General features: G+C 45.5%; 6 protein-coding genes and 1 pseudogene across 12 annotated transcripts in view; 6 read left to right on the top strand and 1 right to left on the bottom strand.

Annotated features, from left to right (window-relative positions):
* Positions 1 to 6,702, top strand: part of LOC146075881 (uncharacterized) — a 23,673-nt gene extending 16,971 nt beyond the window's left edge. The window contains exon 2 of the mRNA XM_083185552.1: positions 1 to 6,702. This exon is cut by the window's left edge and continues 5,862 nt beyond it. The gene's annotated coding sequence lies outside the window, so the exon portion shown is untranslated.
* Positions 6,703 to 34,874: 28,172 nt separating this feature from the next.
* LOC146075878 (uncharacterized) lies at positions 34,875 to 74,242 on the top strand. Of its 3 annotated transcripts, XM_083185547.1 has the most exons (4): positions 34,875 to 34,989; positions 57,415 to 57,558; positions 68,963 to 69,030; positions 71,264 to 74,242. In XM_083185547.1, the coding sequence occupies exon 4, from the start codon at positions 71,432 to 71,434 to the stop codon at positions 73,055 to 73,057; it is 1,626 nt and encodes a 541-aa protein (XP_083041673.1). In that variant the 5' UTR covers positions 34,875 to 34,989; positions 57,415 to 57,558; positions 68,963 to 69,030; positions 71,264 to 71,431; the 3' UTR covers positions 73,058 to 74,242. The 3 variants fall into 3 exon arrangements, with proteins under 3 accessions (XP_083041673.1, XP_083041672.1, XP_083041674.1); XM_083185546.1 differs by lacking the exon at positions 57,415 to 57,558 and having other exon boundaries at positions 34,905 to 34,989; XM_083185548.1 differs by lacking the exons at positions 57,415 to 57,558; positions 68,963 to 69,030 and having other exon boundaries at positions 34,927 to 34,989.
* LOC146075882 (uncharacterized) lies at positions 34,901 to 133,245 on the top strand (annotated as a pseudogene). The gene is made up of 2 exons (XR_014473648.1): positions 34,901 to 34,989; positions 128,692 to 133,245. The product of XR_014473648.1 is annotated as an uncharacterized LOC146075882 (transcript).
* On the top strand, positions 34,933 to 185,392 carry LOC146075893 (uncharacterized). 2 transcript variants are annotated; one of them, XM_083185571.1, is made up of 2 exons: positions 34,933 to 34,989; positions 183,583 to 185,392. In XM_083185571.1, the coding sequence occupies exon 2, from the start codon at positions 183,744 to 183,746 to the stop codon at positions 184,878 to 184,880; it is 1,137 nt and encodes a 378-aa protein (XP_083041697.1). In that variant the 5' UTR covers positions 34,933 to 34,989; positions 183,583 to 183,743; the 3' UTR covers positions 184,881 to 185,392. The 2 variants fall into 2 exon arrangements, with proteins under 2 accessions (XP_083041697.1, XP_083041696.1); XM_083185570.1 differs by lacking the exon at positions 34,933 to 34,989 and adding an exon at positions 173,542 to 173,652.
* On the top strand, positions 157,189 to 158,848 carry LOC146075890 (uncharacterized). The gene has a single exon (XM_083185569.1). The coding sequence runs from the start codon at positions 157,534 to 157,536 to the stop codon at positions 158,737 to 158,739; it is 1,206 nt and encodes a 401-aa protein (XP_083041695.1). The 5' UTR covers positions 157,189 to 157,533; the 3' UTR covers positions 158,740 to 158,848.
* Positions 185,393 to 219,923: 34,531 nt separating the features above from the next.
* Positions 219,924 to 232,875, bottom strand: LOC146075896 (uncharacterized). The gene is made up of 2 exons (XM_083185580.1): positions 232,513 to 232,875; positions 219,924 to 221,166 (listed from the first exon to the last, which is right to left on the bottom strand). The coding sequence occupies exon 2, from the start codon at positions 221,014 to 221,016 to the stop codon at positions 220,063 to 220,065; it is 954 nt and encodes a 317-aa protein (XP_083041706.1). The 5' UTR covers positions 221,017 to 221,166; positions 232,513 to 232,875; the 3' UTR covers positions 219,924 to 220,062.
* On the top strand, positions 232,787 to 260,454 carry ZNF397 (zinc finger protein 397). 3 transcript variants are annotated; one of them, XM_083185582.1, is made up of 3 exons: positions 232,787 to 233,071; positions 245,901 to 246,023; positions 258,766 to 260,454. In XM_083185582.1, the coding sequence occupies exon 3, from the start codon at positions 258,942 to 258,944 to the stop codon at positions 259,632 to 259,634; it is 693 nt and encodes a 230-aa protein (XP_083041708.1). In that variant the 5' UTR covers positions 232,787 to 233,071; positions 245,901 to 246,023; positions 258,766 to 258,941; the 3' UTR covers positions 259,635 to 260,454. The 3 variants fall into 3 exon arrangements, with proteins under 3 accessions (XP_083041708.1, XP_083041707.1, XP_083041709.1); XM_083185581.1 differs by lacking the exon at positions 245,901 to 246,023; XM_083185583.1 differs by lacking the exons at positions 232,787 to 233,071; positions 245,901 to 246,023 and adding an exon at positions 233,103 to 233,208.
* Positions 260,455 to 288,358: the final 27,904 nt, after the last annotated feature.

Consider the following 288,358-nt stretch of genomic DNA (forward strand, 5'->3'; position numbering starts at 1 on the left):
TTCAACATCATAAACTCCAGCAATAAAATGTGCCCCATAAACAAGTGCCTGTAACTCATCTGAGCCTGCTCCCACTACACTCCAAATCATCCTGTCCCTTACCTCGCCTTTCCCCTCTTTCGACCCCCTGGTGTGGTCTCAACATAAGCAGCCTTGAAGGGACACATCCACTGGATAAAATCCCCCCCCACTTCTCCGTGACTCTGAGCTAATTAATAGCAGCTGGGAACTTATTTATATGTTGCATGACTGTTCTACTTCATAATATGTGTCCTGCTGCTTAACCATCCTAGACACAAGATTCTCCACGTACCCCATCAACCAAAGGTGTCCTATAAAAAGTGCCTGCGAATCCTCTTGGCCTGCTCCCATTCCACCCTGCCCCTGACCTCACCTCTCCCCTTCTTCAACCCCCTGGTGCTACCCTATTTTGAACACCCCTGAAGGGACACAGTCACTGGATGAAATGTCCCTTACACCTCTGTGACTTGACGCTATCTGGTAACGGATGGAAACCCACCCATATGCTACATAATTGTTTGTTATAATATATGTGCATAGCTGCCAAAATACTCTGAAACTGCTTAGTACTGTACTAAATAGCATAACAAACTAGCAGGAAACAGCAGCAGATTTGCCCAGCACTTTACAGGTTAAAAACTCATTTTCTTATACCTTTATATCAAAGCACTGTATGTTTGTCACATTTGTCGAGCGCATGCTGCCATCTTGTGCCGAAAACTGAAATTACCTCAGTTTACCAGATTCAGCAGCCTATACTTCATACTTTGAAAAATTACTGAAAAACCTGTCACTCTTTATAATCTCTGTATACTAATGCTCCGCTACTGCTCTGCAGAAGAGCCGGGGTTTTAGCCTATCTATAGCTGTTTAGAACAAAGTGTGTAAGGCGCAAAGTGCCTATTACTCTACAATCATATACTACTGCATAGGTATAATGTAGACCACAACCCTCAGTAGGGGGAAACACTCACTTGCTATAATATGATAATGTGATATTTGACTATTCTCACTTTTGACCTCCACTAGTGGGCCTGACTCTATTTTAGACTCCTGCTGTCCGATCCTAACTATTTAAGAAACGGAGGAGATAGGGTGAACCCAGGAAAAGTGCACCACTCGGTACATCCAAACTATTGTTAAAACAATCTTTTACTCGTCACCTGTCCTGACCATCGCCTAACTCTATACTCCAGGCGATACCCCACCCCCTGCTTTTCCTATTTCTCCCCCCCCCCCCCCCATACCTAATCTGGTTAATGGACAGATTCTTGTCCCCGCCACGCTCATGCCCTACCTCATCATTTGACGAGCATAGAATGGGCCGCAATAGAACCGCTAAACAGACACCCTTAACCCCCCATTCCTCACAATCCACCACGGATGTGAACCCCCCACCCGACGATGACTCCCCCCTCAGATAGCCAGACAGGCTTCTCATCTACAGCTCAGGAAATATTGTCAGTCCTGATGCCACATATTGACAAAAAACTAGACGAATTCAAAGCCTCTTTCCAGACTACAGTCAGGGAAGTTGCATCTAACACCTCCCGTATTGCCGACCTTGAACAAAGAGTGAGTGACGCAGAAGACGCTATTACCAGTGCACAATCCTCCTCTGACGCCTCAACCATGATGATACAAGAACTCCCAGACAAAATTGAGGATTTAGAAAACAGAAATCGGAGGAACAATCTCCGATTCATAGGCATCCCGGAAAGCGTCAAACCAAACATGCAGTCAGACTATCTTACCTCCAAATTGTTACTAGCTCTAGATGTATCGGACGCAGTTGACTTCCCACATATAGAACGAGTACCTAGAATCGGACCTGAAAAATCAGATCCCAACTCGTGCCCCAGACAAGTAATAGCACGGTACCTTGATTTCCGAACAAAAGAACTGATATTACGTGCTTACAAGAAAAAGGAGCAACTTGCAATTGATGGCACTCGTGTACTCATTTTCCAAGATTTCTCTGTGGCAGTAGCCCAGAAACGTAAGGCATTCTCCCCAATATGCAAATTCTTGGTGGACTCCCATAGGAGATTCGCCTTATTGTACCCGGCTAAGCTACGGGTGACGGACAATGGACGCACCCTATTATTTGATGACCCTGAAGCCGCAAGAGTACACTTTATGCCATCAATGGGTTCTCCTGGCTCACTAGTGAATACTTGAACCTATCCACAATACCACTGTTCTTTATTGTTTCTCCCTATGCTAGATTTTGATTAATGATAAGTTTATCACTGTTAGGTATATTGTTACTGTTGTATAGTTCACATCCGGTCGGTTCTGATACACCAATCAGAACACACCGGGAAAGTTTGGTTTGGAAAATATGGAAAATGTTGTCAAAGCTTCACATGTTATCTACAAATCATGTTCTTTTAGTTATTAATGCCCGAAATATATTGCTACATCAGGCATGCCTAACCTACTTGATATGGGGTTTACCACTTATCAAGACACGGTCCCACACTCGCTGGGATGGAGGACCGTCTTGTATGTTTAATTTCTGTTCTAGTATCTTTGCCAGGGCTGGAGTAGGATGACACCGCACATACCCACGACCCTACCATACTCATCCCCCCCACACTCTATTAACGTATTATCTTGGAATGTGTGCGGCCTAAACTCCCCAATCAAAAGGAGGAGAATAATAACTCACATAAAACACCACGAACCAGATATCACCCTATTACAAGAGACCCACTGGAAGGCTGGTGAGGACTCAACACTCAGAGCACCATGGATTGCAGAGTGCATATCCGCCCCTTATGTCACCAAATCAAGAGGAGTAGCCATACTTTTTTCCAAAAAACTGGTTTATTCCATTACTGACTCAATTTTAGACCCTGAGGGCAGATTCCTGCTATTAGATATCCAGATAGGGGACTCTGCATACACTATCCTAAATATATACGCCCCCAACACCCAGACCTCAGATTTCCTCTGCCAAATCTCCCAACTACTAGCACAACGATCACACTCCTCGTTAATTATAGGAGGAGATTTTAATGTAGTCAAAGATCCCGCATTGGATAAACTACCTCCCCCACAAACTACCTCTTCCAACATTTGGACAGCATTCAACACATTCTTGACCCAAACACACGGGACAGATGCATGGAGACTATTCCACCCTACGGACAAATCATACACATTCCACTCGGGAGTCCATCACTCATTCTCACGGATAGACTACATACTAGTAGCGGACCACCTTATCTCTTCTGTTACCTCAGCTAACATAGGAGACATTCTAATCTCGTACCACGTTCCCATAAATATATCCCTCAACATATCTACTACGAACCCGCTACACAGATCTTGGAGATTTCCCTCCTACCTATTTCACTCAGAAAACTTTCGCCAATATCTAAAGCACCACTGGTTGGATTATATAGACACCAACATAGAACATTGGGACATGCCAGTATTATTTTGGGAAGCTGCAAAATCAGTAATGAGGGGACACATAATAGCATATGTGGCCAAACGAAACAAAGCCTCCAGAACACAATACGATTCCCTTCATACCAATATGAACTCCTGCCTCAACGCTTACATCTCCAACCCCACTGATGACAATCACACAGCTTACCAGCAGGCGAAACACCTTCTTGAAGACTTCCTGCTTTCACAAGCTCAAAGGCACCTTGATTTCACGAAGAATAGGTATTATAGATGGGGGAACCGCACCGGGCGTTTATTAGCAAACTTAACTAAACCCTTCCACCGCAGAAGTCACATCACATCCATAAAACAAACCAGTGACTCCCCACTTCTGACTAAGACACATGACATAGTCAATGCATTCCAAAATTTTTACACTACGCTGTACTCGGCTGACCCCCCCAGATTATACGCAAATGGACCAACTACTTAGAGACTCTAGACTACCATCTCTCTCCCAATCCCAAATAGAAATGCTAGACAAAGATATCACAGCTGAGGAAGTGACTCAAGCCATTTCGTCCCTTCAATCAAATAAATCCCCGGGGCCGGACGGATTTTACGGGGAATATTACAAAATACTGCAACCAGACATCATCCCGGCATTGTTAGAACTCTTCCAGACTATCCACAAGTCCCAACCCTCCCATCCCACATTTAATGCGGCATACACGACCTTAATCCTCAAACCCGGATGTGACTCCACGAAGCTGGACTCATACCACCCCATTACCCTTTTGAATGTAGATTTTAAGCTCCTATCTAAAATTATGGCAACTAGAATACAATCCTTCTTCTCGGAAATCATCTCACCTACCCAAATGGGGTTTGTCGCGGGACGGCAATCCGTTAAGGGTATCCGCACTGCTATTGCCTCGGTAATTACAATCTCCACCCCAATGCCCCACATGTTATTGAGCCTAGATGCTCATAAAGCATTTGATACCGTTTCATGGCCCTTCTTATTCCTAACACTATCAGCCTACTCTTTTGGACCTCATTTCATAAATTTGGTTAAATTCTTCTATGACACCCCTAACACCTCCTTACTTATTAACGGAACCAAAAGTACACCTATCCAGATGCACAGATGGACTAGGCAGGGATGCCCCCTCTCCCCGATTCTGTTTAACCTCTCCCTAGACCCCATACTCAGATTAATCGAATCCTGGCCCACCCTACAGGTAATACGTGTAGGCAATATGGAAATTAAAACAACCGCATTCGCAGACGACGTCTTAATCTACATAGCAAACCCCAAAACCTCTTTACGCCCACTCCTAGACCTATTACATAGTTCAGGCCGGCTATCTGGCTTCCAGATTAATCTGGAAAAGTCAGAAATTCTATATCTAAAGCGGGGGTTCACGCGCCCCAAGTGGGCCTCACAGCTACCCATGAGATGGGCTAAGGGCCGCCTGACTTACTTAGGCATAACCTTGCCCAAAAATATACAAAACCTATATACCTATAACATAAGCAAAACCATCAAAAATCTCGCCAGAGACCTAAATAGAATGGGCCATCTCCAGCTGTCCTACTTGGGTAGGGCGAACCTCCTGCGAATGATATACTTCCCTAAACTCTTATATCAAATCCAGTTTTTGCCCCTTCTACTCACCAAACCCGATACCCTCACTATCACGAAATTGTTCTGAACTTTTATTTGGAACAAGGGGAGAGCAAGGATCGGAATGATAAAATTAACTCAACCCAAATGGAACGGCGGCATCAATTTCCCAGATATAACGGTATACAATCAAGCGGCAGTATTTGGATACCTCAAAGACTGGTTACTTATAAATCATACCTATGCCAACACCACCCTAGAACAAAACTTCTTACCCCATATCTCCCTAACTGCCTTTTTACACCTAGAAGACAGGGACATCCCTCCAGAAATACACCTCAATCCCCTCCTAATGTCTGTCCGTAAATTATGGCTAACTCTACGCCACACTTTTAAATTGAACCCAAACCACTCCATACATCTGCCTTTCTTACGAAACCCCCAATTCCACGATGGTAATGCTCCACCTCTCTTCACGAGCTGGAAAAATGCAGGACTTCATAGAGTAGGACAATTAATAGACACCCACACTCACAAACCACTCACTTTCATGGAAGCCTCAAGAGATTACCCAATCTTAACCACCCTTAACTTAAATTTTATTCAAGCCCAATCATACGCTGGCAAAATCTCAAAACTTATCCCGGAAAAAGACTGGAATAATGACCTTGACAATGTACTCTTGGCTCCCCCCCTACCTAAAAAAGCGATCTCCACTTACTACAAATTCCTTCGAAAGCCTATGGATTATACATCACAACGCACAGGCCTTAACCAATGGTTAGAACACTTCCCTTCCCTAACAACAGACACTTTGTTAAAGACCCTACAGACCTCAATCACGACATTCCCAATGGCCAAATTCTCGGAAATGTACCTAAACATATTCCACAGATCATACATTTCTCCCTCACGAGGGTACCAGATGCAAATCCTAGACTCCCCAGGATGCCCCAGATGTAATAACTCTCAAGCAGACCTATACCACTGCTTTTGGGCCTGCCCGTTAGTTAAGAAATTCTGGACAGCGGTTCGTGACTTTGCCAACGAGCATTTGGTTAATTACACTCCACTCACCCCGGAATGGGCCATATTTGGCATCCTACCAGAGGAAACTAGAGCCCCTAAACCCATCAAAAAATTAATGCTGGCAATCTCCTCGGCTGCCCGCAAAACGATCCTTCAAGTATGGATCCAAACCTCCCCTCCAGCCCTGGCAATGTTCAAAGATAAATTTTTTATTTTCCACATGGATTGGTTGGAGGCCTCCCTCCAAAAGGACTCACGTACCAAACAGTTCTTTGCTACCTGGAACAGTTACATGGAAACCTTACCCATGTCAACCAAGCAAACTCTTCGTCAATGTTTTCAAAATACCCGCTGGTACGAAGAACAAATGTTACTTAATGATCCTCCGCTAATCCTAGAATAAAGGGTTCTCCTCTTCTGTTAAGATAGACATCCTGTACACATGTTTTAATAATACGGAAACCTATGTCTAAAATGTAACTCAACCTTACCTCATGTACCTGAATATATTATATCTGAATCAAATGCCTGAATGCTCAGCAATGTATCTTGTTATGGAATGATGCTTTGACTTAATAAAAAGTTGTTTAAAAAAAAAAAAAAAGAATGGCTGCTCAGAATGAGTGCCTGACAGTGCTTACCAACATACGGACACTAGACCCTAGGTACCCCCAGTCTGTCCTGGCTGTTTCTCCTGCATTCATTGCACTGCTCCTCTTAAGGCCCATACACACTGGGTGACTTTCACGTGAAAGCCACTCAGTTTTCTCATCTGAGCGGTTTTCAGCATGAAAGCCGCACAGTGTGTACAGGGCAGTGATGCGCCCTCCCGCATCATCATTGCCGGCCGCCACTCATCTGCTGGTATTACCAGCAGATGAGCGGCTTTGAGGACGACTTTGCATAGCGTTGTGCTATGCAAAGCCGCCCACCCCCCTCCATTGGCGCCGGGCAGGGAGAAAGCTGCTCAGTGTGTATGCACTGAGTGGCTCTCCCCCCCCCCCCTTAGCGATGACTGATCATCGCTGTCCATACATGCTGGGCAAAATTGCCCAGTGTGTGTGGACCTTTAGGTGGAAAGACCCAGGCTGAACAGAATGGCAGGGAGGAGGGCACAGTGTTGTCCGGGTTTATGTCTGTCTGGGTGATGTAGCTTATGCCCTCTACAGGGATACAGAAATGCGACCTGGGGCAGGGCAGAAACTAGGTCTCCTGTCACCTTGGTTGGCTAACTATATTCATGTATTTATAAACTTTTTTTGGGACTGCAGCTTAACAAAAAAGTTACCAATACATAAAATCACACACCTATGCACATGAATATATAGTCATACATAATGTATATACACATACTGTCAGACACACATATAGTGTCACACATGCACACAATTAGTACACACATAAAAGTACATATAGGGCCCCTTCCTAAGTCACACTTACTATTTAGGGTGACTAACTGCTGCTGGCTGGCCTCCACTCCTCTCTCCCATGCTGCTGGCAGGCATGACACAGTCACCGACTATACAGTGCTGTGTAGCTCCACCCCCTTTTCTGGCTGCACTCGGAGTGCCTGCCACTCCATATACATAATGCCGGCTGGGGGGAAGTGGGAGCTAAAATAACCTACCGCGTGTGCTCCTCGTTGACCTGGCTGTCCAGCACACTGCACAAATAGAGAAAGGTTGATGGGAATCACTTTGGCGCTTCACTTAAGGTAGCTGCCTCACTATACTGTGGGTAGGATTGATAAACCCACAAGAATGTATTAAGGAAGGAATGTGGTATAGTGTAGTGGCACTTTGCCTATATCAACAGGGTGTAGATAGAAGTAGGAGGTTGTGTAGAATACTTAGCTCAGGAATTTTTCTGTAGTCCTGGTGTTTCCTTGTGGGGGTCTTCCTCACTAGTACTCCCATCCCAATTTGTGGGTATGTAAAAAAAAGGAATTATTGGGTTTAAGTTTCAGAATTAAAACACTTTACAAGATATGTTGTCGAGATATGAAGATGGTAATATAGCTTTTCTGTTGCGCACCTAACTCACATCAGGTTAGGTGTTGCCAGACATATCTAGGTATCTTTTTAGGTGGATTCTAATATTGGGGTACCAGTACTCACTGTTGTTCATGTTGGGCTCCTCCCATCAAGGTATCATTGATGTAGATGATAGAATCCAGTATTTTTTTTTTTTTTTTTAAATTATTGCTTTAAAACAAAATGGTATATAAAAATGTAAGAGAGGATCACAGTTATCTGGGAGTGGTTGGCAACCAAAAACCCGGTCAATCCGGCCGTGAAATGTACCAAGGTTTTTCAAAAGGAGTGTGTTACCTTTCCTCCAGGATACTGTGATAACAAAGTCCTCTCTATTTCAATATAGTCCCCTCTGCCCAACGCGTTTCGGGAATCAAAGTTCCCTTTATCAAGGCATGAGGGGTTGTTATCCTGAATGGCCTTTTATAGTGAAATGGAAAAAGATGACGTTACTTACGGTTCCGGAATCCATTTTTTAATTCTATATAGCAGGTTAAAAACTAATAAGGTTATAAATGTATGTATAAATTATAAGTCCATGCTGGTATGGATATAGAAAATATCAAAAAGTTTTTACAAGGTGTTGCTGTGGTTGAATTGAGTATAAAGGTGCCGGTGGCGAGCGCACCGAGCCCAAAGCGTGGCGAGCGGACGCGCAAAACTTCAGGTATACGCGTATACTTCAGATATACGCGTCCGCCGACGTGGATAGTGGGGGTATGAAAAGGTCGGAGGATGCGTACCGCCACCCCACGCGGCCTCGCTGCGCTCGCCACGCTTCGGGTTGGCGTCAATCATCCCTGCGATGTTCTGATCCGGAGGGGGGGCGGTCTATGCATGTGTGTTTAGCGCTGACCCCGCTAACCCTACTGCCCCGGCAGCAGTGCGGAGTGTAGCCCATAGGCTACAATGCATTACCGCCATCTCAGAATGGTGGTAGCCCGGGGATGCGATGCGCTGCTGCCCGAAGTGAAAACATCAGGCAGCTTTGCATCTCCCTAGAAACCTATGTGGGAAGCAGCCAGCGGTGGTACAGGGGGGATTGCAGCAGGGACTGGAGATTCCTGCTGCAGCTTGATCTGATACATTCCAGTGATACTTCATATTTGCGCTAACCACCAACAATGGGTGTTTTGGGGAATTTAGCCACAAATATTGTACAATAAATGGGAGCATAGAGCTGTGTGCAATCCAAGCAAAAATATGCAAATTACAGATGGAGCCGGGCTCTTCTTTGCTGGGGATGGCGATGGTGACACCATCCCCCACCACCCGCCATCTGTTTTTGAGAAAGGGGATGCGCGCGCGTCCCCTTCCGACAGCTTCCCCCGGGTCCCCGCCGGCTTGTCGGTGGTCACCCGGGGTCCTCACCGCCTCCCCGCATCCCCCCCCCCTAAACCTGTCTGTCTCCCTGAAGCGGAGATGGACAGGTTCCCATCCCCCCGGCATACGGACACTGAGACGCGCGCGCCTCTGTCAGATGGCGAGCCGGGCTGCTGGCGGATCGCCAGCAGTGACGTTCTGGTGATTCGCCAGCAAGAGGGAGCCCGGCTCAATCTGTATACTCACCTATAATTCCTTTTCTTCCTAGAGATCCCATGGCAGCCATGACAATGGGGTATTCCCCTCCTCCCTCTAGTCAAGACAGAACTTTTTTCCAGGGACCACCCACCTTGGGTATAACAGCCAGCTCCTCCCTTCTTCCTGTGTCATTCGAGTGTCTCCGTAATAACGGTCCCTGAAAAAACATCAACACCTAGCACAAGGGCGGGAAACCAATGGCTACCATGGGATCTCTAGGAAGAAAAGGAATTATCGTGAGTATACAGATGGATAAGGAATTATCGGTGAGTATAATTCGCTTATTTCTCCTACGATCCCCATGGCAGCAATGACAATGGGACATACCCAAGAAACATAATAACGGGAGGGAGCCAATATAACTGCAAATATTTTATGTTTATTATAGAGGAATCCTCTTATGGATAAAGCCTCTTGTAGTACATGACTCCCAAAGTGGGCTGTAGACACATTCAAAGCATAGTGAATTTTGAAGGTATGGACAGAAGCCCAGGTAGCAGCTTGGCAGATCTCCTTAACCGATGCTTTAGCCCTTCTGGCCCAAGACGTGGATACTGCCCGAGTAGTGTGCCTTAATCACTGGAGGTGGACTCTTGCCTTCTTGTTTGTAAGCAAATTCAATTACTTCACACACCAATCTAGACATGGTTTGTTTTGGTGGAGCCAAACCTTTTCTTGGTCCTTCAGGTATGATAAACAGATGATCTGTATTTCTCCACTCCTTTGTACGTTCAATGTATACAGACACTGCTCTCACCAGGTCCAACATGTGGAAAGACTGTTGTTCCTCATTTACAGGGTTAGGAAAGAAACTTGGTAACAATACTTCCTGATGGATGTGAAATGCAGAAATTACTTTAGGCATGAAGTCTGGATGAGTACGTAAAACAATTCTATCAGGAAAGATGATCAGATATGGCTCTTTTACCCAGAAGGCCTTTATTTTGCTCACCCTTCTGGCTGATGTACAGAACCTTCCAAGTGAGAAACTTAAATGGAATGCTTTCTATAGGTTCAAATGTTTTTTTTCATCAAGACTCTAAGAACCAGGTTTAAGTCCCAAGGAGCAACCAAAGATTTAAATAGTGGACGAATTCTTTTGATAGCCTTGCAGAATTTCTTCACCAGCTTCTCTTTTGCCAAACGTCTGTCCACTAATACACTAAGAGCAGCAATCTGGGATTTAATCGTAGACACAGCTAACCCAAGTTCAAAGCCTTCATATAAGAACTATACTGTAGTACTTTTGCTGTAGGGATATTAAAGAAGTCTTTTTCAAAATATCCCCAAGACATAAACTTGCTCCAAGTTTTGTAATATGCTATAGATGAGATGTCCTTTCTAGCTTTTAACAGTAGATCTGTTACTTGACCAGATAAATTGTGGTGACTCAGAGTAGACCGCTCAATCTCCATGCCTTTAGACAAAAGGATCTGGGCTCTGGATGAAATACTGGACCCTGCCTCAGAAGATCTGGGTAGGCAGGAAATTCCCATGGTTGGTACACCGACATTCTTCTCACATTCGTGAACCAGGCCCTTCTTGGCCAAAAAGGCAATATTGCGATGATCTCCACTTGGTCCTCCCTGATCTTCTTGATCACTTTGTTGATCATGGGAAAAGGGGGAAAGATGTAACCTAGATTGAAATTCCATTTCACGGAAAAAGTGTCTAGGACTGTCGCTTGAGGATGAAAGAATTTTGAGTAAAATCTGTTCACCTTCCTGTTGTTGAATGAGGCCATAAGATCTACTTCTGGTCTGCCAAACCTGGTTACTATCATCTCGAACACCTCTGCAGAAATCTCCCATTCTCCTTGTTCTGTAACCAACTGTTTTCGGCTCAGAAAATCTGCAATGATGTTTTCTGGTCCTGGTATGTAAACTGCTGAGATTAAAAGAAGATTCTTTACTGCCCAGGACATGATCTTCTCTATAACTGTTTAAATCGGCAGACTCCTGCTCCTCTCTGGTGATTTTTATATGAGCCACAACCATCACGTTGTCGGACATAACTCTCAAATTGGAACCTCTGACTCTTTCCTCTAAGCAGCAAATGGACTCCCAGACTGCTAGTAATTTCCTCACATTTGAGGATCTTGTGCTTTCTTTCTGGGACAAGACTCCTTGTACTGAGTAGTTTTCTAGATGCGCACCCCAACCTTGCAAACTCGTGTCTGTGGTGAGTATTAAGAATTCTGGACTTGTTAGACTTGAGAATCTTGCATCCAATCTTCTTGAGCACCATACCAGAGATTCTTTTGTCTTGCTGTTCAACTGAATCTGTGCATTGTCCTTGCTTTTGTTCTTTACAAATGGTATAATTTGCCACTGTAGACTTCTCATGTACCATTGCGCCCAAGGAACTATATTTATGCATGATGCCATCATTCCCAGAAGTTGAAGACCTGTTTTCAGAGGACATCTTCCTTTCAACCACACTGTCTGTGCTAAGTTCTGGATTTTCACACATCGTTCTCTTGATAATCTCACTGAAAAGTTCCTTGCATCTATTGAGACCCCCAGAAATTTGATGGTCTGTGATGGTGTCAGTTGACTTTTTTCCTGGTTGATAACCCAACCATGACTCTGAAGAAACCTTATTGTAAATTTCACATGGTCTTGAACTTCTTCTCTCGATCTTTCTGATAGTAACAGGTCGTCCAAATAGGGCCAAATCTGGACCCCTTGTTTTCTTAATTCTGCTACCAGCGTCACTAGGACCTTTGTAAAAACTTGTGGAGATGTCTTTAAGCCAAAGGGGAGACAGGTGAACTGATAGTGAATACCCTTTAGGAAGAACCTCAGGAGCTTCCTGTCTTTGTGATTTATTGCAATGTGGTAGTACGCATCCTTTAAATCGATGGATGCTAGAAATTCTCCTTGTTTTATTCCTGTGAAAATGGACGAGATAGTTTCCATCCGGAACTTCTTTCTTCAAAACTCTCAAGTCTAGGATTGTTCTGTAATCAACTGTGCTTTTTTTCACAAGAAACAGGTTTGAATAAAACCCTCGACTTTGAAGTTGTTATGGAACCCGTTCTACTGCTCCTATCTCTACTAACTGTTGTATCTTCATGAACAGTGTTTTCTTTTCTATTTCTTTTGGAACACAGGATTTGACAAATCTTGTTTTCCATTGTCTTCTTACGAATTTGATCTGATAACCATTCTCCATTTGTCTGAAATCGATTTTCTCCAATTTGCGGCAAACTGAAGTAGTCGGGCTCCTACTTCCATCGTCTCTCCACCGTCATCATCTCGAACCTCTTTTGTATGACTGACGAAAGGACTGGCGAGTGAAATTAGGATTGCCTCTTCAAAAGTACGGACGACCTGGACGATATCCTCTAGCCTCCTTATACGTTTGTCTGTTAGACGTCGGCAATGGAAATCTATTTCTTTTATCCTGAGGTAATCTAACAGACTTGCCTCCAGAAATCCTCTGGATCATAGAGTCCAATTTAGACCCAAACAGGAAACTTCCTTGAAGGGTAAAGCTGTTAACCTGTTCTTGGAGCTGGCATCTGCACTACATGGTTTGAGCCACAAAGCCCCTCTGGCTGTGAGTCCGACTGCCATAGATTTGGCTGAAAAGGAAACAGCATCAAGTGAAGATTTACACAAATATTCTATGGCTTGCTGCATAGTTTGTAAATTCTTTAACAAATATTGTTTATAGATTTTATCATTTATATCCATGTTTAACTCTGAGAACCATAATCCTAGGGCTCTAGACACAGAGGCAATAGCCATGCTCGATTTGAGAGACAATGCCGATGCCTGATGCAATTTTCTTAAATCATTTTCAATGTTTCTTTCCATTGCGTCCTTGAACGCTGCACCATCTTCTAATGGAATTGTTGTCCTAGACATAAGTTCCGCCACTGCTGCATCCACCTTTGGGACTTGGCACCATTTCAAAAAATCTTCATCTTTAAATGGGAACATTTTATCCATTCTGGGCCAACCTCCCAATCTTTTGTCAATATTAGTCCATTCTTTGTTAATCATTTCACAGACCACTTTATGAACAGGAAAAGTTCTGCCTAATTTAGATCTTTTCTCAAACAGCGGATCTTCTGTTGTAGTAGAGGCTTCTGGATAATTAATAGATTTGTATATATTTTTTAATACACTTTCTACTGTGTCCAGATTGAAAGATCTGGTATCTTCTTCCAATTCACCCGACTCAGCTGTATCATCATCTATTGGGTCTAAATCTTCAGATGAACCACCTGCTTCATAGCTCATTCCTGCTTGTTCCCTAGATCTTTTAGGGTTCTGGGACACCATAAATTCATCCTTAAAAACAAAGGATTGTTTCATCCAATCCATCAATTTTTTTTCAACATATCAGCTTGGTCAGGTTTATCCGCCACTTTACGCTGAAATTTATCGCAATCATCACATACATTTTTCTTGGTAGACCCAGAAAAAGTTTTATCACAAGCCATGCAGGTGAATGACAAAGTCTTCTTTTTAACAGTCCTCTTCTGAGCAGGATCAGGAGACTGAGGCACACTATAAGATGAAAAGCCTAACTAGTATATAAATAAAATAACAACTAATGCCCAAAACCAAAGGGGTTACCTCAAAGGGGCATTATCAGGCTGTTGGGCAGAAGGTGCATCCATGATGAATCGCTCCATAAACAGGTGAAACAAACCAGCATGCTTATAAAGCCGGTTTGTTAACCCCCTACACCCCAGCTGAATTGAATTCTATCAAATTCATCAAAGGGAACCAAAAGACTCGTTCTTGTTTCTGGGGGACTTAGTTCTGCGGCGCACATACTGTGCACCGCCGGCGGAAGTGAAGTCAGAGCCCACTTCCGCCCTTTGCGTCCATGCAGCCGGCAGCTACTGAGCCATAACGCCCTGGAGGCACAGAGACGCGCTAGCCGAGCTGCCAGCGCCCAGACTCCTAAACTCCAGCAAGAAACCACTGCATACTCAAGGTAACTCCATGCGCCGGATACCATATGTATCGCTTGTTAGTACATGAGTACATGCTGCCGGTATAAGACAAGACAGCTGGCGCTAAGCACAGCTAAGTAATGTATACATACGCAATAGTGTCAGAGGCAGGAATCTTGAAAAGGCCACAGTCCTCCACTCTTCCTCTCCCCGGGGTGCCACCCCAATCAGATACACTGAATACCGAGGTAGCCCTGCCTGTCCTATCTAGACAGGAGAAAAAGAAGGGAGGAGCTGGCTGTTATACCCAAGGTGGGCGGTCCCTGGAAAAAAGTCCTGTCTTAACTAGTAGGAGGAGGGGAATACCCCATTGTCATGGCTGCCATGGGGATCGTAGGAGAAAAAGACAGTCGACCTCTATCAAGCTGTGGATGCTACAAATATGGGGGATGTTACGTCTAAACCCCCCCCCTCCTGTCATTTTTTAACTAGTCCAAGAGCCAGGAGCTGCTTATTTAAACACAGAAGGTCCTCAGATTTTTTGCTCCTGTACATTTAGAGCCAGGACTGGCTTAAAAAGTGGGCTGGGTATACTTGGAGGTGAAGGACCCCTTGCAGTAATTACATTTTTTTACATTACATTTTTTTTAACACTTTCCCTTTTAAACACAGAAGCACTGCAGGGATTTCACTGATCAGTGCAGGGACTTCATGTATGGAAAGCCAGCAGCCCAACAAGACTGCAAACACCATCAAAAGACACATTCCCATTAGGGTGGCCAATTTTTGGATCACCGGGATTTGGCACCAAAATGTCTTGGATTGGAGTATACACTCTCAGGATTAGACTGCGCATGCACATCGGGAGCGATAAGGGTTGGGAATATGGTCGCTGAGCGACCATATTGCCAGTGATTGGAGTGTGCACCAGCGATAAATTGCCAATTGTGCGCTCCCGTTTTCAGCCCCTGAATGGTCGCTGGTGGGAGGAGCATGCTCCTCCCACCAGCGGCTTCCACTGCCTCTTCTCCCGGCAGTGTGACACTGAGCAATATGATTGCTGAGCAATATATTGCCAGCGATCATATTGCCCCGTGTGTACGCACCTTTACTCTCCCACTGTGCAGGCCGCAGCATCCTGTCACAGCTAACCGCTCCCGGGCCACAGTGACCCCCTAGCCTCCCCTCCTGCCCTGCTGATGCTGCGGCTACCTACCCGGGGGCACCAGGTAAGCAGCGCTGTTCTCTGCCCTGCTCTTAGCCACCTCCGCCCACCTATGTAAGTAAATCTGCGGGGCGGCACCAGGCACCCCCCACAGCACAGCTCTACCCCACTCCCGGCTGCCATGCTGATAAATCTGTCGGGTAGACAGGGCATGTTTTTCTTTTAGGGTTGCCAATCCTGGGATTGAGCATTTTTCAATCCCAGAATCCGGGATTGAAAAATTGCCTCGGGATTGACATCCCTAATTCCCATCTAACAGGATCATAGAAAATCACGGATTCAAAAAAAGAATACACCCCTTTCTGATCAATATCACCAGTGTTTGATCTGTCAGACATGGGTAAAATACTATGCTTACTATGAGACTTCAGAGATAATGTGAACATTCTAAATATACCTCAAATACACATCCAGAGTTAAGCTGTAAAATATGTTTATTAGTAGTTGCATAAAAACAAAATATAAACAACATGGTATTTATATATAAATGGACAAAAATCCAATAGCAAAAGTCCAAAAGGATATGCTTTAGTCCCCCCCCCCCCCCCCATAATATATATATTCCATCCTGATGATGATGTAATAAACATCGAAAACGTTTGATCACTTGAAACTGCAGTGAGTTCTCTTTTCTTCAGACTCCGGGTGCCGCCATTCTGGTAATATATATATATATATATATATAGGGGGGAACAGTGGTGCGGCACTCACGACGAATAAATCAGTCAGCATGATGGGCCAGTTTAACGGTCAACGTTTCAAAATTTTTAATTTTGTCATCAGGACGGCACTCCACAGGGTATAGGGTTGTCGGTGCCAGGTCTATAATAAGAAATGCAGTACACTTACCCTCCGTAGAAAGATGAAGACCAGCACTCAGACGTTTTAGATGAAGAAAAAGACGTATTTTATTCCATGTGCAAGTAGAAGCAACACGAGCTGTCCCGACAGCCGTTTCAACTGGGCATCAGCCAGTTGTCATATATTTTCGGAGGTGGGGCCGTCACTCAGGACTGAACTGAGCTGCAGTGCTGGGTTACTTGCCCTGGTGCCAACCAGCTGGGAGAGGCAACAGTGTGCCACCTACAATGTATATCCAAGTAAAGAAAGGCCACTCAGGGACTTTGTTCAGCAGGTGGAAACAAGACCAATTTATTCCATTAGTGGTCCCTAATAGTCGTCAACGTTTCGGGGCAGGACAAGTAGTAGACAATGTGTAGCAAGAAATAAAGTGCAACAATATATATAGACAAACATAAAAAGCTTACTCACCCCCTCCTTACTGCCGTCCCCCACGAGTGCCCCCTGGCCAGTATCCGGCACCCTGCAGTGACGTCACCACGTTCGGCGGCGTCCAGCAGCGGGCGCATCATTGCGGCCGTCATCCCGCGGTCACGTGAGGGAGCTTTGAAAGGGTATGCAGGACTCATCAGCATTGTACAGAGACCTTGTATGATGATCAAACAGTTAGATGAAGGCATCCATAACACATAAAACCTTAAGAGGATGCTAAAACATATGTTTGCGAAATGAAAATAAATATAAAACCTGTGCAGGCTTGATCATAAACAGTAAATGGTGACATCTGGTGGTGAAAAATGATAAAGACAATCGAAAGACTGACATGGTCAATGATTGGTGTTTTTATTTTGTCAGTCTTTCGATTGTATGTCTTTATCATTTTTCACCACCAGATGTCACACCACTGCAACACATGTTTTTCTCAACAGCAAACTGTCTTGTGGGGGGAGGGGTGCACGGATCAGTGAGATCTGTGCAGGCTGCAGTATAAAAAAAAAAGATATATATATATATACTAGGTGATTCATCGCGCCCTCCGGGCGCTCTTCACACCGTCGTGAGGGGCTTTGCCCCATTAGAAGTAGGAATATATGTGAGTGTGAAATGTAGTGTAATTTGCTGAATAATGTGCTTAAAGTGCATTTGAGAGCATAACTGCACCCCGGCCGTTGTGGGATCCTCCTTCTGGCTGATGACGGCTGGGCTCTGCTGTTCTCCCTTCCCGGCTCCCGTGCCCCTCTGCTACTGCGGGCACCTGGGGTTGGAGGGGTGCTCTACAGATGGTGCTGACTCCCCAATACTGCTGGGCTCTGCTATCTCCCTCTGCTGCTGGGGGCGCCTGGGGTTGGAGAGGTGCTATACAGATGGTGCTGACTCCCCAATACTGCTGGGCTCTGCTATCTCCCTCTGCTGCTGGGGGCGCCTGGGGTTGGAGAGGTGCTATACAGATGGTGCTGACTCCCCAATACTGCTGGGCTCTGCTATCTCCCTCTGCTGCTGCGGGCACCTGGGGTTGGGGGATGCTGCACCGATAGAGCTGCTGGGTGGCCCTGTGCTGACCCTCAATTGTAAAGGGGCGCGGGTGTTGGTATTACCCGTGTCTGCCCCTCTGCTGCTGCCACTGCCGTCCTCCTCCCTTGCTTACCGGCTCTCTTCACCCGGCAGGTCGGCGGGGGTCAGCGTCGCACTCTGTCCCTTCTCCTCACTCCGGCTCTGATGTCACTCCCGCGCTGCTCTCCCCGGCAGGTCGGCGGGGGTCAGCGTCGCACGCTGTCTCTTCTCCTCACTCCTGTTCTCCTTGGCTCCCGGCGTCTGTGAGTCCCCGCGTCACCGCTTTCACCTGCTGTCCCGCCGCTGGCTCACTTCACTGCGGCACCGCTCAGCTGCTCTCCTGACCCCTCGCTCCACGTGAGTTCCCTTCCTCTCCTTCCTGCCTACCCTCCTCCCCTCTCCTGTATCCTCCGCCTATCCCAGGCCATGCAGGCCTGTCAGTCACTGGCTGGGGAGACGTGATGGGGGCCGTGTTAACCCCTGAAGTGCTGGGGCTTACATCTATACAGCTGACCGCCGCACAGATTAAAAAAAAAAACTATATGTGTCTGGATCCTTGCGCATCTGACAGGCTGCAGCTGCCGGCCATTAGGAGGTGCCTGTGCACCCCTGGCACCCCCCGTGCGCACGCCTATGTGTGTGTGTGGGTGGGGGGGGGAGGGGGGGGGCGCGGTGTGTAGCCGTGGGGCGGGGTTGGTGGCCGAGGAGGGGGCGGATTGTGTGGAGAACAGAGGCCAAGGGGGGTGGTGTGTATTACGGAAATGGCCAGGTTTTGCAGTGTGGCTGACGGTGGACGGGCCTGTCAATCACCCGTGTAACCCCGCCCACCGTTTGCCACACTGCTTTGAGTGACGGATCTGGCTAAATATATAAGAGATATATATAAATAAATAATTAAAAAAAACGGCATGCCCCCCCCCCCCCCCCCACGGGCATGACCAACCCCGGGCTCGCCGGTCCTGGTTTTAAAAAATCAGGGCACAAATAAACATTTATGCTGTTTTAAGTCAGATGTTGGATCAATTCTTAAAATTTTACAAGAATCATCAAATTGAGAGATACTTTTTAGTACTGATGTTCTGAAGCGCGGAGGAAGGTCACAAACCCCCCTTTTCGATTAATTATTTATTTTTAAAAAGCTGGCGAATTCTGCCCTGCACAGTTAATATGCGCTGAGAAATTACTGTCCCTCCCTGGCCATTGCCGCGCTTCTAGTACCCGCCCGCTGAGTGTACACACTGAGCGCGGCAGCGTGTGGATACTCCCCTCAGCCCTGCAGTCTCCAGAGTCTATAGCCGCGCTGACAGGCTGCTCACCTTCTCTTATGCGAGTGGCTGTTGGCTCTTCCAGGAAGCATCCCTCCTGCCGCACCGCTCACCACTACTGAGCGTGCCCGCTTTCTCACTCAGAGGTAGAGGCTAGATCCCCTTCAGTTTTGCCTTGTCCTGCTGTTATGATGCAGCAGCAGAGACGGGCTCCCAGCACAGTGAGACAATGGGAGGCTGAGAGCAGCAGTACATATACCTAGAAAGTTGCCCAGGACAGCTGCTGCTAAGTGCTACAGAAAGGTACGCGTGAGGTTCCCGAACAGCCGGGACTCGGGATAGCAAGAGGCGGCAGGTTCAAAAGTGAAAGCATTGATTAATGCGATGTGCACTATGTGATCAAAGGTGTGACTGGGGCAGCCTGCATTCCTCAGGTATACCCTCACTGTTCCCTTGTCCCGTTCAGTGATTTATCACTGTCCCGGCAAGAGGATTCTTGATTAACTGTTAGGATGCAGGAAGTAGCTGTACTTTCCTGCATAGTGGTCTGTGCTGCTGCTGTGTGTGACATTGGGAGGTATGTAACATCTTAGTTTCCTTGCAGTTTATTTTTTAGGTACTTATGTATTATCACGGCGCCCACTATGGCATTTGCGTAGTGGGCTATGCAGGGTAGTGAAATCGCATGCCATTATTGTATGGCATGCAATGCGATTTTACTATGTAATGTATTCACTGCTCTCTGTCAGTGAATACATTAAAAGAATGGGGTGCGATAAAAAAATCGCATCGCATGCCATTATTGTATGGCATGCGATATCGGTTATGATCGCACATATAATAATGTCATTTATTTAGGACCCCCCACGCTATCCACGACGGCATGGAGTTGATCTTATATAGTGTGTTAAGCGCAGCGAGCCACCGAGCCCCGCGTAATACATGAAACATAATACGCGTCCCCTCACGGGGCTCGCCACACTATATAAAATCAACTCCACGCCGACATGGATAGTGGGGGTATGAAAAGGTCGTCCGGACGTGTCCCACCGCCACTCGCCACGCTTCAGGACGATGTCGATTGTTGGGGGGGGGGGGGCCTTAATACATGACATATGTCATTTAATGGTATACTACAGGGGTTCCCAACCCTGGTCGTCAAGTACCCCCAACAGTGCACGTTTTCCAGGTCTCCCAGCAGGTGCACAGATTATTCAGGCACATTTTAAAAGATCCACAGGTAGCACTTGTGATTCTGTGTGGAGACCTGGAAAACATGCACTGTTGGGGGTACTTGAGGACCAGGGTTGGGAACCACTGGTATACTACATTAAATGCCATTATAACAGTTAAAATTGCATCGCATGCCATACAATAATGGCATGCGATGCAATTTCACTACGTTGCAGCCGGATCCCACCACTGGAAGGGACGGCTGCTGGGCTGTGGCCATCCCCACCATTGTAAACTGCTGTGTGCGGCATGGATTCTTGGCCGTGCGGGGTTTCGCCGTCCAGCAGGAGAGTGTGAAATAGCCCTTAGGGAGTGTGGGGCAGAGCTGGGGGGGCACATGTCCTGGGTGCCCCGGACACCCTGAGGGCTTAATCCGGCTCTGGCTCAGCCGACTGCAGGTATTTTCTACATTTTAAATGCGCCACCTCCTACGAATCAGAGCACGGGTGCCAGAAGGCGGGGTCAGTGATTGGCTACCGGGCTCAGGAGCTGTGAGGAGGATGATGTATTTTATATTGCTATGGCAACCCCATCCATGCTCATGATATGTAACGAAAAAGTGATTTTATCTGGTGGTGCTCCCTAGAGGTTTGAATTAAATGTGAAAAAGCGGAAACAAAGAAACTCTTTTTGTTGGGGGCACTTCTTATTACTGAAAATAGGGAATTAAAATCATTTATTCAAGTTTAGAAATAAGAGACATACTTTACATATAACAATGAAGACATACAAAAATGAGACTATTGTACATCCACTTTGTGCAGAATAGATTGTGGAATGTCAGTCTCCTCAAGCTTAATAGCTGGCCGTGTTTTTGAAAGAGCGAAAAATAATGATCAAATTACGTTAATGGCGGTATGAATTACGAATTTAAGAACTGAGATGTCCCTGATAACCAATCACTAGGATGTGAAGCACTGTATAATAAAACGATATATAATCACAAGGACAACAATGTTAGTATCAAAATGTTACATTCTGCATGGATTCCCAAAATTTACTGTAGTTTATATAACGAAAGATAGAAAGAATCACTCCAATTGGCATTATTACTGTGTATCAGTCAATCCGTAAATGCAGTGATAGAGAAAGTGTGAATAGATATAACATCAAGTGCGGGATACCTGCTGTGCAGCATCATATGATTTACATTGGATGCAGCATGAGCTGTTGGCTTTATGTTATATATAATAGCAAGGAGGTATAGAATTACTTTAGTGGGGAAAAGCCTGTACAGGACTAGCCACTAGCACTTACTAGCTCCCCTCATGTAAAAATGACAGCGGAGGGGAGGATTCAGTGTTTAATCTCCGTGTCTCAGAATCCTGACAGGTATACAGTGTTACTGCTGTCGGCTGTTCGTCCTCTAAATGCCGATAAGGGGGCTCAGAAGTAAGGTTTTGAAATTAAAGAACATAGGCAATTTGTTCAAGTAATCAAAAATATATATCGGTATCTGTGCAGTAACCAAATATATCAAAAGATCTAATCCTCCTCATATACCTGGGGTTTCTATTGAAGTGTATCAATACATATATCACATCTAGCATCAGACTGGACCGTCTGTCTGCCTATGTTGAAAATGTGTCCAAAACACTTAATTAACACAAGATGTGCACACAATCTGCATACAATCCATCTTACAATCAATTGAGATTGTATGATTGGGTACAATATCTTTCTGATGTATGGCCACCTTAACTCTACCTATACACCCCTTCCCCTAAGCAAGCCTCACTCTATTTATACAGTACACCCCCGCAAGCCTCACTACAGTGTATACACATGCCCCTCCCCGCAAGCCTCACTCTATTTATACAGTACACCCACCGCATCCACTGTACACGGTCACCCACTTGCAGCCACTCCACATACCTCACTTCCCCAACCGCACTACTAATGCACTCACCCCAACACCCAAACCTCCTATCCCCCCTAGATCCCCACAACACTCTACCAGCCCATAACCCTACAGCAGTGGTCCCCAACCTTTTTTGGTGCGGGAGCTATTCGTGACCAAATAAACCACCCGAAAAGGCACGCGCCCGAAATTAGAGGGTTCACCTACTACCATGGAACTCCTGCGAGGCTACATGGGGGTGTGATACACATATGCCTCCAATAGTGCAGTGCCAGATACACATATGCCCCCAAAAGTGCCAGATACACATATGACCCCAATAGTGCCAGATACACATATGACCCCAATAGTGCAGTCCGTGATGCCCATTATACATATGCCATACACATGATGCCCATTATACATATGCACCACAACATGATGCTCCATTATACATATGCCACACTGTGATGCCCATTATACATATGCCCCACAACGTGATGCTCCATTATACATATGCCCCGCACCGTGATGCTCCATTATACATATGCCACACTGTGATGCTCCATTATACATATGCCACACTGTGATGCCCATTATACATATGCCCCACAACGTGATGCTCCATTATACATATGCCCCGCACCGTGATGCTCCATTATACATATGCCACACACATGATGCTCCATTATACATATGCCACACACCGTGATGCACATTATACCGTGATGCACATTATACATATGGCACACACCGTGATGCACATTATACATATGCCACACACCATGATGCACATTATACATATGCCACACACCGTGATGCACATTCTACATATGCCGCACACCGTGATGCACATTATACACATGCCGCACACCGTGATGCTCCATTACACATATGCCACACACATGATGCCCATTATACATATGCCCCACAACATGAAGCTCCATTGTACATATGCCGCTCACCGTGATGCTCCTTTAAACATATGCCACACACATGATGCCCATAATACATATGCCACACGCACATGATACCCATTATACATCAGTAGGTATGCATGCTGGAGTCACACACAGTTTTAAAATGAAAGAAAGATTACCAGATGTAGGGAGATGAATAAGAGGAGCAGCGACGGCAAATGTCATGAGGCATGAGGGAGGAAGAAGGCGCGATTTCTAGCGCTGGGGATGGCAAGTGACCTCCTGCCGCCAATCGATGAAACACTTTGCGTCGGCGGAGCGTCAGGAGGTCACTATCTGACCTCCTGCCACCAAGCGAGGAACCGCTACACAGCGGCGGCCCGGCAGGGGGTCACTGCCGTCAAGTAAGGGGCCGAGCTACCGCTGAGCACCCGGCGAGCTACCCGGCGCTCGCGAGCGACGGATTGGCGACCCCGGCCCTACCGCATTACCAATGCGCCCATCCGTCCCACACCACCAGCGCCCCACACCAATAAGCACCCTCCCCAACCCACACCACTGCAATACGCATGCAACACCACCGCACCCGCCCCTCCAGCACCCACAGGAACCCTGCATCCATTTGCACAACCACCGCCCCTCCTACTCTACACTCCACCTTCCAAAACACTGCACCTGCCCCTCCTGGCATGAATACACCTACACATGCCATACCTCTACCCCAAATTCCTTAACTAAAAGTATCCATGCACCCACCCATGGCAACTCCATACCCGCTCATCCCCCACCTACACTGCCAATGCACCCATGCCTCACCCAAACACACTACCCTTGCTACTACACCCACAGCACAACTGCAAATGCACCACACTAAAACGGTGCACCACCACACCTAACCAACCCACACCACCCACATGGCCAACCACTCCACATACACTCCACCACACACAATATCCCCCCATCCGCCACTTCATAACACACACCATCCCTTAATGCCTTTTCACACCCATAGCACCCAACCTTCACACACCCACCACACCCCTACCTACAACAACATAACCCCCCCCCCTGCAAAAACACTGAAATAACCTACACCCTCTTCACAATCAAATGCCCTTTTCATCTTAAAAATGAAACCTCTAACTATAGTACCATATAATACAAACCAGATATCACACACTAAAGGCGTTCACATGTTAAGTGGGCGGAGCCTCTTACAACGGTGTGAAGAGCGCCCGTGGGGCGCGGTGAATCACCTAGTATGTGTATATATATATATTTTTTGTAGCTATTTTGAGTGATAGTGTTAGGACCTGCAGAAAAGTGGGGTCCTGTAAAGGAGGCTTCAGGCTTAAATGCATTGATCAATTCATGAACCAAATCTCCACTATTTATTAAGTTAATTTAGTGTGTGCAGAGCCCCTACAATGTCTGTTTAAACAATGTGGTCACAAGCCATAGGGCACCCCAAAACTAGGAAAGGTGAGTGCCGATATTTAGTGTATATATTGTTTATTAGATACATTTTTAAAATTAGTCTTATTGTGTTCACATTCTCGCATAAACCCTGCTTTAACCCATAGTGCATAGCTTATGTTTTTTTTTTTAATTGAGTAATTTTTATTGACAAAAAATAAAACAGAGTGCACATCTGTACATTCGGCATATGGAGAATCGGACAAATGTGAAAAACAGTGAGAAGACATAGATATCCATTAGCAATAAACAAGCGTAAGCATTTCAGTGGTGTCCATGTTAAAGTTTGTTCTCGTTCAGAGGTATCACCTACTCGAGTGGGCTTATGAAAAATACAGCGTATGCATATGGATAAGTTACATGTTGAATTTTCTCCCTTATAAACTTAGCCCGGTACACATATGATAGAGTACCATCCCCCCACCCCCCGAACACATAACAATGAAAGAAAGAAAAACAAAACAAAAAAGAAAGAAGGAAAGCAGAAGAAAGAGAAACAATTACAGTAAGATGCAATGTAAAAGAAGGGCACAGCACACTTAAGAGGTTATTATTCCCGCTAGATAGGTGGGGGAGGAAGAGGTTTCGTTTAGACCATGCTGGGGAGAGGATAATTGAGCAGTGAGAATGCTTAGAGTGGGTATTAGTGCTTAGAATGCTTAGAGTGGGTATGGGGATCAGTGGACAGGGCAAATCTAGAGGAGGTCCATCTACTCCACTTAGCTATATAGGGGGTGAGTGAGCCCCTTGATCTGTAGGTGAATCCCTCGTGGCCCGTGACCTCGTTGACAAGGGCCCTCCAGCGTGTTATGCTCGGGTGTGAGACATCAAACCATCTCCTAGCAACCAGGACCTTCGCCAGGGCGGTCAGGCAGAGAACATACTTGTATATGGGGGGCGAGCAGGACTCCTCAAGGCCAAGAGCAAATATACAGTATCTGGGGTCCATGGGGGGGAGGGATGGTTCAGTAGTAGTTATGTCAGCCCAGAAGGCCAGCACCGGTGGGCATGACCACAGCATGTGCCAGAAGTCCGTGTCGGGCGAGGCACACCTGGGGCAGGCGTCGTCAGGTCGAGACCTGCTCAAAACATGGACACTGGAGAGCGATATGCCCTGTGTAGCACATAAAATGAAATTTGCTGGTACTTCAGGCAGGGGGTGGCATGTCTGACAGAGTCAAGGATCTCGGGCCACTGCTCTCCATCCAATGGCCCAATGCTGAGCTCCCATTTGGACTTAAGGGGGTCGAGGCTATTGGTGTCTATCCGACTAACTATCATTTATATATGGTGGAAACTTGTTTCGTAGTAGCCAGATTTTGAAGTAGGGTCCTGATTGGGGAGTCAGAGGTAGAAGGGGGGGGGGAGTCTTTAAACTGAGTTTGGGCTGCATGTCTAAGCTGTAAATAGCGATAAAAGGATCTGTTGGTTATATGAAATACCCCAGAGATTTGCTGAAATGTTTTTAACGTTCCCCCAAGAAATAGTTGGGAGATGGATCTAATGCCTGCCTTTAACCAGAAACCGTCAGAGGAGAGCTGCTTAAACTCAGGGTACGCCCTGTTGTACCATAGGGGAGTCTCCCCATCCACCCCACCCCAACTGCAAATCTTATGAGCCTGCCGCCATACTAGTAGTGCCTGTCTAAAGAGGGGGGAGAGGGTGGGCGTGAAAGGGGAGGAGAGAAGAAACTGAAGGGGTGAGACGGGACCCCACACACTCGGCATAGGAACCGACAGGTGCATCAACTGGGCCGCCATATAGTAAACTCGGAAGTCTGGGAGTCCCAGACCGCCATCCACTCTAGGTTTAGTGAGTGTCTTAAGTGCAATTCTAGGTGGTCTATTTGCCCATATGAAGGAGAGGAGGGTATTAATGGCCATGAATACATGTTTAGGTATGTAGATCGGGGAGTGCTGGAGCAGGTATAGGTACTTGGGGAGTATGGACATTTTGATAAGGTTAATTCGCCCATAACAATTAGGGGGAGTTTCTTCCATTGGTGTATTATATTTTTAAATTCCTTAGTGACCGCATCAATGTTAAGGGGTACGAATTCAGATATTATAGAGGTGATCCAGACTCCAAAATACTTTAAGGACCCACTGGAGCAGGGATGTGGACGGCAACCTGTCTGGAATTCTACCTGAGAGGGGGAGAATACTAGATTTCCCCCAATTAATGAGCAAACCCGAAAATGTCCCAAAGGATTCCATTATCTGTAACATCCCCTCCAGGGAAGCCTCAGCATCGTTAAGAAATAAGAGTGTCGTGGGCGTACAGGGCAACAACATCCTCCTGTCCACCCAAAGGAATACCTCGGATGATTGGGGAGTCACGGAGCATGATGGCCAGGGGTTCAAGGGCAAAAAGGGCAGGTGACAGTGGGCAGCCCTGTCTAGTGCGCCTACCGAGTGGAAACATCGAGGTCACAAACCCATTGACCGAAATGCGGGCCACAGGAGAAGAGTATAACAGGCGGACCCATTCAATGAAGTTGGGACCAAAGGCAAAGCGACGCAGAACCTCCCACAAATAGTCCCACTCAACCAAGTCGAAGGCCTTGGCAGCGTCCAGAGACACCACCACTGCCCCCGCCTCCACATCCCCCTGTAGGTGACAGAAGAGTCTCCTAAGATTCCGGGTGGTGGAGCGGCCTGTCATAAAGCCAGATCGGTCCTCATGGATAACTGAGGTGACCACCGCGTTGAGTCTGGTAGCCAAGATTTTGGCCAGTATTTTCACATCCGTTGATAGGAGTGATATGGGGCTGTAGGAATCCTGGAGGGAAGGATCCTTCCCAGGTTTGGGGATCACAACAATAGTAGCCTCCGCCATGGACGGCGGAAGAGCGCCCCCCCTTTTTTAAATCAGTGTATAGCTGGAGAAGATAGGGCACAAAATAGTCTTTATATTTTTTGTACACCTCTATCGGTATACCATCACTACCAGCAGGTTTTTTTATTGGGGAAAGAGGCAATTGCAGACTCTATCTCAGAGGATGTTATATCTGCTTCCAAAAGGGCAACAGAATGTTGACACAGGGGAGGTATGTTGACCCTCGAGAGGTATTGATCTAGTTGGTAAGAGGTATATGTCACCCGGGATGAGTGCAGCGACGAATAGAAGGATAGGAAGACTTGAGCAATCTCCGGCGTGCTGAAGTGCTCCACACCCTGCGGGTCGCAGATCTTCTGAATGGAGCTGGAAGATCTCTCGTCACTGGGCAAGATACTGTACGCCATATAGCTGCCCCCCTCATCTGATTGAGAATATCTAGCGTGCACTGAGAAAAGAGGTTTACGTTTGGGCTTATCTAACAAATGGTCGGTCCAGAGTTTACGGGCCACATCCCACGCCAGTTTGACCCCAGGGAGGCCAGAGCTCAAGTATATGCTCTCGCACCGTGAACACGCACCCTCCAGAACCGCCTCCTCCCTACCAGCCCTCTTAATTTTGGCAATTCTCTTTAGAAGGGAACCACGGATAACCGTCTTAAATGTCTTGTGTTTAGTAACTGGGCTAGGGCAAGAAGCATTCTCCATGTGGAACTCAGACCACTCCCCAAGAAGCGCATCACTGTCTGTCAGTAAAGTGAGCCAGAAGGGATTGAGCTTCTAGATACTGGCACCCCTAGCGGGCATCAGATCTAGCGTGATAGCCAGGGGAGAATGGTCCGATATCCCTCTCTGGAGATACTCCACTGACAGAGTTTTGGGCAACATGTCTGGGGAGACCAGTGCAAGGTCTATTCTAGAGAAAGATTGGTGGCCTTCCGAGAAACAGGAGAACTGCCTCTGACACGGGGTGCCTATGTCTCCAGGCATCAACCAAGTCGAGTTCGCTTATTAATTTGGAAAATGGAGTGGGGGAGGGAGAAGGGGAACCACCTGCACCCGATCGCCTGTCCAAAGACCTATCCAGAATGTTATTAAAGTCCCCAATGCAAACAACAGGGGCGGACGGGAAGGAGGCAAGAAACATCACAGCCTTCTTAAGGACGTCGTTATTGTAGGGGGGAGGTATGTATATAGCAAGTATATTAATAGTAGTGTAATTAACTGTAGCTCTAAGGAAGACATATCGTCCGTACTGGTCAATTTGGTGATGGGTGAGGTGGAAATTAATGGGGCATTATTGGAGAAAGTGGAGTGGAACATGTGTCCCACCCAGGGCTTTTTGAGCGACATTGGGGTCGTTTCGGATATCTTGATAAAGGTCACTTAGACCGAAACGCGTAGATCCTGCCAGAGGAAAGTGAACAGCCACATTCCTGGATTTATGTATATTTGACATTTTAAAGTTTTTTTTGGTTTTGTTTTTTGGATTTGGAAATTTTTTTGGATTTTATGTTTTCATGTGTCCACATGACCTGCACATGGGACTGTTAAGTGTTTTTATGAATTAAACCATATGGAATTTTTTACCTCAATTGGCTCTCTGGTTCCACACAAAAACATCAGTGATTAGTACCTAGCATATTTGGAAAAGATACCTTTACAGGCTTTCTGCCCCCTACCAAAAGGGGTGAGTAAGGTACGCCATTTTACATAGTGTATAATCTCATATAATTCATACAAGTTGATACAACTTTTCACATAGGGAATTTCTGTATTTCATACACTTGGGAGCACCGGAACAGTGGACACATGTGAATTCCACAGCCACCTATGACATCACATCAGTAAGAAAACACATGTGAAAAGAAACCTTTATAGGTTTGAAAACCCCATGAGACACCGTGAGTAGGGGTACGCTTTCATTTCAGCAAAAAAGAAACCTTTACATATGTGTTTCCTTTTCACTTATGTAAGTGAGGTACGCTGTCGAAATCCACTGTATTTGCACAGCCCTCACAAAATTTTGCTTGTATATACGGTGATACTTTAGATCTCAGACTCCACTCCTTTTTTTCTTTATTGAGAACGAATGAAAATTCCGTGATCATTTCACACATACGTAAAGAAGCACACACATTGAAAAGTTGAACCCCTTCTGGACAGTACAAAAAGAAACCTTTATAAGAGGGATACCACCAAAAACCCACGTGAGCTTTGGTATGCCCAGAGGGACTCAACCCATCCTTACACTTAAAGCACCACTCACTAGAGTGTTTATAATAAAAGACACAGTTATCTAATTTTAATTTTTATATTTTCTTTTCACACGCTAACACCGTGATCCGGCAATCCCTACTCATCCGAGAACAAACATCATCTCATCTTACGAGAGGGAAGAGTATTCTCTTTTTGCGCCATTTGATTGTATATCCAATTTTTCCAAAATTCGATGTTCTGAAGTAAAGGTGTATCTTCAGGGATTTGTGATCTAAGGCAGCACTGTGCCACGTACCAACTGTCAATTCTTTTTTCCTATATTTCTCCAGTCTGGTGGCGGTGGATGCAGCACCAGTTTTCCCCATGCCTCAGGGTGACGGGTAGAGCAGGGTGCGCCGCCCAATGCCGGGTGCAAGAAGCTGTAGTGTTGAAATGTAGAGACACTGTAATATGATGCAGGTCACCAGTGGGTAGGCTTGATGGAGGGTAGAGCCTGCGGGAGCAATATCAGAGGTCACAAAGTCACTGGGCCCGTTAAGTGCCGACTATGGTAGGTGACAGAGTCCAATAAGCAGTATCAGGAAGCCCAGGAGTAATTAAAAAAAAAAAGCGAGAGATCAGTCCCTCAGGTGTCAGGTACAGTTTGTGGCAAAGTAACAAGCAATATCAGAGAGCCCCAGAGTCAGTGTGGTAGAGGTTAACCCTTCAGGTATCAGCTGGAGCAAGTGGCAGAATCTCAAAAGCAATATCAGAGAGCACAGTCACAACATCAGGGGTTAATCCTTCAGGTTCCTGTTGACTTTAGGGAGAGAGCCACAGAGGCAATATCAGGGAGCACAGAGTAACTATATCAGGGGTTAATCCTACAAGTGTCTGCTGACTGTAGTGAAAGAGCCACATTGGCAGTATCAGAGAGTACAGTCACTATATATGGGGCGAACCCTTTAGGTGCCAGGTGTTGTGGGGAGCAGTGTAACAGCAGTGTTATTAACGGGCACAGAGGACAGAGTAGCTGAGGTGTGACAGCACACACAAAGCACTAGGTGTACTAGGAGGGTCCCCGGGGCAGCAGGACAGTGAGTGGGGCTGTACTCTCAAGAATCAGCCAGGCGACAGAGAAAGATGGCGCCCAGCACCTCCGCCCCCCCCCCCCCGACTGGCGCCAGATGCTGGACCGGTAAAACCAGCCTGACTCACCCACCGCGCGGCCTCCTGGGGGGGACCGCCGCCCTCCGATGGTTGTAGGGGTGGTGGGCGCCGAGTCCCCACGTCCAGCCAGCCGCTCCAGGCTCCGTGGGCCGAGTGGGCGGACGAGGCTGCGGGTCCGCGTCAGCGCCGGAGCTCCGTCACTCAGCCGGGGAGCGAGGCAGGAGGCGGAGGGGTGAAGCAGACGGCCGGGTCCCGATGCAGGAGGAGGTAGGAGGCAAGAGCCGCAGGAGACACAAGATGGCGGGGGCCGCGGCGCACAGTATATGCAGGTCAGAGTGTCAGGTCTCACCGTGGCGGGCAGTCACGGCACCAAACTCCCCCAAACCGCGGTAGTAGGCTCCAAGGGTATTGTAGAGGAGATAGGGCGTGTCCAGATATGTGCACGGGTTCAGGAAAAAGGATTTTAATAAGGATAGATGAGGAGCTCTGAGAGAACGCAGCCTCTCACATGCTTACCCAAGCCACGCCCCAGTGCATAGCTAATGTTAACTAGTTCCCTAGATGATTAGTGACAGGTGTGTTGGTAACTGCTACCTATAAAAGCATAGTTTGCTGTGAGCTTTAGACCAGATAGCATGCCTGGAATCAAACATTGATGTGATAGCTATGTGTATTGTAGCCATTTTCAGTGATAGTGTTAGGACCTGCAGAAAAGTGCGGTCCCGTGAAGGGGGCTGCAGGCTTAAATGCATTGATCAATTCATGAACCAAATCTCCATTATTTATTATCAGTTAATTTAGCATGTGCAGAGCCCCTACAATGTCTCTCTCTCTCTCTCTCTCTCTATATATGTGTTTAGTGTGCGGGGCAGCACTCTTGGATCTTCAGTAGCTAGAGGTATCAAATAATACGCCTCTCAGTCAAGTAGTAATACAACGTTTCGATGTTTAATCGTCTTCAGGTAGATATATATAGAAGATGTAGGGGACTGGCATGCCTTTGCTGAACTGGTCATACCGTGCCCTGGTGCCTTCCTAAAACGGATCAAAGTCCGTTTAATTATACATAGAGGTAGATGAGACGGCACTCAGAGATGATCATAAAGTTGAAAAAAACGTGAAAAACAATAATATGCAAAGTTATGCCCATTACCAAGACAAATCACTATTCACGGATGGGAACTAGTAGTACTAGTTCCCAAATGCTGCAGGGACCCCGCCGCACACTGCCCATTCACAGAAGGGCCCCCTCTGCTTCCCCAGAAATGCATGGGCCCTGCTGCCTGGATCGCCGCGCTGGCCAGGTACCAGGGGAGGGTGTACCTGCCTTTGTTCAGGGTTGGATGGACGGGATGGTTGGCTGCCTCTGAGGGGGAGGGGGGGGGGGTGATAGACGGTGCTGGGCTGGATCCCTGCATGAAGTCGCTTCCCACAACCACAACCGGCATATTCCTTCTCAAATGGACAAAACCATGTGCACTGCAGCAGGACAGATGTAATATGCGCAGAGAGAGTTAGATTTAGGTGGGGTTTTTACTTCAAAGTGAGATCTATATTGCAGTGTAAAAAAAATAAAAGTAGTCCAGTATTTTCCCTGCTCAGAAACAAAATAACTCACCCAAATCTAACTCTCTCTGCACATGTTACATCTGCCCCACCTGCAGTGCACATGGTTTTGTCCATTTGAGAAGGAATTTGCCTTTGTGAGTGAACCAGAAGGGCCAAGGTCTGCTTTGTTTACAATGTAGGAAGGCAGCCCCGGGCGAGATGTACTGAGCCTTGAAAAGTGATAAAATAGAGAGTGATAAACCACCATCAAATCAGCTCCTATCTGTAATTTTTCAAATACAGCCTGTGACATGGCAGTTAGCAGCTGATTGGCTGGGGGGAGAGAGAGAGAGAGAAGGAGGAGCAGGTACCTGACCTGATAGTGGAATAGAGTCACTAGGTCGACATGTATTGGGTTGCCCACTTAAGGTCGACTGGCCTTAGGTCAACACATGAAAAAGGTTGATGAGGCTTTAGGTGAACATAGGTTTTCGTTTTTTCTGACATGTGCTGACAGGTGGTATTTAATGCCCTACCATCCACTAGGGCATGTGCCAAGCTCAGTGAGGCATTTTTTGGTGCCCATGTCGACAGTGTCAACATTAGGGACAAAAAACTTGAAAATCCGCCCTTTTTACTGTCACCCTTCCCAATGTCCACCCAATGACCACGTCTTAAAAAAGCCATGACCTTTTTTATGTGTCAACCTTCAGTGGGCGACCCATGACCCCTACCCCTGATGTCATGGCTGCTGCTGCAGAAGCTTTCCTATCTGGCATTCTCACTGCTGATGACTGTCCGTGGCCCCCCAGCTTATCTCCAGTGCCCCGGCTCTCCCTAGTCACTGCGGCCCTGTGAGTTGCAGCAAAATAACGCAAGTGTGCTGAGCCTAAACTGGTAAGTGGGAGGAGCTACAATCACAGTGCTCGAGCATGAAAAAAAAAACATGTAAAACATTTCCTCCATCAGAGGGGATTCTAGGTACTCTGATCCCCCCACTGCGTGCGCTGCCGAGAAGCATAACAGATGGGAGTAAATCGCTGCTGTGGAGGACATCCGCAGGTACCCAACATACACATATAGATAGAGCCCCAAGCACAATAGCTACATACTATATACGGCACAGGAGGGATCATTACCAGCAAGTAATAGAATATAATAACCAATGTATAGAGAAGCAGTGACTGATAACATCTCCTGACAGCAGCGGGTATGGGGATAATGCAGGAACACCCTGGGAATGTGGGTGATAACACTGCATTACAGGACATATAAATGGGACTAGTTTCCAAAAGTAGGCAAGTATGACATAATCCAGTGGTTCTCAAACACGGTCCTCAGGACCCCGCACAGGTCACATTTTCCAGGTCACCGGGCAGGAGTGCAGGTGTACTCATTACTGACTGACACATTTTAAAAGATCAACAGGTGGAGCTAATTACTTCACTTGATTCTGTGAGGAGACCTGGAAAACATGCACCGTGTGGGGTCCTGAGGACCGACTTTGAGATCCTGTGACATAACCCATTACAGCACTAATGCTGCAGAGTTAATAGAAGTCTCAAATAATCAATCTAGTCTCAAATCTACAAATATATATTACCATTCATTTGGTTATTAAAAAAAAAAATCATAATTGGACATAAAAAGCAGAAGAAATAAGTTCCTATATAAATGGATTTTGTATGAGGGAAGAAGTTAAAATTATATCCGTGTCCTGGGGACTGTAGGTTGTGGCTCAATTCATCAAATGCCAGGGTCAGTATGCAAAGGGCCACAGGATCAGTCACCATTAACAGCAGAAATCTCCAACTCTTAGCTGCTCATAGATAATCAGCGCCGCCATTCCTGCCGCACAGTCACATGACCCGGCGACGTCAGCAGCAGTCCCGGCAGCGGGAAATCAGCTCTGTGTGTCTCAGCGATGGGAGCCCGCCCAGTCTCCTCCCCTCTCTCCACATATCCCCACCCAGTCTCTTTTCCTCTGCCGCATCTCCCCGCCCAGTCTCCTCCCCTCTCACCGCATCTCCCCGCCCAGTCTCTTTTCCTCTGCCGCATCTCCCCGCCCAGTCTCCTCCCCTCACTCCACATCTCCCCACCCAGTCTCTTTTCCTCTGCCGCATCTCCCCGCCCAGTCTCCTCCCCTCTCCCCGCCCAGTCTCCTCCCCTCTGCTGCGCGTGACCTTGCCCAGTCTCCTCTCCCGGCTTTTTTTTTTAACCTCGGAGATCAGGCGCGCCGCGCACGCATAGTGCGCGCACTCAGTCTCTGACACAGGAAGCGGGAGGATCCCTGGCAGTGGAGGGAGTGAGGTGAGTCCCATAGTGCTAGGCCCTGGTTCTGTGCTGGGCACCGTATAATGTGTACTGAGGGTGGGAGGAGAGAGGGCATGGGGGCAGGTAATAGCCCAATATCTGCCCCCAGACACAGCCAGCACTGTGGGTGATATGAGGAGATGCACAGTGGTCAGTAGTGCTCCTCTTCTTGCTGCTATATGGTACCTCAGTCTTCTCTTAATGTGTTGCTGTGTGTGGTCCATAGGTGCTGACACTGCTACTGGTTTACCTGTGGGCGGGCACCTGTGCGCTCTACTGCTATGGCAATTGCGCTGAGGCTTTTCATATCTGTCTATCTATATCAGTGCTGCAGAAATCCATATAAGAAATAAACCCAATGAACTGTGTGTGATTTACAGCCATAGGGCAGTATTCAATGAGAAAAATTCTCAGTGTTTTATGGCGAATTTGTGCTTTTTTCGTGTTGGACAGAGAATTTTGGTCTCAAAAAGTGAACCACCCTATTCAATGTGATATTTTCGTCGACTTTCTAAGTGATTGTCGCCGTGTCTCTCCATGTAGCAATTCTCCATCTTTTCATGGAGAAGTGGAATGTGAACTTTTAAAATAAAAGTGTTTTTGTTTTTTTTTGTTTAATTTTGGTGTAAAAAAAAAATCAGGAATTTTATTCTGTGAAGGTGCATGCTATTTTTATTCATGTGCTTATATCACATGAATATATATTTAATTAAAACATTTTTTTTTACACATAGCAGCCAGCAGGGGGCTGAGAACCTCTCATTAGATATTCATATATTCACTGCACCCAATCATTACATATGCACGATCGGGTGCAGTGAATACCCAGGGGCAGGCAGGGAGACTTCCATCTCCCTGCCTGCCGCCGTCCTCAGGCTCCCTGCGGCCTCACCTCATATGCCGCACACATAACCCTCTGAGGCACTTATGTATTATATAGCTTCCCTTCTGGACTTGTAACTTGTTGGGACTGCTATGCTATTACTGATGCCTGTCCTTGTGTTTCCTTCCTATATACCTAATATATTGTAAGCTTGCAGCAGGGCCCTTTAACCTCCAAGTCTGCTTGTTACCCAGTTTGTTTTATCACTGTCTACTATTGTAAAGCTCAACGGAATCTGCTGCGCTATATAAGAAACTGCAAATAAATAAATATGCCGTATTGGCTGAGACTCGCCGCGAGGGGCGGCCAGTCTCAGTCACATTGAATACTATCTATCTAAAGTGCCATGACTGGGAATCTCCAAACATGGAGAATCTCCGCAAAAACACGGCGAGTGCATGGCGAGAGAAAAAAAACTCTCGCCATGCGCAGAGAATATTCTCATTGAATACTGCCCTTAGAGGAAATGTACCTATAGATAAGTGGCTGCCGGATGACTGCCTGACAGGGGGGTCCCGACTCACAGGGGCTATTCTCCCTTGTGGGGGTCCACGACACCCATAGATGGAGAATAGAACCTGTGGTGAGTCACCAAGCCCGCAAGGTGCTTCTTTGCGCTCACCCCCCTGTCGGAGCTCCGGCAATCGGGACACTATCCACTGGTATCCCCCCTGTCAGAGCACGATACCACCCCTTTAGATAAGTCACAAGCCGACATCACATCGGACGGCTCCATATGAGTATACAACCGCTATTTCCTGTGACATGTAACGGTGGGATGTCATCCCTTCTAGTATAGCCATGCAGGACTGCCGCTGTTCATATTATTTAAATAAATTATTTGTGGCACTAAATGGGATACGGTGGGGTGCCAGCATCAGCAAGTGCCTACACTCTTGCCAATGCCGTGGGGGAAAGGGAGCCACTGCTAGGGATGGCCGTCTGTGCATTCGCCATCTATGGCGATTCTGCTACCAGCCATTGATAGTTACAATATATGTGATTGACAACCATTGATAGTTTTAGCTATTGATGTTCATCCATTCTCTTTGACTGACTCTCCCATAGGCCAGTCAGAATATATGAGAGGGCCTTTAAGGTGAGTACACACAGGGGCGATTTTGTGCAAAATCTCGGGAAATATGGTCGCTGAGCGACCATATTCCCCGCAATGGGAGTGTGCACCGGCGATATATCGTTTTTGCCCCTGTGGTGATCGCTGTTCGCAGGAACATGCTCCTGCGACCAGCTGATTTCCACTGCCGGGCTCCCCCGGAGAAACTGAGCAATGAGCAATATATTGCTCAGCCATATATTGCTCAGCAATATATGGCTGAGCAATATATCTCCCCCGTGTGTACACAGCATTAGGGTTGATGGGTGGCATAGCTATGCTCTGTGTCCCAGTACCTTGAAAAAAAAAAAAGAAGAAACCTTGTTTCTGCTGTGCCTTCGATGTAGGGAAACCATCTGGTTCTCCCATCAATGGCAAAAGTATTTGACATTGGCCCTAAACCAGTGGTCGAAGTGGGGCGGTATACGGGGGTATGGCATACCCCCACTTTAACCCCTTCCCGACATTTGACGTACATTTACGTCATGGCCGGGATGTACTTCCCGACACATGGCATAAATGTACGTCATGACTTTAAACTGTCACTGCGTCTCGAGACGCAGTGACAGAGGGACGATGTCTGCTGTCCCTGACAGCAGACATGTCCCTGCATGCCCAGGGGGGGCTGCGATGCCGCCCCCCCGTCGGCGATCGCTGTGATTGGCTGTTCAGTGTGAACAGCCATTCACAGCGTTTTCCTGTGTTACCAGCGAATCAGACGCTCGGTAACACAGGTGTCAATCACCGCCGGGCGTCAGGGGGCATGAGGGGGTCATCGGTGACGATGACACCTCACCCCACCTGCCCCCAAGGCTGTGATTGGTCCGTGGGACCCACGGACCAATCACAGCCAAGGCGCGACATTTAAACTAACGGTGACTGCGCTGCAGACGCCATTCCGGTCTGGAATAGCGTGCAGAACGGTCACCGTGCCTGTCTGCCGTGATACCGACCTGATCCTTGCCTAATACTTACCTGATCCTTGCAAATACCTTACCTGATCACCTGATCACTGCTTGTAGCGTGCTGGACGCTTCCTGGATCTGACTTCTTGGGACTTCCTGCTGCTGCTGCAGTGTGATAGAGAGAGATAGAGAGAGATAGAGAGAGATAGAGAGAGATAGAGAGAGATAGAGAGAGATAGAGAGAGATAGAGAGAGATAGAGAGAGAGAGAGAGAGAGAGAGAGATAGATAGAGAGAGATAGATAGAGAGAGATAGAGAGAGAGAGATAGAGAGAGAGAGAGATAGTGACAGAGAGAGCTATATTTTGTGTCTGCTACCCCCCCTTTTTGGGGGTGCAGGGGTTTAAATAACTGTCAGTGCTGCTGCTGCAGTGTCATACAGTGATAGATAGTGATAGATAGTGATAGATAGTGATAGATAGTGATAGATAGTGATAGATAGTGAGAGGTAGAGAGATAGAGAGATTTGTGTCTGCTACCCCCCCTTTTTGGGGGTGCAGGGGTTTAATTTTATATATATAACTGTCAGTGCTGCTGCTGCAGTGTCATAGAGTGATAGATAGTGAGAGATAGAGAGATAGTGACAGAGAGTGATAGAAAGTGTATATTTTGTGTCTGCTACCCCCCCTTTTTGGGGGTGCAGGTTTTTTTTTATACATATAACTGTCAACTGTCAATAACTGCTGCTGCTGCAGTGTCCTAGAGTGAGAGATAGTGAGAGATAGTGAGAGATAGAGAGAGATAGAGAGAGATAGAGAGAGATAGAGAGAGATAGAGAGAGATAGAGAGAGATAGAGAGAGATAGAGAGAGAGTGATAGAGAGTGTATATTTTGTGTCTGCTACCCCCCCTTTTGTGCTGATCAGTATAACTGTGCTGATCAGCAACTTTTTGGGGGCGCAGGGTTTTTCTTTTTTTTATATATATACCTGTCAGTTGCTGCCAGTTGCACTGTCAGTTGCACCAAAGGTTGTGCACCTGCTGCCCCTCACTGGTAATCAGTGTCGCATCACTGATCACCTTTTTTGTTTTTGTGTGGTCTTTTTTTAATTTTTTTTTTACACACACTGTGATTTTGTGGGTGTCCTGTGGCCACTGTGCGCTGATCAGTGACGTACATCACTGATCAGCTTTTTCGGCACAGGGTTGATCTATTTTTTTTTTTTGATCAAATTCCTGTTGCCTTTGAGCGCTGTTCAGTTTACTGACCAACATCTGTGCTCAATTTTTGGCGCAGGACCTTTTTTTTTTTTTTTTTAACCCCTTCAATTTTTTTTTTTTTAACCCCTTCAATTTTTTTTTTTAACCCCTTCAATTTTTTTTTTTATATTGGGATCAAATTCCTGTATAAAGTATTTTTTTTTTTTCTGCACTACATACACACTACACACTACATACCCCCCCGGGTTGAAATAAAGTTTGTACCCCCCCCTACACTATACACGTGTTGAAACATTTCACTACCAGTAACACAAAAATAAAAATGGCATCCCAAATGTCATCCCAAATGTCATCCCAGTCATACAGAAGAATGTATTCAGCGGAGGAGGCATATGCCATGCTTGCCTCTGACTCTGACACAGCCAGTGAGGGAAGCGGGGAATTTGAAGGATTCGTCTTAAGCTCCTCTTCCTCCTCTGGTGATGAGGGACCCCCTCAAAGACGCCCCCGTAGAGCAGCTGAGACCCCCCCCCAATAATTGATCTCGTATGGACCCCATCACCAGACAATTTTGAGCCCCAGGTTCCTGAGTTTTTGGCCATGCCAGGAATCCAATTTGATTCCACAGGTCTCAGAGAAATTGACTTTTTCAAATTATTTTTCTCTGATGATTTTATAAATTTAATGGTGGACCAAACTAATTTATACAGCAGTTTATTGCTCAAAACCCCACGTCATCATTTGCTAGGTGGACCCCTGTAGATGCAGTAGAGATGATGACGTTTTGGGGTCTGGTGTTTCATATGGGCATAGTAAAAAAGCCAGAAATTAGGCAATATTGGAGTACAGATGTTCTGTACAGCACCCCATTTTACCGTATGGCCATGACCCGGACTCGTTTTGAGACAATTCTTAAATTTATACATTACACCGATAATGCACAGTGCCCACCCAGAGATGATCCCACCTTTGACCGGCTATTCAAAGTCAGGCCGGTCATTGATCATTTCAGTGCCAAATTTGCAGAGATGTACATCCCTGAAAAATTTATTTGCATTGACGAGTCCCTTATACATTTTAAAGGAAGGGTTAAATTCCGCCAGTACCTTCCCAGTAAGAGGGCAAGGTATGGCATAAAAATGTATAAGCTGTGTGAAAGCACCTCAGGGTACACCCACATGTTTAGGGTATATGAAGGGAAGGATTCAAGAATTGAACCGCCAGAATGCCCCCCCCTCCCTCGTAGGTGTTAGTGGAAAAATTGTCTGGGATTTAGTGCACCCCTTCCTGGATAAAGGTTATCACCTCTATGTGGATAACTTTTACACTAGCATCCCCCTGTTTAAGGCCCTTGGTTCAAGAGGTACAGCAGCTTGCGGTACTGTGCGCAAGAACCAAAGAGGCCTCCCAAAAACGCACATTGCCCAAGTAATGAGAAGGGGTGAAAGCAGGGGAATATGCACCGAAAATATGTTGTTGGTCAAATATAAGGACAAGAGGGATGTCCTTATACTGACAACAATTCATGGAGACAGTACCACCTCCATCCCTGTACGAGGTACCAGTACCCACACCTCAAAACCTAATTGTATCCTGGATTACAATAGGTACATGGGCGGAGTGGATCTTTCAGATCAGGTACTGAAGCCGTACAGTGCCCTGCGGAAAACAAAAATCTGGTACAAGAAGGTGGCCGTGTATATCATCCAGATGGCACTGTATAACGCTTACGTGCTATTCCGTTCTACCGGCCAGAGGGGGACATTTATGCACTTTCAAGAGGAAGTCATAAAGGGCCTAATATTTGGGAACCAGCAGGCAGAGGGCCCCAGTACTTCTAGTACTGGCCCCCGTATTGTACCAGGGCAGCATTTTCCTGATGAAATCCCCTCCACTGGAAAAAAGGGCAGGACACAAAAAAGGTGCAAAGTTTGCTATAAAAAGGGAATAAGAAAGCAAACTATTTTCCAGTGTGACACTTGCCCCGACAAACCCGGCCTATGTATAAAGGAGTGTTTTAAAATATACCACACATCTATGGATTATTAGGTTCATAATTTCACCGTGCTTCGGGGGTCTTGCTAATGCCACATAGCACCCACCATTCATTCCACCAGAATCTGAGCCGCAAAATCCAAAAATCACTCCTTCCCTTCTGAGTCCTGCCATGCACCCAACTGATATTTTTTGGTCACATGTGAGGCATTGCCGTACTCGGGAGAAATTGGGGCACAGATTTTGGGGTGCTTTGTCTCCTTCATTCCTTCTGAAAATGAAAACTTTTGAGCCAGAACTGCATTTTTGTGTAAAAAATGTAATTTTTCATTTTCACTGCCCACTTGTATCAAAATTGGTGAAACCCCTGGGGGTTTGAAATGTACACTATACCCCTAGATGAATTCCCTGAGGGGTGTAGTTTGCAAAATGGGGTCACTTGTGGGGGGGTTCCACTGTATTGGTGCTTTGGGGGTCTTGCTAATGCGACATAGCACCCACCATCATTCCACCAGAATTTGTGCTGCAAAATCCAAATATCACTCCTTCCCTTCTGAGTCCTGCCACTTTTTGGTCACACATGAGGCATTGCCGTACTCGGGAGAAATTGGGGCACAGATTTTGGGGTGCTTTGTCTCCTTCATTCCTTCTGAAAATGAAAAATTTTGAGCCAGAACTGCATTTTTGTGTAAAAAAATGTAATTTTTCATTTTCACTGCCCACTTGTATCAAAATTGGTGAAACCCCTGGGGGTTTGAAATGTACACTATACCCCTAGATGAATTCCCTGAGGGGTGTACTTTGCAAAATGGGGTGACTTGTGGGGGGGTTCCACTGTATTGGTGCAACATAGCACCCACCATTCATTCCACCAAAATCTGAGCTGCAAAATCCAAAAATCACTCCTTCCCTTCTGAGTTCTGCCATGCACCCAACTGGTATTTTTTGGTCACATGTGAGGCATTGCCGTACTCGGGAGAAATTGGGGCACAGATTTTGGGGTGCTTTTTCTCCTTCATACCTTCTGAAAATGAAAAATTTTGAGCCAGAACTGCATTTTTGTGTAAAAAAATGTAATTTTTCATTTTCACTGCCCACTTGTATCAAAATTGGTGAAACCCCTGGGGGTTTGAAATGTACACTATACCCCTAGATGAATTCCCTGAGGGGTGTACTTTGCAAAATGGGGTGACTTGTGGGGGGGTTCCACTGTATTGGTGCAACATAGCACCCACCATTCATTCCACCAAAATCTGAGCTGCAAAATCCAAAAATCACTCCTTCCCTTCTGAGTCCTGCCATGCACCCAACTGATATTTTTTGGTCACATGTGAGGCATTGCCGTACTCGGGAGAAATTGGGGCACGGATTTTGGGGTGCTTTGTCTCCTTCATACCTTCTGAAAATGAAAAATTTTGAGCCAGAACTGCATTTTTGTGTAAAAAAATGTAATTTTTCATTTTCACTGCCCACTTGTATCAAAATTGGTGAAACCCCTGGGGGTTTGAAATGTACACTATACCCCTAGATGAATTCCCTGAGGGGTGTACTTTGCAAAATGGGGTGACTTGTGGGGGGGTTCCACTGTATTGGTGCTTGGGGGGTCTTGCTAATGCGACATAGCACCACCCAAAATTCCACCAGAATCTGAGCTGCAAAATCCAAAAATCACTCCTTCCCTTCTGAGTCCTGCCATGCACCCAACTGGTATTTTTTGGTCACATGTGAGGCATTGCCGTACTCGGGAGAAATTGGGGCACAGATTTTGGGGTGCTTTTTCTCCTTCATACCTTCTGAAAATGAAAAATTTTGAGCCAGAACTGCATTTTTGTGTAAAAAAATGTAATTTTTCATTTTCACTGCCCACTTGTATCAAAATTGGTGAAACCCCTGGGGGTTTGAAATGTACACTATACCCCTAGATGAATTCCCTGAGGGGTGTACTTTGCAAAATGGGGTCACTTGTGGGGGGGTTCCACTGTATTGGTGCAACATAGCACCCACCATTCATTCCACCAAAATCTGAGCTGCAAAATCCAAAAATCACTCCTTCCCTTCTGAGTCCTGCCATGCACCCAACTGGTTTTTTTTGGTCACATGTGAGGCATTGCCGTACTCGGGAGAAATTGGGGCACAGATTTTGGGGTGCTTTTTCTCCTTCATACCTTCTGAAAATGAAAAATTTTGAGCCAGAACTGCATTTTTGTGTAAAAAAATGTAATTTTTCATTTTCACTGCCCACTTGTATCAAAATTGGTGAAACCCCTGGGGGTTTGAAATGTACACTATACCCCTAGATGAATTCCCTGAGGGGTGTACTTTGCAAAATGGGGTGACTTGTGGGGGGGTTCCACTGTATTGGTGCAACATAGCACCCACCATTCATTCCACCAAAATCTGAGCTGCAAAATCCAAAAATCACTCCTTCCCTTCTGAGTCCTGCCATGCACCCAACTGGTATTTTTTGGTCACATGTGAGGCATTGCCGTACTCGGGAGAAATTGGGGCACAGATTTTGGGGTGCTTTTTCTCCTTCATACCTTCTGAAAATGAAAAATTTTGAGCCAGAACTGCATTTTTGTGTAAAAAAATGTAATTTTTCATTTTCACTGCCCACTTGTATCAAAATTGGTGAAACCCCTGGGGGTTTGAAATGTACACTATACCCCTAGATGAATTCCCTGAGGGGTGTACTTTGCAAAATGGGGTGACTTGTGGGGGGGTTCCACTGTATTGGTGCAACATAGCACCCACCATTCATTCCACCAAAATCTGAGCTGCAAAATCCAAAAATCACTCCTTCCCTTCTGAGTCCTGCCATGCACCCAACTGGTATTTTTTGGTCACATGTGAGGCATTGCCGTACTCGGGAGAAATTGGAGCACAGATTTTGGGGTGCTTTTTCTCCTTCATACCTTCTGAAAATGAAAAATTTTGAGCCAGAACTGCATTTTTGTGTAAAAAAATGTAATTTTTCATTTTCACTGCCCACTTGTATCAAAATTGGTGAAACCCCTGGGGGTTTGAAATGTACACTATACCCCTAGATGAATTCCCTGAGGGGTGTACTTTGCAAATTGGGGTGACTTGTGGGGGGGTTCCACTGTATTGGTGCTTGGGGGGTCTTGCTAATGCGACATAGCACCCACCAAAATTCCACCAGAATCTGAGCTGCAAAATCCAAAAATCACTCCTTCCCTTCTGAGTCCTGCCATGCACCCAACTGATATTTTTTGGTCACATGTGAGGCATTGCCGTACTCGGGAGAAATTGGGGCACAGATTTTGGGGTGCTTTGTCTCCTTCATACCTTCTTAAAATGAAAAATTTTGAGCCAGAAACTGCATTTTTGTGTAAAAAAATGTATTTTTTCATTTGCACAGCCCAGTTGTATCAAAATTGGTGAAACCCCTGGGGGTTTAAAATGTACACTATACCCCTAGATGAATTCCCTAAGGGGTGTAGTTTGCAAAATGGGGTCACTTGTGGGGGGGTTCCACTGTATTGGTGCTTGGGGGGTCTTGCTAATGCGACATAGCACCACCCAAAATTCCACCAGAATCTGAGCTGCAAAATCCAAAAATCACTCCTTCCCTTCTGAGTCCTGCCATGCACCCAACTGGTATTTTTTGGTCACATGTGAGGCATTGCCGTACTCGGGAGAAATTGGGGCACAGATTTTGGGGTGCTTTTTCTCCTTCATACCTTCTGAAAATGAAAAATTTTGAGCCAGAACTGCATTTTTGTGTAAAAAAATTTAATTTTTCATTTTCACTGCCCACTTGTATCAAAATTGGTGAAACCCCTGGGGGTTTGAAATGTACACTATACCCCTAGATGAATTCCCTGAGGGGTGTACTTTGCAAAATGGGGTGACTTGTGGGGGGGTTCCACTGTATTGGTGCAACATAGCACCCACCATTCATTCCACCAAAATCTGAGCTGCAAAATCCAAAAATCACTCCTTCCCTTCTGAGTCCTGCCATGCACCCAACTGGTTTTTTTTGGTCACATGTGAGGCATTGCCGTACTCCGGAGAAATTGGGGCACAGATTTTGGGGTGCTTTTTCTCCTTCATACCTTCTGAAAATGAAAAATTTTGAGCCAGAACTGCATTTTTGTGTAAAAAAATGTAATTTTTCATTTTCACTGCCCACTTGTATCAAAATTGGTGAAACCCCTGGGGGTTTGAAATGTACACTATACCCCTAGATGAATTCCCTGAGGGGTGTACTTTGCAAAATGGGGTGACTTGTGGGGGGGTTCCACTGTATTGGTGCTTGGGGGGTCTTGCTAATGCGACATAGCACCCACCAAAATTCCACCAGAATCTGAGCTGCAAAATCCAAAAATCACTCCTTCCCTTCTGAGTCCTGCCATGCACCCAAATGGTATTTTTTGGTCACATGTGAGGCATTGCCGTACTCGGGAGAAATTGGGGCACAGATTTTGGGGTGCTTTGTCTCCTTCATACCTTCTGAAAATGAAAAATTTTGAGCCAGAACTGCATTTTTGTGTAAAAAAATGTATTTTTTTCATTTTCACTGCCCACTTGTATCAAAATTAGTGAAACCCCTGGGGGTTTGAAATGTACACTATACCCCTAGATGAATTCCCTGAGGGGTGTACTTTGCAAAATGGGGTGACTTGTGGGGGGGTTCCACTGTATTGGTGCAACATAGCACCCACCATTCATTCCACCAAAATCTGTGCTGCAAAATCCAAAAATCACTCCTTCCCTTCTGAGTCCTGCCATGCACCCAACTGGTATTTTTTGGTCACGTGAGGCATTGCCGTACTCGGGAGAAATTGGGGCACAGATTTTGGGGTGCTTTTTCTCCTTCATACCTTCTGGAAATGAAAAATTTTGAGCCAGAACTGCATTTTTGTGTAAAAAAATGTATTTTTTCATTTTCACTGCCCACTTGTATCAAAATTGGTGAAACCCCTGGGGGTTTGAAATGTACACTATACCCCTAGATGAATTCCCTGAGGGGTGTACTTTGCAAAATGGGGTGACTTGTGGGGGGGTTCCACTGTATTGGTGCTTGGGGGGTCTTGCTAATGCGACATAGCACCCACCAAAATTCCACCAGAATCTGAGCTGCAAAATCCAAAAATCACTCCTTCCCTTCTGAGTCCTGCCATGCACCCAACTGGTATTTTTTGGTCACATGTGAGGCATTGACGTACTCGGGAGAAATTGGGGCACAGATTTTGGGGTGCTTTTTCTCCTTCATTCCTTGTGAAAATGAAAAATTTTGAGCCAGAACTGCATTTTTGTGTAAAAAATTTAATTTTTCATTTTCACTGCCCAGTTGTATCAAAATTGGTGAAACCCCTGGGGGTTTGAAATGTACACTATACCCCTAGATGAATTCCCTGAGGGGTGTAGTTTGCAAAATGGGGTCACTTGTGGGGGGGTTCCTAACTTTTAGCATCTTATGGTGCCTAGAAACCTACATGGTGCCTAAAAAATAATCTCATAAAAAGGAGGCTCCAAAATCAAGTAGGTGCTCCTTCTATTATGAAGCCTGTGGTTTGGTCAACGTGCACACTAGGGCCACATATAGGATATTTATGAAAACAAAAGAATTGGGGGAATCAATTTTTAGTCACATTTCTCTAGTAAAATGTACTGTGTTCCTTAGAAAAATGTATTAAAATTGCAAATCTGCAAAAAAAATGAAATTTTGAAATTTCACCTACACTTTGTTTTAATTCCTGTGAAACACCTAAAGGGTTAACAAACTTCCAAAATGCTGTTTTGAATACTGTGAGGGGTGCAGTTTTTGAAATGGTATCATTTATGGGGGTGTCTCACATACAAGTCCCTCAAAGTCACATCAGAACTGAACTGGTCCCTAAAAAAATCAGTGTTTGAAATTTTCTTGAAAATTTGAGAATTTGCTATTCATATTGTAAGCCTCCTAGTGTCCAAAAAAATGAAAAGGAAGTTGAAATAATGATGGAAACATAAAGTAGACATATGGTCTATGTTAGTTATTAACTATTTTGAGTGGTATGATTATTTGTCTCACAAGCAGAAAATTTAACATTTTGCAAATTGCTAAATTTTCAATTTTTTCACGATATTTTGGTATTTTTCACAAAAAAACACAGACTGTATCGACCCAAATTTACCACTAATTTGAAGTACAATGTGTCACAAAAAAACAATCTCAAAATCACTGGGATAAGTAAAAGCAAAAAAAAGTTATCCCCACTTAAGTGAGACATGTCAGATTTGAAAAAAAGGGCTCTGTCAGGAACGCAAAAACTGGCTATGTCAGGAAGGGGTTAATCTGAAGATAAAAAAAAAAGTTTTTTTTCCCCCCTCAGGATGCTCTCTGATCACTCAGCAGCACATATTGTGCTTTTGTAATACCCCTGTACAACGGGGCAGTCTGGCAGGGGACGTTGATGGACAGGGGGGTGTCCGAAGGTGCGCACTATATTCACTCTTTACTTTTCCATACCCCCACTTCAAAATTTCCATACCCCCACTTTAAAATTTCCACTTCGACCACTGCCCTAAACCATAGATTGTTTAGAATCATCAATGGACGATGGCCATCCCTAGCGAAGGCGGGAGGAGCAATGGTCATGCTGTGGCTCGTTAACGTGTTCAGATGAAGAAGGGGGTCATTAATGGAGCATGCATCGCTAAAGATATTGTGCACACACTTGGTGATATTGTTAACGATATCGCTCAGAAATCCCTAGTATTGTGGTTGGCCATGAATGGCAATAGAAGACCTTTGAAGATTACGATCCATTTTCTTTGACTGAAGACATGTGGGGGGGCTTTACGGGTGTTAGGGACAGAACTATGCTCCATGTCCAGGCCCCTTGGGGAAAAAGAGAAAAACTATTAATGTATGCTGCCTCCTCCCGATAGTTTGAACTGTAATTGGGTCACTCAACCCGGGTTACCAGTTCACATGTCACAGCAACCCAGATCCCACCCGGAGTTAACCCGGGTTGGAATGCCAGGTTGCTGGACTTGGGTCATTGCAAACGTCTCTTTCACACCGCACCGAGACCTGGGTCAACCAAGCAAGAACAGTATAAATGGGAATGGATGGAATATTACAGAACAATTGATATTATTTTCTCATTCAACAATCTATTCCATCTAGTACAGTCTATGCACAATAAGGGTGACATTCTATGGGATGAGATAATTAGACTTTGGCGAGTTGTTTCGCAAAAACGGGCGAAATCGCATTTTTTTCCATTTTTGCATATTTAATGAGCTGCGAAAATGTGAAAAAAGTGCGATTTTGGCCAACAAGTTGGACACACTGGAAATGCGATGGCTGCTTTTCGCAGCACATCGCATCCAGATGTTTTCACATGAAAAAGTATACAAATCGCATATTTAATGGTATGCGATTTGTATAAAGTGTGTCTATAATTCGCCCAAAAATCAGACCAGGTTCTGATGGGCGAATTAGCCAGAACTCTGCACAGATCGCAATGATCTGTGCAGGGTTCTGGTGTAAAAAAAAGTTTAAACAGTTAAAATAAAAAATATAAAAAGGGCGGGGGCCACAGCCGGGGACACTTATTATATAAGGTCCCGCGGCCAAAGCATTATCCCCGTGGCTGGTCAGCATGGGCAGGGGTCCTGGGGAAGTGGGGACCCCCCCAATGAAGGGGTCCCACCCCTCCAGGACTTACCAGCCCATGCTGAAAGTCCGGGGCTGTCCCCCATGCCCCTGGGCATCGGGCTGATGGAAAGTGTAAAAAATAGAATCAAAACTATTGTTTTCTACTGTAGAACTAGGAGTCCCAGCAAGCCTACCCCGCATACTGGGACTTGGAGAACCACAAGTCCCAGCATGCGGGGCATTAAAGGGCCCGCTGGCACTTGTAGTTCTACAGTACAAAAAATAGTGAAATAAAACACACTGACACCCTGAAAAATAAAAGTTTAATACACACATAACACACACACTGATACTTACCTACCTTGAGCCCGTAGGTCGGTCCCTGGGTCCGGGGCTCCTGGACAGAAGAGTCCGGTTCCGGGGCCTTGGTCCTGGTTCCGGGGCTGGTCCGGGGTCCTGGGCTCCAGGGCTGATGTCTCCGGGGTCCAGGATCCGAAGTAGTCCAAAAGGGGTTCCTAAGGAAGGAAATCCTACTCACCTGGTCCCCGGCGACGACCTCGGCATCCTCTCCGGCAGACGCGCTGCTCCCGGCTGGTACCCGCTCACGGACTGGAGAGGCGCAGAGATGTTTATCTTCCGCGTCTTTCCTCCGAATGATTCTATTGGCCGCCCAGCGGCCAATCAGGAGCCGAGAAAGTCGGCTCCTGATTGGCCGCTAGGCGGCCAATAGAATCATTCGGAGGAAAGGCGCGGAAGATGAACATCTCTGCGCCTCTCCAATCCGTGAGCGGGTACCAGCCGGGAGCAAAATCAAGGGGACCCCTATTTGTCGGGGACCCTGATTTTATGTCACCAGCACCGGCTCAATGAGCCCGGGGCTGGTTATGCTCTGGCGGGGGACCCCGCACTGGTTTTTTTTTTATTTAAAATGCTATTTCCTGCAAACGTGCGATTTTCAGACATGAAATTGATCTCAATCCATAGAATGTCACCCTACGACTCTCCACTAGCCTCCAAACTTTCAAGCGTTCCCTGAAAACTCTCCTCTTCAGGCAAGCCTATCAAGTACCACATGCATAACCCTCTGAGACTCCAAGCCAGTGGTTCCCTAACTGTGCGCCTAGGCTCCCTGGGGTGCCTTGGAGCACTTGCAGAGGTGCCTCAGGTTGGTGGTCCAGAATCAATTAAAGTTATTTATGGCCAATGAAATAGGCAAAATCAGTGCTTGTGGCTTCCAATTAAGAATATGTGGGTAAACAGAAGTGAATCCTGTTTCTCACCATGTAAGCGGACCTAAGCAAAACATAAACATTTAAATCACAACTTTTTTTATATTTTTTCTGAAATTAGTAACCAACTTTTGGGCTAGGGGAGCCGTGAAAAATATTCAGATACTTTAGGGTGCCGTGATTCAAAAAGTTTGGGAACCACTGCACTAAGCTATTATATAGCTTCCGTTCTGGACTTGGTGGGACTGCTATGCTTTTACTGGTGCCTGTCCTTGTGTTTCCCTCCTATATCCCTATAGATCGTGAACTTGCAGCAGGACCCTCTCACCTCCAAGTCCGTCTGTTGTTACCCAGTTTGTATTATCACTGTCTACAACTGTAAAGTGCAATTGAATCTGCTGAGTTATATAAGACATTGTAAATAAATTATATCACAGAAAAAGAACAATCTGCTCTAAATGGCCTAAAACTTTATAAACTTTCTTCACCCTCATCTTTTTTTTATCTATCTTTTAGAACAGTGATGGCTAACCTTGACACTCCAGCTGTTGTTGAACTACACATCCCAGCATGCCCTGCATCAGTTTTACTACTTGGTCATGCTAAAACTGATGCAGGGCATGCTGATATGTGTAGTTCAACAACAGCTGGAGTGTCAATGTTAGCCATCACACTGTTAGTCAAAAAAGAATATTCTGTTACAACCAATATATGTAATTAAACATTTGAACCTAATGGAATAAAAGTTACATTGTGCATTCAAATAGGACGATTATTTTCCTCCTACAACACTCTCTAACTGTATGTATCATTGTCCATGACAGCAACCCCCACCCATTATATGAGGAGTGACGCATTACATCATTTTTAAAACAGGGCTCGACAAAATCCGAGCGCCAGGTCGCCACGGCGACCATATTCTGCTTCCTGGCGACCAGATTATTTTGCTGTGAGGGTGTAAGCAGAATCTTGTCAGATCAGTGGTGACCGACACCAGTCTCCCCCTAATCACCATCGCCCGCAGTGCATGACTCCCGCCTCCCCCTCCTGTCAGAGCAGCGGCAGCGCGGTGCCCGATCCCCGTCTCCCCCTCCTGTCACACTATCCCAGACGTGCACAGTCTCCACCTCCTGTCATACCAGCCTCTGCAGTTCCTGACGCCCGCCTCCCCCTCCTGTCAGAGCAGCGGCAGCGCGGTAGGGTACAGTCTCTCCCTCCTCATACCAGTGCCCGCAGTGCCTGACCCGTCCCCTGCCCCCTCCTGTCACACCACCCACCCTGTTAAGCTTCTTTTGTTGGGCCCTGCCCGGATTTCAAACTTCTAAACGCACCCTACCCCTCCGCTCCTCCATCCGTGCTAACATGCGGCTCAGTCAGCAACCAAGGTGTTGAAAGCTGCTTCTGCAGCAGCCTGTCCGACATGTCTCTGCGGACAGAGGGCGGGATGTATCAACGCTTACCGTGGCGTTGACATCCCGTTTTCGCGTTCGTCACTTGTTCGCCTGATGTATTAATAAAGTTTTCGTTTTCTGTTGTTGAAAAAACTCCGCCGGGTTGAAGTATCGCGGAGTTTCCGGCGCGAAACATCCTCCCATTGGACAGCATTGTAGCTGAAGCGCTGTGTGATGTATTAACACTCGCAGCGCTCAGCTTCTCTTCCATATAATTCGCCTTATATTGCTGGCGAACTGCAGTTGTGCCAGTTCAATTATTAAAGTATAATGTACTTTTACAGTGTGTTATTTACCTTATGAAAACAGGTTGTGCTGTGGGATGTATTTTACTTGTATGGGAGGCAAGATTGGTTCTTTTTTGGAAGGTGTGAGGCACAGATCATCAGGGCTAGGCAAGAGGCAGTGAGGTGTGAGGCACACTGCCTCTTGCCTAGCCCTGATGATCTGTGCCTCACACCTTCCAAAAAAGAACCAATCTTGCCTCCCATACAAGTAAAATACATCCCACAGCACAACCTTTTTTCATAAGGTAAATAACACACTGTAAAAATACATTATACTTTAATAATTGAACTGTCACAACTGCAGTTCGCCAGCAAGTCAAACAAAAGCTGAGCGCTGCGAGCCGGGGAAACCCAGCCAGCAGCAGGACGCATCTGCGCATGCGCACAAAAAAAAAAAAACGAAAAGATTCCGACGGAGGTCTGCATTACCGCAGACCTAAGAAACAAGGGGAAAAATCATACATAACGCGGAAAACTCCGCAAAAAGCCTGCGAAAACAGCACGAAAAAAAGGACTCCACTTCACTACAGAAATGCGAGTATTGATAAATCCCGCCCAGAGTGTCTCCTCCAGTATTGCTGCCAGAGTAGAACAGCAGAAGCAGTGAATACAGTGCTATATTCGCTGCAGTGCTGCCTGCTCTGAGAATGCAGGCAGCTCCTCCCCCTATGCTGAGATCTCAAAACGCCGCTCCGCTTATTACATCCTGCGCAATGTGTACTGGGGCAGGACGATGGCCGACACCACGAGTGGAGCTGCGCAGTCACAGGCGGCCTGCACTATCGCTGCATGCACCTGAGAGGGGAGCCTTTTATTTGGATCCGATACGATTTGCCGGCGGTCGGGATCCCGGCGGTCGGAATCCCGACACTGGAATCCCGACCGCCGAAATCCCGACAAGGGGGGGACATGGATCGCCCCCCCCTTGCGGGCTCGCTGCGCTCGCCACGCAGCGGGCCCGGTGCCTTGCTACGCTCGGCACGCTATTTTATTCTCCCTCTATGGGTGTCGTGGACACCCACGGAGGGAGAAAGTTTCGGGATTTCGGCGGTCGGGATTCCGACCGCCGGGATCCCGACCGCCGGCAAATTAACTGCATCCCTTTTATTTATGCAGCGGTGAGGGAAAGGGCAGAAGCCACCGCATTGAGAACTTTTGGGGAGAGACTGAGAGACTGTCTCCTATGTTGGTGAGTGAGCCCAATATATTATGGCCCATTGTATAGGATACATTTTATGTCTGTGTGCCCATAGTTGAGGGGGGGGGGGTTTGAATAATGTGCCCTGCTTGGTGGTGGGGGGGGGTTGGTTAACACCCTGCCCTAAAAATATCCTAAAGTGAACAATATGCGGCCGGCATTTCCTAACCCCCGCCTCCCCATCCTGTCAGAGCAGCGGTAGCGCAGTTGGGCACAGTCTCCCACTCCTGTCAGGCTAGTTGCTACCTACTTCTCATGCAGGGGCTTAGCCCCCTCCACCACCTGCCAAAAGCCCCCCATCGGGATGCAAGTCTTTCCCCCGGCCCCGCAGCTGCACCTCCACTTGTCCGGGGCACCGTTGAGCCCCACCAGTGCCACCACTTCTTGCTGCTGGACTAGTGGAGCTGCATGGCATCCAGCATGCAACCCCTGAGAAAGAGCATGTTACCCCTGGCATCAAAACCCATAGCAATGAGCAAGCTCCACATGTGGGATAATATGTAATAACCATTACTGCGTGTGGTATCTCTTATATATTTGGCCAGATCTGTCACTCATCCCCTGTGTATATAATGGATACACACCCCCCCCCCCCCATCCTAGAGAAAAGACCAGTGTTTTATGTGTATAACGTTCTACCCCCTTGACATCACCTCCCCCCCGCCCGGTACACGCCCACCATCCACCATTACTCCCGCACCCCCCTCCCCCTCTGCCAGCAAACCCCCCCCCCCCCCCGTGACCCCCCCTCCCGCAATTCGTGGGACCCCCTCCCGCGATTCACAGGACCCCACCTCCTGGGATTTGCGGGGCGATTCACGGCCCCCCTCCCGCAATTTGCGGACCCCCCCTCCCGCGATTCACGCCCCCGCACACCCCCTCCTGCAATTCGCGGCCCCCCACAACCCCTCCTCCCGCGATTCATGCCCCCTCCCGCGATTCACGGACCTCCGCGCCGCCACCCCCCTGCGCGCCACCCTCCCTTGATTCACAGCACACCCCACGCCCCTCCCGTGATTCACGGACCCCCACAACCCCCCCCCCTCCCGCAATTTACTGACCCAGACAACCCCCCTCCCGCAATTTGCGGACCCACCTTTCCGTGATTCAAGCCCCCCGCCCCCTCCCACGATTTGCGGACCCCCTTCTGCTAATCGCGGATCCCCGCACACCCCCCTCCCGCAATTTGCAGACCCCCCTGACCCCCAGCGGCCCCCCGCGACCCCGCTCCCGCATTTCACGTACCTCCGTGACAATGGGGGATCCTGCACCGCTACAAGCAGGTGCCGCCCCTAGGTGGGAAATCCAGCCCTGGCTTCCGCGCTGCAGGTTCCCCCACTGCCCGAAGTTTCCCCACGGTCCTCTGCACCAGCGTCACAACTTTTATCAATGTCTTGCCCATATACTACTATTATACAGCCTCCTGCTCTCATGCATGCTCACTCCCTCCCAGTGGGAGGAGACGCTCACCCACTACCGGGAGCTGCATACTGTCCCCCACCCTCCTTCAGTTCTAGGGATGGCCATCGACCATCAATGATTTCAAATAATCAATGGTTTATGGCCGATGTTGAATCCTTTTGCCATCGATGTGGGAGGACCAGATGGTTTCCCTACATCGATGGCAAAAGAGAACCAATCAAGTTTCAAATATTTTTAAGGTGACGGGACATGGAGCATAGCTCGGCCCCCTCCTCACACCCGAAAATCCCGCCACTGAGTTCTGATTGTCCCACGGACTATTCAGTCAGATATAATGGATGACCATCGATAGCTACAACAATCGATGGTTATCCAAGTAATATTTTACTACTATCGATGGCAGGGTGCAAAATCGCCATCAATGCCAACCATCGATGGCATCTGCACAAATGCCTATCCCTACTCAGCAACAACCAAAAACCTTTACTACCCCTCATGCCCACACACCTCTATCACTGCCCTGCCTCCTGTTCTCCTGCCCCATAATCCGCTCACCCTGTGTTGCCCACATTCCCCTATCATGCTTTACCACCCAGCCTCCTGCTCTCATGCACCCTAACTCCCACCCAGTAGGAGGAGACACTGACTCAGGGGCACCATCCTGTTCTCCTGTGCTGCCACGCTGGACCCTCACCCACTGGCAGAAGCTTCACAGTGTCCCCCACCCTCCTCTTTATTCTCCCTTATGCCCACACACCCCTATCACTACCCAGCTTCCTGCTCTCCTGAACCGTAACTTCCACCAGTGGGGAGTCGCTGACGCTGGGTTGCCCACATACCCCTATCATGCCTCATAGCCCAGCCTCCTGCTCTCATGCACCCTAACTCCCACCCAGTAGGAGGAGACACTGACTCAGGGCCACCGTCCTGTACTCCTGTGCTGCCACGCTGGACCCTCACCCACTGGCAGAAGCTGCACAGTGTACCCCACCCTCCTCTTTAGTCCCCCTTATGCCCACACACCCCTATCACTACCCAGCCTCCTGTTTTCCTGTGTCGTGACCTCCGCCAGTGGGGAGCCGCTGACTCAAAAACACCCTACTATACTATTGCACACACACACACACACCTAAACAACACGCACCCCCCCCCAACACACACACACACACACAAATGTCACTGTACCATCCACACTATCAATGTACATCTTACTCTGTAACCGCTTTTTAATTAAACAAAACAATACACACCACCTTCCAAATCATATGCTCTCTATTTAGCACATTTCACCTGTAACTCAAGTTGCAATACAGGGCATCTTTCATACAATTCTTTTTTTTTTAAATTGAGTAATTTTTATTAACGGCGCAGAACCTCCCACAAATAGTCCCACTCAACTTAGTTGAAGGCCTTGGCAGCATCCAGAGACGCCACCACTGCCCCAGCTTCCACGTCCCCCTGTAGGTGACAAAAGAGTACTAAGATGACGAGTGGTGGAGCGGCCCGGCATGAAGCCAGACTGGTCCTCGTGGATAACTGAGGTGACTAGCGCGTTAAGTCTGGTAGCTAAGATTTTGGCCAATAGAGTCCGGGAGAGAGGGATCCTTCCCGGGCTTAGGGATCACAACAATAGCCTCCGCCATGGACGGGGGAAGAGCGCCCCCCCTTTTAGATCAGTGTATAGCTGGAGAAGGTAGGGCACAAAGTAATCTTTATACTTTTTGTACACCTGTATCGGAATACCGTCACTGCCAGGAGCTATTTTGTTAGGGAAAGAGGCAATTGGAGACTCAATCTCAGAGGGTGTTATGTCTGCCTCTAAAATGCTAACAGACTGGTGAGAGAGGCGAGGTATATTGACCCGTGAGAGTTACTGCTCTAATTGATAAAAGGTATATGTCGCCCGGGATGAATACAGCAATAAATAGAAGAAGAGGAAAATTTGTGCAGTCTCCGGCGTGGTGAAATATAATACACACCCTGTGGATCGCATATCTTCTGGATGGAGCCAGAAGATCTCTCGTCCCGGACGAGATACGCCATGTAACTTCCCTCACATCTGATTGGAAGTATCTAGCGTGTGCTGAAAAAAGGAGTTTACGTTTGGACTTATCAAACAAATGGTCAGTCCACAGTTTACGGGCCACATCCCACTCCAACTTGTCCTCAGGGAGACCAGAGCTCAAGTATGCGCTCTCACACCATGAGCATGTACTTTCTAGTTCAATCTCCTCCTCCCTACCAGATCTCTTAATTATGACAATTCTCTTTAGAAGGGACCCACGGATAACAGTCTTAAATGTCTTGTGTTTAATAGCTGAGCTAGGGCACGAAGCATTGTCCACTTGGAAGTCAGACCACTCCCCAAGGAGCACATCGCTGTCTGTCAGTAAGGTGAGCCAGAAGGGATTAAGCTTCCAGGTGCTGGCGCCTCTAGAAGAGGGCATCAGATCCAGCATGATAGTCAGGGGGGAATGGTCCGATATCCCTCTCTGGAGATACTCCACTGACAGGGATCTGGGTATTAAGTCTGGGGAGACCAGTGCAAGGTCTATTCTACAGAAAGATTGATGGCCTGCCGAGAAACAGGAGAATTGCCTTTAACTTGGGTGTCTGTCTCCAGGCATCAACCAGGTCTAGTTCATTTATTAGTTTGGCAAATGGAGTAGGCGAAGAAGAGGGGGAAGAAGGGGGGCCTCCCACACCCGACCACCTGTCCAGAGACCTATCTCGAATGTTATCAAAGTCGCCAATGCAAACAATAGGGGCGGTCGGGAAGGAGGCAAGAAACGTCACAGCCTTCTTAAGGATGTCATTATTATAGGGGGGAGGTATGTATAGCGCAAGTATATTCACAGTTATGTGATTAACATTAGCTCTGAGGAAGACATATCGTCCATACTGATCAATTTGATGGTGGGTGAGGTGAAAATTAATGTTTTTTTTTTTTAATCATTATTGTTACCCCTCTGGCATTATTGGAAAAGGTGGAGTGAAACATATGTCCCACCCAGGGTTTTTTAAGCGACATCGTCTTGGTGCCCACCAAATGAGTCTCTGAGAGACAAGCTATATCTGCTCCGTATTTTTTTTATCTCGGATAGGAAGAGGGAGCGTTTAATCCGGTCGTTGAGACCCATTACATTCCAGCCGAGTATGCGGAGCCCCGCTACACTATGTGAAGGAGACATAACAGGAAAAGGGCATGGGGGAGAAGGAAGGAGACGCAACCGCCACTGAGGCAATAGGTGAGAAGGCATATTCCAAGAGGGTAGAGGAGCATAAGGAGTGACGGAAGTATAGGTTAAAAGGGGGCCCCGTCCATCCCAGCATCACCCAGGCAGCAATGGATAAGTGAAGAGCTACATTTCCACCCACTAATCCTGTGGTCGTATTAGTCAGTGCAGATGCATCTTACAGAGATATAGTACAGTACCCGTTTGCATGATAGTACAATTTGAAATAAAGAACATAGTAAAAAAATCAAAAAGAGCAGAAATCCCAACTCCCAAACCCACCCGGCATACCTACCGAACATTAGATATACTTTGGATCCCAGTTAACAGCTAAAACTAAATGTACCTAAACAGTAGATTAACTGTGTAAACCAAGGGGTATAGAGACCAGTGGTCACCTATAGAAAAAACTATTTCCTTGCATCGAGCTCCTTTTAGAAAATAGGTATCCTGAACTATTCAACAAAAAAATATATAGAGTAAAGGATAGTGTTATCTGGAGAGTAGACCCAACCTAGGTAATAACAAATTAGAACAGAAAAGTCAAATGCCCCACTTATAATAGGCTAGAACCATTATGCTCATGGAGGGGATATCAGTTCGGACGCTGTGACCTGCGATCCAGCCACTGCTCAGCCTCTTGAGGGGAATTGAAGAAGTGGGTTTTGCCATCTGCCACCACCCGAAGGCGTGCCGGGAAGAGCATAGAATATTGGACTTGACGGTGACGTAGATTCCGCTTAACCTGCAGAAACTGGGCCCACGTCTTCTGTATGTCTGCTGCAAAATCTGGGTATGCTGCCACTACCTGGTTGTCGATTTTAAGCGGGCCTCATTTGCGAGGCCAGACGGAGAACCACATCCTTGTCCTTATAGTGTAAGAAGCGGGCAATGAAAGTGTGTGGGGGAACACCCGTTGGCGGGGCCCCGGTGGGTAAATGGTGGGCCCTCTCCACAGTGAAGTGTTGGCTGAAATCTTCAGGGGAAAACATCTCCAGGAGCCATCTCTCGAAGAATTTCTCGGGGGAGGAGCCCTCCGCCCTCTCCGTGAGGCCAACAAAGCGTACGTTGTTACGACACTAATGAATGCTGAAATTGGGGTGGAGCTGCAGGAGATTGGTTGGTATTGGAGGGTTAAACTCTAGAGGAAGAGACAGGGTTAAGCTGGAATGGGAGGATTAGGCACTAGGAGGACAGATGGGGTTAGGATGGGAGGGTTAGGCACTAGGGGGAGAGATGGGGTTAAGATGGAAGAGAGATTAAGTGACTAAGAAGGAGCAGATGACAGTCAGTGATAAGGAGACCATAGATAATGGAGGATGGGAAAGGTGATGGAAGAGGGTGATTACAGAGAGGTATTGGTTGATATTTAAAAAAAAAACCTATAAGTGTGAGATCTCAAATTAGCAATTTATAGTAGGGATGAGGGGGTTTGGATTGGGGAAATCCAAACACCCCCAATCCAAATCCACGCTCTCTTGAGCCTGTTCGGGTATTCCTTGTGACGGAACCAGGCCACGCCCCTTTCCGTCATATGTTGTTCTCCCGCCTCTTTCTGCGCTTCAGCAAAGAGAATTGCAAAATGCCGGCGATAACCGGATATTATCACTGACTGTATTCATATCTGAGCTGTGTTCCCCAGACTGCTGTATACAGGGGACATCACAGGGCTGTATGTCGGACAATAATAGGATGTTATACTGACTGTAATCATATCTGAGCTGTGTTCCCCAGACTGCTGTATACAGGGGACATCACAGGGCTGTATGTCGGACAATAATAGGATGTTATACTGACTGTATTCATATCTGAGCTGTGTTCCCCAGACTGCTGCATACAGGGGACATCACAGGGCTGTATGTCAGACAATAATAATATGTTATACTGAATAATCCAAACAGGTTATTCCATTAGGCTGAGTATGTGTGCTACTGGAGGGAAATATTCCCTCATGTTATGTAAATGACTGTAATATGTTCCCAAAGCTTTGTATACTGTATCCCATACTGTTACATATGCATATAAAGACAAGAAGATAGTTTCTGGGCACAGGAGAAACTGGGAGGGAGGATCAGCGTTGCCCGTGGTTACGTCACTGCCTCCAGGTAATGTTCTTAGTAAACTGCGATGGTATCATGAATAAGGGATTTGTGACTATGAAGTTAATTATTGCAGTCTTCCCAAATGCGTATTACTTAAATATTGTAGCTGTATATGTGGAGACAAATGGTCCGGGTAGAAGTGACAAAACGCTTAGATTACAATCTGGTCAGTTTGTTTATAGTTTTTGGTTCAGGGATCAAAGGGCCTCTTTATAGGCTGTTTAGTAACAGAGACTACAGGTAGTGGCAGAGACATACACTTCCCCCCCCCAAATAACAAGAGGCTAAGGATGGATAACACCAGGGTCAGTCTCCAGAGAAGAGATCTGTTCACATGAAGGTGTGAAATCCCTCACGTACACAAGCTTCAAAGCCAGATGAACGGAGCGAGTTAATCAGCCAATGGACAGGTAATAGGAGACCCTGTTACATTCATGCAACTGCACCCAGCATAGGAAGGGTTAAGAATTCCTGAGGGAGGGGGAGAGGGGTGCTTTTGGGATGTAAGTGGGTGTTTGGAGGGAGAGAAGGGAGAGAAGTGACTGAGCTTCAGCGCTGGAAGTTGTGGACTTGCGGGTCCTGTCCATCTGAAGCTAACCTGAGTGGTGTCGTGGTAAGGTTCTGATAACGTGACTAATACTGATGGCCTTTCTGTATATATTGTATATAGACTGTAATTGCTGATTTTACATGTATAACCCATGTGTAAAATAAAGGTAATACTTTTGTACCTTTGCTATTGTGTATTCCTGTGCGATCTTTGGAACTCGGAGTGACCCTGGGGTCTCTGCGTGAGGCATAAGTCGCGCTGCGCTGCTGCAAGATCCCGGGATCATCACAATTGGTGGCAAGCGGTGGGGATCGCACACCCAAAGGAGGGAGAGCTAGGGGCTCGTATCTTGATGCGACCAGGCTCTGGAAACACAATAGCCAGTAATTGGCCAGTATTAGCTCATGTTTGAGGGACCTGGTAACCATTGTTCCTAACAAGGATGCCGGGGAGAAGAAAAAGTATACTTTGCGAGGGCATTAAGCGAGGGAAGAATTCCGCTTAAGTGCCGGCTTGTCCAGGGGACAATCCCTGCAAGCGAGGGAACGGCGGAGTGTGCCGTGGCCCAGAAGCGGAAGCTGACGTAAGGGGGTCCAGCAAGTGACGCTGACCAAGCTCTACGAGTGCAGCCCGTGTGGAGAATGGCTCCAGGAAAAGGACAGAGACGTCCAAAGAGAGGCAAGAGGTGCCCACAGTCACCCAGAGCAGTGAGGCTCATAGATGAGGAATCGTCATGGAGTCGTCTGGCTGAGGAATGGGACCTGAGCAGTCCATCCACGCTGATGCAGCCTCTCTGGGAGGATTGGGAAGCAGCATATCGGTGGATTAATGTATGGACAGGAGCTACTACAGAGGAGAAAGCAGCTTACCTGACCGATGAATTTAAGCAGTATGTATCTGAGGCTGCTGCAGGAAACCTGCTGCATACGGTGGCGTGGAAGGCTTTTGTCACAGAAGTAAGTAACGCCACGCATCAGCTAATGCATAGAAGCCGGATCGCTGCGGCCAGCGTGCCAGCACCGGGTAACGTGGTTCCTGGGAAGGAGCCCGCAAAGAGAACTCAAAGGGAGGAGGAGTTGATGGTGCCACCGGGGTGGATGACCGAGGGGTCCACTACCGAGATCCCAGGGGGGGAGGCAGAGGAACTGTGGCCTGCAGAATCTGGAGCTCCATTAGCGAGAATGAGTCTGGAGGACCTAACTGACGAATGGAGGCTACGATGCAGCACACCCCCCGAAGGCCGCTCACACTGCACTCTTATCCGATGGGTGTACGAGCAACAAGAGGACCCGCTACATGCATTCAGCGTGTATAGGAACTGGGTCCTGTGTCCAGGAGAACTGAGAAGTGTCCAGGAGCAGTTGCAGTGTCTCCTGCACTGTTATGATAATGCAGAGAGGGTCGCCCTGGCACAGGGGCAGCTGAATTCTCCAGAGTGGCTGGACCAGTGTCAGCGGGGGGAGGCAGAGGAACAGCGGCTGCTGCGGCTCATGCATCCTCAGAGAGCCACAGAACTAGATCCCCCACTGACACAGGGAGAAATCACAGAACTGTTCCCATTCAGTGAGTTGGGAAATGAGGAACTAGCTGTGGAGTGTCCCTGTGATATCGCACCAGGGACCCCGGACTCTAAAGGAGCCCTAACATCATGGACTGTGATTGTGGCAGATGGATATCGGGAAGAGGATATTTATTCCCCCTGCATTGTGCCAAGTAGTGTGGCGGAGCTGGGCACTGTGGCCCCACATGGTGATGATGGACTGGTGCACACGGAGCCCGTGATAGATGGAGCAGTGCTAGTATACAGTGCAGGGGCTGCCCCAGAGAATAGCCCCAGAGCAGAGCATATCTTGGAGGCTGGGACTGTGATGGCTGAGTCCTCGCCACAGGAGGTACAAAGCAGTGGTCAGCCACTGCTCCAAGCAGCTAGCCAAAGGATGGGGGTGCACCCAAAATTGGCACCCCAGGAAGAATGGCAGTACATCTTCCCTTTTGCAGATGTGGGAGATGGAGACTTTGAAACTAGCGGCCAGAGGGTCTGCAAGGATTGTGCCCCAGCAGAGGGGGCAGTACTTCTCCCCTACATGACCACCAGCGGCCCAGGGAATGAGGGCATCTTGCCCCAGGAGCCCCAGCATATTCAGCAGGGGGAGATGGAAGGAAATGTGTCTGGTGTGTGCTCTGCCACTCTACCACCCCAGGAGGATTATCCAGGACTGTTCCCACTTAGCCATCAGAGCCAGGAGGAGCTGAAGTCAAAAGGCAGGTATGTGACCGGGGTGCCAGAGCAGGGAGTAGAGGCTGGGGTGCAGCGCTTCTGCGAGTCCCCTGCAAGAGTGACTGACTATAATTATGTGCCCGGGGAGCCGCTGCAGCAAACAGGCAGCCAAGCAAGCAAACATGGAGGGGATGGTCAAAGGCATAGCTCATCACCCCCCTGCGCCTCAGAGGAAGACACCTCACCACCCAGCATGGCACGAGCAAGAGAATGTGAGTTTGCACCTGGGGCTGTAAGGGAGATGCCAGCAGTGCTGCCGTACAATGCCACCCCACCAGTCCCTCTCATAGCCAGGCTGGGGAAGCAGTGCACCCTGGGGAAGATGGAAGTTTGCCCAGGGGAGGCCCAGCAGTTATTGTTCAAAGGGCTGGGGGAGGTGTTCGACCCAAGGGGGGGGATTGTGGGTAAATCAGGGGGAGACTCGCGGATACCCCCTGCTTCTCTGCAGCCATTGTGTGAAGGAGAATCCCCAGGACCGCTGCCTGCTGCTGAGGGAAGGTGGAGGCTGGGTGTGCTCAGGCCCTGGGAGGTGGGGGAGAAGGATCCCACCAGCAAGGACCTTCAAGCATCACGTAAGGGTCCAGAGGACCATTTAGAACTGGGGGAGGTGTTTGTGGGGGCTTTTAAGGGAAGAGCCAGGGAAGGATTGCGGATACCCCCTGCTCTTCTGCAGCCATGGTGTGAAGGAGAATTCCCTGGGCCACTGCCTACTGCTGAGGGCAGGTGGGGGCAGAGTGTGCTGAGGCCCTGCAAGGTGGATGAACAGACATGGATGGAAGGTTGCCCAGGGGAGGCCCAGCAGCTTCAGGGGCTGGGGGAGGTTTCAGACCCAAGTGGGGTGGATGTGAAGGCGTTTGAGGGAGGGACATTGTCGGTACCCGCCGCTCCTCTGCAGCCAACATCAGCACTGTTCTTAAGAGCGGCCAGGTTCCCTGATGCTGGTCTGCGTGCGCAGATCGGGCCCCTCCCAGTTGCGCCAGAGGCGGAGGGAGGAGGAACAACCAAAAGGGAAGGCGAGGAGGAAACATTCCCACCTGACAGTGGAAAACCCTGTACCAGGAGTACTGGAGGTTGTGCGATAAACTGTGAATGGCTGAGCCCAGGAGGGCCAGGGATAAGCAATACGCAGGGACATTGTGTAGCCGTGAATCGCAGCGGCGGTAAACAACAGGGGTGCTGTGTGACGGAACCAGGCCACGCCCCTTTCCGTCATATGTTGTTCTCCCGCCTCTTTCTGCGCTTCAGCAAAGAGAATTGCAAAATGCCGGCGATAACCGGATATTATCACTGACTGTATTCATATCTGAGCTGTGTTCCCCAGACTGCTGTATACAGGGGACATCACAGGGCTGTATGTCGGACAATAATAGGATGTTATACTGACTGTAATCATATCTGAGCTGTGTTCCCCAGACTGCTGTATACAGGGGACATCACAGGGCTGTATGTCGGACAATAATAGGATGTTATACTGACTGTATTCATATCTGAGCTGTGTTCCCCAGACTGCTGCATACAGGGGACATCACAGGGCTGTATGTCAGACAATAATAATATGTTATACTGAATAATCCAAACAGGTTATTCCATTAGGCTGAGTATGTGTGCTACTGGAGGGAAATATTCCCTCATGTTATGTAAATGACTGTAATATGTTCCCAAAGCTTTGTATACTGTATCCCATACTGTTACATATGCATATAAAGACAAGAAGATAGTTTCTGGGCACAGGAGAAACTGGGAGGGAGGATCAGCGTTGCCCGTGGTTACGTCACTGCCTCCAGGTAATGTTCTTAGTAAACTGCGATGGTATCATGAATAAGGGATTTGTGACTATGAAGTTAATTATTGCAGTCTTCCCAAATGCGTATTACTTAAATATTGTAGCTGTATATGTGGAGACAAATGGTCCGGGTAGAAGTGACAAAACGCTTAGATTACAATCTGGTCAGTTTGTTTATAGTTTTTGGTTCAGGGATCAAAGGGCCTCTTTATAGGCTGTTTAGTAACAGAGACTACAGGTAGTGGCAGAGACATACACTTCCCCCCCCCAAATAACAAGAGGCTAAGGATGGATAACACCAGGGTCAGTCTCCAGAGAAGAGATCTGTTCACATGAAGGTGTGAAATCCCTCACGTACACAAGCTTCAAAGCCAGATGAACGGAGCGAGTTAATCAGCCAATGGACAGGTAATAGGAGACCCTGTTACATTCATGCAACTGCACCCAGCATAGGAAGGGTTAAGAATTCCTGAGGGAGGGGGAGAGGGGTGCTTTTGGGATGTAAGTGGGTGTTTGGAGGGAGAGAAGGGAGAGAAGTGACTGAGCTTCAGCGCTGGAAGTTGTGGACTTGCGGGTCCTGTCCATCTGAAGCTAACCTGAGTGGTGTCGTGGTAAGGTTCTGATAACGTGACTAATACTGATGGCCTTTCTGTATATATTGTATATAGACTGTAATTGCTGATTTTACATGTATAACCCATGTGTAAAATAAAGGTAATACTTTTGTACCTTTGCTATTGTGTATTCCTGTGCGATCTTTGGAACTCGGAGTGACCCTGGGGTCTCTGCGTGAGGCATAAGTCGCGCTGCGCTGCTGCAAGATCCCGGGATCATCACATTCCTGCCGTCGGATCTTGTGAGATCCGAACACTATAAAGGGGCGCCATCTTCACTCTAGTCTAGGAGAGTGAATGTTGTGGACGTCCTGGCCGCCTGTCTCCCTTCACTGCCTGCCCGCCATCCTGCTAGCCCGCCTGCCATCCTGCTGCTGCAGCTGCTATAAATATATATATTTAAGGCTGAAAGTGCAGTGCCAGTGCTTACCGCTGTATAATATAAATAAAATAGGCCCAGCATTCACTACAACAAACTAACTCCCCTTAACATTCAAATAATCAAATAAATAATGGGGTTTTAGTTCTTGAATTGATCAATGTCCAGATAGTGCTGTAGTGTTTAGACCAGTCATTGAAACTGTATAAATCCAGTCCAGTGAAAGTGCTCTATAGTTTAGTCCACTGACTGTGTATATTCCAGTGATCTTGCAGCAAACGCCTAGTCTACTGGCACTAGCTTGTAAAGCCCTTTGGTACTGCTGCGTAATTCCATACTGCCGTTAAAGTACACTGATATTACTAATTAAGTCCAGTGGTACAGCTGACCTTTAGAAGTCCAGTTACAGTACAGTGTACACTGTAAAAATAATAAAGATTTATTTTACAGTAAAAGAAATTGACAGAATTGAAACTGCGCCAAAAGAGCAGCTATAGAAGGACCATCAACATAGGGGTCGCCAAACCTCCTGAAATCAAACACAAAATGGATGGCCCTTTAATGGCACTCTTATCACCTGAGTTCTGAACAATGTAATTGTCCCTTCCTTATAAAGTTCGCCCTTGCGTTATTCCTTCTTTCTAGTTCCTTGTTCCTCAAAGGTGGATCATAAAAAGAGGAAAAGAGAGAACAATATATAGTGTAGTAGGTCTTAAATCAAAAAATATTCTGAGGTGGGGGATATAAGCCTTCCCCGTATTGTCGTTATTAATCTTATAGGATCACCCCAGTGCAGACTTAGAGACTTTCTTACATTCATTCAGGATTGTGGAAACATATAACTGTTTCTTTAGACTTATTCATCACCTGAAGTTAGTTCATAAGTCACTGTTTGGTTCAGAAACTAGGACCGTAAGCAGTCCACGGTCACCTAAACTCCTTCATCCTTTTGTATTCAAGTGCCTGAAAACCACACCAGCAAGTCACTCCTCATCAGTTTTCTCCTCAACCCGGATCGGAGGTAGTCCTGCAAGCCATGTCACTGGCATGACTGACTCCTCTTCTATCCGGGATTCCTCCAGAGGACAAAATATATAACCAAGCGCAGGAAGCCAATTAGTGGTCCTTGTTGCCATCTAAAAGGGATACCCAACCCCCTTGTTCAAAAGCAGTAGAAAAAATATATAGAGTAGACGGCACTGATGGACACACCAAAATCTCAATAAAATTGAAAATCAATAGATCTTTATTCTAATAACCATTTATACACTCTAAAAAAAGAACACCGGCCGGTGAAGCCACATAAAAAAAAAAAAAAAAACATTTTACATATATAAAGCACTCAGACTCAATGCACAATTATACTGGCACACAGAGTAGTTCCAGTATGTATTTATTGGTTGCAGGCAATGTTCCCTCTAATTTTACGAAGGCTGTGTGCGGCAAAAGATTTTGGCTGTGCAACTTTGGAAGGAAATTTTAATTTTTGTTAGTCACTTATATATAACTGGAAAATGACGTTCAGCATTTGTGTTAACTTCACATCAAAATGATATTAAACATTTAAACATTCAAAACACAGCACACAATGTAGTTAATGGGTGAAACACACAATAGTTGAGTCCACAACTGCAAAAAGGGACCACTGCTTCTTTGTGCGCTCAGTTGTAATGTCTGTGCGCACGCTCGTCGAGTTGTGTGCGCGCGCACAGCTTAGAGGGAACACTGGTTGCAGGCCAAATATATTAAAAGCTGTTAGTCATTTAATCATCCATCCATACATGCCAAGCAGTATTGGTTTATATAATGGGAAAGTTACTAATTAGGCTCCGTGGCTGTTTGAGTCTTTTTAGCTGTTTTTGTAATTCCCTTGTGGAGTCTATTACCCATGCCTCGAGGGGGTTCCCATCTGTTAGTATCTCCATCTCACCAGCCTTCTCTAGAACTCACAGCTCCGGCTTCTGGGTCTCCCGAACAGCGGTGTCTCTCACAAAGCAAACAGGGATTTCCGTGATGACGCGTTTCCCTGCCTCTCTCCTTGTCAGCGGCTTCATCAGAATGGTGTTTGACTGGTGAGACTGCAACCAATAAATACATACTGGAACTACTGTGTTCCAGTATAAGCATAATCAATATGGTGTATAATTGCGCATTGAGTCTGAGTGCTTTATATATGTAAAAATAAATTATGTGGTTTCACCGGCTGGTGTTCTTTTTTTAGAGTGTATAAATTGTTATTAGAATAAATATTGATTGATTTTTCAATTGAATTGAGATTTTGGTGTTTCTATCAGCGCCATCTATTCTTGTGTTTTTTTCCTCCAGAGGATCCTGCTATGCTTGCTGTTGCTGCTGGGAGTTGTTCCTCATCCTAGAGGGGAAGTCAGAATACCGCTACGTCTTTCACTAAGCAACTGACAGGCCAACAGTCATTTGCGATGACGAAGTATGACAGAGGTCATCCTATGGCAAAGCGGATAACTGTGGCCTTGACAGCTAAGTTGATGTTAGACGTGCATCCAGTGTCCGCCATCAATGGAGTGGGATTTAGACGATTGATGGAGGTATTGTGTCCCCGGTACCAAATCCAGTCTAGATTCCACTTCACTAGGCAGGCAATACTCAGGATGTACAGAGATGTCTGGTAAAAAGTGTCCTCGATGCCCACTTAACCACGGACATGTGAACAAGTGATTCAGGGCAAACTAAGAGGCACAATGCCAACAACCTATTGGATAAACTGAGGGAAATCATCTCTGCGGCTTCCTGCACTTAGACTCTCCTGGGTATTTGTGGTATTGGACAACGTCAGTAACATTGTGCGGGCATTATATATGGGCAATTTCCAACATGTGCCATGTTTAGCCTACACAATAAATTTGGTGGTGCAGCATGTCCTCAACAGTGACAGGAGCATTCAGGAGATGCTTGTGGAGGCCCACAAAATTGCAGGACACTTTTTCCATTCTGCCAATGCCTGCTTAAGACTGGAGCGGCATCAAAAATGCCTGAACCTGCCCTGCCATCACCTCAAACAAGAGGTTGTGATGCACTGGAACTCCACCCTCTATATGCTGCAGAGGACGGAGGAGCAGCAAAAGGCCATTGACATAGGCAAAGGGTGCAAGACTCGGGTAACCCAGAGTGCTTACCTTACCCGCTCCACCAGCACAGACTTCAGCCTACCCCACGGCATCCCGCAACTCCACTGGCACGGACGTCCAGTGGAGTTGCGGGATGCCGTGGGGCTACCGACAACACAGGACCGGACCGCACGCACCGCTACAGACTGACAGTGATTTAAGGGATCTAAGCAACCTCATTCTGCCACGGCAGAGGTTTGCTCCACAGCATCACTATCCAATATTGTCTATCTGGGCTAATTTTTTTAATTTTTCCAAAGCAGTATTATCCATCAGTGTTTCACGCTTAACATGTTGTTATTGTGCCATTTGGAATCTAATGCTATAATAGGATAACACTTCCAGCAAAGCTAATAAATTGTAATATATATTATATAATAGTGCTACATTGAATCTAGTCTTGCAGTGATTACAAACAGGATAAAACCGATGTACAGCTTCAAAACTACCATATGGAATCTCATGCTATAGTGATTAACACAAGACAACTATATATGTGTGTGTGTGTGTGTGTGTGTGTGTGTATTAATTATCATGTTTTTCCTTTTTTTTTTTCTTTTCCAACAGAGTTGAGTTAAAGTGACAGAAAAGAGTACCAATATTGCTTCTGGAGCCCAATCAGATCAACTGTCAGAGTTGAGTACAGTATCCACAAATACAGTGATAATTCAGCCTAGTTTGTGGAAGACATGAATGGGGACATAATTCTTCTTGCAGTAATTTAACCAATCAGCTGATTCAACCATTTTTGTACATTCCTCAAAACAGCACATTGGGTATTAATATACCAATACTCCAGCTCTATCTGCAGTTGACCACGCTATTGGTTGAGGGATAGCACACAGGGTTGTACCACCATATCTCATTGCACTGTCCAAACCCCCACTGAACTTGGAAGCCCAAGCAGTGAAGGGCCGGGGCAGTACCCAGGTGGGTGACCGGGTGTTTTACCACCACTTACAAAGCAGGAAGCTGACCTCATTGCCCAGAGTATACGTATCATCTAAAGATACTTTGTATACCCAAACATTACATTAATAACAGGCTCAACTGAAGTTTAATAAAGACTTTAATAGATCAAAGAAATAACTTAACAGCCTTTCTGAGCATGCTGCCAACAATTTGAAACAAAGTTATCTGTAAAACACCGTACTATTATCAAGAATCACCATGTTATACCCTGAAGTAAAGCGACAGCGAAAAGACACTGTACAATTAGCCTACTTTTAAATCCATACACACACTTTCCTACTTTTTTCCTGAGTGCATTAAAGGCACTTCTCAATATATGTTTGTTTGTAAACGTGTGTCATAAACATTTCAATTGTTTCATTATTTCACTAATAATGAGGGAAACCACCTGTGATCCCATAAGCTAAACGATCACCACATAAACCTCCCCCTTATTATTTAAAAAAAGTTCTCAAATTAAGTTACAATAAAATCCTAGAAAACCTATTCCTTCTTTCCAGGTTTCCTTCCTTCTTTGCATCCATAGTGCAATTTTTCCCTCTTTCCTATTAAGCTGTGAGTTGAAAGATGTGTCCGCCGCCTGTTCATGGACCGCACACTAGAAGTGCTGTAATTACAAATGTCAGTGGGGAGCTTATACAAGTGCTCCTTCCGTGACGCCATATGTTCCAGCTGTCTGTTACTATGTGCAGTTACCAGTAATTACATTTCTGGTCTTAGAGGGAGGGTGCTCAGTTCTTTTGTAAGCTCCAATACAGGTGGATGGGTTGATGGAATATACAGGACCCGATCACTTGAATATAATTTATGATCAATATAGTGTATTTCTAATTCATTTAATGTTATTAATTAAAAAAACAGTACTTTTCTTTAAAAAATAAGGAAATATCTAAGTGACTCCAAACTTTTGAATGTCAGTGTAAATACAGCAGGGTCAGCCGAATCCAGCTGGTATGAATGTATACCCCATAAATAGAACACTGATGTAAGTGCTGTAATGTTCTATGTGATCGGCAAATTTACAATCATTTGTACTGGTGAATTTGGATACGAATTCACCAGTAAATGTGTCAAATAGACCACGTTTTTGGGTCGTATTTATCTGAAGCCTTGCACGTATCAGTCGGATCTGTGCAGGCTTCTCTGTGTTATATAAATCATTTAAAAAAACCATGTGGGGTACCCCCTGGGCTTATTACGCTGGTCTTGGTGGCTGAAATTCTTGAATATTGTGTAAACCAGTGCCGGGCCCTAACAGCCAGCAGGCTAATGCCACAGCCAGGGGGCACTTTTAATAAAGCTTCCCCAGCAAAAGTATTACCCTATGGCTGGTCAGCTTAGGTCAGGGCCCTGGGGAGTGGAAACTTCCCCCCCCAAAAAAGAGTTCCCCTGCTCCAGGGCACCCCCAGCCTGAGGCTGTTCTCGGTGCCCCTGGGTGGCGGGCACAGCGCTAATGGCAATGTGTAAAATTAAGAGAAAAGAACCGTTGGGTTAATTTGAAGAACTACAAGTCCCAGCATGCAGAGCATTAAAGGGCCTGCTGGGTTCTACACCATAACCAATAGCAAAATAAAAGATACACCGTAAAAATTTAAGTTTATTACTCTCCAATCAGCCACCATACGTACCTAAAGGGTCCACCATAGGCTAGTCCACTTCTGTAGAATTCACAGGGTACCTACAGCCCTCTACCCTGCTATAGAAGGGGAGAAGGCTCCTTGCTGTGCCTCTGACTGCAAAAAGTCCCAGCAATTTTGCAACATGCACAAATATTAAAACAATGGTCAGCGACTGATATTTGTTGTATATAGAAATATATAATGTTCCTTACACAATAAAAACCCTGACATAACAGCCGAACTATGTTAAATTTATACTTTTTTCAATTTCTTACAGGACGATTTCACATCTTCTAATATTCATAGTCCAATTCCTGCTCAGAGGGACGTTGTTCTCTGATCCAGCCAGCTAAAGTCCTCATTTCTTCTTACACCTGGAGGATTAACCTAAGCCACTTTATTTTCTGGATAGAAGAAACATTCAACAATTTTTCTTATCTCACACATGATGAGTCTCACAGGAGAGAGACCACATGTGTGCTCTGAGTGTGACAAAGGCTTTACATGTAAATCAGAGCTTCTCAGACATCAGGGGAGTCACACAGGAGAGGGGCCATTTACATGTTTTGAATGCAGCAAATGTTTTCCCCACAAGCATCATCTTGTCCTACATCAGAGGAGTCACACAGGAGATTACCCATATAAATGTTCTGAATGCAGCAAAGGTTTTTCTCATAAGTCAGAGCTTGTCAGTCATCAGAGGAGTCACACAGGAGAGAAACCATATATCTGCTCTGAGTGTGACCATGGCTTTACACGTAAATCATTGCTTCTTATACATGAGAGGAGTCACACAGGAGAGAAACCATATAAATGTTCTGAGTGCAGCAAATGTTTTTCCCAGAGGCCACATCTTGTTAAACATCAGAGAAGTCACACAGGAGAGAAACCATATAAATGTTCTGAGTGCAGCAAATGTTTTCCCCAGAAATTAAATCTTATAAACCATCAGAGAAGTCACACAGGAAATTACCCATATAAATGTTCTGAATGCAGCAAAGGTTTTTCTCATAAGTCAGAGCTTGTCCTACATCAGAAGCATCATACAGGGGAGAAGCCATATAAATGTTCTGAATGCAGCAAATGTTTTTCCTCTAAATCGCAGCTTGTCCAACATCAGAGGAGTCACACAGGAGAGAAACCATATAAATGTTCTGAATGCAGCAAATGTTTTTCCTATAAGTCAAATCTTATTGTACATCAGAGGAGTCACACAGGAGAGAAGCCATATAAATGTTCTGAATGCAGCAAATGTTTTTCCCACAAGTCACATCTTGTCCGTCATCAGAAGAGTCACACAGGAGAGAAGCCATATAAATGTTCTGAATGCAGCAAATGTTTTTCCTCTAAATCGCAGCTTGTCCAACATCAGAGGAGTCACACAGGAGAGAAACCATATAAATGTTCTGAATGCGGAAAATGTTTTCCCCAGAAGTCTCAGCTTGTCCTACATCAGAGGATTCACACAGGAGAGAAACCATATAAATGTTCTGAATGCAGCAAATGTTTTTCCCAGAAGTCACATCTTGTCCAACATTGGAGGAGTCACACAGGAGAGAAACCATATAAATGTTCTGACTGCAGCAAATGTTTTTTCCATAAGCATCATCTTGTCCAACATCAGAGAAGTCACACAGGAGAGAAGCCATATAAATGTTCTGAATGCAGCAAATGTTTTTTCCAGAAGTCACATCTTGTCGAACATCAGAGGAGTCACTCAGGAGAGAAACCATATAAATGTTCTGACTGCAGCAAATGTGTTTCTTCTAAATCACATCTTGTCCTACATCAGAGGAGTCACACAGGAGAGAAGCCATATAAATGTTCTGAATGCAGCAAATGTTTTTTCCAGAAGTCACATCTTGTCCAACATCAGAGGAGTCACTCAGGAGAGAAACCATATAAATGTTCTGACTGCAGCAAATGTTTTTCTTCTAAATCACTTCTTGTCCAACATCAGAGGAGTCACACAGGAGAGAAACCTTATAAATGTTCTGACTGCAGCAAATGTTTTTCCCGGAAGTCACATTTTGTCCAACATCAGAGGAGTCACACAGGAGAGACTATATAAATGCATTGAATGCAGCAAATGTTTTTCCCAAAGACTACAGCTTGCTACACATCAAATCATAGACTACACAGTTGAGTCACATAATTATGACCACCTCTTACATATGACGGCAGCATGTAGTCCATGAAGTACATCATGTGTCATTCACTGGCTTGGTGGGAATATAAGGTGTGCGATAGGCCACCTGCAAACATCACTTGTTGCTGTCATGGATAAAATGGGAAATTATTCTGATGTGCAATATATATTATCGGCTTTCTGGCAGGGGTGGCAGTATTTCTGAAACAGTGCAGATTGTTATCTGTTATCATGCCGATGTGGTGAATGTGTATTGTGACTGGGACCATTGTGAAAAACGGATGCAAAAACTGAGCATCACCACATGTCATTGCCGTGAGAGGTGAACGTTCAATAAGCAGGTGCATGAGTTGCAGTTGGTGGCAGTGTTATGGTCTGGGGATTGTTTACATGGCAGTCTCTGGGCCCAATCATCCATGTGGACAGTACTCAACCGATTTGGTTATGTATACATCCATACATGCTGAGGCTGCTGGAATCTTCATGCAAGAGAATGTGATGTCACACAGCTAGAAATGTCTGACATAAAAGTACATATAGGGCCCCTTCCTAAGTCACACTTACTATTTAGGGTGACTAACTGCTGCTGGCTGGCCTCCACTCCTCTCTCCCATGCTGCTGGCAGGCATGACACGGTCACTGACTGTACAGTGCTGTGTAGCTCCACCCCCTTTTCTGACTGCACTCGGAGTGCCTGCCACTCCATATACATAATGCCGGCTGGGGGGGGGAGTAAAATAACCTACTGCATGTGCTCCTCGTTGACCTGGCTGTCCAGCACACTGCACAAATAGAGAAAGGGTGATGGGAATCACTTTGGCGCTTCACTTAAGGCAGCTGCCTCACTATACTGTGGGTAGGATCGATAAACCCACAAGAATGTATTAAGGAAGGAATATGGTATAGTGTGGTGGCACTTTGCCTATATCAACAGGGTGTAGATAGAAGTAGGAGGTTGTGTGGAATACTTAGCTCAGGAATTTTTCTGTAGTCCTGGTGTTTTCTTGTGGGGGTCTTCCTCACTAGTACTCCCATCCCAATTTGTGGGTATGTAAAAAAAAGGAATTATTGGGTTTAAGTTTCAGAATTAAAACACTTTACAAGATATGTTGTCGAGATATGAAGATGGTATTATAGCTTTTCTGTTGCGCACCTAACTCACATCAGGTTAGGTGTTGCCAGACATAATGAGGTATCTTTTTAGATGGATTCAAATATTGGCGTACCAGTACTCACTGTTGTTCATGTTGGGCTCCTCCCATCAAGGTATCTTTGATGTAGAATCCAGTATTTTACAAGTACAAAAAAAAAAATTATTGCTTCAAAACACAATGGTATATAAAAATGTAAGAGAGGATCACAGTTATCTGGGAGTGGTTGACAACCAAAAACCCGGTCAATCCGGCCGTGAAATGTACCAAGGTTTTTCAAAAGGAGTGTGTTACCTTTCCTCCAGGATACTGTGATAACAAAGTCCTCTCTATTTCAATATAGTCCCCTCTGTCCAATGTGTTTCTGGAATCAAAGTTCACTTTATCAAGGCATGAGGGGTTGTTATCCTGAATGGCCTTTTATAGTGAAATGGAAAAAGATGACGTAACTTCCGGTTCCTGAATCCATTTTTTATTTCTATATAGCAGGTTACAAACTAATAAGGTTATAAATGTATATATAAATTATAAGTCCATGCTGGTATGGATATAGAAAATCGTTTTTACAAGGTGTTGCTGTGGTTGAATTGAGTATAAAGGTGCCGGCGGCGTGGAGTTGACTTTATAAAGTGTGGCGAGCGCAGCGAGCCCGAAGCGTGGCGAGCGGACGCGCATAACTTCAGGTATTTGCGTCCCCTTGCGGGCTCAGTGGCTTGCTGCGCTCGCCACACTTTATAAAGTCAACTCCACGCCGACGTGGATAGTGGGGGTATGAAAAGGTCGGAGGACGCGTACCGCCGCCCCTCGCTGCGCTCGCCACGCTTCGGGTTGGCGTCAATCATCCCTGCGATGTTCTGATCTGGAGGGGGGGTGTCTATGCATGTGTGTTTAGCGCTGACCCCGCTAACCCTACTGCCCTGGCAGCAGTGCGGAGTGTAGCCCATAGGCTACAATGCATTACCGCCATATCAGAATGGTGGTAGCCCGGGGATGCGATGCGCTGCTGCCTGAAGTGGAAACATCAGGCAGCTTTGCATCTCCCTAGAAACCTGTGGGAAGCAGCCAGCGGTGGTACAGGGGGGATTGCAGCAGGGACTGGAGATTCCTGCTGCAGTCCGATCTGATACATTCCAGTGATACTTCATATTTGTGCTAACCGCCAACAATGGGTGTTTTGGGGAATTTAGCCACAAATATTGTACAATAAATGGGAGCATAGAGCTGTGTGCAATCCAAGCAAAAATATGCGAGTTACAGATGGAGCCGGGCTCCTCTTTGCAGGGGATGGCGACGCCATCCCCCGCAACCCGCCATCTGTTTTTGCGAAAGGGGATGCTCGCGCGTCCCCTTCCGATGGCTTCCCCCGGGTCCCCGCCGGCTTGTCGGCGGTCACCCGGGGTCCTCCCCGCACCCCCCCCTAAACCTGTCCGTCTCCCTGAAGCACGGAGATGGACAGGTTCCCATCCCCCCGGAGTACTGAGACACGCGTGCACCTCAGTCAGATGGCGAGCTGGGCTGCTGGCGGATCGCCAGCGGTGACGTTCTGGTGATCCGCCAGCAAGAGGGAGCCCGGCTCCATCTGTATACTCACCTATAATTCCTTTTCTTCCTAGAGATCCCATGGCAGCCATGACAATGGTGTATTCCCCTCCTCCCTCTAGTCAAGACAGGACTTTTTTCCAGGGACCACCCACCTTGGGTATAACAGCCAGCTCCTCCCTTCTCCCTGTGTCATTCAAGTGTCTCCGTAATAACGGTTCCTGAAAAAACATCAACACATAACACAAGGACGGGAAACCAATGGCTGCCATGGGATCTCTAGGAAGAAAAGGAATTATGGGTGAGTATACAGATGGATAAGGAATTATCGGTGAGTATAATTCGCATATTTCTCCTACGATCCCCATGGCAGCCATGACAATGGGACATACCCAAGCAGCATAATAACGGGAGGGAGCCAATATAACTGCAAATAATTTATGTTTATTATAGAGGAATCATCTTATGGATAAAGCCTCTTGTAGTACATGACTCCCAAAGTGGGCTGTAGACACATTCAAAGCATAGTGATTTTTGAAGGTATGGACAGAAGCCCAGGTAGCAGCTTGGCAGATCTCCTTAACCGATGCTTTAGCCCTTCTGGCCCAAGATGTGGATACTGTCCGAGTAGAATGTGCCTTAATCACTGGAGGTGGACTCGTGCCTTCTTGTTTGTAAGCAAATTCAATTACTTCACACACCAAATTCAATTACTTCACACACCAATCTAGACATGGTTTGTTTTGCTGGAGCCAAACTTTTTCTTGGTCCTTCAGGTATGATAAACAGATGATCTGTCTTTTTCCACTCCTTTGTACGTTTAATGTATACAGACACTTCTCTCACCAGGTCCAACATGTGGAAAGACTGTTGTTCCTCATTTACAGGGTTAGGAAAGAAACTTGGTAACGATACTTCCTGATGGATGTAAAATGCAGAAATGACTTTAGGCATGAAGTCTGGATGAGTACGTAAAACAATTCTATCAGGAAAGATGATCAGATATGGCTCTTTTACCCAGAAGGCCTTTATTTTGCTCACCCTTCTGGCTGATGTAATGGCCACCAAAAACAGAACCTTCCAAGTGAGAAACTTAAATGGAATGCTTTCTATAGTTTCAAATGTTTTTTTTCATCAAGACTCTAAGAACCAGGTTTAAGTCCCAAGGAGCAAGCAAAGCTTTAAATAGTGGACGAATTCTTTTGATAGCCTTGCAGAATTTCTTCACTAGCTTCTCTTTTGCCAAACGTCTGTCCACTAACACACTAAGAGCAGCAATCTGGGATTTAATCGTAGACACAGCTAACCCAAGTTCAAAGCCTTCATATAAGAACTATACTGTAGTACTTTTGCTGTAGGGATATTAAAGAAGTCTTTTTCAAAATGTCCCCAAGACATAAACTTGCTCCAAGTTTTGTAATATGCTATAGATGAGACGTCCTTTCTAGCTTTTAACAGTAGATCTGTTACTTGACCAGATAAGTTGTGGTGACTCAGAGTAGACCACTCAATCTCCATGCCTTTAGACAAAAGGATCTGGGCTCTGGATGAAATACTGGACCCTGCCTCAGAAGATCTGGGTAGGCAGGAAATTCCCATGGTTGGTACTGTACACCGACATTCTTCTCACATTCGTGAACCAGGCCCTTCTTGGCCAAAAAGGCAATATTGCGATGATCTCCACTTGGTCCTCCCTGATCTTCTTGATCACTTTGTTGATCATGGGAAAAGGGGGAAAGATGTAACCTAGATTGAACTTCCATTTCACGGAAAAAGTGTCTAGGACTGTCGCTTGAGGATGAAAGAATTTTGAGTAAAATCTTCACCTTCCTGTTGTTGAATGAGGCCATAAGATCTACTTCTGGTCTGCCAAACCTGGTTACTATCATCTCGAACACCTCTGCAGAAATCTCCCATTCTCCTTGTTCTGTAACCAACTGTTTTCGGCTCAGAAAATCTGCAATGATGTTTTCTGGTCCTGGTATGTAAACTGCTGAGATTAAAAGAAGATTCTTTACCGCCCAGGACATGATCTTCTCTATAAATGTTTAAATCGGCAGACTCCTGCTCCTCCCTGGTGATTTATATGAGCCACAACCATCACGTTGTCGGACATAACTCTCAAATTGGAACCTCTGACTCTTTCCTCTAAGCAGCAAATGGACTCCCAGACTGCTAGTAATTTCCTCACATTTGAGGATCTTGTGCTTTCTTTCTGGGACCAGACTCCTTGTACTGAGTAGTTTTCTAGATGCGCACCCCAACCTTGCAAACTCGTGTGGTGAGTATTAAGAATTCTTGTTAGACTTGAGAATCTTGCGTCCAATCCTCTTGAGCACCATACCAGAGATTCTTTTGTCTTGCTGTTCAACTGAATCTGTGCATTGTCCTTGCTTTTGTTCTTTACAAATGGTATAATTTGCCACTGTAGACTTCTCATGTACCATTGCGCCCAAGGAACTATATTTATGCATGATGCCATCATTCCCAGAAGTTGAAGACCTGTTTTCAGAGTACATCTTCCTTTCAACCACACTGTCTGTGCTAAGTTCTGGATTTTCACACATCGTTCTCTTGATAATCTCACTGAAAAGTTCCTTGCATTTATTGAGAACCCCCCAGAAATGTGATGGTCTGTGATGGTCAGTTGACTTTTTTCCTGGTTGATAACCCAACCATGACTCTGAAGAAACCTTATTCTAAATTTCACATGGTTCTCTCAATCTTCCTGATAGTAACAGGTCGTCCAAATAGGGTCAAATCTGGACCCCTTGTTTTCTTAATTCTGCTTCCAGTGTCACTAGGACCTTTGTAAATACTCGTGGAGATGTCTTTAAGCCAAAGGGGAGACAGGTGAACTGATAGTGGATACCCTTTAGGAAGAACCTCAGGAACTTCCTGTCTTTGTGATTTATTGCAATGTGGTAGTACGCATCCTTTAACTCGATGGATGCTAGAAATTCTCCTTGTTTTATTCCTGTGAGAATGGACGAGATAGTTTCCATCCGGAGCTTCTTTTTTCAAAACGCTCAAGTCTAGGATTGTTCTGTAACCAACTGTGCTTTTTTTCACAAGAAACAGGTTTGAATAAAACCCTCGACTTTGAAGTTCTTCTGGAACCAGTTCTACTGCTCCTATCTCTACTAACTGTTGTATCTTCATGAACAGTGTTTTCTTTTCTATTTCCTTTGGAACACAGGATTTGACAAATCTTGTTTTCCATTGTCTTCTTACGAATTCGATCTGATAACCATTCTCCACCACTTCTAGCGCCCATTTGTCTGAAAACGATTTTCTCCAATTTGCGGCAAACTTAAGTAGTCGGGCTCCTACTTCCATCGTCTCTCTACCGTCATCATATCGAACCTCTTTTGTATGACTGACGAAAGGACTGGCGAGTGAAATTAGGATTGCCTCTTCAAAAGTACGGAGGACCTGGACGATATCCTCTAGCCTCCTTTATACGTTTGTCTGTTAGACGTCGGCAATGGAAATTTATTTATTTTATCCTGAGGTAATCTAACAGATTTACCTCCAGAAATCCTCTGGATCATAGAGTCCAATTTAGACCCGAACAGGAAACTTCCTTGAAGGGTAAAGCTGTTAACCTGTTCTTGGAGCTGGCATCTGCACTACATGGTTTGAGCCACAAAGCCCTTCTGGCTGTGAGTCCGACTGCCATAGATTTGGCTGAAAAGGAAACCGCATCAAGTGAAGATTTACACAAATATTCTATGGCTTGCTGCATAGTTTGTAAATTCTTTAACAAATATTGTTTAGAGATTTTATCATTTATATCCATGTTTAACTCTGAGAACCATAATCCTAGGGCTCTAGACACAGAGGCAATAGCCACGCTCGATTTGAGAGACAATGCCGATGCCTTATGCAATTTTCTTAAATAATTTTCAATGTTTCTTTCCATTGCGTCCTTGAACGCTGCACCATCTTCTAATGGAATTGTTGTCCTAAACGTAAGTTCCGCCAATGCTGCATCCACCTTTGGGACTTGGCACCATTTCAAAAAATCTTCATCTATAAATGGGAACATTTTATCCATTCTGGGCCAACCTCCCAATCTTTTCAATATTAGTCCATTCTTTGTTAATCATTTCACGAACCACTTTATGAACAGGAAAAGTTCTGCCTAATTTAGATCTTTCCTCAAACAGCGGATCTTCTGTTGTAGTAGAGGCTTCTGGATAATTAATAGATTTGTATATATTTTTTAATACACTTTCTACTGAGTCCAGATTGGAAGATCTGGTATCTTCTTCCAATTCACCCAACTCGGCTGTATCATCATCTATTGGGTCTAAATCCTCAGATGAACCACCTGCTTCATAGCTCATTCCTTCTTGTTCCCTAGATCTTTTAGGGTTCTGGGACGCCATAAATTCATCCTTAAAAACAAAGGATTGTTTCATCCAATCCATCAATTTTTTTTCAACATATCAGCTTGGTCAGGTTTATCCGCCACTTTACGCTGAGATTTATCGCAATCATCACATACATTTTTCTTGGTAGACCAAGGAAAAGTTTTATCACAAGCCATGCAGGTGAATGACAAGTTCTTCTTTTTAACAGTCCTCTTCTGAGCAGGATCAGGAGACTGAGGCACACTATAAGATGAAAAGCCTAACTAGTATATAAATAAAATAACAACTAATGCCCAAAACCAAAGGGGTTACCTCAAAGGGGCATTATCAGGCTGTTGGGGAGAAGGTGCATCCATGATGAATCGCTCCATAAACAGGTGAAACAAACCAGCATGCTTCCTGCTTATAAAGCTGGTTTGTTAACCCCCTACACCCCAGCTGAATTGAATCCTATCGAAAATTCAGCAAAGGGAACCAAAAGACTTGTTCCGGTTTCCGGGAGACTTAGTTCTGCGGCGCACATACTGTGCACCGCCGGCGGAAGTGAAGTCAGAGCGCACTTCTGCCCTTCACGTCCATGCACCCGGCAGCTACTGAGCCATACAGCTCCTGGAGGCAGAGACACGCTAGCCGAGCTGCCAGTGCCTGAACTCCTAAACTCCAGCAAGAAACCACTGCATACTCAAGGTAACTCCATGCGCCAGATACCATATGTATCGCTTGTTAGTACATGAGTACATGCTGCCGGTATAAGACAAGACAGCTGGCGCTAAGCACAGCTAAGTAATGTATACAAATGCAATAGTGTCAGAGGCAGGAATCTTGAAAAAGGCCACAGTCCTCCACTCTTCCTCTCCCAGGGGTGCCACCCCAATCAGTTACACTGAATACCGAGGTAGCTCTGCTTGAAACAAAATTAAAGCCCTGCCTGTCCTATCTAGACGGAGACAGTAGAAAAAGAAGGGAGGAGCTGGGTGTTATACCCAAGGTGGGCGGTCCCTGGAAAAAAGTCCTGTCTTAACTAGTAGGAGGAGGGGAATACCCCATTGTCATGGCTGCCATGGGGATCGTAGGAGAAAAAGACAGTCGACCTCTATCAAGCTGTGGATGCTACAAATATGGGGGATGTTACGTCTAACCCCCCCCCCCCTCCTGTCATTTTTTAACTAGTCCAAGAGCCAGGAGCTGCTTATTTAAACACAGAAACCTCAGATTTTTTGCTCCTGTACATATAGAGCCAGGACTGGCTTAAAAAGTGGGCTGGGTATACTTGGAGGTGAAGGACCCCTTGCAGTAATTACATTTTTTTTAACACTTTCCCTTTTAAACACAGAAGCACTGCAGGGATTTCACTAATCAGTGCAGGGACTTCATGTATGGAAAGCCAGCAGCCCAACAAGACTGCAAACACCATCAAAAGACACATTCCCATTAGGGTGGCCAATTTTTGGATCACCGGGATTTGGCACCAAAATGTCTTGGATTGGAGTATACACTCTCAGGCTTAGACTGCGCATGCACATCCCCGGCTTGCGGCCTGCACAGTGTGACCTCTAAAGCTGTGTACACACGGGAGCGATAAGGGTTGGGAATATGGTCGCTGAGCGACCATATTGCCAGTGATTGGAGTGTGCACCAGCGATAAATTGCCAATTGTGCGCTCCCGTTTTCAGCCCCTGAATGGTCGCTGGTGGGAGGAGCATGCTCCTCCCACCAGCGGCTTCCACTGCCTCTTCTCCCGGCAGTGTGACACTGAGCAATATGATTGCTGAGCAATATATTGCCAGCGATCATATTGCCCCGTGTGTACGCACCTTTACTCTCCCACTGTGCAGGCCGCAGCATCCTGTCACAGCTGACCGCTCCCGGGCCACAGTGACCCCCTAGCCTCCCCTCCTGCCCAGCTGATGCTGCGGCTACCTACCCAGGGGCACCAGGTAAGCAGCGCTGTTCTCTGCCCTGCTCTTAGCCACCTCCGCCCACCTATGTAAGTAAATCTGCGGGGCGGCACCAGGCACCCCCCACAGCGCTGCTCTACCCCACTCCCGGCTGCCATGCTGATAAATCTGTCGGGTAGACAGGGCATGTTTTTCTTTTAGGGTTGCCAATCCTGGGATTGAGCATTTTTCAATCCCAGAATCCGGGATTGAAAAATTGCCTCGGGATTGACGTCCCTAATTCCCATCTAACAGGATCATAGAAAATCACAGATTCAAAAAATGAATACACCCCTTTCTGATCAATATCACCAGTGTTTGATCTCTGTCAGACATGGGTAAAATACTATGCTTACTATGAGACTTCAGAGATAATGTGAACATTCTAAATATACCTCAAATACACATCCAGAGTTAAGCTGTAAAATATGTTTATTAGTAGTTGCATAAAATCAAAATATAAACAACATGGCATTTATATATAAATGGACAAAAATCCAATAGCAAAAGTCCAAAAGGATATGCTTTAGTCCCCCCCCCATAATATATATATATATATATATATATATATATATATATATTCCATCCTGATGATGATGTAATAAACATCGAAAACGGTTGATCACTTGAAACTGCAGTGAGTTCTCTTTTCTTCAGTCTCCGGGTGCCGCCGTTCTGGTAATATATATATATATATATAGAATTGTGGGTAGCAGGACGGCACTCCACAGGGTATAGGGTTGTCGGTGCCAGGTCTATGAGAAATGCAGTACACTTACCCTCCGTAGAAAGATCAAGACCAGCACTCAGACGTTTTAGATGAAGAAAAAGACGTATTTTATTCCATGTGCAAGTAGAAGCAACACGGGCTGTCCCGACAGCCGTTTCAACTGGGCATCAGCCAGTTGTCATATATTTTCGGAGGTGGGGCCGTCACTCAGGACTGAACTGAGCTGCAGTGCTGGGTTACTTGCCCTGGTGCCAACCAGCTGGGAGAGGCAACAGTGTGCCACCTACAATGTATATCCAAGTAAAGAAAGGCCACTCAGGGATTTTGTTCAGCAGGTGGAAACAAGACCAATTTATTCCATTAGTGGTCCCTAATAGTCGTCAACGTTTCGGGGCCGGACCTCCGTCGCCAGGACAAGTAGTAGACAATGTGTAGCAAGAAATAAAGTGCAACAATATATATAGACAAACATAAAAAGCTTACTCACCCCCTCCTTACTGCCGTCCCCCACGAGTGCCCCCTGGCCAGTATCCGGCACCCTGCAGTGACGTCACCACGTTCGGCGGCATCCAGCAACGGGCGCATCATTGCGGCCGTCATCCCGCGGTCACGTGAGGGAGCTTTGAAAGGGTATGCAGGACTCATCAGCATTGTACAGAGACCTTGTATGATGATCAAACAGTTAGATGAAGGCATCCATAACACATAAAACCTTAAGAGGATGCTAAAACATATGTTTGCGAAATAAAAATAAATATAAAACCTGTGCAGGCTTGATCATAAACAGTAAATGGTGACATCTGGTGGTGAAAAATGATAAAGACAATCGAAAGACTGACATGGTCAATAATTGGTGTTTTTAATTTGTCAGTCTTTCGATTGTATGTCTTTATCATTTTTCACCACCAGATGTCACACCACTGCAACACGTGTTTTTCTCAACAGCAAACTGTCTTGTGGGGGGAGGGGTGCACGGATCAGTGAGATCTGTGCAGGCTGCAGTATAAAAAAAAAGATATATATATATATATAATTAAAAAAAACGGCATGGGCCCCCCGCCCACGGGCATGACCAACCCCGGGCTCAAAGAGCCGGTCCTGGTTTTAAAAAATCAGGGCACAAATAAACATTTATGCTGTTTTAAGTCAGATGTTGGATCAATTCTTAAAATTTTACAAGAATCATCAAATTGAGAGATACTTTTTAGTACTGATGTTCTGAAGCGCGGAGGAAGGTCACAAACCCCCCTTTTCGATTAATTATTTATTTTTACAAAGCTGCCGAATTCCGCCCTGCCTGTTTTTGCCTGCCCTTCACAGTTAATAGGCGCTGAGAAATTACTGTCCCTCCCTGGCCATTGCTGCGCTTCTAGTACCCGCCCGCTGAGTGTACACACAGCGCAGCAGCGTTTGGATACTCCCCTCAGCCCTGCAGTCTCCAGAGTCTATAGCCGCGCTGACAGGCTGCTCACCTTCTCTTATGCGAGTGGCTGTTGGCTCTTCCAGGAAGCATCCCTCCTGCCGCACCGCTCACCACTACTGAGCGTGCCCGCTTTCTCACTCAGAGGTAGAGGCTAGATCCCCTTCAGTTTTGCCTTGTCCTGCTGTTATGATGCAGCAGCAGAGACGGGCTCCCAGCACAGTGAGACAATGGGAGGCTGAGAGCAGCAGTACATATACCTAGAAAGTTGCCCAGGACAGCTGCTGCTAAGTGCTACAGAAAGGTACGCGTGAGGTTCCCGAACAGCCGGGACTCGGGAGAGCAAGAGGCGGCAGGTTCAAAAGTGAAAGCATTGATTAATGCGATGTGCACTATGTGATCAAAGGTGTGACAGGGGCAGCCTGCATTCCTCAGGTATACCCTCACTGTTCCCTTGTCCCGTTCAGTGATTTATCACTGTCCCGGCAAGAGGATTCTTGATTAACTGTTAGGATGCAGGAAGTAGCTGTACTTTCCTGCATAGTGGTCTGTGCTGCTGCTGTGTGTGACATTGGGAGGTATGTAACATCTTAGTTAAATTGCAGTTTATTTTTTAGGTACTTATGTATTATCACGGCGCCCACTATGGCATTTGCGTAGTGGGCTATGCAGGGTAGTGAAATCGCATGCCATTATTGTATGGCATGCAATGCGATTTTACTATGTAATGTATTCACTGCTCTCTGTCAGTGAATACATTAAAAGAATGGGGTGCGATAAAAAAATCGCATCGCATGCCATTATTGTATGGCATGCGATGCGATATCGGTTATGATCACACATATAATAATGTCATTTATTTAGGACCCCCCACACTATCCACGACGGCATGGAGTTGATCTTATATAGTGTGTTAAGCGCAGCGAGCCACCGAGCCCCGCGTAATACATGTAACATAATACGCGTCCCCTCGCGGGGCTCGCCACACTATATAAAATCAACTCCACGCCGACGTGGATAGTGGGGGTATGAAAAGGTCGTCCGGACGTGTCCCACTGCCGCTCGCCACGCTTCAGGACAATGTCGATTGTTGGGGGGGGGCCTTAATACATGACATATGTCATTTAATGGTATACTACAGTGGTTCCCAACCCTGGTCCTCAAGTACCCCCAACAGTGCACGTTTTCCAGGTCTCCCAGCAGGTGCACAGATTATTCAGGCACATTTTAAAAAGATCCACAGGTAGCACTTGTAATTCTGTGTGGAGACCTGGAAAACATGCACTGTTGGGGGTACTTGAGGACCAGGGTTGGGAACCACTGGTATACTACATTAAAAGCCATTATAACAGTTAAAATCGCATCGCATGCCATACAATAATGGCATGGGATGCAATTTCACTACGTTGCAGCCGGATCCCACCACTGGAAGGGACGGCTGCTGGGCTGTGGCCATCCCCACCATTGTAAACTGCTGTGTGCGGCATGGATTCTTGGCCGTGCGGGGTTTCGCCGTCCAGCAGGAGAGTGTGAAATAGCCCTTAGGGAGTGTGGGGCAGAGCTGGGGGGGCACATGTCTTGGGTGCCCCGGGCACCCTGAGGGCTTAATCCGGCTCTGGCTCAGCCGACTGCAGGTATTTTCTACATTTTAAATGCGCCACCTCCTACGAATCAGAGCACGGGTGCCAGAAGGCGGGGTCAGTGATTGGCTACCGGGCTCAGGAGCTGTGAGGAGGATGATGTATTTTATGTTGCTATGGCAACCCCATCCATGCTCATGATATGTAACGAAAAAGTGATTTTATCTGGTGGTGCTCCCTAGAGGTTTGAATTAAATGTGAAAAAGCGGAAACAAAGAAACTCTTTTTGTTGGGGGCACTTCTTATTACTGAAAATAGGGAATTAAAATAATTTATTCAAGTTTAGAAATAAGAGACATACTTTACATATAACAATGAAGACATACAAAAATGAGACTATTGTACATCCACTTTGTGCAGAATAGACTGTGGAATGTCAGTCTCCTCAAGCTTAATAGCTGGCCGTGTTTTTGAAAGAGCGAAAAATAATGATCAAATTACGTTAATGGCGGTATGAATTACGAATTTAAGGACTGAGATGTCCCTGATAACCAATCGCTAGGATGTGAAGCACTGTATAATAAAACGATTTATAATCACAAGGACAACAATGTTAGTATCAAAATGTTACATTCTGCAGGGATTCCCAAAATTTACTGTAGTTTATATAACGAAAGATAGAAAGAATCACTCCAATTGGCATTATTACTGTGTATCAGTCAATCCGTAAATGCAGTGATAGAGAAAGTGTGAATAGATATAACATCAAGTGCAGGATACCTGCTGTGCAGCATCATATGATTTACATTGGATGCAGCATGAGCTGTTGGCTTTATGTTATATATAATAGCAAGTAGGTATAGAATTACTTTAGTGGGGAAAAGCCTGTACAGGACTAGCCACTAGCACTTACTAGCTCCCCTCATGTAAAAATGACAGCAAAGGGGAGGATTCAGTGTTTAATCTCCGTGTCTCAGAATCCTGACAGGTATACAGAGTTACTGCTGTCGGATATTTGCCCTCTAAATGCCGATGAGTGGGCTCAGAAGTAAGGTTTTGAAATTAAAGGACATAGGCAATTTGTTCAAGTAATCAAAAATATATATCGGTATCTGTGCAGTAACCAAATATATCAAAAGATCTAATCCTCCTCATATACCTGGGGTTTCTATTAAAGTGTATCAATACATATATCACATCTAGCATCAGACTGGACCGTCTGTCTGCCTATGTTGAAAATGTGTCCAAAACACTTAATTAACACAAGATGTACAGTATCTGGGGTCCATGGGGAGGAGGGATGGTTCAGTAGTAGTTATGTCAGCCCAGAAGGCCAGCACCGGTGGGCATGACCACAGCATGTGCCAGAAGTCCGCGCCGGGCGAGGCACACCTGTGGCAGGCGTCGTCAGGTCGAAGACCTGCTCAGAACATGGACACTGGAGAGCGATAAGCCCTGTGCAGCACATAAAATGAAATTTGCTGGTACTTCAGGCAGGGGGTGGCATGTCTGACCGAGTCAAGGATCTCGGGCCACTGCTCTCCATCCAATGGCCCAATGCTGAGCTCCCATTTGGACTTAAGGGGGTCGAGGCTATTGGTGTCTATCCGACTAACTATACATTTATATATGGTGGAAACTTGTTTCGTAGTAGCCAGATTTTGAAGTAGGGTCCTGATTGGGGAGTCAGAGGTAGAAGGGGGGGGGGGAGTTTTTAAACTGAGTTTGGGCTGCATGTCTAAGCTGTAAATAGCGATAAAAGGATCTGTTGGTTATTTGAAATTCCCCAGAGAGTTGCTGAAATGTTTTGTTCCCCTAAGGAATAGTTGGGAGATGGATATAAGGCCTGCCTTTAACCAGAAACCGTCAGAGGAGAGCTGCTTAAACTCAGGATACACCCTGTTGTACCATAGGGGAGTCTCCCCATCCACCCCACCCCAACTGCAAATCTTATGAGCCTGCCGCCATACTAGTAGTGCCTGTCTAAAGAGGGGGGAGAGGGTGGGCGTGAAAGGGGAGGAGAGAAGAAACTGAAGGGGGGAGACGGGACCCCACACACTCGGCATAGGAACTCTCAAAAGTAGGACCAGCTCTACCCAATATCCAGTTCGACAGGTGCATCAACTGGGCCACCATATAGTAAACTCGGAAGTCTGGGAGTCCCAGACCGCCATCCACACTAGGTTTAGTGAGTGTCTTAAGTGCAATCCTAGGTGGTCTATTTGCCCATATGAAGGAGGAGAGGAGGGTATTAATGGCCATGAATACATGTTTAGGTATGTAGATCGGGGAGTGCTGGAGCAGGTATAGGTACTTGGGGAGTATGGACATTTTGATAAGGTTAATTCGACCCATAACAATTGGGGGGAGTTTCTTCCATTGGTGTATTTTATTTTTAAATTCTTTAGTGACCGCATCAATGTTAAGGGGTACGAATTCAGATATTATAGAGGTGATCCAGACTCCAAAATACTTCAATTTAAGGACCCACTGGAGCAGGGAAGTGGACGGCAACCTGTCTGGAATTCTACCTGAGAGGGGGAGAATACTAGATTTCCCCCAATTAATGAGCAAACCCGAAAATGTCCCAAAGGATTCCACTATCTGTAACATCCCCTCCAGGGAAGCCTCAGCATCGTTAAGAAATAAGAGTGTCGTGGGCGTACAGGGCAACAACATCCTCCCGTCCACCCAAAGGAATACCTCGGATGATTGGGGAGTCACGGAGCATGATGGCCAGGGGTTCAAGGGCAAAAAGGGCAGGTGACAGTGGGCAGCCCTGTCTAGTACCCCTACTGAGTGGAAACGTCGAGGTCACAAACCCATTGACCGAAATGCGGGCCACAGGAGAAGAGTATAACCGGCGGACCCATTCAATGAAGTTGGGACCAAAGGCAAAGCGACGCAGAACCTCCCACAAATAGTCCCACTCAACCGAGTCGAAGGCCTTGGCAGCGTCCAGAGACACCACCACTGCCCCCGACTCCGCCTCCACATCCCCCTGTAGGTGACAGAAGAGTCTCCTAAGATTCCGGGTGGTGGAGCGGCCTGTCATGAAGCCAGATCGGTCCTTAAGGATAACCGAGGTGACCACCGTGTTGAGTCTGGTAGCCAAGATTTTGGCCAGTATTTTCACATCCGTTGATAGGAGTGATATGGGGCTGTAGGAATCCGGGAGGGAAGGATCCTTCCCAGGTTTGGGGATCACAACAATAGTAGCCTCCGCCATGGACGGCGGAAGAGCGCCCCCCCTTTTTAAATCAGTGTATAGCTGGAGAAGATAGGGCACATAATAGTCTTTATATTTTTTGTACACCTCTATCGGTATACCATCACTACCAGGGGCTTTTTTATTGGGGAAAGAGGCAATTGCAGACTCTATCTCAGAGGATGTTATATCTGCTTTCAAAAGGGCAACAGAATGTTGAGACAGGGGAGGTATGTTGACCCTCGAGAGGTATTGATCTAGTTGGTAAGAGGTATATGTCGCCCGGGACGAGTACAGCAATGAATAGGATAGGAAGACTTGAGCAATCTCCGGCGTGGTGAAGTGCTCCACACCCTGCGGGTCGCAGATCTTCTGAATGGAGCTGGAAGATCTCTCGTCCTGGGCAAGATACGCCATATAGCTGTCCCCCTCATCTGATTGAGAGTATCTAGCGTGCACTGAGAAAAGGAGTTTACGTTTGGGCTTATCTAACAAATGGTGGGTCCAGAGTTTACGGGCCACATCCCACGCCAGTTTGTCCCCAGGGAGGCCAGAACTCAAGTATACGCTCTCGCACCGTGAACACTCACCCTCCAGAACCGCCTCCTCCCTACCAGCCCTCTTAATTTTGGCAATTCTCTTTAGAAGGGAACCACGGATAACAGTCTTAAATGTCTCGTGTTTAGTAACCGGGCTAGGGCAAGAAGCATTGTCCACGTGGAACTCAGACCACTCCCCAAGGAGCGCATCACTGTCTGTCAGTAAAGTGAGCCAGAAGGGATTGAGCTTCCAGGTACTGGCACCCCTAGCGGGCATCAGATCTAGCGTGATAGCCAGGGGAGAATGGTCCGATATCCCTCTCTCGAGATACTCCACCGACAGAGTTTTGGGCAACATGTCTGGGGAGACCAATGCAAGGTCTATTCTAGAGAAAGATTGGTGGCCTGTCGAGAAACAGGAGAACTGCCTCTGACACGGGTGCCTATGTCTCCAGACATCAACCAAGTCGAGTTTGCTTATTCATTTGGAAAATGGAGTGGGGGAGGGAGAAGGGGAACCACCTGCACCCGATCACCTGTTCAAAGACCTATCCAGAATGTTATTAAAGTCCCCAATGCAAACAACAGGGGTGGACGGGAAGGAGGCAAGAAACATCACAGCCTTCTTAAGGACGTCGTTATTGTAGGGGGGAGGTATGTATATAGCAAGTATATTAATAGTAGTGTAATTAACTGTAGCTCTAAGGAAGACATATCGTCCATACTGGTCTATTTGGTGATGGGTGAGGTGGAAATTAATGTTTTTTTTTATCAATATTGTTACCCCTCGGGCATTATTGGAGAAAGTGGAGTGGAACATGTGTCCCACCCAGGGCTTTTTGAGCGACATTGGGGTCATTTCGGATATCTTGATAAAGGTCACTTAGACCGAAACGCGTAGATCCTGCCAGAGGAAAGTGAACCGCCACATTCCTGGATTTATGTATATTTGACATTTTAAAGTTTTTTTGGCATTTGGAAATTTATTTGGATTTTATGTTTTCATGTGTCCACATGACCTGCCCATGGGACTGTTAAGTGTTTTTATGAATTAAACCATATGGAATTTTTTACCTCAATTGGCTCTCTGGTTCCACACAAGAACACCAGTGATTAGTACCTAGCATATTTGGAAAAGATACCTTTATGGGCTTTCTGCCCCTACCAAAAGAGGTGAGTAAGGTACACCATTTTACATAGCGTATAATCTCATATAATTCACACAAGTTGATACAACTTTTCACATTGGGAATTTCTGTATTTCATACACTTGGGAGCACCGGAACAGTGGACACATGTGAATTCCACAGCCACCTATGACATCACATCAGTAAGAAAACACATGTGAAAAGAAACCTTTATAGGTTTGAAAACCCCATGAGACACCGTGAGTAGGGGTACGCTTTCTTTTCAGCAAAAAAGAAACCTTTACATGTGTTTCCTTTTCACTTATGTAAGTGAGGTACGCTGTCGAAATCCACTGTATTTGCACAGCCCTCACAAAATTTAGCTTGTATATACAGTGATACTGTAGATCTCAGACACCACTCCTTTTTTTCTTTATTGAGAACGAATGAAAATTCCGTGATCATTTCACACATACGTAAAGAAGCACACACATTGAAAAGTTGAACCCCTTCTGGACAGTACAAAAAGAAACCTTTATAAGAGGGATACCACCAAAAACCCACGTGAGCTTTGGTACGCCGAGAGGGACTCAACCCATCCTTACACTTAAAGCACCACTCACTAGAGTGTTTATAATAAAAGACACAGACACAGTTATCTAATTTTTATATTTTCTTTTCACACGCTAACACCGTGATCCGGCAATCCCTACTCATCCGAGAACAAACATCATCTCATCATCTTACGAGAGGGAAGAGTATTCTCTTTTTGCGCCATTTGATTGTATATCCAATTTTTCCAAAATTCAATGTTCTGAAGTAAAGGTGTATCTTCAGGGATTTGTGATCTTAGGCAGCACTGCACCACATACCAACTGTCAATTATTTTTTCCTATATTTCTCCAGCCTGGTGGCGGTGGATGCAGCACCAGTTTTCCCCATGCCTCAGGGTGACGGGTAGAGCAGGGTGCGCCGTCCAATGCCGGGTGCAAGAAGCTGTAGTGTTGAAATGTAGAGACACTGTAATATGATGCAGGTCACCAGTGGGAAGGCTTGATGGAGGGTAGAGCCTGCGGGAGCAATATCAGAGGTCACAAAGTCACTGGGCCCCACGTTAGCCCATTAAGTGCCAACTATGGTAGGTGACAGAGTCCAATATGCAATATCAGGAAGCCCAGGAGTAACTTAAAAAAAAGCGAGAGATCAGTCCCTCAGGTGTCAGGTACAGTTTGTGGCAAAGTAACAGAAGCAATATCAGAGAGCCCCAGAGTCAGTGTGGCAGAGGTTAACCCTTCAGGTATCAGCTGGAGCAAGTGGCAGAATCTCAAAAGCAATATCAGAGAGCACAGTCACAACATCAGGGGTTAATCCTTCAGGTTCCTGTTGACTTTAGGGAGAGAGCCACATGATATAGTGACTATAGTCACTATATCAGGGGGTTAATCCTACAGGTGTCTGCTGACTGTAGTGAGAGCCACATTGGCAGTATCAGAGAGCACAGTCACTGTATATGGGGCGAACCCTTTAGGTGCCAGGTGTTGTGGGGAGCAGTGTAACAGCAGTGTTATTAACGGGCACAGAGGACAGAGTAGCTGAGGTGTGAAGAATCAGCCAGGCGACCGAGAAAGGGAAAGATGGCGCCCAGCACCTCCGCCCCCCCCCCCCCGACTGACGCCAGACGCTGGACCGGTAAAACCAGCCTAACTCACCCGCCGCGTGGCCTCCTTGGGGGACCGCCGCCCTCCGATGGTTGTAGGGGTGGTGGGCGCAGAGTCCCCACGTCCAGCCAGCCGCTCCAGGCTCCATGTGCCGAGCAGGCGGACGAGGCCGAGCCTCTCACATGCTTAACCAAGCCACGCCCCAGTGCATAGCTTATGTTAACCAGTTCCCTAGATGATTAGTGACAGGTATGTTGGTAACTGCTACCTATAAAAGCATAGTTTGCTGTGAGCTTTAGACCAGATAGCATGCCTGGAATCAAACATTGATGTGATAGCTATGTGTATTGTAGCCATTTTCAGTGATAGTGTTAGGACCTGCAGAAAAGTGGGGTCCCGTGAAGGGGGCTGCAGGCTTAAATGCATTGATCAATTCATGAACCAAATCTCCATTTTTTATTATCAGTTAATTTAGTGTGTGCAGAGCCCCTACAATGTCTCTCTCTCATTCATATATATATATAGACATTGGAGGGGCTCTGCACACACTAAATTAACTGATAATAAATAGTGGAGATTTGGTTCATGAATTGATCAATGCATTTAAGCCTGCAGCCCCCGTCAAGGGACCCCACTGTTCTGCAGGTCCTACCACTATTGCTGAAAATGGCTGCAATACACATAGCTATCACATCAATGTTTGATACCAGGCATGCTATCTGGTCTGAAGCTCACAGCAGACTTTGCTATTATAGGTGAGCAGCTACCAACACACCTGTCACTAATCATCTAGGGAAATGGCTAACATAAGCTATGGAATCTTAGTTAAAAAATGGTGCATGAGAGAATGTGACCACAATAAGACTAATTAAAAAAATTAATCTAATAAACAATATATACACTTAACATCGGCACTCACCTTTCCTAGTTTTGGGGTGCCCTATGGCTTGTGACCACATTGTTTAAACAGACATTGGAGGGGCTCTGCACACACTAAATTAACTGATAATAAATAGTGGAGATTTGGTTCATGAATTGATCAATGCATTTAAGCCTGCAGCCCCCGTCAAGGGACCCCACTGTTCTGCAGGTCCTACCACTATTGCTGAAAATGGCTGCAATACACATAGCTATCACATCAATGTTTGATACCAGGCATGCTATCTGGTCTGAAGCTCACAGCAGACTTTGCTATTATAGGTGAGCAGCTACCAACACACCTGTCACTAATCATCTAGGGAAATGGCTAACATAAGCTATGGAATCTTAGTTAAAAAATGGTGCATGAGAGAATGTGACCACAATAAGACTAATTAAAAAAATTAATCTAATAAACAATATATACACTTAACATCGGCACTCACCTTTCCTAGTTTTGGGGTGCCCTATGGCTTGTGACCACATTGTTTAAACAGACATTGGAGGGGCTCTGCACACACTAAATTAACTGATAATAAATAGTGGAGATTTGGTTCATGAATTGATCAATGCATTTAAGCCTGCAGCCCCCGTCAAGGGACCCCACTGTTCTGCAGGTCCTACCACTATTGCTGAAAATGGCTGCAATACACATAGCTATCACATCAATGTTTGATACCAGGCATGCTATCTGGTCTGAAGCTCACAGCAGACTTTGCTATTATAGGTGAGCAGCTACCAACACACCTGTCACTAATCATCTAGGGAAATGGCTAACATAAGCTATGGAATCTTAGTTAAAAAATGGTGCATGAGAGAATGTGACCACAATAAGACTAATTAAAAAAATTAATCTAATAAACAATATATACACTTAACATCGGCACTCACCTTTCCTAGTTTTGGGGTGCCCTATGGCTTGTGACCACATTGTTTAAACAGACATTGGAGGGGCTCTGCACACACTAAATTAACTGATAATAAATAGTGGAGATTTGGTTCATGAATTGATCAATGCATTTAAGCCTGCAGCCCCCATCAAGGGACCCCACTGTTCTGCAGGTCCTACCACTATTGCTAAAAATGGCTGCAATACACATAGCTATCACATCAATGTTTGATACCAGGCATGCTATCTGGTCTGAAGCTCACAGCAGACTTTGCTATTATAGGTGAGCAGCTACCAACACACCTGTCACTAATCATCTAGGGAAATGGCTAACATAAGCTATGGAATCTTAGTTAAAAAATGGTGCATGAGAGAATGTGACCACAATAAGACTAATTAAAAAAATTAATCTAATAAACAATATATACACTTAACATCGGCACTCACCTTTCCTAGTTTTGGGGTGCCCTATGGCTTGTGACCACATTGTTTAAACAGACATTGGAGGGGCTCTGCACACACTAAATTAACTGATAATAAATAGTGGAGATTTGGTTCATGCATTGATCAATTCATGAACCAAATCTCCACTATTTATTATCAGTTAATTTAGTGTGTGCAGAGCCCCTCCAATGTCTGTTTAAACAATGTGGTCACAAGCCATAGGGCACCCCAAAACTAGGAAAGGTGAGTGCCGATGTTAAGTGTATATATTATATATATATATATATATATATATATATATATATATATAGAATGTGTGTGTGTTTAGTGTGCGGGGCGGCACTCTTGGATCTTCAGTAGCTAGAGGTATCAAATAATACGCCTCTCAGTCAAGTAGTAATACAACGTATCGATGTTTAATCATCTTCAGGTAGATATATATAGAAGATGTGGGGGACTGGCACGCCTTTGGTGAACTGGTCATACAGTGCCCTGGTGCCTTCCTAAAACGGATCAAAGTCTGTTTAATTATACATAGAGGTAGATGAGACGGCACTCAGAGATGATCATAAGTTGAAAAAAATTTGAAAAACAATAATATGCAATGTTATGCCCATTACCAAGAAAAATCACTATTCACGGATGGGTAGTGCTACTAGTTCCCAAATGCTGCAGGGACCCCGCCGCACACTGCCCATTCACAGAAGGGCCCCCTCTGCCTCCCCAGAAATGCATGGGCCCTGCTGCCTGGATCGCCGCGCTGGCCAGGTACCAGGGGAGGGGGTACCTGCCTTTGTTCAGGGTTGGATGGACGGGATGGTTGGCTGCCTCCGGGGGGGGGGGGGGGGGGGGGTGTGATAGAAGGTGCTGGGCTGGATCCCTGCATGAAGTCACTTCCCACAACCACAACTGGCATATTCCTTCTCAAATTGACAAAACCATGTGCACTGCAGCAGGACAGATGTAATATGCGCAGAGAGAGTTAGATTTAGGTGTGGTGTTTACTTCAAAGTGAGATCTATATTGCAGTGTAAAAAAAAAAAAAAGTAGTCCATTATTTTCTCTGCCCAGAAACAAAATAACTCACCCAAATCTAACTCTCTCTGCACATGTTACATCTGCCCCAAATGCAGTGCACATGGTTTTGTCCATTTGAGAAGGAATTTGCCTTTGTGAGTGAACCAGAATAAGGGCCAAGGTCTGCTTTGTATACAATGTAGGAAGGCAGCCCCGGGCGAGATGTACTGTGCCTTGAAAAGTAATAAAATAGAGAGTGATAAACCACCATCAAATCAGCTCCTACACGTAATTTTTCAAATACAGCCTGTGACATGGCAGTTAGCAGCTGATTGGCTGGTGAGAGAGAGAAAGAGGAGCAGGTACCTGACCTAATAGTGGAATTGAGTCACTAGGTCGACATGTATTGGGTTGACCACTGAAGGTCGACTGGCCTTAGGTCAACACATGAAAAAGGTTGATGAGGCTGTAGGTGAACATAGGTTTTCGTTTTTTCTGACATGTGCTGACAGGCGGTATTTAATGCCCTACCATCCACTAGGGCATGTGCCAAGCTCAGTGAGGCACTTTTTCGATGCCCATGTCGACAGTGTCAACATTAGGGACAAAAAACGTGAAAATCCGCCCTTTTGACTGTCACCCTTTCCAATGTCGACCTAATGACCCCGTCTTAAAAAAGCCATGACCTTTCTTATGTGTCGACCTTCTGTGTTCCGCCCAATGACCCCTACCCCTGATGTCATGGCTGCTGCCGCAGAAGCTTTCCTATCTGGCATTCTCACTGCTGATGACTGTCCGTTTCTCCCCAGCTTATCTCCAGTGCCCCGGCTCTCCCTAGTCACTGCGGCCCTGTGAGTCGCAGCAAAGTAACGCAAGTAGGCTGAGCCTAATCTGGAAAGTGGGAGGAGCTACAATCACAGTGCTCGAGCATGAAAAAATAACACGTAAAACATTTCCTCCATCAGAGGGGTTCTGGGTACTTACTTGGATCCCCCCCCCCCCTGCATGCGCTACTGAGAAGCATAACAGATGGGAGTAAATCAATGCTGTGGAGAACATCCGCAGGTACCCAACATAAACCTATAGAGGCGGCCAAGCACAATAGCTACATCCTATATACAGCACAGGAGGGATCAATACCAACAAGTTATAGAATATAATAACCAATGTATAGAGAAGCAGTGACTGATAACATCTCCTGACTGCAGCGGGTATGGGGATAATGCAGGAACACCCTGGGAATGTGGGTGATAACACTGCATTACAGGGCACATAAATGGGACTTGTTTCCAAATGTAGGAGAGTATGACATAATCCAGTGGTTCTCAAACACGGTCCTCACGACCCTGCACAGGTCACATTTTCCAGGTCACCGGGCAGGAGCACAGGTGCACTCATTACTGACTGACACATTTTAAAAAATCAACAGGTGGAGCTAATTACTTCACTTGATTCTGTGAGGAGACCTGGAAAACATGCACCGTGTGGGATCCTGAGGACCGACTTTGAGAACCTGTGACATAACCCATCACAGGGGAATGATAAAAAGCGCTAAGAGAAAAAAAAAATTCTGAAAGAATGAAAAGGTTAATTTCGAGTGGTACCTGAAAATGAAAAAGTGATTAGTATTAATGTTTACACCCTTTTGGGGAATATGTAAAAAGGGGTTTGTAGATGGACTGTCGCTCTCCCTAACGCGGACCCTTACGTGCTTCCGGTGATGGTACTCCGTGTGCCAGATGGTAGAACAGCCGGGGAGCCGCCTGATGTTGTTGCGGCTCTGTCCCGTCCGTTTGGCTGTGTGAGCGGCAGGGCGCACTGTCAGAGCCGTCGCTTGATGTTGTTGCGGCTGGCTCAGTGCGCGTCCGTGACTGCCGGAAGTTGGAGATCGTGGAACCGGAAGTTCGCCGCGGCCGCCGGGTCCAAGTTGGACCCGTAAAGAGGACTCTCACACTGCCCCCAAGCTCACCCTGAAACCCTGCCCAGCGGCCGCGGCGAACTTCCGGTTCCACGATCTCCAACTTCCGGCAGTCACGGACGCGCACTGAGCCAGCCGCAACAACATCAAGCGACGGCTCTGACAGTGCGCCCTGCCGCTCACACAGCCAAACGGACGGGACAGAGCCGCAACAACATCAGGCGGCTCCCCGGCTGTTCTACAATCTGGCACACGGAGTACCATCACCGGAAGCACGTAAGGGTCAGCGTTAGCGAGAGCGACAGTCCATCTACAAACCCCTTTTTACATATTCCCCAAAAGGGTGTAAACATTAATACTAATCACTTTTTCATTTTCAGGTACCACTCGAAATTAACCTTTTCATTCTTTCAGAATTTTTTTTTTCTCTTACCGCTTGTTATTATTCCCCAAATATTTTATCATAAAGAAGCTGCTTAAAACCACATAGCGCAGTAACCACCCAACAAAAACCATAACCCATCACAGCACTAATGCTGCAGAGTTAATAGAAGTCTCAAATAATCAATCTAGTCTCAAATCTACAAATATATATTACCATTCATTTGGTTATTAAAAAAAAAATCATAATTGGACATAAAAAGCAGAAGAAATAAGTTCCTATATAAATGGATTTTGTATGAGGGAAGAAGTTAAAACTATATCCGTGTCCTGGGGACTGTAGGTTGTGGCTCAATTCATCAAATGCCAGGGTCAGTATGCAAATGGCCACAGGATCAATCACCATTAACAGCAGGAATCTCCAACTCTCAGCTGCTCATAGATACTCAGCGCCGCCATTCCTGCCGCACAGTCACATGACCCGGTGACGTCAGCAGCAGTCCCGGCAGCGGGGAATCAGCTCTGTGTGTCTCAGTGATGGGAGCCCGCCCTGTCTCCTCCCCTCACTCCACATCTCCCCACCCAGTCTCTTTTCCTCTGCCGCATCTCCCCGCCCAGTCTCCTCCCCTCTGATGCGCGTGACCCTGCCCACTGTGCCCAGTCTCCTCTCCCGGTTTTTCTTTTTTTTTTTTTACCTCGGAGATCAGGCGCGCCGCGCAGTGCGCGCACTCAGTCAGAGGAAGCGGGAGGATCCCTGGCAGTGTGAGGTGAGTCCCATAGTGCTAGGCCCTGGGGCTGTGCTGGGCACCGTATAATGTGTACTGAGGGTGGGAGGAGAGAGGGCATGGGGGCAGGTAATAGCCCAATATCTGCCCCCAGACACAGCCAGCACTGTGGGTGATATGAGGAGATGCACAGTGGTCAGTAGTGCTCCTCTTGTGGCTGCTATATGGCCCCTCAGTCTTCTCTTAATGTATTGCTGTGTGTGGTCCATAGGTGCTGACACTGCTGCTGGTTTACCTGTGGGCGGGCACCTGTGCGCTCTACTGCTATAGGAATTGCGCTGAGGCTTTTCATATCTGTCTATCTATATCAGTGCTGCAGAAATCCATATAAGAAATATAAACCCAATGAACTGTGTGTGATTTACAGCCATAGAGGAAACGCACCTATAGAAGAGTGGCTGCCGGATGACTGCCTGACCGGGGGGATCCTGACAGTCAGTATCCCGACGTTGGAATCCCGACTTCCGGTGCTCTGACAGGGGGATCCCGACTCACAGGGGCTATTCTTCCTTGTCGGGTCCACGACACTGATAGACGGAGAATAGAACCTGTGGTGAGTAACCAAGCCCACAAGGGGCTTCTTTGCGCTCACCCCCCTGTCAGAGCTCCGGCAGTCGGGACACTATCCGCCGGTATCCCCCCTGTCAGAGCACAACACCACACCCTAGATAAGTAACAAGCCGACATCACATCGGACGGCTCCATATGAGTATACAACCTCTGGAAGAAAGCTATTTCCTGTGACATGTAACGGTGGGATGTCATCCCTTCTAGTATAGCCATGCAGGACTGCCGCTGTTCATATTATTTAAATAAATTATTTGTGGCACTAAATGGGATACGGTGGGGTGCCGGCATCAGCTAGTGCATACACTCTTGCCGATGCCGTGGGGGAAAGGGAGCCACTGCTAGGGATGGCCGTCGGTGCATTCGCCATCTATGGCGGTTCTGCTGCCAGCCATTGATAGTTACAAACTATGTGATTGACAACCATTGATAGTTTTAGCTATCGATGTTCATCCATTCTCTTTGACTGACTCTCCCATAGGCCAGTCAGAATATGAGGGAGGGCCTTTAGGGTTGATGGGTGGCATAGCTATGCTCTGTGTCCCAGTACCTTGAAGAAAAAAAAGAAGAAACCTTGTTTCTGCTGTGCCATCGATGTAGGGAAACCATCTGATTCTCCCCCATCAATGGCAAAAGTGTTCGACATCGGCCCTAAATCATTGACTGTTTAGAATCATCAATGGACGATGGCCATCCCTAGCGAAGGCGGGAGGTGCAATGGTCATGCTGTGGCTCGTTAACGTGTTCAGATGAGGAAGGGGGTCATTAATGACCCCCTCAACATGTTCAGATGATAAAGGGGGTCAATAATGACCTCTAATGATATTGTGTACACACTTGGTGATATTGTGAACAATATCGCTCAGAAATCCCTAGTGTGTATTGGGGATGGCAATCATTGCCATCAATGGCAATAGAAGACCTTTGAAGATTATACCTAATGATGGACATCCATTTTCTTTGACTGATTGGCCTGTGGGCCACTCAAGACATGTGGGGGGGCTTCACGGGTGTCAGGGAAAGAACTAGGCTCCGTGTCCCGGCCCCTTGGCGAAAAAGAGAAAAAACTTTTAATGTATGCGGCCTCCTCCCGATAGTTTGAACGGTAATTGGGTCACTCAACCCGGCAGTTCACATGACACAGCAACCCAGGTCCCACCCAAAGTTAACCCCTTTTTTTAACCCTGGTCGGAATGCCAGGTTGTTGGACTCGGGTCATTGCAAACGTCTCTTTCACACCGCACTGAGAACTGGGTCAACCAAGCAAGAGCCTGGGACAGACCCAGTTTATTTGTGCGTTGTGAAAGGGGTATGGTGAAAACCAGCAACATTAAACACTATATATGGGAATCGATGGAATATTACAGAACAATTGATATTATTTTCTCATTCAACAATCTATTCCATCTAGTAGAGAGTCTATGCACAATAAGACTCTCCACTAGCCTCCAAACTTTCAAGCGTTCCCTGAAAACTCACCTCTTCAGGCAAGCTTATCAAGTACCACATGCATAACCCTCTGAGACTCCAAGCCAGTGGTTCCCTACTGTGCGCCTAGGCTCCCTGGGGTGCCTTGGAGCACTTGCCTCAGGTTGGTGGTCCAGAATCAATTCAAGTTATTTATGGCCAATGAGATAGGCAAAATCAGTGCTTGTGGCTTCCAATTAAGAATATATGTGGGTAAACAGAAGTGAATCCTGTTTCTCACCACATAAGTGGACCTAAGCAAAACATAAACATTTAAATCACAACTTTTTTTTTTTTTTATATATTTTTCCTGAAATTAGTAACCAACTTTTGGCCTAGGGGTGCCATGGAAAATATTCTGATACTTTAGGGTGCCGTGATTCAAAAGGTTTGGGAACCACTGCCCTAAGCTATTATATAGCTTCCGTTCTGGACTTGCAACTTGGTGGGGCTGCTATGCTATTACTGGTGCCTGTCCTTGTGTTTCCCTCCTATGTCCCTATAGATCAGTGGTAGCCAACCCTAGCCCTCGAGAGCTACCAACAGTTCACATTTTCCAGACAACCTAGCTGCTGCACAGCTGCACTCTTTAATCACTGATACATTTTAAAAGATACACAGATGGAGCTAATTAGCTCACTTGTGATTCTGTGAGGAGACCTGCAAAACATGCACTGTTGGTAGCTCTCGAGGACTAGGGTTGGCTACCCCAGCTATAGATAGTAAACTTGCAGCAGGACCCTCTCACCTCCAAGTCTGTCTGTTGTTACCCAGTTTGTTTTATCCCTGTCTATAACTGTAAAGCGCAATGGAATCTGCTGAGTTATATAAGAAATTGTAAATAATATCACAGAAAAAATCTGCTCTAAATGGCCTAAAACTTTATAAACTTTCTTCACGCTCATCTTTTTTTTATCTTTTAGAACAGTGATGGCTATCCTTGACACTCCAGCTGTTGTTGAACTACACATCCCTGCATGCCCTGTGTCAGTTTTACTATTTGGTCATGCTAAAACTGACGCAGGGCATGCTGGGATGTGTAGTTCAACAACAGCTGCAGTATTAAGATTAGCCATCACACTGTTAAGGTCCCCATACATTAGGTCGACTTGTCCAAGTGACAAGTCGGACCTAATTCTCCTACGAGCCGCCCGGCAACTCCCCGGGCGGCTCACATACAATTTGGAACTTGATGAGCCATTTTTTACACCGGGGGGTGCCGGTGACAGTGGGGAAGACAGTGGGGAAGACGGCAGTGATATGTGTGCTGTGCAGCGGGCGAGCATGCATCAGCAGGGGGGGTGACAGTGGGGCGGGTGGCGGTGATATGTGTGTGCAGTGGGCAGGCAAGCAGCGGCTATTACAACTTTGAAATAACATGTCAGATGACTGTCCGGCTTTCACTGGGAAGGAGGCTGCTGAATGGCTGAGAGTGCTCTATCTCAGCCAAACAAAAATCGGAAAGTCATTTGACATATTATTTTAAAGTTGTAATAGCCGCTGCTCACCCGCTGCACACACATATTACCGCCCCACTGTCACCGGCATCCCCCCACTGCTGCCCGCCCACCCGCTGCAGGAGGTTGGATGTCATCATACCTTCTGCACGTCCGACCTCCTGATCTGATCCGATGCACACATGACCGCGCATCGGATCACATCAAATGTTACACGCATACGATTTTGGCCCAATTTCACGCGATTTATCGGCCCAAGTGCCGAAATCCCGTGGAATCGCCCCAAAATCGCATAGTGTATGGTAGTGTATGGCATAGTGCCTTTAGAATATTCTTTTTTTTTACTGTAACGACCTATATATGTAATTAAACATTTGAACCTAATGGAATAAAAGTTACATTTTATATTGTGCATTGAAATAGGACAATTCTTTCCCTCCTACACACTCTCTAACTGTATGTATCATTGTCCATGACAGCACCCCCTTCCCATTATATGAGGAGTGACGCATTACATCATTTTTAAAATGATGGGTTACTAACCAATACATTAAGTGTCATTGTTACAATACTTTTGCGGAGTAGTGTATTTTTCTTTGTACCTACTCCTCTACAACAAAGAGTTAACTGGAGGAACTGTGACCCAAGACTGATCTGCCCTGGCTATTAGAAGCTTTAACAGCAGATTGAAGAATATTTGCATTTTCTCCAGAAGTAGAATATTGAACTTGACCATTTTCAACAGCAATGAGTTTTAGTTGGCATGTACTAAGAGCCGGTGTTCTCATATCATTTCACAACAAATTCCTTAGCAAGAACCACACCTCTTGCTCCATGTATTCCTTTCGCATCTAGTAGGTCGGTGAACATTGTTTCTTGATTGTCTCACAGTAGAGCAACAAGAATAGGGTGGGTTTTGTGGATTGGCTGGTGACCTCAAAAATTCTTTGTAGTTTGAGCTACAGAGTTGGACGTATAGTGGGTAATGTGAGTCTTTGTTAAGAGGCATAAGTGTGCCTAAATTGTGGCGAGGTCACGAGGGTATGCATCTGTACGGATGATGGCCACATAACATGGAATATAAAATAAAATCAACCGTTTTTGTGTTGACCATCGTTGCTTTGGTTTTGCACCATGTCGACGTTTAATGTTCCAAACTAATGTAGTGATGGTTTGAAGCAGTTTAGTTACTTTAATCCAGAGGGTTCAATGTTCTTAACTTGAGCCAAAGATCTTATCCTACTATGTTATGGTCAAGACTCCTTAGAAGCACCTCGTCCTCCACTAACTTACACTGATGCTGCAGCATGGACCCCAGCGTAGTGTCTGTTACCAAAGCTGTGTCATCCTAGGAGGCAATCTGTGGGAAATGCAGGCAGCTCATACCACAGTACCATCTGATATATCTATGTTCTATATGTCTGACACCTGGGGGGCCTTATATGTAGCACTTGATATGTACAGTCTGGTTGGTCACCCCTCTTGATAAAGGTGCGGAGGCACCAAAATGGCCGTTGAGGAGACGCTGCCTGATAATGCTAAGTATAGCCTCAATGAAGCCTGTTGGGTGTTTGTGATTCTGACATGATCATTGCTGAACTTTTTTGTCTATTGGGACAATAAACATGTATTGATCCTTTACATTGGACTGGTGCTGGTCTCCCTAATAATTTGGGAACTGTGATATATATATATATCTCCAGGGGTAGGGATCACACTCTCCTCATCAGATAACAACTGCCGGGGTGCCAGCTCAGGAGTTCCAGACAGAGTCCAGTCCACCAATAACAGCAAAAGAAGATGAGGACACTCACCAGTCTTCTTAGAAGTGAAGATTATTTTATTCCATCTCACCACAACAAATAAAGTGCATTGTGCATGACAGTGGGCCAAGGGCCAACGTTTCGGTCTGCCACCAGACCTTTCTCAAGGCCCCCACTATCTCCTCCTAAAGTGCATGCACTTTAGGAGGAGATAGTGGGGGCCTTGAGAATGGTCTGGTGGCAGACCGAAACGTTGGCCCTTGGCCCACTGTCATGCACAATGCACTTTATTTGTTGTGGTGAGATGGAATAAAATAATCTTCACTTCTAAGAAGACTGGTGAGTGTCCTCATCTTCTTTTGCTATATATGTGTGTGTGTGTGTGTGTGTGTGTGTGTATGTGTGTGTGTATATATATATATATATATATATATATATATATATATATATATCTATCTATATCTATATAATAAGTTGAAGAGTCTGTGTGCGTGCGTGTGTGCGTGTGTGTGTGTGTGTGTGTGCGTGTCCGTTGCATTGCGGACACACCGTGGCACTCAGAGCCACCAAATTCTGCAACAAGATACCTCTGTACCCGGTGGTGTGCACCTCGAAGCCGTTTTTGGGAAATTTCACTTAGAAATTTAAAAAAACACCAAGTTTTAATTTGCCTTAATTGATGATCTGGGAAAAGGATCGACGATCTGGGAAACCGTTGCGAAGGAACAACTCCACACCTGATTTCATTGCTGTCATTGAGTATGAATGACACATTCTAACACTATGGTGGAGACTTTAACCCCTTCCCGACATTTGACGTACATTTACGTCATGGTCGGGAAGCACTTCCCGACACATGGCGTAAATGTACGTCATGGATTTAAACTGTCACCGCGTCTATAGACGCGGTGACAGTTTCAACATGTCTGCTGTCCCTGACAGCAGACATGTCCGTGCATGCCCAGGGGGGGCTGCGATGCCGCCCCCCCGTCGGCGATCGCTGTGATTGGCTGTTCAGTGTGAACAGCCAATTACAGCGTTTTCCTGTGTCACCGGCGAATAACGTTCGCCGGTGACACGGGATCGGAGGTGATTGGTGCTGTAAAGTACAGCACCAATCACCGCGGGGTGTAAGGGTGACACTGGTGTCACCCCACCTCACCCCGCCCGCCCCCAAAGGCCGTGATTGGTTCGTCGGACCGACGGACCAATCACAGCCATGGAGGGGGGTTTAAACTAACGGTGACTGCACTGCAGACGCCATTCCGGTCTGGAATAGCGTGCAGTGCGGTCACCGTGCCACCTGCCGCCATATACTGACCAGAACCTTGCTCCATACTTACCTGATCACTGCTTCATCGCTGCTTGATCACTGCTTGATCTGTGCCTAGTAGTGTGCTGGATGCTTCCTGGATCCTGTTGCTACTTGTGCCTTCCTGTGCTGTGAAATTGTGCTGCTGCAGTGTAATAGCTAGATAGAGAGAGAGATAGAGAGAGATAGAGAGAGATAGAGAGAGATAGAGAGAGAGATAGTGTCAGAGAGTGCTATATTTTGTGCTGCTGCAGTGTGATATAGTTATAGATAGAGAGAGAGAGATAGAGAGATAGAGAGAGATAGAGAGAGAGAGGCCTAGTGACAGAGTGCTATATTTTGTGCTGCTGCAGTGTGATAGTTATAGAGAGATAGAGAGAGATAGAGAGAGAGAGATAGAGAGAGATAGTGACAGATTGTGCTATATATTTTTTATATAACTGACTGCTGCCCCCTCCTTTTGTGCTGATCAGTATAAATTAACTGATCAGCAACTTTTTGGGGGCGCAGGTTTTTTTTTATATATAGATATACCTGTCAGTGCTGCTGCTGTAGTGTCATAGAGTGATAGATAGTGATAGATAGTGATAGATAGTGATAGATAGTGAGAGATAGTGAGAGATAGAGAGAGATAGAGAGAGATAGAGAGAGATAGAGAGAGATAGAGAGAGATAGAGAGAGATAGAGAGAGATAGAGAGAGATAGAGAGAGATAGAGAGAGATAGAGAGAGAGAGAGATAGAGAGAGATAGAGAGAGATAGTGAGAGAGAGTGTATATTTTGTGTCTGCTACCCCCCCTTTTTGGGGGTGCAGGTTTTTTAGTGTCCTAGAGTGAGAGATAGTGAGAGATAGTGAGAGATAGTGAGAGATAGTGAGAGATAGTGAGAGATAGTGAGAGATAGTGAGAGATAGTGACAGAGAGTGACAGAGAGTGCTAAATTTTGTGTCTGCTGCCCCCGCCTTTTGTGCTGATCACTATATCTGAGGTGATCAGCAACTTTTTTGGGGGTGCAGAGGTTTTTTTTTTTTTTTTTTTATATATACCTGTCAGTTGCACCAAAGGTTGTGCACCTGCTGCACCTCACTGGTAATCAGTGTCGCATCACTGATCACCTTTTTTTTTTTTTGTGAGTGCTGTGGGGTCTTTTTAAAAAAATTTTTTTACACACACTGTGATTTTGTGGGTGTCCTGTGGCCACTGTGCGCTGATCAGTGACGTACATCACTGATCAGCTTTTTCGGCACAGGGTTGATCTATTTTATTTTTTTTTTTGATCAAATTCCTGTTGCCTTTGAGCGCTGTTCAGTGACAGACGTTACTGACCAACATCTGTGCTCAATTTTTGGCGCAGGACCTTTTTTTTTTTTTTTTTTTAACCCCTTCAATTTTTTATTTTTAACCCCTTCATTTTTTTTTTTTTTTTATTGGTATAAAGTATTTTTTTTTTTTCTGCACTACATACACACTACATATCCCCCGGGTTGAAATAAAGTTTGTACCCCCCCCTACACTATACACGTGTTGAAACATTTCACTACCAGTAACACAAAAATAAAAATGGCATCCCAAATGTCCTCCCAAATGTCCTCCCAAATGTCATCACAGTCATCCAGAAGAATGTATTCAGCGGAGGAGGCATATGCCTTGCTTGCTTCTGACTGACACAGCCAGTGATGCAAGCGGGGAATTTGAAGGATTCGCCTTAAGCTCCTCTTCCTCCTCTGATGATGAGGGACCCCCTCAAAGACGCCCCCGTAGAGCAGCTGAGACCCCCCCCCCAACAATTGATCTCGTATGGACCCCACCACCAGACAATTTTGAGCCCCAGGTTCCTGAGTTTTTGGCCATGCCAGGAATCCAATTTGATTCCACAGGTCTCAGAGAAATTGACTTTTTCAAATTATTTTTCTCTGATGATTTTGTAAATTTAATGGTGGACCAAACTAATTTATATGCCCAGCAGTTTATTGCTCAAAACCCCACGTCATCATTTGCTAGGTGGACCCCTGTAGATGCAGTAGAGATGATGACGTTTTGGGGTCTGGTGTTTCATATGGGCATAGTAAAAAAGCCAGAAATTAGGCAATATTGGAGTACAGATGTTCTGTACAGTACTCCATTTTATCGTATGGCCATGACCCGGACTCGATTTGAGACAATTCTTAAATTTATACATTACACCGATAATGCACAGTGCCCACCCAGAGATGATCCCACCTTTGACCGGCTATTCAAAGTCAGGCCGGTCATTGATCATTTCAGTGCCAAATTTGAAGAGGTGTACATCCCTGAAAAATTTATTTGTATCGACGAGTCCCTTATACATTTTAAAGGAAGGGTTAAATTCCGCCAGTACCTTCCCAGTAAGAGGGCAAGGTATGGCATAAAAATGTATAAACTGTGTGAAAGCACCTCAGGGTACACCCACAGGTTTAGGGTTTATGAAGGGAAGGATTCTAGAATTGAACCGCCAGAATGCCCCCCTCCCTCGTAGGTGTTAGTGGGAAAATTGTCTGGGATTTAGTGCACCCCTTCCTGGATAAAGGTTATCACCTCTATGTGGATAACTTTTACACTAGCATCCCCCTGTTTAAGGCCCTTGGTTCAAGAGGTACAGCAGCTTGCGGTACTGTGCGCAAGAACCAAAGAGGCCTCCCAAAAACGCACATTGCCCAAGTAATGAGAAGGGGTGAAAGCAGGGGAATATGCAACGAAAATATGTTGTTGGTCAAATATAAGGACAAGAGGGATGTCCTTATACTGACAACAATTCACGGAGACAGTACCACCTCCGTCCCTGTACGAGGTACCAGTACCCACACCTCAAAACCTAATTGTATCCTGGATTACAATAGGTACATGGGCGGAGTGGATCTTTCAGATCAGGTACTGAAGCCGTACAGTGCCCTGCGGAAAACAAAAATCTGGTACAAGAAGGTGGCCGTGTATATCATCCAGATGGCACTGTATAACGCTTACGTGCTATTCCGTTCTACCGGCCAGAGGGGGACATTTATGCACTTTCAAGAGGAAGTCATAAAGGGCCTAATATTTGGGAAGCAGCAGGCAGAGGGCCCCAGTACTTCTAGTACTGGCCCCCGTATTGTACCAGGGCAGCATTTTCCTGATGAAATCCCCTCCACTGGAAAAAAGGGCAGGACACAAAAAAGGTGCAAAGTTTGCTATAAAAAGGGAATAAGAAAGCAAACTATTTTCCAGTGTGACACTTGCCCCGACAAACCCGGCCTATGTATAAAGGAGTGTTTTAAAATATACCACACATCTATGGAATATTAGGTTCATAATTTCACCGTGCTTCGGGGGTCTTGCTAATGCCACATAGCACCCACCATTCATTCCACCAGAATCTGAGCCGCAAAATCCAAAAATCACTCCTTCCCTTCTGAGTCCTGCCATGCACCCAACTGGTATTTTTTGGTCACATGTGAGGCATTGCCGTACTCGGGAGAAATTGGGGCACAGATTTTGGGGTGCTTTGTCTCCTTCATTCCTTGTGAAAATGAAAAATTTTGAGCCAGAACTGCATTTTTGTGTAAAAAAATGTAATTTTTCATGTTCACTGCCCAGTTTTATCAAAATTGGTGAAACCCCTGGGGGTTTGAAATGTACACTATACCCCTAGATGAATTCCCTGAGGGGTGTAGTTTGCAAAATGGGGTCACTTGTGGGGGGGTTCCACTGTATTGGTGCTTTGGGGGTCTTGCTAATGCGACATAGCACCCACCATCATTCCACCAGAATTTGTGCTGCAAAATCCAAATATCACTCCTTCCCTTCTGAGTCCTGCCATTTTTTGGTCACACATGAGGCATTGCCGTACTCGGGAGAAATTGGGGCACAGATTTTGGGGTGCTTTGTCTCCTTCATTCCTTCTGAAAATGAAAAATTTTGAGCCAGAACTGCATTTTTGTGTAAAAAAATGTAATTTTTCATTTTCACTGCCCACTTGTATCAAAATTGGTGAAACCCCTGGGGGTTTGAAATGTACACTATACCCCTAGATGAATTCCCTGAGGGGTGTAGTTTGCAAAATGGGGTGACTTGTGGGGGGGTTCCACTGTATTGGTGCAACATAGCACCCACCATTCATTCCACCAGAATCTGTGCTGCAAAATCCAAAAATCACTCCTTCCCTTCTGAGTCCTGCCATGCACCCAACTGGTATTTTTTGGTCACATGTGAGGCATTGCCGTACTCGGGAGAAATTGGGGCACAGATTTTGGGGTGCTTTTTCTCCTTCATACCTTCTGAAAATGAAAAATTTTGAGCCAGAACTGCATTTTTGTGTAAAAAATGTAATTTTTCATGTTCACTGCCCACTTGTATCAAAATTGGTGAAACCCCTGGGGGTTTGAAATGTACACTATACCCCTAGATGAATTCCCTGAGGGGTGTAGTTTGCAAAATGGGGTCACTTGTGGGGGGGTTCCACTGTATTGGTGCTTGGGGGGTCTTGCTAATGCAACATAGCACCCACCAAAATTCCACCAGAATCTGAGCTGCAAAATCCAAAAATCACTCCTTCCCTTCTGAGTCCTGCCATGCACCCAACTGGTATTTTTTGGTCACATGTGAGGCATTGCCGTACTCGGGAGAAATTGGGGCACAGATTTTGGGGTGCTTTGTCTCCTTCATACCTTCTGAAAATGAAAAATTTTGAGCCAGAACTGCATTTTTGTGTAAAAAAATGTAATTTTTCATTTTCACTGCCCACTTGTATCAAAATTGGTGAAACCCCTGGGGGTTTGAAATGTACACTATACCCCTAGATGAATTCCCTGAGGGGTGTACTTTGCAAAATGGGGTGACTTGTGGGGGGGTTCCACTGTATTGGTGCAACATAGCACCCACCATTCATTCCACCAGAATCTGTGCTGCAAAATCCAAAAATCACTCCTTCCCTTCTGAGTCCTGCCATGCACCCAACTGGTATTTTTTGGTCACATGTGAGGCATTGCCGTACTCGGGAGAAATTGGGGCACAGATTTTGGGGTGCTTTTTCTCCTTCATACCTTCTGAAAATGAAAAATTTTGAGCCAGAACTGCATTTTTGTGTAAAAAAAATAATTTTTCATTTTCACTGCCCAGTTGTACCACAATTGGTGAAACCCCTGGGGGTTTGAAATGTACACTATACCCCTAGATGAATTCCCTGAGGGGTGTAGTTTGCAAAATGGGGTCACTTGTGGGGGGGTTCCTAACTTTTAGCATCTTATGGTGCCTTGAAACCTACATGGTGCCTAAAAAATAATCTCATAAAAAGGAGGCTCCAAAATCAAGTAGGTGCTCCTTCTATTATGAAGCCTGTGGTTTGGTCACCGTGCACACTAGGGCCACATATAGGATATTTATGAAAACAAAAGAATTGGGGGAATCAATTTTTAGTCACATTTCTCTAGTAAAATGTACTGTGTTCCTTAGAAAAATGTATTAAAATTGCAAATCTGCAAAAAAAAAGAAATTTTGAAATTTCACCTACACTTTGTTTTAATTCCTGTGAAACACCTAAAGGGTTAACAAACTTCCAAAATGCTGTTTTGAATACTGTGAGGGGTGCAGTTTTTGAAATGGCATCATTTATGGGGGTGTCTCACATACAAGTCCCTCAAAGTCACATCAGAACTGAACTGGTCCCTAAAAAAATCAGTGTTTGAAATTTTCTTGAAAATTTGAGAATTTGCTATTCATATTGTAAGCCTCCTAGTGTCCCAAAAAATTAAAAGGAAGTTGAAATAATGATGTCAACATAAAGTAGACATATGGTCTATGTTAGTTATTCACTATTTTGAGTGGTAAGATTATTTGTCTCACAAGCAGAAAATTTAACATTTTGCAAATCGCTAAATTTTCCATTTTTTCACGATATTTTGGTATTTTTCACAAAAAAACACAGACTGTATCGACCCAAATTTACCACTAATTTGAAGTACAATGTGTCACGAAAAAACAATCTCAAAATCACTGGGATAAGTAAAAGCAAAAAAAAGTTATCCCCACTTAAGTGAGACATGTCAGATTTGAAAAAAAGGGCTCTGTCAGGAACGCAAAAACTGGCTCTGTCAGGAAGGGGTTAAACAATCTATATAATAAGTTGAAGAGTCTGTGTGCGTGCGTGTGTGCGTGTGTGTGTGTGCGTGTCCGTTGCATTGCGGACACACCGTGGCACTCAGAGCCACCAAATTCTGCAACAAGATACCTCTGTACCCGGTGGTGTGCACCTCGAAGCCGTTTTTGGGAAATTTCACTTAGAAATTTAAAAAAACACCAAGTTTTAATTTGCCTTAATTGATGATCTGGGAAAAGGATCGACGATCTGGGAAACCGTTGCGAAGGAACAACTCCACACCTGATTTCATTGCTGTCATTGAGTATGAATGACACATTCTAACACTATGGTGGAGACTTTAAACAATTAGGAATAAATGAGGATATACATAGACCACACATCACACACAAATGTACACGTGCACACACACACACAGTACACCACATACGCACACATAGTACACAACACACACATATATACGTAGCGAGCTTCACACACTTACACATTGGACAGATACACACAACAAAACACACACATAACACACCACATGCAGTACATCACAAACCCATATACACTACAACACACACCCAAAAACAGTACAACAAACACACACACACTTAAACATTGTGCAGATACAGAAACACACACAAACATTGCCAGGATAGGCACAGCACACTACACTACACACACATGTATACGTAGCGCACCTCACAAACTTACACATTCGGCAGATACACACAACACACACACACATAACACACCACTTACTGTACAACACACACCCACATTCACTACAACACACAGCCAAAAACAGTACAACACACAGATCACACACACTTAAACATTGCACAGATACACACGGCACACTACACACACACACATTTATACGTAGCACACCTTACGCACTTACACATAGGGCAGATAAACACAGCACACACACACATAACATACCTCTAACAACACAACACACACCCACATTCACTACAACAAACAGCCAAAAATAGTACAATACACAGATCACACACACTTAAACATTGCACAGATACACACGGCACACACATTTATACGTAGCACACCTTACGCACTTACACATAGGGCAGATACACACAGCACACACACACATAACATACCTCTAACAACACACACCCACATTCACCATACACACCCAAAAAACAGTACAACATACACAAAACACACACTTAAACATTGCACATATACACAAAGACACAACATACACATACTGTATATACATAGCACACCTCACACACTTACGCATTGGACAGATACATGCAACACACACAACCACATACACTACATCACACACACAAAAACAGTACAACACACAGAACACATAAAAAATTGACGTTTATTTAACAGTCTGTACCAGCAAATAAAAACTGTACCTAATGTACCGTTTTTTCATTTTTCCGCAAATCCGTCTCTCCAGTCCTCCAGCCTGTCACTGCGCTCCCCAGCCAGTTGCACTGAGAAATCTTTGTCCTGGCCAATGCACCCCTTGATCAATACAAAGTGGGTACACTGCACTCACCCTGTCAGTTGTATGTTAGGCACTGCTCTGCCTTGAGGGTGTCCCAGACTCTTTTGGTTCATAGATAATGTTTGGTCGATGGCCATGAGCGCTGCATATATTCGTTTGAATGTTATGAGTGTAAGAATTTGAAGAATAATACTGAGATGAAGATTTGCTACGTTAAAGTGTACAATTTACTCAATAAATCGTGAAAAAAATATATGTACATAGAAGTACAACCAAGAAATAAAAGTAGGTTTAAAAAATAAATTCTAATTCAAACTGATAATTGTTTGGATGGGGTGGGTTGCCAAACAAATCTATAAGTGGAGGGGGGTATGGATATTGTGGGCATAATTGGTGTTTGGTACACCTACAGGGGGTCCCCAGTTGATGAGAAATTTTCACTACAGTGTCACCGTAGGGGGAAATCCAATTGGGGTTCAGGTGGTCTTTTAGGGACCCCTTTACAATCCCGTTGGTCTCTTCTCCTAAAGCCTATGGTCTCCCTCAGTGATTGACTATTATTAAGGGAGACCGTAGGCTCAAGGAGAAGAGACCTACGGGATTGTAAAGGGTTCCTAAAAGACCACCTGGACCCGAATTGGGAATCCCCTTATGGTGACACTGTGACCATGACACTGTAGTGAAAATCCCATCAAATGAGTAGCCCCTGTAGGTGTACCAGACACCAATTATGCCCACAATATCCATATCCCCCTCCATCTATAGATTTGTTTCACAACCCACCCCCATCCAAACAATTATGAGTTTGAATCAGAACTTATATTTTAATCCTACTTTCATTTCTTGATTGTACTTCTATGTACACTTATATCTTTTCATGATTTATTGAGTCAATTGTACACTTTAACATGGAAAATCTTTATCTCAGTCTTATTCTTTAACTTCTTACACTCCAAACCTTATCAATGCACCCATTGATGATTGGGATGGCTGGATCGGTGGATTGGCCCGGCGGGTGTAGGGAAGAATTTGGCCCATTGCACCCATTCCCAGTGGTGCATTGCAGTGTTGTGCGGGTAGCCTGCGTCGCGTTATGACGTCATGTGGCCAGGCCTGCGGACATGCTCCCACACTCAGGGGCTGCCCCACTGGTAGAGATGACCGGTGCATGTGCTTTACAGATCTCCAGACCTCAGAGACTGCTGCAGGCTGGATTGGTGAGGGGAGCGGGAGTGGCAGGGAACGTTGAATTTTTTATTAATTATGGCGCGGTAAGTAACGCCCACCCCGGTCTACACGCACTCAGCACCTGTATTTACACATCGTAGAAACTGTACCATTGGAAGTATAGAAATGGAGGTGTGGCCACATCCCTTTATGATTTTGTACCGATTTCTGACCCTCAGATGTTGGAGGCTATGTCATAGGTGCTAAATCTCAGGAGTGGATGTAGAATTCATCAAAACATACAAGTTATCAACTCAGGATCGTTGTGTTTCAAACAACACCACCACACCTGAATTCATTGCCGTCATTGAGTATCAATGCAAACACATTCTAACATTATGGTGAAATCTACAACAAATTACAATCTTAGGTCTTTGGCACAGCATACTGTAAGATTACATTTTTCAGCAATTTTGGAAATAAAAAAACCCCAAGGTTTTCCCGGGCAACGCCGGGCGGGTCAGCTAGTATATATATATATATATCAAATTTTTTTCAAATGGATGAAAAACAGAAGGCGGCACTCTCAGGATACGTGAAAAACAGTGTATTCAAATCATATCAAATAGGTGCAAAAAACACAGCCTGTAAGTCGACAGTTTCAGAGCTGACGCTCCTTCCTCAGGACAGCTGGTTACTCAGCTCCTAAACTGTCGACTTACAGGCTGTGTTTTTTGCACCTATTTGATATGATTTGAATACACTGTTTTTCACGTATCCTGAGAGTGCCGCTTTCTCCATCCTCCTTTCAGTCCAAGTGCCGGTCCTAACTGCCCTGTATATGTATATATATGTGTGTGTGTGTGTGTGTGTTGATAAAGGGGCATCTGCCCCGAAACGTTGGTTTTTGTACCATGCACTTTTGAAACATAAAGTTTTGCACAAGTCCCAGGAGTGACAGTTTCTTTCTATACCCCCGTGTGTATATATATATATATATATATATATATATATATATATATATACACATACATACACATACATACACATACATACACATACATACATACATACATACATACATACGCACCACACATCTGGAAAAATTTATTAATAAATGACTTTACTGTGATTTAATTGTTTCAAAATAAATAAGCTTAAAAGCAACATTCATAAAAAATAAATATAATCAGGGACTTCCGGTTTGAGGAAGTATGGCAGAGGAGCTTCGTGACCGTTAAAGCTCTGAATACTTCTGTTACCAACTTCTCTGCACTCTCTCCTCTCTGAGAAGACTCCTTGCTACCTCCGGTGACACACCGCCCTCCCGGGATAACGCTGGCTCCGCAGGACACTGCTCCCCACCATCACCAGCACTTACAGCCTGCAGCAGACTCCAGCGCCCACTCTCCTAAGAGCTCCGTCTCCTGTCTGCACACGTCAAACTTTATTCACGTGGAGAGCGGCTCACTCCTCTCCTTGTCCGACAATGACAGGCTCCCCGGCTGATGGCGGGACTTGTGGAGAGCGGCTATCTCATCCTCTCCACGGCTCCCTCTAGTCTCCAGGACATCCTGCCGCACAACGCTACCCGCATAGCCACTGTCATTCAAGCTGATAGACCCGGGCACCTCGATTAATCTGTTGATCCATTCTAAGTCGCTCCCATATCACCAGTCCTCCCAGCGTCTCAACAAATTCCCAGAGACTCCTTGTCCAATACAATGTGGTAAATATCCTCGGGTTGGGGCTACCGGGGTGATCCTATACTACCTCTTTTATAAGGCTATTGCAGCCTGCTAGCAACCTCCTCATCGCCTGCCAGCACTTTGGTGCGGCATATGGAGAAATATCTTAAGTCGCCGGCTCCTCCTCAACCAGCTCAGCTTTCTCCATTAAGACAGGAGAAAAGACGTGCCGAAGCCAATATGGCGCCCAGCACTGAAACACTGCCTTCCTCCCCAACTTCTAAAAAAGCCGCTTCCAGCTCTAAATATACTGACAAGCCTCAGGTACGGAAAAAACTCGACTCTCCCCTCACATATACTCATATGGTTGACGCGATTAAGTCAACGGTAGGCCCTCTGCTTACACAAGCGGTTAACGACATCACCTCTCAGCTACAGCAATTAACCCACAGGGTAGGGGAAGCAGAAAAGCATATTGGCAGGCTCGCCCACGATATGGCCACAATGCAGACAGACATGATTAAGCTGCAGAAAGATAATCACAGCTGTGGAAGATGCTGGACAACATCGAGAACAGATCTCGTAGAAATACTATTAGAATAGTGGGCATCCCAGAATCCATCAAAGACCAAGTTCTGGTTCAATTTGCTAAAGTCACACTGCCTTCCATCTTAGGCATCTCTGAGCAATGTAAAGATCTGGTTATTGAGCGGATTCATAGGGTTGGCCCAGTTAAATCTACAGACCCACGTCCTCTGGTTGTTATTTTCAAGTGCTTAAATAACCTACACAAACTAGCGATCTGGACTGCCTCCAGGAAAGTGAAACCACTCATGTGGGAAAACATTAAATTGATTTTGTTCCAAGATTTTTCTGTGGAACTCACGAGGGCTAGGAAAGCTTTTTCTAATGTGTGCACCGGGCTTGTACATGAAAAGAAAAAGTTTGCCTCCTTTTACCCAGCCAGGTTTCATATTTATATTGGTGATACATTCTATGATTTCTCTGACCCAAGAGATGCTGACTCATTCCTTAAAGATAGAGAAAAAGAGGATCCTCAGGACATAGCTGATCCTTAACTGACATCCTATGTCATTCTCTATATAAAAAATATAGAGATCTGCTCTCTCAACCAATTGTTTTTTTCAGCATCCTTTTTCATGTTCATAGATGTAAATGTACTCTGTATTTCCACTGTATGGCTGTTTTATAGTTGATGATCCCTTAGGAGATGCCTACCACACTCCTTGTTTAGAAAGGAGAAATGTATACTAGGCTTGGTTTATTTCTTCATTAATGAATAATCTTAAAGGTATCATAAGAGGTTTTAACTAACACTTGTTACTTGTAGGGTCACCCCTAGAGCTCCTTCTCCCCCTCTCCTCTGCAAAAACTCATTCCGCAGTGTTTATTGGTTAGCGCATAAGTGGGCAGTATATACAACTGTCACCTATCCTCCGAATATTTCACCCTGAAGTCCAACGCTCTAACTTCTTACTTCCCAGGACTTTTGCATTTTTATTTTCATTTATCTAATTTATCCAGATGTATAAGCAACTTGTCCTCTTCCCTAATCCCCCCTCCCCGTCCCCTACTCTGTGGTATCCACACAAAAACATCTGTGTACAGATCATCTGGCTATGCATGATTGAAATTTATCACCACCCATTATGGTTTCCCTAACATTGCGTATAGGCACTCTTAATGTAGGAGGTATCCATTTGCCTGGTAAAAGGCGGAAATTCTTGCAATACCTTCAACTCCAAAAATGGACATAGTTTCCCTCCAGGAAACGCATTTAACACTGAAAGAGACCTCTAAACTTAATTCATTTGGTTGGGAAGTTTGGGTGCGGATTTTTTAGAATATGGAATCCGACAGGGTGACCTCCTTCTATGAGCTTGTGAACAATATCCGAGGGTAAAAAAAATCTTGGACGTACACAGACACACAACATATACTGTGACGTGCAAATGCACGAAAGCTAGAAATAGTGTTTATAGGGATTAAATGAGTCTTTATGAGAGAAAGAGGTGAGGGAGATGAAATTTCACAGGCTTTATTCTGAGTCCTTTTATTAGGATTATAATCTCCATTTAGACATGCATGTCCTTATTTGGTACCACAGGGATAGTTTATTGGTATCTGGATAGGTCCAGTGTTTTGTGTCTCCTGTGGCCTCCTTTTTCAGGGTCCCTTTCACTGGGGTTCACTCCCTCTCCCTGGGGCTGCTTAATTCTCATGTGGCAGCTTATCCCAGAGTTTCCACTTCTCGGATCTTTTATTTGTTACTTTACAGGTTAAATAATTGATCTATTTATATTGGATCACCTTAGGTTGGTGGTTAATTGCTCAGAACCTTTTTACCAGACCGTTGTTTTTAGTTGGTATTCTGGTTCTCTTTTGCCTGTTATGTGATCAGTACTGTCTAGTGGGTATTCTTGATGTTACATGTAGGCATGCCTGTGTTTAGCTGTACTGGGATGCTGCTTCTTTTATCTTTAAGTATACCTGGTGTATTTTTCTATAAATGGATAGCTTTTATTGTGATTTTATTCTCACAGAGTTACTATTGCTGATATTATTTGGCAGCTTTTTACAACATTTTAATCAGCCTTTAAACAGGTTTAAGTTGGTATATTTATTTTTATATATTCTTATATACCAGTTAAGTCACCTCAATTGGTGCTCAATTGCTCAGAGCAGTATTATTAGACAGTGTTTTTTTAATCTCACTAATTCTCTGGCAGTTCTTTCCCTGTTATAATGTGGCTGTTGCCATCCAGTGGATATTTCCGATACTGCATGTGTTCATGCCTGTATTTACTAATATTGGAGCATTGTTTTATGTTCAGATATACTTTTATATCTGATTTGTCTGTAGCTTCCCAGTCTTGAATAGCTTCTGACAGTAACAGTATTTGGCTTTCTCTCACAGAATTAACATCTAAATATATACATTTTACAGCATGATTGTATCATTATTTCGACATTTCATATGTTTTGCAACATTGAAACAAGCAGTAAGGTCTACGCGCGTTTCACAAGTTTGCTTCTTCAGGACTGCCTGAAGAAGGGACATAATTCAAAAGTTTGTGCGGACCCCCAATCCCTCTTCCCCATTCCTCCAGTATTACTTGCACCCCCAGCCTGAGGCTGTCCCCAGTGTCCCTGGGTGGTGGGCACAGCGCTAATAGCAATGTGTAAAATGAAGAGAAAAGAAACATTGGGTTAAGTTGTAGAACTTAGGAAAAGAAGAGAAAAAGAGTGTCCTTGTGTGGGTGCACCACAGAGAGTAAATAATACAATAAAAATTAACTTTTATTATTATACCTTTTAAAAGGCTGCGAAAATGAGTTAAAAAACACATATAACGTACAGAGGTGGGGTAACACAATTTTATTAAAACAAAGGTGGCAGGCAGGTGTGGCTGTACACTTGTTATGGATAGCGTGTAGTGATTATACAGTGTGTAGATGCCTCAGTTCGAGCCGTGGATCTACAATGTCCACAGCGAACAGAAATATTGGGGTGCCAGGGGAGCTGGGTCAACTGACCTCTAATAACTCCACTCGATTGGCAAAATTATATATTCTCACGTGTGCCGTCTCTGACAACAGATTCACTAGTGCTATCTGTGTATTAGAGCACAGGAGCCAAGAAGCTGTATATGACAAGGATCTGCTGCTGGGGTGTCTTGTCTGTCACAAATAGCAGAGAGAACACATACCCAGGGTGCCTGATATTGTCGCTTGATGGTATAACAGACGTGAGCGAGGGTTCTGGGGTGGGATGCGTCCCTGTCTATGGATAGGGGGAGACACAGTAACCACTAATCACTCTCTCACGTGCCTCGTAAGAGAGACCCAAGTGCTGTATAAGTCACCTAGCACTGATACCACACAGCTCGTACACTGGAGTCTCAAATGGGGTGTCAAATCTGTTACAGTAACAGAGAGACCTCAACCCCAGAGAGCCCTCTGGTGTAATAGGAGGGTAAATCAGCTGTGGGTATGGCTTGAGAGGTGAGTTGTGTCCCTGTCCGTGGACCAGGGAGAACACAGTCACCACTATTAGCTCTCAAATGGAGAGAGGTTAAAGAGAGTGAGAACTCCCAGGGTGGGGTGTTCTCACTGAGGCACAGGTGTGAGTTGTAGCCCTTACAAGGGCTTACAAGGCAACACACTGTAATACATGAATCAAAATGCAATTTATAAAGAAAATAACAAAAGCAGCACACAACTGCTTGCGCACTGCTAGCCGGCACGCGCTTCGCAGTGTAGCTTCTTCAGGGCCAACCTGCCTGTGGGTATGTAAGGGTTTAAATACCCCTTGGTTACATCTCTAGACCAATCACAAATCACAGGCGTTTTCACGCCTCGAATCCCTGTAAGTCTGCCCAACCAATCACACAGGGTCAACACACGTCCAGAGATGCGTCATCATCTGTTATGATGGGTAGACCAATCACCGCTACGGCCGCATCTCTCGCCTCCCGCGCATGTGATCTGTTACAGCCAGTCGGGGTCCGTCTTGGTGACGTACAAGTCTCCGCCCCTGAGAGCGTCACTGACACCGCCGTGTACCGTCACGGTTGTCATAGTGATTGGACGCTGCGCCCAACTCTCGGGGCGCAGGTGGATGTGGTGGCGTTGGTGTCATAGGAGTAACGCTGCCGTCTGGCGAATCAGATTGCTGTGCAGTCATGGGCTCGTCTTCGTGGGGTGTGGTTACGCTCCTGTTGTGTATGGTTGCCTAGGTGACTAATGTTATTGCGTACACGTCCCCAACATCTCTGAGTTGATGGATCAAATGTAAGGTAGATCGGGGATATGAATTCTCGTGGGAGTACAGATACGTATACATTGGGCTGGTAAGTATCATATGTCTCCACACAGACCCGTTGTGTGTGTCACATACGTGACCTTATCGGGTGGCTCCTTCAGCCTTGTCATGTTTTGCCATCGCTGGCAGAGTTGATCTGGACCCTTAACTATCTGGAAAGGATTCTTGTTAGTGTACAGATTTCGCATATTTGGAGGTATGGTGGTCAGTACAGTGTTACATCATGATGTGCTGTATGACCGCATAAATGGGACATAAGATAATTTGGAAGCTTATAGTCCCTATCAAGTGGCTTGGCCTTATCGTGTCATATTAATGCTGATAGAGTGGGCGTGAGCCATGGATGATCTTCTAGATTTATAGTCTACAGGAATTCCTTTGTGGGCCACATAATCATCTCTGCGGGACATAATGTCCTCTGGGGAGTATATAGTCCCGTGGTAAGTATATCAATTTCTGACCGAGCCTTGCATGCCACTCTCTTCATGCTGCAGAAAGTAGGAAGTGGGAATTCAACTTTGTACTGTAAACATCGGAATTCCTGTAGACTATAAATCTAGAAGATCATCCAGGGCTCACGCCCACTCTATCAGCATTAATATGACACAATAAGGCCAAGCCACTTGATAGGGACTATCAGCTTTCAAATGATCTTATGTCCCATTTATGCGGTCATGCAGCACATCATGATGTAACACTGTACTGACCACCATACCTCCAAATATGCGAAATATGTACACTAACAAGAATCCTTTCCAGATAGTTAAGGGTCCAGATCAACTCTGCCAGCGATGGCAAAACATGACAAGGCTGAAGGAGCCACCCGATATGGTCACGTACGTGACACACAACGGGTCTGTGTGGAGACATATGATACTTACCAGCCCAATGTATACGTATCTGTACTCCCACGAGAATTCATATCCCCGATCTACCTTACATTTGATCTATCAACTCAAAGATGTTGGGGAAGTGTACGCAATAACATTAGTCACCTAGACAACCATACACAACAGGAGCGTAACCACACCCCACGAAGACGAGCCCATGACTGCACAGCAATCTGATTCGCCAGACGGCAGTGTCACTCCTATGACGCCAACGCCACCACATCCACCTGCGCCCCGAGAGTTGGGTGCAGCGTCCGGTCACTATGACAACCGTGACGGTACACGGCGGTGTCAGTGACGCTCTCAGGGGCGGAGACTTACACGTCTCCAAGACGGACCCCGACTGGCTGTAACAGATCACATGCGCGGGAGGCGCGAGATGCGGCCGTAGTGGTGATTGGTCTACCCATCATAACAGATGATGACGCATCTCTGGACGTGTGTTTACACGTACCGGAGAAGCACCTTGACCCTGTGTGATTGGTTGGGCAGACTCACGGGGATTCGAGGCGCGAAAACGCCTGTGATTTGTGATTGGTCTAGAGATGTAACCAAGGGGTATTTAAACCCTTACATACCCACAGGCAGGTTGGCCCTGAAGAAGCTACACTGCGAAGCGCGTGCCGGCTAGCGGTGCGCAGGCAGTTGTGTGCTGTTTTTGTTATTTTCTTTATAAATTGCATTTTGATTCATGTATTACAGTGTGTTGCCTTGTAAGGGCTACAACTCACACCTGTGCCGCAGTGGGAACACCCCACCCTGGGAGTTCTCACTCTCTCTGACCTCTCTCCATTTGAGAGCTAATAGTGGTGACTGTGTTCTCCCTGGTCCACGGACAGGGACACAGCTCACCTCTCAAGCCATACCCACAGCTGATTTACCCTCCTATTACACCAGAGGGCTCTCTGGGGTTGAGATCTCTCTGTTACTGTAACAGATTTGACACCCCATTTGAGACTCCAGTGTACGAGCTGTGTGGTATCAGTGCTAGGTGACTTATACAGCACTTGGGTCTCTCTTACGAGGCACGTGAGAGAGTGATTAGTGGTGACTCTGTCTCCCCCAGTCCATAGACAGGGACGCATCCCACCCCAGAACCCTCACGTCTGTTATACCATCAAGCAACAATATCAGGCACCCTGGGGACGTGTTCTCTCTGCTATTTGTGACAGACATGACACCCCAGCAGCAGATCCTTGTCATATACAGCTTCTTGGCTCCTGTGCTCTAATACACAGATAGCACTAGTGAATCTGTTGTCAGAGAAGGCACACATGTGAGAATATATAATTTTGCCAATCGAGTGGAGTTATTAGAGGTCAGTTGACCCAGCACCCCTGGCACTCCAATATTTCCAATATTTCCGTTCGCTGTGGACATTGTAGATCCACGACTCGAACTGAGGCATCTACACACTGTATAATCACTACACGCTACCCATAACAAGTGTACGGCCACACCTGCCTGCCACCTTTGTTTTAATAAAATTGTGTTACCCCACCTCTGTACGTTATATGTGTTTTTTAACGCATTTTCTTCTACGATCCCCATGGCAGCCAAGACCCTGGGATTTCATCCCTCTCCCTTCAGATAGACAGGTTGTTTTTTTCCAGGACCTCCCCCTTCCTGTATAAAGCCTCTCTCCTCCCCTTCCTCCTTGTCTTTTTTTCCTGTCTCCTAGTGTTCAGTTAGACTAGGGTAATAGGTTTGTTGTTTTTATAGTAAGAGCTTGCCTCCTTTAAAGCAAGGGTTACTCTGGGGAATAGGGCATATGGGAGTGTGACCCGTAGGGGTGCCTGCCCATACAGACAAGCCCGGAGGTGTCCCTTTGGGGTTTTCACCCAGGTGAAGGAAGGATGCATTTGTTTGCACTTACATGGCCGTCTGGAGTCCCATCATGGGGGTAAGACCGTCACCGTGCGGCGCCCGTTTGATTGCCGGAGTCTGGAGCCCGCTGCAGAGTCCGTGACAGCAGGGCAGGAGACGCCGCCGGAAGACTACAGGTACCACAAGGCACCTGGACAGCGTTGAACTTCCGGCGGACGGCAGCGAGCGGCAGAAGCTTTGCCGCGAATAGCCGCCGCCGGAAGACTACAAGTCCCACAAGCCAGTGGGGAGAGCGGGTAGCTTCCGGCGGGCGGCATAACAGGAAACGCTGCAGAACTACAGCCCCCACAGGGCAGTGTGGCGGCGAGATCATAGTGCGGAGGCTCAGGGACTTTTTCTATCGGCCCTCCCCTTCTCTGGACTACCTTTCCCATAAGGCATCGGGAGAAAAATCCCAGGATGCCCGGTGAGGCGGGGTATTTAAACCCTGCACTAGTGAGGCAGATTGGGTGATTGATCCATGCACTGACCTAGAGACAGCTGCGCCTCTGAGTAAGGTAGGAAAACGTTTTTTTTTTTCTTCTTTTGTACTGTGACACAATGTACACGGATAAGATTCTGCTTGATCTGATGGATTGGATGAGGAATTCATTCGTATCGAAACAAGAGTTCCAAAGTTCCCAGACTAACAAGAGATCTAGGGACCAAGCAGACCTCAGTGATGGAGACGCCTCCTCAGAGGGTTCGATAGGAGATAAGGATGACACTTCTGAAGGAGAGATTAAGGAAGATCCCAGAGTATTTAACTTTGATAACGTGGAAAGCATATTGAAAGCCATCTACAAGACCATGAATATCAAAGAGACAGTCACTCCTACCGAAGGGGAGGATATACCGTATGAAGATAGGTCGAAAAAAGGTAGACCCTTCCCAGTCCATAAAGTTATGAAAGATATAATCTTGAAGGAATGTCAAACCTGGATAAACGGCAAGGGAAACTCTCTAGGATAGACCATATGTATCCAGTCAAGGACGAACTGTTTCTAAAATGGTGCACATTGCCGAATATGGACGCCGCAGTGGCGGAGCTGACTTCCAAGACCACAATCCCTCTGGAAGACGGGGCATCCTTTAAAGACCCCTTGGACAGGAAAATGGAGGGGTCCCTGAGGAAACTGCATTTCTCATCAGCAGTAGCACTAAAATCAGGGGTGTCTATTGCATCAGTAGTTAGGGCGCTGAGACTCTGGGGTACTTCTCTGCATACCGATATTAATGAAAAAATATCTAAGCAGTATCTCCTAAAGAACCTAGAGATGATGCAAAAGGCAATTGAATTTGTTTGTGAGGCATCGATAGACATGGTTTCCTTCTCAGCGAGGTCTATGGCAGCAGGAGTGTCGACAAGAAGAGCTCTTTGGCTCAGAGCCTGGGCAGCAGACTCTCACTCAAAAAACAGACTGGTGTCCCTTCCGTTCGAAGGTGAGCAGCTTTTTGGTTCTAAATTGGACGCATTAATCCACAGGAGGAAAATCCCTCGAACTGCCACAAGATAAGAAACCAAAATTCCCGTTTACGTCTTCAGCTAGACAGCAATACAGGGCGGCAAGGGGATATAGGCCAGGAAGGCCCTATTATCAGAGAGGAATGTTTCAGGCATCGAAGCAGTCCTTTCGCCAGAACTTTAGAAGAGGGCCCAGACAATGACGACTACAGTCCATGTGTGGGAGCCCGTCTGCTACAGTTTTCAAAGATCTGTGAAAATACAGTCCAGGACAGATGGGCGATGAGGATCATAAAAGAGGGGTACTCAATAGAATTTATACAGATACCAAGAAGAGACCGATTCTGGGTGTCAAGAACTCCCCAAAAAGGAGTAGAAAGAATGGAAATGAAGAAGATTGTAACACAACTACAAAACATAAAAGCGATAGAACCAGTGCCAGATCAAGAACAGAAAAAAGGCTTCTACTCAAACATCTTTCTAGTAAAAAAGAGTTCAGGATGCTACCGCATGATATTAGACCTAAAGAAGCTGAACAGGTACGTGAATACAAGAAAATTCAGGATGGAGACCCAGAAGTCAATCCTGGCGGGCATAGAAGCAGGAGACTTTATGGTCTCACTCGACCTCAAGGACGCATATTATCATGTCCCAATCAAGTCTCAAGACAGGAAGTTCCTGAAGTTTTGCATGATGGGGAAGCACTACCAATTCAGATGTCTCCCTTTTGGCCTGGCCACATCCCCCCGAGTATTCACAAAGCTCTTAATTACCTTAATAGCGGAAATGGCTAAAGCATATTCGGATCTGGCCGTACCTGGAAGATCTGCTGATTGCAGCTTCATCAGAAAGGAAAGTCCAAAGAGATGTAGAGACCGTGATAGAATTTCTTCAGGTCCACTGCTGGATAATAAACTTCCAAAAAAGTCAGTTAAAGCCATCAAGAAATATACAGTTCTTGGGGGTTGTGATAAACTCCGAAGCTTTCGAAGTAAGGCTTTCAAAGGAAAGGTGTCAAAGGATAAGATCCACTGCCAAGACTATAGCGAAGTCGAGGTCGACTCAACTAAAAGATCTGTTAAAATTGTTAGGCATGATGATGTCAACCATCGGAACAGTCCCATGGGCTCATTGGAAGTTAAGAAAGCGGGTGCGGCGTTGGAGACAAGCATCAAAATATCACCACAAGTGAGAAAGTCATTGACCTGGTGGAGGAGCATGGAAATGGAAGAAAGGGCAACATCGTTGGCACTTCCTTCTTTTCAGGTGGTCACAACGGACGCCAGCTCGATTGGATGGGGGGCCCATCTAGAAGACCTGACGATTCAGGGGGAATGGTCAGGGAAAGAAAGCCTAAAGTCGTCCAACTGGAGAGAAGCAGAAGCAGTCTGGAGGGCGATAGGTCAATTCGCAGAGAGACTGAATGGAAAACATCTAAGAGTCTTCTCGGACAACACAACAGTGGTTTCACACCTGAATCATCAGGGTGGAACAAGGAGCAAGGACCTGATGTCAGTCGTCTCAAAGATCATGAGCTGGGCAACAGAGAATGTTCTTTCATTAACAGCAGTATTTGTTCCGGGGGAAGAAAATACCCTGGCAGACTTCCTGAGCAGGAGCAAGATCCTACCGGGAGAATGGGAGCTGGACTCGAACGTATTCGAACAAATAGTCAGAAGGTTCGGGAAACCGGAGTTGGACCTTATGGCGACGACTGCCAACAGGAAGGTCAAAAAATTATTCTCCAGATTCTATCTATACCAGACAGCGGCAGTAGATGCCTTTTCGATAAGATGGAGCTTCCACCTGGGGTACGTGTTCCCCCCATTCCCTCTAATACACAGAGTATTAAAGAAAATTGTAGAGGACAAGGTCACAGTAATCATAATTCTCCCTTTCTGGCCGAGTAGGTCGTGGTTCTCCACAGTCCTGAAGCTGGCAGTCCAGAGCCCCATGACTCTACCCTTGTTTCCCAGCCTGTTACATCAGGGTCCGGTGGTCCATCAAAATCCAGAGACACTATCGTTGAAGGCATGGAAATTGAGAGGAGGATCCTGAAAAATCGTGGCCTGTCGGATCAAGTAGTCAACTTGCTACTTAAAGCGAGGAAAGAAGTTTCTTCTTTGGTGTACTACCGAATATGGAAAGCATTCATCCGCTGGCGGGGATCAGCGAGCAATATGGATCAGACCACCATTTCACAAGTATTACAGTTCCTGTACTTGGGCTACGAAGGGGGGCTTGCTGGTTCAACCCTGAAGGTCCAAGTCTCGGCCCTTAGTGTTTTACTGGGAAGAAAGTTGGCGGAAGAGGACCTCATCGAGAGGTTTAGTAATGCAGTTAAGAGAACTCGTCCGGCGTTTAGGTCGTTGGTGGCACCCTGGGACCTGAACCTAATCTTGAATGCTCTTACAAGGGAGCCCTTTGAGCCATTACAGGAGGCAGCATGGAAGTACCTGAACTGGAAGATCCTGTTTTTGGTCGCGGTCACATCTGCGAGAAGGATCAGCGAGCTGCAGGCCCTCCATACAGAAGAGCCTTATCTGATACTGTTCCCGGACAAAGTGGTTCTGAGAACGCATCCCGACTTCTTGCCGAAAGTTGTAAGCTCTTTTCACATAAACCAAGAGATCACTCTTCCAGCATTTTATCCTGAACCTAAGGACGAAATTGAAGAAGTCTGGCATACACTGGATCTAGTGAGGGGTATCACTATTTACCTGAACAGAGTGAAAGAGAGCAGGATTTCCAAAAATCTATTCATAGTCATGGAGGGGGCAAGAAAAGGATTGTCTCCATCTAGACAGACCATGGCCAGATGGATTCGTGATCTCATTGCATTCAGCTACGAGCGAGAGGGTCAAGAAGTCCCAAGCATTATAAAGGCACACTCCACTAGGGCCATGGCGACATCATGGGCAAGGAAGGCTCAAACGTCGATCAAAGACATCTGTGGCGCAGCTACCTGGAAGTCCGTGCATACTTTCTCCAGACATTACGCTCTTAATGTCTCAAAGCCATGTTTTGGGGAACAAGTTCTCCACAGTGTCCTTACCGATTAAATTTCTTTATTTGACATTATTGTGTCCCTCCCTCTTTCTGCTTTGGTATGATCCCAAGGTCTTGGCTGCCATGGGGATCGTAGAAGAAAGGCTTCAATTATACTCACCGATAATTGCTTTTCTTCCTAGAGATCCCATGGCAGCCATTAGTTTGCCCTCCCCTTGTGTGTTTTTTTCTTAGGACCTATATAGAAGAGACACTCAAAAAGACAAGGAGGAAGGGGAGGAGAGAGGCTTTATACAGGAAGGGGGAGGTCCTGGAAAAAAACAACCTGTCTATCTGAAGGGAGAGGGATGAAATCCCAAGGTCTTGGCTGCCATGGGATCTCTAGGAAGAAAAGCAATTATCGGTGAGTATAATTGAAGCCTTTCGCAGCCTTTTAAAGGTATAATAATAAAAGTTAATTTTTATTGTATTTACTCTCTGTGGTGCACCCACACAAGGACACTCTTTTTCTCTTCTTTTCCTATGCTCTCAAACCCAGTGTCCAGAGGTAGCACACCCCTGCCTATATAGGTTCAACCTTACATACATTATTTCAGGGGTCCAAGTATATTTAGTCTTGTGCGACTGACCAAAAAAACTCCTGTTTCTCTCAAGTTGTAGAACTACAAGTCCCAGCAAGCCTTCCCCCATATGCAGGAACTTGGAGAACCATAAGTCCCAGCATGTGGGAAATTAAAGGGCAACATGCGCAAATATTAAAACAATGGTCAGCGACTGATTTGTTGCATAGAGAAATATATAATGTTCCTTACACAATAAAACCTGACATCACAGTTGAACTATGTTAAATTTATACTTTTTACATTTCTTACAGGACGACTACACATCTAATATTTATAGTCCAAATCCTGCTCAGAGGGACGTTGTTCTCTGATCCAGCCAACTAAAGTCCTCATTTCTTCTTACACCTGGAGGATTAACCTAAGGGACGATTTTCTGGATAGAAGAAACATTTAAAATTATTTTTTTTCTTATCTCGCACATGATGAGCCTCACAGGAGACAGACCACATGTGTGCTCTGAGTGTGACAATGGCTTTACACGTAAATCATTGCTTCTTATACATCAGAGAAGTCACACAGGAGAGAAACCATATAAATGTTCTGAATGCAGCACATGTTTTTCCCAGAGGCCAAATCTTGTTAAACATCAGAGGAGTCACACAGGAGAGAAACCATATAAATGTTCTGAATGCAGCAAATGTTTTTCCCATAAATACAATCTTGTTAATCATCAGGGGAGTCACACAGGAAATTACCCATATAAATGTTCTGAATGCAGCAAAGGTTTTTCCAAGAAGTCAGACCTTGTCCGTCATCAGAGGAGTCACACAGGGGAGAGACCATATAAATGTTCTGAATGCAGCAAAGATTTTTCCCAGAAGTCACTGCTTGTCCAACATCAGATGATTCACACAGGAGAGAAGCCATATAAATGTTCTGAATGCAGCAAATGTTTTTCCTGGAAGTCAAATTTTGTTGTACATCAGAGGAGTCACACAGGAGAGAAGCCATATAAATGTTCTGAATGCAGCAAATGTTTTTCCCACAAGTCACATCTTGTCCGTCATCAGAGGAGTCACACGGGAGAGAAACCACATAAATGTTCTGAATGCAGCAAATGTTATTCCCACAAGTCACTGCTTGTCCACCATCAGAGGAGTCACACAGGAGAGAGACCGTATAAATGTTCTGAATGTGGAAAATGTTTTCCCCAGAAGTCTCATCTTATCCAACATCAGATGATTCACACAGGAGAGAAGCCATATAAATGTTCTGAATGCAGCAAATGTTTTTCCATGAAGTCAAATCTTGTCCTACATCAGAGGAGTCACACAGGAGAGAAACCATATAAATGTTCTAAATGCAGCAAATGTTTTTTCCATAAGACACATGTTGTCCAACATCAGAGGTGTCACACAGGAGAGAAGCCATATAAATGTTCTGAATGCAGCAAATGTTTTTTCCAGAAGTCACATCTTGTCCAACATCAGAGGAGTCACACAGGAGAGAAGCCATATAAATGTTCTGACTGCAGCAAATGTTTTTCCTGTAAGGCACATCTTGTCCAACATCAGAGGAGTCACACAGGAGAGAAGCCATATAAATGTTCTGACTGCAGCAAATGTTTTTCCTGTAAGTCACATCTTGTCAGTCATCAGAGGAGTCACACAGGAGAGAAACCATATAAATGTTCTGACTGCAGCAAATGTTTTTCCTCTAAATCATGTCTTGTCCAACATCAGAGGAGTCACACAGGAGAGACTATATAAATGCATTGATTGCAGCAAATGTTTTTCCCAAAGACTACAGCTTGCTACACATCAAATGATAGACTACACAGTGTAGTCACATAATTATGACCACCTCCTACATATGATGGCAGAACGTAGCCCATGAAGTACATCAGGTGTCATTCACTGGCTTGGTGGGTAAATAAGGTGTGCGATCGGCCACCTGCAAACATCACTTGTTGCGATCATGGATAAAACCGGAAATGATTCTGATGTGCAAAGAGGGATAATTATCGGCTTTCTGGCAGTATTTCTGAAACAGTGCAGATTGTGATCTATTATCATGCTGATGTGGTGAATGTGTATTGTGACTGGGACCATTGTGAAAAACAGATGCAAAAATTGAGCATCACCACATGCCATTGCCGTTAGAGGTGAACGTTGGATAAGCAGGTGCATGAGTTGTATGCAGTTGGTGGCAATGTTATGGTCTGGAGATTGTTTTCATGGCAGTTTCTGGGCCCAGTCATCCATGTGGACAGCACTCAACTGATTTGGTTATGTATACATCCTAGCAGATAACGTACATCCATACATGCTGGGGCTGCTGGGATCTTCATGCAAGAGAATGATGTCACACAGCTAGAAATGTCTGACAGTGGTTGGACAACCTGACCAAGACTTCTAAACACTGCCTTAGCTCTCTAATTCCTGGATTTGAACCCAGCTGAGCATCTGTTGGGCCATCTCTGTCACTGTGTTTGCCCTATGGTTCCTCAAGCAGCAGTAGGATGTACTGCAGTCAGCATGGCTCCAGATAGCTGTGCCAAGCTACCAGCACTTTATTGGGTCACTCTCAGCCCACCAGACTGCTGTTTGTGCTGCACATGACGGTTACTCTGGCTATTAGCTGGTGATCATAATAATGTGACTGTACAAACATGCTTTATATGCAGGTAGTGTTACTACAAAGACCATACTATTTAATCACGTGAGGAGTCTGAGAGCCCGAATGCAGCATGCCTCATAAGTGAGTTAGGTTATACCCCCACAATATGCATTCTATGGAGACCATTTTTATTTTCTAAATGTGAGAAGTGTTCTATATAAATTAGTCCTGATAGTCAGAAGCAATCTGACAATTGGACTTGGGGCACTTTTTTCCTTGGACTGCTCTGTTAGAAACTAGATCTGCAGTATAACTACAGATAGTAGTGATGGGGCTGCTGACACTGAGCTGTGTAATATACATCTGTTCTGCTGGTGCTGGCACTGAGCTGTGTAATATACAGCTGTTCTGCTGGTGCTGGCACTGAGCTGTGTAATATACAGCTGTTCTGCTGGTGCTGGCACTGAGCTGTGTAATATACAGCTGTTCTGCTGGTGCCTGTACTGAGCTGTGTAATATACAGCTGTTCTGCTGGTGCCTGTACTGAGCTCTGTAATATACAGCTGTTCTGCTGGTGCTTGTACTGAGCTCTGTAATATACAGCCAATCTGCTGGTGTCTGATCTGAACTCTGTTATATACAGCTATTCTGCTGGTGCCCGTACTGAGCTCTGTAATATATACAGCTGTTCTGCTGGTGCCGGTACTGAGCTCTGTAATATACAGCTGTTCTGCTGGTGCAGGTACTGAGCTCTGTAATATATACAGCTGTACTGTTGGTGCCGGTACTGAGCTCTGTAATATACAGCTGTTCTGCTGGTGCCGGTACTGAGCTCTGTAATATATACAGCTGTACTGTTGGTGCCCGTACTGCGCTCTGTAATATATACAGCTGTACTGTTGGTGCCCGTACTGAGCATTGTAATATACAGCTGTTCTGCTGATGCCGGTACTGAGCTCTGTAATATACAGCTGTACTGCTGGTGCCGGTACTGAGCTCTGTATTATACAGCTGTTATGCTGGTGCCAGTACTGAGCTCTGTAATATACAGCTGTACTGCTGGTGCCAGTACTGAGCTCTGTATTATACAGCTGTTCTGATAACTGAGATGGGACTAGTAGAGAAAAGAGCTTTGTATCCAGTACAGGGTTCCAGTAGTGCCTCTGAGTACTGGGAATTCTGTGAGTTCTGGACATTGCTACAGGAATTTATAGTGCGCCAGTCGCAAACAAAACACAATGTTTAAAATGTACCTTTGATTTGGTTCTATATTAAAGCTGAGCAATATGACAAATAACATCAAAACAAGTGAATACAGTGCAAGTTAAAAATGCGTGTGCAGGGTCGCCATGTATCTGCCTCCCTGTATATTAGTCCTATTAATTGACGGTACCTTATAATTGATTCCCTTTACATAACAATGTTGTGATACTCTGGGCCAGCAAAAAAAATTTTGGGGCCCCGTACAGTGATGTCTCCGGGGCCGCCCCACCCTTCAACCATTATCAACCCCGCCCCCACCCATATGCTGGAAAATAAACTGGCAGTGCCCCCTGCCGGACCATAAACACATAGATACACATACACACATATATAGTTGTACCTACACTAGGGCCGGCAACAATTGGACCCCATTCCTTTATGAATATGCCATACTCAAAATAAAATAGTCCTATAGCACACCTATAGGCATTAGCAGTGGGATACATATTACAAAAAAATACATATCAAACAGATGATAGTATAACTTAAATAAACAATAATAGTTTTGTATAAAATTATCCCAGCGAAAGACATACTATATTAACTATACTATATTACTATACTATATTAACTGTACTTAAAGCTAAAAAAATTATATATATAGATTAGTTCTTAAAATCCTCTATCTTTATCATTTTATTCTGATTGTTTATGCTATTTTTGTGCGCATCCCATCCCCGTTCTTGTTTCCCCCATTTCCTTTTTTCTATTCTGTATCCCCCCTTTCTTTTGTTTGATAAAAATCTTACAATTGAATGATCCCCCTACTACCTGAACGCTGCTGTGATTGTGTTTACTATGTGTTAACATTTTATTACACTGTTTTTTCCTCTTTTTGTTGTGTTCTTTATTGTTGTATTTTGATTGTGTATACTATTATTGTGTGCATCCCATCCCCCTGTTCTTGTTCCCTCCCCTTCCCCCTTCCTACTTTTTATTCTGTATCCCTATTTCTTTTGTTTAATAAAAATTTCAATAAAATATATTGTTGGGGTCAAGATCTACTTCTGGTCTGCCAAACCTGGTTACTATCATCTCGAACACCTCTGCAGAAATCTCCCATTCTCCTGGTGAGATCTGTCTTCGGCTCAGAAAATCTGCAATGATGTTTTCTGGTCCTGGTATGTAAACTGCTGAGATTGAAAGAAGATTCTTTACCGCCCAGGACATGATCATCTCTATAACTGTTTAAATCAGCAGACTCCTTGTTCCTCCCTGGTGATTGATGAGCCACAACCATCACATTGTCGGACATCACTCTCAAGTTGGAACCTCTGACTCTTTCCTCTAAGCAGCTGATAACTCTTAGTAGTAGTAGTACGTTTATTTATAAGGCGCCGCAAAGTGTCCGCAGCGCCGTACATAGCAAACGAAAAAAAAATGACTCGGTAACGTACAGGGTGTGTTGAAAAATACAGTATAAATAGGGGTATAGCTGGTAGAACTAAAATCAGCATCAGTTCAGAAGTAGGTGTCAAAATTGTCGAGGAGACTGAAGATGAAGTAGAGGAAGGGAAGAACAGGACAGGAGCACAGGTGAGGTAAAGAGGTAGGGTGAGTACGTGAGGAAGGAGGGCCCTACTCATAAGAGTTAACATACTAAAAATAGGTGGGTGGACGAACGAAAAACAATAGGATAAGTAGGAACGGGGGGGAACGGAGGCAGGATAAGAGGATCAAAAGAGGTTAGGAGGAGGGATAGGCTAGTCGAAAAAAGTGGGTTTTGAGGGAGCACTTGAAGGAGGTAAGGGAATCAGAAAGCCTGATGGGTGGCGGGAGGTTGTTCCAGTGCAGGGGGGCAGCGCGAGAGAAGTCTTGGACACGGGAGTGGGAGGAGGTGATTAGGTGAGAGGTCAGTCGGCGGTCAGTGATGGAGCGAAGAGGACGGGAGGGAGTGTGGATAGAGATCAGTGAAGAGAGGTAAGGAGCGGTGGAGGAGGAGAGAGCCTTGTAGGTGGTGGTGAGGAGTTTAAAGAGAACTCGGAAAGGAATTGGGAGCCAGTGAAGAGATAGACAGAGGGGGGAGGCGGAGGTAGAGCGGCGGGAGAGGAAGATGAGCCTAGCAGCAGCGTTAAGAATGGATTGGAGAGGTGTGAGGCGGGTGAGAGGTAGCCCGGAGAGAAGGATGTTGCAGTAGTCAAGACGGGAGATGACGAGAGTGAATGAGAATTTTGGTCGCGTCAGTGGAGAGGAATGGTCTGATGCGTGAGATGTTGCGTAGGTGAAAGCGGCAAGACTGTGAGAGAGCACGAATGTGGGGGATGAAAGAGGGAGGAGTCAATGATGACACCGAGGCAGCGCGTTTGGTCGGTGGAGGTGATCTCGGTTTCACCAATACTGATGGAGATAGTGGGAGAAGAGGGGATGTTCGGGGGATGGAAGATTAGAAGTTCAGTTTTAGCCATGTTTAGCTTCAGGAAGCGTTGGGACATCCAGGCTGAGATGGCCGTGAGGCATTCAGAGACCTTGGACAGGAGTGATGGGGATAGGTCGGGGGAAGAGAGATAGATTAGGGTATCATCAGCATAAAGGTGGTAATGAAAACCATAGGAGCTGATGAGAGTGCCCAGAGAGGTGGTGTAGAGAGAGAAGAGGAGAGGGCCAAGGACAGACCCTTGGGGAACACCGACTGGCTGCGGGGTAGTAGGAGAGGAGGAGCTCGGAGTGGAGACGGAGAAGGAGCGATCGGAGAGGTATGAGGTGAACCAGGAGAATACCGTGCCAGTGATGCCAAAGGAGCGGAGGGTGTTGAGCAGGAGAGGGTGGTCAACAGTGTCAAAGGCAGCTGACAGATCAAGCTGGATGAGGATAGAGAAGAGGCCTTTGGATTTAGCCGATATTAGATCGTTAGTGACTTTGGTCAGGGCAGTTTCAGTGGAATGTAAAGGGTGGCACCCGGATTGGAGGGGGTCGAGAATGGAGTTAGCAGTAAGGTGGCTTAGGAGACGATTATAGGTCAGACGTTCTAGGAGCTTGGAGGCAAAAGGGAGGAGGGAGATGGGCCTGTAGTTGGATGGAGAGCTGGGGTCCAGATTTGTTTTTTTGAGAATTGGGGAGACAAGAGCGTGTTTGAAGGAGGAAGGGAAGATCCCAGAGGATAGGGAAAGATTAAAGAGGTGAGCCAGGTGAGAGCAGACTGACGGACTGAGACGACGGATAATATTGGAGGGGATAGGATCGAGCGGGCAGGTGGAGGGAGAAGCAGATTGAAGGATAGAGTGGATATGATTGATAACTCAAACTTGTATATATTTACTTTATTACCTTTAAATATAACGGCAACGCTGAAATGATTGCACACCAACACAACCTTGTTATAAAATTATGACAATGCTTTACTTGAAAAATAGCTTAATTACAAGAAACATAAAATTGATTAGCTAATATTTAAACAGTATTTCTAAATCAAATCAAAATGGAAACCTTTCAAGGACAGTGATCAGCCATGATTAAACCTCCTTCATAGTTACCTCCAGCCCCCGTGCCGGCTTGTTCTTCAAGTGCCTCCCTCCTCCTTTTCTAACTTTGATATTTAAACCTTAATCACATTAATTAATTACTCATAAGCATTGAGTCTTATTGGCAAGCTCTGCTTTCAATCATGATGTCATAATTAACCCAACACCCAATGTCCTTGTTATTAGGGAGAGTTTTAGTGGCCTTGGGGTCTATGCATGTGTGGCCCTGTTCCCATATAATTGATGTTTGTGGAGTCTAGGGGTGAGATTTAATAGGATGAGAGATTTGGGAAGAAATCTCCAGGTTTTTTTTTAAAGCGGCAATCATTTACACTTCAAAATCAAACTGGTTTTGCAGTATAAATGATTGCCGCTTTAAAAAAAACTGGAGATTTCTTACCAAATCTCTCACTTTCTGAATCTCTCATCCTATTAAATCTCACCCCTAGGTGTCTGTCCTTGCTCCATTATACTGTCAACATCACATTCTTAAGCTTCTAAAACCAAAAACAATTCTCTATAAGAAATCACTTTTACAGCACTGTTCTGAATGATCAGCCATTTTATAATGTTATTCATGATTCAACAAAATGGTTGCTGCTTCTAACAAACACCTGCTGTGTGGCACAAAGGGTAGGCCTCATACCCCATGGCTAGTACCTTGTGCAACAAGCTAACTCTACCTGAAGCAATAAATAACAATATTTGAGAAAACAGAGTATAACAAAAGTATAGAATTATTGATGCGTTATTTCTGTTTTAACACAGCAAATAGCCTCCCAGACTGCTTGTAATTCCATCACATTTGAGGATCTTGCGCTTTCTTTCTGGGACCAGACTCCTTGTACTGAGTAGTTTTCTAGATGCGCACCCCAACCTTGCAAACTCGCGTCTGTGGTGAGTATTAAGAATTCTGGACTTGTTAGACTTGAGAATCTTGCCTCCAATCCTCTTGACCACCATACCAGAGATTCTTTTGTCTTGCTGTTCAACTGAATCTGTGCATTGTCCTTGCTTTTGTTCTTTACAAATGGTATAATTTGCCACTGTAGACTTCTCATGTACCATTTTGCCCAAGGAACTATATTTATGCATGATGCCATCATTCCCAGAAGTTGAAGGCCTGCTTTCAGAGGACATCTTCCTTTCAACCACACTGTCTGTACTAAGTTCTGGATTTTCACACATCGTTCTCTTGATAATCTCACTGAAAAGTTCCTTGCATCTATTGAGAACCCCCGAAATTTAATGGTCTGTGATGGTGTCAGTTGACTTTTTTCCTGGTTGAGATAACCCAACCATGACTGAAGAAACCTTATTGTAAATTTCACATTGTCTTGAACTTTTTCTCTTGATCTTCCTGATAGTAACAGGTCGTCCAAATAGGGCCAAATCTGGACCCCTTGTTTTCTTAATTCTGCTACCAGCGTCACTAGGACCTTTGTAAAAACTCGTGGAGATGTCTTTAAGCCAAAGGGGAGACAGGTGAACTGATAGTGGATACCCTTTAGGAAGAACCTCAGGAACTTCCTGTCTTTGTGATTTATTGCAATGTGGTAGTACGCATCCCTTTAAATTGATGGATGCTAGAAATTCTCCTTGTTTTATTCCTGTGAGAATGGACGAGATAGTTTCAATCCGGAACTTCTTTCTTTAAAACTCTCAAGTCTAGGATTGTTCTGTAACTAACTGTGCTTTTTTTCACAAGAAACAGGTTTGAATAAAACCCTCGACTTTTAAGTTCTTATGGAACCCGTTCTACTGCTCCTATCTCTACTAACTGTTGTATCTTCATGAACAGTGTTTTATTTCCTTTGGAACACTGGATTTGACAAATCTTGTTTTCCATGGTCTTCTTACGAATTCGATCTGGTAACCATTCTCCACCTCTTCTAGCGCCCATTTGTCTGAAATCGATTTTCTCCAATTTGCGGCAAACTGAAGTAGTTGGGCTCCTACTTCCATCGTCTCTCCACCGTCATCATCTCGAACCTGTTTTGTATGACTGACGAAAGGACTTGCGAGTGAAATTAGGATTGTCTCTTCAAAAGTACGGACGACTTGGACGATATCTTCTAGCTTCCTTATACGTTTGTCTGTTAGACGTCGGCAATAGAAATCTATTTCTTTTATCCTGAGGTAATCTAACAGATTTACCTCCAGAAATCCTCTGGATCATAGAGTCCAATTTAGACCGAACAGGAAACTTCCTTCGAAGGGTAAAGCTGTTGACCAGTTCTTGGAGCTGGCATCTGCACTACATGGTTTGAGCCACAAAGCCCTTCTGGCTGTGAGTCCGGCTGCCATAGATTTGGCTGAAAAGGAAACAACATCAAGTGAAGATTTACACAAATATTCTATGGCTTGCTGCATAGTTTGTAAATTCTTTAACAGATATTGTTTAGAGATTTTATCATTTATATCCATGTTTAACTCTAAGGACCATAATCTTAGGGCTCTAGACACAGAGGCAATAGCCACGCTCGATTTGAGAGACAATGCCGATGCCTGATGCAATTTTCTTAAAGAATTTTCAATTTTTCTTTCCTTCGCGTCCTTGAACGCTGCACCATCTTCTAGTGGAATTGTTGTCCTAGATGTAAGTTCCGCCACTGCTGCATCCACCTTTGGGACTTTATCCATTCTGGGCCAACCTCCCAATCTTTTGTCAATATTAGTCCATTCTTTATTAATCATTTCACGGACCACTTTATGAACAAGAAAAGTTCTGCCTAATTTAGATCTTTCCTCAAACAGTGGATCTTCTGTTGTAGTAGAGGCTTCTGGATAATTCATAGATTTGTATATATTTTTTAATACACTTTCTACTGTGTCCAGATCTGGTATCTTCTTCCAATTCACCTGACTTAGCTGTATCATCATCTATTGCAGTGGTGGGGAACCTCAGGCCCGGGAGCCGTATGCGGCCCCTGTAGCCGGTCTGAGTGGCTCTCCTACCCACCCGGCTGCTTTGCCGGGAGTCAAATACAGGAGACTTCTTGCGAGAGGTCGGTAGTTCTTGCGAGATTCCTCTTAATCAACAGCAACCGGAGACTGTCAGTCCTATTCAGCAGCAGCCACCAGAGTGCAGGACGGCTGCAGCAGGACAATTTGTAAGAGAAATTTGTACATATGGCCCCCGAAGGATTTTTCCACCATACAATTGGCCCTTGGCACAAAAAAGGTTCCCCATCCCTGATCTATTGGGTGTAAATCCTCATAAGAACCACCTGCTTCATAGCTCATTCCTGCTTGTTCCCTAGATCTTTTAGGGTTCTGGGACGCCATAAATTCATCCTTAGAAACAAAGGATTGTTTCAGCCAAACCACCATTTTTTTAACATATCAGCTTGGTCAGGTGTATCCCCCACTTTACGTTGAGATTTATCACAATCATCACATTAATTTTTCTTGGTAGACCCAGAAAAAGTTTTATCACAAGCCATGCAGGTGAATGACAAATTCTTCTTTTTAACAGTCCTCTTCTGAGCAGGAACAGGAGACTGAGGCACACTATAAGATGAAAAGCCTAACTAGTATATAAATAAAAAAACAACTAATGCCCAAAACCAAAGCGCTTACCTCAAAGGAGCATTATCAGGCTGTTGGGGAGAAGGTACATCCATAGTGAATCACTCCATAAACAAGTGAAACAAACCAGCATGCTTCCTGCTTATAAAGCCGGTTTGTTAACCCCCTACACCCCAGCTGAATTGAATCCTATCGAAAATTCAGCAAAGGGAACCAAAAGACTCGTTCCGGTTTCTGGGGGACTTAATTCTGCGGCGCACATACTGTGCACCGCCGGCAGAAGTGAAGTTCGAGCGCAATTCCGCCCTTCGCGTCCATGCAGCTGGCAGCTACTGAGCCATACCGCCGTGGAGGCACAGAGACGCGCTAGCCGAGCTGCCAGCGCCCAGACTCCTAAACTCCAGCAAGAAACCACTGCATACTCAAGGTAACTCCATGCGCCGGATACCATATGTATCGCGTGTGAGTACATGAGTACATGCTGCCGGTATAAGACATTACAGCTGGCACTAAGTAATGTATACAAACGCAATAGTGTCAGAGGCAGGAATCTTGAAAAGGCCATACTCCTCTCCACTCTTCCTCTCCCTGGGGTGCCACCCCAATCAGATACACTGAATACAGAGGTAACTCTGCTTGAAACAAAATTAAAGCCCTGCCTGTCCTATTTAGACGGAGACCGGAGATAGAAAAAGAAGCTGGCTGTTATACCCAAGGTGGGTGGTCCCTGGAAAAAAGTCCTGTCTTAACTAGTAGGAGGAGGGGAATACAGAGAGTTGTAGTAAACGGAGTACAGTCAAAGGAGGGAAAGGTTACAAGTGGAGTACCCCAGGGATCTGTACTTGGACCAGTGCTTTTAAATATCTTTATTGGTGATATTGCAAATGGAATTGAGGGTAAAATGTGCCTTTTTGCAGATGACACAAAGGTATGCAACAGGGTAGACACACCAGGAGGGGTAAAACAAATGATTAATGATCTAGGTAGATTAGAAGAATGGTCAAGAGCATGGCAACTACAGTTTAATGCCAAAAAATGCAAAATCATGCACTTGGGTTGCAAAAATCCAAAGACTAAATATAGTATAAATGGCACTATAATGGAAACTACTGAGGAAGAGGGGGATCTAGGTTTCACTATTTCAGGGGACTTAAAGGCAGGTAGGCAATGTAACAAAGCAATGAAGAAGGCAAGTCAGATGCTTGGTTGCATAGGGAGAGGTATCAGCAGTAGAAAGAAAGAAGTAATAATGCCACTGTATAGGTCATTGGTACAACCTCATCTAGAGCAGGGGTGAGGAACCTTTTTTGTGCCAAGGGCCGTCTGTATGGGGAAAAAATCCTTCGGGGGCCATATATAAAAAATTCTCTTACAAATTGTCCTGCTGCAGCCGTTTCACGCTCTGGCGGCTGACACTGAATAGGACTGACAGTCTCTGGCTGCTGTTAATTAAGAGAAATCTCGCAAGAACTACCAACTTCTTGCGAGAATTCCCCTGTACTTGACTCCTGGCAAAGGGTGGGAGGGCCACTCACATCAGCTACGGGGGCCGCATACGGCCCCAGGGCCTGAGGTTCCCCACCCCTGATCTAGAGTATTGTGTTCAGTTCTGGAGGCCATATCTCCAGAAGGATATAAATACATTAGAGACTGTACAAAGAAGGGCAACTAAAATGGTGCATGGCCTACATCACAAAACGTACCAGGAAAGACTAAAAGATCTTAATATGTATACTTTAGAGCAGAGAAGGGAAAGGGGGGACATGATAGAAACTTTCAAATATATCAAGGGTTTTAACAAGGTACAGGTGGGAGACATTCTTCACAGGAAGAGGAGCAGCAGAACACGAGGACGTGCACTGAAACTAGAGGGAGGAAGATTCAGGGGAAATTTGAGGTAGAATTACTTCACAGAAAGAGTAGTAGATAAGTGGAATAGCCTCCCATCAGAGGTGGTAGAGGCAAATACAGTAGTACAATTTAAACATGCTTGGGATAGGCATATTGATATCCTTACAAAGAAATAAGGATCAAATATAGTTTGAGGTAACATGTTTAAAAAAGGGGCAGACTAGAGGGGCCAAGTGGTTCTTATCTGCCGTCAAATTCTAATACCCCATTGTCATGGCTGCCATGGGGATCGTAGGAGAAAAAGACAGTAGTCGACCTCTATCAAGCTGTGGATGCTACAAATATGGGGGATGTTACGTCGAAACCCCCCCCCCCCTCCTGTCATTTTTTAACTAGTCCAGGAGCTGCTTATTTAAATACAGAAGGACCTCACATTTTTTGCTCCTGTACATTTAGAACCAGGACTGGCTTAAAAAGTGGGCTGGGTATACTTGGAGGTGAATGACCCCTTGCAGTAATTACATTTTTTTTTTTTTAACACTTTCCCTTTTAAACACAGAAGCACTGCAGGGATTTCACTGATCAGTGCAGGGACTTCATGTATGGAAAGCCAGCAGCCCAACAAGACTGCAAATACCATCAAAAGACACATTCCCATTAGGGCGGCCAATTTTTGGATTGGCGGGATCCTGGGATTTGGCACCAAAATGTCTTGGATTGGAGTATACAATCTCAGGATTAGACTGCACATGCACAGTCTAATGCCGGTTAGCTTCCGAACACCCACTGTTCCTGTCCCCGGCTTTTTTCTGTCCCCGGCCGCAGTGTGACCTTTAACTCTCACACTGCGCAGACCGCAGCATCCTGTCACAGCTGACTGCTCCCGGCCACAGTGACCCCCTAGCCTCCCCTCCTGCCCAGCTGATGCTGCGGCTACCTGCCCGGGGGAACTAGGTAAGCAGCGCTGTTCTCTGCCCGGCTCCTGGCCACCTCCGCCCACCTATGTAAGTAAATCTGTGGGGCGGCACCAGGCAACCCCCACAGCGCTGCTCTACCCCGCTCCAGGCTGCCATGCTGATAAATCTGTGGGGTGGATAGGGCGTGTTTTTCTTTTAGGGATGGCAATCCTGGAATTGAGCATTTTTCAATCCCAGAATCCGGGATTGAAAAAAATGCCTCGGGATTGACATCCCTAGTTCCCCATCATAGAAAATCACGGATTAAAAAAAAATACACCCCTTTCTGATCAATATCACCAGTGTTTGATCTCTGTCAGACATGTGTAAAATACTATGCTTACTATGAGACTTCAGAGATAATGTGAACATTCTAAATACACCTCAAATAGTGGTTGTCAGGTCCAAAGGGTTTTGTCAACATGGTGACCTCATCAGGGGCGTGTAACAATTTGAAATACACGATGCAAAGATGCTAAAAGATTTTAAAGGGACAGGTGTCCGGTATGGAATCCAATATGACAGAAAATCCTCGAAAAGCAGTTTCTTCACCAAAAAAAACCACAGGAAATGATATTCAACTTAATGTAACATTCACAGATATTCAAATATCGGCAGCCAAATAATAGCTTTAGAGGAGATGTGTCAAGCAAGGATCCAAAGCCTGAAGTAGCCACCTTGCATCATGTATTTCAAATTGTTATACACCCCTGATAAGGTCACCATGTTGACGAAACGCGTTGGTCCTGACACAACCACTTGACCATATGCTGTGAAATCACATACTAAAATGGAGTGACTTGTATACTTGGTTGTATTTTATGGTTATTCAATTTTACACCTAAAGGGTAAACAACTTTTTACAAATAAATTTTTTTTTTACATGTTAATTAGTCCTGACTCTGAACTTTCCTTTTTTCCTCATCTCTAAAATCTCAGGTCCCGTCCAATAGGGGATTGGTCAGAGATGCTGCTCTAGTTTAATAGGGCACAGATTTGGGATAGATATATATAGATATATACGGAACAATGATTCGGCACTCGTACTAAACTCTCTTGCAGAAATGCCCCGGGTGCCATCCAAAGATAGAAACAGGTAAGGAGAAAGTAGCATCACTCCTGGGGACTTTTCATTAATTTAATGGTACAATTGTCAGGGTTCACAGATGAGTCGACGTTTCAATGTATCTAGTACATTTTTATCAAGACAGTGAACTGCCCTGAGACAAGAAAACAAACAACCCACTTAAGCTGCGAGACAGCTATAAATACTTACAGATCCACGCTGATCAGTCCGGTGGCCGGGTGTGCGCCCGTTTCCCTCCTCCAGAACAGAGCTGGACAGGAACCGATGGGCTTCCTGGAGACCCAGTTGCTAGGGACGCATCGGGTCGGGGAAGCCGGCCACCAGACCAATCACCGCCAGGCTGCAATGACATGGAGACAAAATGAGAACATGTTGGAGGTAATGTGAAAAATGAACCACATTGTAACAAAGCGAAGGCAATAAATAGTGCATTAATATAGAATGCTCCAGTTCAAACGTTTGAGACCATGGGGTCTAACAGTATTACGTTTATATATCCAGTGGGATTCAATTTTTAGTAATAGACCATCTCTATCACCGCCCCGCCGTAATGGGCGGACGTGGTCAATCAAAATGAACCTAATGTCACCAAGTTTGTGGCCTTCCTCCAGAAAAAGCCTGGCCACCGGTTGATCTGCTTTTTTGGAGCGGAGGGCTATGCTGATAGAGGACCAATGCAGTGCCATCCGTTCCCGTATGATACGGATGGTTTTGCCCACGTAGTGCAATTTACAAGGACACCATAAAATATAAATTACATGTGTGGTAAGGCATGTAATAAGATGTTTAATAGGAATATAAATGCTGCTGGTGGGATGCTGAAATGTATTACTGGCCAACATATCTTTACATGTTGTACACCCCAGACAACGATAGCAGCCTGGGGGTCTGCGTGGAAAAGTTCCTGAAGTGTCTTGGATGGTATCAAACCCGGTAATGTCCGTGTGGACCACATGATCTTTTATATTGCGACCCCAGGTGTAGCAAGCCATGGGTCTGTTAGAATGAAGTCCTCGTAGAGTGGGGTCAGTTTTAACAATTGGCCAGAGCACACACGATGCACGTTGGACCACTGGGCTGGAAAGGGTGAATTGCTGTTTCCAGGGTATCATCTCCTGATTATTGCGGTTTTTAGGTTGCAATAGTTCCTGACGGGGCATCTGTAGGACTTCAGATTGGGTTTTACGTAGGGCTCGCAAGTATTAGCCTCGACTGGCAAATTTGGACACCAATTTGTTCGTACTGTCAACAGCTGCCTCAGGGGTGCTGGAGATGCGAGCTACCCTCATGAGTTGGGATTTGGGGAGTCCTTGTTTAAGGGGCTAAGGGTGGTGACTCGATGCCAGTAAGAGGGTATTGCAGTCCATCTGTCTAGAAAAAACTTCGATGTGATTCTCACGGATAAAGGCAGCAACAGCAGCGACCCCAGCAGTCTGTGGTATCGATGTATATAAACTACATACATCTAAGCTAACTAGTACCGTGTGTGGTGGAATATTCTTCATCTTTTGAAGATGGAGTAAAAAGGCTGTTGTGTCCTTAATGTATGTAGATTGCTGTTGAACGTGAGGTTGGAGTATAATATCCAGAAGTTTTGCCACTGGTTGGTATAAAGAATTATTTGCGGTGATGATGGGGCGGCCTGGTGGATGAGTGGTGGATTTGTGAATCTTAGCGGAGTCACTGAATGTAGCAAACCGTCAAGTTCTATTTTATACTTCCCAGTGGGATCACTGACCAACTTGACATATGTTTTGGAGTCGCTCAGATGGCGTTCCAGTTCTGACTTGTATGCTGTGAGATCCTGTATCACTATCGCCCAGCCTTGGTCAGCGGGGCAATTGCCCAGCCCTGGTATAATACATAGAGGTAGATGAGACGGCACTCAGAGATGATCATAAAGTTGAAAAAAAAACGTGAAAAACAATAATATGCAATGTTATACCAAGACAAATCACGATTCACGGATGGGAACTAGTAGTGCTACTAGTTCCCAAATGCTGCAGGGACCCCGCCGCACACTGCCCATTCGCCGAAGGGCCCCCTCTGCCTCCCCAGAAATGCATGGGCCCTGCTGCCTGGATCGCCACACTGGCCAGGTACCAGGGGAGGGGGGTACCTGCTTTTGTCCAGGGGGGGCGGGGGGTTGGATGGACAGGATGGTTGGCTGCCTCTGAGGGGGGGGGGGGGGTGATAGAAGGTGCTAGGCTGGATCCCCGCACAAAGTCACTTCCCACAACCGGCATATTTATTCTCAAATGGACAAAACCGTGTGCATTGCAGCGGGACAGATGTAATATGCGCAGAGAGAGTTAGATTTGGGTGGGGTGTTAGATTTGGGTGGGGTTTTTACTTCAGTGAGATCTATATTGCAGTGTAAAAAAAAAATAAAAGTAGTCCAGTATTTTCCCTGCACAGAAACAAAATAACTCACCCAAATCTAACTCTCTCTGCACATGTTACATCTGCCCCAACTGCAGTGCACATGGTTTTGTCCATTTGAAAAGGAATTTGCCTTTGTGAGTGAACCAGAATAAGGGCCAAGGTCTGCTTTGTATACAATGTAGGAAGGCAGCCCCTGGCGAGATGTACTGAGCCTTGAAAAGTGATAAAATAGAGAGTGATCAACCACCATCAAATCAGCTCCTACACGTAATTTTTCAAATACAGCCTGTGACATGGCAGTTAGCAGCTGATTGGCTAGAGAGAGAGAGAGAGGAGCAGGTACCTGACCTAATAGTGGAATAGAGTCACTAGGTCGACATGTATTGGGTTGACCACTGAAGGTCGACTGGCGTCAGTTCGACTCATGACAAAGGTTGATGAGGCTTTAGGTCAACATGGGTTTTCATTTTTTCTGACAGGTGGTATTTATTGCCCTACCATCCACTATGGCATGTGCCAAGCTCAGTGAGGCACTTTTTCGGTGCCCATGTCGACCGTGTCAACATTAGGGACAAAATACTTGAAAATCAGCTCTTTTGACTGTCGACCTTCCCAATCTCGACCGAATAACCCCGTCTTAAAAAAGCCATGACCCTTTTTATGTGTCAACCTTCAGTGGGCAACCCATGACCCCTACCCCTGATGTCATGGCTGCTGCCGCAGAAGCTTTCCTATCTGGCATTCTCACTGCTGATGACTGTCCGTGGCCCCCCAGCTTATCTCCAGTGCCCCGGCTCTCCCTAGTCACTGCGGCCCTGTGAGTCGCAGCAAAATAACCCAAGTGGGCTGAGCCTAAACTGGTAAGTGGGAGGAGCTACAATCACAGTATTGCATGAAAAAAACATTTCCTCCATCAGAGGGGTTCTGGGTACTCTGATCCCCTCACTGCGTGCGCTACTGAGAAGCATAACAGATGGGAGTAAATCGCTGCTGTGGAGAACATCCGCAGGTACCCAACATACACATATAGATAGAGGCCCAAGCACAATAGCTGTAAAGCTGGCTATATGCCCTTCACCATAAGGTCTTAACATATTTTGGTCCATAATGTCCTTATGATGAAGGGAATATAGCATTATCACTGTAAAGCTAGCTATGACAACATACCCTCCAATAGTACCGATTTAGCCGGTACAGTACCGTTTTTAAACGGTCTGTACCGGCAAAATTCAAGAGTGCCGAATGTACCGCTTTTTTGGCTGCCAAGCACCCGTTCCCAAGGGTGCATTGCGGTTCCCGGGCCAGCGTCATGCGCCGGCACCGCGGACCCGCCTCACTGCACTCAGGGAACAGGTCTCTGTGTCGGCTAGCCCTAGTGGTGTTTTCTGGACACTAAGTGGCAAGCGCTGCAGAGAGAGGATGCAGCGGCTGCGGGAGTGACATGGGGGGAATGACTACAGCGGTGCACCCAAGGTAAGGGATGGCACCCTGCGGTGCACCCAAGCCTGACTGAAATCGCCCCCCCTCTTTCCCTAACACCGGACACGTCCTCCCATCACTTGCAGTAGTCACCACTTCATAGATGTGTGTGTGTATATATATATATATAGATTAGCGCTCACTTTTTATTGTATTTTAAACGCACATTCGGAAAGGGGTGGGCACAACCACTCTACCAGTAACCACGCCCACTTTACCGATAGCCACGCCCCTTTCTAGATGTGTACCGAATTCTGACTTGCAGATGTTGGAGGGTATGTGACAGCAGCGGGTATTGGGATAAGGCAGGAACACCCTGGGAATGTGGGTGATAACACTGCAGTACAGGACACATAAATGGGACTAGTTTCCGAAAGTAGGACATAATCACAGCAGGGCTAATGCTGCAGAGTTAATAGAAGTCTCAAATAATCAATCTAGTCTCAAATCTACAAATATATATTACCATTCACTTGGTTATTTAAAAAAAAACACAATTGGACATAAAAAGCAGAAGAAATAAGTTCCTATATAAATGGATTTTGTATGAGGGAAGAAGTTAAAATTATATCCGTGTCCTGGGGACTGTAGGTTGTGGCTCAATTCATCAAATGCCAGGGTCAGTATGCAAAGGGCCACAGGATCAGTCACATACCCTCCAACTGTACCGATTTTGCCGGTACAGTACCGTATTTTAACAGTCTGTACCGGCAAAATCACTTTGTACCGAATGTACCGTTTTTCAGTGCTCCTCAGCTGCCCGCTCGGCTCAGCAGTATTAACTTCCTTGGCCCCGGCGGCGCGCTGCAGTGATTGATGCCCTGTGCAGTGCGCTGGCTCTCCCCTCCCCGGCTCCGTTCCCATGAGTGCATTGCGGCGGGCATTGTGTGACGTCATGACGTCACGTGCCGCCAGCCCCGTACCCTGCGCACTCAGGGGACGGATGAGACTCTGCCCTCAATGGCGCAAATCATGTGAGGCAGAGATGGTGCAGTGGCCAGTCGGGGCGCGCATTGAGGGGGGATCTCTGAGTCCAGGAGGACGCAGGTCACGGGTCCCGGTCCGGAGTTGCTGCCTGCCACACAGATCAATCTCCTCCAGAGAGTCTGCAGCATGAGCAAGGTGATGTGTAAATAATTATCACTCAAGCTGAGCTGAGACTATTCAGCATTGTTTCACCTGTCTGTCTGCAGTGCTCATGTCACATGGATTCTTAGTAGTGGGCTGCTGGCATATTAAATAAGTATATTAAATATATTGATTTAATATGCCAGCAGCCCACCATGTGGCATGAGCTTCATCAGGTACCCGGCCGGGGGGCAGGGTCACTGCCATATGCCCCCCAGGGCAACTATGTTACCTAACACTGTCGCGGGCCACAAGAATAATGGGGGGGGGGGGGGGGGTAGGAAACTGCCCATTACACATTCGGAAAGGGGACGTGGCCACGCCCACTTTACCCGTGGCCACGCCCACTTTACCCGTGGCCACGCCCCCTTCCGAAATGTGTACCGATTACAGGGGTGAATTTATGAAGCTTGGAGAAGTGTTATCTATCCCCATAAAGAACGTTATGAGCAAGGTGATAATGGTTCAGCCAATCAGCTACAATATGTAAATTGACAGGTAAGAGCTGATTGGCTGAACCATTATCACCTTGCTCATAACGTTCTTTATGGGGATAGATAACACTTCTCCAAGCTTCATAAATTCACCCCTCAGTCCCTCAAATGTTGGAGGGTATGCAGTCACCAGTAACAGCAGGAATCTCCAACTCTTGGCTGCTCGTAGATAATCAGCGCCGCCATTCCTGCCGCACAGTCACATGACCCGGCGACGTCAGCAGCAGTCCCGGCAGCGGGAAACCAGCTCTGTGTGTCTCAGCGATGGGAGCCCGCCCAGTCTCCTCCCCTCTCTCCACATCTCCCCACCCAGTCTCTTTTCCTCTGCCGCATCTCCCCGCCCAGTCTCCTCCCCTCTCCCCGCCCAGTCTCTTCCTCTGCCGCATGTCCCCGCCCAGTCTCTTCCCTTCTTTTTTTTTTACCACGGAGATCAGTCTCTGACACATGAAGCGGCAGCATCCCTGCCAGTGGTGGGAGTGAGGTGAGTCCCATAGTGCGTAGTCCCTGGTGCTGTGCTGGGCACCGTATAATGTTTACTGGGGGTGAGAGGAGAGAGGGCATGGAGGCAGGTAATAGCCCAATATCTGCCCCCAGACACAGCCAGCACTGTGGGTGATATGAGGAGATGCACAGTGGTCAGTAGTGCTCCTCTTGTTGCTGCTATATGGTATCTCAGTCTTCTCTTAATGTATTGCTGTGTGTGGTCCATAGGTGCTGACACTGCTGCTGGTTTACCTGTCGACGGGCACCTGTGCACTCTACTGCTATAGCAATTGCGCTGAGGCTTTTCATATCTGTCTATCTATATCAGTGCTGCAGAAATCCATATAAGAAATATAAACCCAATGAACTGTGTGTGATTTACAGCCATAGAGGAAACGCACCTATAGAAGAGTGGCTGCCGGATGACTGCCTGACCGGGGGGATCCTGACAGTCAGTATCCCGACGTCGGAATCCCGACTGCTGGTTAGGGATGGCCAACGGCTATCGATGTTCCCAAAACATCGATAGTTGGGACCTAGTTCTCGATGTTTTGGGCATTTTAGTGGATGGTCGAATAGTTTTATGCCATCGATGGATGGCTTCCGATGGTAAAAGTTGTGGGCACATGTGCACTGCGTGCGCAGCGTCATTGCGTCCAGCGGCATGTGCAAAAGAAACTTAAACTGGATTAATGGGCGAAGTTTCTTCTGCGCATGCGCGCGGATCCCGGCCAAGCAGGCTGCCCGCAGCAACCCTTCCCGTTGCTCTGCGCATGCGTGGCTAAGCGATGGCAGGAACCATCAATTGTGTGAGATAGAATGGTTTATAGCCATCGATGGTTCCGGCTCTAGAAGCCATCGATGGGGGGTGTGTCGATGGCCATCCCTACTGCTGGTGCTCCGACAGGTGAATCCCGACTCACAGGGGCTATTCTCCCTTGTGGGGTCCACGACACCCATAGACGGAGAATAGAACCTGTGGTGAGTCACCAAGCCCGCAAGGGGCTTCTTTGTGCTCGCCCTCCTGTCGGAGCACCGGCAGTCGGGACACTATCCGCCGTTATCCCCCCTGTCAGAGAGCACAATACCACACCATCACATCGGATGGCTCTATATGAGTATACAACCTCTGGAAGAAAGCTATTTCCTGTGACATGTAATGGTGGGATGTCATCCCTTCTAGTCTAGCCATGCAGGACTGCCGCTGTTCATAGTATTTAAATACATTATTTGTGGCACTAAATGTGATACGGTGGGGTGCCGGCATCAGCAAGTGCATACACTCTTGCCAATGCCATGGGGGGAAAAGGGAGCCACTGCTAGGAACTGTGCATTCGCCATCTATGGCGATTCTGCTGCCAGCCATTGATAGTTACAAAGTATGTGATTGACAACCATTGATAGTTTTAGCTATCGATGTTCATCCATTCTCTTTGACTGACTCTCCCATAGGTCAGTCAGAATATGAGGGAGGGCCTTTAGGGTTGACGGGTGGCATAGCTATGCTCTGTGTCCCAGTAACTTGAAGAAAAAAAAAAGAAGAAACCTTGTTTCTGCTGTGCCATCGATATAGGGATGTAGGGTTCTCCCATCAATGGCAAAAGTATTCGTCATCGGCCCTAAATCATTGACTGTTTAGAATCATCAATGGACGATGGCCATCCCTAGCGAAGGCGGGAGGAGCAATGGTCATGCTGTGGCTCGTTAACGTGTTCAGATGAGGAAGGGGGTCACTAATGACCGCTAATGATATTGTGTACACACTTGGTGATATTGTGAACAATATCGCTCAGAAATCCCTAGTGTGTATTAGGGATGGCCATCAATGGCAATAGAAGACCTTTGAAGATTATACCTAACGGTGGTCATCTATTTTATTTGACTGATTGGCCTGTGGGCCTCTCAAGACATGTGGGGGGGCTTCACGGGTGTCAGGGACAGAACTATGCTCCGTGTCCCGGCCCCTTGGTGAAAAAGAGAAAAACTATTAATCTATGCTGCCTCCTCCCGATAGTTTGAACAGTAATTGGGTCACTAAACCCAGGAGTTCACATGACCCAGCAACCCACGTCCCACCCGGAATTAACCCCTTTTTTTAACCCGGGTCGGAATGCCAGGTTGCTGGACTCGGGTCTTTACAAACGTCTCTTTCACTCCGCACCGAGACCTGGGTCAACCAAGCAAGAGCCTGGGTCAGACCCAGTTTATTTGTGCGTTGTGAAAGGGGTATGGTGAAAACCAGCAACATTACACAGTATATATGGGAATAGATGGAATATTACAGAACAATTGATATTTTCTTATTCAACAATCTATTCCATCTAGTAGAGAGTCTATGCACAATAAGACTCTTCACTAGCCTCCAAACTTTCAAGCGTTCCCTGAAAACTCACCTCTTCAGGCAAGCCTATCAAGTACCACATGCATAACCCTCTGAGACACTAAGCCAGTCGTTCCCAAACTGTGCACCTAGGCCATCGTTGCTTTATCTTTGAACCATGTCGACGTTTAATGTTCCAAACTAATGTAGTGATGGTTTGAAGCAGTTTAGTTACTTAAATCCAGAGGGTTCAATGTTCTTAACTTGAACCAAAGATCTTATCCTACTATGTTATGGTCAAGACTCCTTATAAGCACCTCGTCCTCCACTAACTTACACTGATGCTGCAGCATGGACCCCAGCGTAGTGTCTGTCAACAAAGCTGTGTCATCCTAGGAGGTAATTTGTGGGAAATGCAGGCAGCTCATACCACAGCACCATCTGATATATCTATGTTCTATATGTCTGACACCTGGGGGGCCTTATATGTAGCGCTTGATATGTACAGTCTGGTTGGTCACCCCTCTGGATAAAGGTACGGAGGCCCCGAAACGGCCGTCGAGGAGACGCTGCCTGATAATGCATTGATGAAGCCTGTTGGGTGTTTGTGATTCTAACATGATCATTGCTGAACTTTTTTGTCTATTGGGACAATAAACATGTATTGACCCTTGACATTGGACTGGTGCTGGTCTCCCTAATAATTTGGGAACTGTGACTACATTTTATATGGACCTGGCACAGTCACCTTTATGTCAGTGAAGCTGGTGCGAAATCTTGTACAATCTTATCAATTATTATGATTGCACAGCCTTTGAACAGATTGGTTTTTGGATTTTTTTCATTCTTTCCAGTTTTTTTGGTAAAATTGGTTGGTTCCCTATTGTCATCTTCAAGATGGATTTCAATGCAAATGAATTGACCGGTACTAAAAGATTTTTAGATAAGGATGTGAACAAAATTCTATTTGCCGACACCAATGAATTAGCCTTCGATGTGTACAGTTCATCCAAAATATATGCTGATTTATTGCGTCTGAAAAAGAGATTAGTGGAATTGGAGCTCCACGGACGCACTTTATCGCAATACCATAAGGAGGGCTTTATACCGAGAGGTTTTCGGATTATAAATCAGCCAACGCTGGGTCGGACGAATAAGGAATTCTGTAAGAATTGGTGAGCGATATTGAATACAACAGGTCAATTCTGACATCGAGATTGTGAAAAGAGAAACTGCGTTATGTGAAAATGAGGGTACCGCCACTTTTAAAGGCGGATGCTTCCGTTGATTGGTTGACCAGATTAGAGGAGACTGTATTATCGATTTAAGACTGACTTGCTATCATTTAAAAAGGCGAAGTATAAAAAAGTTAAAGACTATTACCGTAGGGTTTATCCCTGGCTCACTGGCCAAAATACAAGATGCCCTTAGAGGGAGCAATGTGAGGTCAATTTCACTGATCTTGATTCGCAGACGTCGCACAGCGACTCAGATCAGGGAAACGGTAAAGGTTCGGCTTCTTTTTTTAGGATGAGATGTTGGCACCAGCTATCCGACAAGGGTACCAAAAGGGGTTGCAGGAGAGGGGGTGTCAAGCACTGCAGGTACAAAAGGAGGGGGCAACAGAAGTAGTTGTCATCAATCTTTCTAAATATGTCCCCAACAAGGACGAAATGTCTGTGCTTAATAAGGGCCTCTCCTTTGTGCAAACACATAGGCAGAGACCCTTTGATTGCGTGACGGAATTGTTTCGGTTTCATAGACAATTACGTGTAAAGGACCATTTTCTGAGACACCCCCCCCCCCGTATCCTCCGATACTACTCCTTTACCTTTTAAAAAGAAAAGTGAGTTTGACCCCCTTCTCCGAATGCCTCGATAGAGACATTCATGCGATTAGTCAAACAGGATGTTATGCCTGTTTTGAGAAAACCAGCTAAATTTAATTCCAACCTTTCTAAACAGGAATCCTTAGCTGTTAAGTCATTACTTGACAACACAAGTAATATAGTGTGCCGCGGGGGCATTGTGATACTTGATAGGGAGTCATATGTTAAGGAAATTGAAGGCACACTTGCCGACACCGAGTGATCCCACTCAAAGGTATAAAAAAGAGTTTGATGCTATAATCAAAATGGGTGTTTATAATTGATGGTTAGATGAGGCCACGGCTAGCTTCCTTATGCAGGACTTCCTGTGATTTCGCTCATATTGTCTGCCTAAGGGGCATAAGTCTTTGGTCTCCCCGCCGGGCAGGCCTATAATCTCCTCCATGGGCTCATACAGCCAGCCGGTATCCCAGTATATTGACTATTTCCTGCAGCCTGTGGTGCAAGCCAGTCCTTACTACTTGAAGGATACGTCCAACTTCCTCATTAAATTAAGACAATTTGGTCGACCAATCAAAAATTGTATACTGGTAACATTAGATGTTACTAGTTTATACATGAATATTGCTAATGATGAGGGCATCAGTGCAGTGCGCAATATCCTCAGTTCCAGTCCTTTCTATAAAGGACCTCCGCTTGAATTTTTGTTATTATTGATGGGTTTGGTTTTGAACAAAAATTATTTTTTGTTTGATAACACATTTTTTTTACAGCGTCGCAGTACTGCGATGGGGTCAAACATGGCCCCATCGTATGCCAACCTCTTTATGTATCAGTTTGAAACTACGCATATTTTGACCCGTTCAATTTTTTACAGATTTATTAATTGTTACGTGAGATTTTATTTGGACTGGAACTGGGGATATGCTTAAAGGCTTACTTATGTATTTGAATTCTATTCCTGGCAATATACGGTTCACTATGAACTCACGTGAGAGCAGCATTAATTACTTAGATGTGAATGTTGCAATTGACAATAATGAATTCTAAACCACATTGTTCAAAAAGGCTACCGATAAAAAATACGCTTTTATTGGCTACAAGCTTTCATTCCCAACCTTTAAAACGTGGGTTAACCTATTCGCAACTACTAAGGGTGGTGCCCAGATGAGCTTGATGCGGTTTTCGACAGAATGTGCCAGGATTTCTTAAATCGATTATATGATCCAAGAGTGGTGCAAGAAGCAAGGAATAAGTGTAGAAACCTTGATAGGAAAGATTTGTTAAAGGAGAAAAATGACGAGAGACTACACTTTGCCAGAACGTACTCTGTGACCTCAAAATCCATTAAGGCCTCAATTATGAATCATTGGCACATACTGAGTACTGATCCTGTGTTAGGAGACGTTTGTCGGAGTCCACCGCTCTTTTGCTTAAAAAAAAGCCAAAATCTGAAACAACAAATAACGTTTTCAGATATAAGTCCAAAAGTGGATCAAGCGAGACATTGGTTGGTGAGACAAGCTGGAGCCTACAAATGCTTGAGGTGCGTGAACTGCCGACATATGATTGTGTCAGATAAATTTTCACACCCTTTAACAGGCGAAAAATATAGTGAATATCACGACCTATTATGGTCTCCCTAACATTGCATATAGGCACTCTTAATGTAGGAGGTACAGGTTGAGTATCCGGTATCCGGACATCCCTTATCCGAATTATTCCAAAAACCGTGGTTTTTGGAATCATTTGAATTTATTTATTTTTTTAACCCCCCCTAACCCTCTTTTCATACTTACCAAGTCCCAGGGCGTCCACAGCAGGCCTCCGGCATCTTCTCCAGGGTCTCCAGCGGTCCCAGGAATGCATTGCGCGAGTGTGCGCACGCGCCGGTGACGTCACCGGTGCGCGCACACACTGGCGCAATGCATTCCTGGGACTGCTGGAGACCAGGAGATTATGCCGGAGGCCTGCTGTGGACGTCCGGGGACTGCGCGGACGCCGAGGGACCACCGGACACCATCAGGGGACAGGTAAGTATGGCTACAAAAAATTATTCCAAAAACCGGAAAATTCCCCTATCCGGAATGCTCGTGGTCCCGAGCATTTCGGATAGGGGATACTCAACCTGTATCCATTCGCCCAGTAAAAGGCGGAAAATCTTGCAATACCTTCAACTCCAAAAGATAGACATAGTTTCCCTCCAGGAAACGCATTTAACACTGAAAGAGACCTCTAAACTTAATTCATTTGGTCGGGAAGTTTGGGTGCGGATTTTTTAGCATATGGAATCCCACAGGGTGACCTCCTTCTATGAGCTTGTGAACAATATCTGAGGTTAAAAAAATCTTGGACGTACACAAACACACAACATATACTGTGACGTGCAAATGCACGAAAGGTAGAAATAGTGTTTATAGGGATTAAATGAGTCTTTATGAGAGAAAGAGGTGAGGGAGATGAAATTTCACAGGATTTATTCTGAGTCCTTTTATTAGGATTATAATCTCCACTCAGACATGCATGTCCTTATTTGGTACCACAGGGATAGTTTATTGGTATCTGGATAGGTCCAGTGTTTTGTGTCTCCTGTGGCCTCCTTTTTCTGGGTCCCTTTCACTGGGGTTCACTCCCTCTCACGGAGCTACTGGGGCTGCTTAATTCTTATCTGGCAGCTTATCCCAGAGTTCCCACTTCTCGGATCTTTTATTTGTCACTTTACAGGTTAAATAATTGATCTATTTATATTGTATCACTTTAGGATGGTGGTTAATTGCTCAGAACAGTTGTTTTTAGTTGGTATTCTGGTTCTCTTTTGCCTGTTATAATGTGATCAGTACTGTCTAGTGGGTATTCTTGATCTTGCATATAGGCATGCCTTTGTTTAGCTGTACTGGGATGCTGCTCCTTTTCTCTCTAAGTATACCTGGTATATTTTTCTATGAGTGGATAGCTTTTATTGTGATTTTACTCTCACAGAGTTACTATTGCTGCTATTATTTGGCATCTTTTCACAACGTTTTAATCAGCTGTTAAACAGGTTTAAGTTGGTATATTTATTTTTATATATTCTTATATACCAGTTAAGTCACCTCAATTGGTGCTCAATTGCTCAGAGCAGTATTATTAGACAGTGTTTTTTTAATCTCACTAATTCTCTGGCAGTTCTTTGCCTGTTATAATGTGGCTGTTGCCATCCAGTGGATATTTTCGATACTGCATGTGTTCATGCCTGTATTTACTAATATTGGAGCATTGTTTTATGTTAAGGTATACTTTCATATCTGATTTGTCTGCAGCTTCCCAGTCTTGCATAGCTTCTAACAGTAACAGTAATTGGCTTTCTCTCACAGAATTAACATCTAAATATATACATTTTACAGCATGATTGTATCATTGTTTTGACATTTCATATGATTTGCAACATTGAAACAAGCGGTAAGGTCTACACGCGTTTCACAAGTTTGCTTCTTCAGGAACGCCTGAAGGGACATAATTCAAAAGTGTGTGCGGACCCCCAATCCCTCTTCCCCATTCCTCCCGTATTACTTGCACCCCCACCTTGAGGCTGTCTCCGGTGTCCCTGGGTGGTGGGCACAGCGCTAATAGCAATGTGTAAAATTAAGAGAAAAGAACCATTGGGTTAAGTTGTAGAACTACAAGTCCCAGCAAGCCTCCCCCATATGCAGGATCTTGGAAAACCATAAGTCCCAGCATGTGGGGCATTAAAGGGCCCGCTGGGTCTTTTTTTAGTTCTACACCATAATCAATAGCAAAATGAAAGATACACCGTGAAAAATGAAAGTTTATTACTCTACACTCACCCACCTTGTGTACCTATAGGGTCCACCGTAGTCTAGTCCACTTCTCCTGTACAATCGACAGGGTACCAAGAGCCCTCTACCCTGCTATAGAAGGGGAGAAAGCTCCTTGCTGTGCCTCTGACTGCAAAAAGTCCCAGCAATTTGGCAACATGCGCAAATATAAAAACAATGCTCAGCGACTAATTTGTTGCATAGAGAAATATATAATGTTCCTTACACAATAAAACCTGACATCACAGTTGAACTATGTTAAATTTATACTTTTTACATTTCTTACAGGACGACTACACATCTTCTAATATTTATAGTCCAAATCCTGCTCAGACGGACGTTATTCTCTGATCCAGCCAGCTAAAGTCCTCATTTCTTCTTACACCTGGAGGATTAACCTAAGCCACTTTATTTTCTGGATAGAAGAAACATTCAACAAATTTTCTTATCTCATACATGATGAGCCTCACAGGAGAGAGACCACATGTGTGCTATGAGTGTGATAAAGGCTTTACATATAAATCACAGCTTCTCTTACATCGGAGAAGTCACACAGGAGAGAAACCATATAAATGTTCTGAGTGTGACAATGGCTTTACACGTAAATCATTGCTTCTTGTACATCAGAGGAGTCACACAGGAGAGAAACCATATAAATGTTCTGAATGCAGCAAATGTTTTTCCCAGAGGCCAAATCTTGTTAAACATCAGAGGAGTCACACAGGAGAGAAAATATATAAATGTTCTGAATGCAGCAAATTTTTTTCCCATAAATTAAATCTTGTTAATCATCAGGGGAGTCACACCGGAAATTACCCATATAAATGTTCTGAATGCAGCAAAGGTTTTTCCCAGAAGTCAGAGCTTGTCCTACATCAGAGGAGTCATACAGGGGAGAGACCATATAAATGTTCTGAATGCAGCAAATGTTTTTCCCAGAAGTCAGAGCTTGTCCTACATCAGAGGAGTCACACAGGAGAGAAGCCATATAAATGTTCTGAATGCAGCAAATGTTTTTCCTGTAAGTCAAATCTTGTTGTACATCAGAGGAGTCACACAGGAGAGAAACCATATAAATGTTCTGAATGCAGCAAATGTTTTTCCCACAAGTCACATCTTGTCCGTCATCAGAGGAGTCACACGGGAGAGAAACCATATAAATGTTCTGAATGCAGCTATTGTTTTTCTCAGAAGTCACTGCTTGTCCAACATCAGAGGAGTCACACCGGAGAGAGACCGTATAAATGTTCTGAATGTGGAAAATGTTTTCCCCAGAAGTCACATCTTGTCCAACATCAGAGGATTCACACAGGAGAGAAACCATATAAATGTTCTGAATGCAGCAAATATTTTTCATTGAAGTCAAATCTTGTCCTACATCAGAGGAGTCACACAGGAGAGAAACCATATAAATGTTCTAAATGCAGCAAATCTTTTATCCATAAGACACATCTTGTCCAACATCAGAGGATTCACACAGGAGAGAAACCATATAAATGTTCTGAATGCAGCAAATATTTTTCAATGAAGTCAAATCTTGTCCTACATCAGAGGAGTCACACAGGAGAGAAACCATATAAATGTTCTGACTGCAGCAAATGTTTTTCCTCTAAATCACGTCTTGTCCAACATCAGAGGAGTCACACAGGAGAGACTATATAAATGCATTGAATGCAGCAAATGTTTTTTCCAAAGACTACAGCTTGCTACACATCAAATGATAGACTACACAGTTGAGTCACATAATTATGACCGGTACTCTTTACTTATCACGGCGCCCACGATTCTGATCGCGGTCATCGCCGGTAAAAAATCGCGGGCATTGCATGCACTAAAAAAACGGGTGCGATGCCCGCGATTTCCCATAGGGAACAATGTTTAAAGTCTCAATTGACCCGTTTTTACTGTTCAATGCCTCAATGGTCCCGATTTTTGCATAGGAAACAATGTTAAATGGGCCACAGAGCCCAAATAGGCACCCTGAAGTGTGAAATGGCCCCACAATTGTTAACGCCACCCCACGATCAACGTGAACCCGAAGCGTGGCGAGCGCAGCGGTACGCGTCCTCCGACCTTTTCATACCCCCACTATCCACGTCGGCGTGGAGTTGAGAATAGAATAGTGTGCCGAGCGCAGCGAGCCACCGAGCCCGAAGCGTGGTGAGCGGATGCGGATACCTGTAAAGACAGCGAAGGGACGCGTTTACCTGTGAAGGTATCCGCGTCCCCTCACGGGGCTCGGTGGCTTGCTGCGCTCGCCACACTATTCTATTCTCAACTCCACGCCGACGTGGATAGTGGGGGTATGAAAAGGTCGGAGGACGCGTACCGCCGCCCCTCACGGGCTCGCTGCGCTCGCCGCGCTTCGGGTTCACGTTGATCGTGGGGTCGCGTTAACAATTGTGGGGGCCATTTCACACTTCAGGGTGCCTATTTGGGCTCTGTGGCCCATTTAACAGTGTTTCCTATGCAAAAATCGGGTCCATTGAGGCATTGAACAGGAAAATCGGGTCAATTGAGACATTTAACATTGTTCCCTATGGGAAATCGCGTCGGTCGCATCGCACCCGTTTTTTTTTTGTGCATGCGATGCCCGCCGTGATAAGTAAAGAGTACCTTATGACCACCTCTTACATATGACGGCAGCATGTAGCCCATGAAGTACATCACGGGTGAAATGTAATAGGATGAGAGATTCAGAAAGTGAGAGATTTGGTAAGAAATCTCCAGTTTTTTTTAAAGTGGCAATCATTGACACAGCAAAATCACACTGGTTTTGCTGTGTAAATGATTGCCACTTTAAAAAAACTGGAGATTTCTTACCAAATCTCTCACTTTCTGAATCTCTCATCCTATTACATTTCACCCCACGTGTCATTCACTGGCTTGGTGGGTATATAAGGTGTGCGATAGGCCACCTGCAAACATCACTTGTTGCGATCATGGATAAAACGGGAAATGATTCTGATGTGCAAAGAGGGATAATTATCGGCTTTCTGGCAGTATTTCTGAAACAGTGCAGATTGTGATCTGTTATCATGCCGATGTGGTGAATGTGTATTGTGACTGGGACAATTGTGAAAAACAGATGCAAAAACTGAGCATCACCACATGCCATTGCCGTGACAGGTGAACGTTGGATAAGCAGGTGCATGAGTTGTATGCAGTTGGTGGCAATGTTATGGTCTGGGGATTGTTTTCATGGCAGTCTCTGGGCCCAGTCATCCATGTGGACAGTACTCAACCGATTTGATTACGTATACATCCAAGCAGATAACGTACATCCATACATGCTGGGGCTGCTGGGATCTTCATGCAAGAGAATGTGATGTCACACAGCTAGAAATGTCTGACAGTGGTTGGACGACCTGACCAAGACTTCGAAATACTTCCTTAGCTCCCTAATTCCTGGATTTGAACCCAGCTGAGCATCTGTGGGACCATCTCTGTCACTGTGTCTGCCCTATGGTTCCTCAAGCAGCAGTGGGATGTACTGCAGTCAACATGGCTCCAGATAGCAGTGCCAAGCTACCAGCACTTTATTGGGTCACTCCCAGTCCATCTAGCTGCTGTTTGTGCTGCACATGACGGTTACTCTGGCTATTAGCTGGTGATCATAATAATGTGACTGTAGAAATATGCCTTATATGCAGGTAGTGTTACTACAAAGACCATACTTCTTAATCACATGAGGAGTTCCTCTGGGAGCCTGAATGCAGCGTGTCTCATAAGTGAGTTAGGTTATACCACCACAATATACATTCTAGAGAGACCATTTTTATTTTCTGAATGATGTGATAAGTGGTTTATATAAATCAGTCTTGATAGAGACAGGAGTTTTAATAAATAAAAATGGATCTGGACAAGCCCAATACTGCTTAGCTTCAAGCATTAGACAATGCTGTGGGAGGAATTTACTAAAATACGAAAGGCTACAAATGCCCGTATTCGCAGCCATATACAGGTGTAAAATCATATTTTTGACAAAGGCCAGTATACAGCTACAGAATTTGTATTCAATTTCTAGGCATATTCTTATTGGGGAATACAAATGCATACAAGATCAAAAGAATTACCAATAAAATTCACCATTCATTTGAATTGTTATTCCAAATTTACTATCCGGCCATATGTAAACTACTACCGGTATTCGACCCAAAAATATGCCTGGAAAATACTCCTCATTTTCCAGAAGTATTTGGGCTGAAGCCTGCACAGATCACGTTCGTTAGAAAAATACTGCAATCATTGTTTCCTCTAATGATTACAGACACCAACAACAACAGATAGTCTGACTCTAGTGCCTTACCTATGTAAGATTAAATGTGATCTAATTAAACGTGTGAATAAGGATTCAGTAGGTAGTTCAGAAACATAATAATAATCTCCTGCGAATGGGTGGCATATTATACCATTTGGAGCAATATAATTCAACCAATAACCGATTCAAAAAGCAACATATAACACCTGAGTGTTACAAACGTGGAATAGGGGCACTCCATTAACAACAACACACATACGGGGTTGGTTTTAATCTTTAATATTTCTGTACTTAACCTCCTTTTTTTTCTGACTATTCTATAATTGGTTTTATATTATATTTCGCTTTGTTAGCCCTACTATAAGGGCACTTTCCAAAAAATAAAGTTGTAGCATAGGGTTTAAACACCCCATACTTAATAATAAAATGTGATATGAAACTCAAGGATATTTTTATTTTTTTTAAATAACATTTTTTTATTAGTTTCAAACATAAAACATAAGATATGTGGAGGTATATCACATAGGATGTAAACAGTGCACATAAAGGTCTGTGCTGAGAGAACATCATTAACAAATCGGTAGTTGCTGTTATGCCGAACATACAATGTGTCCCAGTACAGTATATTGTTACCATCCACAGAATGCTTAAACAGTAACATTAAACCATCTATGTATCTATATCTATAGATTGGAAAGGAGGGATGAAGAGGAAAAAAAAGGGGGGGGGGGGGGGGTAATATCAATGAATAGCCTACTCGCAATCTGTTGAGTCATTTAATAGTGCAATATGAGGGGGTTAACATTCCTGGGTCAGCCCAACTGAGAATAAGCGCCCTGCACAACACCTTGTGGAGGGGGGTTAATGAAGGCACTGAGTAGTGGATCTTAGCATAGACCAAGATTGTTATTCAGAAAATTTGAATATTTTTGGATCGTGTCTCGGGATCCAGCGTGGAGATATAAAAATCCCATTTACAGTGGAAACGCTTGCTGCCTTGGAGTGTAGTAAGGGAGATGGCCTTGTGGTCCCAGTACAATTGCTGGAGAAGCATATTATGTAGTGCAGAAAGGATCGGTGCAGATTTAGACACCCAATGTTTCATATGAGTTTCTTAGCTACAGTGAACAGCACTATGAAAAAGGGGTATAGATGCTTAATAGCAATCGGTGTGTGGTCCCAAACACTGAAATTTATACATAAACAAGCCATGGGGGATGGTAGTAGAGACAAGGAGAAAGCATCAATGAGAAAGGAGAACAGCTAATTCCAAAACCTACGTACCTTATAACAGTCCCAGAAACAGTGAAAGAAGGAGGCTACTGTCTGACTGCATTTGGGGCATCGATCATCATCAGCGGGGGGGGGGGGTAAAATGTGCTCTGGTCGAGGGAGGCAGATATGCCCTGTGTATAGATCTAAAATGTACCTCCTGCAGTTAAGCAGATCCCAGGACTTTCATAATGGAGGTATAGTGTAGAAATAAGGAATCTACCAAGGTCACTTCGGGTATGTCTCCTCTCCACCAAAACCGCAAAAGGAGAGGACAATGAAGAATTTATCAAGAGAGAGTATATACGTTTGGTTTTGTATGGGTGTGATTCCCAGTACTTAAAGTATTTGCTAATTCTGTCACTGGTGTGGCTAAGTATGGATCTAACCGGAGTGACTGTATGTAATGACGTGTTTGCAAATACATGTCGAAGTGGGAATTTGAGATATGGAATTGCTCTTTTAAGCTTGAAAAAAAGGCTAGAGATTGCCGTCTGGGTCAAAAATCTGGTTTGCAGCGCACAGCCCTCCCCCCGCCACTGCAAGAAATGAGAGTTGTGCAGAGAAGGAAGAAAAGAAGGGGTTACCCCATATTGTAACATAAAGAGTGGCCATATAGTCCAATTTAAGTTTTTTTATGCAATTTTATCCATCCCAAAAAGGTGTCATGAAAAAGAGGGTGATTGAGTATTAGGGTGGAAATTAGAGATTTGTTTAAATGTAAAGGGGCACAAAGAGAGAACGGGTGTGCTATGGCTGCCTCCAGTGATAGATTAGTATATGCCCCCCTGAGGTGAATTCAATCCATTGCACATCGCAATAGGATAGAAATAGAGTAGGATAGAAAATCTGGCAACCCAGCTCCGCCCTCCGACCTGTCCATAACTTGGTATAGGCAATTTTAGGTTTCTTCCCACTCCATACAAAACATGTCATGGCTCTTTGTAAGTGACGTAGATCTGAGTTATTTATAAGAAATGGGAGAAGCTGCATTATATAGAACATTTTTGGGAAAATCACTGACTTCAGCACTGCAATCCTGCCTAATGTTGATAAAGGGAGAGCGGCCCACCCCTCCAGTTTAGCTATGACTATTAATTGTAGAAATAAAGTTCAAATCCTAAAGGGACGCTGCATCCCTAGGGATTAAAACCCCTAAATATTTAAAGTGTGACTGCGTTAATTTAAAGGGTGAAGAGGTGATAAGGGTGACAATTGTGGTACTTGAGCAGTTTAAGGGTAGCAATTCCGAGTTTGTAATGTTAATTTTATATCCGTCAACCTTCCCAATTTCATTTATAAGTTGTAATATTGAAAGACAACAATATAATAATCATGAGAGAAGCTGTTTTGTCTCTTCTTTTAGGAGTTATAATAGATGCTGACACTATATTCTAGTCCTGAGCCAGTAAAGTTATAGACTCCCACCCCCCACTTTACGATCACGATAACATGAAGAAAGTCTCAGAGCATAGGAATGTCTTGGTACCAACAGACACCAAAAGAGGAGGGGGCGGGAGGGTGAGCAGGACCCTGAAACAAAGAATCAGTCTCATGTATTGCTTATCTAAATATGACGTATGGAAACTGTATATGCATGTATATATCCCTGGACAAAATAAACGAGAAGCCAGACGTGCGTTGGAATCGCATCTTGTGTGTGCGCACTTCATATGTCTCTCAATCGATTGATATAAGTTCTTACAGATCTATAAAGGACCTTGATTTAAAAGTGAAGTTTATCTTCAACATATTGCAGGGACCGAGACTAAAGGTCCTGCAACGAAAAGGAGCATGACGCCCGCAAAAACTTTTAGTTCAACTCCACCTATCAAAATGCCCTTATATACCGTGGAAGCTCTCAGGGCCATAGCCAACGGTTCTAGCGCGATTGCAAATAAGAGTGGCGAAAGGGGGCAACCCTGTCTCGTTCCCCTCTCAATAGTAAATGGGTCTGATAAGAAGCCATTACAAGACACCTGTGTATTCGGGGTAGAGTAAAGAATACAGAGTGTATTGAAAAAAGGAGTCCTGTTAACGAAAGCAGGACATAGTGGAGTATAAGTGGGGCCATTCAATGAGGTTGAATGCCTTTTCGGCATCTAGTGAAATAATTGCTGAGTCCCGAAAAAGCGGGTTAGTCTTGCACTCAGACAGAGCTGCTATAACTCTCCGTACATTCACCGCCGAGTGTCTTCCCGCTATGAACCCAGTCTGGTCAAGATGTATAATAAGGGGCAGGATTATCTTAAGTCTATCCGTTAATATTTTTGTCATGAGTTTGTAATCTAGGTTCAGAAGGGATATAGGGCGGTATGATCCTATGATCCGGTCCTGGGGCTTTATTTGGCTTAAGATTCTTGACCGCATTAATAACTTCATCCAATGTAATAGGAGCTTGTAATGAGACCGCCATTTCGGGTGTCACTTCAGGGAAAGGTAATGTATCCCATAATTTTCTGATGGGATCCGGGACAGGGGGTTGGGGGTCATGGGAGGGTTGGGACATGGCATAAAGGTCCTTATAAAAAAGCTGCATTATTTTTGCGGTACTTATGTAATATCTGGGCTCCCGTTTTTCTTATGAGACCGCGTCCGCTCGCCACGCTTCGGGCACGGTGGCTCGCTGCGCTCGACACACTATATAAAATCAACTCCATGCGTAGTTGGATAGTAGGGGTATGAAAAAATGGGGTTCATTTAACATGGGAGCCCAGATAATACATAAGTACCATTTTTGCTATTTGTTTGTTGGTGGAGGCTATTTGCCCTCCAGTCGGCGTAGGGGATGTACAACAGCAGGTTTTTGATAGCCCTTCAGCAGATTGGTGAGAAGGCGGCTGTCACACCAGGGGTCTGAGTCGAAGAGACAAAGACCTCTGGTAGGGGTCTAGATCGGTATTGGAACCGGGCAGGCTATAGGAGATCCTTGTGCATATGAGCATGACAGTGCACCCAGAGTAAGAATCAGGCAGTAGGTAAAATACACAGTGATCGCGAAAATCCCCAAAAATGATGGGTCCCAGGGACCCCTTACTTACAAAAATCGGGGTCCTACTTGACCTTTTCTGGGTCCCAACGGAATAAAGCCTCCTCTCCCCTTCCCCAGCATGGCACATACAGAAGCCTCCTCCTCTCTTCCATATGGCATATACCCTGAGCCTATTTTTTTTTTTTTTTGTAAGCAAACATAGATTTGGGCACCCCAAAACTGTGGCTATTGTGGGTTGGGGGGGGGGGGGGGAATCAATTGGCAATTTGCCTACTCACATAAAGCGATACACATATACTAAAAAGGAATAGGGACACCTGTGCTGCACCAATCACGATAGTAAAAGTAATGGCAGCAGGAACAGGAGGGATAGGGTTAGTGAAATCCCAGCAGAGTCTATAGGCTCCTCTCCTACAGGCAGCTCTGCCTGTTAAGCGTTAATTGGTGAGCTGCAGCCTCTCTGCCAGCTGTGCAGTGAGGGGAGGAGGGGACAAGTGGGCCATTAACAGCCACCACTCAGAGCCTGGATGAGGTGACAGTGACACACGAGAGCAGCACCGTGAGGTAGGAGAGGAGGAGGGAAGTCTGCAGCCCGAGTCCTGCTAGCAATAAATCCCTTTACATGACACAGCCAAGCAGCCTGCTAAATGGACCACGCACCCCTCTTACCTCTACTTCCTGCCCGGGTCTGCTCCGTCCTCACGGTCACATCCTCCCTGGTTCTGGCCCCCAATGCTGGTTTCAGTTCCTCGTGCTCTGTCCTCACACCAGCCGCAGTGCTGTTCCCATGCTGAGCAGCTGCTTCTGGTGTTGGCTCCAGCCAGCTTACGTGGGTTCCGTGCACTGATGCCTATGACCTGCGGTAATAGGGACCCAGCAGATGTGTGAAGCGGCCGTAAGTCACGCTGTGTCACGGTCGCATCACCACTGAGGGGGGAAACAGATCCCTCCGCCCTTGTCACACATATTAACACGGCGTGCACGCCGAAATGGGTGGGTCCCAGGGGACCCAGCTATTCATAAAAAATGAGTCCCTGGTGCTCCAAAGTGGGTAAAATACTCGCTATAGCGAGTATTTGCGAACCCTGAATACAACAGGTTTATTGAAGGAAGATGGTACAAGCAGTTGTGAACCGATGGAATGGTAAATAACAGTCACTGATAAGGTGAAACAACTACTTGCACCGATATGGATTCGATGGTGGAACATCGGATGGAGTGTGGTATCCGGAGTATCAGACCAGGGATGCGGAGATGATGAAGGCTGTGGAATCTGGATGGAACGGATGGAGACAGCGGAGGATAACCGGAGTATCGGTCAGGATCGATGGTAGAACATTGGATCTAGGCTGAAGCTGGTAAGTGGATCTGCGGCAGGTGGAATCACAGGTGATGTCACAGGGAACCTGGATGGCACCGGACAGGAGACCCGGCTTAGACACAGGCGATGGTGAGCCCGGATGGACGCAGGCAATGATGAGCCTGGATGGACACGGCAACCTGGAGCACCCGGATGGAACACTGCAGCAGCGAGAGAATACCAGCAGACAAACACTTGCATAGCAGGATGACAAATGAAGCACTGAGATGAGAGCTCCCAGGATACTTATACCCATAAAGAAATGGTTTTGTGTCAGCGCCTTCTGTTTTAATAATTCTTAACATGGTTCTCTTAAAAAAATATATAAATTTAATAATTATAATAAAAAATATATCAATGAATACATACAATTATACATATAAAATACAATTTAAAATGAAAAATCTAGTATTGATGTGAATCAATTAGTAATAGGTGGCTTTTGAATTTGTGAGGTATATCACACAGTCCCGTACTAGGGGTAAAAGATTGCTGATGAATTATATTACCATCCTTTGGCGCTTGTTGTTTTGGCCAATCAATTCGCTTGTGACGAAAAATGAGGTTCGGTTTGCCTTATAATTTCAAAGGCTCAAGGGTCCTGAATCGACTGTCCTCCTTTCCTTCTCCTTGGATAATTAGGGATAAGCTTGATAACCCAAAATGAAGATTGTCCAAGATGTTTTTTTGGGGAGGTGGACGTCTCAGGATAGAAAGGTTGAACCAGGTCACTTGTATGATGTGGATGGGATCAGCAATATGAGAGTCGACTCTCATATTGCTGATCCCATCCACAGCATACAAGTGACCTGGTTCAATACTAGATTTTTCATTTTAAATTGTATTTTATATGTATAATTGTATGTATTCATTGATATATTTTTTATTATAATTATTAAATTTATATATTTTTTAAGAGAACCGTGTTAAGAATTATTAAAACAGAAGGCGCTGACACAAAACCATTTCTTTATTATACTATTTGGGGTTTGTGACAAAACCCTGGGTCAGCTGCCACTAATTGCGCAACACACACCTATATATATATATATACTTATACCCATGGCTTGGCCTGGATTGGCCAGGCAGGTAACCTGGGAGATCAACTCATTGCCGGATTGGAAGAACCAGACATGTGACTGACAACATCATGGCAGCCACCATGACTGGCTAAGACGGGAAAGTATGTTTGTGAACACCATGCTTGTGGCCGGGAGCAATGGCGTCGGTCACGGAACTTGCAGGGTAAAGGATACTGTTACTGCGGGTGAGGAGCGGTGCACCGCGCAGCCGCAGACTCAGCAGCGCTGAGAGGACTGCTGGATGACTGACACGGAGGCGCACTGCGCTCAGGATGCCGGCTGTATCGGGACTTGTAACGCAAGCTGAGCCTGTGCAGGCACTTAGCTGGTAAGATGGTTTGCTTTAATACCCGGATCGTGACAGCGGCCTGTTTTGTTCCCAAATTTGTGGAACCTATAGTTAACAGTAAAAAGATACCAATCTCCCATCTCTGCTAAGTACTTATCAAAATGTGTTTTAGCCAGTAAATATTGCTGCCTATGGAGGGGGGAAGGGGGTGTCTTAAATTTTTGAAAGGAGTCAGTAATACATATTTTTTGGAGTATTCTCTATTGGAGGCTGCAGTGAAGGACATTATCGCACATCTGAGCACCGATTTGTCTGTCATCCAGAACAAGGGTGGATTGGCCAGCGTGGTCTCATCATTGTTAGAAGAGAAGTCCTCCCACGCAGATTCCAACATAGTTTGAAATTTGATGGATTTGCTGAATCTAGACGGAAATCTCCATAATTTAGACGAACCGGGGTCCTCAGGGAAAGATAAGGTGGAGGCAACCACAGAATGGGCAGAGAGAAAGATAGGGGAAATGGTGGAAGCAGTCAACAGGGGGAAGAGAGTGTGGGAGAAGAACAGGTAGTCTATGCGTGAGAGAGAGCCATACTCGGCAGAAAGGCAGGTGTAATCCCTGTCTGTGGGGTGTGTAGCGCACCATACATCTACCAGACCCAGCATCTTAGTGAATAGAGGAATGCCCACCCTAGGGAGGGAAATAGCAGAAGTTTTCGATCTACAGTATCTAATAGGGCTCGCAAGGGTATTTTTAATAAATTATGTTAATAAAGCTTTACATTTTTAATTTAAAAAATTATTTCTGTGGAGGGATGAGTGAGTCCACAAAAATTGGTCCTTTTTTGTGATTAGCCTGTACAGATCAGTCAGATCCATGCAGGCTTCTCCATGTAAAAAAATAATACATTTAAAATATATCCTGCAATCCCCCTGCACGGCTTTAACCAGCTCCGGTCTCATAGAGCCAATCTTGGTTGTAGAAACACAGGGAGGCCAACAATTTGGGGTGTCCCAATATTTCTATAGCCAGCACCAGGCTCATGGGCTGGTCCTGGTACCCAAAGTATGGGGGACAAAATGAATAGGGGGTTACCATATTTTGATAACCAGTTTTGGGCCCAAACAGTCAGCAGACTTGTTTAAACAAGGTCCCCCGGCCAAAGCATTAACCCCTGACTGGTCAGCCTGGGCTGGGGGGGGGGAACCCCCAAAAAGGGGTCCCCCCAGGCTACCCCCTGCCCAGGCTGAAGCCCAGGGCTGTCCCCAGTGCCCCTGGGCACCGGGCTGATATTTTGGTGTAAAAATAAACTACCGGGTTATGCTGTGGAACTACAAGTCCCAACAAGCCTCTCCCGCATGCAGGGATTTGGAGAACCACATGCATGCAGGTATTAAAAAGCCCACTGGTAATTGTAGTTCTACAACTTAAATAGTCAAATAAAAGACACACATGCCTTTAGAAAAGAAAATGAATTTATACTGCAATCACTCATACATATTTGACTATAGCAGTGGTAGCCAACCCTAGCCCTCGAGAGCTACCAACAGTTCAAATTTTCCAGACAACCTAGCTGCTGCACAGCTGCACTCATTAATCACTGACACATTTTAAAAGATACACAGATGGAGCTTATTAGCTCACTTGTGATTCTGTGAGGAGACCTGCAAAACATGCACTGTTGGTAGCTCTCGAGGACTAGGGTTGGCTACCGCAGGACTATAGGTTCCACTGTAGGCCCATCCTCTTCTCCAGGAGAATCCATAGGTGTAAGTGGAAGTAAATTATACTCACCAACCAATCCAATGTAGATAGCTTCCTCTTCGTTCCACCTAGGCATCCAAGGGTTAAAAAAACAAACCGCTGTCTGGTATCCATACGAACAGGAAAATCCCCAAGTATACACTTAGGGATCCTGCAATGAACTAGGGAATTTGCCGATGACGTCAGATACCCAGTCCTCCCCCAGCCAATCAGCGGACTGTTTTGGCCCAGTTCTGGTTATCAAAATACGGGGAACCCCAAATCATTTTGTTCCACGTGTTTTGGGAAAACGAAGAGAGCGAAAAAGAGTAAAGATGTGGGGTGGGTGGAGAAGTGAAATGAGGGGGAAGGTGACGGGTCAAGAGGGGGATATGAGGCAAGAGGGGGTGAGGAGAGAGAGGGTGAGCTTATGGGGCTAGAGGGGGTGAGGCAAAAATAGGGTGAGGAGACAAGGATAGAAGGGGAGAGGGTGAGCTGACTATAGAAAAGGAGTGGGGAAAGCGAAAAAGAGGAAAGATGGGGTGGCTCCCTATTAAGAGTGGGTAATAGGGCACAGTGAGTAACCGAGATAGAGAAGTGGGGGAGTGAGGGGACAGTCAGAAGAAAGAGGTGACAGTGTATATATACTTAGTGGCTCTGCTGGTCCTCCACGTCCTCTGTCCTGTTCAACCTACCAGTGGTGTGCAGTTCTGGCTTCCCGCGAGAGGTAGCAGACAGGTCCCAGCAGTGCGCAGCTCCGGACTCCCATGGGAGGTGGCAGGTGGGTCCCAGCGGTGCGTGGCTCAAGCTCCCATGGGAGATGGCAGGGGGGGTCCCAGTGGTCCGTGGCTCTGGTCTCCCGCAAGAGGTGGCAGATGCGAACCCAGGAATCATGGAAAAAGAGGAAATGAGAGAAAAAAAGACAGCAGGAGAGAGATGAGGCAACAGACAGGGTGGATGAGAGCAGGGGAGAGAAAAAAAAAGAAAGAGGAGAAAAGGGGAAGGAGCAGAAAAGAGGACAGATGGGGGTGAGAAAAAGAGGGAGAGGCGAGTCAGAGAAAGGATTGAGATGAGAGGGAGGAAGGAGGTGATAGCGAGCTTAGAGTGGAGGATGAGGTGAGAGGGGACAGGCTAATACCACTTTTACACCAAAACTGCCAGGTCGCACCCGGGTTTTTGGAACCCGGATGCGACCCGGCAGTTGTTCCCTTTTGCATTATGCCGGGTGTGCGGCACCGGTGAATTCGGGCCCTGAGCCGGCGCTCTGAGATGACATCATCACTAAGTGCTGGGAAACTCGCCGTCCGTCACCCCCGCAACGCTGACATGTTGGGCAAGACCAGCACCCAGGTAAGCTGCTGGGCTGCCTCCAGCCTCCGTCCATGAGGTGAATGGATGCCGCACACAGGCATCCATTCACCTCTGTTGCTGTCTGCATAGTACCGCAGTGGAGGTTGTACACAGCCCCTGCCCAACCCCCAGACTGACCTCAGGGCGCTGCGGTCTGGGGCTCCCTGATTGGAGGAAATGAATCCCTGGGTTAGATGACCCGGGTTACCCATTTACACGGTCCCTGACTTCGGGAAACCCCCGTGTCCGACCCTGAACATTTGCCGGGTCGGACACCGGGTAACAGGACCAGAGTTATTTTTTTCTCTCCTTTTACACCAAGCCCCGGCCCGGAGGAGCAGCTCTGGTGTAAAAGGGGTATAAGAGGGTCACTATTTCAGATGAGAGGGAAAAAGGGACAAGGAGAGAGTGAAAAGATAGGATATATGAGGTGTGGGGAGCTGACCTGGGTGGAGAGACACAGGGTGAGCTGACTGGGGTGGAGAGACACAGGGTGAGCTGACTGGGGTGGAGAGACACAGGGTGAGCTGACTGGGGTTAGAGGCAAAATAGGGTGAGGAGACAAGGCTAGAAGGGGAGAGGGTGAGCTGACTAGAAAAAGAGTGGGGAGAGCGAAAAAGAGGAAAGAGATGGATGGGGGTGGGGTTAGCTGACGAGATGGAGCAACAGTGGGTGAGATGATGGGGTGGAGAAGAGGGGGTGGCGGCCAGCGGGGAAGCAGCCGCAGGTGAGAATTGGGGAGTGGGGGTGCAGCCGCAGGGCTGAGAAGTGGGTGCGCAGGTGAAGCCATGGATGAGAACCGGGGGTGGTGGGGGCAGCCCCAGATGAGGAGGGGTGACGGGAGCAGCCATGGGTGAGAACTGAGGGGGGGGGGGGGGTGCGCAGCCATTGGGTGGATGAGATGGAGAATGGGGGCACGGGGAGTGCGCGGGTGAGAACTGAGGGGGGTGTTGTGCGTGGGGGGGTTAGGTGCAGCTGTGGGTGTGAAATGCACCCCAGGGAGGGGCTAACTCGGAGAGACCACCTTCCCTTGCTGACAGAGCCTCAGGGAAAATGGCCCCCAGCACAATGACAGTAAGGCAGCAGGGAGAGGGCTCCGGCAACGCTGCTGGGCTGCTCCGCTACTGGCGGTGTGTGCCTGCTACCTGGCTTTCCTGGTGGTGTAGTGGGGGAATGGAGTAGCCAAACACAAGCTGCCAGCGCAGATTAACAACCCCCTTCGCCGGAGCTGCCGCCTCACACAGACGCCTTACCTGTCCCCAGCATCCGGCTCCAGCCACCGGCGCCCAGGTGATGGAGTGGCAGCACTGGTGTCTGACTAACACATAAACAAAATGTTATCAGGCAGCTTAATGCAGACTCCTTTATAAAAAGGTGCTCTGGCTCCTGCACACTCTTCCCCACTCCCCCACATGTGGCACCAGAGCACACCCACCCCCCATACCCAGTGGCAGTATACCCCCCCCCCCCACACACAGCACCAGTGCACTCCCCCCCCCCCCCCACACGCAGCACCAAAGCGCATGGGGGGGCATACCCAGCGGCAGTACATCCCCCCCCCACACACACACACGCAGCACCAGTTCACTCCCCCCCCCCATGGCACCAGAGCACACCCACCCCCCATACCCAGCGGCAGTATACCCCCCCCCCACACACACACAGCACCAGTGCACTCCCCCCCCCCCCCACGCAGCACCAAAGCGCATGGGGGGGCATACCCAGCGGCAGTACATCCCCCCCCCACACACACAGCACCAGTTCACTCCCCCCCCCCCCTATGTCACAGAGCAGGAGGATCATGGTGGATCAGCGGCACAATCCCTATTCCCTGCCGCAAGGTTATGCCCAGGTGACGTCAGCAGAAGCCCCGGCGGCGGGAAACCAGCTCTGCCAGTCTCAGCGATGGGACAAAGCAGAATCATCGTGTCCCCACCTAGTCTCCTCCCCTTTGTTGCATTTCTCCGCCCAGTCCACACCTCTCTTACGCATGTCCCCGCCCGCCCAGTGTCCTGCCCTCTTCCTTGTCTCCCCGAACATTCTCCTTCCCTGTGGCGCGTGGCCCCGCCCATTCACCTTCCGTGTTGTCGCGTGTCTCCGCCCACTCTGCTCCCCTCTGCCGGGAGTACCCTGCCCCGGCTTTATTACCTCAGGCTCACAGATCTGGGGACGGAGCCAGAGACAGGAAGCGGCGGGATCACGGGCAGCGCGGCGTGGAGGGAGAGAGGTGAGTCCCGCTGTGTGTGTGGGGGGGGGACCCTGGTGCTGGGCACCGTGTAATGTGTACTGAGGGTGGGAGGACAGAGGGCACGGGGGCGGGTAATAACCCAATATCTACCCCCAGACACAGCCAGCACTGTAAGTAATAACACAGGCGCCTCATAGTGCAGTGAGCACAGACTGGCAGCGTGAGGTGGAACCACTGGAATGTTCCATCCATTGATAACTCCATCAGGAGGTCACTGCCTCGTTCCCCATAGACCCATATTGTTCCCCATATAATGGCTCTGCCAATCTCTGCTCTGGGTCATTAGGGTATTATAGGGGCTCAGGAGTAGGGATGGGACATCGAAAGAAAACATCGATCAAATGATGTTTTTCAACATTGGTTGAAAAACATCATTTAGACCTAAACATTGGTACTGTGAACCCGATGTTAACCGATGTTTCGATATTTTTTAAATAAACTGGTTACCAAAGCATATAATACACTAATAAGCTTCTGAAATGATAAATAATCACTCTATTAAGTTTATCTTGTTGGAGGCTTACAGTTATACACACACAGTGGATATATGATTCATGTTTTGTGGTAAATCAAATTTGTTACTGAAGGAAAAAAACATGAAGCGCTAACTATCAAAACTTTATTGCAACAACTCACAATCTGCTATTTTTACCTAGATTTTTAACTGTAGCAACAGGCTAATAACTTATGTTGATCATAGAAAATAACAAAAAAACTGTACACACGGTGCAACATAGAACATACTACATAGAACAATCACATAGTACATTGAAAAAAACTCTTTGTAGCAAAATAGGAATCTACTATTGAGGTACATAAATTATGGGCCTCACAATACAGGTGGATAAATCAAAATAAAAACTGGGAGGGGAATAATAGAACTTGGGGAAGGGGAGACTCCAGTCCACTTTCAAACTGGCCCCCAAATTTTCCCAAAAGCTGCAGAGCCAGCCATCATAGCAACCAGTGACTCAGTAATAGCACCAGTTGCAGTGAGGCAGGGGTGGGGCTGTCCTGTGTGCTGCTGCTGAATGGCTGGCCAGACTGTCTTTCACTGTCAGCTACCAACCACAGCAGCAGCACACAGCCACACACACATATGAAAGCCCAGCCAGCAGTGATACTGTCATGTTTGTTAATGTTTTTTTATCAGTCTCTTAAGTTTTTAATGAATATAAATCAAGGAGAGAGTGAGCTGGCTGCAAACACAAAAGAAAAAACATTGGAAGATTGAGAAAAACATCGGGGGGAGAAATCTTGCGATGGTGATGAAACATTGGATCCTCAACATTGCAGGGTTAAACATCGAACATTGGAACCATAAATCCGATGTTACCGATGAAACATCATATGATTACCCATCCCTACTCAGGAGATGATGTCTGAATTAGGGAAACCTTCATGTGGCAATGGGGATGCGGCAGTGTGCAATAAGCACACAGTAGGCAGGTGACTTGCACTTAGTGTATAATATGTAAGATGTGCGCACACAGCAGCTCGCTCAGTAACATACCTATATGACGGTTCCTCCTCCCATCACCAATAAGCACACAGTAGGAAAGTGACGTGCACTTAGTGTATAATATGTAATATGTGCGCACACAGCAGCGCGCTCAGTAACATACCTATATGACGGTTCCTCCTCCCATGACCAATAAGCACACAGTAGGAAAGTGACGTGCACTTAGTGTATAATATGTAATATGTGCGCACACAGCAGCTCGCTCAGTAACATACCTATATGACGGTTCCTCCTCCCATCACCAATAAGCACACAGTAGGCAGGTGACGTGCACTTAGTGTATAATATGTAAGATGTGCGCACACAGCAGCTCGCTCAGTAACATACCTATATGACTGTTCCTCCTCCCATCACCAATAAGCACACAGTAGGAAAGTGACGTGCACTTAGTGTATAATATTTAATATGTGCGCACACAGCAGCTCGCTCAGTAACATACCTATATGACCGTTCCTCCTCCCATGACCAATAAGCACACAGTAGGAAAGTGACGTGCACTTAGTGTATAATATGTAATATGTGCGCACACAGCAGCTCGCTCAGTAACATACCTATATGACGGTTCCTCCTCCCATGACCAATAAGCACACAGTAGGAAAGTGACGTGCACTTAGTGTATAATATTTAATATGTGCGCACACAGCAGCTCGCTCAGTAACATACCTATATGACCGTTCCTCCTCCCATGACCAATAAGCACACAGTAGGAAAGTGACGTGCACTTAGTGTATAATATGTAATATGTGCGCACACAGCAGCTCGCTCAGTAACATACCTATATGACGGTTCCTCCTCCCATCACCAATAAGCACACAGTAGGCAGGTGACGTGCACTTAGTGTATAATATGTAAGATGTGCGCACACAGCAGCTCGCTCAGTAACATACCTATATGACTGTTCCTCCTCCCATCACCAATAAGCTCACAGTAGGAAAGTGACGTGCACTTAGTGTATAATATTTAATATGTGCGCACACAGCAGCTCGCTCAGTAACATACCTATATGACCGTTCCTCCTCCCATGACCAATAAGCACACAGTAGGAAAGTGACATGCACTTAGTGTATAATATGTAATATGTGCGCACACAGCAGCTTGCTCAGTAACATACCTATATGACGGTTCCTCCTCCCATCACCAATAAGCACACAGTAGGCAGGTGATGTGCACTTAGTGTATAATATGTAATATGTGCGCACACAGCAGCTCGCTCAGTAACACCTATATGACAGTTCTTCCTCCCATCACCAATAAGCACACAGTAGGAAAGTGACGTGCACTTAGTGTGTAATATGTGCGCACACAGCAGCTCGCTCAGTAACACCTATATGACAGTTCCTCCTCCCATCACCAATAAGCACACAGTAGGAAAGTGACGTGCACTTAGTGTATAATATGTAAGATGTGCGCACACAGCAGCTCGCTCAGTAACACCTATATGATGGTTCCTCCTCCCATCACCAATAAGCACACAGTAGGCAGGTGACGTGCACTTAGTGTATAATATGTAAGATGTGCGCACAAAGCTGCCAGAATCCCAACTGCTGGGTTGTAAAACTTAAGTATGCAAGCTGGGTTAGGGTTAGGCTGAGAGTGGTGTTTGGGTGTTAGGCTGTGGGTGAGGTACGAGCTAGTGTAAGTATGCGGGCTGGGTTAGGCTTTGGGTGAGGTAAGGGCTAGTGTTAGGCTGCGGGTGAGGTAAGGGCTAGTGTAAGTATGTGTGCTGGGTTAGGCTGTGGGTGAGGTAAGGGCTAGTGTAAGTAAGCAGGAGGTGTTTGGGCTTTAGGCTGTGGGGGAGGATAGGATTAGTATGCAGGCTCGGTTAGGCTCATACTTGCCTACCTGACCCTCTCCATGCGGGAGAAAATGCTCTGTTCCTGGACTTCCCTGGTAATGTATGATTGCCAGCACCTGTGGTGAAACACTTTTACCTAGCTCCCCACAGGTGCTGGCAATCCTACATTACCAGGGAAGTCCAGAAACGGAGCATTTTCTCCCGCATGGAGAGGGTCAGTTAGGCTGCATGTGACATGCAACTCAATTGGGGATGCCGCTAGCAATGCATGCCCCCCCCCCCCCCCCCAACCATTGCTACTCGCATCGACAAATGTGTATACACTTGGCGATGCCGGGTCACGTTGCTTAATAGGTTGTGCTGGGTAGACATAGTCTAGTGTATACCTGACTTAACCCTCATTAAGCCACTGGGATTCACGTTACCATTTTTTTGGCAGGAAATAGTTAAATCAAATTGGCTGAGGTTCTACTTAAGTCAGCTGTGGCCATGGATAACTTTGGACTGTTGGGGTGCTGCATTATATAATGCAATATGACCATCGTGTAAAGAAGGGTTAGCTGTTGGATGCCCACTAGAACCTTCATTGATTATGGGGTATTGTGTGTAGAACTTTGAGGGGAATTTTTTTTTTTTTTAAATAAGGCTGTAACATAACAAAATGTGGAAAAAGTAAAGCGCATTCCGGATGCTTTGGAAGTATGTGTGGCAGGTTAGGTCGGGGAAGGTGGGGTTTAGCTTTAGGCCAGTGGTGTCAATCTCAGGGCCCTCCAGCTGTTGTGGAACTACATGTCCCAGCATGCCCTAACACAATTTTAGCAATCCACTGTAGAAAATCTGTGGCAGGGCATGCTGGGATATGTAGTTCCACAACAGCTTGAGGGCCTTGAGTTTGACACCACGGGTTTAGGCACTAGCAGGGGACTTTAGGCCAGGGGGAAGTGGTGGTCAGGGACAGGTTGGAGGAAGGTAGGTTAGGCCAAGACCCTTAGAAGGGGGATTAGGTTTAGGCTGAGAGGTATATGGGGTGTTAGCTATTTGACATATCTCAGTATTACATGGCAAATTAGAAAACTTCCCATGGCTTTTCCAAATTACAGAGTACTAAATCTGTGCCTATTGTCATCTATGTATGAAAGAGAAGTAGACTCTCTTTGTTGGGGCACTCATATTTTTGATAAAAAAGTTTTGGTATAATTTTTGTTTGTTTAGTATTGGTCACTACACAGATAATTTTTTTTTTTTTTTTTTGCTATGTACGGCGCTGCGGACACTTTGTGGCGCCTTATAAATAAACGTACTACTACTACTACTAGATAGATAGTATCTATCTATGTGGAAGAGAGTCATTGGTTTAACTCTGAAATAATGGAGTCTTCCTGACAAAGTGAATATCGACTCTTCTTACATGTATAAATATGGAAGCAAGTGTCGTAGCAGATCATTTGCTGATAAAATGACGGACAGGAAACGCACTTGGTTATCATGGTCGAGCTGCGGCTCACAAGCCTCTGATCACAAAAACCAAGCTGTTATTTCTGCAAAAGGCGGACCTACCCCCTATTGATTGTAAATAAACGCATGGTTTCCGTTGACATGTGGTGTCCAATGACTTTCTTCCATGTAGTGTATATGTATTTATGTATATACAGATTCCTCCAGCAGCACTATTCCAAGACACCGTAATAATAGAGAGGACTTGTGTTGTTCCAAATGACCATCATTCAGGAACAGTGATCCGTCTCTGAGTTTCATTTGGTAATGTGCACTTACCTCATTTAACTTCAAATTGAGCAATATCTTATCCTATCCTGAGATTGAGTTTGTCAATCAGTTTTTCTTTATTATTTTTTCATCTTTATTGTAATATTCATGTGAATGTTTTCAATATAAATTTTATTACATAACAACTTTATTATACTTGTTGTGGAGTACACTTTCATTGTAGTCAAGCGCTGCTATAGTTGTATAACACAGCATTGGTCTTTTACTCCTCAGTCCTGGAAGATCTTTGTCGGTCTTGACACGGGCTGGGCAACAGTGGCCCTCCAGCTGTTGATGAACTACACATCCCAGGATGCTTTGCATTAGATTTGCTATGTAGCCATGCTGAAACTGATGCAAGGCATGCTGGTATGTGTAGTTCATCAACATCTGGAGGGCCGCTATTGCCCAGCCCTGGTCTTGACAATGGGCCAGAGAGCTTTTGTAGCCCTCCATATGTATGTGTGTGTATGACCCCCCCCCCCCCCAGACTAAGTCTCTGATGAAACGCATTTGGGTGACACCCACCCGACGCATTGACTAGCTAGGCATGTAGGAGAGGAGAGCTGCTTGCTGGTGCCGGGAGTGTTTGGCTGGACACAGACGCCACATCAGGACCCCGTGGATACACGCTAGCTGATTGCAGGTGACCTATTGTATTTTAAATCATGTGGTATTCTAGCCAACAATGGGGTATGAGAAGTATTCAATCACTGTGGATAATTTTATTGAGATTATCTCTTTATTAAAAACGATATTGCACCATGAAGCGCTCCTTTTGTTTCCTTCTTATGATAGATATATATTTATACAGTTTTGTATGTGACAACCGGATTTGTGTGGGATTCACAATTAGTTGAATATTTGATCCTGTGAGCCACAATATTCATCTGGCTGTGTTACTGCTTATAATAAGACGCTGAATTGACAGCTGTGAGATCATGGGATACGATCACCTATTTCTAAGCATAAAGCAAAGTTTTTGAAAATATCATAGGACCCTGAGGTAAAAATGAGATAAGTAGAAGAGCTATGTCTTCTTTGTGTAGTCCCTAGGGTGCATGTGCCACCCTGCTCAGATGGTCAGAGTGGTTACCTTAATGGTTTAAATCACTCCACACAGTGTATGTGACAGGAGATACTCAGAGATGATAGAGGGAAGCGCCCACAGGGTTTCCCTGGGTATCTGCTTTCCCACTGTGTGCTTAGCAGCAGATGTCCTCTCCAAACACCACACCCTGCGCCCATCTGTAGTGTAAATGGTGCCGGCCTGGGAATATTCCGGGTCGGCACCGTGGTGTAAATGGGGGGAAAAACCCGGGTCTGATTTTGGTGTAAAAGCGGTATAAGAAAGTGGTGATTGCTGATACTTCTGTTTGTAATATAGTGTCTTTGTTCCCCTATAACAGTAGGGATGGCATTCCCTATCTAAAGGTGCATACACACAAATAGATTTGGGCAACGATTCAATGTCTTTAACAATTTCCTCTAAACTCCTGCACAGACGATTTGGTGTCCAATGATGAATGATTGAGCAAACCCTTACACACAAACAATTGATCTTTAACAATGGTGGAGGGAGAGGGAGCCAGTTAATCAGCCTTACCAAATCGTTCATCGTGCATACACATGAAACGATTGGTACACATCGCTAACGATTGGTCGCTGATCTTTCTGCATGCAGGAAAGATCAGCGACCTATACCAAAGACCGGCGGGTACACGCATCGTCCGATATATCGTTCATACACACGGAACGATTTGAGCGATTGGTCATTTCAATCCGTTGGGAACGCCCAGATCGTTTGCCAAATCTTTGTGTGTACACACCGTAAGTCCTCAAGGCACAGCAACAGTGCAAGATTTAGTGATATCCAGGCTTCAGCACAGATTGGTAATCAAAATAATTGAGGCACTAATTAAGTCACCTGTGCTGTTTCTATAACTAGAAACTAGCGCTGCAGCCCCTGTCACTCCTCACAGATAGTCTCTCTCCCTCCCCTGCTAGTTACACATTACCTGCAGCAGTCAGCCGTCTTCTGAGGTAAGACACTAGTGCTGCAGCCCCTGTCACTCCTCACAGATACAGTCTCTCCCTCCTGAAGTACAGGGCTAGCCCCGTCTGTGTCCTGCTCCAGACTGCCTCCTCCCCAAAAAAATCTGGTCGACAGGAAGCAGAATCTAGTTGATCGGCCCCTGGGATTTATAGAAGGAGTGCAAGGAAATCGAAGCAATCGCAGCTGCAAAAGTGGAAACGACAGCAACCAGGCAGCTACTTCTCAGACTTTAAATAGGACGTCTCACAGTTATTGCGGCTGAACCAGAGTGATGGAGCTGACTATAGTACCAAACCAAGGAGGAAAATCCTCAGAGTACCACCCCTTACAAGACAAGAACACTGTGCAAGGAATTGTCCCTGATGGGGAGGTCACTCGAGAAGCAGGCCGACGGGCTACCGACCAGTTTGACCAGCAGGGCTGACCAATCTGTAGAGGATGTCACCAGAGTGGACACATTGAGAGGTACTGCCCAAATGCCCCATGGTGGTCAGGACGAAGCCCCACCACTCGGATCTATGCTCAAAAAGGATGAAGAGACCAGGACTATCTTGGGAAAAGCGACCCAGAGATACAGGTCCAAGAGTACTGCTGCAAAACCAAGTACGAGTGAGTGTATCATCTGATCGATGACCAAAAAGATGACAGGCAAAGTGTTTTGGTTTAGTGTAGCATGTGGCTATGGTTTCATAAGAAGAGCAGACAACAAGAAAACCATATACATTCACTATACAGTCATTCAGAAGACCCAATGGAAAAAAATTACTTCCAGAGCCAATGAAGTGGAGAATGGGTCAAATTTGAACTTACCATTGGCAAGAGGGGGTTAAGGCCATCAACATAACCGGTCCTGGCGGTGCTCCAGTAGGAGGCAACGAAAATACGCAACAGGCCACAGTGAATATCGACACTTCATGCATTACAGCAATGATCAGGACAGCCAGAGGTGAAGAAGACTACAGGAAGTTAATGGAGAGACTGGTAGGCTTAACAACAAACCTCCCCGACCTGACCAGATGCCCCGACCACCAGAACCTAAAGTCCCAAAGCAAAGGAAACTGTTGGAAACCAGTGAGAGACCAGTTGTAAAAGGTCAGAATGAGACAGTGCAGCATTGCCTTCAAAATGTCATTAGTCCACAACGTTCTCACGAGGCAAACTGTGACAGTATACATAGAATTTAGGATACAGAATGCTATACAAAGGTCCAGAAGATGTAATAGTTTTATCACATGCTCATTGCAGACCTCATGCCGTGATGTAGAGTACAATCCATGTGCACCTTCAAAGAACCTATACTGCAGAGGGAAAGGAGTCCTGTGGTGGAGGGATGGGAGCCACGGGGAAATACCCTTGTTTGACCCTTAGCCATTTATGTGACAGAAAAGTAGAAATGTATTACCTGTTTATGTTTATCTTGATTGCATTTTGTTGTTTTAAGTTTGCTGTGATGTTGCAAAGAATTTTTGCTCAGAACTTTCTCTTCAAAGTAATGCCTGAGGACAGGCATCTCTGGTGAACATTTGTACCCTGCTCTTGGGATACCGATTTAAGATGTTTGTGTGGACTACAATGGCTGCCTATGAGACTAGATGGAGTGCTGCAGGGGGTTAATTTCCTGGATTGGTTTCTGGGCAACAGCCCTACTAAGGAACTCAGACCGGTATAGCACTAGGAGTGGGAAACTGTTTTGGTGCATTTGGGCAGAGGGGGCTGGCAGAGGTCAGGAGAGAGGAGAAGGCAAAGATGTCCTGAAAAGGAGAAGCCCTTCAGGACCTCTTAATGATAGCAGCAGAGACAGACTGTTCAAGGAGGTTTTGTTTAGTCACAGCACTCTCCATTGGAAGCCTGTGCTGTACATTGCAAATAACTGCTCCATAGCACCACCTGTTGGAGGTGTATGCTTTACACTATAAGTGCTTGTTTTATAATACCAATTTGGATTACATATACTGTGCACAGCTTTGCTTCATTTCACAGTTTCATTTGAAAACCTTAACTGGCACATGACTGATGTAACATCACCTTGCGGACAGTCCAGATATTACAGCCTTTTACTGACAGTGTTGCTTGCCTTAATATATTGGATTTTGATGTTTATATTTGAATGTTTGCCTTTATGCTCTATGCAAGTAGTTGATAGTAAGATGTATATGCCTTTGCAGTTACTGTTATTGAGTCCACAATAATAGCTGTGCATTGTCTTAATGCTTATTGCATATAATTGACCTTAACCATATTTGGTTTACAGCGGTGTTTTGTGGTTTCCTGCATAACATTGTCACTGTCACTGTCACTTTGAGTGTTATCCCTATGTATGGGGAGTGTTGCTTCGGGTGTTTATCTTTCTGCCACAAGTTCCCGTCAGTAAGATGTTTCTAGAGCCATTGGATGAAGCCGTCTGGTCTGAAAACTGCACCATCAGTGGGGTTACATCACCCATGTCTGCATGTAGATAAGGGAGCCAAAAGTGCAGTTACTCTGTGGTCAATACAGAGGGTCAGTAATGCTCAGAGGAAGAGGGTTATACGATAGTCATAGAAACATTAATAGGCCATGTGTACTATATACATATTGGTATCTGCTGTAGGACGATAGAGGGCTCCATTTTGTGCGTATGACTGCAAATAGTCCCAGTACTTTGGCAACATACACGAATATAAAAACAATGGTCAGCGACCAATATTTGTTGTATATATAATGCTCCATACACAATAACTCTGACATCACAGTTGAACTATGTTAACCTTTTACTTTTTACATTTCTTACAGGACGATTGTACAGCATCTTCTAATATTATTAGTCCAAATCCTGCTCAGAGGGACATTGTTCTCTGATCCAGCCAACTAAAGTCCTAATTTCATTTTACACCCGAGGATTAACCAAAGCGACTATTTTCTGGATAGAACAAACATTCAAAATTGTTTCAAACATGATGAGTCACAAAGGAGATATACCACATGTGTGCTCTGAGTGTGACAAAGGCTTTACATATGAATCACATCTTCTGGTACATCAGAGGAGTCACACAGGAGAGAAGCCATATAAATGTTCTGAATGCGGCAAATATTTTTCCCGTAAGTCAAATCTTGTTGTACATCAGAGAAATCACACGGGACAGAAGCCACATACATGTTCTGAATGCAATAAATGTTTTTCCAGTAAGTCAATTCTTGTCCTACATCAAAGAAGTCATACAGGAGAGGAGCCATATAAATGTTCTGAATGCAGCAAATGTTTTTCCCAGAGGTCACAGCTTGTTATACATCAGAGGAGTCACACAGGAGAGAAACCATATAAATGTTCTGAATGCAGTAAATGTTTTTCCCAGAAGTCAGATCTTGTCCGACATCAGATGAGTCACACAGGAGAGAAACCATATAAATGTTCTGAATGCAGTAAATGTTTTTCCCAGAAGTCAGATCTTGTCCGACATCAGAGGAGTCACACAGGAGAGAATCCATATAAATGTTCTGACTGTAGCAAATGTTTTTCTCAGAAGTCACATCTTGTCCTACATCAGAGGAGTCACACAGGAGAGAAACCATATAAATGTTCTGAATGCAGCAAATGTTTTTCCCAGAAGTCAGAGCTTGTCGTACATCAGAGGATTCACACAGGAGAGAAGCCATATAAATGTTCTGAATGCAGCAAATGTTTTTCCCAGAGGTCACAGCTTGATAGACATCAGAGGAGTCACACAGGAGAGAAGCCATATAAATGTTCTGAATGCAGCAAATGTTTTTCCCAGAGGTCACAGCTTGATAGACATCAGAGGACTCACACAGGAGAGAAACCATATAAATGCTTTGAATGTAGCAAATGTTTTGTGACCATGCAACATCTTATCTTACATCAAAGGAGTCACACAGGAGAGAAACCATATAAATGTTCTGAATGCGGCAAATATGTTTCCCGTAAGTCAAATCTTGTTGTACATCAGAGAACTCACACAGGAGAGAAACCATATAAATGTTCTGAATGCAGCAAATGTTTTTCGCGGATGTCACAGCTTGTCGTACATCAGAGGAGTCACACAGAAGAGAAGCCATTTAAATGTTCTGAATAAAGTAAATGTTTTTCCCAAAGGCTACAACTTGTTACACATCAAATGACAGAATGCACAGTATAGTTACATAATTATGATCACCTCCTACATTTTTTTTAAATTGTGTAGTTTTTATTTAGCAGAATTGATTGATGCACAGTTGTACAGTTAGTATGCATTACAATGAACAATTGTAAATATCAAGAAAACAAGTGAGAGTTAATAAACAAAAGCCATGTCCAGCAATGTCCATGTTTGAGTCTCTTCTTGTTGTTGGTGTTCGCATAAGTAGGCAACATTCCTGTACCAGTTGTGCAAGTGGATTGTCAATTTATTTACTTTTTCCTTTTTAAACTTTAAGCTAACCCCTATTCCCAATGGTAGAATAATACCCACCCCCCTAACTAAAGAAAAGAAACAAAAACAAAAGAGAATGTAAGGTACAATCAACTGTGGTAAGGGTACATAACTGCAACCAGATTGTTATTTTTGAGATGTAGGCAGAGAGGAGACGCAACCTACTCAGACCAGGAGGGGGGAGGGATGGGTCAGTGGTGGTTCCGCGTGCAGTAGGAATTAGTGTGCGACTGGATCCTGCTGGGGATCAACGGACAGGACAAATCTAGAGGAGGTCCATCTACTCCACTTAGCCACATAGGGGGCAAGTGAGCCCCTAGATCTGTATGTGAATCGCTCATGTCCCTTAACCCCGTTGACCAGAGCCCTCCAGTTGTAGATATTCGGGTAGAAGACATCGAACCATTTTCTGGCAATGAGGACCTTGGCCAAGGCGGTCAGGCACAGGACATATTTATATATTGGTGGCGAGCGGGCCTCCTCAAGACCGAGAGCAAATATACAATATCTAGGGCAAGCATCGTCAGTTCTAAGCCCCGCTCGAAACATAGATACCGGAGAGCGATAGGCCCTATGCAGCACATAAAATGAAATTTGTTGGTATTTCAAGCAGGGGGTCGCGTATCTCACCGAGTCAAGGATTTCGGCCCACTGCTCCCCGTCCAAAGTACCAATGTTGAACTCCCATTTGGACTTAAGGGGGTCAAGACTATTGACGTCCACCTGACTAACAATGCTTTTATATATAGTAGAGACCTTCTTTGTCGTGTCCAGATTTTGCAGAAGGGTCTTAATTGGGGAGTCGGAGGTAGAAGGGGGAGAGCCCATGAACTGAGCTTGAGCAGCGTGTCTAAGTTGCAAGTAGCGATAGAAGGATCTATTCAACAGTTTAAATTCCCCAGAGAGTTGTTGGAATGATTTAATAGATCCCTCTAGAAACAGCTGGGAAACAGATATGAGACCCGCCTTCAACCAGAAACCATCGGAGAACAGTTGTTTAAACTCAGGATATGTCTGATCACCTCCTTCATTTGACTGCAGCACATAGCCCATGAAACAGTGCAGATTGTGAACTTTTAACTTTCTTTAGGCTGCACCCACTCTGTGGAATGCCCTCCCAAGCACAATAAGACTCTACTCCAATCTCCAAACCAACAAATGCTCCCTGAAAACTCACCTCTTCAGGCAAGCTTATCAAAGAACCAGCCACTTAACCTTCATACAGTATTCCGTTCCTATCTAATCACATCCCCACTGTACAGTCCACACATATCCACTCTCTGCTGTTTCACATATTCCATCCTCCTGACCCATTGCCAAACTGCTGGGTCACCGTATCATACAGCAGACCAGGAACCTTTGCATTCTGGTGGAACTAATGCAATAAAGAATATCTATCCTTGTGTATCAATGCCTATTTCCCTATAGATTGTAAGCTTGCGAGCAGGGCCCTCATACCTTTGACTGTCTGCAAATACCCTGTTTGTTGCATCACTGTCTCCTATTGTAATGTGCAATAGAATATGCTGCGTTAAATAAGAAACTTAATAAATATTAAATAAGCTGGTGGCGGCAATGTTCTGGTCTGGGGAATGTGTTAATGTCATCCTCTGGGCCCAGTCATCCATGTGGCAGCACACATCCAATTTGGTTATGAATCCATCCTAGCAGATAACGTACATCCATGCATGCTGGGGCCACTGGGATCTTCATGCAAGATAATGTGACGTCACACAGGTAGAAATGTCTGACAATGGTTGGACAAGCACGAGCAAGACTTCTTAGTACTTCCCCAGCCCACTACTACCCAGACTTTGAATTTGCCCCTTTCCAAGGGAATCAGAATGACCCCCTTTGTATCCAGTACAGGGTTCCAGCAGCTCCTCTGAGTACTGGAATTTCTATGACTGGCTATGAGTTCTGGATATTGCTACAGGAACCCGGCACAATGCCCTTTATCACCCTACAGGTTTCCTATTACCTCCTCATTATTTCCATCAGGCATTTGTGTTATTCCTGTTTTACCTTCCTCTATTATATTGTCAATTAGTGCAACTAAGTCACTGGCCACCTGTTTCCCGTAGTAACCAATCATAACATTTTTGTTGACGGCATACTGATAAGAGCTGATATCAGGTTGCTATGGGTTACAGCACAGCCTTGCGCTTCCCACCATGGGCCTCATGGCCAACTGCCTAGGCCAACCTTTTAGCAAGGCTTCAATTTTTGTAGATGGACAAAACCATGCTGCACTGCAGGTGGGGCAGATGTAACCGGTGCAGAGAGTATTGGATGTGGATGGGGCTATGTTCAACCTGATATTTAAATCACAGTGTAAGAAAAAAGCAACCAGTATTTACCCTGTACAGCAACAAAAACTCACCCAAATCTCACGCTCTCTCTGTACATGTTACATCTGCCCCACCTGCAGGTCTGAATCAGGCCCCATGTCATTAACAAAGTCTCAAGAAGAGCACATTGTGCACTAGGCTAATATAATATCATCGTAACAATATATATGACACTGACTATATGTGTAATAACCATTGTGTCCAGCAGCTGTCCCCATACACTTGTATACAAATGGATCTGGATAAATGTGACTCATTAATATCAAATCATTTTGTACATTATTCTATATTTTAAAGTTACTTATTTAAGGTGTTTTCTGTCCTTTTATAGCTAATTCTGAAATGTAAACCAGATTCAGGACACAATGTTCTAACAGCACATTCCGCACATTACCGATGTTCTAACAGTACATTCCGCACATTACCGATGTTCCAACAGCACATTCCACACATTACCTATGTTCCAAGAGTACATTCCGCACATTGCTGATGTTCCAACAGCACATTACCGATGTTCCAACAGCACATTCCGCACATTACCGATGTTCCAACTAGTCATGGGCAAGACGATTCATTGGAATGAGTTGAGACATATGGCTCAGCTCGGTAAAGTGTGTTGAGACAGTGACTCGGCTCTCGAGTCACTACTCATATGGAATTACAGGCACAGGGAGACAGTGCAGGCTCACAGCACACTCAGGGAGTTGCAGAGTCTGTCCCTCAGTGTGTGCTGTGTGCTGGCAGACAGGAAGTTAGTCAGTGGCTGGGCTCATGAGTAGTGTGGAATTGCAGGCACAGGGAGACAGTGCACGGCTCCCAGCATAGACTTGACTTGGACTCAGCTGTTACTGCACTCTCCTTTCTCCTGCTGAGCCTGACAATTCAGAGAGGAGGGGCTGAGCCTGCTATGGTATAATGCTGCTGTCTCGGCTCTTGCCCCAGAGAGTGACTCGAATCATGTATTCATCTTAATGGTTCGAGTCACTGAGTCGAGGCAGCGATTCACTAGCCATCTCTAGTTCCAACAGCACATTCCGCACATTACCGATGTTCTAACTACATTCCGCACATTACTGATGTTCCAACAGCACATTCCGCACATTCCCGATGTTCCAACAGTACATTCCGCACATTACCGATGTTCTAACAGCACATTCCGCACATTACCGATGTTCAATACTTTGCGAATTTGCCAGATTCAAAGTAAAATAGTTTTGTTGTGGATGTGGAAGATAAACTTCACTTCTAAATAATGTCCTTCATATATCTGCAAGATCTATACCAATCGATTGGGAAGACGAATGAAGCATAAACACTCACGGTGTATAACCAAAAGATACCTGCATATACAGTTTCCATACATCACATAGACATAAGACATACACGAGAAAAGCCTGAATCTGTATACCAACAATCCTGCTCCCCCACACCCCTTCCTCTTTTGGTGCCTGTCCGTACCAACATGCCTATGTCTCTAGGACACCTAGAACCTGAGATATTGGGGTGCATGAACAGCTTTGTACTGTGCAGTAACGGCTACCGCGTTAAGTGATATCTCTAGAAGTATCCAAGATAACTACGAAATCAGTCACGTAAAGTAGAACACCAATGGCATAAATCTCGTAATATTACTGATTTCCTCATATATAAGACTAGCTACCACACCTACTGCAATGCTTTGGACACTGCCAAACAAACATACTACCAATCTCTTATCTCTTCTCATGCCACCAACCCTAAGCGACTTTTTAACACATTTAAGTGTTCTGTACCCTCCTCCCCCACCGGCTACCATCAGTGCACAAGAACTTGCCTCCTACTTTAAGGACAAGATTGATAACATCCGAGATTAAATGGTATGCTCCACAACCTCTAACCCGCTTTCTTCCACACCTGAACCCTCTGGCACTTTCTCTTCGTTTGAGCCCACAAATGAAAAGGAAGTATCCGCACTCTTCTTATCCTCCTACTCTACTACCTCTCCTCTCGATCCTATTCCTGCACAAGTCATTAAAAATATATCTCCTTTGCTTATTCAACCTTAACTAAAATCTGCAATCTCTCTCTTGCTACTGGTACTTTTCCTTCTCTGCTCAAACATGCAGTGATTACTCCCATTCTGAAAAAACACAATTCTGACCCTAAAGGTGCCCATACACTGCCTGCGATGTCTCGCAGCAGTGTACGTACACCCAATGGACTAAAAGACACATGTGATCCGTTGTGATGGATCGCATGCGTCCCTGCTTCCCACCCGCCCCAGAATGGGTGGGCGGACGGCCAGCCGGTCCGACCACCTAGTCGGGTCCGATGCGCACGGGACCGCGCATCGGACCCGACTGCATGTCAGGGAGAGGCGATTTGGTCCGATTTAATGGGCCGATTGGTCGCAATCGGACCAAATCGCCTCAATGTATGGGAGCCTTAACGCTCTATCATCCTATCCCTCAGCTCCCATGCCTCTCCAAGCTACTGGAGAGACTTGTCTACTCTCGCCTCACAAACTTTAACTCTCACACCCTATTAGACCCACTTCAGTCAGGCTTTCGCTCTCAACACTCCACTGAGACAGCACTGACTAAAGTGGTGAATGATCTGGTAACTACGAAGTCTATAGGCCATTACTCACTACTTATTCTTCTAGATCTTTTTGCTGCGTTAGACCCTGTGGATCACACTCTTTTCTTACAAACACTACACTCCCTAGGTCTTAATGATACAGCCCTTTCTTGGTTCTCATCTTACCTATCTGATCACTCTTTCGGATTTCAGTATCACTTATATGCGGATGATACTCAAATCTGTCTATCAACCCCAGAGTTGTCACCAGTGGTTTTGGGTTGAGTCTCTGAATGTCTATCTGCCATCTCATCTTGGATGTCTTCACGCCAACTGAAACTCAATATTTCCAAAACAGAATTACTTATATTCCCGCCAACTAAGAACAGTTTCCATCCTGATATCTCCATCGCTGTTGACAACTCGACAATCTACCCTACCCCAAAAGCTCGTTGCTTTTTTTTTTTATTCCATCTTTATTTATATTTTCTCCCTTAAAAAAAAAAAAAAATGGTACTTATGTAGTATCTGGGCGTCCGATTTAGAAATCGCATCGCATCGCATGCGACCAAATCGTATGCGATGCGATGGTCAAGATTTTTCCATAGGATTCAATGTTAAAATGGTCTGAGTCCATTTTAACATAGAATTCAATGGGAAAAAGGGGTCCTTTTCCTCTCCCCACTATCCAAGTGGGCATGGAGTTGGATATAAACCTGTGGCGAGCGTAGCGAGCCCCGCGAGGGGACACAGAATACTTTTTAAGAAATATGCGTCCGCTCGCCACGCTTCGGGCTCGGTGTGGCTGCGCTCGCCACACTATATAAAATTATAAAATCAACTCTATGCCCACTTGGATAGTGGGGAAATGAACAGGACCTTCTTAACATTGAATCCTATGCAAAATCGCATCGAATCGCATCGCACCGCATCTGATTGTATGCCTTAAGGTAAGGCATACAATCACAAAATCGGCAGCCCAGATACTACATAAGTACCAAATATATATATATATATAGAGGAATGGAAGAGGCGGCACTCAAATGGGATTTTTCAAAAGTGTATTGTGGCAAAAGAAAGGACCAACGTTTCGGGGTCTTAATCACCCCTTTGTCAAGGATTGACAAAGGGGTGATTAAGACCCCGAAACGTTGGTCCTTTCTTTTGCCACAATACACTTTTGAAAAATCCCATTTGAGGGTACTTGTGAGTTATCCGGGCTGCCGATTTTGTCCTTAAGTTTAGTTAACTTAAGGACACCCGACCGACGCAATGCCCACGATTTAGCTCCAAATCGGGGGCATCGCGTCGGTCGTGGCCGTTATAAGGGGCCGCGACGCGATGCCCCCGATTTCCCATAGACAGTAATGTTAAAAGACACGATATCGGGGGCATCGCGTCGGTCGTGGCCGTTATAAGGGGCCGCGACGCGATGCCCACGATTTCCCATAGACAGTAATGTTAAAAGACACGATGGGCCCGATTTGCCATAGACAGTAATGTTAAAAGACGCGATGGACCCAATTTCCCATAGACAGCAATGTTAAAATAAAATTACAATGTGAAATTGGACAATATGTTTTTAAAAAAAATGTTTCATGGCCCCCCACCACCGTTAACGCCACCCCGCTATTGACGCCAACCCGAAGCGTGGCGAGCGCAGTGAGCCCGCGAGGGGCGGCGGTACGCGTCCTCCGACCTTTTCATGCCCTACTATACACTAGGGCGTGGAGTGAGAATAGAATAGTGTGGCGAGCCCGAAGCGTGGCGAGCGGACGCGGACACCTGTGAAGCCCGCAAGGGCACGCGGATACCTGTGAAGGTGTCCGCGTCCCCTCGCGGGGCTCGCTGCGCTCGCCACGCTTCGGGCTCGGTGGCTCGCTGTGCTCGCCACACTATTCTATTCTCACTCCACGCCCTAGTGGATAGTAGGGCATGAAAAGGTCGGAGGACGCGTATCGACGCCCCTCGCGGGCTCGCTGCGCTCGCCACGCTTCGGGTTGGCGTCAATAGCGGGGTGGCGTTAACGGTGGTGGGGGGCCATGAAACATTTTTTTTAAAAACATATTGGCCAATTTCACATTGTAATTTTATTTTAACATTGCTGTCTATGGGAAATCGGGTCCATCGCGTCTTTTAACATTACTGTCTATGGGAAATCGTGTCGGAAATCGGGTCCATCGTGTCTTTTAACATTACTGTCTATGGGAAATCGTGGGCATCGCGTCGCGGCTCCTTATAACGGCCACGACCGACGCGATGCCCACGATTTCGGGCGCGATGAAAAAATCGGCAGCCCGGATAACTCACAAGTACCCATTTGAGTGCTGCCTCTTCCATTCCTCTACCTACCTGTCCTGGAAGGCACCGGGGTATTCGGACCCAGCTGCGGGAGTGCCAGGCCTTCTCCATTTTCTATATATATATATATATATACATACATACATGCAGGGGATCCGGCACTCTGGCAGATGATGTGCAACGTCTTAGGTGCGCTTCTGTCTCACGGTGGAGAAATATGGTCAAAGCAGCAAGAAGTCACTCTAAGAATAGTTAAGGCCTGCCGCCGTGCAGTCCTTAACTATTCTTAGAGTGACTTCTTGCTGCTTTGACTATATATATATATATATATATATATATATATATATATATATATATATATATATATATATATATATATACATATAGTGCTATTTTTGTAGGAAAATAGGTTCAGGAACTGTGGGCGGGGGCAGAAAGTGGGCGGTGATGTGGGAGGAGCTACAAAAGGGGCGGGCATTACATAAAAATAGAAAAGAAAAAGAAAAACATAATTCCTCACTCCGTCACACTTATTATACATATGCCACACACAGAGATTTGCATTATACATATGCCCCACACCGTGATGCCCATTATACATATGCCCCACACTGTAATGCTTTTTATAAATATGCCGCACACAGAGATGCCCATTATACATATGCCACTCACAGAGATGCCCATTATACATATGCCCCACACCGTCATGCCCATTATACATAAGCCCCACACCGTCATGCCCATTATACATATGCCCCGCTCCATAACAGTTATTATACATATGTCACACACAGAGATGACCGTTATATATAAGGCCCACACCAAGATGCCCGTTATTCGTATTCAGGGGTGCACGGATTCAGCTGTGAATCCTCATTATGGCTCTTACTATTTCTTACTTATCTTGGGATACATACATGCAGGGACAGATTGGGATACATACATTGGGATACATACATGCAGGGACAGATTGGGATACATACATTGGGATACATACATGCAGGGACAGATTGGGATACATACATTGGGATACATATATGCAGTGACAGATTGGGATACACACATGCAGGGACAGATTGGGATACACACATGCAGGGACAGATTGGGATACATATATGCAGGGACAGATTGGATACACACATGCAGGGGCAGATTGGGATACACACATGCAGGGGCAGATTGGGATACACACATGCAGGGACAGATTGGGATACACACATGCAGGGACAGATTGGGATACATACATGCAGGGACAGATTGGGATACACACATGCAGGGACAGATTGGATACACACATGCAGGGGCAGATTGGGATACACACATGCAGGGGCAGATTGGGATACATACATGCAGGGACAGATTGGGATACACACATGCAGGGACAGATTGGGATACACACATGCAGGGACAGATTGGGATACACACATGCAGGGGCAGATTGGGATACATACATGCAGGGACAGATTGGGATACACACATGCAGGGACAGATTGGGATACACACATGCAGGGACAGATTGGGATACACACATGCAGGGGCAGATTGGGATACACACATGCAGGGGCAGATTGGGATACACACATGCAGGGGCAGATTGGGATACATACATGCAGGGACAGATTGGGATACACACATGCAGGGACAGATTGGGATACACACATGCAGGGACAGATTGGGATACACACATGCAGGGGCAGATTGGGATACACACATGCAGGGGCAGATTGGGATACATACATGCAGGGACAGATTGGGATACACACATGCAGGGGCAGATTGGGATACACACATGCAGGGGCAGATTGGGATACACACATGCAGGGGCAGATTGGGATACATACATGCAGGGACAGATTGGGATACACACATGCAGGGACAGATTGGGATACACACATGCAGGGACAGATTGGGATACTTACATGCAGGGGCAGATTGGGATACGTACATGCAGGGGCAGATTGGGATACGTACATGCAGGGACAGATTGGGATACGTACATGCAGGGACAGATTGGGATACGTACATGCAGGGACAGATTGGGATACGTACATGCAGGGACAGATTGGGATACGTACATGCAGGGACAGATTGGGATACGTACATGCAGGGACAGATTGGGATACGTACATGCAGGGACAGATTGGGATACGTACATGCAGGGGCAGATTGGGATACACACATGCAGGGGCAGATTGGGATACACACATGCAGGGGCAGATTGGGATACATACATGCAGGGGCAGATTGGGATACATACATGCAGGGACAGATTGGGATACACACATGCAGGGGCAGATTGGGATACACACATGCAGGGGCAGATTGGGATACACATGCAGGGGCAGATTGGGATACACACATGCAGGGACAGATTGGGATACACACATGCAGGGGCAGATTGGGATACACACATGCAGGGGCAGATTGGGATACACACATGCATGGACAGATTGGGATACACACATGCAGGGGCAGATTTGGATACATACATGCAGGGACAGATTGGGATACACACATGCAGGGGCAGATTGGGATACACACATGCAGGGACAGATTGGGATACACACATGCAGGGGCAGATTGGGATACACACATGCAGGGACAGATTGGGATACACACATGCAGGGGCAGATTGGGATACACACATGCAGGGGCAGATTGGGATACACACATGCAGGGGCAGATTGGGATACACACATGCAGGGGCAGATTGGGATACACACATGCAGGGACAGATTGGGATACACACATGCAGGGACAGATTGGGATACACACATGCAGGGACAGATTGGGATACACACATGCAGGGACAGATTGGGATACACACATGCAGGGGCAGATTGGGATACACACATGCAGGGGCAGATTGGGATACACACATGCAGGGGCAGATTGGGATACACACATGCAGGGACAGATTGGGATACACACATGCAGGGACAGATTGGGATACACACATGCAGGGACAGATTGGGATACACACATGCAGGGGAAGATTGGGATACACACATGCAGGGACAGATTGGGATACACACATGCAGGGACAGATTGGGATACATACATGCAGGGCCAGATTGGGATACACACATGCAGGGACAGATTGGGATACATACATGCAGGGACAGATTGGGATACATACATGCAGGGACAGATTGGGATACACACATGCAGGGACAGATTGGGATACATACATGCAGGGACAGATTGGTATGCTGGGCAGGTCTCCACCTGACCTGTCTCCTTAGTGGCTACATAACCCCTCCAATAGGCCAGTCTACAGTGATTGGGGCAGCATTAGGAGACCAGGAAGTTACCACTTACCAGACCACCTCCAGCCCATCAGTCACCTGCGCCCTCAGGCAGACGAAGGGAGAGTTAATCCGTGGGCCGGTCCAGACATGCGGGCAGGAGAGAGCAGCAAGAGAGACGGGCGGGCGCCGGGCGGATGTCGGTCGCGGGAGTCACCATGGATGCGCACTGACACTGACGTCAGGTGCATCCATGGAGTAGGAGGTCAAGGGGAGGTCGCAGGAAGTACATCTTCCTTGCCGCCGCGTAAACAGAGATTGCAGACAATCTCTGTGTATTGTGCTGCAGCCTGCGCCCGGCGTTGAACTTCCGGAATGCCGTTCCTGGTGAGGTCATTTTTCAACTGAACGTCAGGAACGGCGTTCCGGACCGTTCCGCCACAAATATAGCCCTGTTGTGTGTGTATATATATATATATATATATATATATATATATGCTCATGCTTCAATCTATACACTGTTGATGTCAAATTTTGACACATTTTCACTTCTTATCCTGTTGCACTAGTGATCCCCAGGGCACCAGTGACCATCTAAATTTGTGCTTGTGTTTTATCAATCCACTTATGTTAATTTATTTGTGTACCTGGAGATTACCACGCCACTTACATTGCGATACTCTACACATTTCTCACATGTTGCATACATATTCCACCTCCCCTCTTCCACCCTCCTTTGTTAGGTTATAGGTCTTCACTTTGCCCTTATTCTTAAAAAGTTTGTTGCTATCTATCTTGGAGTCTTGTATTTGTTTTACCATCTATTCCAGATCTTATAAAACTTCTGCTCTGTCCCCCTTGCTGTATATATATATATTTTTCATGTTCTATACTATTGCTGACTAAAGCTTTCCAAATAGCTATCTCCGGCCCCTCCTTCGGCATCCATTTCCTGGCGATGCAAATTTTCCCCAAAGTACATATACCAATAAAATATTGTCTCTCATATTTGTCCATATTAACACCCTCTACAATTGATCGAATACAGAATTTAGGTGTACATCTGTTTTGGGGTATACCTGTTTGTATTAGGTTATCTATCACTACTACCCAGAACCCAGACACTTTAGGGCATGCCCACATCAAATGCCAGTATGTCCCTTCATTGATTACACATTTGGGGCACCTATCAGTCCTTCCCCCAAATCTATACATACGTTCTGGGGTCATGTATGTCCTATATACCACAAAAAGTTGTACCTGCAGGAACTTTACTTGATTCGTTGCCCGCTTTATATTATCTTTAGCTTCCTTCCATTCCTCCCTAGTTATTTCTCCAATATCTGCTGCCCATGTGTTTTTTAAACCTATCATCTTATCTGTGTGGGCTTCCTGATTAATTATTTTATATATCCACGATGTTCCATGCCTTGCTGGTACACTTTTAAGTAGTGTCTTTGTTGGAGAGTCCTTCAGCTCTGGGTTTCCCCCTTTAAATTGTGGCTGAAGGGCTGTGAGTGTTCCATTTTCAATGACTGAAATGACCTAATACCTTCCTCATCATACATCTGGCCTATCTCAATTATTCATTTTCCCTCCCAAATCTTCCTCAATTGCAAATCTTTTAGTTCTATCAAGTGCTTTGTATTATATAGTGGTGACTCTGGGTCAACCCCCAGCTCTCCCATCAACCCCTCTGCTTGTCTCCAAACCAACACTGCTTGCCTGACTATTGGGGGCCATCTTCATCTTAAATTACCACTCAATAACAATTGCAGGGGGTTACGTCCTGGTGATATACTTCCTACCAATGCTGATATCTTATCATCTTCCTTCTCTCTTGCTATCCATATTTTCAGGTGTACTAGTTGAGTGGCCAGGTAATAATGCCAAAAATCTGGTAGTGCTAAACCCCCTTCTTCCTTTTTTCTAGTTAAATTATCCATTTTTATTCTGACCCTCTTATTTCCCCATATCATCGAGGAGATCAGCCCTTCCACCACCTGGAAAATTTGCCTAGGAAGATAAACTGATGAGTGTTGTAAGATATATAACAATTTGGGTTGAATAATCATTTTTACCAAGTTTACTCTTCCTATCAGGTTCAAAGGTAGTCTACCCTATGGGCCTATCTTGGATTTTATATATTCAATTTGGGTGGTAATATTAAGGGATTCAAATTTCCAAACATCGTTGCTTAGGGGTCATCTTCGACTCTGAACTGTTCTTTCTTTTGTACATTCAATCTGTCTCCAAATCATGATAATTGCATCTAAAATACATATCCAAAATATGACCGTATCTCACACAAGACAGTACTAAATCTTATCCATGCACTAATTATATCCCGCATTGATTATTGTAATATTCTCCTAACTGGTCTTCCCAAGAACAGACTCTCACCACTGCAATCCATTTTAAATGCTGCTGCTAGGCTGATTTTCCTTGCAAGACGCTCATCATCTGCCGATCCACTCTGCTAGTCCCTCCATTGGTTGCCTGTATCTTACCGTATTCAATATAAAACACTTCTACTCGCATATAAAGCTATTAACCATACTGCACCAGCATATATCTCCTTACTTATCACAAAATATCTCCCATCTCGACCACCTTGCTCTGCACAAGATCTGCGTCTCTCTTCTGCACGGATCACTAGCTCCCATTAACTATTACAGGACTTTCATCGGGCTGCTCCCACCCTATGGAATGCCCTTCCACGCACAATAAGACTCTCCACTAGTCTCCAAACTTTCAAGTGTTCCCTGAAAACTCACCTCTTCAGGCAAGCCTATCATATTTAAGTTCATAACCCTCTGAGGCACTTATGTATTATATAGCTTCCCTTCTGGACTTGTAACTTGGTGGCACTGCTATGCTATTACTGATGCCTGTCCTTGTGTTTCCCTCCTATATCCCTATAGATTGTAAGCTTGCAGCAGGGCTCTCCTACCTCCAAGTCTGTCTGTTACACAGTTTGTTTTATTACTGTCTACTATTGTAAAGAGCAACTGAATCTGCTGCACTATATAAGAAATTGTAAATAAATAAATAAAATAAGTGTAGTGGGGAGAGATAAAACTCCTCCTTAAGTGCCTGGGTGCGAAAACACTGCTTACCATTTCCAAACCGTTTTTCCGTGGTGGGTCTGAATTAACAGGCCCATTATGAAAAATATCCACCTTGGTTTTCAGGCAGACTGGCTACTAGATTATATGATACTGGCAAGGGAAGCGGCAAGCAACTGCTGGTGGGGTCCCTTCCAATTTTCTGGCCAGCTTGCAGGGTTTTCTGGCTAGGGGACTTGGATGGAATTTACAGTATTCACGCTGGCTTCCTTGACTGAGAAGAGAAGGTCTACCATGGGGGAGGGGGGGTGACCAACCTGCAGTAACACCTTCAGTGGCTGGCTTTTATTACCATGTCACCCCTCCCGGGGCGGGTTTTTAAATGATGGATCGATCATGAAAATTCATCTTACAATAATTTATTTAAGAATACAATAAGTAGTTTTTAGAATATTTTGCCATGAAGGCAGACTATGAGCAAAATTATATAAACAAATTCTAATACTTCCTTTGGTGTGATCCTCTTCATTCGCAAAATGAATGTAATGGAGTAACAACTAAAATCTTTTTAACAAAAAAATTTCCTAAAAATTAGGTGTCTGAAGTTTATAGTCTCTGGTCCAACACATACTAATTTAAGGCTTGCTAATTATACCCATTGCCATAATCAAAGCAAAAAAAGTTTAATCTTATTTTCACGCACATCATACCAAAGTCTTGCATTTCAACCTACACCCAAATTATCCTTCAGGCACTTATTTTCATATATATATATATATATATATATATTTATTTGTCTCAAAGACAATATGGATCAGAAAATCATCACTAAAGAATAGTTCAAAGTATTGCAGAGGAGAAAAATTTGAAGTAAGTGGTACACAAACACCTGCAACGCCAAAATATGTTGGTTTTCCACACATCTCATCTGCTTCTATGCCAGTGGTAGGCAACTGGTGGTTCGGGGTCCATCTCCGGACCGCAAAGGACCGGTGCGGACCGCCGATCCCAGGAATGCATTGCGGCGGGTGCGGGTATGTAGCTGTGCTGAGTCCTCATTAATGTTTACAGTACTTTAATGTCCCCTCTCCTCTCCCGCTCCCTTCCCCATCCTGTCGCAAGCTCCGAGAGGTTGAGCCATACTGTAAGCAGCCAACCAGCGTGCGCTGCGGTTGCCAGGTTACAGCTGGAGTCTCTGCCCGGATGTCTGAGTGCGGGCTGCTCTGCCGTGGCACTGCCTAAGAAGTGCCCCGGACAAGTGGGGTCACGGGGTGAGCGGAGTGTGATAGCTGTCGGGGCTGGAGGAACTGCTGCTGTGACCGGTGACTGCCTCCCTAAGGAAGGCCTCCGCAGCAGCCCTTATACCTGGGAACTGGAAGCAGGGCTCAAATGGCCAGTACTAGCCGGAGCGCAAGAGCAGGCAGTGTGAGAAGGTGTTCTGCTTGCACCGAGCCACAAAGCACACACAGGAGCTCCGGCGCCCTTCACCTGGGCAACATGGGCCTGCTTGCAAACGGGGAACATGTATTTGCTGTAGACAGCATTGAGGAAAAAGTGTATCCAAAAGGTAAGGGAGCGGACCGACTGCGTGTTGTCCCCTCTGCTGAATAGAAATATTCAATACTATCCCATTTTGACAACTGGAAATGGTGTTCAAGTGTTTCTGAGGAAATATTATGGGGCAAGATGTCTGAACTCTCGGGGAAATTTACTAAGAATTGTATTCTACTTCACTTCACAGGATCTGATTGGTTGCCCATAGCAACAACACATGTGAAGTAGAATACACATCTTAGTAAATTTCCCCCTCAGAGTGAGACAGTTCCACACAAGATTCACCACTGCTGCTGCTATCAGGCTCATATCCACTCTCTTCTGAAAGGCTAAAATCATCTACAGTCTCCTCTTCCATAAAATCAAGAATTGCCTCCGCACACATTTTATTTGCTTTTCTTCTGGCCATAATTCACACATTAATAGGATGACAGTTTTAGTAACTTTTCAAAATCGCACTTTTTAAAATCGCATTTTTTTGCTGCGAATTGGCATATTTAATGAGCTGCGTATTCCGGGCAAAAAAGTGCGATAATGGGCGATTTTTAGTCATGAAAATGGGCGAATTTGAGGAAATGTGTGAATTTGTGTTTAAAAAAAATGGCGTGAGGTCCCACCTCCTGAGCATAACCAGCCCCAGGCTCATTGAGCTGGACCTGGATCCAAAAATATGGGAGACAAAAAGCGTAGGACCGGTCCGGGTTCCAAAAATATGTATTTTGAAACCAGCACCGGACTCCAACAGCCCACGGTGTCATGCCACAGCCGGGGAACACTTTTTACATAAGGTCCCACGGCCGACCCATGAGCACCGTGGCTGGTCAGCCTTGGACAGGGTACCTGGGGAGTGGGGACCACCCCCAATAAAGGGGTCCCTCCAGGCTTCACCAGTCCAGGGCTGAAGCAAGGGGCTGTCACCGGCGTCCCAGGGCTTTGGACGCCAGCCTGATAGGGTTAAAACACTCATTGATAACATTGCTTTATACAGGTGAACTACAAGTGCCAGCAGGTCTCCCCCGCATGCTGGTACTTGGCGAACCAGAAGTCCCAGCATGTGGGGCATTAATGGACTTGTAGTCCACGTGGAGAGCAAAATAATGAATCAGCACACTCACATATGTAATTGTCAGTTACCCTATTAATTATATCACCATAAATTCAGGTATCGATATATAGGGAGGTGCTTCCCAGGAATAGGTATAATTGTACAAGCAAAAGAAGAAAAAAGAATGGTACTTGTGTATTATCTGGGCGCCAGATTTTTTCATCGCATGCCACTACTTAAGGCATGCGATGCAATGTTTCATTGTAAAGACCCGATTTTTAATTGTATAGTCAACCATGGGTGATTTCATACCCCCCACTATCCAACTACGCATGGAGTTGATTTTATATAGTGTGGCGAGCCACCGAGCCCGAAGCGTGGCGAGCGGACACGGATTACTTTACATGTATTCTGTGTCCCCTTGCGGGGCTCGCTGCGCTCGCCACGCTTCGGGCTCGCTGCGCTTGGCGCACTATATAAAATCAAATCCATGCATAGTTGGAGAGTGGGGGTATGAAATTACCCATGGGTGACTATTCAATAAAAAATCTGGTCTTTACAATGAAAAATCACATTGCATGAATTGTATGCCACTATATTGCATGCGATGCGATGCAATACAATGAAAAAATCGGGTGCCTAGATATTGCACAAGTACCAAAAGAATTCCTACAGGGGGCACTCTAGGCTGGCAAATTCAGGTTTAATCAGCGTGCGTTCCATATATTGTTTTAAGTGTCCCTAGAAAAATGAATTAAAACGTAACTTTTATTTATTCTACTGTTAAGAACTGCAAAATATTAAAAAATATGTGAAAAGGTGCATTAAAGGGAACAAAAAATTAAAGTAGAGCTGTCCGTCTTCAATGTGTATTTTATTTGTCCTAGTCAAGGGATTTATAAGCTGTATGGCTGCACTGCAAGAGGATTGAGAATCAGTATTAAATGTATCACTTTACTGGTATAGAGTTTCTCTGAATTTGTTACTGTATCCTTGAGACTCTTTCACGCATTTGTTACTATGTTTGTAAGATAGCAGTTAACCTCTGCAATAATCTCATCTGTGGGTCTCAGAATACCAATTATTTCACAGTTCTGTAATGTCCTGTGAAATAAATTTGATCGTGTCTGTTCAAACTCTATCAGATAAAGTGGAAGGGTTAAAGAAAAGGAATATACCCTTTTATAATAACTGATTCCTACAGTATATGCTTGATTACCCAACTGATAATTCAGTCTGATGAGTGTTTTTCAGCTATGACTATAGATGCCTTCAGTTTCTCACTGGAGGCTAATTTGTATCAATCGTTTGTGCTGCTCATCAGAGGCAGATGTTACAGTGAGGGTATAATCTGCATATACTGTTACCAATATATCACAGAAAAGAGCTGGTCGTGTTTTTCGTGTCTCATTAATAGATTCTTATATGTGATGGTCCACTGAATTGATCAATTACTTATTGCATGCAGTCATTAAACGCTATGAATTACAGCTTGTTGGCTGTGCTGTCCTAGCCGGCACAATTTGCCTGAGGATTTCACACAGTCAATTTGTGTATTGTCAGCGCATCCAACATGGATATTGCCACATTGCAAAGTCAATCTGATTCTAGGACCATGTGTTCAATTAACATTGACTTAATTGTTGTGTTTGTGGCTTATCAGAGGGGATTGCTACAGTATGCTTATATGTAGCAGCTGACTGATCTTTAGGTTAATGTGGCTCTATATCTATATGCTATGCAGCATAAGAGCTTCCCTGCCGTGCAAATTTGAACATTTACAATTTCCAACACACAAATACACAGTTCTAATCTGTACAGACTGTTTGTTTAACACTATTACTGGCGGCGGGCCACGTGTTATGAGTCCGACAGTTTTGCACAGTGTAGTTTAAATTATGTTAGCATCTGACAGAGGCGGTGCTGCACCAAACAACATTTATTCACAGCTTAATACTGTTACACATTAATACGGCGGACAGCTGTGAATAAATGTTGTTTGGTGCGGCACCGCGTCTGTCAGACGCTATCATAATTGAAACTACACTGTGCAAAACTGTTGGACTCATAACACGTGGCCCGCCGCCAGTAATAGTATTAAACAAACCAGAACTGAACACAATACTCTAGGTGAGGTCGTACCAATGACCTATACAGTGGCATTATTACTTCTTTCTACTGCTGATACCTCTCCCTATGCAACCAAGCATCTGACTTGCCTTCTTCATTGCTTTGTTACATTGCCTACTTGCCTTTAAGTCCCCTGAAATAGTGACACCTAGATCCCTCTCTTCCTCAGTAGTTTCCATTATAGTGCCAATTATACTATATTTAGTCTTTGGATTTCTGAGACCCAAGTGTATGATTTTGCATTTTTTGGCATTAAACTGTAGTTGCCATGCTCTTGGCCATTCCTCAAATCTACCTAGATCCTCAATCATTTGTTTTACCCCTCCTAGTGTGTCTACCCTGTTGCATACCTTTGTGTCATCTGCAAAAAGGCACATTTTACCCTCAATTCCATTTGCAATATCACCAATAAAGATATTAAAAAGCACTGGTCCAAGTACAGATCCCTGGGGTACTCCACTTGTAACCTTTCCCTCCTTTGACTGTACTCCGTTTACTACATCTCTCATTAAATATGCAATTTGTATACTTTTCAATGGGAAAACATCTGGATGCGAGGTCCGGATGTACTAAAAATCACACTTTCAGAATGTGCGATTTCGCAGCAAAAACTGTTTTTTTTTTGCTTAAAAAAATCGCACAAATCACATTTTTGCATCTCATTAAATGTAACCCTTTGTGTTGCACACACTGCAGGCTGCGGTAACTATAGTGCTTCATAATGATACTTGCAGCTATTAAGGGTTGGGATCATTGGTCAACAAGCATTGATGATCGATAAGCAGTAGGTTGATATGGGTCTAGGTCAACATGGATTTAGGTTGACAGGTCATTAGGTCAACACAAGCATTAGGTTGACAGTCGACATTACCTGAATGTCGACACAGTCCACATGGACACAGTTTGAAGTGCACCACATCCCTTCACTTCACTGCTTTGGGCACGGTGCCTCGCTGCGCTTGGCACACATTGTTATTCTCCCGCCACGCCCTAGTGGATGGTAATGCATGAATACCGCCTGTCGGCACATGTCGGCTCAAAAGAGTGAAAAATCCCATGTCAACCTTTTTTTTTAACATCAATATTTTTATTGAATACAATTTTAGGGGGGAATACAGAAAAAAGAAATAGGGTAACAGGGATAGTGGGTACAAGTGTGTGTGGGGGGGGGGGGTTTAACATCTGCAATCATACAATCTAATTAGCAAAGAAAGTATGCTAGGCATAGAATACAAAGCAGGCAGGGCATAGGACCGGTAACAGCTAGAGGCATACGTGCCGAGTATAATAGCCATAGGCTATGGGTGTCATACACTTTCCATAATTCGTGGGCAGAAGGTTAGGCTGGTAAAAATGTGGCAATAGCAGGTTATACATTGTTTGGAGGTATCAAAACTCACTCATTAAGGCTAAATTGGAGGGGATCACAGAGGCTTAGGGAAATATTGTGAACCCTCTCCGTCAGTGACGCAGTCATGCCAATAGGACCAGCGCACTAGTGGGGAGGTAGATGAGTAGGAATATGGGATGTATTCTGTTTCCATAGTATAGTTTTGAATAACCTTCTCAAGCCGGGGGGGGGGGGGGGTGTAGGCTGTTTCCAGCAATGAGCCAGGGCTGAGCGGATTGCGATTAGAATGTGTCCCAAAACATAATGTTTATGAGTGGGAATCGAGTCAGGAAATATATTTAGTAGTGCCACCGAGGGGGAGGGGAAGAGTGTAATATCTAGAACTTGTTCAATTAAGCCAAATACATCCTTCCAATAGCCAGTGATGGAGGGACAAGACCAGAATATATGGTAGATATGGCCAATTTCTCCACACTGCCTCCAGCAATATTTGGAGCAAAAGGAGTTTAATCTGTCTGGAGTTAAATATAGCCTATGGATCAACTTTATGTGCATCTCGGCATGATTCAAGCAACGTGACATGGAGTGGGAGGATAGAAAGATTTTACTCCACTGGGCATCTGAAAGTGTTAAACCTAACTCAGTTTCCCATTTTTTCTGTGCGTTTGATTTAGGAATATCGGATAGGTCTAGTAGCGTTTTGTACCAGAACGTGATTTCTCCTCTAGACTGTGACTGGGTGACACGAGAGTAGATTTGTGGGGATAGGGTGTTATGTGGGCCTGATTGGCGGGGGACACTTTTCCACCAATTACATATTTGGTAGTAGTGAAAAGGTTCAGACCCCGGGATAGAGTATTTATTCTGTATTTGGGGGAATGGTAGCAAGCATTGGCCATCTAGAATATCACCTAGTTTAGTCGCTCCAGAAGCAATCCATTGCGAGAGGCGCAGATTGGGTATCAGTTTGGATATCGTCTTCAGGGAAATAAATGATAATTGGGACGTAGAGTGAGGGAGCTTAGTAGCTAGAGAATCCCATACTAGGAGGGAGGCTTGGGTAGAGGGGAGGAGTGAATGGGTCTTGGGCCTGAGGGATTTGGGCATCCTGAAAAGATCCTCAGCAGGGAACGGTTCATAGGACCTTTCGAGCCCCACCCACCTTGAGTCGGAGTTTGCATCGGAGAGGAGTTTTAATTGGGCCAGTTTACAGGCATTGTGGTAGAGACTCAAGTCCGGAAGAGTCAGACCACCCTTGGCCTTAGGGTGGCCAATTTAGGGGGGCCAGAGGACCAGATGTATTTAAGCATAATTGAGGTGCATGTGGCAAGTTCTTTTTTAGGGAAGACCAATTTAGGCAGGGGAGACATTTTGAAGGCCGCCATACGGCCTAACCAAGAGATATCGAATGCAAGCCAGGACTTGGTGAGGGCTGTTAGGGAACTGAGCAGGGACGGAAGGTTTACCTCAAAAACTTTCTTGGTGTCAGCAGGGATATTTATGCCCAGGTATCGGATGGACTCAGTTTACCAATTATAGGGGAATTTAGAGAGTAATATGGGTGAGGAGCTAGCAAGGTTAATGGGGAAGGCATCAGTTTTTGTGGTGTTAAGTTTATAGTAAGATGCTTTACTAAATAAATCGAGGGTGTTGTGTAGATGAGGTAGGGTTGAGGAGGGATATGTGAATATGGGATACAGATTATTAGACTGTGCGCTGATAAGCAGCTAGTGGAAACCAGACAAAAAAGTGAAATGCCAATTCACACACAACGATACAATACCATACAGAGTATGAATGATTTCCTCAGCGCTAGTAATGATTCTTTCTTGTTCTCATATGGGGTATGCCCAAAAAGAAGAAAAAAGAAGAAAAAAACAATAGTGTGATATTGTTTCTAGGTTTTTCAGTATAATATTGTAATACGCCTTTAAATGTAGAAAACTCGTACCAGATTCTATTGTCTACCTGGATAACAGTAGACAACAGCGTTTTTGGTTTGAGGGGGATAATCCACCAGAGGATCCACTTTGTCTTCTATTTCCAATGTTCAATTAAGCTCAGAGGGATGAGAAAGACATCATGGTGCAATACTTTTTTTAATGTAAAAATTTCTTTAAAAATGTACACGGAAGGTATAAACAGAGGACTGTCACCATGTGAATATGTCCACAATGCAATTGTAGACAATCAGAGCATAAGATGGAAAAGAACAGGTGTCCCTGGAAACTCCTTCACAATGATCAGAGCCTCTGCAATCCTCCTCAGCATTCAAATAGCCGACCGGTTTCGATACAAAGTATCTTCTTCAAGGCTGATGAAAGGTGAGAGGGTGCAACCTTGCCTAGTGCCATTTGAGATAGAAAAGGGATCGGAGAGGAAGCCGTTGCTGAACACCCGGGCCGAAGGAGCGTTATAAAGAGCAAGGATAGACGATAGAATTCAGTCTCTGAAACCAAATTTGGAAAGGACTTTGCGCATATAGAGCCAATTAAACGATCAAAGGCCTTCTCCGCATCTAATGACAGCAGAGAGGAGACCCTGGTCATCTTGCAAGGAATCAATTAAGTTAAACGCTCTGCGCGTGTTGACTGCCTTCCAGGTACAAACCCAGTCTGGTCCGAGTGTATCAGCGAGGGCAAGTAGGCATTAATCCGTACGGCAATAAGTTTAGCAAATAGTATGATGTCCCCATTGAGTAACGCTATTGGGCGGTAGTTGTGGCAGTAGGCTGGGTCCTTTCCGGGTTTAGGAAGAGTCACAATCTGTGCCTCTAGCATTTCCTTGTGGGGAGAGCCTGAAGAGGAGATGTGGTTAAAGATATCTGTCAGGTAAGGGGTGAGGGTGTCACGGAAAGTTACATAAAAATCATTAATGTATCCATCGGGACCAGGGGCCTTGCCTCGTGGTAGGGACTTAATTGCGTTTACAACTTCAAGGGGGGTCCAGGGGGCATTCAAGGCTTCCAGGCGATCTGTAGTGAGAGAAGGCAGGTTTAGTCCGTCCAGGAAAGAGGTGATAGAAACATTTGTGGGTTGGGGGGTCTCTGAGTCTTGGGACAGGTTATAGAGCTGAGAATAATAGTTAGCAAATTGATTGGAGATATCCCGCGGGTTCATGAGCTTCTCATTGGAGGAGGTATGAATAAGCTTGATTCTTTTCTTAGAGTGTTGCATCCGTAATTTACGGGCCAACATCTTGCCCGATTTATTACCTAATAGGTAGAATTTTTGGCGTAGCCTATTAAGGGCCGACTGAGTTTGCGCCAACAGCATTTTCTGCAGGTGACTGCGCGTTTCAGAGAGTTCTTTCCGGAGGGCGGAGGAGGGGGAAGATTTATTTTTGCTTTCAAATTCTTTAAGTTTTTTTTCCAAATCTGATTGCTTCTGGGAGTTTTGGGCTTTAAGGGTTGCGCCAGCCTGGATAGCTGCGCCCCGGGCGACTGCCTTAAAGGCACACCAATGGTTCGGGATGGAGGTGTCACGGGGAGAGTTGGAGGAAAAATAGGAGGAGATACTATCAGAGATAATTTTTTTGGATATCGGTTCTGAAAGAAGGTGGGAGGAGAGACGCCATGGCCTGGGGGTACACTATGACTATGCAGTTTCCATCTCCAGGCTAGTGGAGCATGGTCTGACCAAGTGATGGGGAGGATAGTTATTTTTTTAGACTGTTGTAGAGTCCACTTATCACACAGAAGCAGGTCAATCCTGGAGTAGGTGTTATGGATGGGGGAATAAAAAGTATACTCGCGGTCAGAGGTGTTATGGGTTCACCATAAGTCAAACTCTGCTAAGAGGTTGCGAAATGCCAGGGAGGGGCCTGAGGACGTGGATGGGCGGGAGGATGCAGATTTGGAGGATTTATCGAGTATAGGGTTTAACACTAAGTTAAAATTGCCCATTACTAGTAATACGCCTTTTGCCGATTTACGTATTAAGAGGCACAGTTTGCTTAGAAATGGAATCTGGTTAGTATTAGGGGCATATACAGACACCAGAGTAACAAGTTTATCTTCCAGAGTCCCAGTTAGGATTAGGTAACGCCCGTTCTCATCAGCAATTTGGGATTGCTGCACGAAGGTCACATTTTTACTAAACACTATAGCAACCCCGTTACGTTATATAACTTATATCACTTAAAGGTAAACAGGCAGTGAGAAGTCTGGACAGTCAAAAGGTTGTTATACTTATCCAGGGATCACTCTTCCTGTAGTTGAAGGCAGGTAACTGTCCAGTTATGAACTGTTGGAACCAAGGAAGTGTATGGGAAAGTTCCGCACTGTCGTTCAGGTGGTCGACCATTCTGTGCGAGGTGCGGGACCCGGCTTGGAACCGGCGGGGCGGATCACCGTAATGTCCCACTCTAGGAGGAGTTTGACCCCCGCATCCAGGGAGGAGACAGTGAACGAGGAGTCTTCATGAGTGATCAGGAGCTTCACCGGAAACCCCCAGCGGTAGGAAAGATCATGTGCTCTAAGGGCTGTCGTGATCGGAGCCAATGATCTTCTCCTGGCTAGGGTCAATGCTGAGAAGTCTGGGAAGAGTTGTAGGCCGCCCAGAATGTCAGAGTCGCCCGCCATCCTCGCCGCTCTCATGATACGTTCCTTGGTGGTAAAGAAATGTACCCGCAGGAGAGTGTCTCTTGGGAGTGCTGAAGAAACTGAGCGAGGCCTCGGCAGCTGGTGGTCAATCAGAAGTTCGTTCCCGTCGGTGGTTGGCAGTAGCTTATGGAACAGAGTGGTAACATAGTTTTCCAATTCTGAATTAGACACCGAGTCAAGGATCCCTCTGATCTTGATGTTATTCCTCCTGGACCTGTCTTCCATATCTGCCATATTGTTCTGAAACGTCTCAATCTCAGTTTGCTGTCGGTCGTACGAAGATATAAGGTTGTTGTGTGAGGTAACAAGTTCCTCCATCTTCCTCTCGAGATGGTCTGTGCGATCTCCGATAGCGACCAGTTCTGTCTTGACCTCCCGAATTGCAGAGGCCAAGTCTTTGGTCAGTTCAGATTTGAAGGTGGACATCACCCGGCACAGAGCTCCAACTGTGAGCGGTGCATCGGGGTCGCAGTCAGCGCCCATTGTGGAGAGGAACAGGTTGGGGCTGCGTAGTAGGGCATCCCCGCTGTGACAGGTGCCAGTTGACTGGGCGAGGGCGTATGGGCCGCCGTGTTCTTTCGGGTGGGAAATGAGACACAGGGGGTTGCGTCTCCTTGGGCTTCTTGGTAGGCATGATGAGTAGCCAGGTCAGGGCAGCAGAACACAGAGAGGGAGCTGTACAGATTTCTTCGTACTGGTAGATCAGGCATTATACTTCGCTGTCATAAATTGGCCGTGAGAGCATGGGAAGCATGGGTGGTGGCGGATCGGAGTGCAGGCTTACATCATGAAAGACTGTGGTCCCGGTACCCCGATGGGAGCGAGGTTGGCACCCAGGGCAGCTAAAAGCAGGTGGAGTAGTAAGTTAAAGCACTGAATTTTGGAAATGTAGCACACTGTATAGGTAGGTGCAGGTCAACGGATGCACCAGAATAGTAAAGTTGAGAGGTCAGCAACAGCACTGGGGGATCTCTAATAGTAGATCGGCAAGGAATACACAGAGAGGTCTGCCAAGAAGTCCCTTGATAGGACACTGTGGATGCAGAGAGGGGTGCTAGCAGGGAAATCACTGCTGAGGGGGAGAGTGCAGTAGTAGTGAGGCCCAGTAACAGACTGATCTTCTTCTGTAGGGCAAGGAGCAGAGGTGGTGGGCTGCAGAGGGTGCAGTGGTTTATTTTGTTTGGTGCAGCTGGGGAAGGCTGTGTACTATTTAGCTGTGCCTGCAGTATATAGTGTGCAGGCAGAATCCAAGAAGGCCACCGCCGGGAGGATGGAGCCTCTTGAAGCTCCCCACTGATCTTCCTGAGGCTTTAAAGTAAGGCTGTGGGGGGAGGATAGGCTAGGAGGGTAGAGGGGGGATAGGACTCACCCTCCAGCTGCTGAAATGCGGGGTCTGGCGGCCGCGGCAGTCCGTGAACTGCCGCAATGCGGGGCTGGAGCCCGAATCCCGGGCAGGCTGATAAATTGAGGCCGCGGCTCCGTGCACGGGGTAGGCCGCAACCCGCAGGACGGGATCCAGCCCGTCCCCGGCTCCGCAGCACAGACCTCCATGCTCCGGGGGGTCTCTGGAGGCAGATGAGGGATGTCTGCAGGGCTGCCGGGGTGGATAGCTCTGTATTTCAGAGGGGACAGCAGGAGCACTCCAGAAGTGCGTCTGGCTCCGTTCCCCGCTAGGTCACGCCCCCCCCCCCATGTCAACCTTTTAACTGTCGACCTAATGACCTGTCGACCCAATGCTTGTCGACCATCATGCTGTAGACCAAATGACCATATCCTGCTGTAATAATGGTGCACACTGTGCAATACTGTTGAAAGCCACAAGATGGCACAATAAGCTCATTTGTGAGGTCTCCTGACAAACTCAGAAGATCAGTGTAAAATACAGCATGAGAACTTCTGGCTTTGCTGAGGTCAGCATATCTGCTCTGTCCAGAGATTTTGGGGAAAATTTACTAAGAATACGAATACAAAATTTTGTATTCTTAATACAAATGACTACAGCTGCATACGGCTGTTTCAGGGGAATTTACAAAGCAGTCAAATACGACTGCTTTGTAACCCTCCGATGGCGTAATGATTCGTATTAGCGGCCATATATACGGCTGCTAATATGAATTCATACAGGCAGTCTGCATGGATCAGTCAGATCCGTGCAGGCTGCAGTGATGGTAATGAAAAATCAGGAAACCCGGCAAATAGGGGTTCCCCGATTTTTTAAAACCAGCCCCAGGCTCCAGGGCCGGTTCCCAAAATACGGGGGACAAAATGAATAGGGGTCCCCCCATATTTTAAGAACTGGCCCCAGGCCAAACCAGCCAGCAGGGTAATGCCACAGCCGGGGGACACTTATTATATAAGGTCCCGCGGCCAAAGCATTAACCTTACTGACCAGTCAGCCTGGCCAGGGGGAGTGGGGACCCCCCAATAAAGGGGTCTCCCCTCCAGGACTTACCTGACCAGGCTGAAGCCTGGTGCTGTCCTCAATGCCCCTGGGCGGTGGGCATCAAGCTGATTGCAGTGTAAAAAAAATAGAATAAACTATTGTCTTATACTGTGGAACTATGAGTCCCAGCAAGCCTCCCCCGCATGCTGGGACTTGGAGAACCACAAGTCCCAGCATGTGGGGCATTAAAGGGCCCGCTTGCACTTGTAGTTCCACAGTATAAAAAATAGTAAAAAAAACACACACAAGAAATATAAAACTTTAATACATCCAAAGCCCACACATACTGATACTTACCTATCTTGATCCCGTCAGTAGGTCCCTGGGTCCGGGGCTCCATTGTCCAGGGTCCGGTGCCTTGGTTCCTGGGGCTGCAGGGTCCGGTGCCTTGGTTCCGGGACTCCAGGATCCGAAGTAATTCAAAGAGGTACCTGTGGAAGGAAATCCTACTAACCAGGTCCTCTGGTGAAGATCCCGTCTTCTTCTCTCCGCCGTAGTCCAAGTCGCGCATTACCCGGCCAGTACCCACTCGGACTGAGGAGAGATGCCGAGATGTTTCATCTTCCGCGTCTCTCCTCCGAATGAGTCTAGCGTAGCGAGCCGCAGTGGAACGCGTCCTCCTGACCTTTTAATATCCACACTTTCCACGTAGGCATGCAGTTGATCTTATATAGTGTGGTGAGCCACCAAGCCCGAAGCGTGGCGAGCGCAGGGAGCCCCGCGAGGGGACGTGGATTACGTTACATGTATTCGCCGCGCTTCAGGCTCGGTGGCTCACCACACTATATAAAATCAACTCCACGCCAACGTTGATAGTGGGGGCATGAAAAGGTCAGGAGGACGTGTTTCGCCGCCGCTCACCACGCTTCGGGGTGGCGTGGATACTGGGGGGGGTGCCTCAGTCTCATTGCATCTCATACTACTGTATATTAAAGTAAATGGCATTGCACCCTATACAATCGCATGCAATTTTGCAGTGCAATGCAATCGCACCACTCGGGGGGGGGGGGGGGGGGGTAGCAGTGAATAAATACATAGGAAAATCGCATCGCATACAATAACACACATGCGATTTCGCTACGGTACCGTACGTAGTGGGTGTCCTGTTAGGAAACAAGTACCAAAAGTATTAGAATTTGTTTATATAATTTTGCTCATAGTCTGCCTTCATGGCAAAATATTCTAAAAACTACTTAGTGTATTCTTAAATAAATTATTGTGAGATTAATTTTCATGATTGATTCATCATTTAAATACCCGCCCTGGGAGGGGGTGACATGGTAATAAAAACCTGCCACTGAAGGTTACTGCAGGCTGGTCACCCCCACCTCTTCCCTCCCATGGTAGACCTTCTCTTTTCAGTCAAGGAAGCCAGCGTGATGACTTTAAATTCCATCCAAGTGCCCTAGCCAGAAAACCCTGCAAGCAGGCCAGACAATTGGAAGGGACCCCACCCGCGGTTGCTTGCCACTTCCCTTGCCAGTATCACATAAACTAGTAGCCAGTCTGCCTGAAAGCCAAGGTGGACACATTTTCCCCATAGACTATAATGGGCCTGTTAATTCAGACCCACAATGGGAAAACGGTTTGGAAATGCTAAGCAGTGTTTGGGCATCCAGGCACTTTGGGCCTTATTCTAGTTCACTCTTTCTGGCAAAATCCTTCTTAGATGGACAAAACCATGTGCACTGCAGGTGGGGCAGATGTAACATGTGCAGAGATAATTAGATTTGGGTGAGTTATTTTGTTTCTCTGCAGGGTAAATACTCGCTGCATTATATTTACCCTGCAATGTAGATCTCACTTTGAAGTAAAACCCCACCCAAATCTAATTCTCTCTGCACAAGTAACATCTGCCCCACCTGCAGTGCACATTGTTTTGTCCATCTAAGAAGGATTGTCAGAAAGAGTGAACTAGAATAAGGCCCTTAGGGAGGAGCTATTATCTCTCCCCATTATAATTCTAGAGATCTCACTTAAAGCGGTAGCCATTACAGCACAGTACAAAGCTCTACATGCACCCCAATATCTCAGGTTCTAGGTGTCCTAGAGACTCAACACCAAATGAAAGAGGAGACTCTTGGCTTTTGGGTCAGAGTAGCTACTAGTTTATGTGATACCGGCAAGGGAAGCGGCAAGCAACCGTGTGTGGGAACCCCTCCAATTGTCCACTCAGCTTGCGGGCTTCTGGCTTTTTCTGCAGCCAGGGCTCCATTGCAGGACTGCAGGGAGGGGACAGTGAGCAATCCTGGCTCAGGTGGGTCAGCTTCTGCCAGGTGCTCAGCTCAGTTTCACAGCAGGTGTGCCCAATCCTGCACAGCTGTGCGGGTAGGGGACTGGAGCTGCAGGTTGATCATTGCAGCCCCTGTGTGTTAACTAGCGTAATGAGACACAGCTTGCTCCATAGATGTGGGGTTCAGTAAAGCCCCAGTTCAGACTTGGTAGCTATTTTGTTAACCTGCTCAGTGCACGAGTCTGGCCTACAAAGTATGGTGACTGTATGCTTGCTGTATCACATAGCCCTATGTGTTTTATCTAGCGTAGCGTAGACACATACAGAAAGTGCCCATATACAGTATGGATGGTGTAATGGTTAGCATTACTGCCTCCCTAAACTGAGGTCATGGGTTTCTTTCCCACCATGGCTCTAACTGCAGAGTTTGTATATTTTCCCTGGACTTGCGAAGGTTTCCTCTGGATTTTCCAGTTTCCTCTCAAAATAAATAATATACAGCACATGCATAACCTATGCAATAGCATTTTCTGAGAAAAAAATGTCTAAAGTAGTAAGTATAAATGCTAGACTAAAAACAGAGAGAAAAGTAAAACATGGACAGGTTTGACAAACAAGTCAAACCTGGGTTTCTGATCATGGAGCTCGGCACACTTATCCACTAGCCTATGACACCTAGTGACAGCGACCCATGCTCATAAGTCTATGTTGAGTGATCCTATGCCATCAGTTATGCTTACTGTATACTGCATCGCCTAAGAGAACTGAAGGATGCTATGTTTATGAAATAATTTGCCTGGTGGACCCTGGCGCTCCACGGGCCATGTGCCCGAGCTTGTATTGTAATGTACAGATGGAGCCGCAGCGCCATTCCCCGTGCATGACATAAACAGGCTTCTCAGATGCAACCCATCCCATTCTTGGTATATTACTCCGCTGCTGTATAAGTGGAGCATTATTCACCCAGCGCTGGCAATGTGTATTCCATGCATATTGTGTGGCGTGCCTCAAGACACCACAGTGCGTCTGAGCGCACTACAAAAGTGGTGCGACAAAACCCTCGTCTAGGATCGCTGGTGCAATGGATGTGTGGCTCCATCTGTAACCACAGATTACACAGATTTATAGTGGCCAACTATTGTCTTTTTAGTTTGGATTGCACACAGCTTTAGCGAGATACAAAATCATTGATCACATTCTGTTGAAATTAAATGAACTACATTAATATATGGTCTCTTCAGTGCTTTTTATCCCTGTATTTAGAAATAATTTATTTTTAAAATAATATACTGATATTTATTACTTAAATGATTTTAAGAACTAATCTATATTTACTCTTTTTAAGCTTTAACTATAGCTAATATAGGATATTAACACGTCTTTAGCAGGGATGATGTTATTAAAAATATGTAAATGCTATTTATGTTATACTGTATCATCGGTTTGATATGTTTGTCATGTATATCTCACTGCTAATGTCTATAGGTGAGTGAGAGATAAGCATAAGAGAAGTCATGTTGTCATCTTGTTCTATATTCTTTGTCTTGAACCAGTGAGTTTTGGTCCTGCATCCCCACTGAGTAAACAAACAAGATAAGAAAGTATTCCTCAGAAGATAGGAATGTTGGTACGGACAGGCACCAGAAGAGGAGGGGGTGTGAGGGGAGCAGGACTGTTGGTATACAGATTCAGGCTTTTCTCGTGTATGTCTTATGTCTATGTGATGTATGGAAACTGTATATGCAGGTATCTTTTGGTTATACACCGTGAGTGTTTATGCTTCATTCGTCTTCCCAACCGATTGGTATAGATCTTGCAGATATATGAAGGACATTATTTAGAAGTGAAGTTTATCTTCCTCATCCACAACACAACTATTTTACTTTGAATCTGGCAAATTCGCAAAGTATTGAACATCGGTAATGTGCGGAATGTGCTGTTAGAACATCGGTAATGTGCGGAATGTGCTGTTAGAACATCGGTAATGTGCGGAATGTGCTGTTGGAACATCGGTAATGTGCGGAATGTGCTGTTAGAACATTGTGTCCTGAATCTGGTTTATATAGCAGAATTAGCTATTAAAGGACAGAAAACACCTTAAATTAGTAACTTTAAAATATAGAATAATGTACAAAATGATTTGATAATAATGACATAATTAGACACATTTATCCAGAATGGTTATTACACATATAGGGGGAAAATTACTAAAGGAAATTTGTAAAAAATAGGTGTATTTGTATCCAGAAATACACTTATTTTTGACATTTACTATCCCGAAAATATGGCTATTCTTATAGATAGCACATCAATACGAATAGCCGTATTTTCGGGATAGTAAATGTCAAAAATAAGTGTATTTCTGGATACAAATACACCTATTTTTTACAAATTTCCTTTAGTAAATTTCCCCCATAGTCAGTGTCATATATACTATTACTGTGATATTATGATATTTATTTGCCTTGTGCACAATGTGCTCTTCTTGAGACTTTGTTAATGACATGGGGCCTGATTCAGACCTGCAGGTGGGGCAGATGTAACATGTACAGAGAGAGCGTGAGATTTGGGTGAGTTTTTGTTGCTGTGCAGGGTAAATACTGGCAGCTTTTTTCTTACACCGCAATTTAAATTTCAGGTTGAACACACCCCCATCCACATCCAATACTCTCTGCACCGGTTACATCTGCCCCACCTGCAGTGCAGCATGGTTTTGTCCATCTACAAAAATGTAAGCCTTGCCAACAGGTTGGCCTTGGCAGGTAGCCATGATGCCCATGGTGTGAAGCGCAAGGCTGTGCTGTAACCCATAGCAACCTGATATCAGCTCTTATCAGTATGCCGTCAACAAAAATGTTATGATTGGTTACTACGGGAAACAGGTGGCCAGTGACTTAGTTGCACTAATTGACAATAGAATACATAATATAATAGAGGAAGGTAAAACAGCAATAACACAAATGCCTGAAGGAAATAATGAGGAGGTAATAGGAAACCTGTAGGTGATAAAGGGCACTGTGCAGGGTTCCTGTAGCAATAGAAGGCCAGAACTCACAGCCAGTCATAGAAATTCCAGTACTCAGAGGAGCTGCTGGAACCCTGTACTGGATACAAACCGGGTCATTCTGATTCCCTCGGAAAGGGGCGAATTCAAAGTCTGGGTATTAGTGGGCTGGGGAAGTACTAAGAAGTCTTATGGCCCATACACACTTAGAGATTTTCATTTCAAAAGACTTTGCCAAAATCTCTGAAAGATAAATCTTTTACCAAAGTAGTGCGTGCACACTGAGCTATTTTCCCCAAAGAGCTAGAGATTTTCAGGAGGCGAAAGACTTTGCTGAAAATCTTTCATATAAAAAGGCTATTTACATAATGGGCGGGGTTCGAAATCCAAGGGTGGGAGCAACTGCCCTTTTATTTCAGTGCATTTCTGTTCTTGGTGCCTGATTGAAAACTGATCGCTGGGCTGCATATATTCAGAGCCCAGCGATCAAGTACACGCCGCCCCACCCAGGGAAATCCATTCACCTGCGCCAACAATATATAATCTATTGCCATAATAAAATAAGGGTTACCACCTTTGTTTTGAAATATTCTCTTACAGTGGCCCACTCCTTAACCACCCACTGCCCGCCTCTTGATCGGCCTTATAGTGTTTTTTTTTTTATCTTTGCTAAAAAATCTATTTTGCGCACCGTAATGCCACTTACACATTATGCCACACATTGTAATGCCCATTACATGTTATGCCACACACTGCGATGGCCATAATACATGCTATACACCGTGATGCACACTACGTCACATACCATAATGCCCATTACAGATAATGGCACACACTGATGCCCATTAAATATTATGCAACACACCATGATGCCCATTATCACACACCGTAATGGCTATTACATATGCCACATTAGTGCTGCTTACCTACATGTTAATTGCTGGGGTAATGTATATATTGTTAGTCTGTGCTGGCAATGTATACATTGCCGCCATAAAAATTATACATTGGTGGCCAGTAATATATACATTGCTGGCATGTGCCAGCAATGTATATATTACTGGCATATATATATATATCTATATATAGATATATATATATATATATATATATATATATATATATATATATATACACACATTGGTGGCCAGTGGTACCAGTAATATGTGCCAGCAATCTATATATTTCTGGCTTATGACTGTCATTGGTGCCTGCAATTTATAGATTGCTGGCATGTGCCAGCAATCTCATCCATGTCCGATTGCATGCATATGTCAGCCGGGGGCCGGGCGTTCCTCCGGCCTGACTCTGTGTGGCCTGGCCGGGGAGACTGTCGGGCGCAGGAGCGGAGCGTGGCAGTGTGGGAACGGCGGCGGGGTGAGTATACACCGGTGGGGAGACGGGGGAGGAGGCGACGGTGAGGGCGACAGGGGGTGGGGGCGGCGGGTCAGCTGGGCTGAAAGTCTCTCATCTTTCAGCGCGGCTGCCATACACACCTGGCGATGATGGCTCAAATATGAGCTATCATCGCCAGACGTGCTGGTAAAACCAGCAGACGGCCCACTTTGCTAGCGATGATGCGGGAGCGCGCATCATCGCTAGTCGGGCATCGGTGGTCCATACACACTTGCCGACTTTAAGCTGAAACTCGCTCAAAGCGGCTGTTTTGAGCGAGTTTCAGCTTAAAGTCGGCAAGTGTGTATGGGCCTTTACTCGTGCTTGTCCAACCACTGTCAGACATTTGTACCTGTGTGACGTCACATTATCTTGCTGGAAGATCCCAGTGGCCCCAGCATGCATGGATGCAGGTTATCTGCTAAGATGGATTCATAACCAAATTGGATGAGTGCTGCCACATGGATGACTGGGCCCAGAGGATGACGTGAAAACATTCCCCAGACCATAACATTGCCGCCACCAGCTTATTTAATATTTATAAAGTTTCTTATATAACGCAGCATATTCCATTGCACTTTACAATAGGAGACAGTGATGCAACAAACAGGGTATTTGCAGACAGTCAAATGTATGAGGGCCCTGCTCGCAAGCTTACAATCTATAGGGAAATAGGCATTGATACACAAGGATAGATATTCTTTATTGCATTAGTTCCACCAGAATGCAAAGATTCCTGTTCTGCTGTATGATACGGTAACCCAACAGTTTGGCCATGGGTCAGGAGGATGGAAAATGTGAAAAAGAAGAGAGTGGATATGTGTGGCCTGTACAGTGGCGATGTGATTAGATAAGAACGGTATACTGTATGAAGGTTAAGTGGCTGGTTCTGGAATTTGATAAACTTGCCTGAAGCGGTGAGTTTTCAGGGAGCACTTGTTGGTTTGGAGACTGGTTAAGGTGTCCAATTCTGGGATTTGGCCCCAAAATGTCCAGAATTTCAATCCCGGGATTTGAGTATCCAATCCAGGTATTAGACTGCGCATGCGCGGTCTAATGCTGGGCAGCGTCTGAGCACTCGCTCAGACGCTGCCCCCGACCCGGCGTGCGGTCTGCGCAGCGTGATCAGGTCACACTGCGCAGGCCGTAGCACTACACCCCCACCGTCAGAACCCACTCGCCGCCGAACCTCCCCCAGCCGCCTGTCTCCTCGCCGAAGACGCCTGCTTCCCAAAAGTAAGTGTGTGGCCCAAGACCTGCTTGCCGGCAGGCCACCCACGTCATACCCCCCGCCTGTATCCTCACCGCTGCCACCTGCCCCCCTCCACAAAAGTCAGTGTGGGGGGGCACAGGAGCAATTTTCTTTTAGGCATGCCAATCCCGGGATTGAGCATTTTTAAATCCCAATTCCCGGAATTGAAAAAATGCCCCAATATTGGCATCCCTAGCTGCAGTCAAATGTAGGAGGTGATCATAATTATGTAACTCAACTGTGCATTCTGTCATTTGAGGAGTAACCAGTTGTAGCCTTTGGGAAAAACAATTTTTGCATTCAGAACATTTATATAGTCTCTCCTGTGTGACTCCTCTGATGTCGGACAAGATGTGACTTACAGGGAAAACATTTACTGCATTCAGAACATTTATATGGTTTCTCTCCTATGTGACTCCTCTGATGTCTATCAAGTGGTGACCTCTGGGAAAAACATTTTCTGCATTCAGAACATTTATATGGCTTCTCTCCTGTGTGACTCCTCTGATGTCGGACAAGATCTGACTTACAGGGAAAACATTTATTGCATTCAGAACATTTATATGGTTTCTCTCCTGTGTGAATCCTCTGATGTCGGACAAGATCTGACTTACAGGGAAAACATTTACTGCATTCAGAACATTTATATGGTTTCTCTCCCGTGTGACTCATCTGATGTTGGATAAGATGTGACTTAGATGAAAAACATTTGCTGCATTCAGAACATTTATATGGTTTCTCTCCCGTGTGATTCATTTGATGTAGGACAAGATGTGACTTACGGGGAAAACATTTGCTGCATTCAGAACATTTATATGGTTTCTCTCCGGTGTGACTCCTCTGATGTACATCAAGCTGTGATTTAGAGGAAAAACATTTGCTACATTCAGAGCATTCATATGGTTTCTCTCCTGTGTGAATCCTCTGATGTTGGACAAGATGTGACTTTTGGGGAAAACATTTGCTGCATTCAGAACATCTATATGGCTTCTCCCCGGTGTGACTCCTCTGATGTACCAGAAGCTGTGATTTAAATGTAAAGCCTTTGTCACACTCAGAGCACACATGTGGTCTCTCTCCTGTATGAATCCTCTGATGTTTTACAAGATCTGACTTACAGGAAAAACATTTGCTGCATTTAGAGCATTTATATGGCTTCGCTCCTGTGTGACTCCTCTGATGTACCAGAAGCTTTGATTTAAATGTAAAGCCTTTGCCACAATCAGAGCACACATGTGGTCTCTCTCCTGTGTGACTCATCATGTACGAGATAAGAAATAATTTAATTTAAATGTTTCTTCTATGCAGAAAATAGCCCCTTAGGTTAATCCTCCAGGTGTAAGAAGAAATTAGGACTTTAGCTGGCTGAATCAGAGAACAATATCCCTTTGAGAAGGATTCTGTATAATCATCCTGTAAGAAATGTAAAAAGTAAAAGGTTAACATAGTTCAACTGTGATGTCAGAGTTATTGTGTATGGAATATTATATATTGCTATATACAACAAATATCGGTCGCTGACCATTGTTTTTATATCCGTGTATGTTGCCAAAGTGCTGGGACTATTTGCAGTCAGACACACAGCATGGAGCCCTCTATCCTCCTACAGCAAATATCAATATGTATATAGTACACACGGCCTATTAATGTTTCTATGACTACTGTATAACCCTCATCCTCTGAGCATTACTGACCCTCTGTACTGACCACAGAGTAACAAGTGCTATTGATCCTGCACTTATGGCTCCCTTATGTACATGCAGACATGGGTGATGCTGGTGCCGGACAGAGTCCAGACAGTCGGGTTCCCGACGTCCACCTGTTATTTTCCCTCATGGGGGTCCACGACTTCCATAGAGGGAGAATAGAATAGGTGGTGAGCGTAGCGAACCACCATGCCCGCAGCGTGGCAAGTGCAGCGAGCGCTCACCATGCTGTCCGGACAGTCAGGATCCAGACGTCGGGCCCCTGTACCACACCCGGTGATGTAACCCCAATGATGGTGCAGTTTTGCACCTGTGTTTAAAGAAGGCTTGAACCAATGTCTCTAGAAACATCTTACTTATGGGAACTTGTGGCAGAAAGAAACACCCGAAGCAACACTCCCCATACATAGGGATAACACTCAAAGTGACAGTGACAATGTTATGCAGGAAACCACAAAACACCGCTGTAAACCAAATATGGTTAAGGTCAATTATATGCAATAAGCATTAACACAATGCACAGTTATTATTGTGGACTCAATAACAGTAACTGCAAAGGTATATACATCTTACTATCAACTACTTGCATAAAGGCAAACATTCAAATATAAACATCAAAATCCAATATATTAAGACAAGCAGCACTGTCAGTAAAAGGCTGTAATATCTGGACTGTCCACAAGGTGATGTTACATCAGTCATGTGCCAGTTAGCGTCTTTCAAATGAAACCATGAAATGAAGCAAAACTGTGCACAGTATATGTAATCCAAATTGGTATTATTAAACAAGCACTTATAGTGTAACACATACGCCTCCAACAGGTGGTGCTATGGAGCAGTTATTTGCAATGTACAACACAGGCTTCCAATGGAGAGTGCTGTGACTAAACAAAACCTCCTTGAACAGTCTGTCTCTGCTGCTAGAATTAAGAGGTCCTGAAGGGCTTTTCCTTTTCAGGACATCTTCACCTTTTCCTCTCTCCTGACCTCTGCCAGCCCCCTCTGCCCAAATGCACCAAAACAATTTCCCACTCCTAGTGCTATACCGGTCTGAGTTCCTTAGTAGGGCTGTTACCGAGAAACCAATCCAGGGAATTAACCCCTGCAGCACTCCATCTAGTCTCATAGGCAGCCATTGTAGTCCACACAAACATCTTAAAGCGGTATCCCAAGAGCAGGGTACAAGGGCATTTCCCCGGGGCTCCCATCCCACCACCACAGGACTCCTTTCCCTCTGCAGTACAGGTTCTTCGAAGGTGCACATGGATGGATCACAGCATGAGGTCTACAATGAGCATGTGATAAAACTATTACATCTTCTGGACCTTTGTAAAGCCTTCTGTATCCTAAATTCAAACGCTTCCCGTTATTGTCATGTAATCCTGATCTGTGCCAGGCTTCTCTTCAGCCTTCTTAGATTCATTTGGGGTTTCTGCAGGGACATTAGGTTCAGGCATTGGCATAACGGACTCTGGGCTTTTGGGTTCCAAGGGACCCAATCTCTATGCCTCAGTCATGTGGACCACTACTTCACCGCCCCTTTCTCATTTCGATCGCACCTGCATCTGTTTGCCTGAAGTTTGCTGCACTGGAATCTGCATCTTCCACTCTTTGTATACGGTCACACTTTGCCTCGTGAGAACGTTGTGGTCTAATGACATTTTGAAGGCAATGCTGCACTGTCTCATTCTGACCTTTTACAACTGGTCTCTCACTTGTTTCCAACAGTTTCCTTTGCTTTGGGACTTCAGGTTCTGGTGGTCAGGGAGGATTGTTGTTAAGCCTACCAGTCTCTCCATTAACTTCCTGTAGTCTTCTTCCCCTCTGGCTGTGCTGATCCTATTTCCAGCAATGTGTCCACTCTGGTGACATCCTCTACAGATTGGTTGGCCCTGATGTTCGAACTAGTATGTAGCCTGTCGGCCTGATTCTCGAGTGACCTCCCATCATGGACGATTCCTTGCACTGCTTTCCTGTCTTGTAAGGTGTGGTACTCTGATGATTTTCCTCCTTGGTTTGGTACTATAGTCAGCCCCATCACTCTGGTTCAGCCCCAATAACTGGAAGACGGACGATTTAAAGTCTGAGAAGTAGCTGCCTGGTTGCTGGCCTTTCCACTTTTGCAGCTGTGATTGGTATGATTTCCTTGCACTCCTTCTATGAAGAGGCCAATTACAGTTTCATTGGAGAACCCAATGTCTGTATGGCCTTCATGGCTTCCTGTAGACCTAGCAGGAATTCCCGCAGTGATACAGGCGGTTCTATAGCTCCGCTACAGTATTAGAGACAAATAGTTCTCACAGTTTTTGGAGTATTTGTTCTACATTTTTCTTTTCCTTATACACCCCTGCCTTTACATCATGAGGAGGAGCAGGGCCTTTTTACTGCCCCATCAGTATCTTCACTTTTTGTTCTTCGCTGAGAGAGTATAGACGGAACATACAAAGCATTTTGGTGACCCATGTTTGCAGTCTGCACATGTGCATATTTGCACAGTCACCACATCATTCACTGGAGGTGTGGGATTGTGGCAGGCAGGGGGCGTTGGCACGGGTATGCCCAGCATTTCCTGGACGTACCCATGAAACAGCTGGGCATCCCCATGCAAACCCAGGTGGGGAGCTGCCTGTCGGGGGTGGACAGCTGACATCACAGGATCTCAGCCACATTCTCAGATCAGACAGCACAAAGATAGGCATGTCAAGACTGATGTAATGCCTATTACATATACCACATGCTGTAATGCCCATTACACATTAATCCACACACAGTAATCCCTACTACATATAATACGACATGCTGGAATTACATATTATGCCACAAAAATATTACTTACCTGCATGCTTGTTGCTATGGGTTTCATGCTAAATGCTAGGGGCTAACATGCTCTGCCAGTGGGGTTACATGTTCTGCCAATGGGGTTACTTGCTCTACCAGGGGATCACATGCTCTGCAGGAGCTGGAGGTTCAGCAGAGCTGCCCTGACACATCTGCAGCTTCCGGATACTGAGGCCACAGCTGTAGCACGTGGCAGGCCCCAGCGTCGGAGAGCAGAACGCTGCTCAGTAGGTGCTCCGTTATGCTGTGCGTGGAGGGAAGGGGGGCGTCTGCGCTGCTGCCTGCACCCAGTGTGCTGCCCAGGGGTCGCGCACTGCTGCTAGCGCTCAGTGCGCTGCCGCTGGTCCCTTAGGAGGGGAAGAGGGGGGGTTGGGCCCCACTACTGTTGACTTCCAGCAGGCAGCAGGAGGGGGACGGGGTTGGGTCAGGCACCCTGCCCAAGCTAATGACTTCCAGCAGATGGGGGGTGGATGGGCACCGCTCAGTTTGCTGCCACTGGTTCCATAGGAGGGGGGAGTCGGGTCAGGCACCCTGCCCGCACTGCTGACTTCCAGCCAGGAGGGGTTTTTTAGCTGCCTGTGATGCTGCGGCTACTGACTTCCAGCAGGTGGGCTCAGTGCGCTGCTGCTGTTTCATTAGAAGGAAAACATAGAAACATAGAATTTGACGGCAGATAAGAACCACTTGGCCCAATTACGATAAATTTGATGTAAGGTACACTCGGCCAGATACACCAGCTTTGTGGCGAGATGGGGCCCCCTGGTACTAGAAGAAGAGGATACCCATTCCTGAAACCCAAGATCCCCAGATATAACAATTAGTTATATATATGTACACATACAACTGAGACAGAAAGAATTCCTATTCAGACTCCCAAATTGACTTCTGGACACCTTGACTCACATTGGCACTGGTGCAGGCACCAGAGAATAAAGTATGAGTGACTCAAGGACGGACACCCCCCCCCCCACCTACTCTTCCCTGATCTTTCCACCCCCCTCCCCCCCCCCCAATTCGTTTACATTCACTTACACTTGTTTATATTTTATGGTTATCATCGGATTGTTATGTTATGTATTCTGAACGTACATTTGCTCGGCGATATTAAAGCCAGATTCACCCTGACACCTTCAGGGAAAGTTATGAAGTAACACCAGACCGGGATAATTTATCCCCCTCGCTTATAAGGGATCTGAGTATTGTATTGCACTATACACCCCAACTGTACGTTTTCCATTTGTTGGAATTTTCTATTTCTTGTTGAAATCTCTGAACATGTTAATCGTGACCACTGAAACTTTGAAACACATGACAAATTGGATGTTTAACCGTCTCACTATGTAATGTATGAAAAAATCTAATAAATATATAAAAAAAAAAAAAAAAAAAGAACCACTTGGCCCATCTAGTCTGCCCCTTTTTTAAACATGTTACCTCAAACCATATTTGATCCTTATTTTTTTGTAAGGATATCAATATGCCTATCCCAAGCATGTTTAAATTGTACTACTGTATTTGCCTCTACCACCTCTGATGGGAGGCTATTCCACTTATCAACTACTCTTTCTGTGAAGTAATTCTTCCTCAAATTTCCCCTGAATCTTCCTCCCTCTAGTTTCAGTGCATGTCCTCGTGTTCTGCTGCTCCTCTTCCTGTGAAGAATGTCTCCCACCTGTACCTTGTTAAAACCCTTGATATATTTGAAAGTTTCTATCATGTCCCCCCTTTCCCTTCTCTGCTCTAAAGTATACATATTAAGATCTTTTAGTCTTTCCTGGTACGTTTTGTGATGTAGGCCATGCACCATTTTAGTTGCCCTTCTTTGTACAGTCTCTAATGTATTTATATCCTTCTGGAGATATGGCCTCCAGAACTGAACACAATACTCTAGATGAGGTCGTACCAATGACCTATACAGTGGCATTATTACTTCTTTCTTTCTACTGCTGATACCTCTCCCTATGCAACCAAGCATCTGACTTGCCTTCTTCATTGCTTTGTTACATTGCCTACCTGCCTTTAAGTCCCCTGAAATAGTGACACCTAGATCCCTCTCTTCCTCAGTAGTTTCCATTATAGTGCCATTTATACTATATTTAGTCTTTGGATTTTTGCAACCCAAGTGCATGATTTTGCATTTTTTGGCATTAAACTGTAGTTGCCATGCTCTTGACCATTCCTCTAATCTACCTAGATCATCAATCATTTGTTTTACCCCTCCTGGTGTGTCTACCCTGTTGCATACCTTTGTGTCATCTGCAAAAAGGCACATTTTACCCTCAATTCCATTTGCAATATCACCAATAAAGATATTAAAAAGCACTGGTCCAAGTACAGATCACTTGTAACCTTTCCCTCCTTTGACTTTACTCCGTTTACTACAACTCTCTGTTTTCTGTCCTGCAACCATGCTCTTATCCATTCAACTATCTTAGAATCCAAGCCCAAGCTTTCAAGTTTATTTAACAGTCTGCGATGTGGGACAGTGTCAAAAGCCTTACTAAAGTCTAGATAAGCTACATCTACAGCCCCACCTTGATCTATTGCTTTAGTCACCCAGTCAAAAAAGTCAATAAGATTTGTTTGACATGATCTTCCCCCAGTAAACCTATGCTGTTTTGGATCCTGTAAATTGCTGGTTTTGAGATATTCTACAACTCTTTCTTTTAAGAGTGTTTCCATCAATTTCCCTACTACTGATGTAAGGCTCACTGGTCGATAGTTGCTTACCTCTTCTTTGCTTCCACTTTTGTGCAGTGGGACTACATTCGCTGTTTTCCAGTCCTCTGGAATTACTCCAGTAGCTAGTGACTGGTTGAATAATTCTGTTATTGGTTAAAGGGGGGTTAGGAAACGCTGCCACTGGCCTGCACATGACCAGATTCTGCTTCCTCCCTCCAAAAGAATCTGGTCGCCAGGAAGCAGAATCTGGTCGCCATGGCAACCTGGTATTTGTCAAGCCCTGCAATAGATGTTAGGGCCTAATCCGGAAGATGGACTTCCTACAACATATACCGGCTACATAACGGTCCTTGCATCCATCTGTGTCACTGACCCTGCAATCTGATCTCCTCACCAACCCCATCTGCATTCTTGTGAGGTGTACTGTAAGTGTGCGATGAGAAAGTGCTTTAATTAATTATTGACTTTAAACTGGTTTATTTAATAGGAAATAGAGCATAACGCTCAGTTTTGGACTCTATGCCACTAACTAATGTGAGATGTTGGAATCTACATCCTAACAATTGTATATTTACATGTATCTATAAGAATGTTTTATGAAATATCTAGTGTTATACACCAAGTATAATATTTTAAGTGTTATTATTAAACTATGAATAGTTAATTTGCTCGCTTTTCTATTCTTTTCTAGAACATCAACCACTGCCTAGAGGAAAAAAAACAGTAGGCGCCTTCTGTACACTTAAAACAATTTATTAACAAATACCGCAAAAAAACATAAAAACATATAGATCAATAAACAATAAGACGATAATGCATGCATGCACAAAACCACAATTATTTTAAAAAGCCATTTAAATGCAAGTTCATAAGGTTGTAACTATAGTTACCAGTTCCTTTTTAAACAAGTGGGGCGTTGAAATTTGGCAAATATTTCCAGCAGATCACACTCACTGGTGGTGTGGGTAATACTTAGAGAAAGTCCTTTCAAGCAGGGTTTATAGTATCAATCCTTTCCTTAATGCTGGTAATATGATAGTTACTTTGTTTAGTAGGATACATCAGTCTTTTAATTAGCAACGCAACCTCTGTATCCATCTAACCTGTAGATTGCTCAGTGTGTATGCTAGGTCACAGTACCTTTGTGTAGTTTCCACACTTTCTTTGTCCGGCCAGTGGATCTAGCTGCAGCCAGACTGTACGGTACTCCAATGGATATGGAGCAGGTGATTAGCGCTCGTGTGCGCCGCTGTCAGACCACCGTGTGTGGCGGCTGCCGGGTGATGTCCTTTTGCCGGCTAAGTGTGTCAGCTGGGGGGACCAGGTTACTGCGGGTGGGATTAAGCCAATTGGCAGATAGTTCTTCTCGGTCCAATGCCGTCAGTGTACCCCGCCGGTCCTCAGCTGTAAGCACTTCTGAATAGCTCCTCACAAAGACGCGTTTTGCCGCACTCAGGTGGCTTTGTCAATTTGAGGAATGAGGCGTTCATGTTGGGGGAAGGCTTTATACCTATCAGTTAGTTATACACAGGTGTGTGTCTCCTTTGGCAAATCAATCACTAGCACTTGCATGGCTACACTTTCTGTCTTACTTCACATATGCAAGACAGCTGGATTTAATTCACAAAATCGGCAATTGCAAATATATAAAAAACGACACAACCTTAAAATCACACATATATGTATACATAAACATGCACACATGTACACGCTCTACTGACAGACTTTAATTTCTTTTTACTGTATTCAATTTTTCATTTTTTATTTTCAACCACTGCCTCCCTGTAATCACCCTCTTCCATCCCCGTCACCCCTTCCCATCCTCCATTAGCCGCTGCCTCCTTGCCACTTTCTACCTTCCCATATTACCCACTGCCATCCATTGCCAACCTCTGCTCCTTCCTAGTCACTTCTGCCACAACCTCCCTCCCAGCCTAACCACATCTCTACCCCTAACACCAAACCGTCCCATCTTAGCCTAACGCTATCTCTCACCCTAATGCCTAACCTTACTGACACAGCCTAAGCCAGGGCTCGACAAACCCCGGGCGCCAGGTCGCCAAGGCGACCAGATTCTGCTTCCTGGCAACAAGATTTTTATGGGAAGAAAGCAGAATCTGGTCATGGCCAGGTGGATGGCGCGGCTATATGTCCGCTACAGCCGGCATTGCGGTATTGCAGCCATAGCAGCCCGGCCTCCCCAGCATGCAGCAGCTCCGGCTGGTTCACCCATGTACCCGGCCGCCGGCGCAGTCAGAGCCCGGTCTCCCCTGCACACAGAAGCAGCAGCAGCTCCGGCTCCTCTTCCGGCTGGTTCACCCATGTACCCAGCTGCCGGCGAGATCAGAGCTCTGTCTGCCGCACAAAGAAGCAGCAGCAGCTCCTCCTCCGGGTGGATATGCACTATATGTACCCGGCTGCCACTGTCAGAGACCGGCCTCCCCCAGACACAACAGCAGCAGAAGCTCCGGGTGTAACTGGACACCGCCGCTGCCACTTACCCCCAGCTGCTGTCAGTGTATGGCATAGCAACAAGCAGTTTAACCCCTTGGCAAGGAGCAGGTTAACCCCTGGCAGAACATGGTAACCCCATAGCAACAAGCATATTAACCCCTGGCACAGCATGTTAACCCCATTGGCAATGAGCAAGTTAACCACCCCTGGCAGAACATGGTAACCCCATAGCAACAAGCATATTAACCCCTGGCAGAGCATCTTAACCCCATTGGAAATGAGTATGTTAACCCCTGGCGTCAAGCATGAAACCCATAGTAACGAGCATGTAGGTATAAGCAGAACTTATGTGGCATAATATGTAATTACGGCATGTGGTATTATATGTAATGAGCATTACGATGGTTGGTGTAATGGTCATTACGGCGTGCACTGTCCCTATTATTAGTTTATCTGGCTCCTACATTTTCCTCCTAGATTTTAAAGAAATTTGTCAAGCCCTGGCCTAAGCCCATCTCTCCCCCTAGTGCCTAACCCTCCCACTCCAGCCTAAACCCCATCTCCCCTCTCTCCTTACTCTCTTCCGCTCAACCCTCACTCACCCCCCTGCCTCTAGTTTCTCTCCCCTCTGTTTCTTTCCTCCCTCTCCCTAACAGTCTCTCCCTGTCTCCCCTATTAGCAGGAGACTAGACTAGTGCAAGAGACAAAAGTATATGTGATGGGACCCAGGAAAAGCAGAGAAGGACCCTAACTTTATAAAGTCAGGGGTCCCCGGGACCCACACTTTTTCACTGACCGCAATTCACTGGACACACTCACCTCACTCCACCCTCTTTTGCCACACGTCACCTCACTCCCTCCCTCTCAAACCCCATCACCTCACGCCCAGCCTCTTCTGTCGCCCAGGCACATGGCACCATGTATGGGCAGCCTTCAGCTTGTCTGGCTCCAACACATTTCTTCCTGATGTAATGGGCATTATGGCACGTGTAAATGTAACATTACATTACATTTACACACGCCATAATGCCCATTACATATACATATTACAATACGGCGTGTGGTATATGTAATGGGTATTATGGCGTCTGTACATTTTTGGTCCCTTTTATTAGTTTATCTGACTTCTACATTTTCATCCTGGCTCCAAGATTTTAAAGAAATCTGTCGAGCCCTGGGTTATGTACATGGCGTCAGATCATAAATGGAGGATGCTGCTGATTTATTTAAAGGCTGAGAGTCGCGCTAAAGGACCCACTGACTGCTAACCACTGGCCAGGCTGGTCAATGGAGTCTCCCAGGATCTAGCTCCAGACAAGACTGCACTTCAGAGGGACGCCACCAGCAGCATCCACGAGGAGGGCAAAGGATGGCAGCTACAATACCATACTCAACTGAGAATTTACAACAAACTGTAGAAGTATACTTACTACTACTAACAATTAACTCAGCATCAGCCTGCTTTTCCCAGCTTTGAGTTTGGCCATATAGAGTAAGGGTAAACGAATTTGGGTGTGGTATGACCTCCCGATAGCTGGGATTCCGATGGTCAACCCACCAATGTTGGAATCCCATCTGCCAATACTGCGACAGTGGGGCAAGTGCATATAAGCCCCCTGCATGCTCACTGCGCTCGACACAGGTTCTATTCTCCATCTGTTCTACCCCCCACCAGGTAGAATAACCGGCCAGTCAGGATCCCAACAGACAGGCTTTTACCAGTTGGGAATTCTGACGTCTGTCTATTGACCATCAGAATCCGAACTGTCAGGAGGCCATCCGACACCCAATTGATTTAAGCTTATGTTAGGCATGCAAACCTCCCAACATGACCCTCTCCAAGAGAGACACAATGCTCTGTTTCTGGACCTCCATCTTAATGTATGATTGCTATCACCTGTATTGAGCAGGTTCATTGATTAGAAAGGTGTTTTACCACAGCTGATGGCAATTATTACTTAAGCGGTAATTACTTATGTGGGGGGTTATTCTGGTTCACTTGCAAAGGCAAATTCCATCTCAAATGGAAAAAAACCATGTGCACTGCAGGTGGGCAGATATAACATGTGCAGAGAGAATTAGATTTGGGTGGGGTTTTACTTCAAAGTGAGATCTATATTGCAGTGTAAAACTGAAGCAGTCAGTATTTACCCTGCACAGAAACAATAGAACACCCAAATCTAAATCTCTCTGCACAGGTTACATCTGCCCCCTGCAGTGCACATGGTTCTGCCCATTTCTGAAAAATATACCTTTGCAAGTGAACCAGAATAACCCACCAAGTGCACGTCACCTGCCTACTGTTTTCTTATTGGTGAAGGGATAAGGCATTATCATATACAGATGGAGCCACTGCCATCTATCTCTATAATAGGATTAAGTGAGTAATTGGATTACACTACTAATCCTCTACTCTATTGTGCTATGTATTGTATCTGAGAACAATAGGCTAGCCATCCTGAGCCATGTCCTAAGGAAGATAGATGAGATGGGCTCCTACTGCAGGTATGTTACTGAACGAGCTGCTGTCTGCGCACATCTTACATATTATACACTAAGTGCACCTCACCTGCCTACCGTGTGCTTATTGGTGATGGGAGGAACAGTCATATAGGTGTTACTGAGCGAGCTGCTGTGTGCGCACATCTTACATATTATACACTAAGTGCACGTCACCTGCCTACTGTGTGCTTATTGGACACCTGAGTGTCGCATCCCTGTTGCCACATGAAGGTTTCCCTAATTCAGACATCATCTCCTGAGCCCCTATAATACCCTAATGACCCAGAGCAGAGATTGGCAGAGCCATTATATGGGGAACAATATGGGCCTATGGGGAACGAGGCAGTGACCTCCTGATGGAGTTATCAATGGATGGAACATTCCAGTGGTTTCACCTCACGCTGCCAGTCTGTGCTCACTGCACTATGAGGCGCCGGTGTTATTACTAGTGCTGGCTGTGTCTGGGGGCAGATATTGGGCTATTACCCGCCCCCGTGTCCTGTCTCCTCCCACCCTCAGTACACATTACACGGTGCCCAGCACCAGGGTCCCCCCACACACACACAGCGGGACTCACCTCTCTCCCTCCCCGCCGCGCTGCCTGTGATCCCGCCGCTTCCTGTCTCTGGCTCCGTCCCCAGATCTGTGAGGTAATGCAGCCGGGGCAGGGGACACGCGGCACTGGGGAAGGGAATGGGCGGGAACACGCGGCAGAGGGGAGGAGACTGGGCGCCGGAGCTGCTGCTGACGTCACCGGGTCATTACTGTGCGGCAGGGATTGCGGCGCTGATCTCCCTGTTCTGTGACGATGCTGCAGGATCCTGTAGTGATTCCCTGTGGCTATAACGTGCAGTGTGTGACCACAGGGGGCCGCCAGGGGGAGACTAGGAGCAGGGCCTCACAGGCATATGCTGGTGTGTATCCACTATGACGCTGACACCGTGCACTACAGCACACACCGCCAGCGTCAACGTGTCCCCGCCCATTCCCTTCCCTTGTGCCGCGTGTCCCCGCCCATTCCCTTCCCCTGTGCCGCGTGTCCCCTGTCCCGGCTGTATTACCTCTCACAGATCAGGGGACGGAGCCAGAGACAGGAAGCGGCGGGATCACGGGCAGCGCGGCGGGGAGGGAGAGAGGTGAGTCCCGCTGTGTGTGTGTGTGGGCCGGGGGGACCCTGGTGCTGGGCACCGTGTAATGTGTACTGAGGGTGGGAGGAGACAGGACACGGGGGCGGGTAATAGCCCAATATCTGCCCCCAGACACAGCCAGCACTGTAAGTAATAACACAGGCGCCTCATAGTGCAGTGAGCACAGACTGGCAGCGTGAGGTGAAACCACTGGAATGTTGTTCCATCCATTGATAACTCCATCAGGAGGTCACTGCCTCGTTCCCCATAGGCCCATATTGTTCCCCATATAATGGCTCTGCCAATCTCTGCTCTGGGTCATTAGGGTATTATAGGGGCTCAGGAGATGATGTCTGAGTTAGGGAAACCTTCATGTCGCAATGGGGATGTGGCACTCAGGTGTCCAATAAGCACACAGTAGGCAGGTGACATACAGTTAGTGTATAATATGTAAGATGTGCGCACACAGCAGCTCGCTCAGTAACGTACCTATATGACTGTTCCTCCTCCCATCACCAATAAGCACACAGTAGGCAGGTGACGTGCACTTAGTGTATAATATGTAAGATGTGCGCACACAGCAGCTCGCTCAGTAACATTCCTATATGACTGTTCCTCCTCCCATCACCAATAAGCACACAGTAGGCAGGTGACGTGCACTTAGTGTATAATATGTAACGTGCGCACACAGCAGCTCGCTCAGTAACACCTATATGGCTGTTCCACCTCCCGTCACCAATAAGCACACAGTAGGCAGGTGACGTACACTTAGTGTATAATATGTAAGATGTGCACACACAGCAGCTCGCTCAGTAACATACCTATATGACGGTTCCTCCTCCCATCACCAATAAGCACACAGTAGGCAGGTGACGTGCACTTAGTGTATAATATGTAAGATGTGTGCACACAGCAGCTCACTCAGTAACACCTATGGCTGCTGATGGCTGCTCCTCCCAACACCAATAAGCACACAGTAGGCAGGTGACGTACACTTAGTGTATAATATGTAAGGTGTGCGCAAACAGCAGCTCGCTCAGTAACACCTATATGACTGTTCCTCCTCCCATCACCAATAAGCACACAGTAGGCAGGTAACGTACACTTAGTGTATAATATGTAAGATGTGCGCACACAGCAGCTCGCTCAGTAACATACCTATATGAAAGTTTCTCCTCCCATCACCAATAAGCACACAGTAGGCAGGTGACGTGCACTTAGTGTATAATATGTAAGATGTGCGCACACAGCAGCTCGCTCAGTAACATACCTATATGACGGTTTCTCCTCCCATCACCAATAAGCACACAGTAGGCAGGTGACGTGCACTTAGTGTATAATATGTTAGATGTGTGCACACAGCAGCTCACTCAGTAACATACCTATATGACGGTTCCTCCTCCCATCACCAATAAGCACACAGTAGGCAGGTGACGTGCACTTAGTGTATAATATGTAAGATGTGCGCACACAGCAGCTGGCTCAGTGACACCTGTATGACGGTTCCTCCTCCCATCACCAATAAGCACACAGTAGGCAGGTGACGTTCACTTAGTGTATAATATGTAAGATTTGTGCACACAGCAGCTCACTCAGTAACACCTATATGACGGGTCCTCCTCCCTTCACCAATAAGCAGACAGTAGGCAGGTTACGTACACTTGGGGTGTTATTTTGGTTCACTTGCAAATCCTTCTCAAATGGACAAAAACATGTGCAGAGAGATTTAGATTTGGGTGTTCTATTGTTTCTGTGCAGGGTAAATACTGACTGCTTAATTTTTACACTGCAATATAGATCTCACTTTGAAGTAAAACCCCACCCAAATCTAATTCTCTCTGCACATGTTATATCTACCCTACCCGCAGTGTACATGGTTCTGTCCATTTGAGAAGGAATTTGCCTTTGCAAGTGAACCAGAATAACCCCCAAATGTATGTCCTGGACTTCCCTCTTGAGTAATAATTGCCATCACCTGTGGTAAAACATCTATCTAATCAATGAACCTGCTCAATACAGGTGATAGCAATCATACATTAAGATGGATGTCCAGAAACAGAGCATTGTGTCCCTCTTGGAGAGGGTCATGTTGGGAGGTTTGCATGCCTAATGTAAGCTTAAACCAATTGGGGGTCGGATGGCCTCCCGACAGTCCGGCTTCTGATGGTCAATAGACGGACGTCAGAATTCCCAACTGGTAAAAGTCTGTCTGTGGGGATCCTGACTGGCCGGTTATTCTACCTGGTGGGGGTAGAACCAGATGGAGAATAGAACCTGTTTTGAGCGCAGTGAGCATGCAGGGGGCTTATATGCACTCGTCCCACTGTCGCAGTATTGGAAGACTGGATTCCAACATTAGTGTGATCACCATCGGAATACCAACTATCGGGAGGACATACCACACCCAAATTCGTTTACCCTTACTCTATATGGCCAAACTCAAAGCTGGGAAAAGAAGGCTGATGCTGAGTTAATTGTTAGTAGTAGTAGTAAGTATACTTCTACAGTTTGTTGTAAATTCTCAGTTGAGTATGGTATTGTAATTGCCATCCTTTGCCCTCCTTGTGGATGCTGCTGGTGGCGTCCCTCTGAAGTGCAGTCTTGTCTGGAGCTAGATCTTGGGAGACTACATTGACCAGCCTGGCCAGTGGTTAGCAGTCAGTGGGTACTTTAGTGCGATTCATGTGCCTGGACGACAGAAGAGGCGGGTGTGAAGTGATGGGATTTGAGAGGGAGTGAGGTGACGTGTGGCAAAAGAGGGTGGGGTGGAGTGAGGTGAGAAGGTCCATTGATCGCAGTCAGCGAAAAAGTGTGGGTCCCGGGTACCACTGACTTTGAAAAGTTGGGGTCCTTCTCTGCTTTTCCTGGGTCCCATCACATATACTTTTGAGATAGTGTCCTGCCCTAATCTAGTCTCCTGCTAATAGGGGAGGCAGGGAGAGACTGTTAGAGAGAGGGAGGAAAGAGAGAGGGGGGATAGAAACTAGAAGCAGGGGGGTGAGTGAGGGTTGAGCGAAAGAGAGGGGGCATGCGGAAGAGTAAAGGAGAGAGGGGATGGGGGGAGACATTAGGGGAGAGAGATGGTGACAGACTGGGTGAGAGTACAGGAGAGAGAAATGGGACTGGAAGAGAGCGAAAAAGAGAAGAGACAGGGTGGAGTAGAGGTGAGAGAGGGATGAGATGAGAGGGGAAGCTGATGGGGGTGAGGTAACGGCGCAATAGGGGGGGGGCAAGATACAGGGTTAGGTGATGGGGCGAATAAGTAAGGTGATGGGGCTAGGTGAGAGGGGGTGGGGCAACGGGGAGCGATAGAGAGGGTGAGGAGGTGGAGAGGCTGTGATAAGGGGCAAGATGTAATGAGATGACGGTGTGACGTGACATGATGGGAAGAGTGAGTGAGTGCATTGGTGGGAAGGTGCTGTTCGGCTACTGGTCCATTGCTTCCGCTCCCTGGCTGCTACATTATCCCCTGCTCCCGAAGCCAGCCTCCGCTTGGCTGGGGAGAGGGGATGTGCGGGGGGTGATGTGCTGCCGCTACACTGCTAGGAGAGGGGGGGGACAGGTAGCACTGCCTGTGGCTTTGCTGTTAGGAGAGGGGGGGCGAGCAGCACTGTCCGCGCCGCGGCTGTGCTGTTAGGAAAGGGGGGATGCGGGCAGTGCTGTCAGCGCCGCGGCAGTGCTATTAGTAAAGGGGGGCGGGCTGCGCTGCTGCACTGTTAGGAGGTAAAGAGGGGGTGCAAGGGGCGGCCAACGCTGGTACATGATCAGATTCTGCTTCTGCCCAGGGTTAACGTGCTCTGCAAGAGGTAAATTCTTGTGCTATGGGTGACACTGTAGGAGCCCCCCGGAGGTGTGCTATTGAAGAGGTCGGGTCTCTTCCTCCAGCCCCCGGGCTTTGGCTGAGCAGCTTCTTTTTACCAGGGAAAGGAAGTCTACCTGCTCCAACAGCAGCTGGGGGTTAGTGGTGGCATTGGCCGGGTACAGGGTGGCTTCGCAGCTGGAGGAGGAGCTGGAGCTGCTGTGGCTCTGGGGGTGGCTGGGCTGCTGCGGCTGTGTGTGCGGGAGGCCGGGATGCTGCCTGCTGGGGCTGTGTGTGTGGGAGACCAAGCTGCTACCTTCTGTGGCTTGTGCGGGGGAAGCCAGGCTGCTGCCTGCTGGGTCTTGTGCAGGGGTGGCCGGGCTGCTTCGGCTGAAGTTCAGAAATCGCTGCAGACTGCAGTGGACCTGCTCTGGGTTGTCCAACGCTCTTCCCGGGTGTTAAGCGCACCCGGCCATGAGCAGATTCTACTTCCTCCCAAAAAAAATCTGGTCGCCAGAATTTGAATCTGGTCGCCGTGGCAAACTGGCGCTAGGGATTTGTCAAGCCCTGATGTAATTCCAAATATGCTGTTTGAGAGCATTATTGTACATCCGGCAGTGTGTGTTGCTGACAGGTGAGGTTAGGCTGTGATGGAGGGTTAGCTACTAGGGGAGAGATGGGGCTAGTTTTTGATGCAGGGTTAGGTGCTAGGGGGAGAGATTGGGTTAGGCTGAGAAGGGAGGGTTAGGCACTAGGGGGACAGATGGGGTTAGGCTGGGATGGGAGAGTTAGGCACTAGGGGAAGATGGGGTTAGACTTGCATGGTTGATGAGGCGATCAAGGAAGAGATGGGGTTAGGCTGTGTCGGGAGGGTTAGACACTAGGGGGAGAGCTGGGGATAGGCTCGGATGGGAGGCTTAGGCACTAGGGCGAGAGATGGGGATAGGCTGGGATGGGAGGGATAGGCTGGGATGGGAGGGTTAGGCACAGGGGATACATAGGGTTTAGGCTGGAATGGGAGGGTTAGGCTCTAGGGGGAGAGATGGGCTTAGGCTGGGTCGGGAAGGTTAGACATTAGGGTGAGAGATGGCGTTAGGCTGAGATGGGAGGGTTAGGCACTAGGGGAAGATGGGGTTAGACTGGCATGAGGGTTTGAGACAATTGGGGGAGAGATGGGGTTAGGCACTAGGGCAGGGCTGGGCAACACCGGCCCTCCAGATGTTGATAAACTACACATCCCAGGATGCTTTACATTAGTTTTGCTATGTGGCCATGCTGAAACTTATGCAAGGCATGCTGGGATGTGTAGTCCATCAACATCTGGAGGGCCGGTGTTGCCCAGCCCTGCACTAGGGGGAAAGATGGGTTAAGATTGGGAGGGTTAGGCACTAGGGGGAGCAAATTGATTTCCTGGGATGGGAGGGTAAGGCAGTAGGGAGAGAGATGAAGTTGGTTGAGGAAGGAGTGATAAGGAGCAGAGATTTGTAATGGATGACAGTGGGTAATATCTCTTCACTGGCTCCCCATTCCTTTCCAAGTTCTCTTTAAACTCCTCACCACCACCTACAAGGCTCTCTCCTCCTCCACCGCTCCCCGCTCCTTACCTCTCTTCACTGATCTCTATCCACACTCCCTCCCGTCCTCTTGGCTCCATCGCTGACCGCCGACTGACCTCTCACCTAATCACCTCCTCCCACTCCCGTGTCCAAGACTTCTCTCGCGCTGCCCCCCTGCACTGGAACAACCTCCCGCCACCCATCAGGCTTTCTGATTCCCTTACCTCCTTCAAGCGCTCCCTCAAAACCCACTTTTTTCGACTAGCCTATCCCTCCTCCTAACCTCTTTTGATCCTCCTATCCTGCCTCTGTTCCCCTCCGTTCCTACTTATCCTGTTGTTTTTCGTTCGTCCACCCACCTATTTTTAGTATGTTAACTCTTATGAGTAGGGTACTCACCCTACCTCTTTACCTCACCTGTCCTCCTGTCCTGTTCTTCCCTTCCTCTACTTCATCTTCAGTCTCCTCGACAATTTTGACACTTACTTCCGAACTGATGCTGATTTTATTTCTACCAGCTATACCCCTATTTATACTGTATTTTTCAACACACCCTGTACGTTACCCTGTCATTTGTTTTTTGTTTGCTATGTACGGCGCTGCGGACACTTTGCTGCGCCTTATAAATAAACGTACTACTACTACTACTAAGGGGTGGGAGGGTTATAGGCTGGGGTGGGAGATTTAGGCACTAGGGGGAGAGATAGAGTTAGGATGGAATGTGAGTGTTAGGTGCTAGGGGGAGAGATGAGGATAGTTTGGGATTGGGAGGGTTGGGCCCTAGAAAGAGAGATGGGGATAGGCTGGGATGGCAGGCTTAGGCACTAGGGCGAGAGACGTGAGGTTAGGCTGTGTCCAGAGGTTTAGGCACAGGGGAGAGATGGGGTTTAGGCTGGAATGGGAGGGTTAGGCACTAGGGGCAGAGATGGGGTTTAGGCTGGAATGGGAGGGTTAGGCACTAGGGGGAGCAAATTGATTTCCTGGGATGGGAGGGTAAGGCAGTAGGGAGAGAGATGAAGTTGGTTGAGGAAGGAGTGATAAAGAGCAGAGATGGGCTTAGGCTGTGTCAGGAAGGTTAGGCATAGGGTGAGAGATGGCGTTAGGCTGAGATGGGAGGGTTTGGTGTTAGGGGCAGAGATGTGGTTAGGCTGGGAGAGAGGTTGAGGCAGAAGTGACTAGGAAGGAGCAGAGGTTGGCAATGGATGGCAGTGGGTAATATGAGAAGGTAAAAAAAGTGGCAAGGAGGCAGCGGCTAATGGAGGATGGGAAGGGGTTTCGGGGATAGAAGAGGGTGATTAGAGAGGCAGTGGTTGATGTTTTAGAAAAGAGCGCAAATTAACTATTTATAGTTTAATAATAACACTTAAAATATTATAATTAGTGTATAACACTAGATATTTCATAAAACATATTCTTATAGATACATGTAAATATACAATTGTTAGGATATAGATTCCAACATCTCACATTCATTAGTGGCATAGAGTCCAAAACTGAGCGTTATGCTCTACTTCCTATTAAATAAACCAGTTTAAAGTTAATAATTAATTAAAGCACTTTCTCATCGCACACTTACAGTACACCTCACAAGAAAGCAGATGGGGTTGGTGAGGAGATCAGGTTGCAGGTTCAGTGACACAGATGGATGCAAGGACCGTTACGTTGCCGGTATATGTTGTAGTAAGTCCATTTTCCAGATTAGGCCCTACCATCTATTGCCGGGCTTGACAAATACCAGGTCGCCATGGCGACCAGATTCTGCTTCCTGGCGACCAGATTCTTTGGGAGGGAGGAAGCAGAATCTGGTCACGTGCAGGCCAGCGGCAGCATTTCCTAACCCCCCTTTCCCTTCTAATGAAACAGCAGCAGCGCACTGAGCCCACCTGCTGGAAGTCAGTAGCAGCAGCATCACTTCCTGGCTGGAAGTCAGCAGCGCGGGCAGGGTGCCTGACCCGACCCCCCCCTGCAGGACCAGCGATGCCCGTCCCCCTCCTGCTGCCTGTTGGAAGTCAGCAGTAGTGGGGCCCGAACCCCCCCCCCACCACTCTTCCCCTCCTAAGGGACCAGCGCCAGTGCACTGGGTGCAGGCCTAGCGCAGTCACCCTCCATGCCCCCCGCACAGCATCACGGAGCACCGACTGAGCAGCATTCTGCTCTCTGACGCTGGGGCCTGCCACGTGCTACAGCTGTGGCCTCAGTATCCGAAAGCCGCAGATGTGTCATTGCAGCTCTGCTGAACCTCCAGCTCCTGCAGAGCACATAAACCCCCCTGGCAGAGCATGTAAACCCCCCTGGCAGAGCATGTTAGCCCCTGACATATAGCATGAAACCATAGCAACAATCATGCAGGTAAGCAGAATTTATGTGGCACAATATGTAATTACAGCGTGTCGTATTATATGTAGTAGGGATTACCGTGTGTGGAGTAATGTATAATGGGTATTACAGCATGTGGTATATGTAATAGGCATTATGGCATGTGTAAATTTTTGGTGCGCTCCTTTGGCGCACACTGTCCCTAAGTTTTAGTTTGTCTGGCTCCTACATTTTCATCCTGGCTTTTAGATTTTAAAGAAACTTGTCAAGCCCTGATCTAATTATTTTTCTCCTGTTCGCAAATATGTCAGTCTTGACAGACCTATCTTTGCGTCGTCTGATCTGAGAATGTGGCTGAGATCCTGTGACGTCAGCTGTCCACCCCTGACAGGCAGCTCCCCAACCTGGGTTTGCATGGGGATGCCCAGCGGTTTCATGGGTATGTCCAGGAAATGCTGGGCATACCCGTGCCAATGCCCCCTGCCTGCCACAATCCCACACCTCCAGCGAATTATGTGGTGACTGTGCAAGTCGCTGAAGGCATCCGCACAGCAGCCACGCACATGTGCAAATATGGGTCCCCAAAATGCTTTCCATGTTCCCCCTATACCCTCTCAGCAAAGAACAAAAAGTGGTAATACTGATGGGGCAGTAAAAAGGCCCTGCTCCTCATCATGATGTAAAGGCGTGGGAGTATAAGGAAAAGAAAAATGTAGAACAAATACTCCAAAAACTGTGAGAACTATTGGAGTTCATGCTAGCTCTACAGGAAGCCATGAAGGCCATACAGACGTTGGGTTCTCGAGATGTTGCAAAGGCCAATGAAACTCTAATTGACCTCTGCATAGAAGGAGTGCAAGTAAATCGAACCAGTCACAGCTGCAGAAGGCCAGCAACCAGGCAGCTACTTCTCAGACTTTAAATCGGTCATCTTCCAGTTATTGGGGCTGAACCAGAGTGATGGGGCTGGCTATAGTACCAAACCAATCAGGAAAATCATCATAGTACCACACCATTACAAGACAGGAAAGCAGTGCAAGGAATCATCCATAATGGGACGTCGCTCGAGAATCAGACCGACAGGCTACAAACTAGTTCGAACATCAGGGCCAACCAATCTGTAGAGGATGTCACCAGAGTGGATACATTGAGAGGTACCGACACTTCATGCATTACAGCAATGATCCACACAGTTGCTGGCAACATGACCAGCACAGCCAGAGGGGAAGTAGACTACAGGAAGTTAATGGAGAGACTGTTAGACTTAACAACAATCCTCCCCGACCACCAGAACCTGAAGTCCCAAAGCAAAGGAAACTGTTGGAAACAATTGAGAGACCAGTTGTTAAAGGTCAGAATGAGACAGTGCAGCCTTGCCTTCAAAATGTCATTAGACCACAATGTTCTCACGAGACAAAGTGTGACAGTGTACAAAGAGTGGAAGATGCAGATTCCAGTGCAGCAAACTTCAGGCAAACAGATGCAGGTGCGATCGAAATGAGAAAGGGGCACTGAAGTAGTGGTCCACATGGCTGAGGCATAGAGATTGTGCCCCTTGGAACCCAAAAGCCCAGAGTGCGTTATGCCAATGCCTGAACCTATTGTCCCTGCAGAAACACCAAATGAATCTAAGAAGGCTGAAGAGAAGCCTGGCACAGATCAGGAGTACACGACAATAATGGGAAAAGAGTTTGAGTTTAGGATACAGAAGGCTATACAAAGGTCCAGAAGATGTAATAAAGTATTATCACATGCTTATTGCAGACCTCATGTTTTGATGTAGAGTACAACCCATGTGCACCTTTGAAGAACCTATACTGCAGAGGGAAAGGAGTACTGTGGTGGAGGGATGGGAGCTCCGGGGAAATACCCTTGTTTGACCCTTAGCCTAGTGGTTCCCAAACTTTTTCAGTCCAAGGCACCCTTTGGGTCTCCATGTCTTTTTCAAGGCACCCCTAAGCCAAAATAATTACCGAACTGTCCCTTTTTTAAAGTAGTTGTGATAAAACAATGCTAAAATTATTAACTTGCTTGTAAAAATAATAAACATAAATTCAAGAAAAAAATATATTTCTTTAATTCGATTTCTTTCAAAGAACAATTGACAGCACTCGTTAACAGGAATAACCTCAAACAAAATAAACAACAATAAGAGGCAGTTATTAGAGTGATCAACAATTACAACACTTATTAATGGGATATGTGAGCCTGTTGTGCACTACACAACTTTTTAAACCTTGGGATCAGCTTGGACACGGCCACCCTCATTTCCTGTTCCACATTGATTTTTGAACAATACTTGCTTTTAATTACAGCAACTGCTGAAAACCCGGCTTCACACAAATATGTTGTTGCAAAAGGAACAAGGATTTCATTGTGCTTTAGCACTGAGCATCTGATATTCATCTTTAATGGATATCCAAAATTCTTGAAGTTCCATGATGCTGAATTTTGCTTTCAAGGTCATGTCACAGGAAAGCTCGATTAGTTTTTCTTCTTCTACAGAAGTAAATTCCGTTGGGGCGCTAGTACTGAATGGATCTTGGATCCATACAAACTTTTCCATATTTTCAGGAAAATATTTTTCAAACCAGTCACTGAGGTTTTGTAGGTGCTGCTCAAAAACTGATTTAAGTTCACGTGTCAAACATCATTGGATGTAACAAACTGATGCAACATGGGGAAACAGTCATCGTAACTGTCTTCATTTAATTTTCTTCTCCAAAGAAACATTTTTTTCCTGAATGCTGATACCTTCTCTGAGAGCTTAAGAATGTGGGAGTTTCCCTGCAATTCAGTTTATCAAAGATCTCACAAAGGTAGGCTAACTTGGACAAAAAAACAATATCCACGTAATTATTGGCACACTCGTGTTCTTCTTCCGCAAGATATGAGTAGAGTTCCTGGTGTAATCTAAAAACACGAGAAAGTACATTGCCACGGGAGAGCCATCGTGAGCTGCAGTAGTACAACAAAGATGTGTGCTCAGAGCCCATATCCTCACACATTTTTCTAAAAAACCTTGCCTTCTGAGTCTAACTTTTCAACACACTTTCCATCACTGCAGTCAGTGGAGGACTCAGATGCCTTGATGCAAGCGCTTCCCTGTGGATAATGCAGTGGGTCCACAGTGCATCAGCAGCTTTGCTTCGTATGAGTGCCTGCAATCCTCCATAACAGCCAGACATAGAACGGCCACCATCAGTACAGACACTAAAGCACTTTGTCCAGTCTAACTGGTTTTCAATCATAAAAGTGTCAAGGATCTGAAACAAGTCTTGTGCCTTTATACCGGCGGTTATAGTTTTACAAAAGAGAAGGTCTTCCACAATATTGTCACAATCTATAAAGCGTGTGTAGGAAATCAGATGAGCATCCTTATTGCTGTCTATTGCCTCATCTAGTTGCAGTGCAAAATCCTTCCCTTTCATTTTTTCAATGAATTGGTCCTGTAGATCTTCAGCCATATGTTGGATTCTGCGACTGATGGTATTGTTTGATAAAGGTACCTTCGAAAGCAGTTTTCCAGCTGATTCCCCAACCATAATGTTAACCAAATCCACTGCAGCCGGTAGAATCAGTTCTTCTGCGATGGTGTGAGGCTTTTTACAAATCGCAATTCTATGTGCCACCTTGTAGGATGCAAGCAAAGTATTGCTTGGTATGTATGCTTGCTTAAAAAATGTGCCTTTTTGTTCTTTTAATTCGTTTAGCTTTCTGATGAAGAAATCACGTGGTTTATTAGCCATGTTAGGGTGATTGGTCTCCAAATGGCGTCTTAGTTTGCTTGGAATCATGCTTTCTGCTGATAATATCTTCATGCAAAGTACACACTGTGGACGCTCTTCATGGTTGACATCTAGAGATGTAAAACCGATGTCTAGATAAGAATCGTCGTATCTGCGATGTTTCCTTTTCTTCCCAACTGCGCCACTGGTCTGTGGTTCTTCATCCTTTTCTTCACTACCAGTCTTCTTTCCAGTGTTCAAAAACCTTTCCATTTTTTGTGCAACAAAATAATTCTGTACTGGAGCAATCACAATAAAATAATTTAAGTTGAAGGCAAATCCTTTGTAGCTTCTATCCGATAAGTTAAATTGTGCTTCCAAAAAGCAGCACCATAAAAACAGGGGAAATGCCACAGGTTACAATTATAAAATCCATACACCCTCTTAGTGAATATTTACTGAAAAAGTAACACAATTAAGGCTGAGCAATGGATCATACCCAGTTGCTTAGCATACAAATATAGGTAACTAGGTGTCCCGTGCAACAATTTTGCATGCAAATACAATACAATACAATAGGGAGGTTAGTGGTTTGTAGTAGGATGAAAGAAAAAACGGTTCATTTGAAGCCATTTCGAGTAGCCGAGCAAAACTGATCATCTTAAGGGGCCTACACACGGGGAGATGCAGCTGAGCATACTGACTGATGCTAGATCGCTCAGCAAGATTGCTCAGCACACAGACCGATTAATATCCCACATGGTGGATATTAATCACTGGGCAATATCGACGTGCAAGGCAATGCATCACTATGGCATTTTGTAAGCAATCTAGTGAGATCACATACAAAATGCCCCTAAAACGCTATGTGTGTAGGCCCTGTTAGCCGTGCCATATCGACGCAACCAGGGAAAGAACACTAGGGGCCAAAAGTCAATTTTTAACAGATTTTAAACAAAAATTACAATGTGCAATTGCAAATTCACAATTTGTCACAAGCGGAGAACTTAATCTTAAAATGGTACTTCATTTATCGATTTTGGTTAAAATGGGATTGACACCAAAATATCCCCTTCTATAAATAATACATATGATTGGTAGGAATCTGCATAACCTGGGTCAGCCCTTTTAAGCCACCAGAAACCCTTGCACTGTTGTACCTACCTGACTAGGCACGTGTGCTGTTAGTTGTGAAACCGTGGTGCATCTGACATCCGTCTGGGTGGAACTGCATGAAGGCTTGTTAAAGCAGGCCTGAATAATGGTTTTCTGGGCCTGTGCACTAAAGATGGGGGGATGATCTAAAATTAAGGGCATACATTGTGTCATTATTCACAGAAAAAGAAAGAGAGAAACTGAGAGTTACCCATTGTACCCTTGGCCTCTCTCCTATTGCCCCGTCTAAATCTCTCCCATTGCCCCTATGTCTCTAATTGCAGCACCCTCCAACAACCCAGCTGTTAGGGTGGCGGCAGTCATAATATCGACGCTGGAAACCCGACTTGCAGGCAGAAGACTGGAATACTGACATCAATGGATTTGCAATTTCCAAAATCCTGACTGTAAGTATACGAGTGGCTTAGACTTCTCCAGTGGCACTGCAGCTCTGCGTCTGAATCGCATCAACATACTTTAGTATGGCAAGTGTGATTCAAAAAGGAACAGAAAGTTATGCTTTCTACTTCATGGAGTTCAGATTCGCCATCTCAGAACGGGGAAATCTGTACATCGATGCAGAAACGGCAAGAAAGCTGTCCTATAACTCGCTATTAAGCAGCACCTAGACACCCCCCTTTGCCAGCTTGTAAAAGTAACTTATAGCACCCCCCCCTGTAGCTCAGGGTGCAAGAAGTATATTTTTTGGCTGATTACAATAAGAGGGTTTTGGTGCATTTGGGCAGAGGGGGCTGGCTGAGGTCGGGAGAGAGGAGAAGGTGAAGATGTCCTGAAAAGGAAAAGCTCTTCAGGACCTCTTCCTGCTAGCAGCAGAGACAGACTGTTCAAGGAGGTTTTGTTAAGTCACAGCACTCTCCATTGGAAGCCTGTGCTGTACATTGCAAATAACTGCTCCATAGCACCACCTGTTGGAGGTGTATGCGTTACACTACAAGTGCTTGTTCAATAATACCAATTTGGATAACATATACTGTGCACAGCTTTGCTTCATTTCACAGTTTCATTTGAAAGACCTTAAACCGGGCACATGACTGATGTAACATCACCTTGCGGACAGTCCAGATATTACAGCCTTTTACTGACAGTGTTGCTTGCCTTAATATATTGGATTTTGATGTTTATATTTGAATGTTTGCCTTTATGCTTTATGCAAGTAGTTGATAGTAAGATGTATATGCCTTTGCAGTTACTGTTATTGAGTCCACAATAATAACTGTGCATTGTGTTAATCCTTATTGCATATAATTGACCTTAACCATATTTGGTTTACAGCGTTGTCTTGTGGTTTCCTGCATAAGAGAAAAAGGTTTTAGATCAGTCGCACAGAAATGTCAGTAAGTGTTAGACACAGGGTGGATCCTCTTATTGTAATCAGCCTCAATTGTTGTTTTACATTTGTAGGGTGTGCTACCATTGACACTGAGCAATGAACAAGGTTTACAGACAGGAAAGAGTGTCTTGGGCTGGTGCACCTGAAGAAAAAATACTCATAAAATTATGATTTTTATTTTAATATGTCTAATATAGTTGCGAAATAAAAACACACATACTAACACATAACATATAATAAAAAGGATAATAATCCTCACTTAGTGGACCCCACTTCGTATTATTCCCCTTTAAATCTGTTAGAGGCTGAGCGGTGCTATTACAATGTATATCAAGTCTGGGTGACAGACAATCTTGCAATTGCGGGATAATACCCTATATTGTAGGTCATGCTGTGTGGACATACTCAATAGTTTATCTACAAGACAGTTTGTTGTATACTTCCATCACAGTGCTGTTACAATGTATATCAAATCTGAGTGACAGACAATTTTAGAATTGTGGGATAATACCCTAGATCATAAGTCACACGTGTGGACAGACTCAAAAGTTGGTAACTGCAGGAAAATTTATTATACACTTCAGCCACAGTGCTATTACGGTATGTATCAAGTCTGGGTGACAGTCTTATAATTGCGGTATGATACTCTAGATAGTAAGTCACACTGTATGGGCAGACTCTTTAGTTTGTAAATCTGCAGGGTGGTTTATACACTTCAGTCACAGTTCTGCTACAGTGTAGATCAGTCTGCATGATAGACAGTCCTGCAGTTGCGGGACAACGCCCTAGATTATAAATCACACTGTGTGGACAGACTCAATAATTTGTAAATCTGCAGGATTCTGTTACAATGTACATCGAGTCTGGGTGACAGACAATCTTACAATCTAGGGTATTATCCCGCAATTATAAGTCACTCTGTGTCGGCGGACTCAGTAGTTTGTGAATCTGCAGGATAGTTTGTTATACACTACAGTCACTGAGATCTGTATGTTAGAACTGTCCAATCAAAGCTGTGCCGAGTGGAGGATCAATTGCACTCCAGCGCTCCCTCTTTCCACAGCGACAGCTAGTATGTGCTGTACGCTATGCGCCACCTTGAACACAGATGTGCCAATGTGCACAGTTCTGATTCAAGCGGGTGGACAGAAGCAAGTTTGCACGTGGTTCAGGCGCCTGACACCACGATCTTCAGTCACGGTCTCCATGTGTTGGCAGGACCCGTGCCTGTGCCGCTACAACAATATTCAAAAATACATTGGTATGTGGGCAGGGGAAGTGGGGTATTAGACACACCAAGTGTGTAACAGGTCTGCGTACGCTTCGCAAAAAGCTTCCTTAGGACCACCCACTGTGTCCCAAGAAGCTCTTTAAGTACCTTCCTCCTCATGCATATTCATGTTATGTTAATCTGTGGAGGGGTATTCAAGTAATCATTTCAGGTGTGTCTCATACATCAATTAGCTACTTTTGTTTATCAGTAATGCCTTTATATGCATTTTGGGTACTTATGTAGTATCTTGGCTGCCGATTTTGTGATTGTATGCCTTACCTTAAGGCATACAATCAGATGTGATGCGATTCGATGCGATTTTGCATAGGATTCAATGTTAAGAAGGTCCTGTTCATTTCCCCACTATCCAAGTGGGCATAAAGTTGATTTTATATAGCGTGGCGAGCGCAGCGAGCCACCGAGCCCGAAGCGTGGTGAGCGAACGCATATTTCTTAAAAAGTATTCTGTGTCCCCTCGCGGGGCTCGCTACGCTCGCCACGCTTCTGGCTCGGTGGCTCGCTACGCTCGCCACAGGTTTATATCCAGCTCCATGCCCACTTGGATAGTGGGGAAAGGAAAAGGACCCCTTTTTCCCATTGAATTCTATGTTAAAATGGACTCAGACCATTTTAACATTGAATCCTATGGAAAAATCTTGACCATCGCATCGCATACGATTTGGTCGCATGCGATGCGATGCGATCCGATTTCTAAATCGGACGCCCAGATACTACATAAGTACCGCATTTTGTACTAAAAAGATTTATTTGAAAAAAGAAAAAGGATATCGTTAGCCTACTGGCTTTATTTTATGACATAACTGTCACGTTTGCCGCAGTAGTTCATTTGTATTTAGCGGAGAGACAAAAAAGAGGGAAGAAAAGAGGCGTTAGTATCACTATTCATCAGCAGGTATTCAAATAATCATTTCAGGTGTGTCTCATACATCAATTAGCTACTTCTGTTTATCAGTAATGCCTTTATATGCATTTTGTACTTCCAGACTGATATACACTGTAGCAGAACTGTGACTGAAGTGTATAAACCTGCAGATTTACAAACTACAGAGTCTGCCCATACAGTGTGACTTACTATCTAGAGTATCATACCGCAATTATAAGACTGTCACCCAGACTTGATACATACTGTAATAACACTGTGACTGAGTTTAATAAATTATCCTGCAGAGTTACCAACTTTTGAGTCTGTCCACACATTGTGACTTATGATCTAGGGTATTATCCCATAATTCTAAGATTTTCTGTCACTCAGATTGGATACACACTGAGTCTGCCCACATAATGGGGCAGATGTATTAAGCCTTAACAAGAGATAAATGCAAGTGTGATAAGGAGAGATAAATGTCCAGCCAATCAGCTCCTTACTGACTTTTTTCAAACACAGTCTGTATCATGGCAGTTGGCAGGTGATTGGCTGGACGTTTATCTCTCCTTATCACCCTTGCATTTATCTCTTGTTAAAGCTTAATACATCTGCCCCAGTGTGACTTATGATCTAGGGTATTAGCCCACAATTCTAAGATTGTCTGTCACTCAGATTGGATACACACTGGTAATCTGCCCACATAGTGTGACTTACAATCTAGGGCAGTGGTCGCCAACTGTGTGAGCTACTTGAGAAAAATAAAACTGCTTGTAGAGCTACTAAAAATGTTTTTAGAAAAATCTGCTAATTTATCATGTGGTCCCCGTACCTGCCTGGCCGACTTTCAACGGATCCCCTCTCTATCTCACAGTGACACCCAACTACCTCCCCACTTATCTCTGTGGGAGTGTCAGCTGTTCTTCTGTCTCCCAACAGAAGCTCCCAGTGGTGTGCATCTTCAGGGGTCCTGGAGTAGCCTCCGGTCTCATTTGGGACAAAGACACTGGATCCCTCTGTAGCTGCCCGTGGCTTCTGGTTTCTCGCTTCCTGCCTTGTGGCTGACGGTGTCAGGTCCTGATTTCAGGCACTTCATCCCAGCTGACAGCAGTACTGCAGCTAGGAGAGCTACCCAAACTATCACCGTGAGCTACTGGTAGCTCGCGAGCTACAGGTTGGAGACCACTGATCTAGGGTATTATCCCATAATTCTAAGATTGTTCGTCACTCAGATTTGATATACATTGTAACAGCACTGTGATGGAAGTATACAACAAACTGTCTTGTAGATAAACTATTGAGTCTGTTCACACAGCGTGACCTACAATCTAGGGTATTATCCCGCAATTGCAAAATTGTCACCCAGACTTGATATACATTGTAATAGCACCGCTCAGCCTCTAAAAGATTTAAAGGGGAATAATACAAAGTGGGGTCCACTAAGTGAGGATTATTATCCTTTTTATTATATGTTATGTGTTAGTATGTGTGTTTTTTTTTTTTTTTGCATTAAAGTTTTTATTGAAAGTATTGTACGTACAAAAAACAAAACAATAGCCATAGGTTACTCATCCACCGACACAGTCGGGGTTTGCATATGGGCATTCTTAACAGAATTTTTACTAGACATAGTAATTGAAATTTTGTTAGTTATAAGTGCACTAACCTGTAAATAATAAAAGACATATTCAACATCTAATCTCAACTGTGCAAGATATGGGTCTAGAACAAGTCGCCAGACCAGTCAGGGGAAGCAACAGAGGGGGACAGATGAGTACGAAGGTGTGATAACAGGGAGCATGGGGGTGGGGGAGATGGGAATGGGGGTTGCCCGGGGGGGGCATTCATATGTTGATAGTTTAGTTGATATTGTATGATTAATTTCTAGTGTAACTTTGGTAGGAAAGGGTGTCTTTGAAAAAGAGCCAGGGGGCCCATATTGTCTGGAATGTTTTAGAGTTAGAGGTGTCGGACAGGGCTATGTCGTCCATTGACATATAAAACTCGAGGCGGTTAAACCATTCCGCTATGGTTGGAGGGGAGGTAGACCTCCAGTGTACCGGGATGACAGCCTTAGCTGCACTATTTAGGTGTTTGAGTAAAGACTTTTTATATGTTGCGATGGGGCCATCAATTTTGTTCAGCAGCCAGAATGTGGGCTCAGTACTAATATCTGATCCCATAATTTCTTTAGTGATAGAGATCACCGAATTCCAAAATGGCCTTATGGCGGAACATTCCCACCATATGTGTAGCGGGGAGCCTGGGGCTGCATTGCACCTCCAACATGTCGCCGCGACTCCCGGGAACATTTTTGCTAGTACCGTGGGGCATCTGTACCACCTGGATAAAATTTTATACTGGGTCTCTATCACTGAGTAACTGGGTGAGCAAGATAGCGTGACCTGGAAGATCTTACTCCAATCCTTTGGTTCTAGACAGATATCTAGATCCTTTTCCCAATCAGAGGTAAACCGTGGTAATGTGGCGAAAGTGTCTCCTATTAGAAGTTTGTACCCTGTCGATAAGAAGTGCTGGGGAGGAGAAACGGCCAGGCAGAGAGCCTCGAATGAGGTGAGTGGTCTGTGTGCTGCTGTCTTGTATGGTTGTCTGGAGAGTAGGTGTTTGATAGGTATGTACCTCCAGATCTCCGATGGGGGCAGGTTCCAAGTCTTGCTGATTTCGGGGAAAGGTGTCATCTCAGAATGAGATACCAACCGGCCAATGCGCAGTTCCCCCGCCTGAGACCAATGACGGTAGGTCAAAGGATTCATTCCCGGAGGGAAGTCAGGATTGTTCAGTAGCGGGGTCAATGGAGAGATCGGGGAAGAGACACATGGTCTTCTCCGGAGCAATCTCCACATCGAAAGCGTAGGGCCTACTGTGGGGTGAGTTGTTGAGGGTGGTGTCTGAAGCCAAGCCGCCAGTCCGAGTCGGGATGGCATCCCATGGCTCTCGAGTATCACCCATTGTTTATCAGGTGCTTGTCTAGACCATTCCATGATTCTCGTCAGCGTGACCGCCTCGTAGTATGAGGGTATGTGGGGTAGTTGTAGGCCCCCTAAGTTTCTGCGGCGAAATAATATGTCATGTCGAAAGCGGGGGTTGCTAGAGCCCCATACAAACTCCCGAATCAGTCGCTGAATTTTAAGGAACCATACTTTAGGTATATGAATGGGGATGGTTTGGAATAGATAGAGAATCCTGGGGAGTACATTCATTTTAATGATACTTGTTCTTCCCAGCCAGGAAAATGTGCCTTTGCGCCAGTCCCGAAGTTCATTTTTAAGTTTGGTCAGGAGTGGTAAGAAGTTATCTGAATATAGCTGAGATAAGTCTCTATTTATCCAAACTCCCAAATATTTAATTTTTGAGGGGTGCCATGCAAAGGGGAAGGTGCTTTTCCAGTTTTCTACCATAGTGGTGGGGGCGGTGAGGTTAAGGGCAGTGGATTTGGAGAAATTGATTTTGAAGTGCGATAGAGCCCCGAATATATGAAATTCAGAGATGAGGTTGGGGATTGAGATGGAGGGATTGGTCAAAGCAATCAACAGGTCATCTGCAAATAAAGCTAATTTGTATTCCTGGCCATCGATGGCCAGACCTGTAATATCTGGGTTTGTTCGGATTGCCCTGGCCAGGGCCTCCATGCACAAGACAAAGATGAGGGGGGATAGGGGGCAACCTTGGCGGGTTCCGTTAGAGATCCTAACTGGGTCTGAGAGGGTGCCATTCACTTTGATACGAGCCGTAGGTGTGGAGTACAGTGTTAGGATTCTACTCAAAGAAGTAGCACCCAACCCCATGTGTGTTAACACTCCCCTCATGAATAGCCAGTTAACTCTATCGAACGCTTTCTCTGCGTCGGTTGTGATTATTATGGATGGGTTATGGGTGTTTGAGGCTAGATGGATCAGGTCTATCACTTTAGTGGTGTTGTCCCTAGCCTCACGGCCTGGGACAAAGCCCACCTGGTCAGAATGGATTAATGTCGGAAGGAGTGTTTTAAGTCTGTTTGCTATAAGTTTAGCAAATAGTTTGATGTCTGTATTTAGTAGGGAGATCGGTCTGTAACTAGAACATAGAGTCGGGTCTTTACCTTCCTTGTGTATTACCGTGACATGAGCTTCCAGGGACTGTGGGGAGAACCGCATAGAGTCAGAAATAGAATTGAAGGCAGCAAGCATCTTGGGCAGGAGGATGGAATTAAACGTTTTATAGTACAAAATTGTATATCCATCAGGGCCCGGGCTTTTGCCTGTCGGAGTGGTTTTCAGAGCGTCTTCTAGCTCTTTTAAGGTAAATGGGCTGTCCAGCCAGTCCCTGTCGGCTTCTGTTATGGTAGGGAAGTTTATATCTTTTAAATATTTGGCTATTTTCGTCTGTAAATCGCTTACCCCCAGTGGGGAATCTGAGGGAGAGAGATTGTATAATTTAGAGTAATATGATTGAAATGCAGACGCTATGTCTGGAGTTGTTTTGCAATCTTTTCCCTTGTCATCTTTCATTACGTCGATAAAGGCTACTGCTCTCTGAGCTCTTAAGGCTCGAGCAAGTAATTTGCCTGGTTTGTTTCCCCATTGGAAGTAGCGATTTCTGCAGAGCTTAAAATCTCGCTTAACTCTCTCATTTAATAGGGAGTTTAGTTCCGTCCGTGCCGACATCAGGGCCCGTCTATCCGTATCTGATAGGGATGCTTTATGTGTTAATTCTAACGACCTGATCTGTAGTAGTAGTTGTGTCTTACGTTCTTCTTTTTGTTTCTTGATGTGGGAACCTAGTTGCATCAATTTCCCTCTTAACACACATTTATGAGCTTCCCAGACTGTTACCTTGGATACTTCAGGGGAGTCGTTGAGCTCAAAATAGTCAGTGAGAGTCTGAATGATTTGCGGTCTGCAACAGTCATTGGAAAGGAGGCTCTCGTTCAGACGCCACGAGCAGGGTCTGGATAGAGCAACATCTGTATATAGTGTTAGCGTGATCGGTGCGTGGTCAGACCAGGTTGTTGGTTCAATGGAGGTTTGGTCTATTAGGTGGAGAAATCTGTGTGGGAGAAGGAAATAGTCTATTCTAGAGTATGAATTATGGGGGTTTGAGAAGAAAGTGTAATCACGTTCAGAGGGATGTTGAAGGCGCCACGTATCGGACAGCTGATGTTCGTGTATAGTGTGTCTAACCCCACGGTAGACCTTCTTAGTGAAGTGTCGTGACAGTGTGGAAGAATCCATGTCAGGCTGAAGTGTCCAGTTAAAGTCACCCCCCAGTATAAGAATCCCTTCTGTCAGGGCTTCAATACGTTCAAGTACTTTCTGAAGGAAAGAGGGCTGATTGATATTAGGTGCGTAGAGACTGACAAAGGTATATTGTTGGCCATGTAGAACGCCTTTTACTAATAAAGCTCTCCCTCCTTCAATTGCGTGGGGCTCTAGGGACTTGAAGGGTAGGCGGCGGGAAAATAACATCGCAACCCCAAGTGTTTTACTGCATGTATTGTTGCTGAAGAAAGCAACAGGGAAGTTACGGTCTTTTAGTGAGGGGGCTTTATCTGCCAGAAAGTGGGTCTCTTGGATGAAGGCTACATCCGCTCTGAGGGCGTAAAGTTCTCGTAAAGCTCTGGACCTTTTTTCAGGGATATTTAAACCCTTTGCGTTGATGGAAACAACCTTAAGGGTTGTTCGTCTTGTACTAGTCATCAGGACTTAATGGTGAGCCCGGGCGTGGGAGGGGGAAGAAGGGAAGAGGAACAGAGGGGTATTTGGTAGAGGTTAAATACAGAGGCATTAACTGTAACATTTGCAAAATCTGAAAATAATTAACAAGTACGAGGTCAGACCGCTCCTTGCTTTCACTGGTGCAGAAGCTGCAGCCAGTTGCAAGGACAGACAAGTGCGGCACAGGGGGCATCGGGGGGGTTGTAGTCCACAGCCATCCAATCGATTGTAGATAAAAAGAAAGTCACAAAACATTGAACAGTGAACTGACTAGGCCACCTATGGGATGGTTAAACATTTATCCTTCCTCTGCTTTTTTTTTTTTTTTTTTTTTATATCTAAATTTGAGGAGGAGGGGTTGGTTTGTGGCCTAGTATTTTACTTATATAATAACACATTTTTTAAATAGTAACTTAGTAAGTAAAGGGTCACTCATATATAAATATACGTTCAGTAGGCGAGGAGGTGGTATAGATAAGTTTAAGATATACTCACAACACAGATTACAACTCAAGAAGAGTAGTGGCCAGATGAGGGGCGGAGGTAGATCTATCCAATGGAAGTTGGGCATCATAAACTCCAATAACTGTAAAAATGATAATAATGTCCCTGAAAGTTCGTAGAATTTATGTGGGAACTGCAGGTGAGTTTAATTACAGTTCCGTGTAGGCAGTGGGAAGCCACCAGGTTTTATGGCCGAACTCAGGTGACTCTGCTGTTCGTTGTATGGCGCCGACGGTTAGGGCTTCTTCTTTGATGTTCGACGACTGTCCAGCCGTCCTTGTCAAGTCGGAGTGGTGAAGGTATGCTTATCGAGTGTTCCGGCCAGTCAGGAAGTTGAGGAGGTTCAAAACCCAAAGCGCTGCAGAAGGGTTGGAGATCAGAAGGATCTTTGAGGGTAAGTACTTTACCCTTGTGTATCACCTGGAGACTGAAAGGGAAGCCCCATTTGTATTTTAGTTCTAGACGGCGTAATTCAGTGGTGAGAGGTCTAAGTGCTCTTCTTTGTTGCAGTGTCGACCAGGACAGATCCTGGAAGATTTGCAGTTTTTGCCCATCAATTTCAATTAGGTCTTGAGTACGCGTTTTGCGGAGTATTTCTTCTTTTTGGGTAAAGTAGTGAAGGCGACAAATAATGTCCCTGGGTTGATCGGATGAGGAACTGCGTGGGCGGAGTGCTCTGTGAGCTCTATCAAAGGTGATTGTTGAGTTAGGATCTTTCCCTAGGATCTCATTGAAAATCCTGGTGAGGTAGTCTGTTAGGTTATTCGTTGGTACGTCTTCTGACACCCCTCTGATTCTTAGATTGTTACGTCTCCCACGATTGTCCAGATCTTCTAATCTTTGGGAGAGGGCGTTGATCATGTCAGTCTGTTGGACTGCTGTCTCGCGTAGATCATTATATGCCTGGGCCATGGTGTCTTGTTTGTCTTCGCATTTAGACATCCTGTCTCCTAATTGGGCGAAGTCGGCTCTGATCTCTGCCATCTCTGAACGTATGGTGTCCCGCAAGCTACGGTCCAGGGAGTCAAAGTCTTGGCGGGTAGGCATAGTACGTAGCATTTGTATTATTTGTGATAGATCTCCTCCCTCGCAGCCTTGAGTATGTAGAGGAGTTGGAGGTGAGGCTTGTGAAGAAGGAGGTTCTTGCACGGGAGCGCCTTGGGAATTAGAGTCCTCATTGTGGAGCGGAACTTCTGTGGGTTTGAGAATGTGTCTCATGTCTGTTTTGGACGGGGTGGATGAGGGTGTAGCCATTTCTTTATCGCCGCTCACCTTTTTATTTCTGCCCATACTACGTCGTGGGTGTTCAATTAATAGAATTGATCTGTAATATTTCTTCACCTTTAGATAGGATATCGAGTGACTTGTATGTGTTAAGCTTAATAGGGTGACTGTTTTCCACTTCCCCCCGACATGTGGGAAGCTAGGCAGCCATCACAGCGGCAGAGGGAGCCCTTTTATCACATGGAGGTGTTGTGGGAGCATATAGCATGAGTCGTTTTCATACCCCTTATAGGGCAATTGGGACAGAGACCTTGGGATTTTATAGGTCGGGTCGTTATGAGTATCCCCTTATAGTCAGAGGTATAGCAGAAGCAAAAAGAGATTGCTTATGGTAGAAGCCGTTGTGGGAGGGGGGGGAGCCCTCTTTGTAGTAGGTCACTCAGTGGGCCGGTTCCTTGAGGTGGGGTGTCAACTGTTTAGCTTGGGCTGGATAGCAAGGTCCTGGCCGCAAAGTCACGGGAAGGCCGCAATCCGCAGAGACCCGTAAACGGGCCCCCCGACTCCGCTGCCTCCGCGACCCGCAACCCACTGCGGGCGTTGGTGAAAGGGGACGTCCCAGAGGTGGGTGCACTGTATGTGGGAATCTTTGGAGCTTTTTTTTTTTTTTTTTTATTGTTATTTTTTTATTTTTATTATTGTTATATATTTTTTTTTTTTTGTCTTTTTTACATATATATATGCCCCTGTGTGAGAGCTTGGAGATTTTGCTGTCCTATGGTGGGGGTTGTATAGGTCTGGTGTCGCTGGCAGGGGACTTTCACCTTCTCCCAGCAACAGCACCTCGTGGTGAGCTGCACTGCTCCCTCTGTCTGCAGAGGACACTCGTGGAGGCTGTGGGATTTACCACTTCTGTGGTGTAGCTAAGGGCTGCAGCCAGTGATGTTTTTTATTATTAATTTTAACAGTGGGGGAAAGGAGAGCAGATGTCTGGCGTCTGCCACCCGCCAATAAGAGGGGAACAGGCGGCCAGAGCAGCTCAGGAGGCTATATGTCCCTCCGGCTGAACCCAGGATCCCCCAAGTCCAGGCAGCCGAGCGCCGAGAACCTGTCAGCCGCCGCACTATATGTCCAGCAGCGGCTGGCGCACTATCTCCCCCAGCGGGCCCGCCTCGTGTGTAATGCTTCAGGGGCACTCACCACAGGGCTCCAGAGGCCGGGCAATGATGGGGGTCCTCTTCTGGTGTCTCCGGAGGAAAACGGAGGTTTCCGGCGCCACGGAGCTCAGCGGTCGGGGAGGCTCCAAAATCCAGGCCCCGGCTTAGCCAGTCACCAAGGCCGCAATCCGCAGAAGCCGTCAGAACGGCTTCCCGACTCCGCGACCTCCGGCAACAGGTACGGGGGGGAGCAGGGGGGACCCGGAGAGCAGGGGGGGCTCCCTGATGTTTAATCAGTTGGTCCTAGGCGGTTAATAATATTCTTTTGGCACGGGAGCTCGCCACAAGTGCTGCGTGCTCGTATGGCTGCCAAGCCACGCCCCAGTATGTGTGTTTTTATTTCGCAACTATTTTAGAAATATTAAAATAAAAATCATAATTTTATGAGTATTTTTTCTTCAGGTGCACCAGCCCAAGACACTCTTTCCTGTCTGTAAACCTGGTTTCCTGAATAACATTGTCACTGTCACTTTGAGTGTTATCCCTATGTATGGGGAGTGTTGCTTTGGGTGTTTCTTTCTGCCACAAGTTCCCGTCAGTAAGATGTTTCTAGAGACATTGGATGAAGCCGTCTGGAAATACAGGTGCAAAACTGCACCATCATTGGGGTCACATCACCTATGTCTGCATGTAGATAAGGAGCCAAAAGTGCAGGATCAATAGCACTTGTTACTCTGTGGTCAGTACAGAGGGTCAGTACAGAGGGTCAGTAATGCTCAGAGGATGAGGGTTATACAGTAGTCATAGAAACATTAATAGGCCGTGTGTACTATATATACATATTGGTGTCTGCTGTAGGAGGATAGAGGGCTCCATGCTGTGCGTCCAACTGCAAATAGTCCCAGCAGTTTGGCAACATACATGAATATAAAAACAATGGTCAGCGACCGATATTTGTTGTAGATAGAAATATATAATGTTCCATACACAATAACTCTGACATCACATTTGAACTGTTAACTTTTTACTTTTTAAATTTCTTACAGGACGATTGTACAACATCTTCTAATATTATTAGTCCAAATCCTGCACAAAGGGACATTGTTCTCTGATCCAGCTGGTTATTCCTAATTTCTTCTTACACCTGGAGGATTAACCTAAGCGACTATTTTCTGGATAGAAGATTCATTTAAAATTTAAATTTTTTCTTATCTTGTACGTGATGAGTCACACAGGAGAGATACCACATGTGTGCTCTGAGTGTGACAAATGCTTTACATTTAAATCAAAGCTTCTAATACATCAGAGGAGTCACACAGGAGAGAAGCCATATAAATGTTCTGAATGCAGCAAATGTTTTTCCCGGAAGTCACATCTTGTCCGACATGAGAGGAGTCACACAGGAGAGAAACCATATAAATGTTCTGAATGCAGCCAATGTTTTTCCCAGATGTCTTATCTTGTCCTACATCAGAGGAGTCACACAGGAGAGAAGCCATATCAATGTTCTGAATGCAGCAAATGTTTTTCCTGTAAGTCACATCTTGTCCGACATCAGATGAGTCACACAGGAGAGAAGCCATATAAATGTTCTGAATGCAGCAAATCTTTTTCTCAGAAGTCGGATCTTGTCCAACATCAGAGGAGTCACACAGGAGAGAAGCCATATAAATGTTCTGAATGCGGCAAATGTTTTTCCTCTATATCACAGCTTGTCCAACATCAGAGGAGTCACACAGGAGAGAAACCATATAAATGTTCTGATTGCGGCAAATGTTTTTCCTGTAAGTCACATCTTGTCCTACATCAGAGGAGTCACACAGGAGAAAAGCCATATAAATGTTCTGAATGCAGCAAATGTTTTTCCTGTAAGTCACATCTTGTCCAACATCAGAGAAGTCACAAATATATATAGACCTCCTAAATGCGCCACCTTGTGGAGTACAAGCTCTAATGACGCCAAAAAATCTTGCACCAAAGTTTTAGAATAGACAGAAAAAAACAAAGTAGATGTCACACGGAGCGATCCCACATATATATATAATTGACCATTCTTACGAAGACAACTTCTGGGTGGATAATATATTTCGGAGTCCTGATATTGATCTGAAACAACTCAGAAAAAAACAGATGGTTTAAACACCAGAAGTATATGGATTTGTGTTGATATCCCACTCACATAATTGATGGTAGATATAAAGCAGAATCGGGACACTCAGGTCCTGCATAGATCACTCTGGGCTCGGATGATGATGTTCAGGGAAATCCCTAGAACTTAGTAAATACATATAGTGCAACACTGTATAGATAAGATAGCTAATTTTATTACAGGTGTACACTCACATTTAAAACCAAATAACAAGCATATAACACCACGGCGGGTGTAAGGATAGGTAATAGCCCAGGACAATACTTGCTGCTTGCTCCAAATGGGGGTACCGATAGTAAAGTGGTCAAGCAGGGTCCAAAGACTATTCCAGGGAGTCCAAATGAGATGGTGTGATACAGCTTAAACGCGTTTTCGGACCTGGGTGGTCCTTCCTCAGAAGCTAATGACACCATCTCCTTGGAGCCTTTTTATTCAATGGGAGATAATGGGCATTTCCGGCCGCAAAGTGCGTACCGGAAGTGCACTGTGCATACATAAAAGGATTGCCCAATCGGGATTTATACATACAGATAAAAGAGAATACAAATCACATTTAGCAGCCTCAGATATAGATATAAAACAGACATTCAGTAAAAAACGAGGGTTACAAGAGTCTTTGTTTCTGGACATCGCATCTGAATTTGTCCGGAATTCAGATGCGATGTCCAGAAACAAAGACTCTTGTAACCCTCGTTTTTTACTGAATGTCTGTTTTATATCTATATCTGAGGCTCCCACTTCAGGCAAGCTTATCAAATTCCAGAACCAGCCATTTAACCTTCATATAGTATACCGATCCTATCTAATCACATCCCCACTGTACAGTCCACACATCCACTCTGTTCTTTTTCACATATTCCATCCTTCTGACCCATTGCCAAACTGCTGGGTCACCGTATCACAGCAGACCAGGAACCTTTGCATTCTGGTGGAAATAATGCAATAAAGAATATCTATCCTTGTGTATCAATGCCTATTTCCCTATAAGATTGTAAGCTTGCGAGCAGGGCCATCCTACCTTTCACTGTCTGTAAATACCCTGTTTGTTGCATCACTGTCTCCTATTGTAAAGTGCAATGGAATATGCTGCGTTATATAAGAAACTGATCATAAATAAATATTAAATAAGCTGGTGGCGGCAATGTTTTGGTCTGGGGAATGTCATCCTTTGGGCTCAATTATCCATGTGGACAGCACTCAACCAATTTGGTTATGAATCCATCCTAGCAGATAACCTGCATCCATGCATGCTGGGGCCACTGGGATCTTCATGCAAGATGATGTGATGTCACACAGGAAGAAATGTCTGACAGTGGTTGGACAAGCACGAGCAAGACTTCTTAGTACTTCCCCAGCCCACTAATCCCAGACTTTGAATTTGCCCCTTTTCCAGGGAATCCGAATGACGCCCTTTGTATCCAGTACAGGGTTCCAGCAGCTCCTCTGAGAACTGGGATTTCTATAATTGGCTGTGAGTTCTGGATATTGCTACAGGAACCCTGCACAGTGCCCTTTATCACCCTACAGGTTTCCTATTACCTCATTATTTCCATCAGGCGTTTGTGTTATTGCTGTTTTACCTTCTCTTTTGATAAGTATGTATTATATTGTCAATTAGTGCAATTAAGTCACTGGCCACCTGTTTCCCTTAGTAACCAATCATAACATGTTTGATGGCATACTGATAAGAGGTTGCTATGTGTTACAACACAGCCTTGCTCTTCACACCATGGGCATCATGGCCACCTGCCAAGGCCAACCTTTTAGCAAGGATGCAATTTTTGTGGACAAAATCATGCTGCACTGCAGGTGGGGCAGGTGTAACAGGTGCAGAGAGCATTACACTTGAAATTTAAATTGCAGTGTTAGAAAAAGCAGCCAGTATTTACCCTGCACAGCAACAAAATAACTCACCCAAATCTAACTCTCTCTGTACATGTAACATCTGCCCCACCTGCAGGTCTGAATCAGGCCCCATGTCATTAACAAATTCTCAAGAAGAGCACATTGTGCACCAGGTAAATAAATGTCACAATACATGTTATTACACTAGTATCACAGTAATAGTATATATGACACTGACTATATGTGTAATAACCATTGTGTCCAGCTGCTGTCCCCATACACTCATATACAAAGGGATCTGGATAAATGTGAGTACTTTTTTCCTTCTTGTCAAATCATTTTGTACATTATTCTATATTTTAAAGTTATTTTGTAAGGTGTTTTCTGTCTTTATAGCTAATTCTGCAATGTAAACCAGATTCAGGACACAATGTTGTAACAGTACATTGCGCACATTACCGATGTTCTAACAGCACATTCCGCACATTACCGATTTTCTAACAGTACATTCTGCACATTACCGATGTTCCAACAGCACATTCCGCACGTTAACGATGTTCCAACAGCACATTCCGCACATTACCGATGTTCAATACTTTGCGAACTTGCCAGATTCATAGTAAAATAGTTTTGTTGCGGATGTGGAAGATAAACTTCACTTCTAAATAATGTCCTTCATATATCTGCAAGATCTATACCAATCGATAGGGAAGACAAATGACGCATAAACACTCACGGTGTATAACCAAAAGATACCTGCATATACAGTTTCCATACATCACATAGACATAAGACATACATGAGAAAAGCCTGAATCTGTATACCAACAATCCTGCTCCCCCCACACCCCCACCTCTTCTGGTGCCTGTCCGTACAAACATTCTTATCTTCTGAGGAATACTTTCTTATCTTGTTTGTTTACTCAGTGGGGATGCAGGACCCAAACTCACTGGTTCAAGACAAAGAATATAGAATGTCAGCATTTATTATAATTTCTAAACTACAGTATGTGAAAGTTCACAAGATGACAACATTACTTCTCTTATGCTTTTTGTATTCTATAGACATTAGCAGTGAGATCTATATTACATCAATACATATCAAACCGATGATACAGGATAACATAAATGGCATTTAAACAATAATTTTTTTTTTTTATAAAATCATCCCTGCTAAAGACTGATGCTAATATACTATATTAGCTATAGTTAAAGCTTACAAAACTAAATATAGATTAGTTCTTAAAATCATTTAATCAATAAATATCAATATAAATAATTTATTTTTAAAATATAAATACAGGGATAAAAAGTACTGAAGAGAGCATATACTAACGTAGTTCATTTAACTTCAACAGAATGTGATCAATGATTTTGTATCTCACTAAAGCTGTGTGCAATCCAAACTAAAAAGACAATAGTTGGCCACTATTAAGCTGTGGTTATAGATGGAGCCACACATCCATTGCACCAGTGCTCCTAGATGAGGGTTTGTCACAGCACTTTCTCTTATCATCCATATGGGATATTTCGAATTTCATCATAATGTATGGGGGAAGAGAGGTATCCGCAGGTGACAGGCACATAGAAGCTCTTTTACTGGGTGTACTGGCTCCTCCCCTCTACTTCCTCCCACATAACCAGTTGAAGAAAATGTGCCCTAAAGAAAGGGTGCTCACTGTGAAGCTCCAGAGAGTTTTTCTTCAGTTTAATTTCTTTATTATTTTGGGTCTGCTGTTTTGGCTTTATCAGCATCCCTGCATCATGGGAAACCAGGGGAAGGGTTCCGTTGCTGACCTCTCTATGTACCGAATTGACCCTGCTGCAGGACCAGTGTCCTGAGAGGGTGTTTGCCACCGCTGTCGCGTAGATGTCACCCCTGGTTCAGCCCGAAAACATCAGTGGTGAGTATGACCCGGTGTTCCCTCAGTGGGCACCCCAGTATGCGTTGGCGGCGATTGCGGCGTCCCTGCACAGCGACTACGAAGCCCTGCCACATACTGGATTTAGGTGCTGCCACTGTACCCGAAATGCAGCACCGCATTAGGACTGATTATGCCCATTTTCCAGTATAAATATATGTGTACCCCCCAGCGCTATGCATTGGGTGAAGCTTAGTCAGAGTGGGACCTGACCTCTGAGGGCACCAAACTAACAGGTTCTGCTTCTCCCTGAGCTCTGTAATCACCATTCACCTCCTGGGACACTCCTCAGTGGTGTGGGAGGAGGGAGAGTTCAGCAGTGACAGCACAGGTTTTGAGCGCTTTTAACCTGGTGAAGTTGAATTTATGTCTCTTTATTGATAGCGAGATCACATCCAGTGGAGAGTTTATTCATTTTTTGCGTCCTAAAACTGTTATATCAATAATGAAAATTATTCACTGTTGGAATAAAGAGAATTTCCTCTACAGATCAATAAAGGTATGATACATAAAAGTACATACAAATAATAAATTAGATATTCTTGATTGAAGCTTCCTATTCTCTTTCTTCCATTTCCCATTTTGTAATTATATAAGGAGTATAAAGATTAAAAAATCTTCCTTATCTATTTGAAAATAAATTATAAGAATAACCTTTAAAAAGAACATCTAAGAGTCTTCCATATGTTCCTTGTTTATATCACCTGTCAAAAAGTAATTGGGTACTCTTTACCTAGAAGGGCGCCCGCGATTGGAATCTCGGGCGTCGGGGGTAAAAAATCGCGGGTAAATCGCAGGTACATTAAAAACGGGTGCCCGCGATGACCGCGATTTTCCCATAGGGATCAATGTTAAAAACGGTGATTGACCGCGATTTTAATGTTAAATGCCTCAATGCCCGCGATTTGGCCATAGGAATCAATGTTAAATGGGCCACAGAGCCCTAGTAGTCACCGTGAACTCTGAAATGGCCCCCATAATTGTGAACACCACCCCACGATCAACGTGAACCCGAAGCGTGGCGAGCGCAGCGAGCCCGCGAGGGGCGGCGGTACGCGTCCTCCGACCTTTTCATGCCCCACTATCCACGTCGGCGTGGAGTTGAGAATAGAATAGTGTGGCGAGCGCAGCGAGCCACTGAGGCCCGAAGCGTGGCGAGCGGACGCGGATACCTTCACAGGTAAACGCGTCCCCTCGCGGGCTTCACAGGTGTCCGCTTTTCGCCACGGACACCTGTGAAGCCCGAGAGGGGACGCGTATAACTGTGAAGGTATCCGCGTCCCCTCGCGGGGCTCGCCAAGCTTCGGGCCTCGGTGGCTCGCTGCGCTCGCCACACTATTCTATTCTCAACTCCACGCCGACGTGGATGGTAGGGCATGAAAAGGTCGGAGGACGCGTACCGCCGCCCCTCGCGGGCTCGCTGCGCTCGCCACGCTTCGGGTTCACGTTGATCGTGGGGTGGCGTTAACAATTGTGGGGGCCATTTCAGAGTTCACGGTGACTATTAGGGCTCTGTGGCCCATTTAACATTGTTTCCTATGTAAAAATCGCGGGCATTGAGGCATTGAACACTAAAATCGGGTCCAATCTCATTTTTAACATTGGTCCCTATGGGAAATCGCGGGCATCGCGTCGCACCCGATTTTTAGTGCATTCGATGGTTGCGTTGGGCGCCCTTCTAGGTAAAGAGCACCAGTAATTGTATATATCATTCTTTCCTTTTTTATATGCTTACCAATATGTTCTACTTTTTGTAGATATATGTAAAGCACCCCTGATGAAGTCTCATAGTGAGGCGAAACGTGTCGGGAGTTTGTATACATCCACTATTTAAAGAAAATCCAAGAAACTTGTGTGAAAAAAACTTTGTGTTAAGTGTTTTTTAATAAATGTTTTATATTTGAGAATTGTGTCTATGGATGTTTTGAAATAAGGAAAGACAAAAAAGAAACTTGGCGCTATATAACACTATTGAGGTGGTATTTTATTGTATTTGCCTCACTAGTAGGAGGCCAAGTGTTATAAGCGACCATTTGTATTTTTTAGAAATTAGCGCAAATCTAGGAATTCTCTGTGTTATTTATATATGTATAATACTCTGTGATTTATGTATGTTACCAGCTTTCTCCAATCTAAAGGTGGGCATACATCGAGCCGATTTGGTCCAATTTTGGCCGATTGCGATCAATCGGCCCGTTAAATCGGACCAAATCGTTTCTTCATGAAATGCGTCGGATAATTGGAGGAAAAAAGTAGCGCTTACCAATGAGGGATAATCAATGTAAAAAATATTTAATATGCATAGAACCATAAAAAATTATATAAACATATATAAACAATAAAATAATGGATAATTGTAAAAACTCTCATATGGCCCTCTCTATGTGCCACTGTGTTGAAAGAGGTTGATAGGATCCTCTCCTATTAATGCCGCCTTGATAAAGTCCCAATTGGAACGATGCAGTTCTTTAGACTGGGGGTACAAATTAGCTTTCCACTGGATTCAAATAAACACAATTGGAGATGGGTATAGTTACCGCTGTTTGTCCCTTTGGAGTCTTGTATCCATGTAGGATTGCTATAACAAGCTGTGATCTCCGTTGAAGGGGGGAGGTAGGTGAAATTTTTTCTCCGTATGAGAATCACGATTTGTGTGGAGAGCAGAGTGGAAATGTCCCGAACATGCAAATACTCCAAGGATAAGGAGATGGAGACGGCTGGTTGGATCCTGATGAGCACGATATAGCAATGGCAGTGAGGGGCCTTGAGTGAGCAGCTTTCCAACACGTTTCACTGCCTCTAGGGGCAGCTTTTTCAAGGATATGTAACTTGGCGCTATATAACACTATTGTGGTGGTATTTTATTGTATTTGCCTCACTAGTAGGAGGCCAAGTGTTATAAGCGACCATTTGTATTATTTAGAAATTAGCGCAAATCTAGGAATTCTCTGTGTTATTTATATATGTATAATACTCTGTGATTTATGTATGTTACCAGCTTTCTCCAATCTAAAGGTGGGCATACATCGAGCCGATTTTGGCCGATTGCGATCAATCGGCCCGTTAAATCGGACCAAATCGTTTCTTCATGACATGGCGTCGGGTCCGATGCGCGGTCCCATGCGTATCTGACCCGGCCCCAGGGTTTGGACCGGCGGGACATAAGATCCGTCGCAATCGGTGGGGCGGGCGCAGTGCTGGGGTGGGCGGCGGTGACCAGAAATGATCATCAGTGTCCACTGTGTCCAGCGCCGTAGTGGGTGGGCAGCAGCCGTGGCAATTACAACTTTAAAATAGCATGTCAAATGACTGCCCGGCTAATGATTGGCTGAGATAGAGCACTCTCACCCAATCAGTGGCCTCCCTCTGCGGCCGCTGATTGGCTGAGAGTGCTCTATCTCAGCCAATCAAAAGCCGGAGAGTCATTTGACACATTATTTTAAAGATGTAATAGCCGCCGCTGCGGTGCTGGACAGTGAGTGTACACTGATGATTTGGTCACCACCGCCCGCCCCAGCACTGATCTGATTAACGCTGCTGCCCCACTCCTTCCTCCCCAGCCGACCACGCATTTGAGAGCCGCCGCTGCCCGCCCCCACTGCTCCTCACCGCCCTGCAGCTCCCTGTTATATTTTTTTTGTTACATCATCACATTACATTTATCACATGTAAAAAATGGCACCTCAAGTCCTAAATCGTATGTGAACCTCCCGGGGAGCTGCCGGGCGGCTCGGAGGAAAATTGTGTCCGACTTGTCCTTAGGACAAGTCAGCTCTATGTATAAGGGCCTTTAGAGCTAGGTTGTTGGTGTACAGGTCCCCCTCAGTGCCTGAGTCTTACCCTCAGGTTTGTTAAGCTGCCACACATAAGCCGTAATTCACATAGTACATTACCTGTCACATAGTGTGCCATGATGGGGGGACAACAACCTGAACTCACAGTGATTTGTAATGTACAAAAAGTACATTACAAATCACTGTGTATGTGGGTTCAGGTTATTGTCCCCCCCTCATGGTCAGGACAATAACCTGCATGTTATGCAGTGTGAAGTTTTCTCCTGCTTCTAGTTCACAAGTGACTTATGAAGCTTGTATTTACTCAGCGCTCAGTGGTGTCTCACCCCAGCTTAGTGGAAATATGCAGTCTGCCCCTCAAGAACCAGACTGGGCTAACTCCATAAAGAGCATGCTGCAGGATGTGTCCTCTCAGCTAGCTGCAGTCACTGCTCAGACTCAGAAAGTCAGACAGGACCTATCTATTCTGTCAGCCAGAGTGGATAATTTATCCCCCACTCCTATGCACTCTCGTAAATGGGGCGCAGAGGCTATCCCTCCTGATACAGATGAGGAGCCTGAAGTGGGGGAGGATTTAGATGAGCCCTTATAGGACTCGCAGCCTGCACTTACAGGCACTGAACCACTCATTATGGCCATTAGGGATGTGTTAGACCTCCCTTTAATTGAGTCTGTAGTGGGGGATCCATTCTTTGGAGCCCAGAAAAAGCAGCCTATTGTTTATCCAGACCAGGCTGATTTGGAGGATGCATTCAAGGTGGCTTGGAAGTCCCCAGAACAACGTTTTAAACTCACAAAGCGGTTTGTGTCTGCATTTCCTTTCGAGCCGGCGGGCCAAAAGGTGTGGGAGGAGCCTCCTGTTGTGGACACGTCCTTATCACTCTTGTCCAAAAAGGTGGTGCTACCGGTACCAGGGTCCTCCTCTCTGAAGAACAGCTCTGGTAAAAAAAAGTAGAAGCTGCCCTTAAGGCTGTTTATACCGCTAGCGGCACGTGTCAGCGCCCAGTTCTGGCGAGTTGCTGGATGGCTAAGGCCGTCCACACCTGGGCCTCCCAGATACTGGAAGGTTTACATCGGGACATGACTGTGGCACAGATTTCAGAGAAACTGGGCCACATCCAGGATACGGCCAAAATGCTGTGCGATGCACAAAAGGAATTAGGTGCAATAAATGCACGCAATTTGGCAGTCTCCGGGCGCAGAACCCTCTGGCTATGCCAGTGGGCAGCTGATGCTGATTTGATGCGTAGTATGGAAAATCTCCCTGCCAGGGGACAAAGTTCAAGCACTCCAGATCCTGGTGAGCGATCTATTGGCTGCGGTACAAGTCTCTGTCCATCAATGCATCCGGGGCTTGGGCAAGATGGTTGCCTCTTTCGAGACGATCTCATATGGGAGGTTCCACTCCCGTGTGTTCCAGTTAGACCTCTTAAGCAAATGGTCAGGATCCCACCTCAGATGCACAGGAAGATTTTCCTGTCCATGAGATCCAGGGAATCACTAAAATGGTGGCTCCAGCCTCCAAACCTGCTGGTAGGCAGGAGGTTTGGGATCCAGAATTGGATTCTGCTAACGACGGATGCCAGTCTCCAAGATAGGGGTGCCGTGATGCTGGGAAGGAAGGCTGGTGGTCCCTTTGGGAATCAAAACTCCATATAAACAACCTGGAGTTGAGAGCGGTGTTTTATGCTCTTTTGCAAGCTGTGCCTTTGCTGAAAGATCAGTCGGTAAAAGTCCAGTCGGACAATGCGACGACTGTGACATTTATCAACCACCAGGGAGGTACGAGTAGCAAGTCCTGCATGAGGGAGGTCGCCAAGATCATCAGTTGGGCAGAGGCTCATCTGACTGCGCTGTCGGCCATTTTCATCCCCGGGGTGGACAATTGGGAGGCAGACTTCCTGAGTTGTCACGACCTTCACCTGGGGGAATGGAGCCTAAAAGAAGTCTTTGCATGCATTGTGGATCGGGGGGGGGGGAACCCATAGATACATCTGATGGCATCCAGACTCAACAAGAAGTTGGCTCGGTAATGTTCCAGGACTAGGGATCCTCAGGCGGAGGCAGTGAACGCACTGACAACACCTTGGTGGTACGACCTGGTGTAGGTATTCCTGCCAATTCCATTACTGGCGAAGGTTCTATAAAAGATAAGAACAGACGGAGTGGAAGCAATTCTTTTAGTTCCTGACTGGCCTCGCAGAGCGTGGTACGCGGACCTTCAAACCATGTTAGCGGACGATCCATGGTGCCTCCCTCAAGAAAGAGACCTGCTCACTCATGGTCCCTGCATCTGCCAGGCCTTGGAGCAACTACGTTTAATGGCCTGGAGGTTGAGCGGCAGATTCTAGCTCACAAAGGTTTGCATGCGTCAGTCATCTATTTTCTGTAGTCTGGTTTGGCCTACGTTTAGGTTCCTTAAAGGTACAGTTTTCGGCCCTCTCCATTTTCTTTCAGAAGAAATTGGCTTCCTTGCCAGAGGTCCAGACTTTCCTGCAAGGGGTGCTGCATATTCAACCCCCCTTTGTGCCGCCTACACCTCTGTGGGAATTGGAGGTGGTCTTAGACTTCTTGCAGTCATCTTGGTTTGAACCCTTGAACTCAGTGGAGTTGAAATTCCTGACATGGAAGACAGCAGTTCTGTTAGATTTGGCTTCAGCACAGAGGGTGTCAGAGTTGTACAGCCAGAGGATGGCTAGGCTTCGTAAAACGGATTCCCTCTTTGTGCTGTACGATGCCCAGAAAAAAGGTCATCCGGCCTCAAAGCAATCAATTGCTCGCTGGCTTTGTACTGCTATCAAACAGGCCTATGCTGTGGCTGGCCTGCCTGGCCCTGCTACTGTTAGGGCTCATTCTACCAGGGCAGTGGGCACATCCTGGGTGGCTGCCCGGGGTGGTTTGGCACTGCAGCTATATGGTCGAGCCAACATACATTTGTCAAATTTTATAAATTTGACACCATTGCCAAAGAGGACATTCAGTTTGGGAATGCGGTGCTGCAGCAATCTCTGCACGTTCCCACCCGTCCTTGAATCTTGGGTATAATTTCCATACGTTATGATGATCCCATATGGATGATAGAAAAAATAGGATTTTAATACCTACCGGTAAATCCTTTTCTCGGAGTCCATATGGGATATTGGGCGCCCGCCTCAGTGCGGGATCTTGCTGCCTTATTGATCCTGAATAATGGATCCTGTTACTGTTATCTTGAATTACAGTTATACTGTTTCTTGACTTCAGTTATATTGCCAATCTAATGCGGGGTACACACCAGGACGACCCGCTCACGATGCACATCGTGAGCGGGTCGTCAGTGTCTCGTCCGACCCGCTCACGATGACGCGGGAGGGCACGACCCGCTCACGATGTGCACCGTGAGCGGGTCCGATCCGATGGCGACCCGCACCCGGTTCTATGGTCGTCATTGAGATCCTACCTGCAGCAGGTAGGATCTCAATAACGACCGACCGACCCGCGGGACCGCGCATCGGATCGGAATCGCTCCACACCAGGTCAGAAAAGGGCCCAATCAGCACACAATCTACATCCGATTGATCGGAATTGGATCTAGATTGTGCTGATCGGGCCCTAGTCGTCCTGGTGTGTACCTAGCATTAGAGAAAAAAGGTCCTCCTGTGGTTCATATTTCCATTTTCTTTGTTATTTTGATAGCATGATATTTTCATATATTTGTGAGAATGCGGTGCTACCCCTCTCCTGTATAAAGGTTTACAATGGAAAGAAGAAGAGAAATTGAAGAATTTTTGGGGTGCACTCCGGAAATATGTCTGAAGGGCGTCCAACTGATATTTTCACAATTTCTAAAATTTAACTTTTATTGAGGCAATTTTAAAAAAGAGGTGAACTCATTACACCCTCTTCAATAAGACAATAGTAAGAATGTGCATAAAAGAGAGAAAAGAGATTGTGATTAAAACCAAGATGTGGATACTAGGTTGTGCAGTCTTATCTGCTATATTTATTATCCCGTTTTTCAAGGATTCCTCTGGCTTTTAAATGTTCTCACATCCACTGATACAATACATGTATGTATTCATTTGAGACACTTTGTCTTTTCTTCTTTAAACAAGGTGTCTATATTTATACAATGTATCAGTGATCTGATTGTTGTTGGTACTCCCCAGAGAAATGGCAACAAAATGTACCCTCCTATGTTGGATTAGGGCAGTGTTGTGCACTTTAATAGAATAGAGGAATGCAGTTGATTCTTGATTTTGTTGCTGCAATTATTTTCCTTGCAGATAGTGTGCAATACAGTTTTATAGTCAATATTAGAGTTGTGTGAGTTATAACATAGACTCTTATTTATGCTTAATTTTTTTTTTTTTTTCAAAATATCTTTATTGGATTTTTTCCATAAGTAGGATACAGACATTTCCCAAACGTGAGAAATAACAGGAATGTATATACTGGTATTATAAACCATTATAAACCAAGAACATGTCAAAGTGGGAAAAGTCTGTGGTAACAGGGAGTTAAAAATACATAGCATTTAGAGTCTTAGCCTGTAACAGGGTTGTAGGATACAGTAGGTTGTAAATTGGTGACAGTGTAGATATTGCATAATCTTTCAACCAAGCGGGCTTAGTGCCTTAAAGGTGAAATTTGTAACCGAATCCATTGTACATCAATAAAGAGGTGAGTAAACCTGTTTTAGGGGACGTCTGTATTTGGTGGAGGGGGGGAGAGATAAGTAAAGGGGTGGGGGATGGAGAGGAAGGCCCAACGGGGCCAAAAGGGAGGAGAGAGAGTAGGGAAGAAATGGAGAAGGTTTTGAGAGAGAGGACCAATCACATTGTGGGTGTAAGGGTGAATGTATTCTTCCCGGAGGCAAGGGGGGGGGGGTAAAAAAATAGAATAAATAATAATAAAGGAGGGGGGAGGGGGGTGTCAGTTCTATGCATTATAACTTCACATTATTTTAGTTTTCACAACATTTCAGATGGTATCAATCCTTTATGTATCTCTTGCAGTTAGGCTCTGTCAGGCCCTCCAAATCTACTGACATTTTAATACAGTATATATATACAATGCATTCTGCAACCTGTTACAAGTAGGGAGAAGCCTTAGATAGGGGGTCTGCATCTTAGTCAGAGTTCAAGTCCGGTTCGGGGATTTATTTATATCTGTGTTGGCAAGACTGTATGATCACCTGGTCTCTAGTGTGAGTGGGCCGGGGTTTTGGTCACTTATATACTAAAGGTAGCTCCAATCGGGTGCACTCTTAAGGTCCTATTTCCAGCATATCACTGAGTTGAGTCTGAGATTCTGGAGATCTTAGTCGGATAAATGGTCCCCATCTTCGAAGGAAGCCTGAAGTCAAAGAGCGGGTGTAATACAGGAAGTTGTACCTGTCGTAGGTCATGTATTTTAGCATCAATCCTTCTAGTTCGACCAGTGTGGGGGGTATGTTTGTCTATCCAGGAAGTCAATATGACTTTTTTAGCAGCAGTGAATAGTATAGAGAGGAATGGTATAAGGGATTTATGGGGCATCTGTAGGTCCCAGCTTTCAAAGTTTAGGAATAGCAGAGGGGCGGGGTGCAATTGTACTTTTAAGTTGAAAGAGTTATTTACATAATTCCAATCTTATACCAGATTTTTTTTTATATTTCCACAGCTCCAGAAGCTGTGGCTGAGAGTAGCTGAGTGGAAGCCGCATTTGAGACATCTGCCCGTTTCGTCAGGGTCAAAAAGCTACGCTGCCTTTGGGATATGTACAGTATGCCCTGTGGACTAATTTAAAGTGTATTTCCTGCAGCGTGGAAGATTGGAGGACTTTCATGGAAGAGTGAAAGTGTTGGAAAATATCTGTGGATGATAATAAAGGGAAATCTTGTTTCCAAGCTGTTGTGATTTTGTCATGTGTGCTAGAAGCAGAGAGTGATTGGAGTTCAGTATAGATCAGTTTTGCTTTAAAGGAACCTTTTTAGAGTTTCTCTGTCCAGACATGCAGGTGGGAGTGGGGGGTGGAAGCTAAGGCTGAGGGAGACAAAGATTGTATGTAGTGGAGCAGTTGCATTATGGGGAACAGACTGATTTGAGGTAGGCCAAACTTTTCCCGTAAGGTGGGGAAGGAGAGTAATGTGCCTCCCGGGATAAATACCTGAGATACGATTTGTAAACCCTTGTTCTTAATGTGGTTAAAGGCGGGGTTATTTATGGCAGGCGGGAACATGGGGTTAATCTCCAATTTAATGCAAGAACCACGCCATGCAATATATCTCTAAACAAAGGGTTGTTATATATGTGTTTTTAGGAATATGTTTGGCTGAGGTGTGGAGCAGGGCTCCCCGGGAGAAGGGGAATAGAAGAGCGCAGTCTAGGTCGAATATAGAAAATTAGTCATTTTCCACCAGCCAACCCACCGCATATCTCATTAAGAGGACATTGGAATAGTTGATGTCTGTGAGACCTAGGCCTCCATCAGTTTTAGGTAATTTCAGCTTGAGTTGGGCAATTCTGGGCTTTTTGCCCTGCCATATGAATTTTGTGCAGGCTTGGTTTAGAATAGCTAGATCTGATGCTTTGGGTTTAATTGGAAGCATTTGTAACGGGTCTAAGAGGCGGGGTAGCAGTACTGTTTTGACAACCTCTGTCCTCCCCAGAAGTGACAGTGGGAGATTTCTCCAGTCTTGTAAGGTTTTGGTAATTTTGTGTATAATGGGGGGTAATTAGCCTTGTCTAGTTTAGTTAAGTCATTTGGTATTTGGACACCTAGGTATTTGATTTGGTCAGAGTGGGATTTAATAGAGTGTAGCTCGTCTCCCTCAGGAAAGATTGGGGGGGGGGGGCTTTTATAACGAGTAGCTCGGATTTCTCCACATTGACTCTGTATCCTGAAAAACTTCCAAAGTCCTTCAGGATCTGAAAGACCGTTGGGATGGAGTGTTGTGGGTGAGACAGAAAGATTAACATGTCATCAGCAAACAATGACACCCGTAGGTCAATGTGGCGAATCCGTATACCCTGGAATAATGGGGAGCTCCGAAGTGTGATGGCCAGGGGCTTTAGGGCTAAAATGAAAAGGAGGGGTGAAAGGGGGCATCCCTGTCTTGTACCTCTCAGGATCGGGAACGGGGTAGATAGAAGTCCATTTATAATTATTTGGGAGGAGGAGGCATTTTAAATGGTAGATATAAAATCTATAAATTTAGTTGGGAAGGCAAAACGCTGTAAGGTATGCCGAAGGTGATCCCAGTGCACCATGTCAAACGCCTTTTCTGCATCTAACGAAAGAAATGGCCTTTGGGCTATCCGACCCGGCGCACTGGGACATAGAAACCCTCCTGATATTTATTGCGGAGTTCCGACCTTTAACAAAGCCGGTTTGATCCTTGTGGATCAATGAGGGGAAGATATGTTTTAGTCTCTCGGCCATTATTTTTGTCAGTAGTTTATAGTCAATAATTGAAATCGGGCGATAGGAGCCAGGGACTGTAAGGTCTCTGCCTTGTTTAGGGATAACTTTGATATTGGCTGAGTTGAAATATAAAGGGATGGATTTATTGCTGATAATGTCATTGAAGACATCAGTGAGTAAGGGGATTAGTTTGGGTGCTAATAATTTATAATAGTCTGGCATAAGACCATCGGGGCCAGGGGCTTTACCAGACTTGAGTCCTGAGATTGCTCTGGCTACTTCTTCTTGGGAGATATCTTTAGTTAGAACGGAGGCATCCTGATAGGACATCTCAGGAACAGTTAAGGAATTCCAGAATTGGGTTTCTTTTTGAGGGTCAGGGGAGGGGTGGGAATAGAGGTTAGTGTAAAAATCAAACAGTATTTGGGCAGTATGTTCATTGGAAGTGGTGAATGAGCCTTGGGGGGTATGTAATGGGCGGATTGTGGCAGGGGGTCTTTGACCTTGGAGAAGTGAAGATAATAATTTACTTGATTTGTTACCAAATCTATGGAAGTGGGAGGATTTGGAGAAGGAATAAAGTGATTCTGACTTTTCAATGATACCCTCATACAGGGCTCAGGCTTCAAGGTATGTTGACTTGTGTGCAGGGGAAGGGTGGGAGGTGAAAGTTTCATATGCGTTGGTGAGGGCTGTCTGGGCAGCCACATAGTCTGCCTATATCTGCTTTGGAGGCCTGCCAGGACAGGGGGGGTTGTCTTCTGAAATTGTCATTGTCTTTGGCATAATTGTCCCAGGTCATTTCTATGGCTGATCTGAGCTTGGTGGAGGACAGTAAAGTGTGTGGGGGCATCTCCATATTCTAGAAGTAGGTTGGGGGCTGGAAGAATGTACCTTTATATGTATCACAGCATGGTCCGATATAACTATTGGGGTAGAAGGAAGCGCGACATTAACACATAGTCAATGCGGGACATAGAACCCGTGGAAGCTGAGAGGCAAGTAAATTCACGTTCTGTCGGGTTTAGAGATCTCCAAACGTCTAAGAGTTGGAGGTTTGAGCAAATTTCAGGGATGCCCAATTTCGGGGGTTTGCGGGTATGTCTGGGGTTCGATTGTTTATCTAGGGCTAGGGATGAGACCATATTGAAGTCTCTGCACAAAATTATGGGGAGGTGTAAAAATGGAGAGAGCAGGGTAGTAATAGACCTCATAAATAATGTGGAGTATTGATTTGGAGCATAAATATTTAAACATACAAACTCTTGTTGGTCATATTTAAGACAGCACAATACATATCGACCCTCTGGGTCTTCAACATCTTTAGAGGCACAAATGTCTAGGTGAGATTTAGCTAGAATGAGTACACCTCTAGCTTTAGAATTATAATGAGCTGAGGCTAAGGGTTTCCATTTGAGCATATTTAACTTGACCAGTTCCGTAGGTAACAAGTGGGATTCTTGCAGGAATACAAGGCCTAACTTTAGCTTATTGAGATAAATCAGGATATTTTTTTCTTTTTATCGGAGAATTAGGCAACTCAAGAAATTCAACATCCCGCAGGAGCTGCTGCTCATCTTCTACACTGCCATAGTAGAGTCTGTCCTTTGCTCCTCGATCACAATCTGGTTCGGAGGAGCAAACGAGAATGACAGACGAAAGTTGCAAAGAGTGGTGAGGATGGCAGAAAAGATCATTGGGGCGGAGCTCCCCACTGTCCAAGAACTATACCTAGCCAGGGTCAATAAGCGTGCAGGAAAGATCTTGGCGGACAAGCTACACCCTGGCCACAACCTGTTTGAACCCCTTCCGTCAGGCAGACGTTTTAGGTCCATCCCAGCAAAGACGACAAGAACTACAAAAGGCTTCTTCCCAATAGCTGTCCACCAACTAAACCGTATTGAACATACCAAATACTAACTCAAACTTTTCTAGATACATGTGAAATGTATGTGATGTATGTTTATGCCTCTCTTCCCACCCCCTTTGTGTTCCCTGATTGATGCTGCACTGTTACCACAAAAAATTCCAAGCATACGCAAGTATACCTGGCCAATAAAGATGATTCTGATTCTGATTAATTCCTCCAACATTCCAGCTGCCTAAGTGCAGTGCCATACCCTGTTACACACAAAGGTAGTCAAGGGGGTGCATAGCATGAATACTTTAGTTGTAGCATAAGATGTCTGCATAGAAAGGTGAGGGAGGGGGGAGAAAACAAATAAGGGGAACATAAAATTAGCATAATAATAACAGTTACAGGACCATACTTGGCAGCTTCCGCGATCCATGGGAGAAAGCTTCTCCATTTCTCTCGGCTGGATCACAGAGTGGCTCCCAAGCCAGGGACGGCCCATCAAAGTTCTCTTTAATGTGACACACCAAAAGAGAGTACCAAGAGAAAAAAAGGGGGGGGGGGCCTCTGGGGTTTGTCCCTGTTAAAAGGGTGTTTATACAGTCTTGAAGCCTCTGGGTTGGTCAGTGAGGATGCCCTTGTGTAGGAAGTTCAAGAGAGCACTGGGGAAGTGGCGTCAGCAACCCCTGGTTGTTGGGCGGGGAGGGTGTCTCTTGGTTCCCAAGAAATAAAGGGAGAGGCTCCGTGGAAGGGGCAGCGGGTCAGGCATCGGAAAGGGGGGGGGAGGTGGAGGGTTCTGTTGAAGGAAAAAGGTTAATTTTTTGGAATCTTGGATCAATTAATGTGCCGGGAGGAAAAATTCAAAAATTTTCAGAGATAGTCATAAACATCCAGATGGTCTGTGATAATTGTCACGATCTGGGTAAAACAGACATTGTTTTTACTTTCAGGTGTCTCTCCACTGATGGACTAATGCTGCAGCTGTGCAGCAAGGCCTGCAATCTTGTCAGATGCCTCAGTTCACTACAGCTGCACTCATTAGCCAGCCAGGTCTCCTCCCACCTTCAGGTATAAAAGGTGTGCGGAGGACTCCTGCACTTTGCTAGCGCTTCAATTGTCATCGGTCTTTCTCACATGCAAGTGTTGTCTGCTGGTGTTGTCTCTCCCTGCTGCAGCGTGTCTCCCTAGGTGCTCCAGTTCCTGAGCCTATCCAGGTTTACCATCTCCTGTGATTCCGTGTCTGCTGCCAGACTCACCTGCTATCCCAGCCTAGCTCCAGGATTCCAGTCCTGTTTCGATATTCCGCCATCATCCGATGTTCCGCCATCGATCCTGATCCGGGGTCCGTCATCATGATCCGATATTCCAACATCATCCATAGTTCCGATGTTCCATCATCATCTGTGAGTTCTGATGTTCCATCATCATCCGATGTTCCACCATCATCTGTGAGTTCCTATATTCCATTGTCATCCGATGTTCCATCGTCATCTGTGATTCCGGTGTTCCATTCCTCATCCAAGATTCCGATATTCATCTGGTCTCCGATGTTCCAACATCACTTCATATTCTCATCACTTCAGTAAAGTATTGCCACTCAGTTATTGACTTTTGTTCAAAGTTCCATCTGCATACTTCACTGTTTACCGTTATACAACCTTCCTGACATTTTCAATAAATACTGGTTGTATTTTACCGCTGACTCTTCACTGCCTCTGGGTGCACTGTCGCACATCGCATATGCGCAGGGGTCCTCTGCAGCCTCCCCGGTTCAGGTACCGGTCCAGGTCCCCACGACTCAGACCCCTGGTGTGACAAGAATAGATGTAAGGGTACTTGTTTCCTAGCACGGACACACCGATTTAGATCGGGTTGGTCGTGCGTGAAAAAATTGCGTCGGTCGCATCGCATGCGACCAGATCGCATGCGATGCGACCGACGTGATGGACCCGATTTTCACATTGATTCAATTGTGAATAGGGTCTCTGGGACCTTATTTTACATTGGATTCAATGTAAAATAGTCCTTAGACCCCAATTTTTACCCCCGCAACGCCACCCCATGATTGACGCCATACCGAAGCGTGGCGAGCGCAGCGGTACGCGTCCTCTGACCTTTTCATTCCCCTACTATCCACGTGGGCGTGGAGTTGAGAATATGAAGTGTGGCGAGCCACCGAGCCCGAAGCGTGGCGAGGGGACGCGGACACCTGTGAAGCCCGCGAGGGGACACGGATACCTGGCTGCGCTCGCCACGCTTCGGGCTCGGTGGCTCGCTACGCTCGCCACACTTTATTTTCTCAACTCCACGCCCACGTGGATAGTAGGGGTATGAAAAGGTCGGAGGACGCGTACCACCGCCGCTCGCCACGCTTCGGGTTGGCGTCAATCGTGGGGTAATGTTGACAATGGGGGGGGGGGCATATACAATGAGAAATGGCCCATATTAGGTCATTTCCCATTTTTGCCCCGATTACAATGTTAAAAATATTTTAATATTGAACCCTATGGAAAAATCGGGTCCATCACGTCGGGTGCCATGTTAATGCACCCGACCGACGCAATGGACTCGATTTTGCCTTTGCCGGCAAAATGGACCTGATTTCAAAAGGAAATCGGGTCCCTCGAGGGTCATCGTGTACCTTAAGTTAAGGTACACGATGACCCCCGATTGTGGCCGTGCTAGGAAACAAGTACCGATGTAAGTAGCTGAGATATCTCTGGAGTAAAAAAGCCGGAACAATGGCCGCTGACTTGAACGTGCCAGTGAAACTTGAGGCGAGCCAAATTGCTAGTTCCAATGGTGTAAGGGCTAACTGTGCTGTCGGCTCTAACATGGAGGACCTAATTCCTTCTTATAAAGTGCAAAGCAGCGTTATCGATTACATCACTCACATTCAGACATTCTGCGCTGCGATGAGGATTGGCAGTCCATCTCCTCCAGGTAGGCCTCTGTATTGAAAAAACACAAGCACAAGGCTGGTGGAGCAGCGCTAAATAATTGATAACACAATGATACTGTTACCAAATGATTGGAATTGATAAAAATGCTTTACTGAAAAATGCACATAACCTAATCACAATAAAAAATACATAATAAAAAAGTACACAATGTACAATCCTGCTCCCGACTGACAAGCTGTGTTAGATATCATTGTATGTCCTACCCTTTTCTCTCTTTAATAAAAACCAATGATAAAAAAAAAAAAAAAAAAAAAGTACACAATACAGTAATAGTTACAAGAATTGGTGGTGTGCATACACAACAAGTTCCAGACCACAGGGAAGAAATTGGTTCAATGTGGAAAAAATAGAGGGGATATCCCAAATTATTGGGGTACTGCACTTTACCGGATCCGTCTTAAGTAGATAGATTTGTGTCCTCGCAATGATGGTAGTATAGAGGTTAACCACTGGAAGGAAGTAGGCTTCGCTCCTTAGATGTATAGTTCCTCCTTATTAAGGTGCATGATGGTAATTGTAGTCACCAGAGGTTCTTTACAAAGAGCAGTGTCCACCAAGAAAGTGCCAGTGAATCCATGTTGAAGGCTTCCAAGCCAGTGACACCACGGCACAGCACTTGGGGTGACGTTTAGTTGGTAATGAGTCACGTGGGGTGTATGGCTTGGTGTCCGCCAAATTTGTAAAACAAGGGGTCCGGGTGGTGCTGGTATTAATCTGACTGCAACAATGGAGAAGTCCACACAAGAGTAGCCTGGGTCTGGAGGCCCGTGACGCGTTTCGCTGCTTCCTGCAGCTTTCTCAAAGGTGTGTGTGTTTGGGTTGTGTACCTGGTTCAGGTGTATATATAGGTGTATATATATACACCTTTCTTAATGAGGCAATCAATAACACATGTTCAATCCAATCATAGGTGAAATAATCTAAAATAATGTTAAAAATCCAATTACTATGAGGAGGCAGACATACTATATTCTATATAATATAGTTAATTCCTATTAGCATAAGGTTTATTAAGGAGAAACCAAACTATACATATTAGGTCCGATCACGTGATCGGGGCAGATCAAAGTTATAGGGACGTTATTACAGTACCTAGTGACTCCAAATTAATTTATATAGCCTGTAAGTAATGGCGCTATAGATCTGATATAAACCTAACTGGTTTAAAGAAGAAATAAGGAGTATAAATATAAGAAAGAGTAAATGGAACGCAAATGCGTTCCAAATGTGTGATACAATTACTTCTGTGATGGACCCTGAAGTATAAACTGGTATATATGGATATGGGATAGCTTGGCGCACATTTACAAATAAAATGTGAGTTGTTTAAAAATTTTTAAAAACAACATTTATTGAATAAAATACATACATATAACACTTGGACACTTCTAAAAACACTGGGATACAATACAGATAATTAGACCTCACCCTGATGGTTCTTTGCGGTGGGCTCTCTCTTATAGAAATAAGACCTGCGGCACCACCGCAGGAGGCTTGAGGGTAAGGGTCCCAGGTCAAAAAGTGCAAATGCGTCCTTTCACAAAGTGTCCAGGTGCCAGTAAAGTGCAAGTGCACTAGCAGTTAGTTCAGCAACGCGTTTCGGAGAAAGCTTCTCCTTCCTCAGGCTGTATGCAGTGCCTGTGCTCTGAAGGGTGTTTTATACCCCTTTCCTGTTTCTCACATCCAATGGGGATTCGCGGGCGATTCCCGCAATTTTTTCCGCTACCGGAAGTGCACTGCGTTCCAGCAGTCACTTCCGGTTGCGTTCCACCTTCTTCCTGCTTCCGGAATGATTATACATACACCACTCGATGTATGCGCTGGTTTTTCTTGCTTTATCTTTTTGTACATCTTTGCGCTCCCTCTATGCTTCTCAGTAGCCCGAAAACTTTCATTCTCCCATACGAATAGCTCACATATCGGTGATTGGTGAGCATTTGAAGTTCCGGCCGCCATCTTTCTTATGGGCAGGTTGAAGGGCAAGTTTTCTTACAGCATTCCATATAGTGCAGTTATTTCCATAATTACATGAAAAAAAGAATACAAAATTGGGATTATTTTCAGAGAATTAGCAGAGTACATGATTTTGATAAAGTGCATTAATAAATTCATCTTAATAAAGTGCAAATTAGTGAGTTCATTTTAATAAAATATTTTAATAAAATCTTTGATAAAATATACGAGAGATAAAATAAAGATAAAACATGCAGAAATGTAAATTAATGTGTCATTCCTCCAAAAACCATTTTAATTCGAAATCAACATTATGACCTTTTGGTAAAAGAGTGTCTAAAAGAAAGATCCATTTCATTTCACTTTTTGCAAGATTTATTTCTACATCACGATTTTTCCAGTGGGGATTTACTTGCTGGATACCAATAAATCTTTTTATAGAACCTTCGCATTTTTTATGATGTTTCGAAAAGTGTTCCGATAGAGGGTGGGTGATTGCACCTTTGCGGATGTTATAAATGTGTTCCGCAGATCTCAATTTTAGATTTCTTTTAGTTTTTCCGATGTAGATTTTGTTACAATCACACTCCAAAAGGTATATTACATTTCTACTATGGCAAGTGATAAATTTATTGATTTTATATTTTTTGCCATTTACTTCGAAACTGGTGGCCTTTTTTTCGTAAGGTTTATGTGTTGTGGCTTTGCACATAACACAGGAACCACACCTGTGGAAGCCCTTATTACGTTCACTTCCATTTTGTTTTTCTGATAGGGCACTTCTTACTAGTAGATTTTTCATCGAGGGTGCCCTTCTGTAAATGAAATTCGGTTTTTCAGGAATTTTCTTCCCTAGAACCGGATCATCCAATAAAATTCTCCAATTATTTTTCATAATGGATTCAATTTTTTTGTGGTGTGACCCGTATTTAGTAAAAAAAGCCCACTCTGTGAAGTTTGAGTTCTTGATCCTTTCTTCAGATGTTTTAACTCTTAGTTTCTTCAGATGTTTTAACTCTTAGTAATTCTGATCTCTCAATTTTATCTCTCGATTCCTTTAAGAGGTTTTCTGAGTATCCCTTTTGTCTGAATCTTTCATTTAATTCCTCATATTGATGTTCTAAAACATGTGATTCAGTGCAGTTTCTTTTTCAACGTTTGTACTGCCCTAAGGGTATATTCCTCAGCCATCTCTCATGATGCTCACTGTTAGTTTCTATATATGAATTTGAGTCCGTGGTCTTTCTGTGTGTTTTGGTTTGAATTTTTCCGGCATCTATGTATATATTTAGATCTAAAAACACCAATTCATTTTTGCTAATATTAAAAGTGAGATTGATGTTAAAAGTATTATCATTTAAAAACTCACAAAAATTTGATAAAACTTCGTCACTTCCTCTCCAAATGAATAAAATATCGTCTATAAAACGCCACCAGGCTACCAGGCCCGACCCCTCCGCCAACCTGTTGTCCACCGTATCGGTTTCCCAAAATGCCATGAACAGGTTGGCGTAGCTAGGGGCGAACCTGGTGCCCATAGCAGTGCCCTTGATCTAAATGTAAAAACTTCCATTGAAATAAAAATAATTATTACTTAAAATGAAAGCTATAGATTCTATAATAAAATCCTGTAGATCTTGGGAATATTCACTTTTTTTGAGAAAATAATTCACTGCTTCTTGTCCCTTTTCCCACTCTATAATAGTATAGAGGGTACTGACGTCTGCACTGATCAAAGTGCAGTCTGTGTCCCATTCCACAGCCTCCAACTTTCTCAGTACATCCCCAGTATCCTTTAAGAATGAGCGGATTTTTGTGACGAGTGGTTGGAGATAAAAGTCCACAATTGCTGACAAATTTGATGTGATGCTCCCTGTTCCCGTAATGATCGGACGACCCGGGGGTTTGGTTTGATGTTTATGGATCTTCGGGAGTACATAAATTGTTGGGGTTGATGGGTTGACGATATTGACAAAATCTAGTTCTTCTTTTGATAATACCCCTTTCATGTGGGCTTTTTCGCTCAGAACTTTTAGATTTTCCATAATTTTTGAAGTCGGATCACTCCTTAGTTTTTTATAAGTGAGATGATCACCAAGCTGTCTGTCAATTTCTTTAATATAGTCACATGAAGTATATAGAGAACGAGGGCATAGAGAAAACATTAGGCACATGATTACAGGAAATGTCTATGATAGGTGGATGCATGGGGAATCCTCCGAAAATTCGAGGGGAACAAGGTTTGGTTCCTCACCTAAAGTTAATCCTACAAAATATGTTTTGCATTGTAATGTTATTCCCAAGGTTGTGTCTCTCTGTACGCTTCTCCGAGTGTATTGTTGGCAGGGGGGAGATCCAGAATTGGGTCTTCTCGGCTTTACGTTTAGAGGGGGAGGGTCTGTGGGGGGGGGGGGTAAACCTTCCGTTGAACCCTACTCCCGGCTACTCAACTCCAACTTTAGACCACCATAGCCACCCCCACATTAACAGCGGAGATGACTCCGCCGCCTAAAAGGCCTAATCTGTCTCTAGTCTCCTGGAATGTGGGAGGCCTCAACACGCCCATAAAGAGGAAAAAAGTAGTAACCCATTTGCGCAATTCCAGGAGACACACTGGGTGGCGGAGGAAACCTCCACATTGCGTGCCCCCTGGATAGCTGAATGTTTATCAGCCCCATATAAATCTAAATCGAGAGGGGTTGCAATCCTGTTTCATAAAAATCTAAAATACACCATTCTACACACAATACTAGACCCCAATGGGAGATATATTATAGTTGACGTAACTATAGAAGGCACAAACTACACCCTAGTGAATATAAATGCTCCCAATGTGGGGACAGGCACATTCCTACGTAAACTTATCCATGTCCTGGCATCCAGAGCCTGTTACCCACTTATAGTTGGGGGAGATTTTAATGCGGTATCAGATCCAGTGATAGACAGATCCCCGCCAGTATCGAGGCTGGCTTCCCCAGGTTGGAAGGAAATGCAGGAACTTAGAGAAACACTACAACTTAGTGACCCTTGGCGCCTCTTGAACCAAACAGATCACTCATAAGGTGCCCATACACGTACCAATTACCCAGTACTTTTTGTGCTAAAATAGCATTGCATCGCATGCACAACGATGCTATTTTAGCACAAAAAGTACCAGGTAATTGGTACATGTATGGGCACCTATACACCCACCTCTCCAGGGCTCACGGCTCTTTGTCTAGAATAGACTGTATCCTAATATCCAACTCATTACATTGTAAACTTAAATCAACAGCATTAAAAGACATAGTAATTTCAGACCATGCCCCGGTCACCCTGGAGTGGTGGTGTGACTCAATGGAGGCATGCAGCCCTAGTTGGCGTTTCCCGGAGTATTTAGCTAAGTCGGAGGACTTTAAAAATGGTCTAAAATCCACGTGGTCTAATTTCTTAGACGACAATATCGAACACTGGGACAACCCGGTGTTACTCTGGGAGACGTCAAAAGCGGTGATGCGGGGACACATAATGAGTTATGTCTCAAAACTACGTAAAGATAACAAGCGGAACTATTGCTCCTTGCAATCTGCAGCCAGCGAAAGTTTCGAAAGATACAAAAACTCGCCCACGAGTGATAATATGGAAACCTACTTGAGAGATAGAAAATTACTAGAAACCTTTCTAACAGCGCAGGCCCAACAAAGAATAGACTACACAAAGAATACATACTACAGATGGGGTAATAAGGGGGGGAAATTACTTGCGGCAATGTCCAGACCCTGGAAAAAAAGAACTTATATTAATGCTATAAAAGACTATTCCTCAAATAAGATTGTAACCCAAACTAAGGATATTTTAAGATGCTTCCATAATTTCTATCAGGACCTGTATAGTCCCATCCCCCACCAGCCCTTACTGAGCCAATCCATGCTTAAGAGCGCAAATCTTCCCAAACTGACTCAAGAACAAAACGAAGGCCTGACTGGCGTAATAACGGAAGAGGAACTTACTAGGGTTCTGAAAACGCTCAAACCAAATAAAGCTCCTGGCCCAGACGGGTACACGGGATCCTATTACAAAATACTTCACACCGAAATAACCCCTTCCCTTCTGGAACTATATAATAACATATACCAAAACAAACCCAATTACCCCTCCTTCACCAATGCATATACTACATTAATACCAAAACCAAATAGAGATCCACTCCGAGTAGACTCATACCGCCCAATAACGCTACTTAATGTAGACTTCAAGATACTTTCCAAAATCATAGCAAATAGGCTACAAGACATACTACCTGATCTATTAACCTCCCACCAATTGGGCTTTGTGCGGGGACGCCACTCGGTCAGGGCCATTCGGACGGCCATTGCTGCAACAGTAGCAGCGGTGCAATCAAAAAACTCTGAACGTATGCTACTAAGTTTAGACACGCAGAGGGCATTTGACACGGTGGCCTGGCCGCACTTATTCCAAGTTTTAAAAACCAGGGGCTTCAATGAGGACTTTATAAATTTAATTCAATATTTTTACAAAAGCCCAATAACGGCTCTACTAGTTAACGGAATGAAGAGTGCTCCGGTGCAGATGCTCAGGGGCACACGACAGGGGTGTCCCCTATCTCCCCTCCTCTTTAACTTATCTATTGACCCCCTTTTGAGAATGCTACAATCAACCGCAACATTTAAAAGGTATTGAGATAGGTAATCAAGAGGTCAGGGTCTCTGCTTTTGCAGATGATTTGATGCTATACATTGACAAACCCAGTGAATCCCTACAGAATATTTTAAAATTGCTAAAAGACTTCGGAATTGTATCAGGTTTTGAAATAAATTTAACAAAATCAATAGGTCTATACTTAACCCCGGGAATCTCTCACCCTAGATGGAGCACTCACCTACCCCTAAAATGGGCAACTTCCTATATAGTGTATCTTGGGGTGAAACTCCCTAAAAACCCGGCCGATCTATATAAAATCAGTGTCACAGAAGCCATTAAAGTCATTGCCGCAGAACTAGACAAATGGAAGACACTGTCTCTATCATACTTAGGCAGAGCCAATTTAATTAAAATGACGGTACTTATGTATTATCTGGGCTCCCATGTTAAATGCACCCCATTTTTTCATACCCCTACCAATTACGCATGGAGTTGATTTTATATCAGGGGTGGGGAACCTCAGGCCCGGGGGCCGTATGCGGCCCCCGTAGCTGTTCTGAATGGCCCTCCCACCCACCTGGCAGCTTTGCCGGGAGTCAAGTACAGGGGAATTCTTGCGAGAGGTCGGTAGTTCTCGCGAGATTCCTCTTAATCAACAGCAGCCCGGACACTGTCAGTCCTATTCAGCGGCAGCCGCCGGAGTATGGGACGGCTGCAGCAGGACAATTTGTAAGAGAAATTTTTACATATGGCCCCCGAAGGCATACAAACCGCCCTTGGCACAAAAAAGGTTCCCCACCCCTGTTTTATATAGTGTGGCGAGCGCAGCGAGCCACCGTGCCCGAAGCGTGGCGAGCGCAGCAAGCCCCGCGAGGGTACGCGGTGTCATAAGAAAAACGGGAGCCCAGATATTACATAAGTACCAAAATGACAACGTCCCCGCGACTTCTGTACATATTGCAGTCTCTCCCTATTATGTTGAATAATCCAGATATCAATAAAATAAACAGTTTGTTCAGGAATTTCATATGGAGGGGGAAAAAACCCAGAATAGCGTTAATAAAATTACAACAACCAAAGATAAATGGGGGGATAAATTTCCCTAATCAGTCATATAACTATGCGACCCTGTTACGCTTTCTGCGTGACTGGTTACATAATGGGGAAACCTACGCTAACACGTTAATTGAAATACCAGATGGTAATTTAGTAAGCTTTCTTAACCCCTTCATGACAGAGCCAGTTTGTGCCTTCATGACAGAGCCCTTTTTTTCAAATCTGACATGTCTCACTTAAGTGGGGATAACTTTTTTTTGCTTTTACTTATCCCAGTGATTTTGAGATTGTTTTCTCGTGACACATTGTACTTCAAGTTAGTGGTAAATTTTGGTCGATACAGTCTGTGTTTTTTTGTGAAAAATACCAAAATATCGTGAAAAAATGGAAAATTTAGCAATATGCAAAATGTTAAATTTTCTGCTTGTGAGACAAATAATCATACCACTCAAAATAGTTAATAACTAACATAGACCATATGTCTACTTTATGTTGCCATCATTATTTCAACCCCCTTTTCATTTTTTTGGACACTAGGAGGCTTCAAATATGACTAGCAAATTCTCAAATTTTCAAGAAAATTTCAAACACTGATTTTTTTAGGGACCAGTTCAGTTCTGATGTGACTTTGAGGGACTTGTATGTGAGACACCCCCATAAATGATGCCATTTCAAAAACTGCACCCCTCACAGTATTCAAAACAGCATTTTGGAAGTTTGTTAACCCTTTAGGTGTTTCACAGGAATTAAAACAAAGTGTAGGTGAAATTTCAAAATTTCTTTTTTTTTGCAGAGTTTCAATTTTAATACATTTTTCTAACAAATACAGTAGATTTTACTAGAGAAATGTGACTAAAAATTGATTCCCCCAATTCTTGTGTTTTCAAAAATATCCTATATGTGGCCCTAGTGTGCACGTTGACCAAACCACAGGCTTCATAATAGAAGGAGCACCTACTTGATTTTGGAGCCTCCTTTTTATGAGATTTTTTTTTAGGCACCATGTAGGTTTCTAGGCACCATAAGTGCTAAAAGTTAGGAACCTTCCCCACAAGTCACCCCATTTTGCAATCTAC

Source organism: Crinia signifera, chromosome 4 (assembly GCF_055691185.1).
Source record: "Crinia signifera chromosome 4, ASM5569118v1, whole genome shotgun sequence".
NCBI classification, from domain to species: domain Eukaryota; kingdom Metazoa; phylum Chordata; class Amphibia; order Anura; family Myobatrachidae; genus Crinia; species Crinia signifera.

Coding starts and splice junctions, on each gene's coding strand:
- LOC146075878 (XM_083185547.1), top strand. CDS start 71,432: ATGATGAGTCTCACAGGAGAGAGACCACATGTGTGCTCTGAGTGTGAC.
- LOC146075890 (XM_083185569.1), top strand. CDS start 157,534: ATGATGAGCCTCACAGGAGAGAGACCACATGTGTGCTATGAGTGTGAT.
- LOC146075893 (XM_083185571.1), top strand. CDS start 183,744: ATGATGAGTCACAAAGGAGATATACCACATGTGTGCTCTGAGTGTGAC.
- LOC146075896 (XM_083185580.1), bottom strand. CDS start 221,016: ATGATGAGTCACACAGGAGAGAGACCACATGTGTGCTCTGATTGTGGC.
- ZNF397 (XM_083185582.1), top strand. CDS start 258,942: ATGAGTCACACAGGAGAGATACCACATGTGTGCTCTGAGTGTGACAAA.